Below are 288,358 nucleotides of genomic sequence, written 5' to 3'. Positions count from 1 at the left end.
GATCCCTCTATCATGCCCCCCTGGTCCAGATAGAAGTCGTTCAGTTGTGGCTGGTGGGCTCCTTTAGTGATTTTTGTGCTGCTGACTTTTCCCACTTTAGACCCTTATGGTTGAAAACCCCCTATAAAGGGTCATCCCATCTCATAAAGTGATGGAAATTCACCATGATATCCCACCCCTTTATGACCAGCAGGGTCTGGCCTCTGGGACGTTAAAGCAGAGCAGCACTCATAGTTCTGCAGGAGACATCTCCATACACTGTACTCTGCACTGCCAGGCGCCATAATGGGGGGGCTACAGAGATAAATGAGGTCTCGTTACTGAACCAGAAAACACACAGCAGCTGTTTTAGTTCGTTAGCAGGTGCCACATAAACTGCTTCTTTCTTGGTGCCATCCTCCCCTGGCACACTGCCCGATTCTTGGCTTCATCAAGCAAGAAAATACAAAAACAAAAAACGGTAAAATGATGTTTTTTGGGGGGTTTCTTTATAAACATCAACTTTTTGTTCTAAGATAAACACGTACAAAAACATTGTGACCAAGACCGGAACTATAAGGACGCCATGATAACAGCCCAGTGGGAGTAGTAGTTGAGCAGTGGCTGGAGAGCACTACTCCAGGGGGGGATCATGTCCCCAGGCAGCTCAGGGGCTGTAGAGGAGACCTTGTATTTTGTGGACCCCCATCCTCCTTACAGTGCACAGTTGTTGCATTTTGGGGCACAGCTGAGTTTTCTATTTATAATGGGGGCCCCCCCCGACGTGTCGTTAATGCCGAGTCCTGGGGGTAACGGCATCACACAGCGCGGTGGTTTCATGCTACGTGACGCACGGCACAGCTGGGTGCGGGGGTCTTGGCACGTCATGGTGAACCATATACAATGCCCTGTCCCAGTTGTTGGACGCAGCTGTTATTTCCTATGACGGCAGCTGCTAACAGGGCACCACCATGGGCTCCGTGTATGGCCAAGTCTATCCCAGGTTCTTACAGACACGACTCCTCCACCATGGGGTCAAAGTTAAAGGTGGCTTCCTCTATTATCATCATGGGGGTCCGATCTGTTAGCCCCCCCCCCCCCCCCCCAATGTTCCTGCAAATAAAGGGACTGGTTTCCCTGCACATTTGCCACCCACTGAACAGGTACAAACCAGTGAACGGGTCAACTGCCGAAGCGCGAGAAGGGGCCGCAGTGATGTTCCCCCATCAGGTTCCTGTAAAACTTTATAAGTGTTCGCCATTATGGCCGAGGTTTGGGGGTTTCTAGATGTTTTCAGCTAATTATCACATTTTTACAATTTTGCAACAATTTTTGCGCAAGTGACCGGACGCCAGTCCCCTTTGATTAGCAGTTAGGGGGGCCCACATACATTAGCCGCAGTATCCAGCGCAGATGTTATTATATGCAATGAAAAACAATGAAGATGCTCACTGAAGGTCGGACCCCCCTATACGTAGGATGGCTCTAGCACGGCCCCCGTGGTAGGCGCAGGATACACAGTGACGCAGACTGAACACGTTTCCATTAAAACAGGGGGAAGTTTATTGACACATTAAATAGAAAAAGACATTTCCCATTTATAAAGAAACAATATTGCACACTATTCCTAAAGTGCTTCTAGAAACCACTCGAGACGATCCCGACACACAGGAACGAACGGAAACTCACTGCAATCAGCGTCATCATTGCCCACCAAGTCATCGGACCGCAGACAAGACGCCGCGAGAGCACCAGAAGATGGACGGGGATGATGGGGCGGCCGGGCTGGACTTACAATGTGGCCACACTTCCCGCTGGGTTCGGTGCTCACTGTGCTGGTCGAGCTGGTGACGAAGGGGCGAGACACAAGTCCAAGACAAGGTACCCCCCATATAATGTGTACAAGTCCCGGGGGGCCGCTTCTGCTGTGCTGTTACATAGTCAGGGCCAGAAATGTGGAGTTCTGATGCGTTTCTGGATGTGATGGTCGGACCCCCACGTTCTTGTGCGAGTCCCAGCTGAGCACCACAAGACCCCCAGCCTCCACGTGTAAGCCCAACCCCAGCGTAAATGAAGAGGTTAACCCTTACCAGAAACGTTACAACCTAATAAAGGGCTGGATACAAGACCAGACACAACAGTTCCTGAAAGCCCAAATGTGCCGAAGCTTTATGTAACCAGAGTAATACAAGTATAAGTGCAAAACTTCAGGGGGGGACACAATGTAACATCGGTGGTCTCCAACCTCTTACAAACCTTGTCCCGGAGCAATAGTTGTGCATCTGCCGGACAGTGAAAAGTTGGGGGTCACCGCTGTAGAATTCAGGGCCTGGACCATAAGAACTTCCATAGACTCCAGAGCTGCACTCACTATTCTGCTGGTGCAGTCACTGTGTACATACATTACATTACTGATCCTGTACTGATCCTGAGTTACATCCTGTATTATCCTCCAGAGCTGCACTCACTATTCTGCAGTCACTGTATACATACATTACATTACTGATCCTGAGTTACATCCTGTACACAGTGACTGCACCAGCAGAATAGTGAGTGCAGCTCTGGAGTATAATATATGATGTAGCTCAGGATCAGTAATGTAATGAATGTACACAGTGACTGCACCAGCAGAATAGTGAGTGCAGCTCTGGAGTATAATACAGGAGGTAACTCAGGATCAGTAATGTAATGTATGTACACAGTGACTCCACCAGCAGAATAGTGAGTGCAGCTCTGGAGTATAATACAGGATGTAACTCAGGATCAGTAATGTAATGTATGTACACAGTGACTGCACCAGCAGAATAGTGAGTGCAGCTCTGGAGTATAATACAGGATGTAACTCAGGATCAGTAATGTAATGTATGTACACAGTGACTGCACCAGCAGAATAGTGAGTGCAGCTCTGGAGTATAATACAGGATGTAACTCAGGATCAGTAATGTAATGTATGTACACAGTGACTCCACCAGCAGAATAGTGAGTGCAGCTCTGGTGTATAATACAGGATGTAACTCAGGATCAGTAATGTAATGTATGTACACAGTGACTGCACCAGCAGAATAGTGAGTGCAGCTCTGAAGTATAATATATGATGTAGCTCAGGATCAGTAATGTAATGTATGTACACAGTGACTGCACCAGCAGAATAGTGAGTGCAGCTCTGGAGTATAATACTGGATAAGTATACGCTGCTCACCATTAGCTGCAGTGACTGTGCATATACTTTCTGTTACTTATCTTGTGCAGTTTCTGGGGGCGCTGACACCCGCACACATCATTCCAATTGTTCGGGATCAGTCTATTATTCTGTATATCTAGGGTGCTAACACTTTGTATCAAGGGCGCCGATGCAGTGTGGTCCCGTAGGGATCGGTGTTGGGCTGTGGGACATTGCAGTAGACAGATCCCCTCCATACTGTGCAGTTATAGTATGGGGTGATCATACATATTAACCCCATCTCCATACAGGACAGGGGGGGGGTCCTCCGCTTCAGGACCACACTGCAGAGACAGATGAAAATTAAAATCCCAAATCCGCTCATCCCTGATAGATCAAAAAAAAAAAATATATAATTCACATTTTTAGAACTCAAGAGCGTCCCCAGGACACAGAGCCGCTGCCCCTCCATACCACCAGGCCCTATATGACCCCCCAGCCCTATATGACCCCCCACGTTACAATATAAAAGCAGTTCTGACATTACACTGAGCATAGAAAGGGTTAAGCAGCGGCGATGTCCGTGACAACCGACAACTTGTGCAGGTTCCTTCCCGACAACCTGGAGAAACATTACGATACAGCACAACATGTGAACCCCTAAAAACACGACGAGCGACCACAACCGCAACTAAGGGGGAAACAGTCTAAAAGGTGCGGAGCCTGCAAAAATCAGGAGAACCATTAACCCTTCGTGACCACAGCAGGGAGCGGTGCCGATGGGTGAGCGATTACCAGGAGTTAACCCTACAGGTTTGTACTATTAACCCCTGCAGGACTGTATCATGGAGGGGGAAGGGGGTTTTCGGGGGGGGAATTAACCCCTGCAGGACTGTACAGGGAGGGGGGTGCAAGGCGGGAGTTAACCCCTGCATGACTGTACAGGGAGGGGGGTGCAAGGCGGGAGTTAACCCCTGCACGACTGTACGGGTGGCAAGGCTGGAGTTAACCCCTGCACAACTGCACTCTGTGCACCCCAGTCTATACAGAGGATTGTGGGATTTCGGCCCGTACCACCAATAGAGGAGATGGCGTCATACTGGACGCAGCATTGGTGGAACAGTTAATTGGAGCCTGTGATAAATAGGAGATTTATGGCTGCGCTAATTGATGACAGAGACGATCATCAGTCGACCAATCTCCTGGCGGTCACTACTTTTGGGAGCTTCTGGGTGCTGGTCTGGGGGGCACTACTTTGGGGCTTCTGAGTGCTGGTCTGGGGGGCACTACTGTGGGGCTTCTAGGTGCTGGTTTGGGGTGGGGAGTGTTACTACTTTGGGGCTTCTGGGTGCTGGTTTGGGGGGGGGGTTACTACTTTGGGGCTTCCAGGTGCTGGTTTGGGGGGGGGGGTCACTACTGTGGGGCTTCCAGGTGCTGGTTTGGGGGGGGGGGTCACTACTGTGGGGCTTCCAGGTGCTGGTTTGGGGGGGGGGGGTCACTACTGTGGGGCTTCTAGGTGCTGGTCTGGGGTGGGGGGTGTTACTACTTTGGGGCTTCTGGGTGCTGGTTTGGGGGGGGGGTTACTACTTTGGGGCTTCCAGGTGCTGGTTTGGGGGGGGGGGTCACTACTGTGGGGCTTCCAGGTGCTGGTTTGGGGGGGGGGGTCACTACTGTGGGGCTTCTAGGTGCTGGTCTGGGGTGGGGGGTGTTACTACTTTGGGGCTTCTGGGTGCTGGTTTGGGGGGGGGGTTACTACTTTGGGGCTTCCAGGTGCTGGTTTGGGGGGGGGGGGGGTCACTACTGTGGGGCTTCCAGGTGCTGGTTTGGGGGGGGGGGGTCACTACTGTGGGGCTTCTGGGTGCTGGTCTGGGGGGGGGGGGTTACTACTTTGGGGCTTCCGGGTGCTGGTCTGGGGGGCACTACTTTGGGGCTTCTGGGTGCTGGTCTGGGGGGCACTACTTTGGGGCTTCTGGGTGCTGGTCTGGGGGGCACTACTTTGGGGCCTCTGGGTGCTGGTCTGGGGGGGGGGTTACTACTTTGGGGCTTCTGGGTGCTGGTCTGGGGGGGGGTGTTACCACTTTGGGGCTTCCAGGTGCTGGTCTGGGGGGCACTACTTTGGGGCTTCTGGGTGCTGGTCCGGGGGTCGCTCCAGGCTCACTTCTTGGGGGTCTCACTTCTTGGAGCTCTGCGTCTTCTTGGGCAGCAGCACGGCCTGGATGTTGGGCAGGACGCCCCCCTGGGCGATGGTCACCCCTCCCAGCAGCTTGTTCAGCTCCTCGTCGTTGCGGATCGCCAGCTGCAGGTGCCGGGGGATGATGCGCGTCTTCTTGTTGTCCCGGGCCGCGTTCCCCGCCAGCTCCAGGATCTCGGCAGACAGGTACTCCAGCACGGCGGCCAGGTACACGGGAGCGCCGGCCCCCACCCGCTCGGCGTAATTCCCCTTCCGGAGCAGCCGGTGAACGCGGCCTACTGGAAACTGCAGCCCGGCCCTGGAGGAGCGGGACTTGGCCTTGGCCCGGGCTTTGCCGCCGGATTTCCCTCGTCCTGACATGTTCACACCTGCAGGGGAGAGAAGAACCTTTAGCATCAGGTCCCAGGAGCAGCGACGGGCGCGGGGCCGGTTATAACGTACCGTGGTCGGTAACGCGTTACACGGGATCACCTACGGGAGCTCTGCCCTCCGCCAAAGCCAGCGCCGCACTGACGCCAAGCCCCGCCCACTCCACATAGCCTACAGCGCTAGTCTCTGATTGGCTAGTATCTGAGCGCTCCCTCCTCCTCAGTGGACACTCCGTCATCCTCGATTTGCATAGACACGCCCCCTCCTGAGTCCCAGAGTTTTGTTATCAAATGGAACGTTCTAAGAACTAATCGGAAACACAGTGAGCGAATCTGAGCGATCTGGTTGGTGGAAAAGCTTTCTAAGCGATATTAGTTTTGGGGGCCCCAGACTGACCTGATCACAGGCCCCTTTACAATCATAATTATTTTTATACACAAGGTCAAGTCTTTGCTCTTCAGCAGATGTGAAAACTAATGGATACTGGTTAAGGGGGTCTAGGGAATTTACAATTGAAGGGGCGTAGTGCAGCCTTAGTTTTATAGAAAATCTTTGCATCCATTAGAACAGTAGAGATGAGATCCCAGGATGCGGCATACCATTAAAAATGATCTTTATATGCTGCAGTCCCTATAATCAGCGAGGAGTGGTCTGAACCAACCTCTGTGCCCACCATGAACTCGCTAACCCGACCCCTCTCCTATCCAACCACCAAGCAGAGAGAGCGCTGTATAAAGGTCATTTTCAGCGGTAGGGTGCAGGGAACGGATCAGTAGGAACCCAATCCCAATTATCTGGCTGAATAGTTTGTTCATTTTCCGGACTCTCTTCCCTCACCCTCCAGTATATTGTGTTGGGAGTAGAGAATACATAATCATCATGACAGTCCTGTTGACAGATCCTTCTCATATGAACAAAGCTCAAGCTATTTATTTTTTTATTAAACATTTTTATTTATTAAACAATTTAATTCAACTGTTTGACACTTTTTTTTATTGTTCCCTCATGAGACCAATATAAGAACAGACACGGAAAATACACAAAATTTTCATTAGAACAGTATGTACATCTGCCCCTTTGGGGTCAAAAATATTAAAAGCTGATCCCTGAAATGTCAGGAGCCGGTAGACTGTGTATTCGGAGCATCCATTAAAGCATGAACAAAAAACTTCCATCGTGAAGAGAAGATGATCAAGATGATATTTAGTGACAGGAATACACACGTCAAGTATCAAAGACTGCAACCTATGTCGACATCCGACTGGAAAGGATGTGAGGGCGGAGCACTGTGCAGTCTGCTCTGCACCAATCAGCGTTACCGAGAACCATTCCTGTGATGCTGATTGGTTGAGGGCAGATGACAATTTTCTACCCACAACGCTCCTCCCTTGTCCTTTTCAGTTGGATTCAGGCACAGACTCATCAGTGCCACCTTCTACAAGGAGAAAATTAACGGATTGTAATGAATTCCTTCTTGGAACCAACAATGTAGAAAGTGGAGCAAAAACATGGACAGAACCTCAATAGCAAAGTGTATAAAACAACAGTAAACAAGGTAATGCTGTGAGGATGCAGTCTGGGTGTGCTGGGATTTGTAGTGCCCAGGCTACATTTTATTTCCTCGGCTTCTTAGGCGACGGCTCCCCTTCTTTCTTCAGCCACTGGTGCATTAACCCCGCACTCGTTTTCTTGGGTGACAAAGCGAGCTGAGAAAGTTTAGCCGGCGGTTTAACCCCTTCTGACTCCTCTTTCTTCTGAGACTTATTTTGCAGCCACGCCAACATCTTCTTACTGCTGGCGCTGAGAGCGGGCTCCTGTAAGAACATACACATAGGAATATTAATGTAGAACAGGCAGGAAAAGGATTCTCCATCATCCCGGACTGGATACTGTTATCTCCATCTCTTGTTTTTTTTTTTTCTGTCGCCACCATCTTTGTACTCCAATGTGGCCTTCATAGTAGACAGTCATTATTACTATACATTGCAATAGATCATGCAAACAATCGCAAGTTCAAGTCCCTTAGGGGAGCTAAACATACAAGTGAACATTTTTAAAATTATTCCCTTTTCCTATACAAACTAAAAATAATAATAAAAAAAAAAGAATACTTGTTATTGCCATGTCTGTAAAAGATATAAACAAAAACACACACACACACACACACACACACACACATACATACAGTCATGGCCAAAAGTATTGAGAATGAGACAAATAGTAATTTTTCCAAAGTTTACTGCTTCATTTTTTGTAATGGCAATTTGCATATACTCCTGAATGTCAAAGAGTGATCAGCTTAACAGCAATTACTGTACTTGCCAAATCAATATTTGCCCAGAAAATGAACTTTAACCCCCAAAACACATTTCAACATCATTGCAGTCCTGCCTTAAAAGGAGCAGCTAACATCGTTTTAGTGATTGATTCATTAACACAGGTGTGGGTGTTGATGAGGACAGGGCTGGCGATCAATCAGTCATGATTAAGTAAGAATGACATCACTGGACACTTTAAAAGGAGGCTGGTTCTTGGTATCATTGTTTCTCTTCAGTTAACCATGGTTATCTCTAAAGAAACACGTGCAGCCATCATTGCACTGCACAAAAATGGCCTAACAGGAAAGAGTATCGCAGCTACAAAGATTGCACCTCAGTCAACAATCTATCGCATCATCAAGAACTTCAAGGAGAGAGCTTCCATTGTTGTCAAAAAGGCTCCAGGGCGCCCAAGAAAGACCAGCAAGCGCCAGGACCGTATCTTAAAACTGTTTCAGCTGCGGGATGGGACTACCAGCAGTGCCGAGCTTGCTCAGGAATGGCAGCAGGCTGGTGTGAGTGCTTCTGCACGCACTGTGAGGCGGAGACTCTTTGAGCAAGGGCTGGTTTCAAGGAGGGCAGCAAAGAAGCCACTTCTCTCCAGAAAAAACATCAGGGACCGACTGATATTCTGCAAAAGGTACAGGGAGTGGACTGCTGAGGACTGGGGCAAAGTCATTTTCTCTGATGAATCCCCTTTTCGATTGTTTGAGACATCTGGAAAACAGCTTATTCAGAGAAGAAGAGGTGAGCGCTACCACCAGTCTTGTCTCATGCCAACTGTAAAGCATCCTGAAACCATTCATGTGTGGGGTTGCTTCTCAGCCAAGGGAATCGGCTCACTCACAGTCTTGCCTAAAAACACAGCCATGAATAAAGAATGGTACCAGAATGTCCTCCAAGAGCAACTTCTCCCAACCGTCCATGAGCAGTTTGGCGCCCAACAATGCCTTTTCCAGCATGATGGAGCACCTTGCCATAAAGCAAAGGTGATAACTAAATGGCTCATGGAACAAAACATAGAGATTTTGGGTCCATGGCCTGGAAACTCCCCAGATCTTAATCCCATTGAGAACTTGTGGTCAATCATCAAGAGACGGGTGGACAAACAAAAACCAACAAATTCTAGCAAAATGCAAGCATTGATTATGCAAGAATGGACTGCTATCAGTCAGGATTTGGTCCAAAAGTTGATTGAGAGCATGCCAGGGAGAATTACAGAGGTCTTGAAGAAGAAGGGGCAACACTGCAAATATTGACTTGCTGCATTAACTCATTCTAACTGTCAATATAACCTATTGGTACTCATAATATGATTGCAATTATATTTCTGTATGTGATATAAACATCAGACAAACACTAATAAAAACCAGAGGCCAGCAGATTATGTGAAAATATAATTTTTACTAGTGGGTAGACGGAGCCCCACAGGATAGTTCACCCCAGATTAGAAAAAGTGAAGACCGGCCCCTCCAGCCTAGGCTCCTCCTACTCCCATGTTCCTCAGTTCGTACACAAGCTAAGGAAGAGCAGATAACACCAGGGGAACAACACAACCCCTTCTGAAAACTCAGAAAAAACGAGAGAACAGGTTATGCATAAAGTAGAAGAAACCACACAGTCCCAGGCACTACTCACTGGACCTGACAACTGCGATGAGCTGGCAATGCTGGAACAGAGCCCTAGCGCGCCGACCCCAACCCAGATGACCGCCATCAGAGAGGGGTCGCGCCGCATCTGAAAAACTATAAAACACTTCTGCCCTGGGAGGGCGCTGTGTCTCCCTTCCTTCCTTCGCTGAAAAGGATTTTACAGGTAAGGTCTTACCAAAATCCGTCTTTCAGCAGCAGAAGGGAAGGAAGGGAGACACAGATCCATTACTAGTGGGACGTCCCAAAGCAGTCCAGAACTCAAGGGTGGGAAACAGTGGCAGAATCGCCAACACACCAACAACTTAGTCAAGCGCGCAACAAGCGCCGAAACTAGATAAAAGAGATAACCTAAACCACCGCCGCCTGCAGGACCCTGCGCCCAAGGCCGCATCGGCGGAAGCACTGACGTCCACTTTATAAAATTTAGTAAAAGGGTGAATGGAGCGCCAGGTAGCCGCCCGGCAGAGCTGCGCTGCCAAGGCCCCCTGACGAAAAGCCCACGACGAACCAACAGCTCTCGTGGAATGAGCTCGAACCTTAACCGGACAAGGCTCGCCCTTGAGCCGGTACGCTTCCAGGATAGTCGAACGTATCCACCGAGCTATAGTGTCCTTGGAAGCCCGCTGACCACGCCGACGACCAGCAGGAATCACAAAAAGAGAGTCCGACTTCCGAAACCCTTGCGTGATTGTAAGATAGAACTTCAAAGCCCGCACCAAATCCAACGAGTGCAAGGCCCGCTCCTTTGGACTCTTCGGTTTCGGACAGAGGGAGGGCAACACGATGTCCTGATTGATGTGGAAACGCGACACCACTTTAGGCAGAAAATCGCAACGGGTGCGAAGCAACACGCGATCCGAGTGGAACTCCAGAAAAGGGGGCGAGCAAGACAGTGCCGCCAACTCAGAAACCCTTCTCAAAGAGGTGACCGCCACCAGGAAGGCCACCTTCCAAGAAAGCAAGTAAAGCGTAGCTGAATCCATAGGCTCAAACGGCCCATGCTGAAGAGCCTCCAAGACTAGATTGAGCCGCCAAGGAGCCACAAACGCCCTCAGAGGCGGAAACGGACGTGCAGCCCCGCGAAAAAACGAACGCACATCCCTGCGCGAGGCAATAGCCTTCCGAAAAAGCACGGATAGTGCAGATACCTGACCCCGCAAGGTACCAACCGCCAGACCCTTGGCCAAACCACATTGCAGAAAAGCCAAGAAATTGGGAATGGAAAAAACCCTCGGGTTCCTTGACGATCCAGAACACCATGAATAGAAGGCCTCCCAAGTTCTGTGATAAATCCTAGTCGTAGCTGGACCTCTGGCCGCCCGCAAGGTGGCAATGACCTCGGCCGAAAACTCACGACGGGTCAAGATCTCGGTCTCAAGTGCCACGCCGTCAAACGAAGCAACTTCAGGTCCGGATGGCGAATGGGCCCTTGGGTTAACAGGTCCGGGCGAAGAGGCAGTGGAAACGGAGGCGCCGCCAGAAGAGACACCAGCGTTGAATACCATGCCCTCCGCGGCCAATCCGGCGCCACCAAAATCGTGGAAATTCGTTCGAGTTTGATCCGCCGGATCACCAGAGGAAGTAAGGATACCGGCGGAAACACGAAGATCAGCTCGAACTGGTCCCACGGGGCCACTAGAGCATCTACCGACACAGCCTCCGGGTCCCTGTACCTGAACATGAACGTCGGAATCCTGGAGTTCAGCCTGGATGCCATCAAGTCCACTTGGGGAGTCCCCCAACGGGAGCACAGCAGTGCAAAAACTTCCGGATGAAGACTCCATTCTCCGGGAACCACCTGCTCGCGACTGAGGAAGTCTGCCGTGATATTCAGCACTCCTGGGATGTGAATCGCGGAGATGGCTGGAACCCTGGACTAGGCCCATACCAGGATCTGAGAGACCTCCATCATGAGTCTGGAACTCCTCGTCCCGCCCTGATGGTTGATATACGCGACAGCTGTCGCATTGTCCGTCTGAATCCGGACCGGCAGACCGCTCAAAGGGACCGTCCAATGTCGGAGGCAGAGAAATATCGCTCTCAACTCCAGGATGTTGATCGGCAGAGACGACTCCTCTGACGACCAGACCCCCTGAACCCAGAGATCGTTCCAAACCCCCCCCCCCAGCCAGTCAGGGTGGCATCGGTGGTAATGACCGACCACCGTGGGAGGAGGAAGGATTTCCCCAGGGATAAAGCCTCCGGACGTAACCACCATCCAAGAGACTCTCGCACCCTGCGGGAGATACCGACACAGCGATCCAGCGAAGCCGCCGATCGATCCCAACGGGTCAGAATAAGATCTTGGAGACCCCGGGAATGAAATTGTGCAAACGGTACCGCTTCCATTGCCGCCACCATCAGACCCAGAAGGCGCATATACTTCCGAAGGGACATCGCCATCGCCGACCTCATAGCCTGGACATGGTGACGAAGGTTCGCTTGTTTGTCCGGAGGCAGGGACACCACTGCCCGTACCATGTCGAAATGCATCCCCAAGAACAGGATTGACTGCGACGGCTCCAATGACGACTTCTTCCAATTGACCAGCCACCCGAAGTCCTCCAGGTGCTGAAGGGAGAGATCGCGAGCTGTCACCGCCTCCTCCGCTGTGGGCGACGCAATTAACAGGTCGTCCAGGTAGGGGAGAATCGTAACTCCTTGCCTTCGAAGGAGCGCCATGAGCGGCGCCAGAATCTTTGTAAAAACCCTGGGCGCCGAGGCCAACCCGAATGGAAGGGCCACAAACTGGTAATGGGCCTGACCTATGGCAAAACGCAGGAAGCGCTGGTGAGCCCTGCCGATAGGGACATGCAAATAGGCGTCGCGGATGTCGATCGACACCAAGAAATCGTACTGCGACAAGGCCGCCACGACAGAGCGAAGAGACTCCATACGGAATTTCCGGGTCCGGATATGAAAATTCAATTCTTTGAGGTCCAGAATGGGGCGAAACTTGTCCTGCTTTTTGGGGACCACAAAAAGGTTGGAGTAAAACCCCCTTCCCCGGTCCTCCGGCGGAACCGGAACCACCACACCCTGCTGCAGAAGAGAGTCGACCTCCCGCAGCAGTGCGGCAGCCAGCTTGGGCTCGGACGGGATGCGTGACTGACGAAACCTGTCCGAGGGTCGAGAATGAAACTATGAAATAGCCTGCCGACATAACCCGCGTCACCCAGGCGTCCGATACGTGGGACGCCCAAATCGACCCGAATTGTAGCAGACCACCTCCCACCCGAGAGCCCTCGAGAGGGTTCCTGGCGTCAGTCCGCTTTAGCGGGCTTATTGTCAACCTCCCTTTTGACCTGACGGAAATGTTGTTTCCAGGGTGTACGGGATTTCTGGGTGGTATTCTTGCCGGAAGACGAGGGACGACCCGATCTCCAAGAGGGCTGACGGAACCGCCCCCTGGGCCGAAAGGACCGACGACCACTACCGGCACTTGACTTGCCAGACGTAGAAGCCGCTGCTTTCCGCTGCGGCAAAGCCGTATCCTTGGCCTTAGCAATCAGCTCCGTGAGGTCAGAACCAAAAAGCTGACCGCCCTTGTACGCCAGACTCAGCAAACCTTGTTTGGATACTGCGTCCCCAGTCCACTGTTTAAGCCACAGTGCTCTCCTGACTGTGACGGCCGAAGATTGAGCCCTGGACAGAACCGAAGTAGTATCCAGCACTGCATCCCTGCCATATCGGGCCGCCTCTTCCAACAGCTGGAAAAGCCTTTCCACCTCAGACAGATGAGTCCCATCATGCCACGCCGTCCGCAGCTGATCCAACCACCGCAGAGAAGCCTCACCAGCCCACATGGCCCCCAAGGCCGCTCGGAATCCATGACCCGCGGCCTCGTAGATGGACTTCGCCGCTAACTCCGTCCTTCTGTCCAGCGGTTCCTGTAGACTCGCCTTCCCTTTAACAGGAAGCAAAGAGGATTTGCTCAGCTGAGACAATGGCACGTCCACTTCAGGAGAGGGGACCCAATTAGCGATCGTCTCCGTGGAGCAGGGATACAGGGCATCAAAAAACCGCATCCCCTGGAAGCGTTTATCTGGACACGGGCGTTCCTTCTCCACTGCCTCGTTAAGTTCATCGTGCGCCGGCAGCATCGAACGAGCCCGACGTGACTCCTGATACAGCCGGGCCGACTTGCCAGGGCGCCTCGTCACCTCTTCAGACAGCTGTAACTCTTCCCGCATAGCCCCAATAAAAGCATCCACGCGGCCCGAAAGCGAAGCTGAGCGACCCTGCCGATCCTCTTCATCAGAATCGGAGATCTCCCCAGCAGAGTCTGTCGGTGATTCCGAAGCCTCCGACGCACTGCGCGGAGGAGACAGCGCCACCACAGGCCTGTGGCGCTTCTTGCCTTGTGACGTCGGTTGGGACTTAGCTGATACCCAATGACCCAGAAGGTCAGACAGACTGTCAATGGAGCGAGTGAGCGCCTCCACTTTAACATCACTGAGACCCCCCGACCAGTGTCGAACCTGACGCCGTCGAAGACCCCGCCGTATCAGATACGCGTGAAGGATCCTGAAGCGGACCGGGAGAGAGGTCCGCGCCCCCTGATCCGACATGCCCCCACACAGTTGCGAGCGTCGCAGATAAGGCGGTAATAACCCCTTACAATGGGTACAGTAACTGAGGATGCGTGATTCCGCTACCACAGCCTGTTCCTACGCAAAAAATCACCAAGCACTGAAGGGTTAAAGCTCCTCCTTAGAGGGAGAAGAGCTACCCCAGCTGCCTGCAGAGCAAAAGTTAACCTAACAGACTAGGGTGATGCACTCAGAAGCATGCACATCCAGAAAGGGTTAACTGCCCTGATGAGGCCAGACCCCGTTCAGAAGGGGTTAATGCTGCTGACCACGCAATACACCTTTGCCTTAAAAGGACAGAGGTGTGCGAGTCCCAGAGCCTCCTCAGCAGAGAGGTAGCAGCGCCGGATATAGCACACCCTGTCTGCCTTAACAGGCCAGCAGTAAGGTGCTCTGCGCTGCAAGAGTGAGAAAAAGGAATCTTCTGCCTTAAAAGGCAGAAGTGACTCACCAGCTGGCCGCGGTGACTGCTCTTCCCGGTGTCTGGTGGTGTAGAGAGCGGAGAGCAGGGAGCAGGAGGCGCTGCACGAGGTAATGGACGCTGGCAGAAGGACCCGGAAGAAGAAGGGGCTGGGTAGGCTCCAGCGCACGCTTTCCTGGCGCTTCCTGCCTGAGGCTAAGATGACAGGCAGCAGAGGGGCGCGAAGCCACGCCCCCCGCCGCCGCATACTAACGGAGCCCGTGCTCCTCCGTCCCTGCTCCCCTGCTAACAGAGTCACACAAACGCCGAATGCAGTGGTGATATCCTTCCTGCAAGGACAAAACAGCAGTCACCACTTGTACAGTAACAGCGGCTGCCACCGCAGCCGCTGAAGCACTCAGACCCTGAGAGCACTTACCCAGCTGAGCGCCACAGGGACCCCCAGGGATGTGTTGCGCCGTGGCCCTTTGCTCCCCCCCACGGCGGAGCGCGCAGGGACCCCACAGAAGCGGTGTGCGTCTCCGCCAGGGAGCGCCCTGTATCCCCCGGGGCCGGCAGGCTTCAGCGGGGACTTCCTTAGGGGGTACGCAGATCTGCCAGGGGAGGGTCAGGGGTCCCAGCAGCGCCGAGACCCTCTGAGACCTCTAGACCGGGGGTCCAGGTCTCCGGAAATGATAAAATAAAAAATTCTTCTGAGGAGCTGCAAAGGCAGCGACTATCCTCTGCGACCTCAAATTTTAGACTGAAGGACATGGGAGTAGGAGGAGCCTAAACTGGAGGGGCCGGTCGTCACTTTTTATAAATCTGAGGTGAACTATCCTGTGGGGCTCCACCTACCCACTAGTAATGGATCTGTGTCTCCCTTCCTTCCCTTCTGCTGCTGAAACAATAAAGTAAACAAAACATCATATATCCAAAAATAAATAAATAAATAAAAAATGCAATCTGCCACTTGGAGAAAAAAAATAAAAAATCCCTCACACAGCATAGCTAAATTGCATTTTTCTCCCCCCTCTACACCACACATGTCAAACTCCGGCCCGTGGGCCAAATCTGGTGGTTATAGTTGGCCCCCGACACCAGAACCACCACCCCTATGTGGGGCCCCCGCTAATACTGTATGGAGGACTATGCGGGGTCCATTATTTTGTATGGAGGACTATGTGGGGTCCATTATTCTGTATGGAGGACTATGTGGGGTCCATTATTCTGTATGGAGGACTATGTGGGGTCCATTATTCTGTATGGAGGACTATGTGGGGTCCATTATTCTGTATGGAGGACTATGTGGGGTCCATTATTCTGTATGGAGGACTATGTGGGGCGCATTATACTGTATACTGTTTGGCCCGCGACTTTATCCAAGTTTTTCATTTTGTCCGTCTGTGTGTTTAGGTTTGACATCCCTGCTCTACACAGACACTCAACCACCCTGGAATTTTTACCAGTACATTATATGGTAAAATTAATATGGTCATTATTAAAAAAAAACAAAACAAAAAAAAAACAACCACAAGTCCTCATACGTCGATATTGATGGAAAAATAAAGTTATGGCTCTTTGTATAAGGGGAGAGAAAAAAAAAAGAAATTTCACACAGTCGGGAGGGGGTTTGGCCGCATTTTGCAGACTTGCCTTCTTCTTCTGCAGGATGATGGGAGAGATGCATTCGGGGCTGTTGTTCCGAGAGTTGTTCACGATGGTGGACACAGGGTGGTAGGTGATGTTTTCGATGGGGTGTATAAGTTTCAACGCTTCTTTGGCAGGAACCTCTCCAAAGTCCAGCCATTTTTGGATCTCCTCATCACCGTCCAGAATTGCCGGCATCCTGTCAGACGAGAGAGGACAAATAAATAAAAAGAGCAGAATTGTGTCAGAGGGAAGAGGTCTCATCGGCTTCTGGCCATCACACAGGGGTCTCGGCAGATATCTGTAGACGTGACGGCACCACCCATCTCCTGCGGGGGCCAACGAACCCTTTAAAGATCATATAAGATCTTTCTGTTCTGATTTCTGTAGTGTAAGTAAATGTGAAATAAATGTAATCTCAGTCTAGAAAAAGGGAAATGGAAGCGGCGGCGCTGACAGACAAGCCGGTGCGCAGGAAGAGACACTTTCCGCTTCGCCAGCTCTGAGTCAATAAGAAACCATTCAGCAGAGGCGAGATACAGAGGTCGGCACTTTCACTAGTTACACTATCACAAACGCCGTGACCTGAAGACGAACTGATGGGGGACCAGATGACACAGGGTTAAGGGGTTTAAGCACGAGTCTGATCAGCCATAATATCAGCTCTGTTCCTGGAAATACAGAAGAACTACACAGGTCATGTCGCCAGATCGTGCAACCTTTCTGTGACTTGCTCTAAAGTCTAGGCGGGAAGTCGACTTGCTCTAAAGTCTAGGCGGGAAGTCGACTTGCTCTAAAGTCTAGGCGGGAAGTCGACTTGCTCTAAAGTCTAGGCGGGAAGTCGACTTGCTCTAAAGTCTAGGCGGGAAGTCGACTTGCTCTAAAGTCTAGGCGGACAGTTGCAACCAGAAACGCAACAGTGTTGAATTATTTTTTTGCAATGGTCGTGTCAGTCAGTCCCAGCAACTGCCGATCATTACATGCCATATTGCAATGTGGCACAGGAATCTTTACGCCTAGAAGGAAAACGAGAAGGTCCCAGTCTTCCCCCTCAGTAGAAAAATGGCTGCATGTGTACAGTCATCAGTCCACTGAAATCAATGGGAGACATGGAAGCGGCGAGATGCAGGAGGTGTCACGGATAAGGGAGGCTTTGACTTACCGGTCATGAATCCAGTCCATACTTTTGGAGGCGTCCACTGTGATAATAGTGTAGGAATAAAGAGGGTCTCCGCCTCCTGCAGGGGGGTCCCAGCAGTCAAACAATCCGGCCATGGTGAGCAGCCTTTGACCCCCTCCATCGGGTCCGTCCTTAGTGTCTTCATACTGGGGAGAAAAAATAAAAACTCCAACAGATTTACCTAAAATCCCCAGAAACAACGTTCAGTTTAATGACAGCAAGCAGAGATCCTGAAGACAGTGACGTGTGTTTCATGATATATAAAGGAGTTTTTATTTGCTGGCACCTGTTCAGATTTGACCTGCGGGAAGTATATAAAGTACGGCTGCTTCTCCCCGTCCTGTCGTCTCCATTCATAGAATCCGTCCGCCAGAACCACACATCTCCGGCCTTTAAAAAACGGCCCCTGGGGGAAAGAAGAGGCCTTATGTTCGATCAGTCAATCCCCCCACCCTCCCCGAAAAAAAAAAAAAAAAAAAAAAAATCCACTGGAGCAATATTTGGGTGGTCTAAGGAATCACACTCGCCTTGTACAGAGTCTTCTCGCTCATGGTGTCGCTACGGCAGTTGTTCGTGCTATATTGCATTTTCGATGGGTTTGTTTCGGTGAACCACGAGGGGATAAGACCCCAGCGCATAGCAGCGAGGACTCGCTCCGAAGAGTTGGCATCCTGGCAGAAAAGAGAAAGATTGAAAGGGTTTTGGTCATTGGGCGTTATGGTGCAAGTCATACAGAAGCCTTGTAGAAAATCATGCGCCAGCCCGGAGAAGGTGCAAAACAAAATAAATAAAAAAATGAATGTTTCCATTCAATGATGACAATCAGAGATCTTACGAACTGCCAAAAAAAAAAAAATTGTGCGTGAGAGAGATAGATATATATATATATCTCTCTATCTATGTATATATACAGTACAGACCAAAAGTTTGGACACACCTTCTCATTTAAAGATCTTTCTGTATTTTCATGACTATGAAAATTGTACATTCACACTGAAGGCATCAAAACTATGAATTACCACATGTGGAATTATATACTTAACAAAAAAGTGTGAAACAACTGAAAATATGTCTTGTATTCTAGGTTCTTCAAAGTAGCCACCTTTTGCTTTGATGACTGCTTTGCACACTCTTGGCATTCTCTTGATGAGCTTCAAGAGGTAGTCACCGGAAATGGTTTTCACTTCACAGGTGTGCCCTGTCAGGTTTAATAAGTGGGATTTCTTGCCTTATAAATGGGGTTGGGACCACCAGTTGTGTTGTGCAGAAGTCAGGTGGATACACAGCTGATAGTCCTACTGAATAGACTGTTAGAATTTGTATTATGGCAAGAAAAAAGCAGCTAAGTAAAGAAAAACGAGTGGCCATCATTACTTTAAGAAATGAAGGTCAGTCAGTGCGAAAAATTGGGCAAACTTTGAAAGTGTCCCCAAGTGCAGTTGCAAAAACCATCAAGCGCTACAAAGAAACTGGCTCACATGAGGACCGCCCCAGGAAAGGAAGACCAAGAGTCACCTCTGCTTCTGAGGATAAGTTTATCCGAGTCACCAGCCTCAGAAATCGCAGGTTACCAGCAGCTCAGATTAGAGACCAGGTCAATGTCACACAGAGTTCTAGCAGCAGACACATCTCTTCAACAACTGTTAAGAGGAGACTTTGTGCAGCAGGCCTTCATGGTAAAATAGCTGCTAGCAAACCACTGCTAAGGACAGGCAACAAGCAGAAGAGACTTGTTTGGGCTAAAGAACACAAGGAATGGACATTAGACCAGTGGAAATCTGTGCTTTGGTCTGATGAGTCCAAATTTGAGATCTTTGGTTCCAACCACCGTGTCTTTGTGCGACGCAGAAAAGGTGAACGGATGGACTCTACATGCCTGGTTCCCACCGTGAAGCATGGAGGAGGAGGTGTGATGGTGTGGGGGGGCTTTGCTGGTGACACTGTTGGGGATTTATTCAAAATTGAAGGCATACTGAACCCACATGGCTACCACAGCATCTTGCAGCGGCATGCTATTCCATCCGGTTTGCGTTTAGTTGGATCATCATTTATTTTTCAACAGGACAATGACCCCAAACACCTCCAGGCTGTGGAAGGGCTATTTGACCAAGAAGGAGACTGATGGGGTGCTACGCCAGCTGACCTGGCCTCCACAGTCACCAGACCTGAACCCAATCGAGATGGTTTGGGGTGAGCTGGACCGCAGAGTGAAGGCAAAAGGGCCAACAAGTGCTAAGCATCTCTGGGAACTCCTTCAAGATTACTGGAAGACCATTTCCGGTGACTACCTCTTGAAGCTCATCAAGAGAATGCCAAGAGTGTGCAAAGCAGTCATCAAAGCAAAAGGTGGCTACTTTGAAGAACCTAGAATATAAGACATATTTTCAGCTGTTTCACACTTTTTTGTTAAGTATATAATTCCACATATGTTAATTCATAGTTTTGATGCCTTCAGTGTGAATGTACAATTTTCATACTCATGAAAATACAGAAAAATCTTTAAATGAGAAGGTGTGTCCAAACTTTTGGTCTGTACTAATATATATTATATATATTATATATATATATAACCAAAAGGCTGCAGGGGTCATGATCCCCTAATCTACATATTGATGGGGGTCCTACACTGATGAAAATCCTAGTGCCCCCCTCCACACCTCTGCCGACCCCCCAGCTGTACAGTCCTGTTACCTTCTGAAAATGCTTCATGGACAGGAGGACAGGGCTGTTGGACTGGGGGCTTTTATTGTACGAGGGCCGGTACTTCTCGGAGTCGCCGTCCCTCCATTGCGGACACTGTCTTTGCCCTCGCTTGTCTCTATATTCACAGGCTTTACTGACGTCCTCCGGGCCCAGTGTGCAGGCGGTGCGGCCACACATCTCCGCTTCGGTTCTGAAAAACAGACGTTAAAGGGTCTCTCCACCTCTGAGGTCAGTTAACACATGCATTTTTTTTTTTGTTCACCTTCTATAGGCTTTGAGTTGTTATTGTCTATTGCTGATTGCGGAATGAGTGAACTCTGAATCCCTCAGCGAGCTCATACCTCTGTTCTCTGTCTTTTTCTATGCTCCTCTCAGCTGATTTTTGACGAAATATGACAAATTAAGAAACAAAGATCCTGCGATAGAAAAAAAAAAAAGAGTCAAAAGTTCTACAGAAAACTATCCAAAACTTCTGCAACTTTCTGGCATAAATTGTTTTTTTTTCAGCTCGGCACCATCTTCAGCACCTCTGCTTGCTGACAGAGTGAGAACATTCTTATACAAACCCGGAAAAACAGTACAGATCCGGCAGCACCACTCACAGCTGAGGGTTTGTCACAATTGCATCCAGGCAAAAAATCCCCTGGGAGACACAGCTAAGACTGATACACTGCAACAAACTATCAGCACAGAAGAGAGACCCCTGCTCAGAGAGGAGTGGACGCAACTGTGACGACTCTCCAGCTGTGGGACACATCAGTCTATCAGGACTCCACACACCGACAGCAGAAGATGAATATATATATATATATATATATATATATATATATATATATTTCTTTTTTTTAAAGTTGCAGCGTTCATTATAAATTTAAAACATTGTCAAATTTACTTTTTTTTTCTAAAAGGCGCCAAAGTTACAAAAATAAATAAAATTCTAAAAGCTGTTACTTTCAATTTAAGTCTAAAACCTCCTGGGAGCGATGTGAAACCCACAAGAGCCGCTGTATGGAGGTTTCAGGACTGACACGAGTTCACAGGGCGCCTGCTGTTACCTGCTGGGAGTTGTGGTTCCAAGCAAATGAATAAAAAAAAAAAATCATAACATGTAATGTAGTGGTCAGGAAACTACAACTCCCAGCATGCCCTGGCGGCCACATGCTGTAAAGGCATGCTGGGAACTGTAGTTTCTTATGGCAGCAGCGCAGTAAAGAAAAGGTGCACGTTACATCGTTACTGACCGGTAATAAGCCGATAATGGACACCGGGGACCGAGCACAGACACTGCCAGACAACGGGCGGGAACCGGAGTACTGGGGCGGGAGGAGGAGCGACCGCTCACAAACACATAACTGGTCACCTGACCGACCGCGGGTCACCTGATCTAGGCGAAGGGGCGTGGCCAGAAAATGATTGACAGCTCGCAGCCCAGGGCAGGTAGCAGTGTGCTTTCCGGCTGTCGTGATTCTGATGCTTATACGATGTTGGGACTTGTAGTTCCATACTAGAATGTCTATAATAAAGGCTATAATGTTGGCTCTCATAAACTTCTGCATAACTACAACTACTCTGATCATGGAAGGATGGGAGCAGTAGTCTCACAACTGTTGGAGAGTTTTCTTGCTATTAGGAGTAAATATGGTTTTAAAGGAAACTGTCAGCAAGTGTTTATATCTGGAGGTAGCGGTGCGGCTGCACCCCAAGAACAGTGACACCTTTACTGGTAGAGATCTGATGTTTCAGTCACGAGAAATCCAGTGCTGAAGTTCTATGCAAATCAGGCAGGAAGTGCACTGGGGGCGTGTAATGGGAGGCAGATCAGGTGCACTGACACGCCCACAGTGCAATTCCTGCCTGATTTGCATATAATTTAACTGGATTATATTAGTCTGTGGTGAAATATAAGATGCATCATATACAAACCGTCCGTGGGATGGAATAATCTGCACCTCGCAGCGGAATACATATTATATTAATGCAAGAACCGCTGCCCGGGCGCCGCTGATCTGTTCCTCATCTCTACCAGGCGCTGCTGATCTTTTCATCATCATTTCCAGGTGCCACTGATCTGTTCCTCATCCCTTCCAGGCACCACAGATTTTTCCTCATCCCTTCCAGGCGCCGCTTCTCTTTTCTTCAACTTTTCCAGGCGCCGCTTCTCTTTTCCTCGTCCCTTCCAGGCACCGCTTCTCTTTTCCTCCTGGAATATAAAGGCAGATGGTCATGTGACCGCAAAACACAAGATGGAAAAAACAAACAGGAGGGTTCTAACAGTACCCCCTCTTCTATGAGGATCCTCCGGATCCCCCAGGCCCAGGCCTATCCGGAAACCTCTTGTGGAAAGCTTTAACAAGCCTAGGAGCAGAGACATCATCCGTCCCTACCCAGGAGTTGTCTTCGGGACCGAAACCCTTCCAGGAGACAAGATACTGTAATCTCCCTCTATGCCATCTAGAATTCAAGATACGAGAAATTTCATATTCGCCGTCTTCCACCACAGGAGGAACTGTGACAGTGGCGTCCCTATCAGATACATCAGCCTTTTTCAACAAGGAAACATGAAACACAGGATTAATCTTCCAGGAAGTAGGGACATCCAACCTAACAGCAGAGGGGTTAACAACCTGAAGCACCTTAAATGGACCCACAAACTTAGGACCCAGTTTTTTAGAGGGAATCCTCAACTGCAGGTTCTTTGAGGACAACCAAACCATGTCACCCACAGTAAACAAAACCTCTTTACGTTTCCTGTCAAAATACTTCTTGGACTTCTTGTTAGCCTCTTGAAGGTTGCAACGTACATTAGTCCAAACTCTCTCCAAATCACCGGAAAAATTCTCCTCCTCCGGCACCGCCGACCCCAATTTGGAGAACGAACCAAAAGACGGATGTCTCCCAGTACAACAAAAAAAAGGAGAACACCCAGCAGAGGAGGATGGATGATTGTTAAGAGCAAATTCAGCAAGTGGCAGAAACTCAGACCACACCTCTTGATTGTCCGCCACAAAACAACCCAAAAACTGCTCAACATTCTGGTTCTTTCTTTCTGTCTGTCCATTAGACTCAGGATGATAACCAGACGAAAATGACAAATGGACTCTCAACCTGTCACAAAAAGCACGCCAAAAGCGAGCCACAAACTGAGGTCCTCTATCAAAAACAATATCCGTGGGAACGCCATGGAGCTTGACAATCTCCTTAACAAACGCCTTAGCGAGTGTCTTGGCGCAGAGCAACTTAATGAATGGAACCAAATGACACATCTTACTAAAACGGTCCACGACCACCCAGATGACAGTAAAACCCTCAGACACAGGAAGATCAGTAATAAAATCCATAGTGAGATGCGTCCAAGGAGCACTAGGAACCTCCAGAGGGCAAAGCAACCCCGCAGCAGGGGTATGGGAAGCCTTTGACCTAGCGCACACAGTACACTGACGCACCCACTTGATGACTTCCTTCTGCCATCCAGGCCACCAAAAACTGCGACTGATAAGTCTCTTAGTCTCAGAAATTCCTGGATGACCTGCCAACCGAGACTCATGACCATAGGCGGATTATAATGAGGGCAATCCGGGCTACCGCCCGGGGCCCCGAACCTCCAGGGGGCCCGGGGCTCCGGGGTGTCTATTGCCAGATATTGCCCTCATTATATGTGCGGCGCCGCGGCACATACCGGCAGACAGTGGCGGGGGGGTCCCCGGACCGCTCCCCCAGCAGCGGCGCACGGCCGCTGCTTCTTCTTCGGCTGGGCCAGCACTGCAGCAGTTAACTTCCCTGTGCTGGCCCGGCCGCATCACAGCTAGGAGACACGGCCCTGTGCGCGGCCGTGTCTCCTAGCTGTGACGTCACGCAGTGCACGCCCGGCCTGCAGTGCTGCACAGGAAAAGAGCAGGACTCAGGAGGACTGGAGCCGAGCAGGGGAATGGTGAGTGTGTGAGTGTGTGTGTGTGAGTGAGTGAGTGTGTGTGTATATGTGTGTGTGTAGGCAGATATCATTGTGTGATGTCTGTTTATATGTATTTTTGTGTTTCAAATGTGTTTATGCGTGTATGTACTGTATGTATATGTAAATAAGTTTGTGTGTGTGTGTGTGTGTGTGTGACTGCGTGCGGCCTCCCGCTGTCTTTGGGGGGCGCCGTGCGGCCTCCCGCTGTCTGGGGGGGCGCCGTGCGGCCACCCGCTGTATCTGGGGGGTGCCGTGCGGCCTCCCGCTGTGTATAGATGGCGCCATGCAGGTCCTGCTGTGTATAGATGGCACCGCGCGGCCTTCTGCTGTGTATAGATGGCTACGTGCGGCCTCCTGCTGTGTATAGATAGCTACGTGCGGCCTCCTGCTGTGTATAGATGGCACCGTGCGGCCTCCCGCTGTGTATATGTGGCACCCCAGGGGTCTGGTTTCCACAGTAATAGCAGTATTACGTCTGTGAGCAGGTGGGAGGTCTCCTGGGCAGGAATCCTAAGCATGCCACACCTCCTGCCCAGTCCTGGGAGGGGAAGAACTTCCCCTATATAAACTGGGGCTGAGGCAGGGTTAGAGAGAGGAGTTCCAGACAGAGACGGAGTCTGGTCTGGACACGCAGAAACAGGGACAGATAGACATCAGGAGCTCTGTAGGAGCCAAGGAGAAGCGCCAGGGGCTGGAGCTGTGCAGAGCTCGCCCTGGGAGAAGGTACTAAAACCGGACACAGGAGTCCGAGGCTGTGGGGACTAAGATATACCCAGCAGCAGAATCCATCCGGCAGGGGATTCCAGGTCCTCTGGCCATAAAAGCCCGGAGGCTCAGTCACAACGAAGGGACCAGCACCGCCATCCCGGAGCGGAGGCTAACAGGAGGCCCCAGGTCACCAGCCATACGGGTGAGCACCACACGGTATACCCAGGGACGTGGACTACTTGTAACCGCCGAAAGCAGGGTAGCCAGGAAGGGTACAGACTAACGAGAAGGCCTACAACTCCACCTGGCCAGGGGAACTACGGCTTACTCGCAGACTAACCAGGCCCCAACTACTAGCCAGTACTCCCGGGGGAATTTGCCTTGTACCATCAGTAAAGACCCTGAACTGTACCCTCGCGTCTCCGTGCTTCCTTGTCGCACCATTAGTGCTGGGACATCCACACCATCACTCCCAACATCAACCTCATCCTCTGCCCTGAGGCCATACCCCTCCCGTTGGGGGCTAAACCATCCACGCTGCACATCCGTACCACCGGCCTCAGCGGACTGCCCTGCAGCGGCGGCTTCATAGCCGCATTCAACGGGTGGCGTAGTCGGACACGAATACCATCATACCAATAACTGCCACTTAGTTTGACCACCCTGGGCACGGACCGGGTCACCGCCACACAAAGACTACTACCCCCATCGGATCCGGCTCCGGGTATTCCCCGCGTGCACGCGCGCCGCACTACAGCACTGGCCCAAGGGGCGCGTCATATAGATGGCATCGTGTGGCCTCCCGCTGTGTATAGATGGCTACGTGCGGCACCCTGCTGTGTATAGATGGCGCCGTGCGGCCTCCTGCTGTGTATAGATGGCTACGTGCGGCCTCCTGCTGTGTATAGATGGCTACGTGCGGCCTCCTGCTGTGTATAGATGGCTACGTGCGGCCTTCCGCTGTGTATAGATGGCAATGTGTGGCCTCCTGCTGTATGTAGATGGCTACGTGCGGCCTCCCGCTGTGTATAGATGGCTACGTGCGGCCTCCCGCTGTGTATAGATGGCTACGTGCGGCCTCCTGCTGTGTATAGATGGCTACGTGCGGCCTTCCGCTGTGTATAGATGGCAACGTGTGGCTTCCTGCTGTGTATAGATGGCTAGGTGCGGCTACAAGCGACTTTTGGGAAGAGTAGCACCTGGAACAAACTCAATGGTGCAATCATAATCCCTATGAGGAGGTAAAACTTGCGACTCCTCCTCCGAAAAAACCCTCCAAAAATCTTGAATAGGTACAGGTAATTCCCCTTTTTCCACAGCCGCAATGCGACCGTTACAACATTTATCATAGCAGTTCGGACTCCAAGACTTAATCACATTAGTATACCAGTCCAGCAAAGGATTGTGCAGTTTTAACCAAGGCAATCCTAGAACGACCGGAGAGGGTAAATTATCTAAAATAACCAAGTCCAAAATTTCTTGGTGAACTCCATTGATAGTGAGAGGAAATTCAGCAAACTCACAAGGTGAGTTATACATTTCAAAGGAGTGTTATCAATTGCAATCACAGAAATAGGTGATGACAAAGGTTTAGATTTCAATTTAAGGTTTTCCAAAAACCCTTTATCAATCACATTAAGTGTTGAACCACAATCCACAAATACCTGACATTCAATCAAATCTCCCTGCAGAGTAGTACTCCCAGAAAGAAACACTCCTGCAGAGCGTAAACAAGCTATACGGGCGTAACTGACCTTTTTTTTTCTTTACTTAAACGAAGCTCACAATACTTAATCAAATGGTCAGCTTTACCACAATAAAGACACAATCCCTCGGTAAACCTCCGGTCTCTTTCCTGAGAGCGGAGTGACGTCGCCCCAACCTCCATCGGTTTTCCACCGTCAGAGCAGATTTTCTGGGGACTAGGACCTGGCATTACAGGAGTCTTTACCTCATTCTGTCTAAATCTCAGTCTCCTGTCAACACAAACAGCTAATTGCATGGCATCCTGCAGAGTCTCACGTGCGGGGAATGCAATTAGCAAATCCTTAACCCTTTCACTCAGACCAGCAAGAAATAAACATTTCAGCGCAGGATCATTCCATTTAACTTCTGAGGCCCATCTCCTGAAGTGTGTGCAATAATTTTCAACATCACCTGACCCCTGATTCAAACGCCTGAGTTCTGCCTCAGCAGATGAGATTCGATCAGGATCGTCATATAATAGCAACATAGCAGAAAAAAATTCTTCTACAGACCTTAAGCATGGATCATTAGGTTGGAGAGAAAAGGCCCACCCCTGTGGTTCTTTGCACAAAAGTGACATAATAAAACTTAGCTAAAAAGTAGCTTAGGTATCCATGGTTACGACCACTAGCAACTAGCTGTCACTATATCAGTGGTTGTAACCATGGACACCTAAGGTCCTGCAATGCCCTGCACATGGGGTAAGCGACATAGTGAATCAGAGGAACTATACTACATTTCTAATTGAAGGTATTTGCTAATATTATTATTATTATACCTACTACATATTGGGATAGGATCTTAGAGATAGGAATACCCCTTTAATCCTTTTTTTCTTGCAGAGGTGATCCTCTCTACCCAGTGAACAAACAAACATATGGGAGAGATAGCAAATGTGGTTGCAAGTCCTCACTGGGACTATTAGGAATCACGGGAAAACCTCATAATTTTTGTTGCAATTTGCAACATCGTGACGTGGCAGAAAAAAAAACACACCACAATCGCAGTGTGTGAACGTAGCCTAAACCAGATTTTAAAGGAGTTCCCCCACCAGCCGCTGTACAGGTGCGAGGTTCTGCACCACCCTCCCCAACAGTCACCCCCCACCAGCTGCCGTACAGGAGCGAGGGTCTGCACCACCCTATCCAGCAGCCACCCCCCCACCAGCCACCGTACAGGAGCGAGGGGGTCTGCACCACCCTCTCCGGCAGTCACCCCCCCACCAGCCGCCGTACAGGAGCGAGGGTCTGCATAACCCTCTCCAGCATCAACCGCCGTACAGGAGCGAGGGTCTGCACCACCCTCTCCGGCTGTCACCCCCCCACCAGCCGTCGTACAGGAGCGAGAGTCAGCACCACCCTCTCCGGCATCACCCCCTCATCAGTCGTCGTACAGGAGCGAGGGTCTGCACCACCCTCTCCGGCTGTCACCCCCCCCCCCCCCCATCAGTCGCTGTACAGGAGCGAGGGTCTGCATCACCCTCTCCGGCAGTCACCCCCCCCCCCCCCATCATCAGGCCTTGCTGACGCCATCGGTGGTGATGGAGCCTGGTAATAAACCCCATGATCAGGTGTCATCTAACACTGTGGCCCGCGTGCAGCTCGTAATAAAGCAGACGGCAGATCGGATTCATTATTTTATTGTGGTCTCTCACATACACTTCTTTTTGTAAGAGTTTTGTGTATCCAGAATCCAGGAGCGGATTTTCCCCAGGGCTCCGGCCATTTCTTCCTTGGATCCCAGGATGCAGATTTCCACATTGAGAATGAAACGTAGCGGAGGAGACTCTTGGAACCACCTGGCTGACGAGAGGTGGGGCCCGTTATACCGGGGGCAGGGGGCTCGGTGAGGACACTTCTATTTGGCTAGTAGGATGCTTTAATAATGATCTCAGCCCGGTCTGGTCCTGTGAGCGGAGGACCCTCCTTTCTTCCTCACCGATGTGCTGGGGGGACGAGGCGGACCACCGCCTGCTCACTGCTCTGAATAATCTGGATTCCTCTACCAGAGCAAAATCACATTTCTTGATACTATAAGTCGCTGGAGCCCCCAATAAAGGGGACGTCCCAAACAAGATATATCAACTGTATACGGGAAGAGAGTAAATGTATGATTGCTGAGAGTCTGGCCGCTAGGACCCCCACTCTGCACAGTCTCAAAATACTGAGTGAATGGAGCAGTAGTGAGCACGTGAGACCACCGCTCCAGTCACCATCTATAGGAGGTCGCACACGCTCGGTACCGTCCCAGTCACCGTCTATAGGAGTGGTGGTCCCACGAGCTCAGAACCGCTCCAGTCACCATCTATAGGAGTGGTGGTCCCACGAGCTCAGTACCGCTCCGGTCACCGTCTATAGGAGAGGTGGTCGCACGCGCTCAGTACAGCTCCAGTCCCCATCTATAGGAGAGGTGGTAGCACGCGCTCGGTACTGGCCCAGTCACCGTCTATAGGAGAGGGGGTCGCACACACTTGGTACCGCTCCAGTCACCGTCTATAGGAGAGGTGGTCGCATGCGCTCGGTACCGCTCCAGTCACCGTCTGTAGGAGTGGTGGTCGCACACGCTCGGTACTAGCCCATTGACCATCTCTAGGAGAAGTCGCACACACCCGGTAGCGGCCTAGTCACCGTCTACAGGAGTGGTGGTCGCACGCGCTCGGTGCTGCTTCAGTCACCGTATATAGGAGTGGTGGTCATATGCGCTCAGTACAGCTCCAGTCACCATCTATAGGAGAGGTGGTCGCACGCGCTCGGTACTGGCCCAGTCACCGTCTATAGGAGATGGGGTCGCACACACTTGGTACCGCTCCAGTCACCGTCTATAGGAGAGGTGGTCGCACGCGCTCGGTACCGCTCCAGTCACCGTCTGTAGGAGTGGTGGTCGCACACGCTCGGTACTAGCCCATTGACCATCTCTAGGAGAAGTCGCACACACCCGGTAGCGGCCTAGTCACCGTCTATAGGAGTGGTAGTCGCACGCGCTCGGTACCACTCCAGTCACTGTCTATACAGTGGTGGCCAAAAGTATTGGAACCCCTGCAATTCTGTCAGATAATACTCAGTTTCTTCCTGAAAATGATTGCAATCACAAATTCTTTGGTCTTATTATCTTCATTTAATTTGCTTGCAAGGAAAAAACACAAAAGAGAATGAAGCAAAAATCAAATCATTGATCATTTCACACAAAACTCCAAAAATGGGCCAGACAAAAGTATTGGCACCCTCAGCCTAATACTTGGTTGCACAACCTTTAGCCAAAATAACTGCGAACAACCGCTTCCGGTAACCATCAATGAGTTTCTTACAATGCTCTGCTGGAATTGTAGACCATTCTTCTTTGGCAAACTGCTCCAGGTCCCTGATATTTGAAGGGTGCCTTCTCCAAACTGCCATTTTGAGATCTCTCCACAGGTGTTCTCTGGGATTCAGGTCTGGACTCATTGCTGGCCACCTTAGAAGTCTCCAGTGCTTTCTCTCAAACCATTTTATAGCGCTTTTGGAAGTGTGTTTTGGGTCATTGTCCTGCTGGAAGACCCATGACCTCTGAGGCAGACCCAGCTTTCTCACACTGGGCCCTACATTATGCTGCAAAATTTGTTGGTAGTCTTCAGACTTCATAATGCCATCCACACAGTCAAGCAGTCCAGTGCCAGAGGCAGCAAAGCAACCCCAAAACATCAGGGAACCTCCGCCATGTTTGACTGTAGGAACCATGTTCTTTTCTTTGAATGCCTCTTTTTTTTCCTGTACACTCTATGTTGATGCTTTTTCCCAAAAAGCTCTACTTTTGTCTCATCTGACCAGAGAACATTCTTCCAAAACGTTCTAGGCTTTCTCAGGTAAGTTTTGGCAAACTCCAGCCTGTCTTTTTTATGTCTCGGGGTAAGAAGTGGGGTCTTCCTGGGTATCCTACCATACAGTCCCTTTTCATTCAGATGCCGACGGATAGTACGGGTTGACACTGTTGTACCCTCGGACTGCAGGGCAGCTTGAACTTGTTTGGATGTTAGTCGAGGTTCTTTATCCACCATCCGCACAATCTTGCATTGAAATCTCTCGTCAATTTTTCTTTTCCGTCCACATCTAGGGAGGTTAGCCACAGTGCCATGGGCTTTACACTTCTTGATGACACTGCGCACGGAAGACACAGGAACATTCAGGTCTTTGGAGATGGACTTGTAGCCTTGAGATTGCTCATGCTTCCTCACAATTTGGTTTCTCAAGTCCTCAGACAGTTCTTTGGTCTTCTTTCTTTTCTCCCTGCTCAATGTGGTTCACACAAGGACACAGGACAGAGTTTGAGTCAACTTTAATCCATGTTAACTGGCTGCAAGTGTGATTTAGTTATTGCCAACACCTGTTAGGTGCCACAGGTAAGTTACAGGTGCTGTTAATTACATGAATTAGAGAAGCATCACATGATTTTTCAAAGGGTGCCAATACTTTTGTCCACCCCCTTTTTTAGGTTTGGTGTGGAATTATATGCAATTTGGCTTTAGGACAATTCTTTTTGTGTTTTTTTCATTGAAGACAAATTAAATGAAGAGAATAATACCAAAGAATTTGTGATTGCAATCATTTTCAGGAAGAAACAGTATTATCTGACAGAATTGCAGGGGTGCCAATACTTTTGGCCACCACTGTAGGAGTGGTGGTCGCACGCGCTCGGTACCGCTCCAGTCACTGTCTATAGGAGTGGTGGTCGCCCGCGCTCGGTACCGCTCCAGTAACAGTCTATAGGAGTGGTGGTTGCACGCGCTCGGTACCACTCCAGTCACTGTCTATAGGAGTGGTGGGCGCACGTGCTCGGTACAGCTCCAGTCACTGTCTATAGGAGTGGTGGTCGCACGCGCTCGGTACCACTCCAGTCACAGTCTATAGGAATGGTGGTCGCCCGCGCTCGGTACCGCTCCAGTAACCGTCTATAGGAGTGGTGGTCGCCCGCGCTCGGTACCGCTCCAGTCACCATCTATAGGAGTGGTGGTCGCCCGCGCTCGGTACCGCTCCAGTCACGGTCTATAGGAATGGTGGTCGCCCGCGCTCGGTACCGCTCCAGTCACCGTCTATAGGAATGGTGGTCGCCCGCGCTCGGTACCGCTCCAGTAACCGTCTATAGGAGTGGTGGTCGCCCGCGCTCGGTACCGTTCCAGTCACCGTCTATAGGAGAGGTGGTCGCATGCGCTCGGTGCCGCTCCAATCACCGTCTAAAGGAGTGTTGGTCGAACACGCTCAGTACTGCTCTATTCCCACATAAATCAGTCCATCATACATTAATAGGTACCATGTGGTCGGCGATACATGTAGTTTATGTGACAAACCCTTAAAAGATCCCGAGCCTTTTCCTTATTCTATTTACAGGTGGAATACCACTTTAAGGAAATATAAGCGTGCAATCTATCTGTAGAGAAGTGCGAGAGCAATCTGTATCTTCCAGGATATTCCTCATGGCGTCTACATAACACACGACTGCCGGACTGATTGTAAAGGAAGACGTACGCCGCTCCCTCTGAGCTCAGGAACGTCCTAAACAATCCTCGAAACGCGTTTCGCGCTCTTTTCCAGCCGGGCTTTAGTCGCTTACTGCAATTATCCAGACCCAGGCAAATGGCGGAAGCAGAATACAGGAACGCCGGGGCGGCATTTATTGAAACTAGGTCTCCACAAATAATAAGAGGAGGAGGAGGAGGAGGAGGGCGCGTATATATAATGTCCCGGCTGAGAAGGGCGAGGAAATCAATAGCTGCAGACAATCATTTATCAGCAAGGATAAAGGTCGTCATGTTTTGGCTCATTACAAAAGCAGAACCGATAATTACAGGATTCCTAAAGTAATTTTTTAACCCTTAGCCTGCCCACCTCTTAATAGACAGGCCTCCTTAATTTTTCCTTATTATTCTGGTAAATCACTAGCGACCTGCAGAGCCCAGCGGGAGGACTGAAATATACTGTGCCGTAGTGCTCCCATATGTTCAAGGCACCCTCTGGGCTGAGAAGGGTTAATGGACTGTACAATGTAACGCCATTTCTGTCTGCAGCATAAAAAAAAAAAGCTGCTGCCCTTATCCAACCGATGCCATGATGGCGCCCACGGGATACTCCTCCTTGCTCCGGGCCGTCACCTGCATTGTCACCGTGTCTGTCAGAACCAACTTTGCCCGTACCAAGATGTCATGGCCGCCTCGAAATACACCTGTAAAAGAGCCAGAAAGACTCAAAGTAATGGAGAATCTGTAACTACTGTACAACCTAGTCGAGTCACCTAGTAAATACATTATACTACTTATTGGGTACTGAGCCTGTATTATACTCCAGAGCTGCACTCACTATTCTGCTGGTGCAGTCACTGTGTACATACATTACATTACTGATCCTGAGTTACATCCTGTATTATACTCCAGAGCTGCACTCACTATTCTGCTGGTGCAGTCACTGTGTACATACATTACATTACTGATCCTGAGTTACCTCCTGTATTATACTCCAGAGCTGCACTCACTATTCTGCTGGTGGAGTCACTGTGTACATACATTACATTACTGATCCTGAGTTACATCCTGTATTAGGCTATGTGCCCACGATGCAGAAATGCTCCGGATTTTTTCCTGAGCGTTTCTGCATCTCCCTGGCACAAAAAAAGCATGCGGATTGTAAATGCGGATTGTACATGTGTTTTTCCTGCCAGGGACATGCGGATGTGAAGCGTTCTTCACATGCATTTCCGCATGCGGGTTGACAAGCGATTTCCAAGCGATTTTAGCATCACTTGGAAAGTACTTGATAACTTGGTCACATTATATAAATCCATGCAACCAGCATGGATTTATATAGTGTGACCAAGTTAGTTAAAAAAAATAATAAAAAATAAAAAAAACACATTATACTCACCTTCCGATGGCCCCCGGTCTCCTTCTCCGGTCTCCCCGGTAGCTCGCGGTGGTGTAAAAGGACCTTCCATGACGTCATTTAGTCATGTGACAGGTCACGCGACCGCCAACGTCAGCAGTCACGTGACCTGTCACATGACTAAATGACGTCATGGAAGGTCCTTTTAGACCATCGCGAGCCGCCGGGGATCCAGGATGCATCACTATGGAGACTGGGGGCCATCAGAAGGTGAGTATAATGTTTTTCTTTATTTTCAGTTCTTCTTTTTTTTTTTTTTACAGGTACTATGGTACCCGGGTCCGGAGCAGAGTCTCCTCTTCTCCAGACCCGGGTATCATCCGCACATAGAATCGCATAATATCCGCAAGTGCAAATGTAGTCATGCGGATATTAAGCGATTCAATGCAAGTCAATGGCCGCTCTTACGCAAAATAATTGGTAGTGCTGCGGATTTTTCCGCAATGATAATCCGCAGCGGAAATTTCCGCAGCATGTGCACAGCACACGTGGATTATCATTGGGGAACATGGCAGACCTTCTACCAAGCGTTTAAGAGTTTCTGCGGCGGAATTGCCGCTGGAGAAACGCTTAAAAAACGCATAGTGGGCACACAGCCTTATACTCCAGAGCTGCACTCACTATTCTGCTGGTGCAGTCACTGTGTACATACATTACAATACTGATCCTGAGTTACATCCTGTATTATACTCCAGAGCTGCACTCACTATTCTGCTGGTGCAGTCACTGTGTACATACATTACAATACTGATCCTGAGTTACATCCTGTATTATACTCCAGAGCTGCACTCACTATTCTGCTGGTGCAGTCACAGTGTACATACATTACATTACTGATCCTGAGTTACATCCTGTATTATACTCCAGAGCTGCACTCACTATTCTGCTGATGCAGTCACTGTATACATACATTACATTACTGATCCTGAGTTACATCCTGTATTATACTCCAGAGCTGCACTCACTATTCTGCTGGTGCAGTCACTGTGTACATACATTACATTACTGATCCTGAGTTACATCCTATATTATACTCCAGAGCTGCACTCACTATTCTGCTGGTGCAGTCACTGTATACATACATTACATTACTGATCCTGAGTTACATCCTGTATTATACTCCAGAGCTGCACTCACTATTCTGCTGGTACAGTCACTGTGCACATACATTACATTACTGATCCTGAGTTACATCCTGTATTATACTCCAGAGCTGCACTCACTATTCTGCTGGTGCAGTCACTGTATACATACATTACATTACTGATCCTGAGTTACATCCTGTATTATACTCCAGAGCTGCACTCACTATTCTGCTGGTGCAGTCACTGTGTACATACATTACATTACTGATCCTGAGTTACATCCTGTATTATACTCCAGAGCTGCACTCACTATTCTGCTGGTGCAGTCACTGTATACATACATTACATTACTGATCCTGAGTTACATCCTGTATTATACTCCAGAGCTGCACTCACTATTCTGCTGGTGCAGTCACTGTGTACATACATTACATTACTGATCCTGAGTTACATCCTGTATTATACTCCAGAGCTGCACTCACTATTCTGCTGGTGCAGTCACTGTATACATACATTACATTACTGATCCTGAGTTACATCCTGTATTATACTCCAGAGCTGAACTCACTATTCTGCACATTTTATCTAAAAAGTCATTCTCGCTGCCTTAATACTAACTCATATATACAGCTCTGGACATATACAGGGCCATGCTGTTGTTCTATAGAAATATTTCAATATTTGGACCCAGCTCAGAAGACCTTACCTGCCAGGTACAGGGTGTGAGCATTTTTGTTCTCTGGCACTTTATCGGACCTCTCACACGGCTGCATTCCCAGGAACTTTATTACATTTCCAACCGCATCTGTGGATAAAACAATCTCAGTCAGATTTGGCCACGAGATAAGTTAAGAAAACCAAATAATATAGATAAAATACAATATACACGCTCTGCTGATATCCGACCACAGACAACTACTTATCAGTTGCACAGAGAGGTTTTACCTTCCAGAGTTTTGATGGTGGAAAGGTTGAACGTCTCTTCTTTTTCATACTCATCTCCCACCTCGTCCCAAGCGGCACCAAAGTTCGGCTTCAGGACTTTCTGTATATGATCCACCACGGTCACCTCCACGTCCTCCAGCTGCAGAAGAGGAACAAAAACCACTAAATCCAACCCAACTGTATCAGAGACGGATCATCTGCCAGATAAAGTGGTCGGAGACAACTGTCCCCATAGAATAGTTGACTGCTGGCAGGCATACTTCTTACCACTGCTACCCATCAGCTCCTTCCCTGTGGGTAAAAAGTCAGGTAAGACCATTGACATCTACTTACCACGTACTCATCGTCGTAACCCTCCTCGTCGGCTTCGCCAGTGTTAGGATCGCAGTCCTTAACAGTAAACTTCAACATGCAGCTGAATGTGCAGGAATCTGGAAGAGAGGGAGCAAATAAAAAAAGTTTCAAATTAGAGTCTCTCCAGAAGATGGTGAAGTTCAAATAATAATAATAATAATAAAATATAATTATAAGTCCTTACAGGCAGAGAGATCTTCCTCGGGGATAGACAGCAGAGTGTAGCAGGTCCCGGGCTGGTTGTAGGACAGAGACTTCACCGGCACACAGCAGATGACTTCATATCCCTCTATGGGCTCCATCTGTACCGTCACGTTCTCCAGGATCTGATCGTTCAGCGTATTGGTGCAATCGAACTATAAGAAGAGAAAAGGGGTCAGTAAATGTGGACATCAATATTGTGGGCACAGCAGCCACCACCGCGCGAGTCTCACCTGGAACACTATGTGACTGGCGAACGTGTGCTTCGTGCATCGGACCACGTATTCGGTCTCGGATTCGGTAAGGGCCACGGGTTCAGGAGACGACTTGAATAAAGCGCCGAGGCTCTTAAACTCAGGAACAGCAGCAAGTTGCTCTAAAGAAAAGTATAAAAAAAAAAAAAAAAAAAGATGCATTACAGTTGTATGGGACTTTGTAAGAGCGAATGTGCCTAGAAAATCTGGTTTTGTGGTGGAATTCACTTACCTTGGAATATGTCTTGCCTGGTGGACACCACTTTTTCCGGCTGCCTTACTGCTGTGGCTGGTGCATTTTCTAATAAACAAGAGACCGGACTAGTCAGGGCACAAATCAAATAAATGTATAATATATTCCTGAACATGCATGAAATTCTACAAATATTCGATATGTCCGGTCTATAGCTGGTCTTCAGCTTCAATACCAGACGTTGCCCAAAGTGGCAGTTTCCGAACCTTCCTTGCAATCTTAGAAACGTTTATGTTGCTACCAATAAGGCACGAGCAGGACTGCGCTGGGGGAAGAGAGATCGGGCGCATCTATAAAGCAGAATGTCACAGTAATCACAGTGCTGACGATGGGATGACCGACCTGCTCTCTGTTCTGCGATGGGTGCGGTGGCCAATGGCACGGCCTTCAGGTCGAATGGCTTTTCAGAAGGCTCCAGCGTATACTGATGTAACGCCCGCTCCAATCCCGGGACAGACACCGTTAGCCCTGTGATCAGGAAAGAATTAAGACATGTAGCCGTCGTGTCTGGAGCGGCCACTAACGGAAAACATTTACAGGAAATCAATGAACGCACCGTTGAGGATGTAGGAAGAGTTCAGAGCCTTTTGCCTTTGCTCCAAAATGTTCAGATAGAATGTAGCTCGATCTCGCACTTCGTTATCGTCATCCATCACACATCTGGAAAAGACAAAAAAAAATAAAGAAATCTTTACATTATGCACCTTATAGGTGGAAATTGCAAAAAACTGCACCTCCTGTCCCTGGTTGTATCTGGTATTGCTGCTCAGTCCCATTGCAGTAAACACGGCTGGGCTGCAGTACTAGATGTGACCAAAGAGGAGCCATTTTAATTTAATCTCATTTTCATTTCACAGATGAAAAGTTTCCTTCAAAGTCTGAGACAGTTACTGCAACGCAGAACAATACATCGACTTACGTACCTTCTCAACAACACCAAAATGCTGGGCAACACGTCTTCATTTTGAGCACCAAATTTGGCTAAAGCGCTGACAGCACCTACCAGAGAGGATAGCAGAATCAGGATGAAAAAGTCAGGACTTCTATATAAAGCGGAGATCCCGTGCGGCCCTCACCTGCCCGAACCTCCTCGTTCTCCAGTATAACCCTGTTGTAGATGAAGCGGATGTATTTGGATGGACTGCTGGTCCGGGGTCCTTCCTGTCCCAGGAGGTGGAGGATGCGGGTGGCCAAAACGGTGAACTCGCAGTCTTCGATGAACTCGCACAGATGGGACAGTCCGGTCTCTTTGCTTTCTGGATTCTCCTCGATGATACTGATGATACAGTCGACTATGGCTCTCTTGTAGTCAAAGCCGCCCTGTGATCAAAGTATTAAAAAATATCCCTTAAATACTGACCAATTAGTTGCCATCACTTCCAGCAACACACAGAATGGATTTTACCTCTTCTCTTAGCATTGTGAATAAGAAGTTCATCATGACGGCATGCTTCCGGGGATACTTGTGACATAGAGCATTGATCGCTTGTACCACCACCACCTAGAAAACAAAATAAGGGAGCATTAAAATCCAATAAATATATATACAGCTACTGACACAATCATTCTGCTATAAGCTGGAGCTGTCCCTCTTCACTACCAGTCATCTTGTGGCTCTTGAATTTGTAAATTGTAATTTTTGCAGATTAACTCATCTTTAGTGTCCTCCTTGGATAGGTAATTAATGCCTCTTCCCAGCCCGCCCCTTTAATAGAGGATACGATTCACACCTTGAACTCGTCTGAGATTTCAGACATGAAGGATGAGATCTGCTTCATGAGTCGGTCAATGCTGCTCTCGCTGCCCGTCTTCAGCAGCGTGGTGATGGCCAAGGTGGCAATGCTGCGGTTGGAGTCGGTCACCAGATTCTCTAAGTCCAAGTTGCAGGCAGTGACGGCTGATGGGTGTTTCATGGCGACCTGTAACCGTCCAGATAAAGCAATGATCAGTCATCACGGCTATTACTGGAGCTCTTCTGTGACAGCAGATAAGAGCACGGCACCTTGTTCAGCGTCCGGACCGCAGCGTAGCGCAGGGCGGCTTTAGGAGAACTACAAAACAGCTGAAGCACTAAAAAGAAAAAAAAACAGAACCAAAAATGGGTAAAAGTTGTGTTTGGTAATATATAAAGTACAAGCCAAGGCTGCGATAAGAAAAATAGAAGAAATATAAGATGTAAAAGGCGCCTGACTACAAAAAGAGTTCAACTAGTTCCTGAATAATAAGTCACTGACGCCAGAAAAGCCTCACAGCAAACTCGAATATTAACCTCACGGAGACTCAGAAATTATTGCGCTTTCGTATTTTTTTTCTTACTTATTTTTCATCATTTGGATCGCGTGTGGGCTTATTTTTTTTGCAGAATGCGTTATAGTTTTGACTTGAGCCATAAAATGTACAGAAAAATGGGGTGAAATGGTGAAAAAAAACAAAAAACATTTGTCCAAAGCATTTTTTGTTTTAGGAGACTTTTAGGAACTCCGCAATATCAAATAGATCATGCTGTGAGTGATGGGGTTGCAGGGCACAATGGGCACCGGAAAGGTGGCGTTATGCAACCACAGCACTTAAAGAGGTTGTCCATGTCTGATCGGTCGGGGTATGACAACAAGTGCCCATGCCGATCAGCTGTTATCAGTGTCGGGCGGAAGTACTCACTTGTGGAGCTGCGCCATCTTCTGGTAGTGGCTGGGGCTTGATACTACACATCCACCTCCTACTCAAATCAATATGAGGTGGATGTTAGTATCCAGTTCCGCAAGTGAGTACTTCCAGCCGGCGGCCACCGCCGCCACCGATAACAGCTGACTGGCGGGGACGCCGGGTGTTGGAACCAGACTGATCAGACATTGATGACCCATCCTAAGGATAGATCATCAATACTAAAGTAGTGGACGACCTCTTTAAATGCCACCGTAAGATTACTAGCAGCATTTAGGTTGTTAAACAGCAACGATCGGAGCTAACCCTGATCGCTGCCATAAGAAGCAGTTGCTGGCAGTATAACACAGCCATCAGGAGCGGCTCAGCTCACGTATGTCACACGTCGGGCAGGGGTTAACCAGCCTATGGTGCTACTGATCCTACTCACCGGACACAGCGGGTGCCAGCTCTTTGGCAGTGCAGGAAGGCAGGTTAACGATGGCAGAAGCAGCTTCATAAACCACCATTTCATGCTTGTTTCTCAGGCAACTCTCAATGAAATCAAACAGCGGACTGTCCCGGCTGGAAAGGAACATAAAGTTACTACCCATCCTCACACACAATATCCAGGGATTACTGAGTCACTTACTTTCCATCTTCCTCCTCCAGGAGTTTGCTGGCCACCCGGATCATCATACAGTAGGCGAATGGAGACTTCAGGCCGTGACGCATGAACTTACTCAGCATCTTGTTGACGGAGAGACGATCGTTCTTACGGACGTGGTACAGCAATCCCAGAGCGTGGTACTGAGGATCAGAAGGACGGGAGGCGATTATTCCCAATGTGACGAGTTCTGCGATCAGAGTGGGATTTATACAAAGCTCACCTGCACCATGATGTTATCACTGGAGGCCGCTTCCTGCGCTTCATTCACCCAACGCTTCACTACGTCAAAACTGGTCTTCAGCAAGTGCTGAGGGGGTTAAACACCACGGAAAAGAGTCACCATTATGCATCTGCTTAGGTCTAAATGCTAAATAAAGGCTACGTTCACACACTGCGGCAGAAAACCATTGCCGCCGCTGTGGTCTTCTAACTGCTCCTTTACATGATCTCTTCATTTTGCAGGTGTCACCGACGTCTGACTTACCAGGGAGGAGACCAGAGCAGAGCTGGACACGCTCGGCACTTTATCCACGATGGCCTGCTTCATGTAGCGCTCGATGGCCTGCAGCATGGTGCTCTGATGAAATAAGGCGTGACAATGGGAAACTGGGAAAAGGGACGAGAAAACCCAACCGGCAGGAAAAAGGACTTACATCTGTGATCTTACACAAGGCTCTCACTGCCGGACCCCTGTAGCTGTCATCCTTCCCGGTCATGTCTTTGGTTAAACTGCAAGTGAAATATCAACCTATAATCTCCGCCATAAGTTATACTGAATCGTATGTGTCACTTATAACTAATGGCCTGAACATAATGGATGCCGGATCTTACCTACTGGTGACGATGATCACATCCTCAGAGATACTCGACATCTCCTTTATGGTGAGGTAGCACATCCTGCGCAGGGTCGGCTGAGTGAGGAAAATAGGATCAAACTTAATAGGATTGTATTAACAAAGTCCTAAAACTTTCTAATTTACTTTGTGGGTAAATACATCAAAGACAAAAAACGATACGTATCTGGCAAATTATAAGGTGGAGAAGAACAGAGAACGCCTCATTGCAACCCTGGAGCTGGATCTACTCTGCCCGGCGGACAGCACCAGGGCGGCAAACAAATACTTTGTTGCTGTAAGTTGCAGGAATCACTTACGTCATTAGACTGGAACAATTTGGTCATGGCAAAAAAAGCTTCTGTAGCTTCTGTGGCCCCCATGTGCTCACCCTGCGGGAAGAGAAAGGACCAATGTAAGTGCAGTATATAGAGGGGACGTGAACGCAGCTCAGGGAGGAGAGGGCAAAAGAAGAGAAGATCCACCTTAACACCATAATAAATATTAGCAGAGAAAGCACCTATAAAAAAATCATTCTAGCGTTGGACCGGTCAGTGATACAGTGCCTGAGAAAAATTCTTTTAATTTGCATGCAAATGTGGAGGCTTTAGTGCACCCTTGGCGAAGCTGAGAGTTTGGTGCAGCATTACACCCTCCTAACTTTGCATTTTGAGGGTCTTCCCCTGCTTCGGACTGATAGTACCAACTGCCCAGAGTGAGAACACAGCCCCCGCTCGGGCCCCGACAGAGCACGCGCACAGCCCCCGCTCGGGCCCCAACAGCGCACGCGCACAGCCCCCGCTCGGGCCCCAACAGCGCACAGCCCCCAACAGCGCACGGGCACCCGACAACGCACGCGCACAGCCCCCGTTCGGCCCCCGAGAGCGCACGCGCACAGTTTTGGTGCCAGGCCGGGCACGCTCTCCTGAGGATGCCACCCACCACATTTCCAGGTGTCTTGGGTGCAGGACACATACCTGGTTTATCAGATACAGGATCTTAGTCAGGATGTGAGCACATTTTCGGGGATTGATTGGAGTCTCATTAAACAAACGAGCCTAGAATTAAAAACAATAATAGACAATAAGACAATTTGGCCAAATCTGTTACAAATTGGCATTTGTAAGACCCCCCCCAGGGCACAGGTGCAGCATGAAACACCACTGCGGATTTAGTTATGGACATGATGCTGTCAGCTGCGCGTTTCACCTTCTGCATTGTAAAGTGTGAAGGTCGAAGTAAAACCTGCAGCAAAAATTGGCAAAAAATTGCTGCAAATTTTCCGGCCAACATATCTGCAGCCCTACTGTTTGACTGTTTCTCGGGGATTGTAAAGTTTCTCCCCACCATGACGTGCCTGGCAGGAGACAGACTGGTGTGTGACTGAGACATAACACTCACCTCCTGGAGCACGGCACTTTTCTCCAAGTGCTGGAAAGGATTGGAGCTGCCACCTGAAATCCCAGAAACAAAAAGCAACACTTAGTCCGACTGGTAATAAACTAAATAACCCCAGGGGCGTCTGCAGTTCACCACTTAGATCCTGGTATAGTTGAAGACTTATGGTGCCCATACACTAAGAGGAACGTGGGGCAATACTGGAGACTCAGACGTTATGGCCCCGGATTCATCAAAACTTTTATGGCAGAATTCTGGGGTACAAAGCTTGAAAAATTGCACAGTTTTGGTGCCACTGGAGGCTGTGCTACAATAATGAGATTTTTTTTGGCGTGTTCGTGCCATTTTCGCCCAGTTCCGACAAAGTGGGCAGAGCTGGGATGGGACAGGGGCACGGAAACTCCCACATGACTAGTGGTAGCGGTCACTATGCCACATATCTTACTCCGGCATGGATTGGCGCACAGTGAGGTATACGCCGTTCGTCCAGGGCTCCCGATTCATTAAGAGGCGTACATCTGACTCCAGCCCATCTGATAAACACTGGTCTTGATGATTCGGGCCCTATGTTAATGGGGCCCAGAGATTTATTAGGAGCCTTCATCACAAATGACTCATACAAAAAGTAGGCTCAAAAGCAGTTTCATGTAAAAGCCCCTCAAAAGACAAGAGGGCGCTCCCTCCAGAGACCAGGCATCTTTACCATGAGGACTAGTAATCTGTGGAGCAGCTGACCTCAGGAGCTGGTTCTTTACTGTAAGAGCAGTGGCTATACAAAAAGCCAGGAGCCGAGGGAGCTGTCGATGGATTCAAAAAGACTTAGATGCATTTTTGGAAGAAAATAATAAATAATTAACTCATTGTATGAAGTTATTTTCTGAATATTTGGTCCAGTGGATCCACAACTGGACAGTTTGGCTCTTTGTGGCCGCCCGGATCGCCAATCCCTTTCTTCACCATTATTACGTATATAGCTGTGACTACCTCACGTGCGGCGCCATTTTTTTCTGACATCTCTGAAGACACTGACGTTCCCCTTAGAAGTCAATGGCGTTGAACGTGCACTGATCCGATGCGAATAAGCACTTAAAGGGATCATCTGACACCTGTGCACCAGTGCTGAGCGCTGCGAGGACGTTACGACCCACAAACCCCTTTGACCCGGGCACGATTCCTGGCCATTGTGCAGGGTTTCGGGACTCGTGTGGGGACGTAGTGTCATCGGCAGCGATGCAGACATTAGCGTCGCCCGAGGACCCCTTTAATGCTGTGCGGATGGTTATCTTATGATGTCAAAGTCGGGGGGATAAATACGAGTGAGGACCACCCACCATGGGCTTATATAGCATGGACAGAGGCTGCCATCATGGGACATCCCTTTAAGGGAATATTAAAGGGGCACTCTAACAATAAGTGATCCCTGATGCACTGGGTGGGTGATCACATCTAGATAGGAGGGGTCCGAGCGCAGAGACCCCCAATGAGCAGCGTACGCCCCCAACATCTCCACCAGGGGGCCACTCAGAAATCAGAGGAAACTACAGAGAACCCAGGAGTGCACTACAAGTCCCAGCATGCCCCGCAGGGCTGGCACACAGCACGCTGGGACTTGTGGCTCCCCAGCCCGCCCTCCATGCTCGATACAAGGCCGTCATGGCGCCTCAGCCCCCGCCCTGCCCTCTCACCGGACTCCTCGTCCTTCTTATCGAACTTCTTCAGCATCTTCACGACTCCCGTGTACGAGCTCCGCCACTTCCTGCCAGGCTGTCACCGGGACACGTCACCCCTGACAACACAGTCCGCGCATGCGTGCCAGGAAAGGAAGGAGAGGGAACGTCGGGATTCTTAGGCCCGCGCATGCGCGCTTACAGCCCTTTACGACACTGTCGTACGAACGGTTCCCATTCGCCCCTCTGCTAACACGCATGCGCAGTGCTCTGGCTACAAGCTCAGATGGAAGTTCCGGTGTTTCTGCCTCAGTTTAGGTGGAAAAACGCAGCTAATAACGCAGATGTAGAGAAGTCACCAACAAAGATGCAATTTTATTTTTTATTGTTGTTTTTTTTTTAACTTGCTAACATGCATTTTCCACCTTTTTTGTCTCTTTTTTGGTGTTTTTCATTAGTGCCTTATTTCTCTTTTAATTTGCACCTTTTAATGTCTTATTTTATACATATTCGCCTGATATTTTTTAAGTTAGGGCAAAGTTTGGCTTTTCCATATATTTTCGTCCGGTTCCTCAAACACTTCCTTGTAAAAAGTCGAAAAGTTTTTGTACAGATTCCCCTCCCCCTTCTCTGTCCTTTTTTGCACAAATTTTGCTGAGGATATGACTTTTTATACTTTGCGCAAAAATTAATGAATCTCGTTTTGACAAACTTGGCGCAAAAAAAGGGCAACGAGAAAAAGAAGAAAAGTGACTTTAAAATACACACATATGATGCAGCGAGGCCTTTATTTTTATCTTTTTAGTACAAAAAGTCGGTAAAACTTCCCAAATTTTTCTTTTTTAAAAAAAATGTACATGAAATCGCAGCGGCGGGACTGAAGCTAATTTGCGCAAAATTTTAGCAACTTTTTAAAAAGTCGCCACCAAGGAATCATCTGGAAACCTCAATGTCATGCCCACAACGGCAAACATAGAAAAAGGTGAAAACCTATTAGATAGACTTTAAAAAAGGCGAAAATGAATGAATTAAATAAAAAGCACCAAAAAGTAGACAACAAAGGCGCAAATACAATAAAAGAGCATTTTTTATTTTGTGCAGTTTTCTTGAATGAGAAGAAACAATGCACCGACCCAACGTGGATGATATAATTGGTCTTGTTTTGGGTTTTTTTTAACAGTGCCCCTAAAAAATACAACCTGACACGCAAAAAAATAGGCGTGAAAAATTAAGAATTGCGTTAAAAAAAAAAAAAAGCTGCAAATGCAAAAATGACTCGAGGCCATCGGGTTTATGTTTTACCACTTTTGCACAATGTTTGGCGGCTGGATCAGTCTGTTTGTTACAGATGGTACAGGATCGGCTCCTGAGCCTGCGCCATGCAAGCGGCAAATATGTACAGCACCCTGCGTTACGTATCACCTGTCAGCGATGTATATGTTCGACAAAGGGTTAATGGGAGTCAGTGTATATAGCTGTGTAGCCGTACGGTCGCATAGATCTGGAGCTGTAACTTCTAGCCCTCCTGTGGAGATCTGGAGTCCGTACAGGGCAGTCAAGCTTCCGGCTGAGTCAATAAGTATCAGTTTGGCCACGGCCCCACTATCAGTATTTGGTCAGTATTCGCTCAGTATTTTTTCTCAGGAGTTGGGAGCCAAAACCAGGAGTGGGTGATAAATGCAGAATTGGTGACTTGTTTCTATTATACCTTTTCTCTGATTGTTCCTCACCTGGTTTTGGCTCTCACTCCTGAGAAAAAATACTGACCGAATACTGATAGTGGGGCCGTGGCCTTAGTCACCGGCTACTCAACCAGACAAGTCAGGTACTGATCTGATAGAGTAAAAGACGTGAGGCTCGGGTAATATCTGAACCTCCATCGCAGATTCTTCAGAAATTATACCGCAATTTGTAGCTCTATTTTTCCAGAAAAATTAAGGAAACCATGACAGACCCCAATACAAGTCAGTAGGGTATATCGGGTGCTGTTCCTATGATGGAAAAGAAAACTGCAAACATAGGTTTTTTTTTTACAATATTTCCAATCTGTTGCATTGTCACAAAGCTACAACTTCCAAAATGATCCGAAGACCAAAGACAGATCGGAAATCACCGGTAGCAGAACGCACGCTTTTCCCAGATAGAGATGAGCGAACCCGAACTTACAGATTCGAGGTTCTTACCGGACACTGAGTGTCCGATGCAAAACTCTGAACACAGACTTCTCCCATCCGTTTTAATGTTCGGAGCTCCTGGGTAAGTCTGGGAGAGAAATAAATTTTCCAGTTCCAAAGTTCGGGTCCCCATTTTTTTCAATGGGGTTCGGGTTCTGGTTCAAGTTTCTGGTACCCGAACTTTTGAGTAAAGTTCAGGTCGAGTACCAGAACCTTCCACGGGTCCACTCATCCCTATCTATGAGGCTGTTCGGAAGTCAGAGATATATTGCGACCTGAATATCCGTAAAAAAAAGCAGACGTGTCCGTCACAGATCAAATCAATGGATCCATGAAATAATATAACACATGAATGCCGTCCATATGTCATGTAAGTGCTGGGGGGTTTTGCTTTTAATGGGTAAGAAAAGTTTGGAATTTTTATTTCAATTTATTATAAGAAAACATTTCTTGTATAAAGGAACACAACGGATCAAAAAGGCTGAAAATCGGATCCAGAACCTTGATGAAAAAAATGTCAGTTTTTTTCTCCTAGGATAAAACAAAAAGTTCCAAATGAGGCGTTAGTCCTTATCAGTAGCACCGGCCACAATGGGCCACATGTGAAGCGCTGCAGACAGTCAGTGTGGTAGAAGGCAGGGGACATCCTCAATGTATAGGATTGCCCTGCGTAAGATCTTTGGAGGTCCGGACATTCTCCATATCCGCCTTACACATTACTCTCTATCACCTTTGTAAATTCCAAAAATATCCAAGCTAATAACACTGCAACTTCCTACTATATAGAGATATATATGTACGGGCAAGGGCCTACCATGTCGGTGGTCTGCCAGGAACATGGCTTCCAGAATGAAATGCCCCCCTGGAGCGGCAGCGATCCCCACGTCCTCCTCCTGTATGAGACGTCTGTACTTTGAACAATGTCTCCCTGTGTCACCTAAGACCAAAGCTTATCTGAACCTGGGGATTAACCCTTTAATCGCTGACAGTGAGAATCAGATGATGTCATCTTAGCGAACGCCTCGGACAATGTAAAAACCTTGGAATTTTACCCCTTAAATCTCTTTATACTAAAAATTATTTTTAAACTCTCGATGTAACTATTGAGAGTAAAATGTAAAAAGGGTCACCCAAACAATAAGCGGTTTACACCATCACCTGCCTTTGGCAACTCCAGCGAACAGCTGATACCTGATGGCAAATACTTGTATCCCTTAGTATCATTCAGTTCCATTGCCCCCCCCCCCGGTGTATAACCTCCGGCCCCCCACCCCGCCAGTGTATAATGTCCGGCCCCACTGCCTCCGGTGTATAACCCCAGGCCCCCCTTGTATATAACCTCCGGCCCCCCACCCCGCCAGTGTATAATGTCCGGCCCCACTGCCTCCGGTGTATAACCCCAGGTCCCCCCTTGTATATAACCTCTGGCCCCCCACCAGTGTATAATGTCCGGCCCCACTGCCTCCGGTGTATAACCCCAGGCCCCCCTTGTATATAACCTCCGGCCCCCCACCCCACCAGTGTATAATGTCCGGCCCCACTGCCTCCGGTGTATAACCCCAGGCCCCCCTTGTACATAACCTCCGGCCCCCCACCCCACCAGTGTATAATGCCCGGCCCCACTGCCTCCGGTGTATAACCCCAGGCCCCCCTTGTACATAACCTCCGGCCCCCCGCCCCACCAGTGTATAATGCCCGGCCCCACTGCCTCCGGTGTATAACCCCAGGCCCCCCTTGTACATAACCTCCGGTCCCCCACCCCACCAGTGTATAATGCCCGGCCCCACTGCCTCCGGTGTATAACCCCAGGCCCCCCTTGTATATAACCTCCGGCCCCCCGCCCCACCAGTGTATAATGCCCGGCCCCACTGCCTCCGGTGTATAACCCCAGGCCCCCCTTGTACATAACCTCCGGTCCCCCACCCCACCAGTGTATAATGCCCGGCCCCACTGCCTCCGGTGTATAACCCCAGGCCCCCCTTGTATATAACCTCTGGCCCCCCGCCCCACCAGTGTATAATGCCCGGCCCCACTGCCTCCGGTGTATAACCCCAGGCCCCCCTTGTATATAACCTCTGGCCCCCCACCCCACCAGTGTATAATGCCCGGCCCCACTGCCTCCGGTGTATAACCCCAGGCCCCCCTTGTATATAACCTCTGGCCCCCTGCCCCACCAGTGTATAATGCCCGGCCCCACTGCCTCCGGTGTATAACCCCAGGCCCCCCTTGTATATAACCTCCGGCCCCCCACCCCACCAGTGTATAATGCCCGGCCCCACTGCCTCCGGTGTATAACCCCAGGCCCCCCTTGTATATAACCTCCGGCCCCCCACCCCACCAGTGTATAATGCCCGGCCCCACTGCCTCCGGTGTATAACCCCAGGCCCCCCTTGTATATAACCTCTGGCCCCCCGCCCCACCAGTGTATAATGCCCGGCCCCACTGCCTCCGGTGTATAACCCCAGGCCCCCCTTGTATATAACCTCTGGCCCCCCACCCCACCAGTGTATAATGCCCGGCCCCACTGCCTCCGGTGTATAACCCCAGGCCCCCCTTGTATATAACCTCTGGCCCCCTGCCCCACCAGTGTATAATGCCCGGCCCCACTGCCTCCGGTGTATAACCCCAGGCCCCCCTTGTATATAACCTCCGGCCCCCCACCCCACCAGTGTATAATGCCCGGCCCCACTGCCTCCGGTGTATAACCCCAGGCCCCCCTTGTATATAACCTCCGGCCCCCCACCCCACCAGTGTATAATGCCCGGCCCCACTGCCTCCGGTGTATAACCCCAGGCCCCCCTTGTATATAACCTCCGGCCCCCCACCCCACCAGTGTATAATGCCCGGCCCCACTGCCTCCGGTGTATAACCCCAGGCCCCCCTTGTATATAACCTCTGGCCCCCCGCCATGCCATCTGTCTTTACTACCATGTAAATTGTAAAGTGCTGCAGAATATGTTGGCGCTATGAAAAGAAAAATTATTATTATGTGACAGAGCGGCCGGTGGTGCAGAGCCCCCTGTTACCAGCGAGGTCCTGTAATAGGAGCCACCGGGGTAACAAGTCCGCCCACGACATTTCTACCTCCTGAATCTTCCCCCATCACCTGTCAGTGATATTATTGAGAAGTGGAAGGAACCGCAGCAACTCACCCATGAAGTGGAGACCCCATAACGTTACAGAGTGGGGGGCCTAGTGCTGAGGAGCAGAGGGCAGAAAAGTCACCACCGCTCTGCTGACCCCATAACTGCAGAGTCCAGACATCCTCTGGTATAACATCAGCACAAACACTGCGCCCCCGCCGGGAGCTTCACGGCCGAGCAGCTGCATGCAGCCGTACATCACCAAGCACAATGCCGAGCGTCAGATGGAGTGGTGTAAAGCCGCCACCAGGGCTGTGGAGTCGGAGTCGTGGAGTCAGAGTCGGTATAAAATGAACTGACTCCGTCTCCTAAAATATATAATACATTGGGTACAGTAGTTCAATGCAGTTTGTGGGGAATATTTTTTTTTCATAATAATTTAGGAAAGTTATGAAATGTCCTATAAATGTCTGTCCTATTCCTGATCTCAGGGTCTGGACTTTTAGATGAGATGAATCTGTGCTACAATAAATTTATCACTTAAACATGAGCCGTGTATGAGGGAGTCGGAGGTTTGGCTTACCAACTCCACAGCCCTGGCCACCACTGGACTGTGGAGGAGACGTGCTCTGTGCAGTGACGGATCACACTTCTCTATCTGATGGAGGAGTCTGGTGATTCCAGAAGGACGTTCCCCCCCTTGACTGCATTGTGCCCCCTGTACAGATGGTGGGGAAGGATAATGCCATGGGCTGTTATCAGGGGTCAGCATTGGACCCTTAGTTCTAGTGAAAAATCTTAATCTTCAGCACAAAACATTGTGGACAATTGTAGCATCAGCTTTGTGGGAACAGTTTGGGGTTCGCCCTTTTCTGCACAAGATTAATACAGACATGGAGGGGAGAACATGAGCCCGGACTTCAGCCTCATCCTATAGTGGAGACTGAGCCTGACCTCCCCCAATATCAGGGTCTGACCTCACAAATGGTCTTCTAGATGAAGGTGCAAAAATTCCCACAGACGCCTCCAAAATCTTATAGAAATCTTTCCCAGAAGAACGGAGCCATTATATCTGCAGAGGGGACGACTGCATATTAATGTCTGCGAATGTAGGATGGGAGGTGAGAAAAGATCATGGAGGTGTGATGTGGGGGGCAGAATATGTCCACATATACAGGTGCATCTCACAAAATTAGAATATCATCAAAAAGTTAATTTATTTCAGTTCTTTAATACAAAAAGTGAAACTCCTATATTATATAGAGTGATTACACGCAGAGGGATCTATTATATAGAGTCATTACACACAGAGGGATCTATTCTATAGAGACATTACACGCAGAGGGATCTATTATATAGAGTCATTACACACAGAGGGATCTATTATATAGAGTCATTACACACAGAGGGATCTATTCTATAGAGACATTACACACAGAGGGATCTATTATATAGAGTCATTACACACAGAGGGATCTATTATATAGAGTCATTACACACAGAGGGATCTATTATATAGAGTCATTACACACAGAGGGATCTATTATATAGAGTCATTACACACAGAGGGATCTATTATATAGAGTCATTACACACAGAGGGATCTATTATATAGAGTCATTACACACAGAGGGATCTATTATATAGAGTCATTACACACAGAGGGATCTATTATATAGAGTCATTACACACAGAGGGATCTATTATATAGAGTCATTACACACAGAGGGATCTATTATATAGAGTCATTACACACAGAGTGATCTATTATATAGAGTCATTACAAACAGAGTGATCTATTATATAGAGTCATTACACACAGAGGGATCTATTATATAGAGTCATTACACACAGAGGGATCTATTATATAGAGTCATTACACACAGAGGGATCTATTATATAGAGTCATTACACACAGAGTGATCTATTATATAGAGTCATTACACACAGAGGGATCTATTATATAGTCATTACACACAGAGGGATCTATTATATAGAGTCATTACACACAGAGTGATCTATTATATAGAGTCATTACAAACAGAGTGATCTATTATATAGAGTCATTACACACAGAGGGATCTATTATATAGAGTCATTACACACAGAGGGATCTATTATATAGAGTCATTACACACAGAGGGATCTATTATATAGAGTCATTACACACAGAGTGATCTATTATATAGAGTCATTACACACAGAGGGATCTATTATATAGTCATTACACACAGAGGGATCTATTATATAGAGTCATTACACACAGAGGGATCTATTATATAGAGTCATTACACACAGAGGGATCTATTATATAGAGTCATTACACACAGAGGGATCTATTATATAGAGTCATTACACACAGAGGGATCTATTATATAGAGTCATTACACACAGAGGGATCTATTATATAGAGTCATTACACACAGAGGGATCTATTATATAGAGTCATTACACACAGAGGGATCTATTATATAGAGTCATTACACACAGAGGGATCTATTATATAGAGTCATTACACACAGAGGGATCTATTATATAGAGTCATTACACACAGAGTGATCTATTATATAGAGTCATTACAAACAGAGTGATCTATTATATAGAGTCATTACACACAGAGGGATCTATTATATAGAGTCATTACACACAGAGGGATCTATTATATAGAGTCATTACACACAGAGGGATCTATTATATAGAGTCATTACACACAGAGTGATCTATTATATAGAGTCATTACACACAGAGGGATCTATTATATAGTCATTACACACAGAGGGATCTATTATATAGAGTCATTACACACAGAGTGATCTATTATATAGAGTCATTACAAACAGAGTGATCTATTATATAGAGTCATTACACACAGAGGGATCTATTATATAGAGTCATTACACACAGAGGGATCTATTATATAGAGTCATTACACACAGAGGGATCTATTATATAGAGTCATTACACACAGAGTGATCTATTATATAGAGTCATTACACACAGAGGGATCTATTATATAGTCATTACACACAGAGGGATCTATTATATAGAGTCATTACACACAGAGGGATCTATTATATAGAGTCATTACACACAGAGGGATCTATTATATAGAGTCATTACACACAGAGGAATCTATTATATAGAGTCATTACACACAGAGGGATCTATTATATAGAGTCATTACACACAGAGTGATCTATTATATAGAGTCATTACAAACAGAGTGATCTATTATATAGAGTCATTACACACAGAGTGATCTATTATATAGAGTCATTAAACACAGAGGGATCTATTATATAGAGTCATTACACACAGAGTGATCTATTATATAGAGTCATTACACACAGAGGGATCTATTATATAGAGTCATTACACACAGAGTGATCTATTATATAGAGTCATTACAAACAGAGTGATCTATTATATAGAGTCATTACACACAGAGGGATCTATTATATAGAGTCATTACACACAGAGGGATCTATTATATAGAGTCATTACACACAGAGGGATCTATTATATAGGGTCATTACACACAGAGGGATCTATTATATAAAGCCATTACACACAGAGGGATCTATTATATAGAGTCATTACACCCAAACCATCACTGATTGTGGAGACTTCACACTAGACCTCCAGCAGCTTGGATTGTGGCCTCTCCACTCTTCCTCCAGACTCTGGGACCTTGTGGAGTGTGTCAGTGACTGCCTTCTGGACATCTGTCAAGTCAGCAGTCTTCCCCATCATTGTGGAGCCTACTGAAACAAACTAAGGGACCTTTTTAAATGCGTAGGAAGCCTTTGCAGGTGTTTTTTGTTAATTATTCTAATTTACTGAGATAATGACTTTAGTGTTTTCATTGGCTGTAAGCCATAATCATCAACATTAACAGAAATAAACACGTGAAATAGATCACTCTGTGTGTAATGACTCTATATAATAGATCCCTCTGTGTGTAATGACTCTATATAATAGATCCCTCTGTGTGTAATGACTCTATATAATAGATCCCTCTGTGTGTAATGACTCTACACACAGAGTGATCTATTATATAATGTCTCTATATAATAGATCCCTCTGTGTGTAATGTCTCTATATAATAGATCCCTCTGTGTGTAATGACTCTATATAATAGATCCCTCTGTGTGTAATGACTCTATATAATAGATCCCTCTGTGTGTAATGACTCTATATAATAGATCCCTCTGTGTGTAATGACTCTATATAATAGATCGCTCTGTGTGTAATGACTCTATATAATAGATCCCTCTGTGTGTAATGACTCTATATAATAGATCCCTCTGTGTGTAATGACTATATAATAGATCCCTCTGTGTGTAATGACTCTATATAATAGATCCCTCTGTGTGTAATGACTATATAATAGATCCCTCTGTGTGTAATGACTCTATATAATAGATTCCTCTGTGTGTAATGACTATATAATAGATCCCTCTGTGTAATGACTCTATATAATAGATCCCTCTGTGTGTAATGACTCTATATAATAGATCCCTCTGTGTGTAATGACTCTATATAATAGATCCCTCTGTGTGTAATGACTCTATATAATAGATCCCTCTGTGTGTAATGACTCTATATAATAGATCCCTCTGTGTGTAATGACTCTATATAATAGATCCCTCTGTGTGTAATGACTCTATATAATAGATCCCTCTGTGTGTAATGACTCTATATAATAGATCCCTCTGTGTGTAATGACTCTATATAATAGATCCCTCTGTGTGTAATGACTCTATATAATAGATCCCTCTGTGTGTAATGACTCTATATAATAGATCCCTCTGTGTGTAATGACTCTATATAATATAGGAGTTTCACTTTTTGGATTGAAGAACTGAAATAAATAAACTTTTTGATGTTATTCTAATTTAGTGAGATGCACCTGTATTATAATGTCAGATTAGATAAATTGCTGGGAATTGTAGTTTAATGAAGATCTGAGTAAGAAAGGAAGTCGCTTCTCCTCCTACAAGTTTCATTAAAGGATATACAGTATGAACATCATAGAGGTCCTGTCCACTCGGGGCTCCTTTTTGTTAGCTATGGTGGAGAAGCAGAGAGTTCTGTCCCGGCAGATTTCACCGTCCATTTGAATGACTATATAATATAATAATACAGAAAGTAATGACGCACGGCATTCAGTTTACTATTCACTTTAAATAAAATCTTTTTATTTCAGGCAGTAGTACAAACGGTGTAGATTTAGGTACAGATGCAAACATGAGCCCAGAAGTCCAGTATTCCTGCACCAGCCATAACCGATGAAATAAAGAGCAACTCCGGCCACAAGTTATATGCACAACCATTATACATGAAAGGGAATTGGCAGAAAAGTACCTATTTTTTAAGTTTGCTTTATGGTGGAGGAGGTGAGATGTGACATCTCCTATTGCACATAGTGGATCATGTGTTTTCTACTGTATATAGAGGTGTTATCAGTCATTGTACAGGAGGAGGAGGAGGTGAGCTGTGACATCACCTATTGTGAATGGTGGATCCTGTGTTATCTACTGTATATAAAGGTGTTATGAGTCATTGTACAGGAGGAGGAGGTAAGCTGTGACATCACCTATTGTGAATGGTGGATCCTGTGTTATCTACTGTATATAGAGGTGTTATCAGTCATTGTACAGGAGGAGGAGGTGAGCTGTGACATCACCTATTGTGAATGATGGATCCTGTGTTATTTACTATATATAGAGGTGTTATTAATTGTTGTAAAGGAGGAGGAGGTGAGCTGTGACATCACATATTGTGAGTGGTGGATCCTGTGTTATCTATTGTATATAGAGGTGTTATCAGTCATTGTACAGGAGGGGGGGGGGTGAGCTGTGACATCACCTATTGTGAATGGTGGGATCTGTGTTATCTACTGTATATAGATGTTATCAGTCATTGTAGAGGAGGAGGAGGAGGTGAGCTGTGACATCACCTATTGTGAATGGTGGGATCTGTGTTATCTACTGTATATAGATGTTATCAGTCATTGTACAGGAGGGGGGAGGTGAGCTGTGACATCACCTATTGTGAATGGTGGATCCTGTGCTATCTACTGTATATAGAGGTGTTATCAGTCATTGTACAGGAGAAGGAGGAGGTGAGCTGTGACATCACCTATTGTGAATGGTGGGATCTGTGTTATCTACTGTATATAGATGTTATCAGTCATTGTAGAGGAGGAGGAGAAGGTGAGCTGTGAAATCACCTATTGTGAATCATGGGATCTGTGTCATCTACTATATATAATGTTATCAGTCATTTTAGAGGAGGAGGAGGAGGTGAGCTGTGACATCACCTATTGTGAATGGTAGAATCTGTGTTATCTACTGTATATAGATGTTATCAGTCATTGTACAGGAGGGGGAGGAGGTGAGCTGTGACATCACCTATTGTGAATGGTGGGATCTGTGTTATCTACTGTATATAGATGTTATCAGTCATTGTAGAGGAGGAGGAGAAGGTGAGCTGTGAAATCACCTATTGTGAATCATGGGATCTGTGTCATCTACTATATATAATGTTATCAGTCATTTTAGAGGAGGAGGAGGAGGTGAGCTGTGACATCACCTATTGTGAATGGTAGAATCTGTGTTATCTACTGTATATAGATGTTATCAGTCATTGTACAGGAGGGGGAGGAGGTGAGCTGTGACATCACCTATTGTGAATGGTGGGATCTGTGTTATCTACTGTATATAGATGTTATCAGTCATTGTAGAGGAGGAGGAGGAGAAGGTGAGCTGTGAAATCACCTATTGTGAATCATGGGATCTGTGTCATCTACTATATATAATGTTATCAGTCATTTTAGAGGAGGAGGAGGAGGTGAGCTGTGACATCACCTATTGTGAATGGTAGAATCTGTGTTATCTACTGTATATAGATGTTATCAGTCATTGTACAGGAGGGGGAGGAGGTGAGCTGTGACATCACCTATTGTGAATGGTGGGATCTGTGTTATCTACTGTATATAGATGTTATCAGTCATTGTAGAGGAGGAGGAGAAGGTGAGCTGTGAAATCACCTATTGTGAATGGTGGGATCTGTGTTATCTACTATATATAGATGTTATCAGTCATTGTAGAGGAGGAGGAGGAGGTGAGCTGTGACATCACCTATTGTGAATGGTAGGATCTGTGTTATCTACTGTATATAGCTGTTATCAGTCATTGTACAGGAGGAGGAGGTGAGCTGTGACATCATCTATTGTGAATGGTGGGATCTGTGTTATCTACTGTATATAGATGTTATCAGTCATTGTAGAGGAGGAGGAGAAGGTGAGCTGTGAAATCACCTATTGTGAATGGTGGGATCTGTGTTATCTACTATACATAGATGTTATCAGTCATTGTAGAGGAGGAGGAGGTGAGCTGTGACATCACCTATTGTGAATGGTGGATCCTGTGTTATCTACTGTATATAGATGTTATCAGTCATTGTACAGGAGGGGGAGGAGGTGAGCTGGGACATCACCTATTGTGAATGGTGGATCCTGTGTTATCTACTGTATAGATATCAGTCATACTGTATACTGTATCAGTCATTGTAGAGGAGGAGGAGAAGGTGAGCTGTGAAATCACCTATTGTGAATGGTGCTGAATGTTGACAAGTCATTGTACAGAACAAAAAGTGTTATTCTAGTGAAAATTGAAAGATATCTGATTTTTTATGCTAGTGATATAGAAAGTTAAAAAAAATACATTATCAATTGTTTTTTTTTTAATTCAATTTAACATAAAAAGCTGATTTTGAAAATAAGTTATTTTCTGATTACAAATTCCCTTTTGGTATTGACATCTAAATAATAATTTTACAGTTTTTCTGAAAATGTCAAAATGTATAAAATAAAACCGCCATGTAATGCATAAATAATATCTTTATCTCCAAATAACACTACGGTAAATGCTATAGCTGCTGTAATGCTCCTCTCTTTGGTTAAGAATAGAACGACTATAATACTGCCACCTACAGACAAGAATGCAGGTAGCACCAATTTTTTCCTTTTTCACGGCTGGAGTTGCCCTTTAAATGTGAAAATAAAATGTAATTATTATTATTTATTATTATTATTGCGCCATTTATTCCATGGCGCTTTACATGTAATATGATTAAATCTAGCCAGGAATTACTTGGAATTTACTGGACATGAGATATTGTTCTTTTTTTGGGTTTAGATGTGAATGGTTATGGTGGTGTTATCAGCTAGAAATGACTAAAACATCATGGGAAATGTCATTACGTTTGCTGCAGTGAAACCTTAAGGTTAAGTCACACGTCGCTTATTTTGGGTGCAGATTTTCCACGATGATTTGCTTGTAGAAAATCCTCAGATCCAGATCAGTAGGTGACATCTAATAAATTGTCTGCTGCACACTGCGGATATTTTCTGATTTTTGGTACACCTGCATTGTATCAATCCTTTTATGTGGATTCAGAGCGGATTTAAAACCTTTGCGATGGAATCGGGCGAAATCTGCACCAAATCCTTGGCAAAAATCCGCACTTTTTGCTGCAGAAAAGTTGCAACGTGTGAACTTAGCATTAAGGAAATGTAAGGATGGAAGATGATGCTGGTAAAAAAAATGGTGCATTATTAAAAAGGAATATTGCTATTTTTTTTTTAGATTTAGGGTCTAACTTAGCAGCAAATGACACGAGCAATACTGGAACAGATACCTGGTGGATAATGGGGCAAGAAAAAATACAAAAAGAAAAACCTAAGGATAATAAAAAAAATAGTAAGCGATTTATAATAATCTGCAACACTAATGCAAGCAATATGCTTGGCTGGAGGTCGTCATAGCACCATATTACAGTCCCTGGATTCTTTTTTTTTTTTTTATTCTGGTTTACAGCCATTTTCTTATATAATGCATTTATAAAGTATATATTGTATATTTACATACAGACACTGTAGGGAATCCCGTGTATAGATACAAGCACCTTTGACTGTTCGATAAATTAATGGAAATGTATCTAGAACGCTGACGATTACCATAAGCCTCGGGGGTGTCACTGGTTTCCAGTAAGTCACAAGAAGAATGACTGGTTTTATAAAGTGATTTTTAGAAAAAATATCTGATTAATAAGGCAGGAAGAGGAGATGATAATGGCTGCTGAACGCCCTATAAGATTATCAGATATTTAAGTCAGACTGGTTGCTATGGATACATCGCCTAACAGTAGACAACAAGTCCTTAGCAACCAGTCTGAGCTTACTGAAGCCTACAAATCAAGGCCCAAGTTGTTATTGAGCTGAAGTTATAAGGCTGCCGTCCCTAGTGACTAGACTGAGCTTACTCAAGTCTACTACTCAAGGTCCAAGTTGTCTCTAAACTTAGGCTATATATTAGGTTGGCCTTCAGGAAGTCCCTAGCAACTACACTGAGCTTTCTTAAGTCTTCAACTCAAGATCAAGTTGTCACTAAATTGAGATTATATATTGAGTTGTCTGTCGGAAAGTTCTTAGCAACTAGACTCGGCTTTATAAGTCTTCAACTCAAGGGAATTTGTCACTAAATCGAGATTATGTATTAGACTGTTTCTCGCGAAGTTCTTAGCAACTAAACTGAGCTTACTCAAATTTAGAAATCAAGGCCAGGTTGTCTCTAAAATGAGATTATATATTAGATTGGCAATCAGCAAATCCTTAGCAACCAGACTGAGCTTAATCAAGTCTAAAACTCAGGGTCCAAGTTGTCTCTAAACTGAGGCTATGTATTAGGTTAGACTTCAACAAGTACCTAGCAACTAGACTGAGCTTTCGTAAGTGTACAACTTAAGGGCAGGTTGTCATTAAATTGAGATTATATGTTAAGTTGTATGTGGGGACGTTCTTAGCAACTAGACTGAGCTTACTCAAATTGAGAAATCAAGGCCAAGTTGTTTCTAAAATGAGATTACATATAAGATTGGGAATCAGCAAATACTTAGCAACCAGTCTGAACTTACTCAAGTCTACAGCTCAAGGCCAAGATGTCTCTAAGCTGAGGTTACATATTAGGTTTGCCATTAGCAAGTCCTTATGAACTAGACTGAGCTTACTGAAGTCAACTTGGTCTTGAGTTGTGAACTTGAGTAAGGTTAGACTAGTTGCTAAAAACTTGCTGATAGCAAACCTAATATGCACCCTTAGCTTAGATACAGCTGGGCTTTAAATTGTAGACTCTAAGCTGAGGTTACATATTAGGTTGCTCGTCAGCATGTCCCTAGCAACCAGTCTGAGTATACTCAAGCCTACAACCCAAAGACCAAGTTGTCAAAGAGCTGAGGTTATAATGTTTTCATTAAGCAAGTCCCTAGCAACTAGACTAAGCTTACTCTAGTTTACCAGTCAAGGGCAAGTTGTCATTAATTTGAGAAATTAGGTTGTCTGTCGGGAAGTTCTTAGCAACTAGAATGAGCTTACTCAAGTTTACAAATCAAGGAAAATTTGTTTCTAAGCTGAGATTATATATTAGATTGGCAATTAACAAATCCTTAGCAACTAGACTGAGCTTACTCAAGTCTACAACTCCAGGCCAAGTTGTCTCTTAGCTGAGGTTACATATTAGGTTTGCCATCAGCAAGTCCTTAACAACTAGACTGAGCTTACTGACAGCAACTTGGCCTTGAGTTGTAAGCTCAGAGTAGTTGCTAAGAACTTGCCGATGGTAAACCTAATATGTACTCTACAACTAGTCTACAACTCAAGGCCAACTTGTCTGTAAGCCGAGGCTACATATTAAGTCGGCCTTCAGAAAGTCCTTGACAACTAGTCTAAGCCTACTCAAGTCTTCAACTCAATGCCAACTTGTCTGTAAGCTGAAGTTACAAATTATATCGGCCTTCAGAAAGTCCTTGACAACTAGTCTGAGCCTACTCAAGTCTTCAACTCAAGGCCAACTTGTCTCTAAGATGAGGTTACATATTAGTTTGTCCATCAGCAAGTCCTTGACAATTAGTCTGAGCTTACTCATGTCTTTAACTCAAGGCCAATTTGTCTCTAAGCTGAGGTTACATATTAGGATGGCCTTCAGCAAGTCTTTGACAACTAGTCTGAGCCTACTCATGTCTTTAACTCAAGACCAATTTGTCTCTAAGCTGAGGTTACATATTAGGTTGGCCTTCAGCAAGTCCTTGACAACTAGTCTGAGCCTACTCAGGTCTTTAACTCAAGGCCAATTTGTCTCTAAGCTGAGGTTACATATTAGGATGCCTTTCAGCAAGTCCTTGACAACTAGTCTGAGCCTACTCAGGTCTTTAACTCAATGCCAACTTATCTCTAAGCTGAGGTTACATATTAGGTTGGCCTTCAGCAAGTCCTTGACAACTAGTCTGAGCCTACTCAGGTCTTTAACTCATGGCCAACTTGTCTCTAAGCTGAGGTTACATATTAGGTTGGCCTTCAGCGAGTCGTTGGCAACTAGTCTGAGCTCACTCGAGTCGACAACTCAAGGCCATGTTGTAACTGAACCAAGGATACAGAAGGGGCTAGAAGGCTTGGGATTACCCTAGCTTTGCCATATGTTAGGTCTTTCTGCCATATTAATCAGATTTTTGGAGAAGGACTTTTATTTACTCAATGATAATTCATTATCTTTCTCTAATGTAACCTACAACCTGTATAAAGTTGTTTTATTTAATTTTTTGTAGAAATCTCCCTTTTTGGCAGAAAAATAGTATAAAATATAGCACCAATCTCTGCTATGAAAAAAAAAAAAAAAAGTTCTATGCACCAAATAATAAGAGATAGAGAAATCATCATTATATTCACAATTACAAATACAAATATTTCCCAGATGTAAGGACAGAGGAACACAATTTGGACCCTGTAACTTCCAAGGTTTTTCTTTTTCCTTTCAAACTTAGTGAATCTTATAAAAATATTACAATATACATCTATTTTTCTAGGACCGCGCGATGTCTTAGCTTCCGTCTTCTTGTGGTTTATCTGAAAATTAAAACAAACAAATTATTACAAGCAGTTGTGTAAAGCGAATGGTCATGCACAAGATTCATGACCCTTCGAGAGGAGGCTCTAGTCTGGATCAGCGCCATCCCTTTTGATTATGGGTGACCCCTTTTTAGACTATTCCCGTGGGAGCGCCTGTCTTCTATGACTTCTGAGCCTACATTGTATCAAAGGACTGATATGTTTAGTCTTCTTAGGCTGAGCTTACAAATAAGCCGACTTCTCCCCCGACCATAGCCAGAATTGAGCAGAGGTTGACCATGCGCTCCTTCGCTCCATTCATTGTCTATAGAGCCCTGTTACTGGAATCGGTGGCGGTGGTCCCCCCGCAATCAGTAACTTATCCCTTTTCCCATTAATAGAGGATAATTTATAATCTTAGTACAAACCCTTTATTATCTAAAATGTTGTTAGAAATTGAAATAAACCTAAAAAATCCTCATCTAAATCCCCCAATTTTTGGCTATTTTTCTTTTTGGCACCGGGATGATACGATAAATGAAACAGTGTTTTGAAATTTTAAGTCCCATGGAAGGTTACAGATGTGACACTAACCTTCTTTTCTGTGCACACATTGTAGCTCACATTCATCCTTCTCGTCAAATCGGTTAGGATTCCCCCCGCAGCCGCTGTACACAAACGGGCGACATTCTCTCACCCGCTGATTATAATACCATTTTAATGTGTATTTGGTGCATTCGCCTTCCAGCATTGGGAGACTGCACACATCTGAAAGAAAAATGAGACTCAGCCAAACGTAATGAGGTCGAAGGTAAAAGAACCTCTAAATCATCTATAGTAGTGGTAAAAAATAATAGTATATTCATAGAAATAATATCATAATTCATATAATAACTATAATAGTCTATGGCATTGGCATAGTAATAATAGTATATAAGAGTAGTATAATAGTATAAAATAGAAGTAAAATAGCCTAATTGTAGCATAAATATAGTGTAAAAAAGTAGTATCAAAGTCTATAGTGGTAGTATAATAATAGTATATAACGGTAGTATTGTAGCCTATAGTAGTAGTATAATAAATAATATATAACGGTAGTATTATAGCCTATATTAGTAGTATAGTAACAGTGTATAACGGTAGTATTATAGTCTATATTAGTAGTATAGTAACAGTGTATAACGGTAGTATTATAGTCTATATTAGTAGTATAATAACAGTGTATATCGGTAATATTATAATCTATAGTAGTAGTATTATAATAGTATATAATGGTAATGTTATAGTCCATAGTAGTACTGTAGTATAATAATTGTATACAGTACAGACCAAAAGTTTGGACACACCTTCTCATTTAAAGATTTTTCTGTATTTTCATGACTATGAAAATTGAACATTCACACTGAAGGCATCAAAACTATGAATTACCACATGTGGAATTATATACTTAACAAAAAAGTGTGAAACAACTGAAAATATGTCTTATATTCTAGGTTCTTCACAGTAGCCACCTTTTGCTTTGATGACTGCTTTGCACACTCTTGGCATTCTCTTGATGAGCTTCAAGAGGTAGTCACCGGAAATGGTTTCTACTTCACAGGTGTGCCCTGTCAGGTTTAATAAGTGGGATTTCTTGCCTTATAAATGGGGTTGGGACCATCAGTTGTGTTGTGCAGAAGTCTGGTGGATACACAGCTGATAGTCCTACTGAATAGACTGATAGAATTTGTATTATGGCAAGAAAAAAGCAGCTAAATAAAGAAAAACGAGTGGCCATCATTACTTTAAGAAATGAAGGTCAGTCAGTCTGAAAAATTGGGCAAACTTTGAAAGTGTCCCCAAGTGCAGTTGCAAAAACCATCAAGCACTACAAAGAAACTGGCTCACATGAGGACCGCCCCAGGAAAGGAAGACCAAGAGTCACCTCTGCTTCTCAGCATAATTTTATCCGAGTCACCAGCCTCAGAAATCGCAAGTTAACAGCAGCTCAGATTAGAGACCAGGTCTCTTTGGTTCCAACCACCGTGTCTTTGTGCGACGCAGAAAAGGTGAACGGATGGACTCTACATGCCTGGTTCCCACCGTGAAGCATGGAGGAGGAGGTGTGATGGTGTGGGGGTGCTTTGCTGGTGACACTGTTGGGGATTTATTCAAAATTGAAGGCATACTGAACCAGCATGGCTACCACAGCATCTTGCAGCGGCATGCTATTCCATCTTGTTTGCGTTTAGTTGGACCATTATTTATTTTTCAACAGGACAATGACCCCAAACACCTCCAGGCTGTGTAAGGGCTATTTGACCAAGAGGGAGAGTGATGGGGTGCTACGCCAGATGACCTGGCCTCCACAGTCACCAGACCTGAACCCAATCGAGATGGTTTGGGGTGAGCTGGACCGCAGAGTGAAGGCAAAAGGGCCAACAAGTGCTAAGCATCTCTGGGAACTCCTTCAAGATTGTTGGAAGACCATTTCCGGTGACTACCTCTTGAAGCTCATCAAGAGAATGCCAAGAGTGTGCAAAACAGTCATTAAAGCAAAAGGTGGCTACTTTGAAGAACCTAGAATATAAGACATATTTTCAGTTGTTTCACACTTTTTTGTTAAGTATATAATTCCACATGTGTTAATTCATAGTTTTGATGCCTTCAGTGTGAATGTACAATTTTCATAGTCATGAAAATACAGAAAAATCATTAAATGAGAAGGTGTGTCCAAACTTTTGGTCTGTACTGTATATCAGTAATATTATAGTCCATAGTAGTAGTATAATAATAGTATATAATGGTAGTATTATAGCCTATATTAGTAGTATAATAATAGTATATAATGGTTGTATTATAGTCCATAGTACTAGTATAATAATAGTATATAATGGTAGTATTATAAGCTATATTAGTAGTATAATAATAGTATATAATGGTTGTATTATAGTCCATAGTAGTAGTATAATAATTGTATATATGGGTAATATTATAATCTATAGTAGTAGTATTATAATAGTATATAATGGTAATGTTATAGTCCATAGTAGTAATACAGTAAAGTAGTAGTATATTAATGGCAGTATAATACATCGTAGGCTATAGCTACCATGTTTTTCAGTGTCCCTCTTATTTCGCAGACTGGCCTCAGATGCTGTTGGGATTGTCGTGCCTGTAAAGGAAAATATGCCAAAGACATACTGTGGGGTCAGTTTTCCTTTACTTCTATTACACAGATGATTAAAGGGTTTGTACAGAATAATATGTCTGCGTTCCTTTAAAAACAGCTCCACCCTGGTTTACAGGCTGTGTCTGGTATTGCAGCTAAGCTACATTGAAGTGAATGGGACTGAGCTGCAATACCAGACACAACCTGTGGATAGGAGTGGCGCTGTTTTTTGTATGGCAACACACCGACCAGGCAGGCCCACTGACTATCATACTGACCATCTGACAGGAGAGTGCTCTCTGTCCCATCTTCTTCCATGGCTTCCTTGTAATCGTCCACGGTGTATATATGCTCATAATCCGGATCATTGGTGTTCACTACCACCCGTAGCTCACGTCCTGGATGAAATCATGGGGATAGATGTTACCATAAGAACAGAAATGTGTGGATTTCATAAGGGAGGAACCTTAAAATGTAAACCTGAAGCAGAAAAAGCAAAAAGCGACGCCAGACATGAAAGAAGCACCGAGCTGTTTGCGCCATTTCATGATATGCGCCATTTATTATGTGTTTTAGACATTTCTGCACCTTGTCTGACAAGAGGGCAAGGCGTAATACATAGAGGGCATGGCACAACTGCAGCAACATTTTGGCGCAAATTTCTGCCATCAAATTAAACACTTTTTTGGTATTGATTTTTAAAAAAGTTTTTTTTACTGAAAAAACATATCTAAAAATTGCGCAAAAGCCGTAATGAAGTTGGCACAAAATAAAAATGCCTAAAAAAAGGTGCAAAAAAAAAAAGAAGATGACTCGGACCTTAGATCAGACAGCACGAACCAGTGTGAGACAGCTGGTGCGTTTTAAGACTGTCTAGTCTAGATGCCCCAATGTCTGCAGATTATATTATTTGTGATCTATTGTAAGTAATGAATTTGGGTAAAGACATCAATGCCAACTTATTATTAATGATGATTTGTCACTTGCTAAAAAAAATGAATGAAATACCTTGTAAAAATCCCTCGATTCTGACGCTCTTTTCCATTTTGTGCTGCATTGCTCCATGCAGAGATATTCACATTTGTTGTTTTTGGAGAGCAGCATGTGAAATTTCTGCTTGCAGTTCAACTAGGCGTTTCTTCAGAGTCTTCTCTGGGGGCGTGCGCTACTACCCCTCCCTTCTACACGCTGCAAATCACAGCTTGGAGGGAGGGGTGAAAGCACACGCCCCCAGAGAAGACTCTGAAGAAACGCCCAAGGAGAGATTTCACATACTACGCTCCAAAAGAAATAAATGTGAATATCTCTGCAATGGAGCAATGTAGCACAAAACGGAAAAGAGCGGCAGAATCAAGGGAGCTCAGGGATTTTTACAAGGAATTTAACTCAAATTTTTGAGCAAGTGACAGGTCCTCTTTAAATGCGAAGCATGAATTGACCCAAAAGCCCCAAACACCGGAAGTCTTTAACAGTCTTAGAAACATTGACGCTGTTGGTTGACATGTACTGAACATGTGCAAAATACATCTTCTTTGAGCCGATGCTCAGGGAAAATTCAAAAGATATTAAGAAGATGGCACGGTGATAGTAAAAACCTTGGATGGTAGTGAGAGCATTGCCTGTAAGTCTCCATAAACCAACTAGGTATCTTCCATGAGAAGTTTTCTTCCAAAGCATTAAAAGATGAAATACCACAATCAGAAGGGATTTAGTAAGTAAATCGCCCAGTAATATGTGCAATGTGAGCCACAAATAGGAGACATCCGTTAGTTAAAATAATGGTGGCTACATCTGTATACAGCAGACAGGATACGGCAAGACATCACTTAGGTCATGGTCCTGTTTGTCTTCTTGATGTCTTTTTCAAGAAAGGACGACCTCAATGAAAGCAATAACACAAGATGCGGAGCGAAGAATGAGAATCATTATAATTATCCCTGCAAAGCACCCTCTGCAACTGACCACCATAGAACAAGCCCTCTGCAACTGACCACCATAAAGCAAGCCCTCTGCAACTGACCACCATAGAACAAGCCCTCTGCAACTGACCACCATAGAGCAAGCCCTCTGCAACTGACCACCATAGAACAAGCCCTCTGCAACTGACCACCATAGAACAAGCCCTTTGCAACTGACCACCATAGAACAAGCCCTCTGCAACTGACCACCATAGAACAAGCCCTCTGCAACTGACCACCATAGAACAAGCCCTCTGCAACTGACCACCATAGAACAAGCCCTCTGCAACTGACCAGCATAGAATAAGCCCTCTGCAACTGACCACCATAGAATAAGCCCTCTGCAACTGACCACCATAGAACAAGCCCTCTGCAAGTGACCACCATAGAACAAGCCCTCTGCAACTGACCACCATAGAATAAGCCCTCTGCAACTGACCACCATAGAATAAGCCCTCAGCAACTGACCACCATAGAATAAGCCCTCAGCAACTGACCACCATGGAGCAAGCTCTCTGCAACTGAACACCATAGAACAAGCCCTCTTCAACTGACCACCATAGAACAAGCCCTCTGCAACTGACCACCATAGAACAAGCCCTCTGCAACTGACCACCATAGAATAAGCCCTCTGCAACTGACCACCATAGAACAAGCCCTCTGCAAGTGACCACCATAGAATAAGCCCTCTGCAACTGACCACCATAGAATAAGCCCTCTGCAACTGACCACCATAGAACAAGCCCTCTGCAACTGACCACCATAGAATAAGCCCTCTGCAACTGACCACCATAGAATAAGCCCTCAGCAACTGACCACCATAGAATAAGCCCTCAGCAACTGACCACCATGGAGCAAGCTCTCTGCAACTGAACACCATAGAACAAGCCCTCTTCAACTGACCACCATAGAACAAGCCCTCTGCAACTGACCACCATAGAACAAGCCCTCTGCAACTGACCACCATAGAACAAGCCCTCTGCAACTGACCACCATAGAACAAGCCCTCTGCAACTGACCACCATAGAACAAGCCCTCTGCAACGGAACACCATAGAACAAGCCCTCTGCAACGGAGCACCATAGAACAAGCCCTCGGCCACTAAACACCATAGAAAAGGCCCTCTGGAACTGACCACTATAGAACAAGCCCTCTGCAACTGACCACCATAGAACAAGCCCTCTGCAACTAACCACCATAGAACAAGCCCTCTGCAACTAACCACCATAGAACAAGCCCTCTGCAACTGATCACCATAGAACAAGCCCTCTGCACCTAACCACCATAAAACAAGCCCTCTGCAACTGACCACCATAGAACAAGCCCTCTGCAACTGACCACCATAGAACAAGCCCTCTGCAACTGACCACCATAGAACAAGCCCTCTGCAACTGACCACCATAGAACAAGCCCTCTGCAACGGAACACCATAGAACAAGCCCTCTGCAACGGAGCACCATAGAACAAGCCCTCGGCCACTAAACACCATAGAAAAGGCCCTCTGGAACTGACCACTATAGAACAAGCCCTCTGCAACTGACCACCATAGAACAAGCCCTCTGCAACTAACCACCATAGAACAAGCCCTCTGCAACTAACCACCATAGAACAAGCCCTCTGCAACTGATCACCATAGAACAAGCCCTCTGCACCTAACCACCATAAAACAAGCCCTCTGCAACTGACCACCACAGAACAAGCCTTCTGCAACTGACCACCATAGAACAAGCCCTCTGCAACTGACCACCATAGAGCAAGCCCTTTGCAACAGACCACCATGGAACAAGCCCTCTGCAACTGACCACCATAAAACAAGCCAAAGCAGTTATTAGGGACACAGCCTAACCTGACTGTACTGCTGGTGCCATAGGAAAGTTCAACAGGTCAGTAAACCCCGGGAACCTGTCATCTCAACTGCTGCCAGTGAGTTGTTCATCCTACGAAGAGGTTTCTCTTCATTTTACTCTTACAACCCGGCAGACCTAGTGAAATTCATTTTTTACTTCTCCTGCCCTGTATGAAAATCTGAGCGATGCAATGGGCATGCTCAGACCTGTGCACCTGTTACCAGCCTCATCTGCTGTCATAAAGTTAAGAAGACATTTAGAAACTTGGTGGCAGCCATTTAGAAGACTTCATCTTAATTTCTATGGTTTCTCTACATTGCCCAAGTTTTTGTTTAGTAATTTAAAACATTTCCAGTTGATGATTGGCTGTCCTGTTGGCCTTAGGCTATGTACAGACAAAGTTTTAAGAGGTGTTTAAAACACATGAGTTTTTCACATGGACACAGCTTCAGGAAACCCTTATTTTTTGGGGAGTTATGAAAGAATTTTTGTCTGGATGCATTTTTTACATTGTTTTGATGTTACCAGCCCCAGTACAAACACCAGGCCGGTCCTTTTTCTTCTATGGATGCCCTCCTTTGCAGCAGTCGACCCTGGATTTTCAGGTAACTGGCACACGTATGTGAGATCATCACACTAGGCCATTTAAAGCCAGCTTTGGCTGATGCTAAGGTGTTTGGGTGTTAAATAGCATTATCCACAGGTGCTTTAAGTCTGTCAGAAATTAGCTGCAACTTCACTTGGCTCAGCTGCAGCCAGGTGTCTGCCATCTCCTCAGCGTCTCCTGATTTCCATGTTACAACCAGCATTATTACCAAGCTCAGCCCTGTTTATTACTTTTACATGATTGCATTCCTGCTAGTAACCATTGCCCTGCTGGAAGATACCAGACTGCATTTACTTCTCTGTTACATCACTGCTACTAACCATTGCCCTGCTGGAAGTTACCAGACTGCATTTACTTCTCTGTTACATTGCTGCTATTAACCATTGCCCTGCTGGAAGATACTAGACTGCATTTGCTTATCTGTTACATCGCAGTTGTTAACCATTGCCCTGCTGGAAGATACCATACTGCATTTACTTGTCTGTTACATCTCTTCTATTAACCAATGCCCTGCTGAAAGATACCAGACAGCATTTACTGATCTGTCACATTGCTGCTATTAACCAGTGCCCTGCTGGAAGATACCAGACTGCATTTACTTATCTGTTACATTGCTGTTATCAACCATTGCCCTGCTGGAAGATACAAGACTGAATTTACTTATCTGTTACATCGCTGCTATTAACCATTGTCCTGCTGGAAGATACCATACTGCATTTACTTGTCTGTTACATTGCTGCTAACAACCATTGCCCTGCTGGAATTGCCTAGATTGGAGAGGTTTCCTTTAGGATCTGCTTCAAAGAAGTGACATGCAATTTTTCATTCACTTTTTTTTTTCAAAACAGGAAAAAAAAAAACTCAAGAAACTCCTCATATGAACTCCAAGAAATTAAATGTAAGAGTTTCCCAAGAGTCTCTGGAGTGGTTTTTGAGGTGGAATTTGAAACGGATCCGACATAAAAAAAAAAAAAAACTACTGTAAAACTCTGTGTGAACATAACCTTAGACTTTGCCCAGTGAGTGCTTTTGAAATATTTAATTGGTATATTTATGTTCCCTTGGGACACAATATAGAAAGATCATAAGGGAAGGCTGGCAAAGGGGCATAAGGGGGTACAAGCTGAGGTTTGACAATGGCAGTATGGTGCAATGTCTATCCTCAATACTGGCAACACATTGCCCTCTCTGCAGATCTCCTTCCATGTACCCTGAGTGTGAAACTTTTGCCAGCCGTCCCCTGATAGCATGCCAAGTATTGCAAGGAAGCACAGAGGAAGCAACACCGGATTATTTGGATTATTTGTGAAGCGGAAGAAGCTTATGGTATGGACAAAAATTGCTGCCACTGCGCACGTCCTGGCGACGCCAACTCACCCTCGTCTTCAGCAATGTGAGAGAACTTTAGGGCTGGGACTGGGACAAGACGAGGGTTAGACGGGTACGGTGGGGGAGATGGATAGTTGGAAACAGAACCTGGGAGGTGCAAGGACATAACAACAGATTCAGATGTGCAGGGCACAAGACGTCAATACAGTCACGGTGAGAGACCATCACATGCCGTGTGCAAGGCAGGAGCCATGGATACAAATACATCATTTATAACATTAAAGAGCAACTTAAAACAGTAACAGCAGCCGCATTAGTGCAAAATATATTTTTGGGGGCTGAGCTGTAATACCAGGTGTCGCCATGGAAAGGGGTGGCGCTGTCGCTGGGAAAACAAAAAAAAAAGGACACCCTATTTTTAAACCTGGAGCACCCCGCTGACTTGGTTTGCAGTAATGCAGCTGATATTAGCTTTATTTTATTTGCACACCAGTTGCCCTTTAAATTTTGTATATAATAACAGAGGTGCATGCATGTTCACAGTGGGGCAAAGATTGCTAAACTTACTGGCACCAAAGAAAGCGAAACCGCCATACCCTCCCTCTGCCTATGGTTAATGCTGCCAGCCCCCCAAGCAGGTTACATTATTATTATTAATTATTATTTAGCAATGTTTGCCACCTGAAAATGCATGTGATACATATAGATATATACATTATAGGAGTATATAGAGAATGCCATGTAGTGGGTATATAATGAATCTGTAAGATATTAGTAATACATGGACGAGGAAAGGTGACATCTGTAAAATGTAGAGGAAAAGAAGAAGAATACATGAGGTCACCCGAGCTGATGTCACCAGGCGCTGATGTCACCCGCACTGATGTCACCAGGCGCTGATGTCACCAGGCGCTGATGTCACCCACGCTGATGTCACCAGGCGCTGATGTCACCCGCACTGATGTCACCAGGTGCTGATGTCACCCGAGCTGATGTCACCCGTGCTGATGTCACCAGCTGCTGATGTCACCAGGCACTGATGTCACCCGTGCTGATGTCACCCGTGCTGATGTCATCAGGCACTGATGTCACCCGGCACTGATGTCACCCGCGCAGATGTCACCAGGCGCTGATGTCACCTGGCACTGATGTCACCCGTGCTGATGTCACCAGCTGCTGATGTCACCAGGCGCTGATGTCACCCGTGCTGATATCACTCGGGGAGCTGTGACAACCTCTCATCCATTCTTGTAGGGTCACATTATGGACAGGTGAGGGGTTAGTAGGGTACTATGCACAAAACACACGACTCTCACAGGCAGAACACACAGGCCTGGATGGGGTTAACGGCACGTAATATGGGAGATTGGTCCATTATCCGTAACCCTTTATTGCCACGCGTTGTGGGAAATCACTATTTCAATACCTGAAGAAAATCACCAGTGTATCTAAGCTCCCCGATATGTCTGTTTTAATAAATACTTGCATTTCTCTTTTTTTCCCCTCCGTTATTCCTCCTGGAAATGTATGCCTGTCTTAAAGGGGTTGTCCGGGACTTTAACATTGATTGCTTATCCTTAGGTTCGGTCATCAATGTCTGATGGGTGGAGGTGTGAGATACGGCACCTCCACCGATCAGCTGTTCCCAGTGTTGGCTGGAACTGAACCATTGACGGAATGGTGGCCATGGCCAAGTACTGCCCCCTATTGATAAGAATAGGTGGAGGATGTGCAGTACCACCCGCGGCCACTATACAGTCGACGGAGCTGTGCTCCGCAACTGAACAGTTCCAGGCGACACTGGGAATAGCTGATCGACGGAGGTCCCGGGTGTCGCACCCCCACCGATAAGACATTGATGACCTCTCCTAAGGACAGGCCATCAATGCTAAAGTCCCGGACAACCCCTTTAACAACCGAGTGTTACCAAACATCCTGTCAATGCGGCATGTCGCTACACACTCCCACACCGTCCAATATGGGCTGACAGTGTAAAGCCGGGTTCAGACGGAGGTATTTTTGGTCACACGAACCAATGGTCCATATCCACAAAATCCCAACATTCACCCGTCTGCTGCGTTTTACGGACCAGACAAGAGGCAGCGGTGGAGCCGGACACGTCCGCAATTCGCAGATGTGACTGGTCCGTTTTTGTTTTTTTTTCCGTAAACCTGATCTTAGAGAGTGAATGGACAAACCCCAAGAAAAAAAAGGGGAACGATAACACCCACTAATCAATGTATTTCCAGGAGGAATACCGGAGGAACTGCAGAGTTCTAAGTAAAGATGCTCTGGAATTGTGATTTCACGTATTTACTGAACTAGACCCGTCAGGAGCGAGGACCGGCCCTCTATAAGTTAAGATTCATGTTACAAATATTTTAAAAAAATAAATATTTAATAAAAATAAATAAACTTTATAAGATCCCTCCTATTCAGAAGGATAACACTTCCTGTCGTTTTTCAGCCGGGTTCATTGGGGCAGTTTTATTCATTTGTATCTGGGCATGGCCTAGTATATATAGTAAGAAGAGAGCACACATTCACCCTCGTCCATGCAACCTCTGGGTTTATCAATGTTCTTTTCAGGAAGAGAGAACTGACCTCCGCAGGCTGCAAGAAAAGACAAAAACAAGATATCATTGAGACAAAGCCATGTCAGAACACAGGTTTTAGGACTATCATGGGATTGTGGGGTTTCTAAAAGCAAAACTATCATTGTCGGCCATTTCCCACTGAATCACACAGAACAGCCGCGCTTACACAGCCTTCATATAGGAGGAATAATAGGAATTGGGTGTCAGTGGTCACACTGGTGGGAGAGGAAGTAGCTAACTTCTCAGAAACCAAAGTTTCAGTTTTCTTGTCCACCATGTGATACATACAGTCATGGTCGAAAGTGTTGGCACCCTTGAAATTGTTCCAGAAAATCAATTATTTCTCCCAGAAAATTATTGCAATTCCACATGTTTTTTTTTCCTTTGTGCGAATTGGAACAACACAAAAAAAAAAATAGAAAAAAAGGCAAATTGGACATAATTTCATGCAAACCTCCCCCCCCCCAAAATGGACCGGACAAAATTGTTGGCACCTTTCCAAAATTGTGGGTAAACAACTTTGTTTCAAGCATGTGATGCTCGTTCACACTCACCTGTGGCAAGTACCAGGTGAGGTCGATATGAAAATCATATCTGAAACCAGATTAAAAGGGGAGAAGTTGGCTCAATCTTTGCATTGCGTGTCTCTGTGTGCCACACTAAGCATGGAGAACAGAAAGAGGAGGAGAGAACTTTCTGAGGACTTGAGAACCAAAATAGTTGAAAAATATCAACAATCTCAAGGTTACAAGTCCATCTCCAGAGATATTGATATTTCTTTGGCCACGGTGCACAACATAATCAAGAAGTTTACAACGCATGGCACTGTAGATAATCTCCCTGGACGTGGACGGCAGAGAAAAATTGGTGAAAGATTGCAACGCAGGATAGTCTGGATGGTGGATGAGCAGCCCCAGTCACGTTCCAAAGAAATGTATTCTGTCCTGCAGGCTCAGGGGTCATCAGTGTCAGCGCAAACTATTGGTCGACATTTGAATGAAATTAAACGTTATGGCAGGAGACCCAGGAGGACCCCACTGCTGACACAGAGGCCTAAAAAACTAGACTGCAGTTTGCCAAAATGTACGTGAGTAAACCAAAATCCTTCTGGAAAGCGTCTTGTGGACAGATGAGACCAAGATAGAGCTTTTTGGTAAAGCACATCATTCTACTGTTTACCGAAAACAGAATGAGGCCTACAAAGAAAAGAACACAGTACCTACAGTCAAATATGGTGGAAGTTCAAAGATGTTTTGGGGTTATTTTGCTGCCTATGGCACTGAGTGTCTTGATTGTGTGCAAGACATCATGAAGTCTGAAGATTACCAAATGATTTTGGGTGGCAATGTAGTGCCCAGTGTCAGAAAGTTGGGTTTGTGTCCTAGGAGAGGGTCTGCCAGCAGGACAATGACCCCAAACATACTTCAAGAAGCCCCCAGAAATGTATGGAAACAAAGTGCTGGAGAGTGGCAGCAATGAGTCCAGATCTAAACCCCATTGATCACCTGTGGAGAGATCTTAAAATTGCTGTTGGGAGAAGATGTCTTCACATATGAGAGACCTGGAGATGTTTACAGAAGAAAAGTCCAAGATTCCAATTGAGAGGTGTAAGAAGCTGATGGTTATAGGAAGCGACTTATTGCAGTTATTTATTTTAAAGGGTGCAACCAAATATTACGTTGAGGGTGCCAACAATTTTGACCGACCCATTTCAACAATTTCAAGGGTGCCAACACTTTCAGTTAAGACTGTAACTAAAGTATCCACCAATGCATTGCAACATAATATATCCAGAAAGATGCTTCCAAATCGTAGATGTCCACTCATGAGTTACTGAGCGTCTCCAATGATCCCACTCACCGCAGTGCAGGCTCATCTCCTGCCTCACAAAACCGCGGATTTCTTCCTCCTATGAGTAGAATGGAAATGTATAATATAAACTGATATCACAATAGATATATAGATAATAGATAGATAAGAGAGATAGATAATAGATAGATAGATAATAGATAGATAGATAAGGAGACAGATGATAGATAGATAGATAGAGGGATAGATAATAGATAGATAGATGATAGATAGATAGAGGGATAGATAATAGATAGATAGATGATAGATAGATAGATAATAGATAGATAGATGATAGATAGATAGATAGATAATAGATAGATAGATAGAGGGACAGATAGATAGATAGATAGATAGATAGATAGATAGATAGAGGGACAGATAGATAGAGGGATAGATAGATAGATAGATAGATAGATAGATAGATGATAGATAGATGATAGATAGATGATAGATAGATAGATAGATAATAGATAGATAGATAGAGGGATAGATAGATAGATAGATAATAGATGATAGATAATAGATAGATAGATAGATAGATAGATAGAGGGATAGATAGATAATAGATAGATAGAGGGATAGATAGATAGATAGATAGAGGGATAGATAGATAGATAGATAGATAATAGATGATAGATAATAGATAGATAGAGGGATAGATAGATAGATAGATAGATAGATGATAGATAATAGATAGATAGATAGATAGATAGATAGAGGGATAGATAGATAGATAGATAGAGGGATAGATAGATAGATAGATAGATAGATGATAGATAATAGATAGATAGATAGATAATAGATAGATAGATAGATAGATAGATAGATAGATAGATAGATAGATAGAGGGATAGATAGATAGATAGATAGAGGGATAGATAGATAGATAGATAGATGATAGATAATAGATAGATAGATAGATAATAGATAGATAGATAGATAGATAGAGGGATAGATAGATAGATAATAGGTGATGACAGGGGAGGCCCCGTATCTTACAGTCATTCCTGGGGAACCTTTGTCTCCTTTCGTTCCATCCGGCCCCATGTTTCCCTGGATGTGGAGATTAGATCCATTACATGATCACATTTCTCAGCCCCGCGGGTTCATCGTGGACTTTCCATCTTACAATACAATCTTACCGGGTCGCCTCGTTCTCCTGGCACACCTGGGATTCCTCGTGGCCCTGTAATTGCCTCTCCAGAAGGGCCCCTCTCGCCCTATAAATATCAGATTTACTAGTAAGTCACATTTGTAGAATAACCCGATTATTATCACCGCTCGGTATGAGGACTGTGCTGCCGGGACTTCGGGCAATCTACCCTTTCCTCCGTTTTCAGCACGGTGCCAGTCCAGCCTGGAGCTGATTAGTTCTGTCTGACACCCGGGTTGTGTCTTTCTCTAATTTTTCCATGGATGTAGGAACAATGGACATAGGCCGGGACTATCTGGCCAAAAAATAGCCCCGAACTGATCACAAGGCCCCATGTATGTGCAGATAAACACTGAAAGTTTACCCCATTTGTCAATTTTCCTACCTTCTGCCCTTGAAGACCTTCAGGACCTTTTGTACCAGGAGGACCAGGGGTGCCAGCAGGCCCAGGATTTCCATCAACACCTCTGAGTCCAGCTGGACCAATAATACCAACAGGGCCCTGGCAAAGCATAAATGAAGATGGTCTGGTCAGTAGGTTTCACCAGCACAAATGTTCTTCGGTGTTTCGCCTCCTCATCTTCCTTCCTCTAGAGTTCAGCTGAACTGAAAGTTTCCCCATCTTGGTCTCTGCGACCCAAAGTTTTCCTTATACCCTATGGGGCAACACTACTCACCCTATCTCCTTTTTCTCCCTGATCTCCTTTAGCGCCCTGTAAGCCTTCTATCCCACGATCGCCCTACAGAGGATCCATGAGAAAAAAACAAGACATTAAGAGAAAAGCAAGAACAGAAGAGAGTAGTCTGTGACGGCAATCACTAGGCCATGCGTTACCTTGCTGCCAACAAGTCCTTCTTTTCCAGGCAGGCCGGGCTGTCCGGGGATCCCGGCTTCTCCCTGGAATTAGAAGAATTCTTCATACATATCATGTCTTCAGTAATTATCAGGGATTTCAGCGGTTATGGTAATGAATAGACCAGCGCTCGGCAATGGAGGATCAAGACTAAGGGGATCCTTGGGGAAAACATGGTGTAAGCGCTTACTATTACTTGTGCATGGGGGTCTGTAGGGGAGGGAGCAGGGGTGTCACAGTAGGGTGTTCTCCCTGGCAGCTGCTTTCTCATAGAAAATGCGGGCGCGCTCCTGTATATGGGAGAGTTGGGAAATAGCTGGGAAGTAAGGAGGGGTTTAAAGGAGTGGAACAGAAAGGCTAAAGGGGTATTCTATCCTGGATAAGTGATAAGTGCTTAGTTAATGGAGGTACAACTGTTGGGACCCCACAATCTATAAAACATGGAACCCTTTATCTACCCCTCCCAAGAAAATGTCAGTCAAGCCCCATACAAAGTCCATGATGGAAACAGCAGAGCGCTGTGCTTCATGGACTCCACCGAGCAGGTGGATAGGTGCTAGATACCTTATCAATACCCCTTTAATGGGGAGGTAAGGTGGTTACATTTCATGGTCTCTTGAGGCTGAAATGCAGATTTTTCTGATTAGAACTAATGACTATATATGTGTATGCCATGTTTCCAGTTAGATCTTGGACCGAGTGGAGCAGAGCTCTTTCCTCTGCAGTCTTTATTTTGGGCAAAAGCTGGGTGCACGCCAGTGAAGACCCTCATGTGGCGGAGGAACCTCCTTAAACACGGGCCCAAAGTAAATGGCAAAACACTTACCGTATCTCCCTTCCTTCCAGGAAGACCATGGCGTCCAGGTAAGCCGGTGTCACCCTACAACGAGCAGCATTTAGTACTGATCAGCAGAGCTGCATGCAAGCTACCCCAATTGCCCAGGTGTTATAAATCACCCCAAATTTAACACTTTCTCCATCTATTCATGTTCTCAGAGTAACACAACTATGCACAATGCAAAACAATATCAGCAGCAACTAATACCTTATCTCCCTTCTCTCCATCCTGGCCGCAAAGACCCTTTGTGCCACGATCCCCCTGAAACCCAAAAATATGAGCAACGGATATAGTTATTACTTTCTGCAAGATGCGTGAATTGTTTATTGGCCATTTATGTTTTTAGGAATTTGTGACAATATGGCGGTAACTATAGGTTTCTTACCTTTGGTCCTCTTAACCCATTCAGACCTGGATCTCCTTTCTCTCCACGTGATCCAGGCAGAGCGTCTTTCCCTGGGACGCCCTATGGAATAAAATCATTGCAAAATATAAAGTATGTGACTGTAAGCCTGAATGTTTAATGCCATACACGTAGTCTTTAATACCGTCCTTCTAATGGGCACATCAGCAGGATCAACCAAAAAAAGACAATGTTGCCCAGAAGGCCGGTGAAAAGGACGGGGGAACCACTGCCCGGCCATCTAGTCTGTAGATGCGGAGGCATTGGGGACGGGGGCTGGATCCAGAAGAACTCCGGACACAGTTCTGATTACTGAACCACCATGTTTCTAAACAGCTGCGATACCCAAGCTGAAGCAAATCGGAGATACTTACCGCCACTCCTGCTTCCCCTGGCGCTCCTGTTTCTCCCTGGAAGATTAATGTTGATTTACAATTATGCTGCCATATGTAAGTTAAAGGAGTTTACAGGACTTTAATTTTTACATGACAGGTTCCCTTTAATATCATATAACTAAAATTACCTTTTGTCCACCAGGTCCACGAGGTCCTAAAAAACCAGTTGCCCCTTTGTCTCCAGGTTCTCCTTTGGTTCCCTGTTGAGAAAAGTTGGATAACTCATTTACTACTGAGCTCTACACATCACACTAAAGGCTCGTTCAGACGTCCGTGAGTCACGTGAATCTCTTTCAAAGTTACAACACGTTCCCATTATAGTCTATGTTCACATGTCCATGTTTTCTTTCGGACCGAATATCCACAAAAATATCACAGAGACGTGTTCCTTTATCATCTGAGTCACTCAAAAGTCTATGGGTCCGCGAAAATCACAGACCGCACACGGATGACATCCACCATCTGTGTGCTGTCTCTCATTTCTCAGACAAGATATCTTGTAACAGTCTAAATGATAGCCAGCACTCACATCTTAAAAGAATTGCTTTATTGGTCCAGTGGTATAAAAGGCACAAAAAATGGTTGAACACAACAGCACAAAAATTAAAAAGGCAGCAAAGAAATATCCGCTGCGGTCCCAGGCAACATGTTTCAGACCTGCATGGTCTTGACTTGACAAAGGACTATGTAGGTCTGAAACATGTTGCCCGGGAGCGCAGCGGATATTTCTTTGCTGCCTTTTTAATTTTTGTGCTGTTGTGTTCAACCATTTTTTGTGCCTTTTATACACTGCTCAAAAAAATAAAGGGAACACTCAAATAACACATCCTAGATCTGAATGAATGAAATATTCTCATTGAATACTTTGTTCTGTACAAAGTTGAATGTGCTGACAACAAAATCACACAAAAATCATCAATGGAAATCACATTTATTAACCAATGGAGGCCTGGATTTGGAGTCACCCCCAAAATTAAAGTGGAAAAACACACTACAGGCTGATCCAACTTTGATGTAATGTCCTTAAAACAAGTCAAAATGAGGCTCAGTATTGTGTGTGGCCTCCACATGCCTCTATGACCTCCCTACAACGCCTGGGCATGCTCCTGATGAGGCTCAGTATTGTGTGTGGCCTCCACGTGCCTGTATGACCTCCCTACAACGCCTGGGCATGCTCCTGATGAGGTTGCGGATGGTCTCCTGTGGGATCTCCTCCCAGACCTGGACTAAAGCATCCGCCAACTCCTGGACAGTCTGTGGTGCAACGTGACGTTGGTGGATGGAGCGAGACATGATGTCCCAGATGTGCTCAATCGGATTCAGGTCTGGGGAACGGGCGGGCCAGTCCATAGCTTCAATGCCTTCATCTTGCAGGAACTGCTGACACCCTCCAGCCACATGAGGTCTGGCATTGTCCTGCGTTAGGAGGAACCCAGGGCCAACCGCACCAGCATATGGTCTCACAAGGGGTCTGAGGATCTCACCTCGGTACCTAATGGCAGTCAGGCTACCTCTGGCGAGCACATGGAGGGCTGTGCGGCCCTCCAAAGAAATGCCACCCCACACCATTATTGACCCACTGCCAAACCGGTCATGCTGAAGGATGTTGCAGGCAGCAGATCGCTCTCCACGGCGTCTCCAGACTCTGTCACGTCTGTCACATGTGCTCAGTGTGAACCTGCTTTCATCTGTGAAGAGCACAGGGCGCCAGTGGAGACTTTGCCAATCCTGGTGTTCTGTGGCAAATGCCAAGCGTCCTGCACGGTGTTGGGCTGTGAGCACAACCCCCATCTGTGGACGTCGGGCCTTCATATCACCCTCATGGAGTCAGTTTCTAACCATTTGTGCAGACACATGCACATTTGTGGCCTGCTGGAGGTCATTTTGCAGGGCTCTGGCAGTGCTCCTCCTGTTCCTCCTTGCACAAAGGCGGAGGTAGCGGTCCTGCTGCTGGGTTGTTGCCCTCCTACGGCCCCCTCCACGTCTTCTGGTGTACTGGCCTGTCTCCTGGTAGCGCCTCCAGCCTCTGGACACTACGCTGACAGACACAGCAAGCCTTCTTGCCACAGCTCGCATTGATGTGCCATCCTGGATGAGCTGCACTACCTGAGCAACTTCTGTGGGTTGTAGAGTCCGTCTCATGCTACCACGAGTGTGAAAGCACAACCAACATTCAAAAGTGACCAAAACATCAGTCAGAAAGCATTGGTACTGAGATGTGGTCTGTGGTCCCCACCTGCAGAACCACTCCTTTATTGAGGGTGTCTTGATAATTGCCAATAATTTCCATCTATTGTCTATTCCATTTGCACAACAGCATGTGAAATTGATTGTCGATCAGTGTTGCTTCCTAAGTGGACAGTTTGATTTCACAGAACTTTGATTTACTTGGAGTTATATTCTGTTGTTTAAGTGTTCCCTTTATTTTTTTGAGCAGTGTACTACTGGATCAATAAAGCAATTCTTTTAAAAAGATGTGACAGCCGGCTATCGTTTGGACTGTTGCTGTTACTGGGAGTATTTCGCCGTTCACCTGGACAGGTGAACTAATTGCTCCCTTTTTTTACAAGATATCTTTTGACATACATGACAAAGAAATCATCTCTGGGACAGTCAAAGGATATTTGCACATGGAGTTTTTAGAGCAGAAACTGAGTGGAAACTCTCCAAATCCTCCTCTAAATCTCAAAACTCCTCAAAAACTTGGAATTTCCACTCAGTTTCTGCTCCAAAAACTCAGTAAAAAGACTCATTGTGCACAGATCCTAAGGGTCACCTGGAGTATTTTGAGGTGTTCAAAATGACAAGTTTTTCAAGCAGAAACCACTTCAGGAAATTCTTCTTTTTGGAGGAGTTTTTATTTTCCTGAAGTCCTTTTTTTGCAGCCTTCTGCTATGACACTGCTTAGTCTGGAGTGGATTCAAAGAAGTTGCACGCAGTGTTTTTTTTCCACCAGATGTTTTTTTAAAATCTCTTCAAGTAAGGGGAAAAAAAATCTCAATCAGCAGCAAAGTGGGTTTCCACTTGGAAAGATTTCCAAGCGTTTTTGAAACGGATATCAAGGAGCATTTTTGAGCAGATCTGTTCTGAAAAAAATTATGTGAACGGAACAAAGGCATATGAGTCAACTGCTCGGGTCACATTTCCCCCCCAAGATATAATTGGCTATGTGGTCAAGTATTTGACATCTGGAATATAAAGATGAGTGGCCCCAGAATAATCATTTACTGAGCCCCAGGCTAGATTTTGGTAGTGTTTTTTGCACAAGGATCTGACACAACAAAAAGTGTTGCCAGTCTTGGCCAAGCATAAAAACTGGATCAACGAGGCTGAAATATTGGAAAGGTGTCTTGGACCTTGGCTTTTTGGGTGGCCTGTTCACTTAGGGTTCCACATACTATGTCATATGGTCCAAAGTGGTCTTGGTTATGTCAACTGAAGGAAAGGTCAGCCATGAAAGAGGAGACTGTTTAGGCCTCATTCAGACATCCATTTTTTTTGTTTATAGAACAATTTTCATCAGTATTTTGGATCAGATTTTTATCAGTGTTTGAGCGGTGACTCCATTTTTACCATCAGTGATTTTCTCATATACCAAAACTTCTCGCTCTTACCCTTTCTCCACTTATTCCTTGGTCTCCTTTTTCCCCTTTTTCTCCCTCAGATCCTTTAACTCCTCGGTCGCCCTGAAAGGAAACAAGCAGATACGTTACAATGTTAGAAAGACCATTAAAGATGAATAAAGAAGAGGAATAAGAAAGGAGAAGAAGAGGAGGATGAAGAAAGAAGAAGAGGAAAGGAAAGAGGATGGAAGAAGTAGGACATAGCTGAATGGTCATTGCCCCTGTGAGCGGACCTCTGACCTACCGGCTCCCCTTTATTTCCTTTTGTTCCCGCTGGTCCTTCAATAGTCAGTGTTTCTCCCTAGACAGGGCAAGATGAAGACATATGAGCGCTGCTCCGGAGGGTACAACGGCACCATAGCACCTCTATATACTGATGAAGTCTTACCTTGTCTCCCTTCGTTCCTCCTGGACCTGGATCTCCCTGAAATATCACAGAACATGATTACAAGTGTCCATATAATGTGCACAGATGCATCTTAGCACCTCATAGGAATGTATCACTTTTATATTTTTTATTTATTTAGGAACACATAGTGATGATTATTTTTTATGTTTTATTTGATTTATTTTTGTATTGGAGATTTTTTAATTTTATTTCCTGAACATGAATGTGGAGGCGGCCATCCAGCCTAGGTAGCAGCAGCCACAGAGAGTAATAGACAGCATCTGGCTCATTGACTTCCATGGGAGAATGGTGTGGGCATGCTCTGTGACCTGTGCGGAGGACATTGTGCAGAGATATCACCTATTGTGAATGATGGATCCTGTGTTATCTACTGTATATCGAGGTGTTATCACTCATTGTAGAGGCAGAGGAGGAGGTGAGCTGTGTCATTGTAGAGGCGGAGGAGGAGGTGAGCTGTGACATCCCCTATTGTGAATGGTGGATCCTGTGTTATCTACTCTATATAGAGGTATTATCAGTCATTGTACAGGAGGAGGAGGAGGTGAGCTGTGATATCACTTATTGTGAATGGTCGATCCTGTGTTATCTACTGTATATAGAGGTGTTATCAGTGATTATACAGGAGGAGGAGGTGAACTGTGACATCCCCTATTGTGAATGGTGGATCCTGTATTATCTACTGTATATAGAGGTGTTATCAGTCATTGTACAGGAGGAGGAGGAGGTGAGCTGTGACATCCCCTATTGTAAATGGTGTATCCTGTGTTATCTACTCTATATAGAGGTGTTATCAGTCATTGCACAGGAGGAGGAGGAGGTGAGCTGTGACATCAACCATTATGAATGGTGGATCCTGTGTTATCTACTGTATATAGAGGTGTTATCAGTCATTGTACAGGAGGAGGAGGTGAGCTGTGACATAAGTTATTGTGAATGGTGGATCCTGTGTTATCTACTCTATATAGAGGTGTTATCAGTCATTGTACAGGAGGAGGAGGAGGTGGGCTGTGACATCACCTACTGTGAATGGTGGATCCTGTGTTATCTACTCTATATAGAGGTGTTATCAGTCATTGCACAGGAGGAGGAGGAGGTGAGCTGTGACATCAACCATTATGAATGGTGGATCCTGTGTTATCTACTGTATATAGAGGTGTTATCAGTCATTGTACAGGAGGAGGAGGTGAGCTGTGACATAAGTTATTGTGAATGGTGGATCCTGTGTTATCTACTGTATATAGAGGTGTTATCAGTCATTGTACAGGAGGAGGAGGAGGTGAGCTGTGGCATCACCTATTTGGTATGGTGGATCCTGTGATATCTACTGTATATAGAGGTGTTATCAGTCATTGTACAGGAGGAGGAGGAAGTGAGCAGTGACATCATCCACTGTGAATGGTGGATCCTGTGTAATCTACTGTACATAGAGGTGTTATCAGTCATTATACGGGAGGAGGAGGAGGTGAGCTGTGACATCATCCACTGTGAATGGTGGATCCTGTGTTATCTACTGTATATACCGGAATTATCAGTCATTGTACAGGAGGAGGAGGAGGTGAGCTGTGACATCACCTATTGTGAATAGTGTATCCTGTGCTATCTACTGTATATAGAGGTGTTATCAGTCATTGTACAGTAGTGAGAGGAGGTGAGCTGTGTCAACACCTATTGTGAATGGTGTATCATGTGTTATCTACTGTATATAGAGGTGTTATCAGTCATTGTACAGGAGGAGGAGGTGAGCTGTGACATTGTAGCGCCCCGAGGGTTCGGTTGCTACAGGGGTATTGCACCTCAACCAGAGGTGTGATATTCCACTCCCGGGTAAAGATGGAGTATGGACCAGGGCTCAGTTAGCTGCATACACACACACACACACACACACACACACAGTGATGTAGGAGCAGATAGGGGTTGGGTTCTGAGCATAGGAAGGAGCTCATTGGGTGCTGGTCACCTGGGCTCAGACACAAAGAGGGAGGTATAAAAGGTGGGAGCCATCTTAGTTCAGGGTTCCGTTCAGTGGAGAAGTGACAGGGAGCAGAGGCTCTGTAGGAGCTCTGCTCAGAAGGCAGGCCTAGAGAAGAGGCCGGGGCCAGAGTGGAGGAGAGGAGAAGGAACAGGAAAGAAGGAGAAGAGACAGAGAAGTAGAAGGGCTCAGAAACAAGAAGGCAGAAGGGACCCTAAGAACCCACGTGATAACGGGTGAAGGGTCAGGCAGAATAAGGGTACCGGATCCCAAGTTGGTGGAGGTAAATTATCCCTCAGCCAAAGACCGGAGGTCGTGATCATCTATTGGTGCGACCCCCTGCTACACCTGCTAGGAAGGCGCCATATAGGATAGCGGGAAGCGGGGGCCAACGCTTGCCCGCAGAGATCCGCGGTAGCTGGACAGAAGTTTGGTCACTGGTGGGGCACGAGAGGCCAGAGAAAGGATAGAAGGGAGTCCTGTGCCATACTCCTGAATTGCCTGGGGGTTGACCGAGCCTCTCACCTGGTGGACGCAGCACGGCTTGGGCAGTCATTACCGGCGGAAGTGACTTGGATAACAACTGTGAGTAAAAGACCCTGGACTGCATCATTGGACTCTGTGTAATTTCTGCTGCGCCTGCACCATCACCCCCATCCTCCACTTACACTGCCCTGAGGTTGTGCTCTTCCCGTGGGGAGTTATCCTACCCCTGTGCTGCACACCAACACCAGCCTCAGCGGTCGGCCTCGCAGCGGCAGTCATCCCTGACCGCAATCCACGGGTGGCGTAGTCGGACATTTAATTACAACAAATAGACTGCCATTTGGTCTGACCACCCTGAGCCACGGGATCGGGTTGCCACTACTACCCCCATCATCGCACTAAAGCCCGGATCCGGGTGCCCCACGGCCCAGGGGGCGAGTCAGCTTTTGGCGTAGTAGGCAGGATCGTGACCAACCCGCCACAAACGGGTATTGCGCGCCTGAAAAGAGACTGTTTCACTGTACTGAAAATGGCGCCCGCCCCAGCAGAACAGACGCCATAATGTGCGCGCCAAAAGACAACAGGAGGCCACCTGGGCCAGGTCCCAGAATGGCGCCAAAGAAGGAGCCCACCCCCAGCAACCATGAGTGCGGCAGTAGAGATGTCCATCAACGTGGGCGGGCGGCCCCTGAGAGTGATTGTCAGCAGATTGCCCCAAGACCACCCCCAACAGGGGCAGAAAGAGAAGAAAACGGAGGGGCAGGGTGTGGTTTGGATCAGTCTCACCAGACCACACCCGGAGATGGAGAGAGGAACCAGCTCCAGCACCCTGGCGAGAGGCCTGCTGCAGGCCGAATCCCCATGCAGCCTTACGGAGCTGATAGCACAGCTCCCCAAGGAGGACCCGGAGTTCATGCGGACTGCGCTGGAGGAGCTGGACCAGAGGATGGTCCGAGCGCAGCGGGACATCATCGCCGGGTGGAAGGAGGAGATGGCCCGGCGGGTCGTGACCCGGCCGCAGGAGATGCTGCCAACATCCCGCAGTGCGCTTGCCTCCGAGGACAGTGAGGGCAGACCGGAGGCCGAGGACGACGCCGCAGAGGAGGCTGCAGCAGAGGAGGCAGGTAACGGGGACGTCCCTACCCCGAGTCCGGAGATCGCGAGCCTGCCCCTGGATCCGGTCGCGGAGCCAGACACACCGGGAGCCGTCGCAGCCACCATGCTCCCGTCGCGTCCGCCTAGGCCCCAAGCCGCAAGCTCCGCCGCCGAACCCCGCCCCACGCCGTGCCCTCTGACCCCGGGCACGACCGGAAGCAGCCCGCCTCAGGCCTGGTCGCAAGGCCCGAGGCCCTCGGGCGTGTCTCGCCCGAGAGCACGCCCTGACCCAGCCATACCACCTCTGGGCGCGGACCTGTACGCCCAACATACGGGTCCAGATGGACAGCCCTTTCTCTGGCCGCCTGGATGGGTTAATCCTCGACAAAGGAGAGACCCGTCCACGGGGGCGGGAGCCCCGCTTCTGCCGCTAATACCTGCCCCAGAGCCTGTAGAAGTTCCCCAGTCCCCGATTGAAGACGCCCAGTATGAGTGGGACCCGACCAGAGAGGACCTGATCGGGTTCACTCAAGAGACGCGGGCGGACGCAGCCCGCAGGCGGGAGGCCTGCAGCCAACAGGTGGCGCTGTTTGAACGAGAGCAGCGGGAGCGGCGTGTGAGGCAGGAACAACTGCAGGCTCAGAGCGCCGAACAAAAGATGCGCACCCGGCGAGACCCCCAAGCCGCCCGCGGTCCCTGAGCCACCGGGACCGTAGTCAAGTTCCAGATGAAGCACGGCTGGGGTTTCATTAGAGACCCGAACACCATCAGCGATGTGTTCGTGACCCGGAGGGATGTAGAAAGCCACCTGCCGGAAGGTCATCGAGGGCGGGATCTATATCCAGGAGACGTGGTGTCCTACACCCGACACCGAGGCGTAAAGGGGTGGTACGCTCTCCATGTCCACAGAGTAGTAGAGGAGGAGGAGCAGCACTACTCAGCACCCGGATATCAAGAGGGCCCGGACGGGTCTGAAGACCACCGCTATGAGGAACAAGGCGCGTATGGAGCGTATCGCTACCAGTGAACAGTAGCATACCATTGTGTATAGTTACCCGACAGGGTACATGGGACTGTTTCAAATTTGAGAGTGGTCCCCGTTGGGACTGTTATGGGACTGTTACCTGTTAAAGTTGTCCCCTCCCTAAGTTACCTGGCTGAGGACTGAGAGCAGCCATCCCCTTCCCTACCTGGCCGAGGACTGAGAGCGGCCGTCCCTGTAAATAGTTGCGCTTCCTAAAGCGCCCCCTATTGGTTTTATAAAAAGGACTACAACGTTTATCTTATCTAGACTTTTGCACCTTTAAGAAGAATGAACACCTGGTTGCAAGTTGCACCGCGGCCAGTGCACAAGAAAATGTTTTACTTGAAAATGTTTTATATGAAAAGTTTTATATGCTGCTACATGATAATGAGAATGTTTTATATGACAAAAGAGTTCCGGTAGTATTAACAATTTCTTATAAAGAAAAGTGTTGACAAAGAGAAAGTGTTTCCCATAAAGGGAATTGGAAAATGTCGGCCGTTTGCAAATGTAAAAAGTTATTGAAAAAGTTTTGCATGTCTTGCATGTTTTGAATTGTGTTTTTGCTCTTTTCCAGCCCGAGGACGTGCTGTGGTTTACCAGGGGGGAATGTAGCGCCCCGAGGGTTCGGTTGCTACAGGGGTATTGCACCTCAAACAGAGGTGTGATATTCCACTTCCGGGTAAGGATGGCGTGTGGACCAGGGCTCAGTTAGCTGCATACACACACACACACACACACAGTGATGTAGGAGCAGATAGGGGTTGGGTTCTGAGCATAGGAAGGAGCTCATTGGGTGCTGGTCACCTGGGCTCAGACACAAAGAGGGAGGTATAAAAGGTGGGAGCCATCTTAGTTCAGGGTTCCGTTCAGTGGAGAAGTGACAGGGAGCAGAGGCTCTGTAGGAGCTCTGCTCAGAAGGCAGGCCTAGAGAAGAGGCCGGGGTCAGAGTGGAGGAGAGGAGAAGGAACAGGAAAGAAGGAGAAGAGACAGAGAAGTAGAAGGGCTCAGAAACAAGAAGGCAGAAGGGACCCTAAGAACCCACGTGATAACGGGTGAAGGGTCAGGCAGAATAAGGGTACCGGATCCCAAGTTGGTGGAGGTAAATTATCCCTCAGCCAAAGACCGGAGGTCGTGATCATCTATTGGTGCGACCCCCTGCTAAACCTGCTAGGAAGGCGCCATATAGGATAGCGGGAAGCGGGGGCCAACGCTTGCTCGCAGAGATCCGCGGCAGCTGGACAGAAGTTTGGTCACTGGTGGGGCACGAGAGGCCAGAGAAAGGATAGAAGGGAGTCCTGTGCCATACTCCTGAATTGCCTGGGGGTTGACCGAGCCTCTCACCTGGTGGACGCAGCACGGCTTGGGCAGTCATTACCGGCGGAAGTGACTTGGATAACAACTGTGAGTAAAAGACCCTGGACTGCATCATTGGACTCTGTGTACTTTCTGCTGCGCCTGCACCATCACCCCCATCCTCCACTTACACTGCCCTGAGGCTACACTCTTCCCGTGGGGAGTTATCCTACCCCTGTGCTGCACACCAACACCAGCCTCAGCGGTCGGCCTCGCAGCGGCAGTCATCCCTGACCGCAATCCACGGGTGGCGTAGTCGGACATTTAATTACAACAAATAGACTGCCATTTGGTCTGACCACCCTGAGCCACGGGATCGGGTTGCCACTACTACCCCCATCATCGCACTAACGCCCGGATCCGGGTGCCCCACGGCCCAGGGGGCGAGTCAACATCACCTATTGTGAGTGGTGGATCCTGGGTTATCTAGTGTATTTAGAGGTGTTATCAGTCATTGTACAGGAGGGGGAGGAGGTGAGCTGTGACATCACCTATTGTGGATGGTGGATGCTTTGTTATCTATACTGTATACATGTGTTACTTCCATTATAATCCTGCCTGTGATGATAACTTCATTACGGCTACTGCTGAGAAGTGATCTTTGCAGAACAGGAAGTGTCAGACAATTTTGAGGCTCAGAGTGAAAACTGCAAGATTTCTTGAATTTTTTTTTGTGGCATGGAAAATTAAAAATGAAAAAATTCTTAAAAAAAATATGTTTAATATAAAAACTGGATTCACACAATGGGTGTTATTCTGATAACACATTCTCCTTAAAGGGGTAGTAGTCCCTTTGGTACAATCCCTTCCTGTTATAAGGGTCACCAGGTATTGTACTCATCATAAGAGAATCCTTCAGCAATCAGCTGAAACCTGTCAACAAGTGTTCAATTTATCTGCAGCGCCCCTACAGGTGAAGTTTAGTATTGCACAGTTCTTATTAATAATCAATCAGTGTGTCTGTGGGGGGCCGGTCTTAGTATGATACGACCACAAGATATTTGCTGCACTTCTTACCTTGTCTCCCCGCTCTCCTCTGTTTCCTGGAAGACCCTGGGGGAAAAAAACAAGAAATATAAATCAGAATGTGCACTAAGTTATTGGCCATTGTACATACATGATCAGTGGAGTATTACTTACCGGGGGGCCGCGGTCTCCCTCTAATCCTGGACGGCCATCTTCTCCCTGTAGGAATTGAACATGTCAGTCTTTATGGAAGGACTTTGGATAAGGGGACGCGGGTTCTCCTGAATCCCACTATATACTAATGATAATGACTGGACAAAACTGATACATTGTATCACTGATACACATTAGGTGTCCGAGAACTGTGCAGCGGAGGGGAGTAGAGGCGGCATTACCAGATCGTGGACATTGTCATACATAGCACATAAGACTCCTACCCGTGGACCTGGATCTCCTCTCTCTCCTCTAGGACCCAATTGACCAATTCCTGGATCACCCTGGAAAAAAATAAGGATAATTCAGCACTTTTTTCACTCAGCTTGATGATAAATTTGTCCACTGGGGGGCAGTGTTTTATTCATTTAAAGGAACACTCCAAACAACACTGATACATTGTGTTGTTCCTGGTGCAGGCGGCTCAGTGTTGCCGGAGTGCACCTTTAATTCTTAAAGATGTTGTACTATGGCAAATAAAATGAGTGACAATCAATCCAGAAATAAGAGCTCTGACAACTGATTTCACTGCTTAAAGGGATATTCCTATCTCACGTCCCATCACTTTATGATCGGTGTGGGTTCAACCTCTCGGATCTGAAATAATCCTGAAAATGAGGGAGACTAAGTGCTGGTTCATGGCAGAAGCTCCTTCACAGTTTTCCTGTGCAGCGGCACCTCTGCTACCCACTGCGCAGAGGAACTGGGAGGAAACAGGACTGGTGGGGTCCCAGAGGTCGGACCCCCACCGATCATAAAATGTTGGTTTAAAGAAATATCACTGTATATACTTTAACCCTACCTTGTCCCCCTTTCCTCCTGGAGGTCCCGGAGGTCCCTGTAATGAAATTATGATATTAATACATTGACATACAATATATACCTACTAAATATAGTAAATTTTCAAGACGTGGGAGTTAGAAAAAGCCCAAAATACTGTGTATAACAGATGAAAAAGACGAGATAAGGTCCCTACCGACGGCCCAGCTGCCCCGGGTGGTCCCTGTGTTCCTGAATTCCCTTCTCTTCCAGGAAAACCGATCAGACCCTAAATAAAAGTTGGTAATAAAATGAACTAAAAAGCAAAATCAGTGAACGATATACTATTTGGATGTCTGTTTTAGTAGTACTCACCCTCTCACCAGGAGCACCAGAAGGCCCAGACTGCCCGGGTTCTCCTCTCTGACCTGGCTGACCCGGAGTCCCAGCAATTCCCTGCAGACCTGGTGGACCTGGAGGACCAGGCAACCCGAGATCACCCTAACAAAAAAAAGTCAAATTACTCAAAATTTGATGTAAAAGTATGTATTAGGGACACCAGAGCGACCTATTATCTGGGATTTACCTTCAAGCCGGGTGGTCCTTTCTGCCCTGCAGGCCCAGGGGAGCCAGCGCCAACTTCTCCCTGGAAATGTACAGGTTAATAAGAAATGTCCATGTCTGTCTAAGATTTGTGGTTCCAGGAGAAACCATATTTTTATGACTTACCTTATCTCCCTTAGGTCCAGAAGGTCCCTTGGAGCCCTGCAAATAGAAGACATCCGATCACTTTATGGGATTAGGAAGTTTAATTTTTTTTTTTACAATTGCCCAATATTTTTCCCCATTCAATAAATGGTCAAATATTTGCAAAAAATGCTGCATACAAGGGTTTACAAAATTAGAAAAACGTAACTGCTTTCTTCCAGAAACAGCGCCACTACTGTCCATGGTTGTGTCTGGTACTGCAACTCATTTATAGATGTAAATAAGCACCGCAAGGTACCAAATGCTACTGCTGCGTACCGAAAACGGCAATAATGTGATGTAATGGGTGATACAGGAGCAATAACAAAATAACAGTGGTGTTTTCAGAGCAGGTTGTGCAGAGGTCACTTACATCTTCTCCGGGGTCTCCAGTCTCTCCCTTTTTCCCTGGTTCCCCCTAGTGATAAAAGTAAGAAATATCATTTGCAGGTTCTAAAAAAGTTAGGCTTGCTGTAGATTTTGGGAATTCTTCAACTTCTTTAATAAATGTAAAATAAAATTCTAATATTTCTAAAAATAGCAGTAGATGCATATGACATGGTGTGCATCCAGAAAATGCACCGCTCCTAGTGTGATGCTAGTGCTCACAACGCTAAGCCAATCCGTGTTGTCCTCAAAACTCTAAGCCAATCCGTGTTGACCTCAGAACTCTAAACCAATCCGTGTTGATCTCAGAACTCTTAGCCAATCCGTGTTGATCTCAGAAGAACTCTGAGCCAATCAGTGTTGACCTCAGAACTCTTAGCCAATCCGTGTTGACCTCAGAACTCTAAGCCAATCTTTGCTGTCCTCAAAACTCTGAGCCAATCCGTGTTGACCTCAGAACTCTAAGCCAATCCGTGTTGACCTCAAAACTTGAAGTCAATCCGTGTTGACCTCAGAGCTCTAAGCCAATCCGTGTTTACCTCAGAACTCTTAGCCAATCCGTGTTGTCCTCAAAACTCTGAGCCAATCCGTGTTGACCTCAGAACTCTAAGCCAATCCGTGTTGACCTCAAAACTCGAAGTCAATCTGTGTTGACCTCAGAGCTCTAAGCCAATCCGTGTTGACCTCAGAACTCTAAGCCAATCTTTGCTGTCCTCAAAACTCTGAGCCAATCCGTGTTGACCTCAAAACTCGAAGTCAATCTGTGTTGACCTCAGAGCTCTAAGCCAATCCGTGTTGACCTCAGAACTCTAAGCCAATCTTTGCTGTCCTCAAAACTCTGAGCCAATCCATGTTGACCTCAGAACTCTAAGCCAATCCGTGTTGACCTCAGAACTCTAAGCCAATCCGTGTTGACCTCAAAACTCGAAGTCAATCTGTGTTGACCTCAGAGCTCTAAGCCAATCCGTGTTGACCTCAGAACTCTAAGCCAATCTTTGCTGTCCTCAAAACTCTGAGCCAATCCGTGTTGACCTCAGAACTCTAAGCCAATCCGTGTTGACCTCAGAACTCTAAGCCAATCCGTGTTGACCTCAAAACTCGAAGTCAATCCGTGTTGATCTCAGAACTCTAAGCCAATCCGTGTTGACCTCAAAACTCGAAGTCAATCTGTGTTGACCTCAGAACTCTAAGCCAATCTGATGCTTCTGCACTTCCTCCACCTCCTCCCCTCTCACAGCATGCAGTCTCAAAGACAAAGAGAGGCTGCAGCTGCACCCCATCATTTTTGTCTTCTATGTACTTATTACTCTAGATAGATTTTTTGGAGACTGAGAATGTTTCTAAAGAAAGGGGAAGACGAACTACAGACTGCTGGAAAGTGAGGACAATGCTACTTTCCCCATAAAAATAAAATACAAAGTTGCATTTGGAAATATTGGTTTTCTCACAATACTTACCCTCTCTCCTCTTGAACCTGGTAAGCCCCTGTCTCCTTTCTGACCCTGAAACACAACACAAGATATTACATCACTGTAATAACTGGGCAGGCACAGCTACGTGACTTTGATGTAAGGAATAACCATAACATAATTGTGGTAAGGAACAGGAAACAATTGTGCGATAGATAAATAGATGGATGGATGGATGGATGGATGGATAGATGACCTACCGGTTCACCCGGGGTTTCTTTGCCTTGGTCAGCGGGAGCGCCCTAGTAAAACATTAAACATGACGTGACTAATACAGAGAAAGCATATACTACTATGAGAGATGGGAGAATGTTTCATGTATAGTGCAAATTTTGTAAAAGACCACCTCTTCACAATTGCTGTGAAATTCACCATGTATTTAGCATACCTGCCATCTTCTTTAAGAAGACTTGGAATTGCAATTTTGGATGGTCTCTGATAGTTGTCACTGTATCATAGATCCTCTGGCCTCTAACGATAAGGAGATAACCCTGCTGACCCTGCCCTTAATGATAATGGTATGACTCTTCTGTCTACCATCTAATAATAATATTGAGGTGACTAGTGGCAATACCCAGAAAGGATAATGAGATTACCTGGTTTATCCCGCCTTTAATATTAATAATGAGGGAACTCTGACAATCTGACCCTCTATTGATAATTAGACTCTACTGACCCTGCCCTCTATTGGCAATGAGATGACTCTATTGACCCTGCCCTTTATTGACAATGAGATAACTCTACTGTCCCTGACCTCTATTGACAATGAGATGACTCTACTGACCCTGGCCTATATTGATGATGAGATGACTCTACTGACCCAGCCTCTATTGATGATGAGCTGACTCTACTGTCCCTGTTGTCTATTGATGATGAGATAACTCTACTGTCCCTGCCCTCTATTGATGATGATGAGATGACTCTACTGACCATGCCCACTATTTACAATGAGATGACTCTACTGACCCTGCCCTCTATTGGCAGTGATATGACTCTACTGACCCTGCACTCTATTGACAATGAGATAACTCTACTGTCCCTGACCTCTATTGACAATCAGATGACTCTACTGACCCTGGCCTATATTGATGATGAGATGACTCTACTGACCCAGCCTCTATTGATGAGCTGACTCTACTGTCCCTGTCCTCTATTGATGATGAGATGACTCTACTGTCCCTGCCCTCTATTGATGATGAGATGACTCTACTGACCCTGCCCACTATTGACAATGAGATGACTCTACTGACCCTGCCCTCTATTGACAATGAGATGACTCTACTGACCCTGCCCTCTATTCGCAGTGAGATGACTCTACTGACCCTGCCCTGTTATTCACAGTGAAATGACGCTACTGACCCTGCCCTGTTATTGACAATGAGATGACTCTACTGACCCTGCCCTCTATTGACAATGAGATGACTCTACTGACCCTGCCCTCTATTGACGATGAGATGACTCTACTGTCCCTGCCCTCTATTGATGAGATGACTCTACTGTCCCTGCCCTCTATTGAAGAGATGACTCTACTGTCCCTGCCCTCTTTTGATGATGAGATGACTCTACTGACCGTGCCCTCTATTGACAATAAGATGACTCTACTGACCCTGCCCTCTATTGACAATGAGATGACTCTACTGACTGCCGTCTTTTGACAATGAGATTAATCTACTGACCCTGCCCTCTATTGACAATGAGATGACTTTACTGATCCTGCCCTCTATTTACAATGAGATGAGTCTACTGACCCTCCCCTCTATTGACAATAAGATGACTCTACTGTCCCTGCCCTCTATTAATGAATAGATGACTCTAATGACCCTGCCCTCTAATTACAATCATATGACGCTGCTTACCCCACCCTTACTGATAATGAGATGACTCTACAGGAAATGTTACTCCATTGTGCGCATAAGAAGGAATATTTCCGATGCAAACTGTGTTGCAAAGGCATCAAAATCCAATACATTGTAATAAAAAAAAATCAAAATCCAATACATTGCAATATTGCAATATATATTAAGTATAGGCTTTCTGGGCATTCTGTGAATAGTAGTTCCCCGGCAGCTGGTAAGCCATATTTACCTTCTCTCCTTTTGGCCCTGGAGCACCAGCCACAAACTGAAAACAGATCAGATGGGTATAATTCATTATATGATTATATGGCTGCATGAAAAATCAACACGTTTTCTGCAAACCTCTTGCTATCTATGGGGATGTAAAAAACATAATTCATTCTATCTATGGGAATCTGTAAGGCCATCGCCAGTGTGCCAATCCTACATTACAATATAAATGTACAACAGTCTAAAGGGTTAAATCTAATTATACAAAGAAGCTAAAAGTCACTACTCACTTCCCCGGGAGTGCCAGCTTCTCCTGGTTCTCCTTTGGATCCTGCGGGGCCTGAAGGACCTGAAACACCCTGACATCAAAAAAGATTAATGAACTTAGCGAAATAATTACATAAAATGTTAAAATGCAATATTAAAGCATCTGTCTATGTGCAGGAACTGTCTTAGGTTGGAAAGTGGATAGGCTTTTAAAGGCTCTTTGTTTCCTGTGCATTTAAGTTTGATGTGATCTGTGGTCATAAATCAGCTGTGAAAAGCTCAGAAAAGGACATATAAAAGAGTTACAAACTCTTCTCCCTCATCAGAACAAGCTCACTGATGGATTCTCAGTTAACTCATTCTGCAGCCAGCAATAGACGATGCCGCTCAAGAACTATTCGAGGCAAACGGTGCAAACTTTTTTTTTTATGAAACCCATACATTTAAGTAAGAAAAAAAAATTTCCATTTAATTCAACGTCAATTCACACACGTTTTTTCAGTGGCCATTGAACAAAAAATTGAAGCCTTATAACAGAAAATCTTGATAGATACCATCTTCCCCGGAAGTCCAGGTTCTCCGTCTTTCCCCGGTAGGCCGTCTCTGCCCGGTAGTCCATTTTTTCCTGCTTCCCCCTAGAAAAAATATACATAACCCAATGTTTTTACTTCTTTATGTGACTGACAGCCGGAAGCTACAGAGCTACGGCTGCATCCTGCCCTGATACTTACCGCTAAGCCTGGGACTCCGGCAGGTCCTTGTGGGCCCTAAGAATGGAAAGAAACCAAAAAATATGAAATAACATAAGAACAATGGAAGATGCTATGTATCATGTATCCAGCCGAATCTGTAAGACTCTATCTTGTGTGGTGGCCACTGGGAACACTTTGGCACCAAGTTAGGACTCCTCAACTATGGACTTTGATGAATTCTATACTATTCTAGATACTTGGATATCAGGAGACTTGTAAGGGAGTAGTAATGGGAAGTAAGGTGATGGTAGGTGAGATGGCGTCTCAGGTGCAGCGGAGAACACTCAATTACTTATCGATATCAGTCCTTACCAATATTCCAGGAGGTCCAGGCAAACCAGGAGGTCCAGCAACGCCGGGCGGACCCGGCAAACCCTAATAAACAGAACCAAAGTGATACTAAGAAACTGCAGGAAATGGAGAAAACGATGATAGATAGATAGATAGATAGATAGATAGAGGGATAGATAGATAGATAGATAATAGATAGATAGAGGGATAGATAGATAGAGGGATAGATAGATAGATAGATAATAGATAGATAGATAGATAGATAGATAGATAGAGGGATAGATAATAGATAGATAGATAGATAGATAGATAGATAACAGATAGATAGATAATAGATAGATAGATAATAGATAGATAGATAATAGATAGATAATAGATAGATAACAGATAGATAGATAATAGATAGATAGATAATAGATAATAGATAGATAGATAGATAGATAGATAGATGATAGATAGATAGATAGAGGGATAGATAATAGATAGAGGGATAGATAGAGGGATAGATAGAGGGATAGATAGATAGATAGATAGATAATAGATAGATAGATAATAGATAGATAGATAGAGGGATAGAGGGATAGATGATAGATAGATAGATAGATAGATAATAGATAGATAGATAGATAATAGATAGATAGATAGATAGATAGATAGATAGATAGATAGATAGATAGATAGATAGATAGATAGATAGATAGAGACAGTACCATATAAAAAGTGCTGGGAGGGTTTAAAGAAGGAAAGGGAAGGGAAAGGAAAAGAAAGGGAAGGAAAGAGAAAGGAAAACGAAAAGAAAAGGGAAAGGAAAAGGAAAGAAGAGGGAAATTGAAAAGTAAAATGAAAGCAAGGGAAACAGAAAGGGAAAGGAAATGGAAAGAAAAAAAAAAGGAAAGGGAAATGGGAAAGTAAAGTAAAAGGAAAGCAAAGGGAATGGAAAGGAAACTAAAGGGGATGGGAAAGGAAAAAAAGGGAAAGGTAAAGGAAAGTTCTGCATTAAATGGTCAGTGAGTCCCATCTGCTCTCGTACTGTATATGTACATGATAAATGTTGGGGCTCCGCTTAGTACCCCTTCTCTGTTATCGAGAGGAGAGGCTTGTTATTCAGACTCCCACAATGGAGGACTGATGGATGTGGTCATTCATGACCAAGTTGGAAAATCATTGTACATCATGCAATAATAATATTTTTTCCAGGTAGAACAATCCTCGACAGAAAACAAGATCAATAAAGCAGATTTAATGGGGGGGGGGGGAGTAAAAAATTAATAGGAAGACAGAACTCACCCTGACGCTCGGCCCGGGTTCTCCTGGAGTGCCCTGCAATAATAATATTATGTTACATGAATGGACTATATATACTGTACATGTGTATGTATGCTTATATACATATATACATATATGTTGTTTTTCATGCTCATGAATATTGACATACCTTCAATCCAGCTGGTCCGGGGGGGCCCTATTACAGGAAAAATAAAGCAGAATGAAGAGTTACTTTAATGTCCGCTTGATACAAGCAGTGATATTATGTGGATGTTTTCTTATATGCCTATAGCCTATAGCATAGATATGCAGTGACTGTGTGCGGGCTCGCTGTCTCGGGGCTGCCCTTATAGTCAGGTTGTCGTGATTTACAGGACATATATGAATGTGGCGCATAGCTACGAGCGTCGTGTATACGTACCGGAGGACCCTGCTGACCTGGCTCTCCTGGATTTCCCTGGAACGGCACCATGAACAATCAGTAGAGTAACATACCGGGGTCACATACACCAAATATCTGGCTTGTTATCACACTATATTGACTGGGTTATGCTCATGCTAAAATGATAGATTCTGACAAATTACAATATTATATATTGGTTCGGTCAGGCACGGAGCCGGAGGGGCCCCATATGAAGAGCCGGAGGGGCCCCATATGCAGAGCCGGAGGGGCCCCATATGAAGAGCCGGTGCTATAAAGGACATGATAGCTGGGGGCCCTGTTACAGATTTTGCATTAGGGTCCAGGACCCTAACTCAATTATGAGCATATATACTCTATATACTATAGAATAGGGACGGCAGTGCCCTGTAATTTGGAATAATCGGGGAGGGAAGATGCTATATTTTATTAACTATTTAACCCTTTATGCAACATATTGATTCTGCAGCCAGATATTTGGAGGATTTGTATCTGTGGCACATCTAGGCCGCGCTCTGATGATACGACTGCGTTCACACTACAAGCTACACGTGACTGACTGTATCTCTTCTCCCATTGTCATACGTTACTGCTATACAGAAAGTCAGTGTAGCCGCGATATAATAATGTTCTAACAAGAAAAGGTGCAATTCCCAGACAACACATACAAAGTAGCTAATGATTTATACCGCAGACTGTAATTAATAAAACACATGATGTATTTAGTATTTTTTTAGTTTATATATTTATATTATTAACATTTAATTCTACATGAAAATAATTGATACATTCAACCAGCAATACAAAGCTTAGCCACATGGTGTGCTGTTTTGGATCAGTGAAGGAGCACAGAGCTATCAGTAGAGATGAGCGGTGTTCGACTAGAACTGTTCGCCAATCTCAAATTCGAGCTGTTTTGGGCGGTGTTCGAGTTGTTCGACGAACCCGAACGATTTGCAAAAAATTCGGCTGTTCGAGGTTATGTTCGATAACTGTTCGTGCACCAAAAGCGTGTCCTGCATGTCTGGTGCTATTTAGAGCACCAATCATGCAGGGATTGTCTGCCACTCACTGTAATGCCACAGCCATGGTGGTTGTGGCATTACAGTGATTGCCCAAATCGATGGGAACAGTGCCAACAGTGAAACATGAAAAGCCGGCAATTCAGCAGCGGCATACACCGGTACCCGACAATTTAGAACCGAAAGAATAGAGCTTCACACATAGATTAGATAGATAGAAACATGTCAGTCACATATATAATAAGTACAGTGAAAGTGCTGCTTACTGTACTTGTCATTTAGCGTAAAGGATTTATCAAAAAAAATAATAGTGTTTTCAGGCACCGTCTCTTTAAAAAAGCCGGCCGGCAATTCAGCATCTGTACCCGACAATTTATAACAGACAGAATAGAGCTTCACACATAGATTAGATAGATAGAAACATGTCAGTCACATATATATGAAGTACAGTGATAGTGTTGGTTACTGTACTTGTCATTTAGTATTAAAATAAAGGATTTATTATTAAAAAAATTGGCGTGGGGTTCCCCTTAATTTTAGGCTCTAGCGGAGGTTAAGCAGACGGCTGGGGCAGATGTTTGAAGCCTGGGAAGGGGGTAATACCCACGGAGCTTCCCAGGCTACTAATATCAGCCCCCAGCTGAATACATAGCCTTTACTAGCCGTCACGCCCATTCCAGCTGAAGCCAACGATCTCCTGCAATAAAAGAAAAATAATAAAGCAACCTCATCCTTACCTTTCCATGGTTCCCACGACAGCTTCAGCTCTGCTACATCGAGATGACAGGCTGGACCGCAGCAGAACGCTGCCATCCAGCCTCTCATCCCGCAGACACTGAGAAGCGCAGGCTTGCTTGCGCTGCTCAGCGTCTCTCTGTGACGACATCCAGATGAGCCGAGTTCATGTCCAATGAACTCATCTCACCTCATGCACGTCACTGACAGCGTGGGAAAATTCTCACGCTGAAGTGCTGAGTGCAGGAGAATTCTCCCACGCTGTCAGTGATGTGCATGAGGTGAGCTCATGTCCAATGAACTCAGCTCACCTCCTGCACGTCACTGACAGCGTGGGAAAATTCTCCTGCAATCAGCGCTTCAGCGTGAGAATTTTCCCACGCTGTCAGTGACGTGCATGAGGTGAGCCGAGTTCATTGGACATGAACTCGGCTCATCTGGATGTCGTCACAGAGAGACGCTGAGCAGCGCAAGCAAGCCTGCGCTTCTCAGTGTCTGCGGGATGACAGGCTGGATGGCAGCGTTCTGCTGCGGTCCAGCCTGTCATCTCGATGTAGCAGAGCTGAAGCTGTCGTGGGAACCATGGAAAGGTAAGGATGAGGTTGCTTTATTATTTTTCTTTTATTGCAGGAGATCGTTGGCTTCAGCTGGAATGGGCGTGATGGTAAGTATGGTTTAATTTAGAACAATAAAGGATTGTGTCTTTATTTCAATTAAAGGACTTTATTCTGGGTGTTTGTGTTTTTTTTAACTTTGACTATGGGGTTAGTAATGGGGGTGTCTTATAGACGCCTCTCCATTACTAACCTGGGCTTGATGTCAGCTGGCATTATAAGCTGACATCAACCCCAACCCTATTACCCCCTGCCACCGCACCAGGGCAGCGTGGAAGAGCGAGGCTAAGTGCCAGAATTGGCGCATCCTATGAATGCGCCATTTCTGGGGCGGCTGACGGCTGGTGTTTCTAGCCTGGGAGGGGGCCAATATTCATGGCTCCCTTCCTGGGCTATTAATATCAGCCCCCAGCTGTCTGCCTAGCCTTTGCTAGCTATTAAATTAGGGGGGACCCCACGTCATTTTTTTGGGGGGGTCCCCATTTTAATAGCTAGTAAAGGCTATGTATTCAGCTGGGGGCTGATATTAGTAGCCTGGGAAGCTCCGTGGGTATTACCCCCTTCCCAGGCTTCAAACATCTGCCCCAGCCGTCTGCTTAACCTCCGCTAGAGCCTAAAATTAAAGGGAACCCCACGCCAATTTTTTTAATAATAAATCCTTTATTTTAATACTAAATGACAAGTACAGTAACCAACACTATCACTGTACTTCATATATATGTGACTGACATGTTTCTATCTATCTAATCTATGTGTGATGCTCTATCTTTCTGTTCTAAATTGTCGGGTACCGCTGCTGAATTGCCGGCCGGCTTTTTTAAAGAGACAGTGCATGAAAACACTATTATTTTTTTAAATAAATCCTTTACACTAAATGACAAGTACAGTAAGCAACACTATCACTGTACTTATTATATATGTGACTGACATGTTTCTATCTATCTAATCTATGTGTGAAGCTCTATTCTTTCTGTTCTAAATTGTCGGGTACAGATGCTGAATTGCCGGCCGGCTTTTTTAAAGAGACGGTGCATGAAAACACTATTATTTTTTTTGATAAATCCTTTACACTAAATGACAAGTACAGTAAGCAACACTGTCACTGTGCTTCTTATATGTGTGACTGACATGTTTCTATCTATCTAATCTATGTGTGATGCTCTATTCCTTCTTGTCTAAATTGTCGGGTACCGGTGTATGCCGCTGCTGAATTTGCCGGCCGGCTTTTTTAAAGAGAGTGTCTTCTGAGCAGTTTGTCAGCTTTTGGACACCTTTGCAGGTGTTTTCTATGTGTTTCTATGTGTTTTTGTTTGCCTGCCATTGGTTTTAACGGTGTTCGACGGTGTTCTAAGGTGTTCGACGAACAGTTCGACGAACAGTTCCTCGAACATCCCGGTGTTCGACGAACCGAACCGAACCCGAACACTACGGGGGTGGCTCAACACTAGCTATCAGTATAAGGCACCACCTAGTGGTGGACATGTGTAGTGCAGCAACTCACTTTTTTTTTTTCTTTGCAAAACAGATAATGCAGACAAAGGATATACAGTACGAAAGTGGAAAAATAAGGAATATTACATCTTTATATTGGAAGGAGTGCACTTCTTGGAGAATTTTGGAAGTTCTAGTGAACGACGGGACTGCTAGCTATACATTCATATGCATCAGAGAATTGCACCTTATATGTAGACATATTGCAGCGCCAGCTGTATTATCACTGCTGAACAGTTATTATAGCAGCATATATAATGTCAGACATGCCACATGCAAGGCATAAAGGCGGAGGTTATGAGGGACACCTACCGGTCGGCCGAGCACTCCGGGGAAGCCTGGCATGCCCTGCGGATATTAATTCAAGCCGAATGATTAGTAGGGTGAGGCACCCAGAGCCCAGATCAATGCATTATAAGTGACCACATGAAGAGACCGGGTTTAGCACGCTAAGCCCATGCACAAGCCCAGGGCCCGAAGGGCAACTATCCTCCGGGATTTACTTACAGCTGGGCCTCGAAGCCCACTAATGCCCTTCTCGCCCTACAATGAAGGGAATGGACACAAAACAGGAAGACGTAATGCAGGTCACATAGGAAGAACCATGTCGACACCGGACAGGTCAGTAGAACATGGTGTACAGTCCCGTTTGTCTTACTTTATCACACAATGCTCCAATCTGTCATCAGCTATGTCTGTATGTACTGTATGGTCCTACAGGGAAAGCTGTCAATCACTGATTAGGACTGCCCACTGGACTCTTAAGGTTCTCTTTGAATTTTGGCAGCTTGCAGTCCCCACAAGGGGGAGCTCAGCTATGTAAACTGATATGTCATTGAACACTAAGCAGTGAGCTCCCCCTAGTGGTGGCTGCAGGCGGACAGAAAATATAACTCATCTATGTAGGGGACTTGTACGTGGAGTTATCGGATGCCACTGGTGGAGTCTTACCATTGGTGCAATCTCCCATACACTTAGTTTATAAAAGATTTAATGGAACCGGAAGCGCACGTTAGTTGTAAAAATACTTAAAGGAGTTGTAAAGTGTTAGTAGAACATGGCCGCTTTCTTCCTTCTATCCATGGGTTGTGTCTAGTACTGCGGCTCTTCCCTATTGAAGTCGATACCAGACACAACCTTAAGATGGGTGTGGAAGAGGGCGGCCATGGACACAACTCTTTAATTCCATCACGTGTGAATTGGTTATATATTCCACTTGGACAAACCCCTTCTTAAATGTAATAGTGCCCCATAGAAAAAAAAAACCTTATACCTACCTCCCGCACTGATGGCGATTCCGGCAATGTCCGTACCGGGTCTGCCGGCAGTCGGGTGACATTGTTGTGTCACGTGAGGGCTGCACTGATTGGCTGCAGCGCTCATAATTCTGTCAGAGAAGACAGACGTCTGATGGAAATATGAGCGCTGCGGCCTGTATTAACTTTTACAAATCTGTGGAGTGGTGACCTTAAAGGGGGTGTTTCCATCTCCAAGATCCTATCCCAATAAGTAGTAGGTGTAATAATAATATTATTAGCAAATACCTCCAATTAGAAATGTAGTATAGTTCTTCTGATTCGCTATTTCGCTTACCCTAGGTGCAGGACGTTTGAGTAGCTTAAGTATCCATGGTTACGAGCACTTATATAGTGACAGTTAGTTAGTTGCTAATGGTCGTAACCATGGATATCTAAGCTTCTGCAATGCCCTGCACATGGGGTAAGCAACATAGCGAATCAGAAGAACTATACTACATTTCTAATTAGAGGTATTTGCTAATATTATTATTATTACACTTACTACATTTTGGGATAGAATTCTGGAGATGGGAATACCCCTTTAACATCTGACGTTGATGGCCTGAGTATGAACCGTGATGTCTAGACCGGCTGCAGGTCTCCGGTCCTGAACTGAACAGCCTTATAGACATATATGGGGCTTCTGAGCTCAGATCTGTAAACCCGCGACCGCTCCAGACATCATGGTCCGTATTCTGACCATAAAGGTCAGATGTGTGAACCGGCAGTCAGCTGAGAACAACATAAAACCCTCCACCCAACCCCGGGGTCATAGCGGATGGACCCCATCAGTCACTTACAGAAAAGTATCATATAATCCTCTTTAATGAAGCAGGTTATTAACTTGCATAGAAAAAAAAGTTATTTTGTTGTGTCTTACAGGAAATGAGGGGCAGAGATAAAACCTGGGGTGGAAGATGCTTTATGGGCTCCCAGCCTGGCATTGAGAACCTATGGACATAAAGTCCAAATATGGATGAGAAGATGATTGCCGGCAGGTTCCTATGGGGATGGGACAATTATTCACACAAGTATCAATATATGAATCCATAATTCCTTCTTATGACATACCGGCTTTCCTTCGGGCCCCGCTAGTCCTCTCTCTCCTGGGGCTCCCTAGAAAAAAACGTCACTTAGTACGGACACACCCGGTGACACTTAAAGGCCGTGTCCACTTTCACAACAACCTCTTTAACCAATTGCATCTAAAACGTAGAACGAAACAACTTTACACTTTCCGGTCATTTTCTGTATACAGCTCCTGTGCAGATTAATGTGTCTCCATGGTAACAGACAGCAAACAAACTGTGTAGTCTGATTCTCCTTCCCTTACTCTATCCGCTACTTTTTGCCACTTCAGGTAGCAGGAAATATCACTTTATGATCAGACTACACTGGGTTTGTTTGTAGTCTGTTACCATGGAGACACATAGGTGTGCACAGGAGCTGAAGACGCAAAATAATAGATTTTAACTCAAATTGTTGTGCAAAGTTGTTTGATTTTTCATATTAGATGGGACATGGAAATATTAAAAAAAAACTCACTGGGGCGCCATCCTTTCCCCTCTCTCCTTGGTCACCTCTATCTCCTTTAGGACCTTCTGTTCCCTGAAAAAAAAAAAAAAAACATCAAAAATTATAATTTTTTTCATATAATATATACTTTCTTTTTAAGCGTGGAATTTTCACAATTTGACAATGGCGATACAAATGTCAAATTGGTACAGAGCTAGAATTCTCCTGCACTGACAATGTAGTCACCACTAGAGGGAGCCTGTGAGGTTACTGTAGACTGCTCATACATTGAGCTCTGTAATAACAGTGTATGCTGTGAGCTCCCTCTAGTGGTGGCTCCAGGCATCCAGAATTTGGCAATTTATCTTCAGCTTTATTGCAGGGGATTTGGAGCTTTGTATCAAAAAAAAAAAAAAAGCTCTGAACTTTAAAATATATATTACGCAATGATCAGCACAGAATTCTGATCATATAAACTACAAGGTGGTAAAATGCAGACAAATGTGAACATAACTGTTGTCACTGCTGAAAATCTATCAGGGACGTTTGGGTGGAAATTAAATAATGAAATTAATTCAAAGCCATGAAAGAGACCCCTAGTGGAGTGGACAAAAGAAGGTAGAAGACCTCTCTATAGACTTACGACTACAACCAGACCTTATCTCCTTTGGGTCCTTTCTCGCCATCTTCTCCAGGGTCGCCCTACCAAGGAAGAATCACAGCAGAAATTACAGACGTCCCTCTATTATTAGGTACGTGAAGTATCTCAACGTGGTGTGATATGGAGGTAAGTTCTGCTGATAGACTGACCATGACTCCCTTGGGTCCCGGTAGTCCTCTTTCTCCACGTGGCCCAGTGGAAATTAATTCTACAGCTTCTCCCTTAATAGGAATACAAAAAAAAGATATTGGCTTAAAAGAAATGCAATAAGATACATAAGATAAAAAAAGTCTCAAATTGTAACACAGAAGTTACATTATATCCTGTGTCGGCTTGTTACAATGTACTCACCTTAGGTCCTGGGGGTCCTATAGGGCCCCTTGGTCCATCTTTTCCCTGTAAGATATAAATGTCAGCATGACGTAATTACTTTCTGGATGTGGCTGAAGACTAGTTGCACAACATGTATATATATATCACCATCTCTGACCCATGCACCTTATAAGTAAAAGTGATGGGAGTCCAAGAATATGAATAGTACAAGATAAATAGGAATATCCGCCTTCACTGCTCCCATCGGTCTTATCATCCTTGCTTGTCATGAGAAATATATTCTTCACATTGGCAAGAAACTTACACTTTCTCCCCGTTCTCCTTTATCTCCCCTGTCACCCTGCAAGATAAAGGGATATATCATCATAGAGTACGATGGATGGATGGATGGATGGATGGATGGAAGGATGGATGGAAGGATGGATAGAAAGTTGAAAGGATGGATGGATGAAAGGATGGATGGAAGAATTGATGAATAGATGGATAAGGATGGATGGATAGATAGATGGATGGATGAAAGGGTGGATGGAAGGATGGATAGAAGCTTCACCTTGTCTCCCGGTTTTCCTTGTTCTCCGGCTTCTCCTGCTCTCCCAGGCACTCCAGGAATTCCCGGTTTTCCCGCCTCGCCAGGTTGTCCCGGTGGACCTTCAGGTCCCCGTTCCCCGATGGCACGTCCCGTCGGGCCTTGTGGACCAGGGGGGCCATGCTCTCCCTTGTCTCCTTTCAGTCCTCTCTCCCCGGGAAATCCCATAGTACCCTGATATGAAACAGACAGACTCCTATATCTCCAGCACTTGTACATAATAATAATCTTTTTATTTATATAGTGCCAACATATTCCGCAGCGCTTTACAATTCAGACAATTTACACACATTATCATCGCTGTCCCCATCGGGGCTCACAATCTACATTCCCTATCAGTATGTCTTTGGAGTGTGGGAGGAAACCGGAGAACCCGGAGGAAACCCACTCAAACACGGGAAGAACATACAAACTCCTTGCAGATGTTGTCCTTGGTGGGATTTGAACCCAGGACCCCAGTGCTGCAAGGCTGCAGTGCTAACCACTGAGCCACCGTACAGTGCTAACCACTGAGCCACAGTACAGTGCTAACCACTGAGCCACCATACAGTGCTAACCACTGAGCCACAGTACAGTGCTAACCACTGAGCCACCGTACAGTGCTAACCACTGAGCCACAGTACAGTGCTAACTACTGAGCCACCGTGCTGTACATTTGAATGTCAGGCCTTTGTCACTTGTCTGTGATCTCTTACTTAAGGGTCTTCTTCCCGTACAATCTGGTAATATCTCTAGAGACTATGGATACTATGCACAAGTTACAGTTCTCATAGGACACTAAGAGGACATGAAAAAGACTGAGGGTCTATGAAGCTGCACCACTGAGTGACTGCAGCCATCACTGGTATGGGGGTCCTATGGCTGTCACTGGTATTGGGGTCTGTGCTGTCACTGTTATAGGGATTCTTATTTCAGTACAAAAGTTCTTTTCTGAAAATGACAACAACAAAAAAAAGAAGCTTTTTGAACCTACATCTTTGCCCGGAGCTCCTTTCTCTCCAGCTTCCCCGGGTTCCCCCTTAATCTTCTTCTGGATGGGAGTGACGGATAATCCAGAGCCATCATCAAAGACTTCAATGACATCTTTAAGGGTTGAAATCTGTAAAATAATGCCAGACTGTGATGACGATGGATGTTGGCGACTATACGCAACCAATACCGCCAACTACATAAGGATCAACCAGATCGAATGAATGGGTGATATCGGTGTGTTTAGCACAGAAGACGGCAGGAAGTGGTCCAGGCCTCGGGCCTTAATGGTCGTGGGCACCTTACTAAATAAAGATATAATACAGATCACTATATGGTGGTATCACATGGACTTATATAGGCGGTATTATATAGATACCTTGTGGAAGGTTTATTTACACACTAAATGGTGGTATTATTTGCACACTTGAATGGCAGTATTATGTCTACAAATAAGACCCTAATTTACCTAGGACCCACTTTCTATAAATTTGACCCCATTTGTATTTCTAGATCGAGCTTTTATAATATAAAAAATAGACCAATGCAATAGATCGGAGATAAGTCTTGGGGTGCAAATACTTATGTTTTACCTTGATTCCCAATATATTCAGGGCTTTTTCTACATTCTGAAAAGGAAAAAAGGAAATATCACATGGATTATTAGATGATGGGAGACGGCCCCGTACGTCTTGTAGATGATCCTTTTCTTAGTATTAATACTCACTGCAGTAGTTCCTGGCTCTCCTTTTTGCCCAATTTCCCCAGGCCGACCCTGATATTAATAAAAAGGAAAATTATCATTTCAACAGGTAGAATTGGGCTTATAGGGGAAAGTGAGAAGGGTTGTGAAAAAAAAATCCTAGAAAAGTAAATGAAAGCAAAAACCTATTCACATTTTGGGTATTGGGTAAAATAAAACTACCTATGTCGATTTATATAATCGCATATTTGTATAAGGGGGAAATTGTCCCAGTGAACAAATGATATAAATTTGTCTGCATTGAGTCACCACTAGGGGGAGATAAGTGCATATGGATCTACACACATAGTATTGAGCCTAGGGGGAGCTGTATAAGACTGTATGCAGTGAGCTCCCCCTGGTGGCAGATAAATATATCCAGAAATATAGATAAATATAGACATTATCACAGCAAACAGGCAGTTCAGTAAGGGGCTATTTTCTATGACAGTTCCCATAGCAGCTGTGTGCTCTACTTCTATTATATGTACATATGCCACTGCCATGGGAAAATTAAGACCCTAATGCCACTGCTACCTGCCCACCCACAATTGCTATGAAATGGAAACTTACTTTATAATGTTAACCATGGAATAAAAATATAAAAATAAAATAAAAAATAAAATCTAATAATAATGAAAAAAAAATATATAAATATTTTTATCCTGATAACTGGATACACACATGTTCACCTCTAGGTCCCATGTCACCTCGGTCGCCCTAAAAAAAGAAGTAAAAATAGCATAATTAAACACTAAAAACAAGTGAGGAATCACAGGTATGTGATTAAGTACAGGTAGCACTTATGACTCATGCACAGTAATCATACCTTTGGTCCAGCTAGGCCAGCTACTCCAGGGATTCCCTTAAAGGCAAAAAGCAAGGATGAAAATTTATTGCCGTCAGGTCACAATGTGGCTCAGGCGGCCATAATGTTCTAAAACTGTCTATTTATCAGACGCATACCTGGCCTGGAGCCCCAGCTTGTCCTGGAGGTCCTGGAACTCCTTGGGGTCCTATTGGACCTGGTGGGCCTACCAATCCTGCTGCTCCTTTGGTACCATCTCGGCCCTGCAAAATAATATTTGAGCAGAAATAAAAGAGCAACAGAACATATGATAAGTACAACTGCTGGGAACCCACCAATCCCGTGAACGTAGGGCCAAAAGTCCAATAATTGAGTGGAAATTAGCATATGTGACCTCAATTCCTACACAGGGGAGTTCTGGTGATCAGTGGGTGTCACAGCAGCAAAATATATATTTATCATAAATCCTTGAAAATCACACTAAAGTAAAAGATTGTTCAGTTGTGATTGCTCCGCCCACGAGCAGCTAAATCAATCCTTGTGGGCGGGGCAAACGGAATGTTCAAAACGACACATGAAGAATACTTTTGAGTTCATTTATCAGGACACATTGAGTGTGTAATGAACCGATCAGGATCGTTGGTCTGGTCCATGTCATTTATGTGCCACGGTGCCATGAATGACAGCATGATGGCCAAGACCGGAAACAAGTATGTTTTAAGTGAAGAATGTATTTAAAAATACTTACATCTTTGCCAGGAGGACCAGCTTCACCTCTATCACCCTGAAGGAAGGAGAAAGAAGGTATATCACCCCAAGCAGTGTGTAGGCTTGGATATATCTATTGGGGGTGGTAGTAGCTGATCGATGGATAAGTCCGCATATCTGAGTAGAGTACATTATATAAAGCAATGGCTCACCTTCCTGCCGTCTTCTCCAGGAGTCCCCTCCTCACCCTACGAGACAAAAAAGAAAGACGGCAGCAATAAAACACACATACAAGTAGTAAAGTAAAACTGCCGAAAAGGCTTAAAATTGTTACTCACATTTTTGCCATTCGCTCCAGGCTTCCCATCTTCTCCAGGTTTTCCCTTTTTTCATATAAAAAAACAAACAAAAAACTTTCATTGTATGAAAAAAAGTCACAAACTATGGATTATGCAAAAAAAACTTTTCAACTTTTGCTAAAAAATTTAAACTTAAAAAAATAAAATAAAATAAAAAGGTGGGTGCAGCTTTGTGGAAAGGATGGACCACACTAAATTACTATAATTTATGCCAGAAAGGTATTTTTGGGGTGTGCACCTCTTAATAAATCTGGGGCAAGATCAGCAAGATTTATCGGACTTCATACATGTCTGCCAGGGTTTTAACACTTTTCTCCACAGTTTGAGATTATAGGATTTAAAAGGACTCTCTACATAATCTACAGATGCTATTCTAGACTCTCTGTTGGCTTTTCCACTGTCATTTTGCAAACAGATAGCCCACGGACATGGCCAGAAATGGCAATCAAACTAATCAGGGTGAGAATTCCTTTATCAAAGCAGTTTAACAGTAAAACTGACCTTATTGCTTAGATCAGCCAATCAGGTCTCTCATATTATTTCACCAGAGCAGTTTAAAATAAAAGCTGAGCTCTCATTGGTTGCTGTGGACAAAAACTGACAGTTTATCCCACCAGTGACTACTCACAGCTACTCCTGGTGGCCCAGCAGGTCCAATTGGTCCAGGGGGTCCATGCTCTCCTCTTAATCCTGGAAGACCCTAAACAGATCACTCATGACAATTTTAATCCAAAAATCACAAGGGAAAATATAAGGTCCATACGACGAAGACTCAAAATGAAATACTCACATCTCGACCTGGATCTCCTTGTTTTCCTAAATCTCCCTGTGACATAAGAACAGTATTATAGTATTTATATTCTTGTACATAGGGAGCAGTATTATAGTAGTTATATTCTTGTACATAGGGGGCAGTATTATAGTAGTTATATTCTTGTACATAGAGAGCAGTATTATAGTAGTTATATTCTTGTACATAGGAGCAGTATTATAGTATTTATATTCTTGTACATAGGGGGCAGTATTATAGTATTTATATTCTTGTACATAGGGGGCAGTATTATAGTAGTTATATTCTTGTACATAGGAGCAGTATTGTAGTAGTTATATTCTTGTACGTAGGGGGCAGTATTATAGTAGTTATATTCTTGTACATAGGAGCAGTATTACAGTAGTTATATTCTTGTACATAGGAGCAGTATTGTAGTAGTTATATTTTTGTACGTAGGGGGCAGTATTATAGTAGTTATATTCTTGTACATAGGGGCAGTATTATAGTAGTTATATTCTTGTACATAGGAGCAGTATTGTAGTAGTTATATTCTTGTACGTAGGGGGCAGTATTATAGTAGTTATATTCTTGTACATAGGAGCAGTATTACAGTAGTTATATTCTTGTACATAGGGGCAGTATTATAGTAGTTATATTCTTGTACATAGGGAGCAGTATTATAGTAGTTATATTCTTGTACATAGGGGCAGTATTATAGTAGTTATATTCTTGTACATAGAGGGCAGTATTATAGTAGTTATATTCTTGTACATAGGGGGCAGTATGATAGTAGTTATATTCTTGTACATAGGGAGCAGTATTATAGTAGTTATATTCTTGTACATAGGGGGCAGTATTATAGTAGTTATATTCTTGTACATAGGAGCAGTATTATAGTAGTTATATTCTTGTACATAGGGGGCATTATTATAGTAGTCATATTCTTGTACATAGGGAACAGTATTACAGTAGTTATATTCTTGTATATGGGGACAGTATTATAGTAGTTATATTCTTGTATATAGGGGCAGTATTATAGTAGTTATATTCTTGTACATAGGAGCAGTATTATAGTAGTTATATTCTTGTACATAGGGGCAGTATTATAGTAGTTATATTCTTGTACATAGGGGTCAGTATTATAGTAGTTATATTCTTGTACATAGGGGCAGTATTATAGTAGTTATATTCTTGTACATAGGGAGCAGTATTATAGTAGTTATATTCCTGTACATAGGAGCAGTATTATAGTAGTTATATTCTTGTATATAGGAGCAGTATTATAGTAGTTATATTCTTGTACATAGAGGGCAGTTTTATAGTAGTTATATTCTTGTATATAGGAGCAGTATTATAGTAGTTATATTCTTGTACATAGGAGCAGTATTATAGTAGTTATATTCTTGTACATAGGGGGCAGTATTATAGTAGTTATATTCTTGTACATAAGAGCGGTATTATAGTAGTTATATTCTTGTACATATGGGCAGTATTATAGTAGTTATATTCCTGTACAGGGGGCAGTATTATAGTAGTTATATTCTTGTACATGGGGGCAGTATTATAGTAGTTATATTCTTGTACAAATGGGCAGTATTATAGTAGTTATATTCTTGTACATAGTGGGCAGTATTATAGTAGTTATATTATTGTACATAGGGGACAGTATTATAGTAGTTATATTCTTGTACATAGGGGGCAGTATTATAGTAGTTATATTCTTATACACAGGAGCAGTATTATAGTAGTTATATTCTTGTATGTAGGAGGCAGTATTATAGTAGTTATATTCTTGTACATAGGGGGCAGTATTATAGTAGTTATATTCTTGTACATAGGGGGCAGTATTATAGTAGTTATATTCGTATACACAGGAGCAGTATTATAGTAGTTATATTCTTGTACATAGGAGGCAGTATTATAGTAGTTATATTCTTGTACATAGGGGGCATTATTATAGTAGTCATATTCTTGTACATAGGGAGCAGTATTACAGTAGTTATATTCTTGTATATGGGGACAGTATTATAGTAGTTATATTCTTGTATATAGGGGCAGTATTATAGTAGTTATATTCTTGTACATAGGAGCAGTATTATAGTAGTTATATTCTTGTACATAGGGGCAGTATTATAGTAGTTATATTCTTGTACATAGGGGTCAGTATTATAGTAGTTATATTCTTGTACATAGGGGCAGTATTATAGTAGTTATATTCTTGTACATAGGGAGCAGTATTATAGTAGTTATATTCCTGTACATAGGAGCAGTATTATAGTAGTTATATTCTTGTATATAGGAGCAGTATTATAGTAGTTATATTCTTGTACATAGAGGGCAGTTTTATAGTAGTTATATTCTTGTATATAGGAGCAGTATTATAGTAGTTATATTCTTGTACATAGGAGCAGTATTATAGTAGTTATATTCTTGTACATAGGGGCAGTATTATAGTAGTTATATTCTTGTACAAATGGGCAGTATTATAGTAGTTATATTCTTGTACATAGTGGGCAGTATTATAGTAGTTATATTATTGTACATAGGGGACAGTATTATAGTAGTTATATTCTTGTACATAGGGGGCAGTATTATAGTAGTTATATTCTTATACACAGGAGCAGTATTATAGTAGTTATATTCTTGTACGTAGGAGGCAGTATTATAGTAGTTATATTCTTGTACATAGGGGGCAGTATTATAGTAGTTATATTCTTGTACATAGGGGGCAGTATTATAGTAGTTATATTCGTATACACAGGAGCAGTATTATAGTAGTTATATTCTTGTACGTAGGAGGCAGTATTATAGTAGTTATATTCTTGTACATAGGGGGCAGTATTATAGTAGTTATATTCTTGTACATAGGGGGCAGTATTATAGTAGTTATATTCTTGTACATAGGGGGCAGTATTATAGTAGTTATATTCTTGTACATAGGGTGCAGTATTATAGTAGTTATATTCTTGTATATAGGAGCAGTATTATAGTAATAATATCCTTGTACATAGGAGCAGTATTATAGTAGTTATATTCTTGTACATAAGGTGCAGTATTATAGTAGTTATATTCTTGTACATAGGGGCAGTATTATAGTAGTTATATTCTTGTACATAGGGGCAGTATTATAGTAGTTATATTCTTGTACATAGGGGCAGTATTATAGTAGTTATATTCTTGCACATAGGGTGCAGTATTATAGTAGTTATATTCTTGTACATAGGGTGCAGTATTATAGTAGTTATATTCTTGTATATAGGAGCAGTATTATAGTAATAATATCCTTGTACATAGGAGCAGTATTATAGTAGTTATATTCTTGTACATAAGGTGCAGTATTATAGTAGTTATATTCTTGTACATAGGGGCAGTATTATAGTAGTTATATTCTTGTACATAGGCGCAGTATTATAGTAGTTATATTCTTGTACATAGGGGCAGTATTATAGTAGTTATATTCTTGTACATAGGGGCAGTATTATAGTAGTTATATTCTTGTACATAGGAGGCAGTATTATAGTAGTTATATTCTTGTATATAGGAGCAGTATTATAGTAGTTATACTCTTGTACATAGGAGCAGTATTATAGTAGCTATATTCTTGTACATAGGAGCAGTATTATAGTAGTTATATTCTTGTACATAGGGGGCAGTATTATAGTAGTTATATTCTTGTACATAGGGAGCAGTATTATAGTAGTTATATTCTTGTACATAGGAGCAGTATTATAGTAGTTATACTCTTGTACATAGGAGCAGTATTATAGTAGCTATATTCTTGTACATAGGAGCAGTATTAAAGTAGTTATATTCTTGTACATAGGGGGCAGTATTATAGTAGCTATATTCTTGTACATAGGAGCAGTATTATAGTAGTTATATTCTTGTACATAGGGGGTAGTATTATAGTAGTTATATTCTTGTACATAGGGAGCAGTATTATAGTAGTTATACTCTTGTACATAGGAGCAGTATTATAGTAGCTATATTCTTGTACATAGGAGCAGTATTATAGTAGTTATATTCTTGTACATAGGGGGCAGTATTATAGTAGTTATATTCTTGTACATAGGAGCAGTATTATAGTAGTTATACTCTTGTACATAGGAGCAGTATTATAGTAGTTATATTCTTGTACATAGGAGCAGTATTATAGTAGTTTACATAGGAGCAGTATTTATAGTAGCTATATTCTTGTACATAGGAGCAGTATTAAAGTAGTTATATTCTTGTACATAGGGGGCAGTATTATAGTAGTTATATTCTTGTACATAGCGGGCAGTATTATAGTAGTTATATTCTTGTACATAGGGGGCAGTATTATAGTAGTTATATTCTTGTACATAGGGGGCAGTATTATAGTAGTTATATTCTTGTACATAGGGTGCAGTATTATAGTAATTATATTCTTGTACATAAGGGGCAGTATTATAGTAGTTATATTCTTGTACATAGCGGGCAGTATTATAGTAGTTATATTCTTGTACATAGGAGCAGTATTATAGTAGTTATATTCTTGTACATAAGGGGCAGTATTATAGTAGTTATATTCTTGTACATAGCGGGCAGTATTATAGTAGTTATATTCTTGTACATAGGGGGCAGTATTATAGTAGTTATATTCTTGTACATAGGGGGCAGTATTATAGTAGTTATATTCTTGTACATAGGGTACAGTATTATAGTAGTTATATTCTTGTACATAGGAGCAGTATTATAGTAGTTATATTCTTGTACATAAGGGGCAGTATTATAGTAGTTATATTCTTGTACATAGCGGGCAGTATTATAGTAGTTATATTCTTGTACATAGGGGGCAGTATTATAGTAGTTATATTCTTGTACATAGGGTGCAGTATTATAGTAGTTATATTCTTGTATATAGGAGCAGTATTATAGCAATAATATCCTTATACATAGGGGCAGTATTATAGTAGTTATATTCTTGTACATAGGAGTAGTATTATAGTAGTTATATTCTTGTACATAGGAGCAGTATTATAGTAGTTTACATAGGAGCAGTATTTATAGTAGCTATATTCTTGTACATAGGAGCAGTATTAAAGTAGTTATATTCTTGTACATAGGGGGCAGTATTATAGTAGTTATATTCTTGTACATAGCGGGCAGTATTATAGTAGTTATATTCTTGTACATAGGGGGCAGTATTATAGTAGTTATATTCTTGTACATAGGGGGCAGTATTATAGTAGTTATATTCTTGTACATAGGGTGCAGTATTATAGTAATTATATTCTTGTACATAAGGGGCAGTATTATAGTAGTTATATTCTTGTACATAGCGGGCAGTATTATAGTAGTTATATTCTTGTACATAGGAGCAGTATTATAGTAGTTATATTCTTGTACATAAGGGGCAGTATTATAGTAGTTATATTCTTGTACATAGCGGGCAGTATTATAGTAGTTATATTCTTGTACATAGGGGGCAGTATTATAGTAGTTATATTCTTGTACATAGGGGGCAGTATTATAGTAGTTATATTCTTGTACATAGGGTACAGTATTATAGTAGTTATATTCTTGTACATAGGAGCAGTATTATAGTAGTTATATTCTTGTACATAAGGGGCAGTATTATAGTAGTTATATTCTTGTACATAGCGGGCAGTATTATAGTAGTTATATTCTTGTACATAGGGGGCAGTATTATAGTAGTTATATTCTTGTACATAGGGTGCAGTATTATAGTAGTTATATTCTTGTATATAGGAGCAGTATTATAGCAATAATATCCTTATACATAGGGGCAGTATTATAGTAGTTATATTCTTGTACATAGGAGTAGTATTATAGTAGTTATATTCTTGTACATAGGGGCAGTATTATAGCAGTTATAATCTTGTACATAGGAGCAGTATTATAGTAGTTATATTCTTGCACTTAGGGGGCAGTATTATAGTAGCTATACTCTTGTACATAGGAGCAGTATTATAGTAGTTATATTTTTATACATAGGGGGCAGTATTATAGTAGTTATATTCTTGTACATAGGGGCAGTATTATAGTAGTTATATTCTTGTACATAGGGGGCAGTATGATACTAGTTATATTCTTGCACTTAGGGGGCAGTATTATCGTAGTTATACTCTTGTACATAGGAGCAGTATTATAGTAGTTATATTTTTATACATAGGGGGCAGTATTATAGTAGTTATATTCTTGTACATAGGGGCAGTATTATAGTAGTTATATTCTTGTACATCGGGGGCAGTATTATAGTAGTTATATTCTTCTACATAGCGGGCAGTATTATAGTAGTTATATTCTTGTACATAGGGGGCAGTATTATAGTAGTTACATTCTTGTATACAGGAGCAGTATTATAGTAGTTATATTCTTGTACATAGGAGCAGTATTATAGTAGTTATATTTTTGTACATAGGGGGCAGTATTATAGTAGTTATATTCTTGTACATAGGGGGCAGTATTATAGTAGTTATATTCTTGTACATAGGAGCAGTATTATAGTAGTTATAGTCTTGTACATAGAGGGCAGTATTATAGTAGTTATATTCTTGTACATAGGAGCAGTATTAGAGTAGTTATATTCTTGTACATAGGGGCAGTATTATAGTAGTTATATTCTTGTATATAGGGGCAGTATTATAGTAGTTATATTCTTGTACTTAGGGGTAGTATTATAGTAGTTATATTCTTGTACATAGGGGTAGTATTATAGTAGTTATATTCTTGTACATAGGGGGCAGTATTATAGTAGTTATATTCTTGTACATAGGGGTAGTATTATAGTAGTCATATTCTTGTACATAGGGGTAGTATTATAGTAGTTATATTCTTGTACATAGGGGGCAGTATTATAGTAGTTATATTCTTGTACATAGGGGTAGTATTATAGTAGTCATATTCTTGTACATAGGGGTAGTATTATAGTAGTTATATTCTTGTACATAGGGGCAGTATTATAGTAGTTATATTCTTGTACATAGGGGCAGTATTATAGTAGTTATATTCTTGTACATAGGGGGCAGTATTATAGTAGTTATATTCTTGTACACAGGGGCAGTATTATAGTAGGGGAAGGTGTATCTACACATTGTTTCCCTCTTTACCCTTAGTCCCGGTGTCCCTGGCTGTCCTGGTTTTCCATCAATTCCATTTCTGCCATCACTTCCGGGAGGTCCACGTTCTCCCTTAATGGAACAGAACAAACAATAAAGTAGAATATGACAGACATGGGGAGTGATTACAACGTTCTTGTAGTGAGGTTTCTGTACTCTGCAGCTTCTGGGCTCAGCTAATGCGCTTCATGCCACTGGGAATCTGGATGTTATTAGCACAGGATCCGGTGGAATGAAGGACACTAGTATGAGCCCAATAATGTCTCCCAATAGACGATGCTTGTTCACCATGAACTTGAAGGTAAAGCCATAGTATCTTAGAAGATCTGCATATATTCATACCTTGTCACCTGGACCTCCTACATCTCCGGCGTCTCCCTGTATAATAGGGATAAATAAAGTTAATTGACTGGTAAGAATGAAAAATAACTGATAAAAGGGAACAATAGATTGTGTTCAACAGCAAAGGAACAGGAGATTATAAAAGGATTTATATTAATGTACTGTCCTAAAAAAGTAGAACAACGTACCCGTAAGCCTGGTGCCCCTCTGGGTCCGATCAAACCCTGCAAAATGGGAAATAGTCAATTATATTTTATTAGAATTATGTAGGATGAATTCACAATAAGATTATCCAGAAAATCCCGTCAGCATTCAAGGGTTAAAACTGTATGATAAAAATCCTATAAAATATAGAGTAAGATAGTATATGGGATGACAATACTCACCCTCTCTCCAGGAAGACCATTTTCGCCAACTTCTCCCTTCTGCCCCTTCATCCCATGTTCTCCGGGGTCTCCATCATCTCCCTACATGCACATAGTAAGTACACATTGGTATTATACTGCAAAATTCCTTAAAAGGGGTCCAGTTACCATAATTGTGGCTTTTAGTACAAATTGGATGCACCATGTCTGCTTTACAACCAATATTATTTTGGGCGCAAGTTGCAAAATAAAAAAAATAAATACATTTGCCGTTTTGTGTAAACAGCTCCTATGCAGACCAATGTGTCTCTATGATAACAGACTACAAGCAAACCCTTTGTAGTCTGATATTGCCCGATAACAAGGGATCAATACATTGGAGTTATACGGGGTCACTGTTGTCTGTGTCAGCCCCTGCAAATACGGCAAATTAATCTTTAGCCCCCCTTACACTGTTTATTGGTTGCAATGAGATAATCAACGACAATGTTATTGTAAGAGATTTAAAGGGACCGTTCCCTTTAATGCACCACCATGAAGGGCTGTGCAGATGTGTACGCCTTGTCACATTGAGTCCAAGGGAATCTTAAAGGGGAATTACTGCTATTCTGGTGCTAGGTGTATCACAATGTAATCATACTCACCTTGTCCCCTTTAACTCCAGGAAGCACCGACTCAACTGATCCCTAAAAACAAAAATTTCCAATAATATCCCAATTAAAGACCATTGACTTCAAGTCTTAAAAATTTTGATTATGGATAGAGTCAATTTGGTAATAAAATAAGAAAAAAATCTTACAGGCTTTCCTTGGGGTCCTTGAGGTCCTTGGGGTCCCTACAATAATAATATTATTATTAATAAATCAGGCAACTGTATAATTGAGTTTGGGCCAAAATAATGTAAAATGCAGTCGATCCTGGGCCCATAGTCATACTATAAGGAGATTGCCATTTAATGTCTTACTTACTGGTTCACCCTGGTCGCCTTTACTGCCAGCAACACCGGGGCTCCCCTGAAAAATGAATGACAGCGTGATATACATTTTACTATCAGCAATACATGAACGCTGCATGGAGAAAAGAATTGGAACAAATTGGAACATGACACGTCTTAATCAATGACTTAAAGTTTCTCATCAAGTCCAAGTGCCCCTTGTATATAGCATCTGGCCCCATTACCCCCAGTGTATAACATCCGGCCCCATTACCCCCGGTGGATAACCTCTGGCCCACCGCCATGACATCTGCGTTTACTACCATGTGACAGACCGGCCGGTGATGCAGAGCTCCCTGTTACAAGCGAGGTCCTGTAATAGGAACCACCGGGGTAACAAGTCCGTCCATGACATTTCTTCCCCCTGAATCTTCCCCCATCACCTGTGAGTGATATTATTGAGAAGTGGAAGGAATCGCGGCAACTCAGCCACGAAGCGGAGACCCCACAACGTTAGAGAGTGGGGGGCCGAGTGCTGAGGAGCAAAGGGCAGAAAAGTCACCACCGCTCTGCTGACTACATAACTGCAGAGTCCAGACCTCCTCTGGTATAACATCAGCACAAACACTGCGCCCCTGCCGGGAGCTTCATGGCCGAGCAGATGCATGCATCCTTACACCACCAAGCACAATGCCGAGCGTCGGATAGAGTGGTGTAAAGCCGCCACAACTGGACTCTGGAGGAGACGTGTTCTGTGCAGCGATGGATCACACTTCTCTATCTCCGTCTGATGGAGGAGTCTGGGTTTGGTGATTCCAGGAGAACATTATCCTCCTGACTGCATTGTGCCCCTGTACAGATGGTGGAGGAGGATAATGCTATGGGCTTGTTATCAGGGGTCGGCCTTGGGCCCTTTTTTCCAGTGAAGGGAAATCTTATTGCTTCAACACAAGACACTGTGGACAATTGTAGCTTTCTGATTTGTGGGAACAGTTTGGGAACAGGCCTTTTCTGTTCCTCATGATGATGCCCAGTGCCCATGGTCCATACAGACATGGGGGGAGTTTGGTGGAAGAACATGACCAGCTGAATTGACTCATCCAACACCTTTGGGATGAACTGGAATGGAGATTGTGATCTCGGCCTCCCCCCAACATCAGGGTCTGATTTCACATATGCTCTTCTGGATGAAGGGGCAAAAATTCCCACCGACGCCATGTTAATGTAAGATCCTGGAGGTGGATGCGGAGGGGACGCATACTTTTCTCCATATGGTATTTGTAGCGCTGGTATAATGCATATAGATAATAATTTCATGGACAGTGACGTAGACATTATTAGGTAATGTAGTGGGCACCATTTCACCTCACTACTCGTCGATCAGAGCTACTGAAAGGGCGGTGACTCCCATAGACGAGATCTGAGCACAAAGCCACCATCCTTCTGTCTCCACCTAAATATGGTCTCAATGATTAAAATAGGAAATCCATTTTAATCCTTTACAGTTTCTACCATTGAAGATCTCTGTTTGCAGTCAGTGAATGGGAACAGCTGATCACTACACGAGGATTCGTTACTTACGTTTCTCCCTTCTTCCCCAGCTTCTCCTGGTTCTCCCTTTTCTCCTTGGTTGCCCCTTGACCCCGGTAGACCCTGATAATAAAAAGTACAAACAATTATATGCAAAAAATAATTGTCCTGAAAAAGGAGAAGAAATGTATGAAAGGAGAAATGGCCAGTAGCAGGCGGGTCTCACTCACCCTCAGGCCTCTTTCCCCGTTTTTTCCTGCAATACCCGATTCTCCCTGCAAGACGACGGAAATAATTGTCACCTTCCGTTTTTACCATCAGATCGCCATCACGCCATCACTGGACGCTTCTCGACGGTCTTACCGGCGTCCCTTCTTCTCCTTTGTCTCCTTTTTCTCCTTCTTTGCCCCGGAGTCCAATTTGCCCTGGAGGACCTGATTTTCCGGGTTCTCCATTCTCTCCTGGAACACCGGCTTCTCCCTGGGAAAAAAAAGATCATTTACCATAGAGTTGGACATACCGTGGAACTGGCTGCACGAGGTTCTGCAGCAGCTGCGGTCATTACCTCCAGCTCACAAACTAATAATCCTTATTGATGATTTGGCCTCAAGGCACTGGAAATAAGTGGGAGCCAATAATTCCTTCAGGGACCCCAATGCCTCAATTGGACATGGTCTTACAAATTTTTCAGTATTTATAAATCAGCTTTATAGGATTATAAAATCAGCGCCAATGGAAGGGCAGCCCAGCCCTATTCAACTGAATGGTAGACCAAGCTGCAATACCAAACTTGACCAATGGATTAGGGTGGCGCTGGTTCTGAAGTTTCAACCCTACATACATAATAATCACTAATGATCATTTCCTCTGGACGGAGATTTAGCTCACGTATATAACATTATATATTGGAAGGTTTTCCTACCTTGGGACCTGATCTTCCAGCCAAACCCATGGGTCCCTAATGAAAAGCAAACAAGATGGGAAAAAAGTCATTAATTGACCCATGACCAGCCCCAGATAAGAAAAGACATATCCATATTCTACTTTTCGTTAGACCCGTATACCGACTGTCTTCCAATACGCGACACTTACCCTATCCCCTGCTTCTCCTTTTTCTCCTGGCAGCCCAGGAGTGCCGAGTCCTTCAGGACCCTGATCATACAGAAAAACAAAAATGGTTGAAAGTCTGAGGTATAGAACCTGTAATTATGATAGATCTGTAGGAAGCACTTACCCTGTCGCCTTTCTCTCCTGCGTCGCCTTTCGCACCTTTGGCCCCATCTGGCCCCAGTGGACCACGGTCACCCTGTACATGGGATGATATAATAGGATGTGTGCATTGAGAACAGTGACAACTGGTGGATATTTCATGTCATTACAAGCTGCGCTAGCGTTTCGGCAGCTTCAGTAGTGCAGCCGAAATCTCACCTTGTTTCCTTTCATCCCAGCGGCGGTGGAAGTCTGGAACACAAGCATATACCCATTATTACCCCCCGCGTCTGTTAGAAATGCATTCTTGGCAAACAAATACTTGACCTACCGATGAGCCGGGCTCCCCCGGAGGTCCTTGGTCACCCTGAAATTGTAGGTAATGTGTTATATTGGGAAACTGGGGGCCCTCAGGGCTTTCGGGGGCCCTTCTGTACAGTATATATCAGCAGAAATTAGTTTAATCACCAACCTTTTCTCCTTGAATTCCCTGTGGCCCTATAGGTCCCTGATAGGAAGAGAAATTCAAGACGATTAGTCATCACCATGGGTCCAAAAAGTACAGAACAACCCGAAAAATAAAGATAGTGGTTGATCCACCCAAGACCCGTGAACCCATGCAAGTTTTGGGACTCACTGTGCCCAGATTTCGACATCCGCCATTAATATGGAACTGAATCCACTCCATACAGCGCAGATGCTGGCTGTGTTGTACAGCCAGCACCTGAGCATAACTATCAAAGCAGTTTAACTCTTAAATGCTGTTATAATTCGTGACAGTGCTATGTAAGGGGTTGGAAATGCGGTAGAATTCCCCTTCCAAAGTCTATCACCCCCCCGCAGCAAGGTTATGGGATGCTGATGACATTTTCATGGCAGCCGGGGAGGAGGATCTACGGACGTAGATGTACAAACAACTATGATAGGATATCGGTAATTTTACAATATAGTGCAATATTACGGTATTACAGTATACTGAGCTCGTGAGCGCAAGGTTCAAGTGTTTTAGGGGGAGCAATAAAAAAATGTAAAGAAATTAAAATATTTGTAAAAAATTCCCAAAATATAAAAGTTAGTATCGCTACCCTTTTGCCAAAACACAAATAATATCTAAAAAATAAAAACAAAATTACATAATTGCTATCGCGGAATGCGTAGCAAAAAAATCATAATATTTACAGTTGAAACCAGAAGTTTCCATACATTATATAAAAAGACACGTCTGTAGGTTTTTCTCAATATCTGACATGAAATCAGAATAAACCTTTCCCGTTTTAGGTCAATTTTCAATAGGATTGAGATCAGGGCTTTGTGATGGCCGCTCCAAAACATGGACTTTGCCATCCTTAAGCCACTTTGTTACCATTTTGGCAGTATTCTTCGGGTCATTGTCCATTTGGAAGACCCATTTCCCGGCTTCCCCGGGGGACTATAGACCGGTGGCCTTAACATCGCATGCGATGAAGTCCTTGGAGAGAATAGTACTTGCTCACTTGTGTCCGAGGGTGATGGCGCATACTGATGCTCTTCAGTTTGCGTACCGGCAGGGACTGGGGGTGGACGATGCTGTAGCGTCTCTGCTACAAACAGTACATTCCTTTTTTGGACAATGATGGAACCACAGTGCGTGCTTTGTTCTTTGATTTCTCTAGTGCGTTCAACACATTACAGCCACTCTTACTGCGTGGAAAGTTGATTAAAATGGCGGTGGATGAGGGACTTGTGAATTGGATAATTGACTACCTGTCGGATAGGCCACAGTTTGTTAGGTGGGGGACGGCTACATCAGATAGTGTACTGAGCAGTGTCGGAGCCCCGCAGGGAACAGTGCTGTCGCCATTCCTCTTTACATTGTACACAGCTGACTTTCAGTATAAATCAGACCGTTGTCACCTCCAGAAGTACTCGGATGACTCTGTGATAGTTGGCGGTATTGGGAAGGACCAGGATGAAGAGGAATATAGAAGGGTGGTTGCGGACTTTGTAGTATGGTGCCAGGCTAACCATCTAGAACTAAATGTTAAGAAAACCAGGGAGTTGGTGATGAGCTATGGAAGGTGCAAGAAGGTATGCCTACCTGTTACCATTGACGGTCAGGATGTGGAGATGGTGGACAGTTTCAAATATTTGGGGGTTTACCTGGATAGCAAACTAGACTGGAAGTGCCACATGGAGAAGGTCTACAAGAAGGGGATGAGTAGATTGTACTTCCTAAGGAAGTTAAGGTCATTTAATTTGTGTGGCAAAATGCTTGAGGTGTTCTACCAATCCATTGTGGCTAGTGCCACCTTTGCGGCAATAATTTGCTGGGGTAACAGTGTGCGTGTTGCTGACGCCAACAAGCTCAACAAACTTATCAAGAAGGCTAGCGCGACGGTGGGCCTACAGCTTGGGACTTTTGAAGAGGTGGTAGAGGATAGGATTAAGAAGAAGTGCAGAGCTATAATGGGCAACAACACACACCCGCTTTATGAACTGTTTGCGAAACAGAAGAGCACATTCAGCAATCGCCTAATACAACTAAGGTGTAAAAAGGAAAAATACAGGAAATCGTTTGTTCCAACAGCTATGGGGGTGTTTAACAAATGTCTGAAAAGCAATGTCTAAAGCATTCCAAATGTTATGTTATCATATGTGTCATGTTCGAGATCTGTGTTCTGCTGCTGTGATACCGCAATTTCCTCCGGGATAAATAAAGTATATCTTATCTTATCTTATCTTATTTCCACCCAAGCTTTAACTTCCTGCTGATGTCTTGAGATGTTGCTTCAGTATTGCCACATACTCTTCTTTTCTCATGATACCATCTATTTTGTGAAGTGCACCAGTCCCTTCCTCAGCAAAACAACCCCACAACATGATGCTGCCACCCCCGTGTTTCACTGTTGGAATGGTGTTCTTAGGTTTCCAAGCTTCTCCCTTTTCCCTCCAAACGTAACAATGGTCATTATGCCCAAAGAGTTAAATTTTAGTTTCATCAGACCACAGGACATGTCTCCAAAAATTAAGGTTTTTGTTCCTGTGTGCATTTGCAAACGTTAATCTGGCTTTTTTATGTTTCTTTTGGAGTAATGGCTTCTTCCTGGCAGAGTGGCCTTTCAGCCCATGTTGATACAGTACTCATTTCACTGTGGATATTGACACAATCTTACCACCTTCTGCCATCATCTTCACAAGGTCTTTTGCTTTTGTCCTTGGGTTGGTATGCACATGTCGGACTAAAGCACATTCATCTCTGGGACACAGAACCCGTCTCCTTCCTGAGCGGTATGATGGCTGGACATTCCCATCTTGTTTGTACTTGCGTATAATTGTTTGTACAGATGAACGAGACACCTTCAGGTATCTTGAAATTGTACCCAAGGATGAGCCAGACTTGTGCAAGTCCACAATTCTCTTCCTGATATCTTGGCTGATTTCTTTAGACTTTCCCATGATGCTACACAAAGAAGCAGTGTGTTTCAGGTGTGTATTAAAATACATCCACAGGTGTGTCTCTAATTAACTCAGATGTTGCCAAAAAAACAGAAGCTACCAAACACATGACATCATCATATGGGCCGTCCAGAATTGTTTAAAGGCATAGTAATCTTAGTGTTTGTTAAATTTTGACTTTGCAATAAGTAAAAAAAAATATTCTGGCATTTGGCAAATATTATAAATTATGGTAATCCTAACTGACTAGTAAAGTTTTATTCAGATTTCATATCAGATATTGAGAATAAGATGAAGATGTGTCTTTTTACATAATGTATGTAAACTTCTGGTTTCAACTGTATCCCATAGGGTGAAAGCCAAATAAATAAAAAAATGTATAAATGTCAGATTTGCTGTTTTTTGGTCACTTCTCTACCACCTCCTCCAAAAAAAATGGGATAAAAAGAGATCAGAAAGTTGTATGCACCTCAAAAATGGTAATGATCAAAACTACAGCTGGTACCGCAGAGGCGGAGCTACCAAAAAGAGATGTGGTCTCACAGTGCTAATGATAGGTGGGTGGAGTGAAGGATGGGGTTATGTAGCAGTATGATTTCCAAAAAAATATATATAAAAAATTTGGAAACAAAATAAAAACTCACCAAAAGTCCTACTGAACCGGCCTGACCATTCTGTCCTGGATTTCCCTGTAAAGGAAACAGTGGGAAAAAAAGATAAAAACATTAAACCAGAGGCTTGTAAACGTCAATTCCTCCCTGTATTTCCTTTGATAATCCTGACAAATTTCTAAACTGGGTATTGGAGTAAACCAAAATGACAAGTAAGTCCCCTAAATTACACTGTAAGTCATTAACACCCTTTCCTGACCTTAAGGCCTTGAAATCCTGGAGGACCTCGATCTCCCTGTAAAATAAAACCAAAAATATATTCAGAACCTTTACAGTAACTGATTACTACATCAAAATATATAAGAGGTAATATTATAGTAGTTATATTCTTATACATAAGAGGCAGTATTATAGTAGTTATATTCTTGTACATAGGAGCAGTATTATAGTAGTTATATTCTTGTACATAGGGAGCTGTATTATAGTAGTTATATTCTTGTACATAGGGGGCAGTATTATAGTAGTTATATTCTTGTACATAGGCGGCAGTATTATAGTAGTTATATTCTTGTACATAGGAGCAGTATTATAGTAGTTATATTCTTGTACATAGGGAGCTGTATTATAGTAGTTATATTCTTGTACATAGGGGGCAGTATTATAGTAGTTATATTCTTGTACATAGGGGCAGTATTATAGTAGTTATATTCTTGTACATAGGGGGTAGTATTATAGTAGTTATATTCTTGTACATAGGGGGCAGTATTATAGTAGTTATATTCTTGTACATAGGGGCAGTATTATAGTAGTTATATTCTTGTACATAGGAGCAGTATTATAGTAGTTATATTCTTGTACATAGGGACAGTATTATAGTAGTTATATTCTTGTACATAGGAGCAGTATTATAGTAGTTATATTCTTGTACAGAGGGGGCAGTATTATAGTAGTTATATTCTTGTACATAGGGAGCAGTATTATAGTAGTTATATTCTTGTACATAGGAGCAGTATTATAGTAGTTATATTCTTGTACATAGGGGGCAGTATTATAGTAGTTATATTCTTGCACATAGGGGGCAGTATTATAGTAGTTATATTCTTGTACATAGGGGGCAGTATTATAGTAGTTATATTCTTGCACATAGGGGGCAGTATTATAGTAGTTATATTCTTGTACATAGGGGGCAGTATTATAGTAGTTATATTCTTGTACATAGGGGACAGTATTATAGTAGTTATATTCTTGCACATAGGGGCAGTATTATAGTAGTTATATTCTTGTACATAGAGGGCAGTATTATAGTACTTATATTCTTGTACATAGGGGGCAGTATTATAGTAGTTATATTCTTGTACATAAGGGGCAGTATTATAGTAGTTATATTCTTGCACATAGGGGGCAGTATTATAGTAGTTATATTCTTGTACATAGGGGGCAGTATTATAGTAGTTAAATTCTTGTACATAGGGGACAGTATTATAGTAGTTATATTCTTGTACATAGGGGCAGTATTATAGTAGTTATATTCTTGCACATAGAGGGCAGTATTATAGTACTTATATTCTTGTACATAGGGGGCAGTATTATAGTAGTTATATTCTTGTTCATAGGGGACAGTATTATAGTAGTTATACTCTTGTACATAGGAGCAGTATTATAGTAGTTATATTCTTGTGCATAGGGGCAGTATTATAATAGTTATATTCTTGTACATAGGGGCAGTATTATAGTAGTTATATTCTTGTACATAGGGGCAGTATTATAGTAGTTATATTCTTGTACATAGGAGCAGTATTATAGTAGTTATACTCTTGTACATAGGAGGCAGTATTATAGTAGTTATATTCTTGTACATAGGAGCAGTATTATAGTAGTTATATTCTTGTACATAGGGGGCAGTATTATAGTAGTTATACTCTTGTACATAAGAGGCAGTATTATAGTAGTTATATTCTTGTACATAGGGGGCAGTATTATAGTAGTTATACTCTTGTACATAGGAGGCAGTATTATAGTAGTTATATTCTTGTACATAGGAGCAGTATTATAGTAGTTATATTCTTGTACATAGGAGCAGTATTATAGTAGTTATATTCTTGTACATAGGAGCAGTATTATAGTAGTTATATTCTTGTACATAGGGGGCAGTATTATAGTAGTTATACTCTTGTACATAGGAGCAGTATTATAGTAGTTATATTCTTGTGCATAGGGGCAGTATTATAGTAGTTATATTCTTGTACATAGGGGGCAGTATTATAGTAGTTATATTCTTGTACATAGGGGCAGTATTATAGTAGTTATATTCCTGTACATAGGGGCAGTATTATAGTAGTTATATTCTTGTACATAGGGGCAGTATTATAGTAGTTATATTCTTGTGCATAGGGGCAGTATTATAGTAGTTATATTCTTGTACATAGGGGGCAGTATTATAGTAGTTATATTCCTGTACATAGGAGCAGTATTATAGTAGTTATATTCTTGTACATAGGGGCAGTATTATAGTAGTTATATTCTTGTACATAGGGGGCAGTATTATAGTAGTAATATTATTGTACATGGGGCAGTATTATAATAGTTATATTCTTGTACATAGGGGGCAGTATTATAGTAGTTATATTCTTGTACATAGGGAGCAGTATTATAGTAGTTATATTCTTGTGCATAGGGGCAGTATTATAATAGTTATATTCTTGTACATAGGAGCAGTATTATAGCAGTTATATTCTTGTACATAGGGGCAGTATTATAGTAGTCATATTATTGTACATGGGGCAGTATTATAATAGTTATATTCTTGTACATAGGGGGCAGTATCATAGTAGTTATATTCTTGTACATAGGAGCAGTATTTTAGTAGTTATATTCTTGTATATAGGGGGGCAGTATTATAGTAGTTATATTCTTGTATATAGGGGGGCAGTATTATTGTTTTTTTTATTCTTGCACGAAGAATATAGATATGTTCAATAAAAAATATGTTTAATATAAAGTAAGAGCTGTCATTTTTTCACCTTCACCCCAGGATCTCCATCCAGACCAGGTTGTCCACGGTCACCCTGTTACAGAACAGGAGTAGACATAATAAGTTGTTATAGAATTAATGTCTGGGACTCTGAAATTAATCCAGAGATTAAAAGAAGAAGGATAAGGAAGCAGTAAATGGGGAAAAATTAGGAAGTGATGCAAAAGAAGGAGGAGACAAGAGGTTAAGGATAAGGAAGAGGAAAATAAGGGTTAGGATAAAGCAAAGAAGTATAAGGAGGAGATGAAAGGAAAGGGAAACGATAAGGAGGAAAAGAAGGAAATCACAAAGTGTTATAGGACAAGCAAAAGGCACATAGGAAGTACACAAGATAGATAAAGGAAAATGATGAGGAAGAAAAAAAGGAGAAAAAGGACAAAGGAAAACAGATGAAGCAGAAGAATGAGCTATAGAAGGAAAAAGCATAAGTAGAAGAGGAGATATTTTAAGAATTTGTCCAAAACTAGAAAAACATGGCAGCACCACGCCTAACAAAGGTTGCATCTGGTATTAAAGCTTAGTCCCTTCCCTTTAAGCAGCTGGTGGGCCGGTCAGGCGCGGCTCTGGAAAGTAAGAGTGCTCAGAGCAGTCATGCCGTTACATAGTTGCCATATTAGGCTGGTTCTTCATATTGTTGTATAGTTTTTTCAACCACAGACTTCTGACCAGGGCTGGTGTAGACGGAGGACACTTGCCCCAGGGCCTCCACTACTTTGAGTGCCAACCACAGACAGCTATATTCCAGGGTTCAGGGGCCCACTCCCATTAATGTGCCTGTTATCAAGTAGGTCCAGCAATTTTTTGTGCCCATGAGTCTCCACAAAACTTTTTCTTCTTCATCTGCCAACTACAACCCTCTCTGTACTTTGGAATAACCCCATTCCTCCCCAGCACTTACTTTTATTCCTTGTTCTCCCGGAGGTCCTCTGGGTCCCTACAGAATATAAATGAATGACAATGCATTGGTCACATAGTATCGCACTCCCTACAATCACATATTATCACTGTCATCCTATGAAGGTTCATTAATCAATGAGTTATTGGAACTCACTCGATCACCTGGATCTCCGGTCCGTCCTGCTGCACCCGGGAAGCCTTCACCCGTTTCTCCCTGCAATAATAATGGTTCACAATTGGTCAAACAGTCAAAATAATAATGTCGCCCACATTCCTGGGGAGTAGTTTTAGGGGTTGCAAAGGCACCGGGGGGTAAACAGGCGAATTAGCCTTGTAATAGTTACCCACCTTGTCGCCTTTAGTTCCTTGCAGTCCTGGTAGCCCCCGCAAACCAGGCGATCCATTTTGACCGGGTGGACCCTTAAAAGGATGACGGACACATTTTGTTTCCATGATTTATCATATTATAGGGAAATTATGAAAGTTATTATCTAATTTCTGCACTTACTGGACTTCCTGGCTCCCCTTTGCCGGCGACACCATTGACTAATCCCGGAAGACCCTGAAAGACAGAGAAGTGACTTGTGACTTCAATATACGGGCTATGTCCTGATATTTTCAACGTATTTTATATTTTAGTAATATTTTATTGGTTGGGGGACCTCTGGGGTAAGCCCCCATCAAGGAACAATGCATGTGTAGATACAAATCTCATTACTAGATGTCCTTACCTTTATCTGTGCTGCATTGTCTTCCAATGGGACCATACATAATAGAATCCAATATAATATAATAATGCAGTCATGTATTAGTGAGGATCAGTGACAACCTCTGCCCTAAAACAGATATGTGCCCCCTGTAGTTGTCACCATCCTCTTGATCATCATGCATCATCAGCTTTCCCAAAAATAACATCTTCTTACATAGTAAAATTGTCACCATAACTGGAGAGATGGAAATGCACCAAAAACGCTATGTAATCTGTCTGGGAGCTAATGCAATGACAATTCTGATGTGCTGTGCACATAATCTAAAATTTTCCGCTCCGGATTGTCATTGCGTTTAAATCCGCAGCATGTCTATTCTTTGTAGCGTTTCTGCAGCTGCAAAAAAGCACAAAGAATGGTACTCAAACTGAGGAACAAGACTACTTCTCCCATCATTCGACCTCCGTTTCCGCTGATAACACAGTGAGAGCGGCGCGGCTAAGTTGAGCTGGTGTCGGTGTGCGGTGTGTAAAAAAAAAAGTTAAAATCTATATTAAAATAAAAAAAACACTTTATTCTCACCTGTCCGGTGTCCTCCCGATGTCCCCCGGCGACCCGATCTCCCGGCGGCCGGCGGTACACTGACAGGAGCGCGATCACTCCCGGCAGTGTACATAGCTGTGCTGCCGGCTGAGTTCAGATCAGCTGACGAGCTCTGAGAACTCACTTTACGGCACTGGTGCTGTGTGGGAATATTCCCACGCATCACTGATGCAGTAAATGAGGTTACCAGAGCCAATCAGCTGATCTTCAGCTGATGAACTCAGTTGAACTCAACCAGCAACACAGTGTGATTACACTCCTGTCAATGTATAGTGCTGTCTTCTACAGCAGTGACATCAGTGATTTATGTGACTGTTGTAGAAGTGACCCGGATCGCCGTGGGACACTCGGATTACGTCATGACAGCAGACAGGTGAGTGATATGGTTGTTTTTTATTTTTTTACAGGAGACGAGAGATTCGGGGATTAGGAGAATAATAAAAAAAATTATTAAAACCGTGTGTAATTTTATTTCAGTAAAAGACTTTATTCTGGCCGTGTCTTTATTGAAAAAGCGTTGAAAATTTTTACTACGGGGTTGGTAATGGGGGCGTCTTATAGACGTCTCTCCATTACTAACCTGGGCTTCATGTCAGCCACCAATACAAGGCTGACATGAACCTAAACCCCATTACCCCACTCGCTACTGCTACACGGCAGTGGGAAGAACCAAGGCTAAGCGCCAGATTTGGCGCATCTTATGGATGCGCCATTTCTGGGACTGCTGAGAGCTGATATTATTTGCCGCGGAGGGGCCAGGATCCATGGCCCCTTCCCTGGCTATTAATATCAGCCCGCAGCTGTCTGTTTAGCCTTTTCTGGTTAGATTTTATAGGGAGACCCTACGTCAATTTTTTTCTGGGGTCTCCCTGTAATCTAGCCAGTAAAGGCTAAGCAAACAGCTGTGGGCTGTTATTAATAGCCAGGGAACATCTTTGGCTAATGGTCCCTTCCCCGGCTAGTAATATCAGCTCCCAGCGGTCGGCTTTCCCTCTGCTGGCTATGAAAATGACGTGGGAGCCCACGCTATTTTTTTTTTAATTTTAGGCTATATGCCCAAGATCCGGATGTAGCAGTGCTTTCGAAGCAGGATATTTTTGCTGCGTCCGAAACGCTGCGTTCTATTGAACACAGGTAAATCCATATGTGCTCACTGAACAATGCGGATTTACCGCATTCAATACATTCTAGTGGTCAAATTTCTGTTCCGGAGACTAGCGACTCCGCAAGAGAATTTGACATGCGGCAATCCTGAAATACGCTCTGCATGTCAATGTCCACGGGTCATTTGCAGCCTCTGATGCACGCATAGTGGGTATGGGATTTCTAGAAATACCATCCACTGTGCTGTAACATCTGGACACTGCAGGTTTGACACTGCATATATACGCAGCTTCAAACCTGCAGCGGCTCCAGATCGTGGGCACGTACCCAAACTCACCCGCATCATGTGAATTTCTGTAGTGGAGACGCCAGTCTCCGCTGCAGATTTTGACCGATTGAAATGTCATTATATGTAGTGAATCCGCGTGTATTTTACAACAAAAGTTTGGCATTAGAACACAGCATTTTGGACGCAGCAAAAATACGCTGCGTCCAATGCGCTGCTGGTTGCTGATAGTGGGGATGTAGTGGCTAGTGAAACAGCTGTGAGTTGTTATTAATAGCCAGGGAACATGTTTGCCTAACGACACCTTCCTAGGCTGAAAATAGCAGCTCTCAGCTGCCCCAGAAATGACATGAATGGAAATGCTAATAAGATTGGGTTTACTGGCTTACACCTTGCGATTAGCTTACACCAAGCCCTTTTGTATAGTGATGACAAGGTGTCAATCAGACCCTTTCATTACTAAACCTAAGTAAACTAAAGTATAGAGTTAAATAAACATACACACACAGAGTAAACATTTTTTTTAAATACAACAGACACATTCTTTAATCATTTAAATTAACCAATATACTCACCCCAGGTCTGACGGTAATCCAAGGGTTAAAGCGATGTCCCACGTTTCTTTTTTCAAACACCTTTACTTAGCTCCAAAAAGCATTTATTGATGTACAAAAACGCAGCAAAATGCGGTAAAATCATGGCAAAACGCACGTTTTTTTCTGCAGAGTTTTTCCAGCCAAGAGATGCAGAAACGCTGCAGAGATTTCTGCAATCAAATCCTGAACGTGCGCACATAGCCAAATCCACCGCCAGCTAGTCTTATATTGAGATAATTGATATGAAGTGCACTTACTCTCTCACCTCGTTCTCCTTTTTCTCCCTGAAAGAAAACAAGTAGATCAAATTAATTAAGTCAATTACAATGTTTTTTTAAGAAACTAAAATCATCAAATTCTAGGAGGCAGTATTATAGTAGTTATATTCTTGTACATAGCGGGCAGTATTATAGTAGTTATATTCTTGTACATAGGGGCAGTATTATAGTAGTTATATTCTTGTACATAGGAGGCAGTATTATAGTAGTTATATTCTTGTACATAGGGGGCAGTATTATAGTAGTTATATTCTTGTATATAGGAGGCAGTATTATAGTAGTTATATTCTTGTACATAGGGGGCAGTATTATAATAGTTATATTCTTGTACATAGGGGGCAGTATTATAGTAGTTATATTCTTGTATATAGGAGGCAGTATTATAGTAGTTATATTCTTGTACATAGGGGCAGTATTATAGTAGTTACATTCTTGTACATAGGAGCAGTAATATAGTAGTTATATTCTTGTACATAGGGGGCAGTATTATAGTAGTTATATTCTTGTACATAGGGGGCAGTATTATAGTAGTTATATTCTTGTACATAGGGGCAGTATTATAGTAGTTATATTCTTGTACATAGGAGCAGTATTATAGTAGTTATATTCTTATACATAGGAGCAGTATTATAGTAGCTATATTCTTGTACATAGGGGCAGTATTATAGTAGTTATATTCTTGTACATAGGAGCAGTATTATAGTAGTTATATTCTTATACATAGGAGCAGTATTATAGTAGTTATATTCTTGTACATAGGAGCAGTATTATAGTAGTTATATTCTTGTACAAAGGGGCAGTATTATAGTAGTTATATTCTTGTACATAAGGGGCAGTATTATAGTAGTTATATTCTTGTACATAGGGGGTAGTATTATAGCAGTTATATTCTTGTACATAGGGGGTAGTATTATAGTAGTTATATTCTTGTACATAGGAGCAGTATTATAGTAGTTATATTCTTGTACACAGGGGGCAGTATTATAGTAGTTATAGTCTTGTACATAGGAGCAGTATTATAGTAGTTATATTCTTGTACATAAGGGGCAGTATTATAGTAGTTATATTCTTGTACATAGGGGGTAGTATTATAGCAGTTATATTCTTGTACATAGGGGGTAGTATTATAGCAGTTATATTCTTGTACATAGGGGGCAGTATTATAGTAGTTATATTCTTGTACACAGGGGGCAGTATTATAGTAGTTATAGTCTTGTACATAGGAGCAGTATTATAGTAGTTATATTCTTGTACATAGGGAGCAGCATTATAGTAGTTATATTCTTGTACATAGGAGCAGTATTATAGTAGTTATATTCTTGTACATAGGGGGCAGTATTATAGTAGTTATATTCTTGTACATAGGAGCAGTATTATAGTAGTTATATTCTTGTACATAGGGGGCAGTATTATAGTAGTTATATTCTTGTACATAGGGGCAGTATTATAGTAGTTATATTCTTGTACATAGGAGCAGTATTATAGTAGTTATATTCTTATACATAGGGGGCAGTATTATAGTAGTTATATTCTTGTACATAGGAGCAGTATTATAGTAGTTATATTCTTGTACATAGGGGGCAGTATTATAGTAGTTATATTCTTGTACATAGGAGGCAGTATTATAGCAGTTATATTATTGTACATAGGGGGCAGTATTATAGTAGTTATATTCTTGTACATAGGAGCAGTATTATAGTAGTTATATTCTTGTACATAGGGGGTAGTATTATAGCAGTTATATTCTTGTACATAGGGGGCAGTATTATAGTAGTTATATTCTTGTACATAGGAGCAGTATTATAATAGTTATATTCTTGTACACAGGGGGCAGTATTATAGTAGTTATAGTCTTGTACATAGGAGCAGTATTATAGTAGTTATATTCTTGTACATAGGGAGCAGTATTATAGTAGTTATATTCTTGTACATAGGAGCAGTATTATAGTAGTTATATTCTTGTACATAGGGGGCAGTATTATAGTAGTTATATTCTTGTACATAGGAGCAGTATTATAGTAGTTATATTCTTGTACATAGGGGGCAGCATTATAGTAGTTATATTCTTGTACATAGGGGGCAGTATTATAGCAGTTATATTATTGTACATAGGGGCAGTATTATAGTAGTTATATTCTTGTACATAGGGGCAGTATTATAGCAGTTATATTCTTGTACATAGGCGGCAGTATTATAGTAGTTATATTCTTGTACATAGGAGCAGTATTATAGTAGTTATATTCTTGTACATAAGGGGCAGTATTATAGTAGCTCTATTCTTGTATATAGGAGCAGCATTTGTCACGGGGTTACTGTCACAGTTTGGCACCAGAAGACCTGAGCATCGGATAGACCCTACTCCAGCTCCTAGAAGAAGCACTTCTCCGTCATTTTAAATGCATTTTTATTTCTTCAGGCAGAACAGGGGTTAAGCGGCCATGTTGGATATCCCTGTGCTCACAGCTGAGCTTGGTTAGCCACTCCTTTTCCCTTTATAATCTGGGCTCTGATACAAATCCTAGTCAGAGCTAGCTTTTGCTGCATGGCTAAAGGAGGGAGAGGAGTTCTTATGAGAAAGAGAGCTGAAGGAATTATTTGTGACTGTAGTCTGGTTTGTACGGGCAGTATTATAGTAGCTATATTCTTGTACACAGGGGTAGTATTATAGTAGTTATATTCTTGTACATAGGAGCAGTATTATAGTAGTTATATTCTTGTACATAGGAGCAGTATTATAGTAGTTATATTCTTGTACATAGGAGCAGTATTATAGTAGTTATATTCTTGTACATAGGAGGCAGTATTATAGTAGTTATATTCTTGTACATAGGAGCAGTATTATAGTAGTTATATTCTTGTACATAGGAGCAGTATTATAGTAGTTATAGTCTTGTACATAGGAGCAGTATTATAGTAGTTATAGTCTTGTACATAGGGGCAGTATTATAGTAGTTATATTCTTGTACATAGGAGCAGTATTATAGCAGTTATATTCTTGTACATAGGAGCAGTATTATAGTAGTTATATTCCTGTACATAGGGGGCAGTATTATAGTAGCTATATTCTTGTACATAGGAGGCAGTATTATAGTAGTTATATTCTTGTACATAGGAGCAGTATTATAGTAGTTATATTCTTGTACATAGGGGGCAGTATTATAGTAGTTAGATTCTTGTATATAGGAGACAGTATTATAGTAGTTATATTCTTGTACATAGGAGCAGTATTATAGTAGTTATATTTTCTATATAGGGACAGTATTATAGTAGTTGTATCCTTGTAGAGAGGGGGCAGTATTATACTAGTTTTTTTCTTAAACACAAATGGAAATATTATAGTACTTATATTATATGTAAGATATAGAAAATCACCTTCACTGATTGCCCTGGAACACCTGCGGATCCACTCGGTCCTTCTGGCCCAGGTTGTCCTGTAGTTCCTGGTATTCCTCTCTGACCCGGGGTTCCAGGCTGACCAGGGATTCCCTAATAGAAATAGATAAACGCTCATAATGGGTCAGTGCACATTATGCTTGCTATCTCTAGTAATGCACAGAGACTATTATGAAACTTTCTGGAAACAGCGCCACTCTTGGCCTGTGTCTGGCATCACAGCATTTGCATAAATGGGGTTGACCTTTAAAATCAGACACAGCCCCTGGAGAAGAGCGCTATATATTTATTTTCTATATGTTTGAGTGGAATCTGAATAGAAGACTCATATATAAGAATCCTACTTTTTATTAGATTGCTAACTACACATACTGATAGGGAATCTAGATTATGAACCTCAATGGGGACAGTGCCCATAATGTCGGTAAATTGTCTGAATTGTAAAGCGCTGCGGAATATGTTGGCGCTATATAAATAAAAAGATTATTATTATTATCATCATATAATAAATGTACACTTCATTACTCTCCCCCTAGTGGCCATTAGTGATACTTTAAGCCTAATGGTTTGGAACTGATAAAGTTATTAAAGGAAATGTATCAGCAAAAATTACCTCTAATTTAAATCATGGATTTTTTTTAAATATTAGATATTTTCTTTTTCATATCACTATCAATATATATTAAATCTGAACATTAGCAGCAACAGACTGACTCAAAACCTATTTTGGAAGGAAGCACTATCTGCTGCAATCTGGACAAAAGTCATTGCAAAAGGGGAGGAGGTGAGCTGTGATATCCCCTATTGTGAATGGTGGATCCTGTGTTATCTACTGTATATAGAGGTGTTATCAGTCATTGTACAGGAGGAGGAGGTGAGCTGTGATATCACCTATTGTGAATGGTGGATCCTGTGTAATGTACTGTATATAGAGGTGTTATCAGTCATTGTACAGGAGGAGGAGGAGGTGAGCTGTGACATCATCTATTGTGAATGATGGATCCTGTGTTAGCTACTGTATATAGAGGTGTTCTCAGTCATTGTACTGGAGGAGGAGGTAAGCTGTGACATCACCTATTGTGAATGATGGATCCTGTGTTATCTACTGTATATAGAGGTGTTATCAGTCATTGTACAAGAGGGGGAGGAGGTGAGCTGTGATATCCCCTATTGTGAATGGTGGATCCTGTGTTATCTACTTTATATAGAGGTGTTATCAGTCATTGTACAGGAGGAGGAGGTGAGCTGTGACATCACCTATTGTGAAAGGTGGATCCTGTGTTAGCTACTGTATATAGAGGTGTTATCAGTCATTGTACTGGAGAATGAGGAGGAGGAGATGAGCTGTGATATCACCTATTGTGAATGGTGGATCCTGTGCTATCTACTGTATATAGAGGTGTTATCAGTCATTGTACAGGAGGAGGAGGAGGTGAGCTGTGACATCACCTATTGTGAATGGTGGATCCTGTGTTAGCTACTGTATATAGAGGTGTTATCAGTCATTGTACAGGAGGAGGAGGAGGTGAGCTGTGACATCACCTATTGTGAATGGTGAACATTGTTGTCTATTGTATATAGAGGTTTTATCAGTAATTGTAATCTTGTCTGTGATCATAATGAGACTGCAGAAAAGTCCTAGTGGTTAGTGTGAAAATTCCAAGATTTCTAATTTATTTTTGCATAGTGATATGGAAAATTGAGAAAAAAAAATTCCTTTTACTATATAATCCTGATTTAAACCATATGTATTTTCAGATTCTTTTTTTTTAAATTATTTTACTCACTTATATAGAGCCATTAATTCCACAACGCTCTACAGACATTATAATCACTGTCCCCATTGGGGCTCACAATCTCTAGTTTCCTATCAGCCTTTAGAGTGTGGAAGGAAACTGGAGAACTCGGAGGAAACCCACACAAACACGGGGAGAACATACAAACTCCTTGGTGGGATTTGAACCCAGGACCCCAGCGCTGCAAGGCTGTAGTCCTAACCACTATCCACTGAGCCACAGTGTGCTAACCACTGAGCCACCATGCTGCCCGATGACATGTTCCCTTTCCAGTTGTAAGTAAACCTCAAAGTTTGTGATCATAGAGGTTTCTAGTCTCTGATAGCAATTTGAGATCTTGAAAAAGATGAGCAATGGAGCAGAAAGTTGCAGAACTTTTCATTACAGAACTTTTAAGTTTTTACATAAACTACAAAACTTCTGTTACTTGAGAGATGATATCAAGAAGGATAAGGTCATTAAAAGAGAGTTTTCATTTATTGCACTTACTGGATTTCCCGGTTCACCTTTTCGGCCTGGTATCCCTCCTCCGCCATTTATCACCTCCCCGGGTTCACCCTATATAGAGAAGAAATGTGACCTTATGGTTAAAACTGCATTATCGTACCCAGAGATAAGAACACCCACATAACGGCCCACAAGATGATAGCAGCACAAACTCTTCCTGCAAGGCTTCTATTAATTTCAATGGAAGCAGCTGTCAGGTACACACCGGGAAAAATGGCTTCACGCTGGAGACTAATGAGGTTTCCATCTTGCCCTTACACTTACCTGTAGTCCTCTCTCTCCTTTTGGACCAGCTGGACCTGCGGGTCCGCGCTCCCCCTAAGAGACCAGAATATAGTGAGTGAATTGAGTGACGAGTGTACCAATATGTAGGTAGGTCATCTTTATATACGGCGTGAATACTTACTGCATCCCCCCTTTCTCCTTGGGATCCTTTACTCCCCTGAAATACAAAGAACATGAACCATACATATACAATATATACACCAGTATACTGACGGTACTGTATTATAAAGGGTGCCTCACCAGAGTGCCGGGCGTGCCAGGACTACCAGGGCGACCCGGACTTCCAGGGAGACCATCAGCTCCTGGTTCTCCCTATAAGAACAAGTCATATATGTATATATGTGTTACAATATAATACGATATTGCGCCACTTCAATTGGGAGGAGTCAGTATGGCAAGTCTAGACCATTGTAGAGGAATGACAATATTTCCTCTCCAAAACCTGATGTCATGACATAATTTTGCCTAGCATGGGTGCTATTTTGGCATTTCAATTTGAAGGGATGGGGCACAGATTGGTGCAATACTGATAAATATGGTTTGGTGATCACAACGGCTCCTGTAATTTAAGAATCGGAGTCAGCCGTTCCATAATTCAAATTACTATCAATTAGACACTACTTAAAAATTTGTAAGAAAAGCTCCAGGAAAAGGTGAAACATTGTGTTTTCCTAGCGCCGGCTTCTCGGGGGCGGTGCTTGACGAGGAGTTCAAAAAACACCAATAGGAAAATTCCAATCTTATTCTCTGACCATTCGCCACTATTCTCAGAGTTTTAACCAAAATTCCTGGACAATAAAGTGGGTGTGGCTTAGTGTGACAGGGTGTGGCTTAAAATATACAGGGGTGTGGCAAATTCCAATTTGATCAGTTGACCAATTTGCTCAATATTTCAGTTACTTACAGCTTCTCCCTTTAGTCCTCTCGTGGCTGTACCTTCTCCAGGAGGGCCACGGGGCCCAACTGGACCTGGTGTACCAGGAGAACCTGGTCGACCCTGTGATATAAAATTTCTTTACAATTTTCGCCTTCATTCCTTTTACACATTCTTTATAAGGCATCTTCCTGATAATAATACTCACAGAGTCTCCGGGTGGTCCTGATGCCCCTGGACGACCACCGCTACCCTAAAAGTAGAAAGTGTCTTTTTTTTAAAAAAAAAAGCATCCCGACAGTGATAACCTAATGACCGTGATAATTAGTTCTGTGACTATTTCGGGGTACAAGCAGGATACTTACTATTTCTCCTTTCTGACCTTTCTCGCCCTAAATAGAAAATAAATGAAGAATTGTTAAGTAACTACTTGGATATCTGTGCTAGCGCTGAAAAAACTGCCTGACAAATGGATACTCTGGTATAGTAAATATGAGCACTCTGGTGATGTTAATGTGAGCACTGTGGATCTGTGAATGTGGCCACTGATATAATATGGGCACTCTGGTGCTACCAAAGCGGGCACTCTATTGATGGAAATATGGGCACTCTGGTGATGTTAATGTGAGCACTGTGGATCTGTGAATGTGGCCACTGATGCTGGTAATACGGCCACTCTGGTGCTACCAAAGCGGGCACTCTATTAATGGAAATATGGGCACTCTGGTGCTACCAATATAAGCACTCAATTGATGGGAAATATGGGCACTATGGTGCTACCAAAGTGGGCACTCTATTAATGGAAATATGGGCACTCTGGTGCTACCAATACAGGCACTCTATTGATGGAATTATGGGCACTCTGGTGCTACCAAAGCGGGCAATCTGTTGATGGAAATATGGGCACTCTGGTGCTACCAATACAGGCACTCTATTAATGGATATATGGGCACTCTGGTGCTAACAATGCGAGCACTCTATTGATGGTAATATAGAAACTCTGGTGCTACCAAAGTGGGCACTCTGTTGATGGAAATATGGGCACTCTGGTGCTACCAAAGCGGGCACTCTATTGATGGAATTATGGGCACTCTGGTGCTACCAAAGCGGGCACTCTGTTGATGGAAATATGGGCACTCTGGTGCTACCAATACAGGCACTCTATTAATGGAAATATGGGCACTCTGGTGCTAACAATGCGAGCACTCTATTGATGGTAATATAGGCACTCTGGTGCTAACAAAGCGGGCACTCTATTGATGGAAATATGGGCACTCTGGTGCTACCAAAGCGGGCACTCTATTGATGGAAATATGGGCACTCTGGTGTTACCAAAGCGGGCACTCTATTGATGGGAATATGGGCACTCTGGTGCTACCAATACGGGCACTCTATTGATGGGAAATATGGGCAGCATGGTGCTACCAAAGCGGGCATTCTATTGATGGAAATATGGGCACTCTGGTGCTAACAATGCGAGCACTCTATTGATGGTAATATATGCACTCTGGTGCTACCAAAGCGGGCACTCTATTGATGGAAATATGGGCACTCTGGTGCTACCAAAATGGGCACTCTATTGATGGAAATATGTGCACTCTGGTGCTACCAAAGTGGACACTCTATTAATGGAAATATGGGCACTCTGGTGCTACCAATACGGGCACTCTATTGATGGGAAATATGGGCACTATGGTGCTACCAAAGCGGGCATTCTATTGATGGAAATATGGGTACTCTGGTGCTAACAATGCGAGCACTCTATTGATGGTAATATAGGCACTCTGGTGCTACCAAAGCGGGCACTCTGTTGATGGAAATATGGGCACTCTGGTGCTATCAAAATGGGCACTCTATTGATGGAAATATGTGCACGCTGGTGCTACCAAAGTGGACACTCTATTAATGGAAATATGGGCACTCTGGTGCTAACAATGCAGGCACTCTATTGATGGAAATATGGGCACTCTGGTGCTACCAATACAGGCACTCTATTACTGGAAATATGGGCACTCTGGTGCTAACAATGTGAGCACTCTATTGATGGTAATATAGGCACTCTGGTGCTACCAAAGCGGCCACTCTGTTGATGGAAATATGGGCACTCTGGTGCTGCCAAAATGGGCACTCTATTGATGGAAATATGTGCACTCTGGTGCTACCAAAACAGGCACTCTATTGATGGAATTATGGGCACTCTGGTGCTACCAAAGCGGGCACTCTATTGATGGAAATATGGGCACTCTGGTGATGTTAATGTGAGCACTGTGGATCTGTGAATGTGGCCACTGATGCTGGTAATACGGCCACTCTGGTGCTACCAAAGCGGGCACTCTATTAATGGAAATATGGGCACTCTGGTGCTACCAATATAAGCACTCCATTGATGGGAAATATGGGCACTATGGTGCTACCAAAGTGGGCACTCTATTAATGGAAATATGGGCACTCTGGTGCTACCAATACAGGCACTCTATTGATGGAATTATGGGCACTCTGGTGCTACCAAAGCGGGCAATCTGTTGATGGAAATATGGGCACTCTGGTGCTACCAATACAGGCACTCTATTAATGGATATATGGGCACTCTGGTGCTAACAATGCGAGCACTCTATTGATGGTAATATAGAAACTCTGGTGCTACCAAAGTGGGCACTCTGTTGATGGAAATATGGGCACTCTGGTGCTACCAAAGCGGGCACTCTATTGATGGAATTATGGGCACTCTGGTGCTACCAAAGCGGGCACTCTGTTGATGGAAATATGGGCACTCTGGTGCTACCAATACAGGCACTCTATTAATGGAAATATGGGCACTCTGGTGCTAACAATGCGAGCACTCTATTGATGGTAATATAGGCACTCTGGTGCTAACAAAGCGGGCACTCTATTGATGGAAATATGGGCACTCTGGTGCTACCAAAGCGGGCACTCTATTGATGGAAATATGGGCACTCTGGTGTTACCAAAGCGGGCACTCTATTGATGGGAATATGGGCACTCTGGTGCTACCAATACGGGCACTCTATTGATGGGAAATATGGGCAGCATGGTGCTACCAAAGCGGGCATTCTATTGATGGAAATATGGGCACTCTGGTGCTAACAATGCGAGCACTCTATTGATGGTAATATATGCACTCTGGTGCTACCAAAGCGGGCACTCTATTGATGGAAATATGGGCACTCTGGTGCTACCAAAATGGGCACTCTATTGATGGAAATATGTGCACTCTGGTGCTACCAAAGTGGACACTCTATTAATGGAAATATGGGCACTCTGGTGCTACCAATACGGGCACTCTATTGATGGGAAATATGGGCACTATGGTGCTACCAAAGCGGGCATTCTATTGATGGAAATATGGGTACTCTGGTGCTAACAATGCGAGCACTCTATTGATGGTAATATAGGCACTCTGGTGCTACCAAAGCGGGCACTCTGTTGATGGAAATATGGGCACTCTGGTGCTATCAAAATGGGCACTCTATTGATGGAAATATGTGCACGCTGGTGCTACCAAAGTGGACACTCTATTAATGGAAATATGGGCACTCTGGTGCTAACAATGCAGGCACTCTATTGATGGAAATATGGGCACTCTGGTGCTACCAATACAGGCACTCTATTACTGGAAATATGGGCACTCTGGTGCTAACAATGTGAGCACTCTATTGATGGTAATATAGGCACTCTGGTGCTACCAAAGCGGCCACTCTGTTGATGGAAATATGGGCACTCTGGTGCTGCCAAAATGGGCACTCTATTGATGGAAATATGTGCACTCTGGTGCTACCAAAGTGTGCACTCTATTGATGGAAATATGGGTACTCTGGTGCTACCAGAGCAGGCACTCTATTAATGGAAATATGTGCACTCTGGTGCTACCAAAGCGGGCACTCTATTGATGGAAATATGGGCACTCTGGTGGTACCAAAGCGGGCACTCTAGGAAATATGGGCACTCTGGTGCTACCAAAGCGGGCACTCTATTAATGGAAATATGGGCACTCTGGTGCTACCAAAGCAGGCACTCTATTGATGGAATTATGGGCACTCTGGTGCTAACAATGCAGGCACTCTATTGATGGAAATATGGGCACTCTGGTGCTACCAAAGCGGGCACTCTATTGATGGAAATATGGGCACTCTGGTGCTACCAAAGTGGGCACTCTATTGATGGAAATATGGGCACTCTGGTGGTACCAAAGTGGGTACTCTAGGAAATATGGGCACTCTGGTGCTACCAATACAAGCACTCTATTGATGGGAAATATGGGCACTCTGGAGCTACCAAAGCGGGCACTCTATTGATGGAAATATGGGCACTCTGGTGCTACCAAAGCGGGCTCTCTATTGATGGAAATATGGGCACTCTGGTGGTACCAAAGCGAGCACTCTAGGAAATATGGGCACTCTGGTGCTACCAATGCGGGCACTCTATTGATGGAAATATGGGCACTCTGGTGCTAACAATGCAGGCACTCTATTGATGGAAATATGGGCACTCTGGTGCTACCAAAGCGGGCACTCTATTGATGGAAATATGGGCACTCTGGTGCTACCAAAGTGGGCACTCTATTGATGGAAATATGGGCACTCTGGTGGTACCAAAGCGGGTACTCTAGGAAATATGGGCACTCTGGTGCTACCAATGCGGGCACTCTATTGATGGGAAATATGGGCACTATGGTGCTACCAAAGCGGGCACTCTATTGATGGAAATATGGGCACTCTGGTGCTAACAATGCGAGCACTCTATTGATGGTAATATAGGCACTCTGGTGCTACCAAAGCGGGCACTCTGTTGATGGAAATATGGGCACTCTGGTGCTACCAAAGTGGGCACTCTATTAATGGAAATATGGGCACTCTGGTGCTAACAATGCGGGCACTCTATTGATGGAAATATGGGCACTCTGGTGCTACCAAAGCGGGCACTCTATTGATGGAAATATGGGCACTTTGGTGCTACCAAAGCGGGCACTCTAGGAAATATGGGCACTCTGGTGCTACCAAAGCGTGCACTCTATTAAAGGAAATATGGGCACTCTGGTGCTACCAAAGCAGGCACTCTATTGATGGAAATATGGACACTCTGGTGCAACCAATGCGGGCACTCTATTGATGGAAATATGGACACTCTGGTGCAACCAATGCGGGCACTCTATTGATGGAAATATGGGCACTCTGGTGCTACCAAAGCAGGCACTCTATTGATGGAAATATGGGCACTCTGGTGGTACTAAAGCGGGCACTCTAGGAAATATGGGCACTCTGGTGCTACCAAAGCGGGCACTCTATTGATGGAAATATGGGCACTCTGGTGCTACCAAAGCAGGCACTCTATTGATGGAATTATGGGGTGCTACCAATACGGGCAGTCTATTGATGGAAATATGGACACTCTGGTGCTAACAATGCGGGCACTCTATTGATGGAAATATGGGAACTCTGGTGCTAACAATGCGGGCACTCTATTGATGGAAATATGGGCACTTTGGTGCTACCAAAGCGGGCACTCTATTAAGGGAAATATGGGCACTCTGGTGCTACCAAAGCGGGCACTCTATTGATGGAAATATGGGCACTCTGGTGCTAACAATGCGGGCACTCTATTGATGAAAATATGGGCACTCTGGTGCTACCAATACGGGCAGTCTATTGATGGAAATATGGGCACTCTGGTGCTACGAATGCAGGCACTCTATTGATGGAAATATGGGCACTCTGGTGCTACCAAAGCGGGCACTCTATTGATGGAAATATGGGCACTCTGGTGCTACCAAAGTGGGCACTCTATTGATGGAAATATGGGCACTCTGGTGGTACCAAAGCGGGTACTCTAGGAAATATGGGCACTCTGGTGCTACCAATACGGGCACTCTATTGATGGGAAATATGGGCACTCTGGAGCTACCAAAGCGGGCACTCTATTGATGGAAATATGGGCACTCTGGAGCTACCAAAGCGGGCACTCTATTGATGGAAATATGGGCACTCTGGTGGTACCAAAGCGGGTACTCTAGGAAATATGTGAACTCTGGTGCTACCAATGCGGGCACTCTATTGATGGGAAATATGGGCACTATGGTGCTACCAAAGCGGGCACTCTATTGATGGAAATATGGGCACTCTGGTGCTAACAATGCGAGCACTCTATTGATGGTAATATAGGCACTCTGGTGCTACCAAAGCGGGCACTCTGTTGATGGAAATATGGGCACTCTGGTGCTGACAATGCGGGCACTCTATTGATGGAAATATGGGCACTCTGGTGCTACCAAAGCGGGCACTCTATTGATGGAAATATGGGCACTTTGGTGCTACCAAAGCGGGCACTCTAGGAAATATGGGCACTCTGGTGCTACCAAAGCGAGCACTCTATTGATGGAAATATGGGCACTCTGGTGCTACCAAAGTGAGCACTCTATTAAAGGAAATATGGGCACTCTGGTGCTACCAAAGCAGGCACTCTATTGATGGAATTATGGGCACTCTGGTGCTACCAATGAGGGCACTCTATTGATGGAAATATGGACACTCTGGTGCAACCAATGCGGGCACTCTATTGATGGAAATATGGGCACTCTGGTGCTACCAAAGCAGGCACTCTATTGATGGAAATATGGGCACTCTGGTGGTACTAAAGCGGGCACTCTAGGAAATATGGGCACTCTGGTGCTACCAAAGCGGGCACTCTATTGATGGAAATATGGGCACTCTGGTGCTACCAAAGCAGGCACTCTATTGATGGAATTATGGGCACTCTGGTGCTACCAATGCGGGCACTCTATTGATGGAAATATGGACACTCTGGTGCTACCAATGCGGGCACTCTATTGATGGAAATATGGGAACTCTGGTGCTACCAATGCGGGCACTCTATTGATGGAAATATGGGCACTCTGTGCTACCAGTACGGGCACTCTATTGATGGAAATATGGGCACTCTGGTTCTACCGATGCGGGCACTCTATTGATGGAAATATGGGCACTCTGGTGCTAACAATGCGGGCACTCTATTGATGAAAATATGGGCACTCTGGTGCTACCATTACGGGCAGTCTATTGATGGAAATATGGACACTCTGTTGCTAACAATGCGGGCACTCTATTGATGGAAATATGGGAACTCTGGTGCTAACAATGCGGGCACTCTATTGATGGAAATTTGGGCACTTTGGTGCTACCAAAGCGGGCACTCTATTAATGGAAATATGGGCACTCTGGTGCTACCAAAGCGGGCACTCTATTGATGGAAATATGGGCCCTCTGGTGGTGCCAAAGCGGGCACTCTAGGAAATATGGGCACTCTGGTGCTACCAAAGCGGGCACTCTATTGATGGAAATATGGGCACTCTGGTGCTACCAAAGTGGGCACTCTATTAAAGGAAATATGGGCACTCTGGTGCTACCAAAGCAGGCACTCTATTGATGGAATTATGGGCACTCTGGTGCTACCAATGCGGCACTCTATTGATGGAATTATGGGCACTCTGGTGGTGCCAAAGCGGGCACTCTAGGAAATATGGGCACTCTGGTGCTACCAAAGCGGGCACTCTATTGATGGAAATATGGGCACTCTGGTGCTACCAAAGTGGGCACTCTATTAAAGGAAATATGGGCACTCTGGTGCTACCAAAGCAGGCACTCTATTGATGGAATTATGGGCACTCTGGTGCTACCAATGCGGGCACTCTATTGATGGAAATATGGACACTCTGGTGCTACCAATGCGGGCACTCTATTGATGGAAATATGGGCACTCTGGTGCTACCAAAGCGGGCACTCTATTGATGGAAATATGGGCACTCTGGTGGTACTAAAGCGGGCACTCTAGGAAATATGGGCACTCTGGTGCTACCAAAGCGGGCACTCTATTGATGGAAATATGGGCACTCTGGTGCTACCAAAGCAGGCACTCTATTGATGGAATTATGGGCACTCTGGTGCTACCAATGCGGGCACTCTATTGATGGAAATATGGACACTCTGGTGCTACCAATGCGGGCACTCTATTGATGGAAATATGGGAACTCTGGTGCTACCAATGCGGGCACTCTATTGATGGAAATATGGGACTTCGGTGCTACCAGTACGGGCACTCTATTGATGGAAATATGGGCACTCTGGTTCTACCAATGCGGGCACTCTATTGATGGAAATATGGGCACTCTGGTGCTAACAATGCGGGCACTCTATTGATGAAAATATGGGCACTCTGGTGCTACCAATACGGGCAGTCTATTGATGGAAATATGGACACTCTGGTGCTAACAATGCGGGCACTCTATTGATGGAAATATGGGAACTCTGGTGCTAACAATGCGGGCACTCTATTGATGGAAATATGGGCACTTTGGTGCTACCAAAGCGGGCACTCTATTAATGGAAATATGGGCACTCTGGTGCTACCAAAGCGGGCACTCTATTGATGGAAATATGGGCACTCTGGTGCTAACAATGCGGGCACTCTATTGATGAAAATATGGGCACTCTGGTGCTACCAATACGGGCAGTCTATTGATGGAAATATGGGCACTCTGGTGCTACCAAAGTGGGCACTCTATTGATGGGAAATATGGGCACTCTGGAGCTACCAAAGCGGGCACTCTATTGATGGAAATATGGGCACTCTGGTGCTACCAAAGCGGGCTCTCTATTGATGGAAATATGGGCACTCTGGTGGTACCAAAGCGGGCACTCTAGGAAATATGGGCACTCTGGTGCTACCAATGCGGGCACTCTATTGATGGAAATATGGGCACTCTGGTGCTAACAATGCAGGCACTCTATTGATGGAAATATGGGCACTCTGGTGCTACCAAAGCCGGCACTCTATTGATGGGAAATATGGGCACTCTGGAGCTACCAAAGCGGGCACTCTATTGATGGAAATATGGGCACTCTGGAGCTACCAAAGCGGGCACTCTATTGATGGAAATATGGGCACTCTGGTGGTACCAAAACGGGTACTCTAGGAAATATGGGCACTCTGGTGCTACCAATGCGGGCACTCTATTGATGGGAAATATGGGCACTATGGTGCTACCAAAGCGGGCACTCTATTGATGGAAATATGGGCACTCTGGTGCTAACAATGCGAGCACTCTATTGATGGTAATATAGGCACTCTGGTGCTACCAAAGCGGGCACTCTGTTGATGGAAATATGGGCACTCTGGTGCTAACAATGCGGGCACTCTATTGATGGAAATATGGGCACTCTGGTGCTACCAAAGCGGGCACTCTATTGATGGAAATATGGGCACTTTGGTGCTACCAAAGCGGGCACTCTAGGAAATATGGGCACTCTGGTGCTACCAAAGCGAGCACTCTATTGATGGAAATATGGGCACTCTGGTGCTACCAAAGTGAGCACTCTATTAAAGGAAATATGGGCACTCTGGTGCTACCAAAGCAGGCACTCTATTGATGGAATTATGGGCACTCTGGTGCTACCAATGAGGGCACTCTATTGATGGAAATATGGACACTCTGTTGCAACCAATGCGGGCACTCTATTGATGGAAATATGGGCACTCTGGTGCTACCAAAGCAGGCACTCTATTGATGGAAATATGGGCACTCTGGTGGTACTAAAGCGGGCACTCTAGGAAATATGGGCACTCTGGTGCTACCAAAGCGGGCACTCTATTGATGGAAATATGGGCACTCTGGTGCTACCAAAGCAGGCACTCTATTGATGGAAATATGGACACTCTGGTGCTACCAATGCGGGCACTCTATTGATGGAAATATGGGAACTCTGGTGCTACCAATGCGGGCACTCTATTGATGGAAATATGGGCACTCTGGTGCTACCAGTACGGGCACTCTATTGATGGAAATATGGGCACTCTGGTTCTACCGATGCGGGCACTCTATTGATGGAAATATGGGCACTCTGGTGCTAACAATGCGGGCACTCTATTGATGAAAATATGGGCACTCTGGTGCTACCAATACGGGCAGCCTATTGATGGAAATATGGACACTCTGGTGCTAACAATGCGGGCACTCTATTGATGGAAATATGGGAACTCTGGTGCTAACAATGCGGGCACTCTATTGATGGAAATATGGGCACTCTGGTGCTACCAATACGGGCACTCTATTGATGGAAATATGGGCACTCTGGTGCTACCAATGCGGGCACTCTATTGATGGAAATATGGGCACTCTGGTGCTACCAATACGGGCACTCTATTGATGGAAATATGGGAACTCTGGTGCTAACAATGCGGGCACTCTAATGATGGAAATATGGGCACTCTGGTGCTACTAATACGGGCACTCTATTGATGGAAATATGGGAACTCTGGTGCTTCCAATACAGGCACTCTATTGATGGTAATATGGGCACTCTGGTGCTAACAATGCGAGCACTCTATTGATGGAATATGGGCACTCTGGTGCTGATAATGCAGCACTTTAGTGCTGTATTTTGCCATTATTATTGAGGAACTTTTGGGTTGGCACTGGTGAAAGTTTGCACTGTTTAGAGGGGCTCTGACATTGTTACATGGTCCTTGGGCACTGTTTATGGAACTGTTAATGAGGTCCATTGGCACTATTTAAGGAGGGACCCTGAAAATGTGAATGTTTTTTTTTTAGCACTGTTTATTTGGGCAAAATGGCACTCTTGTGCTGTAAATGGCGGCTGTCATGTCAATGGAGTACTATGGTATTGTCATTGGGGCATTCTAGAGCTGTAGGTGTGGTCTCTCCTGCCTCAATAAGGGCACTGGGTGAAAGCAGGCTGGCACTAATTATAGGTTGTAAACTGGGGTGTCTGTCCTCATGGGGTGCACTTATATAGTGCTGGACAGCCCGCCTAATCTAATAGTATGGGCGTCACTAATAGGCTGTAAGTCTAGGAGCTCTTGGGCTGCACAGGGCCCATATATTGTTCTTACACAGGGGCCCTTTTCTGTCTGTGTCCACCAGGGCATTCAGCAGTTGTTAATGGGGGCTCCCTGCACTGTGGCGCCATCACTCTGGATGTCATTATGGGGTAGTAACACTACTTGAAGGTTTATGCTCACAGTTTTTCTACGCCGTGCTTTGCACCCACCAAACCTGATTCTCCTAGGGAACAAATCCTGACAATCAGCAACTATGAATGAAGTCAGTGCATAGTCCAACTGGGACAATCAGAATCCTAATCATAGGCTGGTACTTCCATTGCCCAGTCGGGGCATTCATTTGTCCAGATAGATCATGTTTTCGCATTTCAAGCTAAAGGTCCATTAAATTGTAATGTTTTATGTTGTGATGAGGATAATTGGTCATTTGTGATACTCACCCTCGGGCACTGCACCGTACAGGGCTCCTAGAAGAACAATAATAATCATCATCACCCAATGTCAGACGTTATTGTTAGTATCTGGTGCTGGAGCGTTATATGCGGAGCAGCTGATATCAGTCACATAAACTACATGGAGAAAAGTATTGGCAACACGTCTTAATCATTTAACATCTCATCCAGTCCATTGCCCCCAGTGTATAACATCTGCCCCTAATGTATAATATTCAGCCGTACTGCCCCCAGTGTATAACATGCGGTCCTTCACCCCTCAGTGTATGACCTCTGGCTCCCCGCCCCAGTGTAGAGCCATCGGCCCCCCGCCCCAGTGTATAGCCATCGGCCCTCCACCCCAGTGTATAACCTCTGGCCCCTCGCCATGCCATCTGCCTTTCCTAACATTACAGAATGTCCGGTGGTGCAGAGCCCCCTGATACCATCGCGGTCCTGTAATAGGAGCCACCGGGGTAACAAGTCCGTTCATAAAATTTCTTCCCCCTAAATCTTCCTCCCATCACCTGTGATATTATTGAGAAGTGGAAGGAACTGCAGCAACTCAGCCACAAAGGGGAGACCCCGGAACGTTACAGAGCGGGGGGGGGGTGCAGAGTGTTGAGGAGCAGAGGGCATAAAAATCACCACCGCTCTGCTGACCCCATAACTGCAGAGTCCAGACCTCCTCTGGTATCAGCACAAACACTGCGCCCCCGCCGGGAGCTTCATGGCCAAGCAGCTGCATGCAGCCGTACATCACCAAGCACAATGCCGAGGATCGGATGGAGTGGTGTAAAGCCGCCACCACTGGACTGTGGAGGAGACGTATTCTGTGCAGTGACGGATCGCACTTCTCTATCTGGCATCTGATGGAGGAGTCTGGGTTTGGTGATTCGAGGAGAATGTTACCCCCTGATTGCATTGTGCCCGCTGTACAGATGGTGGAGGAGGATAATGCTATGGGCTTGCTATTGGGGGTCGACCTTAGCCAGTGCACAAGGTCAATACAGACATGGTTGGGGGAGTTTGGTGGAAGAACATGACCGGCCACACCAAGCTCCTATCCAACACCTCTGAGATTGTGCTCCCGGCCTCTCCTCAATATCAGGCTTTGACCTCACAAATGCTCTTCTGGATAAAGGGGCAAAAATTCCCACAGACGCTTGTAGAAATCCTTCCCAGAAAAGCGGGAACCGTTATATCTGCAGAGGGGCGAATCCATATTAATGTCTATGGCTGTAGTAAGCGAGGTGAGAAAAGCTCCTGGAGGCGGATGTGGGGGGCACATACTTTTCTGCTTACACTGTATATGGATGTCCAATGTCTCTGAACAATCTCCGCACTTATCTTTGTCATTCATGCAGTAGAAGATAACTACAGTCCCCATCCCCAACAGGCTGATAACAGGGAATAGTTGATTGCATTTGGATCACTTTCTATTAATGTGCTGACCGAGAACTTACTTGGACTTGGCTGACAGAACATATCGCCTCCGCTAGTGGATCCGAGAGGCTGTTCAAGTTTCCCGCATCCGCCGTGTAGAAGAAATTCCTCTGGTTCTGACCTGAGACTACTCTACGTAACTGCTCCTGATCGGCTCCATCCGTTCCTACTGCCAAAACCCGAATACCTGGAAAAATGCAAAGAGGTGACGTCAGGATGTTCAACTACAACTCCCATCAACCTCAGCGAGTAGCTTTAAGCTCCAATCTGGTGCTGTCCTGCAGTTAGAGATATACAGAGATCTATCCTTATAGCCGTTGCTGGCGAGTGCTGACATGATGGCTCTGTTATATTTACCTGTAGCTTTGATGGCGTTTGCTGCCTGTAGAGTATCATCAGATGATGGACTATCTGCAAGAATTACCAGAACACCGGGAACATTCTGTCTTCTACCGTAGGCCGGGGTGAATAGATAATTTCTTGCAAAGTCAATGGCACCACCTGAAGAAGAGCAAAAGAAATATGTGAATATGTTTAGGCGCAATAAAGGCTATAATCCCAAATTACATACTGCATTATACTCCAGAGCTGCACTCACTATTCTGCTTGTGCAGTCACTGTGTACATACATTACATTACTGATCCTGTACTGATTCTGAGTTACATCCTGTATTATACTCCAGAGCTGCACTCACTATTCTGCTGGTGCAGTCACTGTGTACATACATTACATTACTGATCCTGAGTTACATCCTGTATTATACTCCAGAGCTGCACTCGTTATTCTGCTGGTGCAGTCACTGTGTACATACATTACATTACTGATCCTGTACTGATCCTGAGTTACATCCTGTATTATACTCCAGAGCTGCACTCACTATTCTGCTGGTGCAGTCACTGTGTACATACATTACATTACTGATCCTGTACTGATCCTGAGTTACATACTGTATTATACTCCAGAGCTGCCCTCACTATTCTGCTTGTGCAGTCACTGTGTACATACATTGCATTACTGATCCTGTACTGATTCTGAGTTACATCCTGTATTATACTCCAGAGCTGCACTCACTGTTCTGCTGGTGGAGTCACTGTGTACATACATTACATTACTGATCCTGTATTATACTACAGAGCTGCACTCACTATTCTGCTGGTGCAGTCACTGTGTACATACATTACATTACTGATCCTGAGTTACATCCTGTATTATACTCCAGAGCTGCACTCACTATTCTGCTGGTGCAGTCACTGTGTACATACATTACATTACTGATCCTGAGTTACATCCTGTATTATACTCCAGAGCTGCACTCACTATTCTGCTGGTGCAGTCACTGTGTACATACATTACATTACTGATCCTGTACTGATCCTGAGTTACATCCTGTATTATACTCCAGAGCTGCACTCACTATTCTGCTGGTGCAGTCACTGTGTACATACATTACATTACTGATCCTGTACTGATCCTGAGTTACATACTGCATTATACTCCAGAGCTGCACTCACTATTCTGCTGGTGCAGGCACTGTGTACATACATTACTGATCCTGTACTGATACTGTACTGATCCTGAGTTACATACTGCATTATACTCCAGAGCTGCACTCACTATTCTGCTTGTGCAGTCACTGTGTACATACATTGCATTACTGATCCTGTACTGATTCTGAGTTACATCCTGTATTATACTCCAGAGCTGCACTCACTTTTCTGCTGGTGGAGTCACTGTGTACATACATTACATTACTGATCCTGTATTATACTCCAGAGCTGCACTCACTATTCTGCTGGTGCAGTCACTGTGTACATACATTAGATTACTGATCCTGAGTTACATCCTGTATTATCCTCCAGAGCTGCACTCACTATTCTGCTGGTGCAGTCACTGTGTACATACATTAGATTACTGATCCTGAGTTACATCCTGTATTATACTCCAGAGCTGCACTCACTATTCTGCTGGTGCAGTCACTGTGTACATACATTACATTACTGATCCTGAGTTACATCCTGTATTATACTCCAGAGCTGCACTCACTATTCTGCTGGTGCAGTCACTGTGTACATACATTACATTACTGATCTTGTACTGATCCTGAGTTACATCCTGTATTATACTCCAGAGCTGCACTCACTATTCTGCAGTCACTGTGTTATATATTGGTTACCATTACAGGGTGGGTGGCAGGACGTTAAATAGAATAGGCTTCTTCTTTTATATGGAAGGAAAGTAATAAAGGCATATCCTGTATCTATGGTGGGTGTTTATGGTTACTTGGTCTGGTTGCCCATGCTACATATATTTACTCCAGCAGAGCTCAGAATTTCTACCTAAAATTGATTATTTTACATTATAGGCTATCAGGGGGTCTCACTTATTCAAACTGTGATTGCTGCCCATAGCAACCAATCAGAGCCCAGCTTTCATTTCTTAAACTACTCTGGAAAAATGAAAGCTGCACTGTGATTGGCTGTTGACTGCTCAGGAGAAATGAAAGATGCACTGTGATTGGCTGTTAACTGCTCAGGAGAAATGAAAGCTGCACTTTGATTTGTTGCTATGGGCAACCAAGATGGTTTTAATAAATGAGGCCTACATGTGTATACAACCATTAGTTGAGCGGCGCCCATGAAGGAAGATATCTTAATAATATGTGACACAGTTAAATCATTACCAATAGTTGTCCCACTGGGATCAGAGAATGGGATGTTTTGGATTTGCTGCAGAACTGTCCGCAGTTCGCTGGATCGGTTCAGTAGGACAGATGGGCGCTGCCGGAAGCTGTAGGCCCCAATTGCAATCTGAAATAGAGAGAAAATAAAGAGTTAGAAAAAAACAAAATGGATAAGGATAGGGATAACTATGAGGGCCGAAGGTGCTGCTACACCCTGTCTCATGTAATTGAGGGGCACAATGCTGCAAAAATGGCAGCAGCATAAACTAATATGTCTGTGCAAGACGCCATTATTCTCATAGGGCTACATCAGAAGATGCTACATGCAATGGTGACGCCATGTTAAATTTCCAGCCAACCATTGCTCCCACAAATGTGAATGGAAATCTAATGGAGGTGACATATGTGACTCGGATGTGCTCATCACAATCTTTTCATCCCGTCATTCAGAAATACCTGTGTAGCCTCCGATCCCAGCTGCCCCACCGAGGACACGGCCTGCGAGAGGAATCTCTTAATGGCCTCCTCGTTGTACTGATTATCCTGAGTTGTGTGCACCATGAATACAATGTCTGTCTTTCCCGTCCCACAGGCTGAGGAGAAAAAAAAAAAAGAATAATGAAAGATATTTTCCTTGTGGCCTCATAAGTGTGCTCCGATAAATAAACTGACCGGTGTTGTCCAAGACTGACTCCGCTTCACTCTCCCGGCTCCCGACAAGTGATACCACACGGAACTGATAACGGGCGCCGGGTAGAAGGTTGTCTATTTCGTAGTACCTCACGTCTCCAGACACCGCGCGGCTCGATTCGGGGCCACCTTCAAAATGGAAAATAAAAGCTAAAACTAATACAGAACATGCAATGCAACATATACGAGACAAGATATGACTTCACCATAGGCTGTACCCTTCCATCTCTATAGGGGGCAGGATTTGCTCCTTCTCTACCACCAGCTTGCACCCATAACTAGAAGACCCCCCTACTCAGGAGGTAGTTATGGCTAGTCTTGAACGTACCGTCTGCCCGTCTCCAGTAGATACGGTACCCGGTGCTTCCGGAGACTGCGGACCACGTAAGTCTCACCCGTTGACGTGTTACATCCATTACTCTGAGATCTCGCACAGGATTTACTGGTATATCCGCTGGAAAGACACAAGATCAAACATATTGTGAAACCTCTTTGAGACCACCGACCAACATGGCCATCAAAAGTGGTCTTCTACTAGGGAGGCTGTCTCAGAAAAGGTGGCCAGCATGCATAGGTTTTCATGGAAATTAAGGGGTGGGCTTCTCAAAAAGTTGTTTTTCTGGACAGAATAAACTTTTGCATGGTGGACTCAATAACTATTAAAAAGCCTTATGCAGCCCCTGAACAGGCAATGCAAGGGGCAATGAGTCCAGCTAATAGCTCTACTACCATTACTGGTGACCAAGAGCAGTTCTTGCAGTATTTTTGCATCAAGAATCAGTACTAGCAAGATAGTCTCATTTTTTATTTTAGTTAGGACCCCCTTTCTGGTATGCACACCTCCTATGTTGCATTTGTTAACCACTTCTTAGTTGATAGAAAGGAAGTTAAATACGCACCACTACTCCATTAAATCAGATAGACTGGTTTTGAGGAGGAACTTCCATTACATCCCAATTTACTCACGTGTTGTGACGCTCGAAGACACCGGTTCTCCCTGACGATTGCCCACCAGTGCCGTGACTTTGACAACGTATCGTATACCAGGCTCCAGGTTCACCAGCTCGAATGTGTTGGCATTACCTGGCACCTCTTTAGATTGTTCAGTACCACCTACAAAAATATCATCAGGTCATTGAGCTTTGGAATTGACGCATTGACGCATCCCATTAGTGCAACTTGAAAATGGTGCAATGTAATCCAGCCGCACCGCGAGAGTCATGACCATTTGCAGATCCCAATTTATGTATGTGTGAATTTAAACAACATTCACAATGACATCATATGCTGCAGATTTTGCTAAAGGTAATGCTAAAAATTGGGTTTTGGGCAAGTAGCATTCCCATATACTGTATGTCTATAGAGCGCTCTATAGTTTTACCACCTATCATGATACAGTATTATGAGTTTATTATGATGCAAATCTGAAAAGTAAAGTAATATAGACCTCATACCTCTCTCAGGGATCCAGGAGATTTTATAGGCTGTGGCTCCTTGCACGCCAACCCATGTCACCCTTATAATATTGTGGCTCTCAAATATCCGCAGACTTGTCACAGCACCAACCTCCTGACGAGCTGCAAGAGAATGGGAAGAAATCACATGTCAGAGGATTAGAAAACTTTCTAGAATACCACAGATGATGCCATATACTACCAGAAATAACCCACATAATACCGCTATATAGTGTGCAGATAATACTTAGCTTCTAAATATACTACTACCATTAATTAATCACATAATACCAACGTATGGTATCCAAATAATGTGTAGTATCAGTATAATACCTTACTTTATACAATATACTGTCATCTTGTTCCCATGTAATGCCTAATAACTCACATAATATCTCCATATGGAGTCCAAATAATATGCAATATCTAAACAATATTTTGCACCTAATACCACTATATAGTGTCCAAATAATATGTTGTATCGTCATAATAATTCCTATATATTACTGCCACCTAGTTCCCACATTGCCATAAATAACCCACATTACACCACCATATGGCATCCAAATAATAGGTAGTAGTATCTATATAATACTTCCTATATAATACTGCTATCTTGCTCTAACATAATACCTAATAACTTATACAAACCACCATATAGTGTCAAAAATATGCTGTATGTAAAAAATACTTCCCACATAATACCACTACATTGTGACCAAAAATATGTAATATGTATATAATACCTCACACATAATACTACCATATTGTTTCCACATAATACCTAATAACTGACATAATACTGTCATATGGTGTCTAAATAATATGAAATATTTAAATAATACTTCCCACATAATACTGCTATATAGTATGCAAAAATATGTAGTATATACCGTAAATAATACATGCCACATAATACTGCCATCTTGTTCCCACATAATAACTCACATACTATCTCCATATAGCGCTTAAATAATACATTGTATTTGTATAATACTTCACATTATACCGCCATTTTGTTTCCACATAATACTGTCATTAATAACCCACATAACAACACATATAGTGGCCAAACAATATGTCGGATCTAAATAATACTTCCCACATAATACTTTTTATAGTATTCAAATAATATGCAGTGTCTGAATACTGCCATAAATTACACAGACCATACCACCATATGGTGTTCAAAGAATATGTTGTATCTAAATACTTCCCGTATAATGCTGCCATATAGTTCCCACATAATGCTGTCATCAATAACTCACCTAATCCCACCATATAGTGTCCTGATAATACTGTAATTTAATTCCCCAAATAATCTGGATCTCGGCGTTACCTGTCTGCGCCACGATGGATATGGGTTCACTCTCTCTCGTACCAATCAGAGTTGAGACAAAGATGGTGTAGGCCGTCCCCGGAACCAAATCTGGGATGTCCATAGAAGTGACGTCCCTGGTGACCAACCTGGAAACTTCAACACCTGGAAATACAAAGTGCAACGTATTAATACATATGTAACAGTGGAGAGAAAATACAGTATCTACCCCTGACATGTGCCCTGGTGGGCTGGTGGGACATGTGCAATGGGTGCTATAGGGGCACAAACAAGAAGCTCTGCCCTGGCCAGATTTGAAGATAGAGCTAAGGCAGCAAACTCAATTTTTGCCCTGGATGAAGGACAGCCTGGCTTTATAGCGCACAGTCCTAAAATAATTGTGCCATACCATGCACAAAAATACCCCCATACAGTGCTGCAATGATGTCCTTTTCGCGTAGCGGCTGACAGTGGTAGTGTTCGCCGTCTGTCTCGGGTTGGTGCATGTAATGTGGGTAGGGACAGGGTGGCCAACAGGCGCTTTAGGTTCGGCCGCTATGCACCCTAATACACTTTTACAATTGTGTAGTTGACGAACCATCTCTGCGCCTCCAGGTGATCCTATAGCTCGTCGCTTTTCGCGTAGTGGCTGACAGTGGTAGTGTTCGCCGTCTGTCTCGGGTTGGTGCATGTAATGTGGGTAGGGACAGGGTGGCCGACAGGCGCTTTAGGTTCGGCCACTATGCACCCTAATACACTTTTACAATTGTGTAGTTGACGAACCATCTCTGCGCCTCCAGGTGATCCTATAGCTCGTCGCTTTTCGCGTAGTGGCTGACAGTGGTAGTGTTTGCCGTCTGTCTCGGGTTGGTGCATGTAATGTGGGTAGGGACAGGGTGGCCGATAGGCACTTTAGGTTCGGCCGCTATGCGCCCTAATACACTTTTACAATTGTGTAGTTGACGAACCATCTCTGCGCCTCCAGGTGATCCTATAGCTCGTCGCTCTTGGAACCGGGCTCCACTCCAGACGGATCACATTCTCTCCAATAGAAGAACTTCGCAGGTTGGTCACTTGATCTACAGAATCTTCTTCTGCAGGAATTATATATATAGTGGTGAGGCTCGGTCCATCAAGACATTACATGCCCTTTCAGGACAGCAACTCATGACACTATTATGAGCTTATCCAGGATTAGGAAAACATGGCAGTATTCTTCCATAAACAGCGCCCCCCCTAGTCCACAGGTTGAGTGTGGTATTGCAGCTCAGCCCCATTCACCTCGATGGAGCTGCAATACCAGACAGAACCTTAGGGACATGGGTGGTGCTGTTTTTGGAAGAAAATTGCCATTTTTTTCAACTCCTGTACAACCATTGAGTTAATCTTGACACCCGCCTATGGCGGCACAGCCATGATACCTGTTCTTACTGTGACCGTTGCAGGGCTGCTTTCAGTGTTGCCAATTAAAGCCGTCACCCCGATGATGTAAACCGTGTTTCCTTGCAAAGGTTCGATGTCATAAGATGTTGTTCCCGCCGGCAGAGTCCTACTGATCTCCCGACCTTAAAAAAAGAGAAAAGTATTAGAGAGATTCAGTAAGAATCAGGAACAGTCAAATATAAGTCTAAAGCCGTATTCAGACCTCGGATAGAACACATTATAGTCTATGGGGTTGCTCAGATGTTCGTGTTTTTTCCCAGATCTTGAGTCCGCAAAAAAAAATCACATCTGGTTTTTATTGGGCATCACAGATGAAAATCCCCCATAGAAGTCTATGGGTCCATAACAATTACATACCCCTCACAGATAGCAAGAGATGTTTTGTCATTTATTTATGTATTTATATATAAAAAACACTGACGGCAAAAACTGGCACTGACCAAACACCAACGAAAATCGGATCCAAAACGTTTTTTTTTTTGCACACATGAAAAATCACTGATGTCTGAATAAGTCTTTAAGGGGGCAGGATTAGAATAAAAGGGTCTGCTGTTATCTGGAGAAGAGCCACGTGTGTCCATGGACTGTGTCTGGTATAGCATCTCATCCCCATACACATGAATACTGAAATACCAGGTGCAGCCTGAAGAAGATTTTGCAATAAAAAAAGGAGACCCCCACTTGTTCCAACCCTAGACGACCTTGTTAAAGGGGTTGTCCAGGCATATGATGTCAATGACCTATCAATAGCAGATCAGTGGGGACCACACACCCAGCACCCCACCGATCAGCTGTTATTTGCCCGAGTGGAGGCAGGATGTAAACACTTGAACTGCGCTACTGAAAGAAGCAGCGGTCAAAGTGTAGTGGTCTCTGCCGGTTACTGCAGAACAGTTTAGTTAGACAGACACCGGATCCGTCTGTACACTAGTTTCCCATTACCGTCGCTGTGCCTCCATGTCACCCTGTATCCAGTCGCTCTGGCAATCCCAGTCCATGCAATCCTGAGTCTGGATGATGTTGTGTCCACCACCCGAAGATTTGCAACTCCGGCCACTACTGTATCTTCTGAAAAACCAGCACGTGTCAGATCAGAAGCAGAATATATAGTAATATCTACAGTGCAGTGCAGCGGTACAATGCACTCCCACCTGTCTTCACATTGATGGTCACAGGGATCCCCTCTCTGGTGCCCACCATGGGCGTGATCCTCACTATGTACGTGATGCCTTCTTGTATATCCGTCAGTTCATAGGTTGTCTGGTCTCCAGAAATCACCTGACTCCTCTCCGTCCCATCTACAGGTAAGAGATACAGAGAAGCAGTGAGCAACAAGGGGTTACTATGGAGCAAAGGCCTCCAATCTGTGGCTCTCCAGAAGAACTACAACTCCCAGCAAATGCACCTTGTCAGGGCATGCTGGGAACAGCTATTGTGTAACATCTGGAGAGCCTCGGGATGGAGACCATTACTGAAGACAATACAGGGGCTGCAAACACTTTGGGGTCCTGGTGCCTATGACCTCGCGCACCATTACTGTAAAAGGACCTTGATGTTTGGGGGTCCTGGTACAGCTTTTGCATTAGGTATATAATTCTTGGGTGTATAGCTTCTATACCTTGCATTTGCTGCTGGGCACTACTGGTTGCAGACAATGGGCCATTATATGGCGTCATGTGCTGACGCTCTGGCATCAGCCCCTCTGACGCTGTGATTAATGTTGGCCTTACCCTCCGAATTTCTGATGAAGATCCTGTATTCTGTGGCACTGGGAACGCCGTTCCATGCCAATCGGATACGTCCTCGCCTCGCATCCAAGACACGGAGGTTTGTGACAGAAAAGGTGATGGTCTCTGTAATGAGAAAAGAAAACCCTTGACAAGACTCATAATATCACTGATTTAAGAAACTGCACAACTTAGTTGTACGAGTGAAAATAGAAAACTTTGTAACGTATATTATCAGAGAAATCTGCTTCTTCATCCACTTATGAGTCTTTTCTTCCTCCAACATCCATTGCCCCATGTCCTGAATTTATAATCCACTCTGAAAAAGCAGCTAAAATCTGTTTCTTTCAAATAGACAGACTCCAAGCTCACCGAGAGTTAGAATACAGCAACCTATTTTCTGAGAAGTGTTTATGTCACCCACTGCTGGATTCACAGCTACATGACTCAATACTGATGTATAATGTTCTCCATGCTGCTGCTTTCTAGTAAGTTATCTCATCCCACTGCTGGATTCGCAGCTACACTGCTCAGTACTATTGTATAATGCCTTCCATGTTGTTGCATTTTACAAAGTATTCCTCTCACCTTAATGCTTGAGTCACAACTCAGGATGGCTGCATAATGTCTTTCATGCTGCTATTGTCTAATAATGTTCATCTCACCTCATTGTTGGATTCACAGCAACACTACTCAGTATTTCCATATGATGCTTCCCTGCTGTTACTTTTTAGATAATGCTCATGTTAATGTTCACACCAGTGCTGGATTTACAGCAATGCTGCTCAGTAATGACTGTAAAATGCTCTCCATGCTGCTGATTTCTAGTAATTATTCATCTCACTACAGTGCTGGATTCTCAGCAACACTTCTAAGTACATCTGTAAAATGCCCTCTCTGCTGGATGTTTTTAGTAAGTGTTCATCTACCCCAACTAAAATGCTTAATACTGCTGTAGAATGTCCTACATGCTGATGTTCTTTTGAAAGCGTTTTATCTCCCCCAGTGTTGGATTCACAGCTACACTGCTCAGTACTGCTGTATCCTGTCTTCCATGCTGCTGCTGCTTCTGAACCTGTACTACATAGTTACATGAAAGCAGGAAGGTCTGTGTGTGCTGTATATGGGAGACATCATAATGTCACGCCAGGTGTGGGGGAAACTTAGTGCAACACAGAGGGAAAAGGGAAAGGGAGCCCAGACACAAGGGAAAGGGGGGAAGTGGAGACCTCCTAGTCTGGTCTAGCGTAACCCTGTCTCAACTATCGTCCCTATATAGCCTCCTCAGCTATCGCCGCACGCATGCCTCAGCCTACTCTCCCTGGCATATGGCTACGACTAGGGATGGAAGGAGATGAGCACTAGTAAACCTCCACTAAACTCTATAGACAACAAGGGTGGACAAAACAGGGGAAATGGCTTAGCTTTAGATGAACTTCAAATAAGCACATGGCCTCAAACTCCAGAGAGAGCAAAGTACTGCTCCTGCTAAGCTTCACAAGTAGAAATGGATATAGCAGGCGACTCCCTCTCAGACACACCAGGTATATATACACCCAGGCCAGAGAGCTAATTAGCAAGAGAGAGGTAGCCGCTCAGTCCTAAAGACAGCCTCTTATCTAAGAAACTGTCTGCAATACCAAATGTAGAGATCTCCTGCAACCACTGCAGGGCGACTGTCTGTCACCTCTGACACATAGTAGCTAGTCTACACCCACTAGCTCAGAGACAACTGAAAATTAATTAGACATACAGTCTGCAGAGGAGAAAACTAGTGAAAAATGCAGGATACAAGTCATATAATAGCCAGAAATAGTGTTATTCCTCATTTACACATAGGACCCCTTATTCCTAAAAGTCACCTGATGACAGGTACTATTTTCCTGGACATCAAAGTATCTGAGACAACTTATTTTGGTTTCTTACATGGGTAGTGTGTGCTGTTTGTGAACCATTACAGTGGCCATGGGGTTTGGCATTGGCAAAATGCAATTTTATTTGTGATCCATAAAGCTCATTAGATAAATACCTGTTCGGACGGTGATAGAAACAGGGGAGCCCTCCCGTCTCCCTATAAGCGCTGATATCAGGACATAGTACGTTACATTTTCTTCGAGATCATCAATGTCAATTGTGTTTCGGTTTCCAGGAACATTTCTGGTTCTTTCAAAGCTTCCTGCAAGCATATTTTAAGATTTTCATTAGACCACCCTTGAACACAATTTTCTGTCTAAATAGGTTCAAAATTTTGTACAGAATATTACTCAATATGTCTTTATGTGCACAGTATATAGGTCTTAGATCTATTTTTTTAATACAGAGCTCCAAACCTCCAAAGACATAGATATAAAAGATAAAGTTTTAGCAGCCAACAGCCACCACTAGGGGGAGGCATAGCAGCTTATTGAATACAGATTTTCTCAAAAGTGATTTTTCCCTATTGGTTGACGGTAGATAGAAGTATTATTTAAATGCAGGGGTGGCCATACCATTGGTGCAACCTGTGGGGGGCCAAGAGGTCAGGGGGCCTATTTCTACCTCCAAAGCAGGTGGAATTGTACATTATGATGAGCTATTGGGCTGCAAAGGGCCCATATATTGTTCTTGCATAGATACTACCACTTTTCTTTTGTTTACGAATCATTGCCGTGGAGACCGACCACTGCTGCTGTTGGTTGAACATGCGACGTACTCACAAGCTCTTTTCTATTGAGCTTGTAAGTACGTTTTTTAAGCTGGCCAGGATCACTGGAGCGTGCTGCTACCTCCTAATCCCAGACAGCTTGAAGGAAATGCTGATGAGCTAGACAGCAGCAGTGGTCGGTTTCCTAGGCAACGAGCTGTAATCAAAAGAAAAGTGTTAATATCTCAAGAACATCTGCAAATTTTAATAAGGAGTAAATCACAAAGATGTTCGTTTTTCCAAGCACTATCCGACAATATCCATCTATGAAGATGGGACAATCCTTTAATTCAATGTCTTTCTATGGTATTTGGAACCATTAAAGAAATTAGGAATTAGAGCAGTACATTTTGGACCCAAAAGTTACACAATGAGAAAAGATGTGATTTATGTAAACTCCATTATCCCATTATCTTTACTTCTTCTATGTTAGAGGACTTACCGTCCGCATTGCGAATTACAACCTTGTATTCCGTAGCACCAGATATTCCATTCCATGACAGCCGCACCCGCTTGCCTGTTACCTCTATGATCTTTAAGTCTGTGATTGTACCAATGCTGCTTCCTGTCAAGGGAAACAAAAGCAACATTATAGAAAGTTCCCAATATGAGATGGATGGATGGAAGGATGAAAGGATAAAAGGATAAAAGGATAAAAGGATGAAAGGAAGAAAGGAAGAAAGGATGGATGGATGGATGGATGGATGGATGAAAGAAAGAAAGAAAGAAAGAAAGAAAGAAAGAAAGAAAGAAAGAAAGAAAGAGAAAGAAAGAAAGAGAAAGAAAGAAAGAAAGAAAGAGAGAAAGAAAGAAAGAAAGAGTAGATAGATGCAAAAATGAAACAATGGATGGATGGAAAGATGGATGGAAGGATGAATAGACAGATACAGTTATGTCCATATATATTTGGACAGAGACAACATTTTTCTAATTTTAGTTATAAACATTACCACAATGAATTTTAAACAAAACAATTCAGATGCAGTTGAAGTTCAGACTTTCAGCTTTCATTTGAGGGTATCCACATTAAAATTGGATGAAGGGTTTAGGAGTTTCAGCTCCTTATCATGTGCCACCCTGTTTTTAAAGGGACCAAAAGTAATTGGACAGATTAAATAATTGTAAATAAAATGTTCATTTCTAGTACTTGGTTGAAAACCCTTTGTTGGCAATGACTGCCTGAAGTCTTGAACTCATGGACATCACCAGACGCTGTGTTTCCTCCTTTTTGATGCTCTGCCCGGCCTTCACTGCGGTGGTTTTCAGTTGCTGTTTGTTTGTGGGCCTTTGTGTCTGAAGTTTAGTCTTCAACAAGTGAAATGCATGCTCAATTGGGTTGAGATCAGGTGACTGACTTGGCCATTCAAGAATATTCCACTTCTTTGCTTTAATAAACTCCTGGGTTGCTTTGGCTTTACGTTTTGGGTCATTGTCCATCTATAGTTAGAAATGATGGCCAATCAGTTTGGCTGCATTTGGCTGGATCTGAGCACACAGTATGGCTCTGAAGACATCAGAATTCATTCGGCTGCTTCTGTCCTGTGTCACATCATCAATAAACACTAGTGACCCAGTGTCACTGGCAGCCATGCATGCCCAAGCCATCACACTGCCTCCGCCGTGTTTTACAGATGATGTGGCATGCTTTGGATCATGAGCTGTACCACGCCTTCGCCATACTTTTCTCTTTCCATCATTCTGGTAGAGGTTGATCTTGGTTTCATCTGTCCAAAGAATGTTCTTCCAGAACTGTGCTGGCTTTTTTAGATGTTTTTTAGCAAAGTCCAGTCTAGCCTTTTTATTCTTGATGCTTATGAGTGGCTTGCACCGTGCAGTGAACCCTCTGTAGTTACTTTCATGCAGTCTTCTCTTTATGGTAGATTTGGATATTGATACGTCTACCTCCTGGAGAGTGTTGTTCACTTGGTTGGCTGTTGTGAAGGGGTTTCTCTTCACCATGGAGATGATTATTCTGCGATCATCCACCACTGTTGTCTTCCGTGGGCGCCCAGGTTTTTTTGCATTGATGAGTTCACCAGTGCTTTCTTTCTTTCTTAGGATGGACCAAACTGTAGATTTTGCCACTCCTAATATTGTAGCAATTTCCCGGATGGGTTTTTTCTGTTTTTGCAGCTTAAGGATGGCTTGTTTCACCTGCATGGAGAGATCCTTTGACCGCATGTTTACTTCACAGCAAAACCTTCCAAATGCAAGCACCACACCTCAAATCAACTCCAGGCCTTTTATCTGCTTAATTGAGAATGACATAACGAAGGGATTGCTCACACCTGTCCATGAAATAGCCTTGGAGTCAATTGTCCAATTACTTTTGGTCCCTTTAAAAACAGGGTGGCACATGTTAAGGAGCTGAAACTCCTAAACCCTTCATCCAATTTTAATGTGGATACCCTCAAATGAAAGCTGAAAGTCTGAACTTCAACTGCATCAGAATTGTTTTGTTTAAAATTCATTGTGGTAATGTCTAGAACCAAAAGTAGAAAAATGTTGTCTCTGTCCAAATATATATGGACCTAACTGTAGATAGTACCAGTGTGCCTCTTGCCTGTCTCAGAAGTTGTTGCAGGCGTTGCGATTTCCTTGCCATCGTACAGGGTGAATAGTGTGATGCGATACTCTGTTCCCGGCCGTAGACCGGTGATGTCATACTTGTTGACGGTCGTTGGTAGGTTCACAATCTGCGGACTCTTTGTGCTCCCTGTAAAATATCCACAATTGGAGAGAGTCACCTGTTTCATTCTTAAGGCTTTCCTTCTGACCCCACAGTTATGCACTTACCTCTCGCTCGTCTCCACTCCAGCCGGTAACCTGTAGCTTCAGGGATGAGATTCCACGTTACCTGGATGGAGGTCGGACTGTCGGCAAATGTTCTCAGCACCTGAACAATCCCGGAATCTGTAAGAGAATGATGATATGGCAATGGTGTGTGCAGGTGGAGAAGACTTTACTGCAGCAGTCACTTAGCATAACCATATATTGTATTAAAAGCACAATTGTTCCCAGTGTCATTAGCGCAGCCCTGCTCGCTGGAGATAGGAGGTGTACATGACATAACTGTTACGTTTCGGGTTATATTTAGTATGAATCTTTCCTACCGGTTTTGACCCTGGTGGACACAGTTTGTCCTTCTACGGCTCCAAAGAGTGGACTGACGGATATGGTGTATTCAGTGCTTGGCTGGAGATTCTGGATGGCATAAGAGGTAACGGCTGGGCCGACATCAAAATCTTTGGTGTCTTCTCCTGCAAGGAAAAAAAATTCATCTGTAACATCTCTGAATTTTTGTCAGCAGTATGAAAAGTTGTGTTTCCTCCTAATATACCTTATCATTCAATTCCTTACGGTTTTCAAGATCTCATCATGCACTGTTCCTGATCTAGTCCTGGTGGAGCGGCCGTGACTGGATACAATGTATCAATATAAACAATTGTTTGGAATCTTAAAGAAAACAGAATCTCTCATCTGTCCTGGAGCTTTAACTTTCACTGATACATTGTAGCAAATGTATGAAAAGATGAGTGACAGCAGGACTAGGATATATGAGGAGAACAGCTGTCGTAGGCTGTAAGATTGGAGAGGGGCTTGTCCTCATGGATGCAGCCAACCTGGGCAGGCATGGCGCCCCTCACATGGGCAGCCTCTATGCCAAATTTGCCCTGGGATAACCACATTGATTGATTAAAGCTAATTGGTGGACATTCATGCATTGTGGTACAACCAGTGTTTCTAGGGTCTCCTTAGCACACCTTTTTCTCCTTTAATCTACTGCTCTATTAGCTGATGGTAGAAAAAAATAATTTTGGAGCACTGACCTCTCTATAGTTACACCACTGTTAGTAAGCATTCATAATATGGTAGACCTCTGTATAATTCAGATAGCCTCATGTAGGAGCTGAGCTGCAATACCAAACACAGCCTATGGTACAGAGTGGCGCTGTTTAGTAAAAAAAATAATAATTATATTCTGGAAAAAATGCCTTTTAGCTATTATAGGAAGGGGCAACAATGAGGCCTGTAATCCATTTCACAGATTTGGCTACTAAACTGGTGCTGGACGGCGACTCTGGCAGCAATACAGGTCAGGTGGCTATCGATTTCATTGTGCTGCTGCTACATTGGAGCGTAAAGCAAGTGAATGGGGTTGTATAGTATTGCAATTGTCATAAGCATTTGTAAAAAAAAAATTGGATTTTTTGTGCTTTGCTTATTGCAGACGCAGTAGTCTTGGGGGTCACAATACAGCCCCCCCCCCCCATTCACCTGGATTTGCTAGATTGTATCAGAGGCACGTAGTGATCTATGGCCGCACGACCTAAGTCTCTATCAAAGCTTAATTAATGACATCAGACGGGCGACAACAATTCTAAGAGGAGTCGCACAAACAACTTGTCAATCACAGATAACTCGCATGCAAGTCACAAACATGCAACTGGGATTAAAGTTTAACGCCATGTAGCTTTTATCTTATGCATATTGTGGAGTGAGTAGGACTATTTATATAGTAGAGGTGCGTCCCGGGGTTGTGTGAGGACGGCCGGTGCCCTGTTCTTTCATGCCATTCTCTTATTGTTTTACTATTCTTTAAATCTACCTTTGAATGGCTTCCAATAATTCCTTCCAACTCCTCCGTGAGCCAAGCAGACAATTGCTGGCAAGAGCGCGGGCTCTGGGAGGTGCGAGCCTCTACCCCGCTCCTATCAAAGGCACCGTGCACATTCCTGCTCCTTATTACTGAGTGCCAATGCTTAGAAGCTTATGATAAGGAAACAAGGCAATTACCTTTGTTCCCATCTGTAGAGTAAGAATATGGAGGAGGATGTCTCCCCCGACTCCTTCTAAGGGGTCAGGCTTCACATAACCATTATAATAACCATTATAATTTGCCTCCAGGAGAAGTCACACGAAAGGGGTCACGTTCAAAGCCAAGTGCACTGTTATAATGCTACAGTATTCAGCATCACATAATGCAAAAAACACGGACCAACCCTTTAAATCAACATCACAACCAATTAAATTATGATTTGCCTCCAATTAATCTCTAATGGCAAGTTAATCAACTTTATAACCAGTCCTGATTTCAAAATCTCCTGCCGCTTTGGGTATACAGCTTCTATGCAGACGTATGCATCTCCATGGTAACAGACTACATGAAACTCTTGTGTAGTCTGATCCTTCAGTCTTAGTCTCTTCCATCTGTCCGCTACTCCTACCAAATATACTGTATATTAGGAATAATAGAGGCAAGAGATGGAAGGCTGCAGGGTCAGACTTACTCCATTTTTTTCTGAAGTGCTCAATAGGGGAGCAGAGGACCCTCTATGTCTAAAGTAGAAGCCCCACTTCTTAGATTATGGCACATATAGAACTGTTGATTTACATATCGGATCAGAATATTCATTAAATTGTTATGCAGCCCAAATCACAACATTTGGCACTCGGACCAAAAAATGTTCTGCACCTCTGTCACATCAATCTGTATAGGAGATGTATATACACAAAGGAGAATTTTAATCAAAACTATTTGCATAGTTGCTACATTTTTGTTCATTTTCGATGCATATGAACAACAGAAAAAATGGTTGCAAAAGTAGAAGATTTAAAGGGTTAGTAACCAGAGGTAAAACTAGAAGAGCCAGGGCATCATGGCAAACATTTCAGTGGGGTCTTGCTCATCACTGCTGAGCCTCCTGCTATGTTGCCAGCTTTGACACCTTGACCCTTCACTTCTTCCTGCTTATCACCAGCCAGTGCCATCCACTCTAACAGCACCTGCACTGGGCGAGTGGGGGTGAGTGGTCACTAGCCAGTGCCATCCACTCTAACAGCACCTCTACAGGGCGACTGGGGGTTAGTGGTCACTAGCCAGTGCCATCCACTCTAACAGCACCTCTACAGGGCGACTGGGGATGAGTGGTCACTAGCCAGTGCCATCCACTCTAACAGTGGGCGAGTGGGGTGAGTGGTCACCAGTCAGAGCCATCCACTCTAACAGAACCTCTACAGGGCGAGTGGGGGTGAGTGGTCAGCAGTCAGAGCCATCCACTCTAACAGCACCTGCACTGGGTGAGTGGGGGTGAGTGGTCACAAACCAGTGCCATCCACTCTAACAGTACCTGCACTGGGCGAGTGGGGGAGAGTGGTCACTAGCCAGTGCCATCCACTCTAACAGCACCTCTACAGGGCGACTGGGGGTGAGTGGTCACTAGCCAGTGCCATCCACTCTAACAGTGGGCGAGTGGGGTGAGTGGTCACCAGTCAGAGCCATCCACTCTAACAACACCTCTACAGGGCGAGTGGGGGTGAGTGGTCAGCAGTCAGAGCCATCCACTCTAACAGCACCTGCACTGGGTGAGTGGGGGTGAGTGGTCACAAACCAGTGCCATCCACTCTAATAGTACCTGCATTACGTGAGTGGCGGTGAGTGGTCACGAGACAGTGTCATCCACTCTAACAGCACCTGCACTGGGCGAATGGGGTGAGTGATCACAAACCAGTGCCATCCACTCTAATAGTACCTGCATTAGGTGAGTGGCGGTGAGTGGTCACGAGACAGTGTCATCCACTCTAACAGCACCTGCACTGGGCGAATGGGGTGAGTGATCACAAACCAGTGCCATCCACTCTAGCAGCACCTGCACTGGGCGAGCGTGGGTGAGGGGTTAGTGTCAGAGTTGGCAGCACAGCAGGAGGGCTCAGCAGCGACGTTTCCTCTTTTGACTGTTTGATGTCCCAACTCCCCCATGATGATGGACCCCCTAGTGCCCTCTATGGCTACAGTTCCACCCCTGGTAGTAACTCTATGTATCTACATGTTCTGGCTAAGGGTAATGTGTTCTGTCTAGCACCAGGTGCACATGTACTGTCCGCACATATGTCCAGAAAACTGCCTCAAATATCAGCCTCCAGAATGATAAGTCTCCCTGGCTTTGAGGAAGACAGAGCAGGACGTATTTCTCGACACGTAGACAAATCTGCAATTCAGGAAAGCTGGGTGACATCTCTATATGACAGGTGTCCTATACCTGTCTGGGACACCCAGGAGATTCGGTAACCGGTAGCTCCTCTGACCGCCCTCCATGTCGCCATCATACTTTGGGAGGTGACATCTTGGATGTTCAGGTCACTAACTCCTTCTATACGTTCTATGGATGAGAGAAGCGATAATGTCATCTATGTTATAATTTGCAATCCGTAAAAAAATTATGCACAGGGTTGCAAGAACCACACTGCAAAAATAATGTACTGTACAGTGTTTAAGCAGCAGCGCACAATTGTAAGTAAAATACGACCATATACTGCTTAAATACAATCAAAGAGTGCTCATATATGATAATCATACACTAGATCCATACATGAAGTAATAACAATGTTATGCAATGTATAAATACTATACAGAGTAGAAATATTGCTTCCATACAATATATAAATAATGCTGCTGTACTGCACTACTACACAATGTACAAATAATATGGCTATACTTCTTATAAATAATACTGACGTACAGTGAATAAATACATTTGCTGTACAACGTATAGATAATCCTGCTATACATCGTATAATTAATACTACCATACAATTTATAATAGTGCTATACACTAATTATATAATTCTAATGCATAAAAGTATAAATAATACTGACATATAAAGTATAAATACTACTGACATATAAAGTATAAATACTACTGTTTTACAAGGTATAAATAATATTGTTATAAAATGCATAAATAATACTGCTATACAATGTATAAATAATTGTGATATATATTATTAATAGAATTCTGATATGCAAATTATAAATAATACTGCTGTACACCGAATAAATAATACCGCCATTTAATGCATAAATAATAGTACTATACAATACATAAATAATACTGCTATAAATACTGCACTACTACACAATGTATAAATAATATGGCTATACTTACGATAAATACTACTGATGTACAGCATATAAATAAATTTACTATACAACGTATAAATAATACTGCTATACAATGTATAAATAATTGTGCTATATATTATTTATATAATTCTGATATACAAAGCATAAATAATACGGTTATACAAGGTATAAATAATAGCATTATACAATGTATAAATAATACTGTTACACAACGTACAAATACCACCATACACTGTATAAATAATACTGTTATACAATGTATGAATAATTTTGCTACACAGTATATAAATAATTCCACTATACAATACATAAATATTACTGGTATACAAATTATAACTAACACCACTATACAAAGTGTAAATAATACCACTATACAATATAAAAATAATACCGCTATACAATGTATAAATATTTCTATACAATGTATAAATAATACTGCTATACAGTGTATAGATAATATGACTATACAATGTGTAAATAATACCGCTGTACAATGTATGAATACTACCGCTATATAGTATATAAATATTACCGCCGTACAATAAATATTAAGTAAGCTAGATGTTGCGGGCTTTGGGTACCAGGCTATCTGTAGTGTCGTGAACCGTGAGAGCTGATGTGTCCTGTGCAATATCTTGTACTTACGAGTTCGGCTAGTAATGGTGACCGGTGCACCAGTCTGCCGCTGGTACTGGGGATAAAGCACAAGAATATACTCAGTATCTGGTCTGAGGTCGCCAAGGGTGTCGGACAATGCGCTTCCACTCAGGGTCTTTTCTCCCGTCCTGGCATCTCCTGTAAATAAGAACAGCCTGATGAGAGTGATATTCCTCCAGACTTGTCATTTGAATATCATAATCCATCATCTCCTGGTGAGTCATGAGACTGTGCATGTATCAGCCCCAGGGCAGAGAGTTCACTAATTGCTGGAGATACTCGACAGGGCGTGGACCAGAGGCGACACAAGACTGCAAGCATGCAAGCGTCAGAAGCAGACAAGTACAGGTATGTCCGCGGATGAGGCTGGAGCACATCCAGCTGCACTGGGAGCTCCGAACATTACACTTCAAAAATCCCAAAAATTCCTTAAAGAGCCCAAACAAAGACATAAATGTCAAAACCTCGCACGGAAAATTACAAACGTCTGGGGAAATCTGTTTTGACACAACACGTCAAAGCCGCCATAGAGGATTTGGCATCAACATAGACGCGGTGAGGATGTTATGTAGCAAGTATGTGACACATCATTATATCACCCTGTATGAACTGGAGACGACGGGACGGTTCATCAGTCCAGTGCTGAAGGTCAGGGGTAACTGAACCCTTAAAGACTGGGCAATTTTTCATTTTTGCACTTCCATCTTTTCCCTCCCTTCTTCCAAGAGTCATAACTTTATATTTTTCTGACCCCATAAGGGGTCATATTTTAGTACTTTTGAATGACACCATTCATTCTACCATACAATAAACTTAAAAAATGAGAAAAAAAAAAATTAAATGCGGGGAAAAGTGCGCAATGCCATTGTTTTTTGGAGCAGTTTTACTAAATCATTTATTATGCAGTAAATTGAAACGGTAACATGACTCTCCAGATGAGTACGATTACATCGATACCAAAGGTTTTTCAATATTTTAGTGTTTAAAAAAAATCATAACTTTGCAAAACAAAAATTTGGCTTGCGTTGCCACATTCAGCGACCCGTAACTTTTTTATTTTTCCATTGATGGACCTGTGTGAGGGCTCATTATTTTGTGTATAGAACTGACCTTTTTATTAACACCAGATTGTTTACATAGAACATTTTTATTGTATTTTGAGCGAATTGTGGAGACTAAAAAATCACCAATTGTGGCATTTTGAAAAAAAAAAGTCATTTCGGTGTTAATTTAATGGGATAAATATTTTGTTAGATCGGGTGATCACACTCCGCAATACCAAATGTGTTATTTTATTTATTTATTTTTATTTTGGAGAAAATGAGGATACTTAAATAATAAATAAAATAAAATAAATACATAAAAAAAATAATATATATAATAACAATATCTAATATATTATATATATATATATATTATTATATTATTCTTACTATATAATATACATATATGTAAATGAGGATACTTAAATAATACATAAAATAAATTTGTAAAAATGAAATAAAAAATAATATATATAATAATATATATATACTATATATATATATATCTATATATATATATCTATAAAATCAAATATGTTATTTTATTTTTATTTTTTTACATTTTGCTATTTTTATTTGGAAAAAAAATGAGGATACTTAAATAATAAATAAAATAAAATAAATTCATAAAAAAAAAAAAAGAAAAATAATATATATATATATATAATATACAATATATATATTATATATTATTATTATTATATAATAAATATATATATATATATAAATGAGGATACTTAAATAATAAATAAATTAAAATATATTCATTAAAAAAAAATAAAAATATATATATATAATAATATATATAATAATATATATATATATATATATATATATATATATATATATATATATATATATATGTGTGTGTGTGTGTGTTGTTTTTCTAATTGATTAGGTTATTTGAACCTGCGGCAGATGGTTCACCCATACAGTACATTGCAATAGTATTACAGTGTATTGAGATATCACTCGCACCCTATCACAGGATAGGCTTTATAGGAGATTTCACACGTCAAGAAGACAGCGATTGCACCGCACAGGATGCTGATGGCCATCAGAAGTTATGGCCGCCATGTTGAAGCCTCTTAAATGACGCTGTCACACTTGCCAAAGGCATTTAAGGAGTTAACTGATGCAATTGGATCAGTCTAATGTGTTATTAAGGGTTTAAGGTTCCTGGGCCCCAATGTAACTTCTACAATAGGGCGGCTAACTGCATATATCATTGGCAGAGGGGTCTTTGGACCTCTGAAGAACTGGGGCTTTGAGTGTTAACTTTGCACCTTCATAGCTATACTCCTGGTAACTCCCAATTCTATAGCCATTGGAGGCCCCATGCAAAAAAATGCCTATAGATTGCAATGAAAGTTATGTAATGCTTTATTTCCCCAGTGGTGGCGCTGCAGGGAAATATCCAGTATTACATCTGATCAGAGGATAAAAAGGGATCATACAAAGTAGAAAAATCCCTTCTTCCATTGCTTAGAACAGCGGTCTGCTACCTGCGGCTCATTAGCTGTGGTGAAACTACAACTCCCAGCATGCCCTGATAGTCTGTTGTGTACATGGCATTCCAAGAGTTGTAGTTTCCCTACAGCTAATAAATCTTCACTCTCCTTTAATAAGTAACAAAACAGAGACAGATGACACTAACCCCTAGTGGAATAGGTGAGCCTGTATCCTGATGGGGGTTCTCCTCCCGAAACGCTCCATGCCAGTCTGAGGAAGGAGGGTCCGGCCTCTGCCACTCTGAAGTTGGATATGCCAAGGGGGCTTACTAAATAAAAGAACACAATTTTCACTTACTGACCTGCAACAATTTATAGGAAAATTCCTAAAAATCATGTGACAATTAATAATTTGTTTAAAAGGAAACTCCACATTGTAATTCCACAGGTTAAAGCTCAGCAAAATTAAATTCACTTTGCTTTCTTCTTCCTGATACGAGAATATCTTACAGGTTTTCCCCCGACCAGAGACGGATTCTCCAATGCTGTTGGCATACAAAGCGGTCACAGTAACCGAATACTCCGTGCCGGCTCTGAGGCTTTGTAGGACGGAAGATGTCTGAGCCGAGGTCAAGCTGATCTGTGGTCAGAAATCAGGATATGCTTATATCAAATATTCTACAGGTTACAAGAAATATAGCCGTTATATTCTTATACACAGGGTGCAGTATTATAGTAGTTATATTCTTGTACATAGGAGCAGTATTATAGTAGTTATATTCTTGTACATAGAGGCAGTATTATAGTAGTTATATTCTTGTACATAGGGAGCAGTATTATAGTAGTTATATTCGTGTACATAGGGTGCAGTATTATAGTAGTTATATTCTTGTACATAGGAGCAGTATTATAGTAGTTATATTCTTGTACATAGGGGCAGTATTATAGTAGTTATATTCTTGTACATAGGGAGCAGTATTATAGTAGTTATATTCTTGCACATAGGTGCAGTATTATAGTAGTTATATTCTTGTACATAGGGGCAGTATTATAGTAGTTATATTCTTGTACATAGGGTGCAGTATTATAGTAGTTATATTCTTGTACATAGGGGCAGTATTATAGTAGTTATATTCTTGTACATAGGAGCAGTATTATAGTAGTTATATTCTTGTACATGGGAGCAGTATTATAGTAGTTATATTCTTGTACATAAGAGCAGTATTATAGTAGTTATATTCTTGCACATAGGGGCAGTATTACAGTAGTTATATTCTTGCACATAGGGGCAGTATTACAGTAGTTATATTCTTGCACATAGGAGCAGTATTATAGTAGTTATATTCGTGTACATAGGGTGCAGTATTATAGTAGTTATATTCTTGTACATAGGAGCAGTATTATAGTAGTTATATTCTTGTACATAGGGGCAGTATTATAGTAGTTATATTCTTGTACATAGGGAGCAGTATTATAGTAGTTATATTCTTGCACATAGGTGCAGTATTATAGTAGTTATATTCTTGTACATAGGGGCAGTATTATAGTAGTTATATTCTTGTACATAGGGTGCAGTATTATAGTAGTTATATTCTTGTACATAGGGGCAGTATTATAGTAGTTATATTCTTGTACATAGGAGCAGTATTATAGTAGTTATATTCTTGTACATGGGAGCAGTATTATAGTAGTTATATTCTTGTACATAAGAGCAGTATTATAGTAGTTATATTCTTGCACATAGGGGCAGTATTACAGTAGTTATATTCTTGCACATAGGAGCAGTATTATAGTAGCTATATTCCTGTACATAGGGGGCAGTATTATAGTAGTTATATTCTTGTACATATGGGGCAGTATTATAGCAGTTATATTCTTATACACAGGGGGCAGTATTATAGTAGTTATATTCTTATACACAGGGGGCACTATTATAGTAGTTATATTCTTGTACATAGGGGGCAGTATTGTAGTAGTTATATTCTTGCACATAGGGGGCAGTATTATAGTAGCTATATTCTTGTACATAGAGGGCAGTATTATAGTAGTTATATTCTTGTACATAGGGGGCAGTATTATAGTAGTTATATTCTTGTACATAGGGGGCAGTACTATAGTAGTTATATTCTTGTACATAGAGGGCAGTATTATAGTAGCTATATTCTTGTACATAGGGGGCAGTATTATAGTAGTTATATTCTTGTACATAGGGGGCAGTATTGTAGAAGTTATATTCTTGTACATAGGGGGCAGTATTATAGTAGTTATATTCTTGTACATAGGGGGCAGTATTGTAGAAGTTATATTCTTGTACATAGGGGGCAGTATTATAGTAGTTATATTGTTATACACAGGGTGCAGTATTATAGTAGTTATATTCTTATACACAGGGGGCACTATTATAGTAGTTATATTCTTGTACATAGGGGGCAGTATTGTAGTAGTTATATTCTTGCACATAGGGGGCAGTATTATAGTAGTTATATTCTTGTACATAGAGGGCAGTATTATAGTAGTTATATTCTTGTACATAGGGGGCAGTATTATAGTAGTTATATTCTTGTACATAGGGGGCAGTACTATAGTAGTTATATTCTTGTACATAGAGGGCAGTTGTTAGAACCTTGCTGTTAGGTTTTTTTTCCTTTGCTGGTCACATGACCTTGTTGGCCTATTTAATCCTGCTCCGCCCTTCTGGCTTTGCTGGACTTCATTGTATATCTACTTTCTAGCTAGCCTGTGCTCTGTATCTAACTCTGTTAGTTTGCTTGGTCTACGGACCTCTAGGTTCTATCTATTTTGTTTGTTCGTCTTTCTGCTGCTATTTCTGTTAGGAGGTGTCCCATATTCCCCGTCCTCCACCACCGGAGGAACAGAGGCAGAGGCGTCACCATCCGACACAACAGCTTTTTTTAACAGAGAGACATGAAAGACCGGATTAATTCTCCAGGAGGTAGGAACCTCCAACCTAACAGCAGATTGGTTGACAACCTGAAGCACCTTAAAGGGCCCTACAAACTTGGGACCCAATTTCTTAGAAGGAATCCTCAACCGCAGATTCCTAGAGGACAACCAAACCATGTCACCAACAGCGAACAAAACCTCCTGTCGTTTCCTATCAAAGTAGTCTTTAGATTTTCTGTTGGCCTCCTGAAGATTACCACGCACATCCGTCCAAACTCTTTCCAAATCACCGGAAAAATTCTCCTCCCCAGTGCTCCTTGGACACATTTGGCTATGGACTTTATAACTGACCTTCCCCCCTCTGAGGGTTCTACTGTCATCTGGGTGGTCGTGGACCGTTTTAGCAAGATGTGTCACTTGGTTCCCTTCGTCAAACTGCCCTGCGCTAAAACTCTCGCTAAGGCCTTTGTCAAGGAAATTGTCAGACTTCATGGCGTTCCTACTGACATTGTTTCTGATAGGGGTCCTCAGTTCGTGGCTCGTTTTTGGCGTGCCTTTTGTGACAGGTTGGGAATTCATTTGTCGTTTTCGTCCGGATATCATCCTGAATCTAATGGCCAGACAGAAAGGAAAAACCAGGATGTTGAGCAGTTCTTGCGTTGTTTTGTGGCAGACAATCAAGAGGGGTGGTCTGAGTTTCTGCCACTTGCCGAATTTGCTCTGAACAATCATACATCTTCTTCTGCTGGTTGTTCGCCTTTTTTTTGTTGTTCTGGGAGACATCCGTCGTTTGGGTCGTTCTCCAAGTTGGGATCTGCCGTGCCTGAGGAGGAGAATTTTTCCGGTGATTTGGAAAGAGTTTGGACGGATGTGCGTGGTAATCTTCAGGAGGCCAACAGAAAATCTAAAGACTACTTTGATAGGAAACGACAGGAGGTTTTGTTCGCTGTTGGTGACATGGTTTGGTTGTCCTCTAGGAATCTGCGGTTGAGGATTCCTTCTAAGAAATTGGGTCCCAAGTTTGTAGGGCCCTTTAAGGTGCTTCAGGTTGTCAACCAATCTGCTGTTAGGTTGGAGGTTCCTACCTCCTGGAGAATTAATCCGGTCTTTCATGTCTCTCTGTTAAAAAAAGCTGTTGTGTCGGATGGTGACGCCTCTGCCTCTGTTCCTCCGGTGGTGGAGGACGGGGAATATGAAATTTCTCGCATCCTTGACTCTAGACGGTATAGAGGTAGTTTGCAGTATCTTGTGGCCTGGAAAGGTTTCGGACCCGAGGATAACTCTTGGGTGAGGTCAGATGATGTTTCCGCGTCCAGACTTATCAGAGCGTTTCACAGGAGATTTCCTGATAAGCCTGGTCCTAGGGGATCCGGAGGATCCTCTTAGAAGGGGGGGTACTGTTAGAACCTTGCTGTTAGGTTTTTTTTCCTTTGCTGGTCACATGACCTTGTTGGCCTATTTAATCCTGCTCCGCCCTTCTGGCTTTGCTGGACTTCATTGTATATCTACTTTCTAGCTAGCCTGTGCTCTGTATCTAACTCTGTTAGTTTGCTTGGTCTACGGACCTCTAGGTTCTATCTATTTTGTTTGTTCGTCTTTCTGCTGCTATTTCTGTTAGGAGGTGTCCCATATTCCTCCCAGTCCTTAGTACTTGTAGGGATTCCCTCCCCAAATCTATAGGTCTCCGTACAGACTAGATTAGGACTTTAGCAGGTCTGATCGCAGGATCAGGTTCCCTGTTACATCGTAGGGATTCAGCTGAGTCTTATAGTAGGGACAGATCTCCTCTCTTTCCTTAGCTTTGGTAGCAGAACATAACAGCAGTATTATAGTAGCTATATTCTTGTACATAGGGGGCAGTATTATAGTAGTTATATTCTTGTACATAGGGGGCAGTATTGTAGAAGTTATATTCTTGTACATAGGGGGCAGTATTATAGCAGTTATAGTCTTGTACATAGGGGGCAGTATTATAGTAGTTATATTCTTGCACATAGGAGCAGTATTATAGTAGCTATATTCCTGTACATAGGGGGCAGTATTATAGTAGTTATATTCTTGTACATATGGGGCAGTATTATAGCAGTTATATTCTTATACACAGGGGGCAGTATTATAGTAGTTATATTCTTATACACAGGGGGCACTATTATAGTAGTTATATTCTTGTAATTATAGTAGCTATATTCTTGTACATAGGGAGCAGTATTATAGTAGTTATATTCTTGTACATAGAGGGCAGTATTATAGTAGTTATATTCTTGTACATAGGGGGCAGTATTATAGTAGTTATTTCTTGTACATAGGGGGCAGTACTATAGTAGTTATATTCTTGTACATAGAGGGCAGTATTATAGTAGCTATATTCTTGTACATAGGGGGCAGTATTATAGTAGTTATATTCTTGTACATAGGGGGCAGTATTGTAGAAGTTATATTCTTGTACATAGGGGCAGTATTATAGTAGTTATATTGTTATACACAGGGTGCAGTATTATAGTAGTTATATTCTTATACACAGGGGGCACTATTATAGTAGTTATATTCTTGTACATAGGGGGCAGTATTGTAGTAGTTATATTCTTGCACATAGGGGGCAGTATTATAGTAGTTATATTCTTGTACATAGAGGGCAGTATTATAGTAGTTATATTCTTGTACATAGGGGGCAGTATTATAGTAGTTATATTCTTGTACATAGGGGGCAGTACTATAGTAGTTATATTCTTGTACATAGAGGGCAGTATTATAGTAGCTATATTCTTGTACATAGGGGGCAGTATTATAGTAGTTATATTCTTGTACATAGGGGGCAGTATTGTAGAAGTTATATTCTTGTACATAGGGGGCAGTATTATAGTAGTTATATTGTTATACACAGGGTGCAGTATTATAGTAGTTATATTCTTGTACATAGGGGGCAGTATTATAGTAGTTATATTCTTGTACATAGGGGTCAGTATTATAGTAGTTATATTCTTGTACATAGGGGGCAGTATTATAGTAGTTATATTCTTGTACATAGGGGCAGTATTATAGTAGTTATATTCTTGTACATAGGAGCAGTATTATAGTAGTTATATTCTTATACCCAGGGTGCAGTATTATAGTAATTATATTTTTATACACAGTGTGCAATATTATAGTAGTTATATTCTTGTATATAGGGAACAGTATTATAGTAGTTATATTCTTATACACAGGGTGCAGTATTATAGTAGTTATATTTCTTGTACATAGGGGCAGTATTATAGTAGTTATATTCTTGTACATAGGGGGCAGTATTATAGTAGTTATATTCTTGTACATAGGAGCTGTATTATAGTAGTTATATTCTTGTACATAGGGGCAGTATTATAGTAGTTATATTCTTGTACATAGGTGGCAGTATTATAGTAGTTATATTCTTGTACATAGGAGCAGTATTATAGTAGTTATATTCTTATACACAGGGTGCAGTATTATAGTAGTTATATTTCTTGTACATAGGAGCAGTATTATAGTAGTTATATTCTTGTACATAGGAGCAATATTATAGTAGTTATATTCTTATACACAGGGTGCAATATTATAGTAGTTATATTCTTGTATAAAGGGAACAGTATTATAGTAGTTATATTCTTATACACAGGGTGCAGTATTATAGTAGTTATATTTCTTGTACATAGGGGCAGTATTATAGTAGTTATATTCTTCTACATAGGGACAGTATTATAGCAGTTATAGTCTTGTACATAGGGGGCAGTATTACAGTAGTTATATTCTTATACATAGGGGGCAGTATTATAGTAGTTATATTCTTGTACATATGAGTAGTATTATCTATATATATAATTGTCTTATCCCATCTGTGTGTCTGTCTGTCCAGGAAATCCCGCGTCGCTCATTGGTCCGGCAGCGGCCAATCAGCACCGGGGGATTTCTAAAAAAGATGGCGGCCGTTAGCGGCTCATCTGCAGGACGGAGCTGAGCGGCGATGCAGCCGGGATATGACCGGCGCGAGGCGCTCATCTCCCGGCCGGTATCAGCAGAAGGACCCCGACCGCCGGACGCATCTGCGGGACGGAGATGCAGCCGGGAGATGAGCAGCGCGTGGCGCTCATCTCCCGGCCGGTAGCAGCGGAAGGACCTCCGGCGCCGCTGACCTCCATGCGGAAGGAAGGACCGGGGAGCGGTGCTGCGGGTCGGGATACTTCTACTGCGAGCGCCCGCGATGTCCCGGGTTCTCGCAGCGTAAGTAGCTGCACAGGCAGCGCCGCTCCCCGGTCCTCACCAAGACGATTCGATGATTGGTTGCGGTCTTCGGACCCAACCAATCATTGATCTTAGCGCAAAACTTAAACACCGCTGTGCTGATTGGTCGCCAATGCTGCCCGCGACCAATCACCGATTTGGGCGCCAAATTTAAATATCGGCCGCGACTAGTGTTGAGCATTCCGATACTGAAATATCGGGTATCGGACGATATTCGCGTTATCGGAATTCCGATACTTAATTCCGATACTTTTAGAATATCGAATACCGGAATCGGAAGTTCCCATAATGCCTGCGCTCTGCAGTGTCTCTGAAGGATGACAAGCTGGATGGCAGCGCTCAGCTGAGATCCAGCCTGTCATCAGAATGCCATCCCAGCGTGGGAGAATTCTCCTGATTGTTTAAAAGCCGGCGAGCGGTAAAAAGCCGCCGGCTTTTAAACAATCACACAGCCCCATACTGCTTCCCCGCAGCCTCCCACCCCGATCCTCCGCTTACCTCGCCACCTCCCATCCTGATCATAAGTTAGGACCGGGCGGGGAGCACAGCACCAAGGAGCGGGGAGCAAAGGACCCGGGCGGGGAAGCCGGCAGTGAAAAGACTTCACCGCCGGCTTTCCCGTTCTGTGCTGCGCTTTCCCGCCGGTTATTTCAAATGAACAGCTGAGGTATCAGGTGATGCCGATCAGCTGTTCATTTGAAGTAGCCGCGGTGCCCTCAGAGGGTTCATGTGAGTTCATGCTTGACTGCATTGCATGAACTCACATGAACTTTCCCACGGCCGCACAGGTCAGCCTCACCTCCCAGACCCGTCATGATTGGTGTGTGTGGGTGTCTGTGCGATGTCTGCGGGTGTGCGCGGTGTCTGTGCGATGTCTGCGGGTGTGTGCGGTGTCTGTGCGATGTCTGCGGGTGTGCGCGGTGTGTGTGCGATGTCTGCGGGTGTGTGCGATGTCTGTGGGTGTGTGCGCGGTGTCTGTGCGATGTCTGCGGGTGTGTGCGGTGTCTGTGCGATGTCTGCGGGTGTGTGGGTGTCTTTGCGATGTGTGCGGGTGTGAGCGGTGTCTGTGCGATGTCTGCGGGTGTGAGCGGTGTCTGTGCGATGTCTGCGGGTGTGTGCGGTGTCTGTGCGATGTCTGGGGGTGAGTGCGTGCAGGCAGACATAGGCCGATGTGACACTACTACTCCCATCGGCCTATGTCTGTCCCCCGTCCACTCGTGCCAGCAGGATCAGCTCGATGGGAGCAGTAGTTCCCATCAGCCTGATCCTGCTATTTAAATTGCCCTACTGTGTCCCCAATAAATTTTAAATACATTTCATTGGTGGCCAGTGGTTACCTACAATAAATTAGTTCATACATTACCTGTCCCCGCCGATCGCCACCTAAAATAAAGTAAAAAATAAAAAACTACACCTATACTCACCTAGACACCTAATTCCCCGAAGCCATCGATCTCCTGTAATAAAATATAAAATAATAAACCACAACCTTATCCTTACCCCTCCGTAGTAGTCCACGAGTGTCCCACGATGATCTCCAGTTCAGAGCAGCCACATAGAATGTGACCGCTCTGAACCGCCGCCGCCGCTAGAATGATGGGGCCGTAAAGCAGCCCCGTCATTGCATAAGCGGGTTCGCCGGAGTTCAGGCAGCGCTGCTCCGGTCAGCTCCTTTACGGCCCTGCTGTATCGTGAGAAATTCCCACGGTACAGCAGTGCCATAAAGGAGGTCACCGGAGCTGCGCTGCCTGAATGCACTCCGGTGACCTCAGTCAGGGGCTCCCGCTGCCGGGAGCGGACGTGTTCCCGGTAGTGTGAGCTTACAGCAGCCATGCATAGCTGTCACCATCTCCAGATGTGACACCTGTGCATGGGAGATCAGCGCAGGAACGTGGACAGGTAACTATTTTTTTTTAGCAAACTAAGAATTAAATAAAATGGTGTGTTTTATTTCAAATAAATTATTTTTTTCTGGGTGTTTGTGTTTTTTCTTTTTAACACTTTGTAGGTTAGTAATGGGGGTGTCTTATAGACGCCCATCATTACTAACCTGGGCTTCATGGCAGCTGGCGCTGACGTCAACCCCAACCCTATTACCCCCTGCCACCGCACCAGGGCAGCGTGGAAGAGCGAGGCTAAGTGCCAGAATTGGCGCATCCCATGGATGCGCCATTTCTGGGGCGGCTGACGGCTGGTGTTTCTAGCCTGGGAGGGGACCAATATTCATGGCTCCCTTCCTGGGCTATTAATATCAGCCCCCAGCTGTCTGCCTAGCCTTTGCTAGCTATTAAATTAGGGGGGACCCCACGTCATTTTTTTTGGGGGGGGGTCCCCATTTTAATAGCTAGTAAAGGCTATGTATTCAGCTGGGGGCTGATATTAGTAGTCTGGGAAGCTCCGTGGGTATTACCCCCTTCCCAGGCTTCAAACATCTGCCCCAGCCGTCTGCTTAACCTCCGCTAGAGACTAAAATTAAGGGGAACCCCACGCCAATTTTTTTTTAAATAAATCCTTTATTTTAACACTACACTGTGTTCCAAATTATTATGCAAATAATATTTTCTCAGATTTTCCCAAATTACCTATATGAATTGCAGTCATTGTAATTTTCCAGTCAAATAACTATTAGAGTACAATTGAAAGGTTTTTGTATAAACTGCCTATGATAACAGGATATTTTTTAAAAAATAAAAAACTCAAAATGCATGTTCCAAATTATTATGCACAGAAGAGTTTTCAACCTTTTCACTTTAATAAAGAACAAAAAAATGGTCATTTTTGAAATTATAAGCATTAGCAGGTTATTACAAACTGAAATCAAACAGTTTTCAACTCAAAACTTTATTCTAGGTGATGTCACATTTGCACATAGGACCCCTTGTCCGAAAGGAGCTTCTGAACTCTCTCGTCCATTGAATTTGTCAGGTTTTGGATGGTTTCTGCTTTAATTGTTTTGCATGAGGACAGAATACCCTCCCAGAGCTGTTGCTTAGATGTGAACTGCCTCCCGCCATCATAGACACTCCTTTTGATGATGCTCCAGAGGTTCTCAATGGGGTTGAGGTCAGGGGAGCATGGGGGTCACACCATAAGTTTGTCCCCTTTTATGCTCATAGCAGCCAGAGATGCAGATGTGTTATGTGCAGCATGAGACGGGGCACCTATTTGGGCGCCAAATTTAAATATCGTCCGCGACCAATCAGCACAGCGGTGTTTAAATGTGGAGCCAAGATCGGTGATTGGTCGCGGCCGATATTTAAATTTGGTGTCCAAATCGGTGATTGGTCACGGGAAGCGCCAGCGGACCTTTGTAACACCATGCGGATACTGTGGGGACATCAGCGGCTAGGGTGTGAAGGGAGGACCGGGGAGCGGCGCTGCGGGTCGGGATACTTCTGCTCCGAGCGCCCGCTCATGTCCCGGGTTCTTGCAGCGGAAGTATCCGCACAAGCAGCGGCGCTCCCCGGTCCTCACTAATACGATTCCGCTCCCCGCTCTTCACCAATACGATTCGCTGATTGGTCGCATGCGGAGAGCGCGACCAATCAGTGATCTTGGCGCTAAAGTTAAACACCGCTCTGCTGATTGGTCGCGGCCGCTGCCCGCGACCAATCACCGATCTTGCCGCCACATTTAAACACTGCTATGCTAATTGGTCGCGGACTCCAGCCGCAACCAATCAGCGAGCTTGGCGCCAAATTTAAACAACGCTCTGCTGATTGGTCGCGGATGCCGGACGCGTCCAATCAGCGAGATTGGCGCCACATTTAAACAACTCTATGCTGATTGGTCGCGGTCGCTGGCCGAGATCAATCAGCAGTATTGGCGCAAAATTTAAACACCGCTCTGCTGATTGGTCGCAACCACCGGCCGCGACCAATGTTCGTTTTTTGTGCCAAATTTAAACAACGCTCTGCTGATTGCTCGCGGTCGCTGGCCGCGACCAATCAGCGATTTTAGTGCCAAATTTAAACAACACTCTGCTGATTGGTCGCGGCCGTCAGCAGCGACTAATCAGCGATTTTGCCGCCAAATTTAAACCCCGCTCTGCATCGCTCTGCTGATTGGTCGCGGTCGCCGACCGCGACCAATCAGCAGTATTGTCGGCAAATTTAAACACCTCTTTGCTGATTGGTCGCGGTCGCGACTAATCAGCGATTTTGGTGCCAAATTTAAACACGCTCTCCAGTCCTCACTAACACAGTTTGCTGATTGGTCGCGGCCGCCGCCTGCGACCAATCAGCGATTTTGACGCAAAATTTAAACACCGCTTTGCTGATTGGTTGCGGCCGCCATCCGCGACCAATCAGCGATTTTGGCGCCAAATTTAAACAACGCTCTGCATCGCTCTGCTGATTGGTCACGGTCGGCAGTCGCGACTAATCAGCAGTATTGGCGCCAAATTTAAAAACCGCTCTGCTGATTTGTCGCGACTAATCAGCGATTTTGGTGCCAAATTTAAACAAGCTCTCCAGTTCTCACTAACACGGTTTGCTGATTGGTCGCGGCCGCCGCCCGCGACCAATCTCCGATATTGCCGCCAAATTTAAACACCGCTTTGCTGATTGGTCGAGGTTGCCGAACGCGACGAATCAGCAATTTTACCGCCCAATTTAAACACCGCTCTGCTAATTGCGCCCGGTCGGCCGCATACATATTCTAGAATACCCGATGCATTAGAATCGGGCCACCATCTAGTAGTAGTTATATTCTTGTACATAGGGAGCAGTATTATAGTAGGTATATTCTTATACATAGGGGGCAGTATTATAGTAGTTATATTCTTGTACATAGGGAGCAGTATTATAGTAGTTATATTCTTGTACATAGGGGGCAGTATTATAGTAGTTATATTCTTGTACATAGGGGACAGTATTATAGTAGTTATATTCTTGTACATAGGGGGCAGTATTATAGTAGTTATATTCTTGTACATAGGGGACAGTATTATAGTAGTTATATTCCTGTACATAGGAGCAGTATTATAGTAGTTATATTCTTGTATATAGGGGCAGTATTATAGTAGTTATATTCTTGTACATAGGGGACAGTATTATAGTAGTTATGTTCTTGTACATAGGGGCAGTATTATAGTAGTTATATTCTTGTACATAGGGAGCAGTATTATAGTAGTTATATTCTTGTACATAGAGGCAGTATTATAGTAGTTATATTCTTGTATATAGGGGCAGTATTATAGCAGTTATATTCTTGTACATTGGAGCAGTATTATAGTAGTTATATTCTCGTACATAGATGCAGTATTATAGTAGTTATATTCTTGTACATAGGGGGCAGTATTATAGTAGTTATATTCTTGTACATAGGAGCAGTATTATAGTAGTTATATTCTTGTATATAGGGGGCAGTATTATAGTAGTTATATTCTTGTACATAGGAGCAGTATTATAGTAGTTATATTCTTGTACATAGGGGGCAGTATTATAGTAGTTATATTCTTGTACATAGGAGCAGTATTATAGTAGTTATATTCTCGTACATAGGGGCAGTATTATAGTAGTTATATTCTTGTACATAGGAGGCAGTATTATAGTAGTTATATTCTTGTACATAGGGGGCAGTATTATAGTAGTTATATTCTTGTACATAGGAGCAGTATTATAGTAGTTATATTCTTGTACATAGGGGGCAGTATTATAGTAGTTATATTCTTGTACATAGGAGCAGTATTATAGTAGTTATATTCTTGTACATAGGGGGCAGTATTATAGTAGTTATATTCTTGTACATAGGGACAGTATTAGAGTAGTTATATTCTTGTACATAGGAGCAGTATTATAGCAGTTATATTCTTATACATAGGGGGCAGTATTATAGTAGTTATATTCCTGTACATAGGAGCAGTATTATAGTAGTTATATTCTTGTACATAGGAGCAGTATTATAGTAGTTATATTCTTGTACATAGGGGCAGTATTATAGTAGTTATATTCTTGTACATAGGGACAGTATTAGAGTAGTTATATTCTTGTACATAGGAGTAGTATTAGAGTAGTTATATTCTTGTACATAGGAGCAGTATTATAGTAGTTATATTCTTTTTGCATAGGGGCAGTATTATGGTGATTATATTATGTTTGAAGCACTAGATGACTCATTTATATATTAGTTGTCTTCGTACCTCTCTTAGTTCCAATGGGACCTGTTGTCCTAAACCAGTTAGGGGACCATAAACAACTTTATATCCGGTGACCGGCCCGGTGGCTGCCGTCCATTGTATCCTCATGGAATCTGCTGCCTGATCAGAGAAAACCAGGTTGGAAGGTCCCCTATAAGTGTCTGAGGCTAGAAATAAATTGTATATATATTACTAAGGCTAGATTAAACCTTTTGCATATTACAGACCATTGCATGTTATTATCTTCTGCTTTCAAAGTGAAAATAACCTGACAGCATTGTATATAGCAGAGCTATGTGGGGTGCAGTAGAGCTGAGTTTGCACAGAACTTCAGGTAACTCAAATGCATTGTTTGAACTCTTAAAAGTTACAACTTCAGCTCTGCTGCATCTCCATGGATCGGCATTGGGAAGGCTGACTTACTGGTTTCAGGAATGTAGACTCCTCCAGTCGTTATACAGACTTTTCGGGATACCAGAGGAAGAAGTGTCCCCAGAATCTTGAAATCAGTCACATAGAAAAAGTAGTCGTCTGTCGGAGTGGACGCTACCCTGGTCAGCTCTCGGCTGTCGGCATTTTTGATTCCTGAAGAACATATTACAGAATGTCAAGAAGTCTTTGAGTCGTTATCTACTATTCCCAATAATAATCCATTCTCATATAGATCAGAGAACATTGGGTCAGAACCAATATAGCTCCAGTTACACTTCCTGCCTTAATGCTGCGTTCATTACAGCCTCGATTCCTGTAAATGAATTAATGGGCTAAGCAATAAGTCTGTCTGCCGTCACCACTAGAGGGAGCTCACTGCCTTATTGGTGTAGACAGGTCTTTTTAGGAGCTGTATAAATCTGTATACAGTCAGCGCCCTCTAGTGGGAGCTGCAAGTAAAGAAACTTTTTCATGGCATTGTGAAATGGTCATAAAAGGTGCGGGGACTGTGAAAATGTGCTTCTAAAGGGGTGTTTCTGCTAGGATCCCTAAAATATTCTACTAATGGGGGTAAGTACTGGGCCCCTTCAGGCACCAGCGCCTGTCTGTGACCCCTGCCCCTGAGCCTCTGTTACTTCTGCCCTAATACACTGAATCATTGCAGATCCTGATCCAGGTTTACATTTCGCTCTGGGACGTACCGACAGCAAATATTTTTATTCCTTGATTCTTCAGTCTCTGCGACGCCTGATCAACCTCGTCCTGGGATTTTCCATCTGTTATTAAAACCACAACCTGGAAAACACAAAATACAGTCAGTAATCTAGAACTGTGCACTATATGTGCCTACCCTGCGACCAGCGGTGTGGGGGATTGTAAGATTTGGCTGCGGTCAGTGATTGGGTATTGAGCTGGATAATGATGGTAGTGTATCACCATAATTTGTATGCACTGTATGGCGGTATTATTTTGGCATTGTATGGAAGTATTATGTATGCACTATATGGTTGTATTATTTAGGCATTGTTTGGTGGTATTTTTATTCAATGTACGGTGGTATTTATGTACTGTAAAGTGTTATTAATGCACTGTATGGTGGTATTTAGGTATATACGGTAGTATTTTTTATGCTCTATGTGGAGACTTTATTTATGCACTGTATGGCGATATTATTTTGGCATTGTATGGTGGTGTTATTTGTGCACTATATAATGATATTACTACGTATTTGTGCACTATATGGTGATACTATTTAGACACTATATGATGGTATAATTTAACCATTATATGGCGGTATTTTTATGTACTGTAAAGTGTTATTAATGCACTGTATAGTGGTATTATTTAGGCATATATGGAAGTATTTTTTATGCTTTATGTGGAGTTTTAATTTATGCACTGTATGACAGTATTGTTAGGGCATTGTATTGTGGTGTTATTTATGCATTATGTGGTGGTATTACAATGTATTTGTGCACTGAGTAGTGGTATTATTTAGGTATTGCATGGTGGTATTATGCACTATATGGGGGCATCGTTTAGTTATTGTATGGCAGTATTTATATGGTGGTATTTATGTACTGTAAAGTGTTATTAATGCACTATATGGTGGTATTATTTAGGCATATGTGGAAGCATTTTTATGCTCTGTGGAGTTTTAATTTATACACTGTATGGCAGTATTGTTTTGGTATTGTATGATGGAGTTATTTATGCACTATATGGTGGTATTATAATGTATTTGTGCATTGAATGGTAGTATTATTTAGGCATTGTATGGTGGTATTATTTATGCCCTATATGGTGGTGTTATTTAGGCATATGTGGAAGAATTTTTATGCTCTGTGGAGTTTTAATTTATACACTGTATGGCAGTATTGTTTTGGTGTTGTATGATGGAGTTATTTATGCACTATATGGTGGTTTTATAATGTATTTGTGCACTGAATGGTAGTATTATTTAGGCATTGTATGGTGATATTATTTATGCCCTCTATGGTGGTGTTATTTAGGAATGGTTTATTATTATTAGGAAAGCCATTACTTCTTCTGACCTTAGGTATGTCGGGCCGCAGAATGGCGGGTCCAAAGAAATTATCTGTGGCATATCTCAGTCCGGCGCCCGTCCGTGTGTTCCCCCCTTTGTAGGCCAGGGCTCTTATGGCCTGAATCACCTCAGACCCATTTCGGTATCGAGAAAAATCAAACTCTGTTCTAAAAGGAAAAAGTTATTCCAGCTTATTTACACCAATAACAATCAGAGCTCCTCAACTCCAAAACCAGAAAAAAAAAAGTAGTCGTTGGTCTGAGCGTTTGATGTAACCCGCTTCTTTATTGTCTCAGTTCATCCATAATAGAAAATAAGGCGACAGTGATTTAAAATGGCCTACTGTTATGTGTATGCAATCCCTATGCAGACCCGTGTGTCTCCATGGTAACGGACAACAAACAAACCTTATGTAGTCTGATCCTATATTCATATTCAATCTGTCCCCTTTTACATACTAATTACATTAATATTTATTTACGGTATATTTAATATACACATTCAGAAACTTTGCAGAGTCTTGATTAAAAGTGTCCTCCTACCATTGTGCTCCTTATGCGGACCTATGCATCGCCACAGTAACAGACGACAAACAAACGCGGCGTAGTCTGATCCTTCAGTCGTATTGGCTTTTGGATGTTCCCGTTTTCTTGGTAACTTACTGATTATATACTAGAGAAGAACTAAGGAATGCATGGAAAGGAGCGTGACTGAAGCATCGGACTATATAGGGTCTGGTGCCTCTCACCATGGAGACACATAGGTCTGCAGAGGAGCTGTAGACACGAAATAGGACATGTATTCATTAAGACTATATGCAAAATTGCCTTTATATATATATATATATATATATATATATATATATATATATATATATATATATTAAAATTATCAGATCACTGATTTTTGTACATTTTGTAACTTGAGATCTGATTGGAAACTATGGATAAAACTTTTTCGCCTACGTGTCTGCACTAGAAGATTTGGGCAGAGATTTCTCTTTCTGTCTCATTACAGTACAGATGGAGTTTGCGCTCACCTGCTCGGTAGGAGATCATCTTTGCCTCCAGGTGGAGCATAAAGCAATAAAATGAAAAGATTACAACTGACAGGTCCAGGTCATAACTGAGGCTCTGTGTTCCCTTTTACTTTTACTCCTTTGAGCAATAAATACCAGAGATCTGATCCCTGGGATTTAAACTGTAACTGTCGATTGAGAACTTACAGGAAAATGCCTGTGTCTGCCTCTAGCTCCTCCCCTCTGTCTGTGTCTGCCTCTAGCTCCTCCCCTCTGTCTGTGTCTGCCTCTAGCTCCTCCCCTCTGTCTGTGTCTGCCTCTAGCTCCTCCCCTCTGTCTGTGTCTGCCTCTAGCTCCTCCCCTCTGTCTGCCTCTTGCTCTCCCCCCTCTGTAATGTGTCTGTTTTTAGCTCCTCCCCTGTGTCTGCCTCTAGCTCCTCCCCTTCTGTCTGTTTCTGCCCCTAGCTCCTCCCCTCTGTCTGTGTCTGCCTCTAGCTCCTCCCCTCTGTCTGCCTCTTGCTCTCCCCCCTCTGTAATGTCTGTTTTTAGCTCCTCCACTGTGTATGCCTCTAGCTCCTCCCCTTCTGTCTGTTTCTGCCCCTAGCTCCTCCCCTCTATGGCTGTGTCTGCCTCTAGCTCCTCCCCTCTGTCTGCCTCTTGCTCACCCCCTCTGTAATGTGTCTGTTTTTAGCTCCTCCCCTGTGTATGCCTCTAGCTCCTCCCCTTCTGTCTGTTTCTGCCCCTAGCTCCTCCCCTCTGTCTGTGTCTGCCTCTAGCTCCTCCCCTCTGTCTGCCTCTTGCTCTCCCCCCTCTGTAATGTCTGTTTTTAGCTCCTCCCCTGTGTATGCCTCTAGCTCCTCCCCTTCTGTCTGTTTCTGCCCCTTCCTCCTCCCCTTTCTATATGTATTCCTCTAGCTCCTAATCTGTCTGCATCTAGCTCCTCTCCCTCTGTAATGTGTCTGCCTTTAGCTTCTCCCCTTCTGTATGGGTCTGCCTCTAGCTCCTCCCCCTCTATATGGGTCTGCCTCTAGATCCTCCCCCTCTATATGGGTCTGCCTCTAGCTCCTCCCCCTCTATGTGGGTCTGCCTCTAGCTCCTCCCCCTCTATATGTGTCTGCCTCTAGCTCCTCACCCTCTATATGGGTCTGCCGCTAGCTCCTCCCCCTCTATATAGGTCTGCCTCTAGCTCCTCCCCCTCTATACGGGTCTGCCTCTAGCTCCTCCCCCTCTATATGGGTCTGCCTCTAGCTCCTCCCCCTCTATATGGGTCTGCCTCTAGCTCCTCCCCCTCTATATGGGTCTGCCTCTAGCTCCTCTCCCTCTATACAGGTCTGCCTCTAGCTCCTCTCCCTCTATACAGGTCTGCCTCTAGCTCCTCCCCCTCTATACGGGTCTGCCTCTAGCTCCTCCCCCTCTATACGGGTCTGCCTCTAGCTCCTCCCCCTCTATATGGGTCTGCCTCTAGCTCCTCCGCCTCTATACGGGTCTGCCTCTAGCTCCTCCTCCTCTCCCTCTGTCTGCCTCTAGCTCCTCCCTCCTACTTCCCCTTCCAATCTCCATAGAATCATATAGGCACCAACTGCCATCTCCTCTCTCAGTAATGGGAAAATCAAGATACATTTTACCACTGAATTGAGAGTGAAAGCTCAGCTCAGGCAGAGAAAGAAGCAGATTTCTCTAATAAGATATATTACAAAATTTCTTATTTTCATCTGTACTATTAATTTATGAAATAAAAATTAAAATATTTCCACTTTAAGATACACAGACATGTGCCCTAATTGGCATCTACAATTTTTGGTTACTATTGGGGCCTTAAAAGGGTGTAAATAAAAATATAATTATTCTAACATATACCTATAAAACACTTCTGAGCTCCTTTATTAAAACTATGTTTAACACGGCAACCAATCACAGCAAAGCTTTCATTTCAAAGCAGTATAAGAAATGAAAGCTGTCCTCTTATTGGTTGCTTTTGGCATCAAAGTCAATTTTTAAAAACGATTCCCTTTGTGTACGTCCATAAGTTTTCTACCGTTCTCAATTGCAATCCTGAAAACATGATATGTTGAAGCCGTGAGGACTGGAGTTCGGGAAACACTGCCCTATAGTAAGTCTGCAGCTTCTCTCCCTGCTCCTGCAGCTTCTCTCCTGTATCTCCTGCAGCTTCTCTCCTGTATCTCCTGCAGCTTCTCTCCCTGCTCCTGCAGCTTCTCTCCTGTATCTCCTGCAGCTTCTCTCCTGTATCTCCTGCAGCTTCTCTCCTGTATCTCCTGCAGCTTCTCTACTGTATCTCCTGCAGCTTCTCTCCTGTATAAGTACAGAACCTTGTAAAGGTTGGGCATTGATTTTTAATCCCTACATTTTTAGCACTGTTAATGTCGCCCTAGGCAGCTGCCTGTTTTGCCTTCCTGCAATCTCCACCCTGTTTCTTCCTACCTGTGGCCTGGATTAGAAGACTCACCTCGGGTCGTCACTGTATTGGACGACTCCAAACCGGACCCCGTCTTGACTGACGACATTAACAAATGGGATGACCAATCCTTCCATAAACGTCTTAATCATCCGGAAGTTAGCCCTTCCGATACTGGATGATCCGTCTATCACAAACACTATATCGGAGTCGTAAATATTGTCGCATCTTGCTACAAAGAAAAAAAAACGGTGATGAGGGACATCGTCTATATCCCAGCGCTGCTACATTACGGTGCAAGCATACAGTAGATCGTATTGTACAGGTGTAATACCATCACTAGTTGTGTCTATAATGGGGGCGCTGTTCCTTGCAGCGACAACAGAAGTAACATTGCTGATTATATCAATGCAAAACTTAAAAGCACAAAGGCTTTGAGAAGAAACAGATCCCCAGCCCAGAAACCATCTGTACAACATAAGCCATTTTATCTATCTGTATGTCCCTATTATTAAAACTTGGGTGCACTAATAGATAAACATTAGGATTTTTTTTCTGAGAGTTTATGCAACATTTTTAGACACAAATTAACCCTTTTTTGATACAAACCCAATAATTTTATGCTGCACATCTTTTGCAATTACCTTGTCACTGTCTGAGATCATATCTTCTCCATTTACATCAAAAGCAAAGTAAACGACGTTTACAACTTTTCTGCTGTTTGTGAACAATCAATGAAACAAGAACAATGGAAATAACTCAGCACAACGAATATAAGAATTGTTTCTGCAAATTATGCACAAAATGCTACTTTTATTGTCTCCTACAGCCTCAGAATTATTAGCCCCCTCTATAGAATTCCCAAGAACGCAGGTTTGCAACTCAGGTGCCGTCTCCAGTTCTCCTGATACAACACATCAAATACCCGGACTGGCAAGGGGTCTGTAGAACTGGAAGCATGTTTGAAATGTATCAAGAAGAGTCAAGAGAGTGGTCCAAAAAGTAAAGACAGGAAAACATTGCCGGCACAAAGAATGAAAAGGATGCAAAAAAGATACAAACCCAAACAATGCTCCTAGAGATACAGCTGGATAGGAATACTGGTTACACTGCCTGGATGTGACAGAGAGAAGAAGCTGTCACCGGCTAGCACCAGATTCAATAGGAGGCAGGTGGTCAACAACAGTAGAGTGACTGCAGAAGACCTGCAACAAGATTTGGTGGCAGCAGGCTCTGAGGTTTCAGTTTGCACATTAAGGAGCATACTAGGTGCTGAAGTTCTCCATGCCTGAACTTCAAGACGTCGCTTCTACTGACCCAAAAGTGAAAGAAAAGTCGACTGCAATATGCTCAAACCATATAAATCAGTCACAGAAGTTTTGGGATTCTGTTTTGTAGAGCAATGAAAAAAAGACTTTTCAGGACCATGGATCAGCAGAATGTTTGGAGGAGAAAGAATAAAGCATACACTGAAAAGAACACCCTGCCTTCAATGAAGCATGGCGGTGGCTCAATGATGCCTACAATGAAACATGGCAGGGGTCGGTGACTCCTACAGTGAAGTGTGGTGGTGGCTCTCTAATGGCTACAGTGAAGCATGAGGGTGGCTCATTGATGACTACAGTGAAGCATGGTGGGGGCTCGGTGATGCCTACAGTGAAGCATGGCCGTGGCTTGGTGGCACCTACAGTGAAGCATAGCGGTGGCTCGGCGACGTCTGCAGTGAAGCATGGCGGTGGCTCGCTGATGCCTACAGTGAGGCATGGTGGGGGCTTGGTGATGCTTACAGTGAAGCGTGACGGTCACTTGGTGGTGCCTACTGTAAAGCATAACGGTGACTCGGTGGTGCCTACAGTAAAGTATAGCAGCGGATCACTGTCGCCTACAATGAAACATGGCAGCAGGTCAGTGACACCTACAGTGAAGCATGACAGGGGCTCAGTGACACTTACAGTAATGCATGGCGGTGGCTCAGTGGTGCCTACAGTGAAGCATGGCGGTCGCTTGCTCTTACCTAGCGAAGCATGGCAGTCACTCGGTGATGCCTACAGTGAAGCATGGTGGTGGCTCGGTGGAGCCTACAGTGAAGCATGGCAGTCAATCAGTGATGCCTAGAGTGAAGCATGGTGGTGGCTTGGTGGAGCCTACAGTGAAGCATGACAGTGGATCACTGTTGCCCACAATGAAGCATGGCAGGGACCCAGTGACGCCTACAGTGAAGTATGGCAGTGGCTTGGTGATGTCTGCAGTGAAACATGGAGCTTGTACCATGCAAACATAAGAATATTAGTTATCTGGAAGCCATTGCCATGACAAATGGACTAAGATTCCTCAGGAACGCTTCAAGAAGCTGGTGTCTGACTATGCATCACATTTGCAGCAGGTCATAACAGCCAGAGATGCTTGCGATTAAAGGTATCAATAATGCTGAGGCTGCAGTAGTCAGTACAAGTGGCAATTTGTGCTGAATCTGGAGGAACCACTGATTATATAAGTTGTTCTGAGCTATTTATATTGTTTTAATTATTTGAAACAGCAGAAAGTTTGTACATTTTGCCAATAAACCTACTCTGCAATGGAGGGTGAATCGTTTTGATTGCAGCTATATATACGTTTGCAGGGTCAGATTGCAGACAGTTTAGTCCATTTCCTTTCCCTGATGACAGCAGATTGTCAATAAATATAGCATATAAGTTATCGATCCCTATAGGACCGGCGGTGAGAAGTGAAGCTTCAGCTCAGTATGACCCTCTTCATCCTCATCCCCATGGGGTCCGCTCGGACATCTACATGTGAAGCAGGGATTTAGGGTCCTACAGGGGAAGGGAGGATGTGCAAGAATGTCGCCCCATTTTTGGTTCTTTTATTTTTCTAAGTGCCTTTTTATATTTTTCACTTTTTTTTTTGCTGTTTGTGTCGGCTCATGTTTATGTCATCTATGAGAGATTCTTGTAAATGATTTTGCAGTTCTGACCGTGGGTGAACCGTGAGACCACAAACTAACTGATGGGGATGAAAAGTCACAAACCGGTGAAACATTTCTCTGCCTCATCGGAGAGGGGCCTCGGAGAGGCTGCAACTACGATCTAACCAGAATGGAAAAGTCCAAGAACCAAACAAGCAAAATTAGTATCAGATTTATATGGAATATTTAGCTATAACTACAATGAAGCAGAACCTGTTTATGACACAGAAAGTCAAGTTCAAGATACTTTTCTTTTTACGGCATTTATCACATGGTTTAATTTATTTTGTATTTTGATAGACTGGACTTTTACAGATGCGGCAATACCAAATATAGATTTTTTTGAATTAATTTAATTTCTTTTTTTTTTAGACAAGGAAAATGGGGGTAATTCAAATTTTTTATATTTTTGAAACTTTTTTTTTTTTTACATTTTTTATTTTATTTGTTAGTCCTCTTAAGGGGCTCGTGTTAAGAAGGCAGCTATTGGTAACCCATCGGTGCCCCGTAATGGCTTCATGGGGGATCAATGAGAGCTGGTGCACATGAGCGTTCTATATAAATGCCACAGACAGAGATTGATAGCAGCATCTATGAGGTTAACAGCAGCGATCGGAGCTTAGCTACTGTTAGACACAGATACCGGCTATGTAACATAACTGGCATCCACCGCATGTGGACAGAGCTCAGCTACTGAGCCCCCTCCCAACATGGGCATTCCTGCAATAATGTACAGTTATGTTGTTTTACTTTAAGGGGTTAAAGAGGACCTATCACTTGCCATATATTTGTAGTTTTACCTGGTGTAAATGCTGCTGTTCTTCTGAATCCGGCGCTGTTTTTCTTTTTTTCCTGAGCCTCTCTATTCCTGAGATATTACCCCTTTTTTACTTATATATAAATGTATTTTTAATCCAAATAGGCGTGGCCCTCATGGAGACGCCCACAAGGAACCACTGAAAACCTCACCCACATGGCTAATAAGGAAAGATTTATATACTGGGAAGAAGTGGTCATATCTCAGGAACGGAGAGGAGCAGGAACACAAGAAAAACATCGCCGGATTCAGGAGAACAGCGGCATTTACATCAGGGGAAAAAATATATATATATTTATAACAAGTGATGGGTAATCTTTAAGAGAAGGGCAACCGAATGTAAAAGAGGTATGCATGATCACAGCTATATTGTCAAAATTACATTTATTTATCATTCAGATAGGAGTATATTTCTCTATATAAATAAGTCAATGATCCCTATATCAATGCAATACATTATTTCTTAGAACAATGGGGGATTAACGGGATTCTGTCTGTTAGCTCCCAATCAATTGTCAGCAGGATTTCACAACCCAAATCATTTAAATGCGCACGGAATTATTTTTAAAGACAAGTCCAGCAATATCTTTACATGGCCGGTCCGTTCATCCATTACTGAGAAATCAGTATTTGAATAGATATGCAAATGAGGCTAAAGAGCTATTAGTAGATCTGAAGCCTCTGTCACTCCAGCTCTATTTCCCACCTAGCGCTGCCTCCTCCCGCTTCACTGACAGCTCCTTTGCCTGAAGTCACAATGCACAGAGGCTGTTAGTCAAGCAGGAGGAGGCAGCGATGCCGGAGATGGGGAGTAGAGCTGGAGTGACAGAGGCTACAGATCTACCATAGTCCTTTAGCCTCATTTGCATATCATGCAAATAAAGGACGATTTAGAGAAAGTGACCTTTTTGACTTTATCCTGCAGCTACGTACCTTGCTGACTGGAGCTCCGCTCAGGGAATATTATTAGTGCATGCAGTGCCACCAGGAGGGCAATTGACCCTATCATCTTCTATTCCTGCAAGACACAAAAAAGATTGGTAGATAAGAACAAATAGAAGATGTAGAAATAATGATAATTAATAATAATAATAATAATAATAATAATAATAATAACAATAATAATATCACTGATGCTACAGTGAAGCTGCTACAGACAGTAACTTCATAGCCACCAATGTAAAATTGTAGGTATTGCACCTAGAATTGATTGTGACTTGTAGGATTGCTGCTTCCGATAGGTGGCGCTATAGAGTTCAAGTCTTCTTTTTCTCTGAAGAGGCAATTTGCATCTAGGTATTTTTTTTTTAGTAACACTTACTAACTCATTTACCATTTTCTCATCATTTCCAGTTTGTATTTTAGTTTAAAAGGTATGTTAAATTAATTATTAATATTAAATATAAAATATTATTTAATTAAAATGGTAAATGTTATCATGTGGAAACCGTCAACAAGCAGGTTAGTTGCTCCTGATGGATTTTATTTATGGCTTTATCATTTTTTTTTATTGATGACTCGTGTACTTTGATTTCATTTTAATCAACAAGCAAGTATACGAATAATAAGAATCCCACAAGACATTGTTTCTTTTCTTGTCTGGAAGCAAATGCTGATAATTAATGACACATAAGTCAAACAATAAAATCCGTCAACAGCAGCTTGTCGACAGTTTCCAAGTAGCAAAATTAGATTTCTTCTACACTCCAGGAGTTTGACTTTCTAGTAAACTTTTATGTATTAACTTAAGTAATGTAAAACTTAAACAAAAACAGATTTTTAGCGATTGTGTCAAACAATGAATGTGACAGCGAGCGGAGGTCTCTAGGAAACAGTCAGGAATTGATGCACAAAGTCTATTAGTTTGGAAATGTTTTAAAGGAAATCCAACTTTAGATCGTATCAACACGGAGAAAATCAGGACCAGATTTACAGATTGTCTGCTGTTTCCTGTAGAGGAAAACCCAATGTGATGCATGCTGCTAATAGGAAACATACAGTCCATGCAATTCCTACTGACAGTCTCCCGAAGCCAGTGATGGATCACAGAATGGAAACTCATTCAGACACATCAGGTATCCTGAGATCTAGCAGAGCTGGATATGTGGGATCAGCGTGCTGCATATTACAGCCTAGAAGCAAAATGTTAGCCAAGAAAGTGTTCTTTTTTTTTTTGTTGTTGAAACCACGGAAACATTTAGCTCTGCATAGAAGCTGCATACGCGAAACGGCAGAAGATTTTTAAACATGACTCGGCTGCTTCATTATTATTATTTTTTTTAAGACGCATTGCAACAATGAAAATGGTTGCAGAAGTCTACACACCTTTTAACGTCAATGAATTTAAAGGCAACGTCTCAATAGAAAATGATCATTTTGTTCAATCAGGTTGATTTCTTATCATTATCTATTAAAACTTGCAGTTTTCACAGTAAACACAAGGCCCAATGTTAGACATTACCAGCGATAAACTGACCCAGACCCCACTGAATTATTAAGTATGTAATGAGCATGATACTATCAAAGCAAAAGTAACTGTGAAGGGAGGGGGAGGAGGTGAGCTGTGACATTATACATTGTGAATGGTGGATCCTGTGTTATCTGCTGTATATAGAGGTGTTATTAGTCATTGTACAGGAGGAGGGGGTGAGCTGTGATATCAGCTATTGTGAATGGTGGATCCTGTGTTATCTACTGTATATAGAGGTGTTATTAGTTATTGTACAGGAGGAGGAGGAGGGGAGCTGTGACATCATCTGTTGTGAATGGTGGATCCTGTGTTATCTGCTGTATATAGAGGTGTTATTAGTCATTGTACAGGAGGAGGAGGTGAGCTGTGATATCAGCTATTGTGAATGGTGGATCCTGTGTTATCTACTGTATATAGAGGTGTTATTAGTTATTGTACAGGAGGAGGAGGAGGTGAGCTGTGACATCAGCTATTGTGAATGGTGGATCCCATGTTATCAGCTGTATATAGAAGTGTTATCAGCCACTATACAGGAGGGGGAGGAGGTGTGATTTGACGTCCCCTATTGTGATTGGTTGATCCTGGGTTATATACTGTATATAGAGGTGTTATCAGTCATTGTAATCCTATCTGGGATGTTAACGACACTGGTGGAAAGTGATCTGTTCAGGACAGGAGGTATGAGTCTAGTATTGGGCCTAGTGGCAGCATGAAAATTGTAACATTAAAATTATTATAAAAAAATGTAAAAAAAAATAAATTTCACATAAAAACTTGAATTAAGCAATGGGTCATTTTCTGATGACACCTTCCCTTTAATCATCCCTTTCTATATTTTCGTGCTTCGCTATGAGTCACATACACATCCCTTATCCAAATATTTGCCGTTAGCTATAGACAGAGGGTCAGTCCCGGCCGGGAACGATTATAGAAGAGGAAACTTGTGTGTAAACACAGACTTAGGCTGCGGAGGTAACTGGGGCAGACCTCCCATGTGGCACTGTGATGTGGTCGCCCTCCATTATCGCAGTAAGCCTATTAAATAGAGTGTCGAGTCAAGTAGCTGACGGGCGTCTCCCGCGCCTCGGGGCCTGTCACCGTCTACGGGCCGATCAGATCATAGAGTGATTCACGGCTTGACATTTTGTTTTATATTTGGAATTCCTGGAATCTGCAGAAATTTACAGCATTTTATCATCCACAGGTGGTGGGATCTGAGAAGCCGAGCTAGATATGGCCACCTTACATCTGCCGTTCCCAATACTGGCACACATATGTTGTGAGTTAACCCTTCGTGTGTCCACAACTCCCATTAGTAGGAAACCCTACAGGATGTCATCTTCCTGGACCTATTTGGGGGAACCTGCTCTAATATGTGAATGGGGTTTCAAAACTTCAAAAATTATATTAAGGAATGCCATTGGCAATGGTCCTGGCTCCTGGGATCACCAGCAATCACCAGATCGAAGTTTTACTAGAAATAGCGCCATTCTCATCTGTAGGCAGGGTCTGGTATTGCAGCTTCTGACTTGGTCATGTTAATTATTAAAGTCGTCCACCTGTGAATCCAGCACATGACCAATGCTGATTTATTACACCCCGGGAGAAGCAAGTAGAGATCTTGAAAACTATGAGAAACTGATACAGAAAGTACATTAGAAAACTTTTTCAAACTTTTGTGGACTGTCAAGTGGTTGCAGATAAGAACTTGCTCTCATTAAGGTCTGTATTATTCAATAAATGGCCATGACCGGGGCACTCGAGGCCTCTTATGTGCAGATGAAATGGCAGGGGCTGTGAAGTATCCTTCTTTACGCCCCAGTCTCCTTCACACGAGGAACATTAATCACGTCCTCTAATATATCTAACACTTCTATATCTGAAGTTTTTCCCTTTGAAGTCCTCATTGCTCTTCTCTTCTGTGACCCGAGGTAAGAGGTAAATGATCAGTCGTAGCCATTTTGTGAGCTCATAGTGTAGGAATGTCCCACCGTCGCTGACACCCCCAGATTTCCTTTTGTGCTTCCCAGCTTTGAAGAACTCGTTTTACAAAGGTATCGATTGGCTGAACCTGAAACATCAAATAATTTACAAGTGCGGCTGACAGTGATCATGGTGGTGATCATACACCTGCAAGCGAGCCCATAGAATGGATAATTTACAAATAAACGAGTCATAAAGGTGAAGACAGGTCCAAAATTAACTATGTAGATTCCATACAGGTCTCCTAAGACCCAGAGAACCAAGAATGTCTACTCCATGATGACCAAGTAGACACATGTCCACTCCATGATGACCCAGTAGACACGAGGCCACATGTCCACTCCGTAATCAGTCAGTAGACAGTTGTCCACTCCATGATGACCCGATTTACTTCTACCCACTCTATAATGACCTAGTAGACATGTGTCCACTCCATGATGACCCAGTAGACATGTTCCCATTCCATGATGACCCAGTGGACATATACTAACTCTATGATGACTCAGTAGACATGTACTTATTCCATAATGACCCAGTATACAAGTGTCCACTCAATGATGACCCAGTAGACACAAGTCCACATGTCTACTCAATGATCAGCCAGTAGAGAAGTGCCAACTCTCTGGTGACCCAGTAAACATGTGCTTATTCCATGATGACCAATTAGACACGTGTCCACTTTATGATGACCTAACAGACATATATCTACTCCATGATGACCCACAGTAGATACAGATCACTCTTGTAGACACATATCTACTTCACAATGACCCAATAGACACAGATTCACTTCATAATGACCCAGTTGCCTCCTGTCCAAACTAGGACGACTCAGTAACCACATGTCTACTCTATGATGAATCCAGGATTACCTAGTAGACAAGTCTGTAGCCCATGATCACCCAGTAGACACATGTCCACTCCATGATGCCCAGTAAAAACAATGTCTACACTTGGAGAACACATGAGGATCATAGCTGACCCCTATATATACAGTATGTATACCATAGGCGACTCTCTGGTGACCTCCTGACAGTGGTATCTGCATATCACACCTAATACCGAGACAATAGGATCTTGTCTACTCTGAGATGACCCAAAGGCTAAATGTCTAATTAGCTAATCTGGACATAAATGTTCCAACCTGACACATGTAGAAGGTCAAAGGGCCGTGCAGGCTTCCATTCTATGAAATCCGCAAGCAGAGCTATGGAAATGGTAAGGAGCTGAAGATAGACAAAGCATATTGGAAACATAATCCCGTTACTTTTCTGTGGATCTTCCAGTAAACACGATATGAATGAATTCTGATCTGTCACCCACAGCCGGGGCAGCGCTCCAGGAAACATTGGTTTACTTACAACCTGGGGGATGACGGAGCAAAACGGAGGAGGCAGCGCAGGAAATGTAAAAAGCAGCCGTGCACAGCGCCTGCAAAACCCATCACAAGAGTCCGAGGTCTGCGCTGGGCTTCTGGGTTCAGGCCCAATATTTAAGGTGCTCTTCTATAATCCCTCGTTGCTGTCACCCCCATCATCTGTGAAGGTGACAACTATCCTTTCAACTGTTTTATACTAATAACTGATTCTGGGAAAACTGAGAGACAACCGGAGCCGCACGTCTGTCTAATGTGCCGGAACCCAGGAGCGAAGCTGGAATAACACGGAGCAAAGATCTGCTGCTCATAACCCTGGAAAAGCCACATCCTAACCCCTGAGGGGCCTATAATAGTGTAATCATTGCCACACTCCTCAGTAATGTAATATATATATACAGTGACTGCACCAGCAGAATAGTGAGTGCAGCTCTGGAGTATAATACAGGAGGTAACTCAGGATCAGTACAAGATAAGTAATGTAATGTATGTACACAGTGACTGCACCAGCAGAATAGTGAGTGCAGCTCTGGAGTATAATACAGGAGGTAACCCAGGATCAGTACAAGATAAGTAATGTAATGTATGTACACAGTGACAGCACAAGCAGAATAGTGAGTGCAGCTCTGGAGTATATTACAGGATGTAACTCAGGATCAGTAATGTAATGTATGTACACAGTGACTGCACCAGCAGAATAGTGAGTGCAGCTCTGGAATATAATACAGGATGTAACTCAGGATCAGTGCAGGATCAGTAATGTAATGTATGTACACAGTGACTGCACCAGCAGAATAGTGAGCGCAGCTCTGGAGTATAATACAGGAGGTAACTCAGGATCAGTACAGGATCAGTAATGTAATGTATGTACACAGTGACAGAACCAGCAGAATAGTGAGTGCAGCTCTGGAGTATAATACAGGATGTAACTCAGGATATGTAATGTATGTACACAGTGACTGCACCAGCAGAATAGTGAGTGCAGCTCTGGAGTATAATACAGGATGTAACTCAGGATATGTAATGTATGTATACAGTGAGTGCAGCAGCAGAATAGCATAGATACCCGGCTGTGACACATCTATCCTATATCTTCCTCATGAATTCTATATGGCTTTGATTATACTGTACGTTGCCGCTTCCTCTGTATAACAGATCCAGGCAGGATAGACCGGTGGACATCTGTTTGCTCAGCACTATAATCTGAACCTGGATAGGTGTGTCTCATGCTGTAATGTGTAGCCGGGGGGCATGGAGGACTCCACCCATCATCCGCACCAATTCTCCTCCCGCACACTAGATGCTCGCAGGCTACAGATTATCTATTACAAGCTATTAATAGCAATATAACCAGTCCTTAGTTACATTACATGCGCTTAGTTTGCAGGTAGATATTAATGCAGCCACATGTTACATAGACACGTTTATTAAAGGGATAGTCTACCTTTCTTAAAAGGGTTAGGAAGGATGAGCAGAAGGCAGATATGTAATACCTGTGCCCCCTCCTCTCAAGAACAAAGTGATCATCTGTCCACAAAATAGATCATAACTTGTGACTGCTGAGGGTCCAACCTCTGAGACCCCCCAATCCTGAGAATGAGCTGGGGGTCGACCACAGATTAATTCATTGCCAATGGGACGGCTGGAGATTGGCAGGAGACATCTATCTATCTATCTATCCCTCTATCTATCTATCCCTCTATCTGTCTATCTATCTATCTATCTATCTATCTATCTATCTATCTATCTATCTATCTATCTATCATCTATCTATCTATCCCTCTATCTATCATCTATCTATCTATCTATCATCTATCTATCTATCTATCTATCATCTATCTATCTATCCCTCTATCCATCTATCTATCTATCTATCTATCTATCATCTATCTATCTATCCCTCTATCCATCTATCTATCATCTATCATCTATCTATCTATCCCTCTATCCATCTATCATCTATCTATCTATCCCTCTATCTATCCCTCTATCTATCCCTCTATCTATCTATCTATCTATCTATCTATCTATCTATCTATCTATCTATCTATCTATCTATCCCTCTATCTATCTATCTATCTATCCCTCTATCCATCTATCAATCTATCTATCATCTATCTATCTATCACTCTATCCATCTATCTATCTATCTATCTATCTATCTATCTATCCCTCTATCTATCATCTATCTATCTATATATCTATCCCTCTATCTATCTATCTATCATCTATCTATCTATCCCTCTATCCATCTATCTATCTATCTATCCCTCTATCTATCTATCATCTATCATCTATCTATCTATCTATCTATCTATCTACAGTGAGGAAAATAAGTATTTGATCCACTGACGATTTTGCAAGTTTTCCCACCTACAAAGAATGGAGAAGTCTGTAATTTTTATCGCAGGTCACTTCACCTGTGAGAGACAGAATCTAAAAATAAGAAAACAAAACAGAAAATCACATTTTATGATTTTAAATAATGAAATAAGTATTTAATCACCGACCAACCAGGAAGAATTCTGGCTCTCACAGACCTGTTAGTTTTTCTTTAAGAAGCCTCCTACTCTGCACTCATTACTTGTATTAATTGCAGCCGTATGAACTCGTTACCTGTATAAAAGACACCTGTCCACACACTCAATCACACTCCAACCTCTCCACCATGGCCAAGACCAAAGAGCTGCCTAAGGACACCAGGGACAAAATTGTAGACCTGCACAAGGCTGGGATGGGCTACAGGACAATAGGCAAGCAGCTTGGTGAGAAGGCAATAACTGTTGGTGGAATTATTAGAAAATGGAAGAAACACAAGATGACTGTCAATCTTTCTCGGTCTGGGGCTCCATGCAGGATCTCGCCTCGTGGAGTAAGGATGATTCTGAGAAAGGTCAGGAATCAGCCCAGAACTACACGGGAGGAACTGGTCAATGACCTGAAGAGAGCTGGGACCACAGTATCAAACATTACCGTTAGTAACACACTAAGCTGTCATGGATTGATACAGTATCCTGCAGGGCACGCAAGGTCCCCCTGCTCACGCCAGCACATGTCCAGGCCCATTTGATGTTCACCAATGATCATCTGCATGATCCAGAGGAGGTGGGAGAAGGTCATGTGGTCAGATGAGACCAAAACAGAACTTTTTGGTATCAACTCCACTTGATGTGTTTGGAGGAAGAAGGATGAGTTTAACCCAAGAACACCGTCCCAACCGTGAAGCATGGTGGGGGAAACATCATACTTTGGGGGTTCTTTTCTGTAAAGGGGACAGGACCATTGCACTGTATTGAAGGGAGGATGGATGGGGTCATATATTGCGAGATTTTGGCCAACAACCTCCTTCCCTCAGTAAGAGCATTGAAGATGGGTCGTGGCTGGGTCTACCAGCATGACAATGATCTAAAACACACAGCCAGGGGAACTAAGGAGTGGCTCCGTAAGAAGCATTTCAAGGTCCTGGAGTGGCCTAGCCAGTCTCCAGACCTGAACCCAGTAGAAAATCTTTGGAGGAGCTGAAACTCAATGTTGCCCAGCAACAGCCCCGAAACATGAAAGATCTGGAGGAGATCTGTATGGAGTAGGGGGCCAAAATCCCTGCTGCAGTGTGTGCAGACCTGGTCAAGAAACGTCTGACCTCTGTGATTGTAACAAATGTTTCTGTATCAAATATTAAGTTATATTTTTCTATTGTATCAAATACTTATTTCATGCAATAAAATGCAAATTAATTATGTAAAAATCATACAATGGGATTTTCTGTTTTTTTTTTTATTTTTAGATTCTGTCTCTCACAGGTGAAGTGACCTACGATAAAAATTACAGACCTCTCCATTCTTTGTAGGTGGGAAAACTTGCAAAATCGACAGTGTATCAAATACTTATTTTCCCTATCTATCTATCTATCTATCTATCTATCTATCTATCTATCTATCTATCTATCTATCCCTCTATCTATCCCTCTATCTATCCCTCTATCTATCTATCTATCTATCTATCTATCTATCTATCTATCTATCATCTATCTATCTATCTATCTATCTATTATCTATCTATCTATCTATCTATCTATCTATTATCTATCTATCTATCTATCTATCCCTCTATCTATCTATCCCTCTATCTATCTATCTATCTATCTATCCCTCTATCTATCTATCCCTCTATCTATCTATCTATCTATCCCTCTATCTATCTATCCCTCTATCTATCTATCCCTCTATCTATCTATCTATCTATCTATCTATCTATCTATCTATTATCTATCTATCCCTCTATCTATCTATCCCTCTATCTATCTATCTATCTATATATCTATCCCTCTATCTATCTATCTATCTATCTATCTATCTATCTATCTATCTATCTATCTATCTATCTATCTATCTATCTACCTCTCTCTATCCATCCTTCCACCCCCTCTCTATCTGTGCACTGTTTGGTTTCTCTTTTTGTCTTTTGCTTTCTTATGATCTTACATCTTGTTTTTTTGTTGCTTTTCTACATTTTGCTGTCAAAGCCGCTTTATGTTCAAGGTCTGAAAGACATAAAAATGTCGCCCCCTTGCTGCCCGGACACCACCCTGTCCTCTTGTTTATTGGTGGGTCTGTTGGGCCCCCAACTGAGGAGTTTCCAGGCCCTTTGACATCCTGAGAGGCCGGTTCTGGTTCATTGTAAAGGGCACGGCTGGAGCTCGGGGCTCCTAGAAGACGGTCATTGTGCAGCTGCCAAGGAGACATCTTCCACCTATTTATGGAGGCAGCAACCTCTGCTCCGTCTACCCCATTCTCAGCGAGGAGCCGAGAGAGATTAATGCTCCAGTACTGGATAGGGCTGAGCCAAGAAAGCCACCGAGAAGCCATTCCAAGGGATTCCCCTAGAAACTGGAGAGATACAGTATATAATAGATAGATAATAGATAGATAGACGGATAGATAGATAGATCATAGATAGATAGATAGATAATAGATAGATAGATAGATAGATAGATAGATAGATAAAAGATAGATAGATAGATAGATAGATAGATAATAGATAGATAGATAATAGATAGATAGATAGATCATAGATAGATAGATAGATAGAGGGATAGATAGATAGATAGATAGATAAAAGATAGATAGATAATAGATAGATAGATAGATAATAGATAGATAGATAGATAGATGGATAGAGGGATAGATAGATAGATAGATAGATAGATAGAAGATAGATAGATAATAGATAGATAGATGATAGATAGATAGATAGATAGATAGATAGATAGATAGATAGATGATAGATAGATAGATAGATAGATGGATAGAGGGATAGATAGATAGATAGATGGATAGAGGGATAGATAGATAGATAGAAGATAGATAGATAGATAATAGATAGATAGATGATAGATAGATAGATAGATAGAGGGATAGATAGATAGATAGAGGGATAGATAGATAGATGATAGATAGATAGATAGATAGATAATAGATAGAGGGATAGATAGATAGATGTATAGATAGATAGATAATAGATAGATAGATAGATAAAAGATAGATAGATAATAGATAGATAGATAATAGATAGATAGAGGGATAGATAGATAATAGATAGATAATAGATAGATATCTCATGGATGTTCGTGCCATTTGTAATCTGGATAAATCTGTTGGGTCTTTTGGGGGTTGATAACTTTTGCAGCCCCTGTATTAGTGACTTACTTAGGTCTTCACTTCCAGAGGTGGATGATGGGTGAGGTTGTCCTCGTGGTTGATGAGGTGGAGATTAGTCTCATACATGACCGCACCTTCTGCACCCAAGCCTCGGTCTAGCAGACATCATGTCTCGGAGAAGCCCCATCGGCCGCCCCCCAGGTATACATCGATACGGGGAGGGACGAGAGCTGATCTTCTGTAGAATGGATCCATCTCCTCCTCTGTGGATTGGTCTGTAGATGTCATGTCCATCCAGTGCGTCACTTAAAGGGGGTCCCCGGCTTTTGATATTCATGACTTTTCTTATCAGAACATCAATATTAGATCGGTGGAGACCCGACACCTGGTGCTTCCACCGTTCTGGTGGACAGTGAATGGCGCTGATACAGCTGGCTCTGATCACTATATAGCGTCCGCTTTCGGGTTCTGCGGATCAGCTCCGTTCATCTCTTACTCCCTGCCCTTTCCTGATCTAATACCAGCTGATCGGTGGAGGTGCCAGGACTGATGCCTCACAGATATAATACTGACAACCTATCATAAGGATCATTAATGTCATGTGCCTGGAGAAATACTGTAAGTTGCAGAACTAGACCTTTCTGCATGTCCTGGGGGCAGCTGTGCCAGCACCATTATAGTCAGGGGGGAGATCACTGCTCTCTGGGGTTTAAGGGGTTTTCCAGTTTACAACTGACGTTTGTTTTAAAAAATCCAAACTGTGCTTTACCCCCCCCCCCCTCCCTGCATTCTCAGTCTCCACCGCTGCTCCCGTTGTCTATATTTGTCTGCAGCACTGACATCACATCAACAGCGCTGCAGCCAATCACTGAGCTCAGCGGCTCTGCCCGTATTGACAGCATGAGCTACTCAGTGCCACTGAGCTCAATGATTGGCTGCAGCGCCATTGAAGTGACAACAGCACTGCAGACAATAACAGAGACTGGGAGCAGGGGCAGAGACTCAGAGTTGGACCTGGAGAGGGGGAGTAAAGTTCTTTTTTTTTTTTTTTTAAATAATCTACAGCCAAACCTAGAAAAGCTCTTTAAGCTCCAACACCTCTGAGGTCCAGTCAGTGCCCAACCCATGTAGTGCCCAGAGCGCCTACATTATTATTGTCCGAGGAAAAAAATATGTATTCCAGATCCTTAAAAATTTCAAAACTTTATTAATGAGGATTAAAAATGGATTCTAAGTCACAAAAAATGGCAACGCGTTTCGAACGACTCCGGCGTTCTTTTGTCTGTTAGCTCAGACAAAGCTTATGTCATCTGATGTAATTGCAGATGGCATAAGGTGGTCCCAAAGGGCATCTACCACAAAATACCGACCCCCTGATGGAGCGATCACAATCACAATCTGTCTAGGTTCGTTCCTCAGCATACACCGGCACTGTTGCTTTGCCAGAGGTCACAGGTGAAAAAAAAGGATCACATCTGTTCTAGAAGGTTGGTTCCTCCACCTGTGTCCCGACCTCGGCATACACATATGGGTGCGATTGTGCCACATATTATCCCAGAATTTAGGAAGTGGAAGTACAACTGGTATTTTCCAATCGAGAATAAATTTCTTGCAACCTCTTTTAGTTCAGTTTTCTGAATTATGATAACCCTGGAAGAACCGAGCTCTGATTCCTCCATTCAGTCTTTTTACTGCCAGTCGTAGCGCACCGTATACCTGGTGCACCCAGAGGTCACAGATGAAAAAAATCACCTATCAATACTAAAGGGGTTAATGGGAGTACTTGATCCCCTATCTCCAGCAGTCCTATACACAATGATCAGGGCGGAGGTGCCCATGCTCCATTTAGGGGTCTGCATAGCCTTGTTCTTTGATGGTCCCAGCAGTTGGATCCCCAGTGAGCAGCAAGTCAGAAAAGGGGAGGCTAAAAATCTCAGGTGTGGAATGCTATAGCAGGGGTGTCGCCTATAGGGGGAGCGGAGGTGGCAGTTATACCCCTACTCTGGTGCCCGAGGGTCCTGTCACATAAGAAGACACCAGCATAAGCGGCACATGGTGGTACGGATTATGCACTCACTGATGAAGCCCTCAGTCCAGGGATGAAACGTGCAGCGTCATCCTATAAAATGTCTGAGTATAGATTCCCTCCCATTGGATTTGCCATATAATAATCAATATTGGTAGCAATTTCCATTCACTTCTATGGACTGCAACATTTTTTTCCCCTGCTGTGCCCATTGAAAGCTGGCATGTTATGCACCCCAAAAGGGGCACACGGGTGCCAACCCAAAACCAAGCACCACATAACCTCGGGTCAACCTCAGCCTTAAAGGGTTATTCTTATCTTATTATTCCGATCATGATGGGTGATGATCTGCTGATCGCTGAGGGGGTCCCACTGATTCCGATGGGGGGGGGGCTATGAAGTGTGAATGGAGGCTGCTTTCTTTATCTATGGGGCTGCCGAGGATTAGTCCTATTGGGGTTAATTCCCACCTGGATCTGCTGCACATCTAAGTGATCATAGACATACACGTCGGATTTAATGCCGACCTATGAACATAACCCAACCTAGAGTCCTGAAAAGTGTCTGTAAAGATCAGAGGGGACGCGCACCCCTTTAATATGTCATTCTGCAGGGACTTGGGGGGGGGGGGGGAGACTTCATTTTACTATTTCCAAAAATGAAGGTAAATGTAGCGGTTACCTTTGCTGTAGGTGCATAATCCACTCTCCGGATCCGTCCCCTTCCTATAGGCAGCCGGGAGTTATCAGCGGGGTGACCCTGGTCACAACACGTCCCGTCTCCTTCACTTTCCGCCTTCTCAGAAATTCGCTTTCTGCCCCAGAAGATCAGAAAATCCTTGGAAGAAAAGCAAAACTGTCATCTAACGACTCCCAAAAATTTTCTTTCCTGGTTCTTCTTTTGCTCCTTTCTGTCTTTGCCTCTCCCAGATTTTTTTTTTTTTTTTTTTTTTTTTAGCATGTACCCTAAAGCTACACAAAAAGTAATGAATCCCCCAGCCCTTCCCCTGCCGCTCGCAGCCAATAGATGGGAAGATATGGAAATCGCAGCTACAATCTGCTGCCAGCCAGGTGAATGGACGCCGGACTGTGTGCGACACAGATTCTCCCCTCTTACGTTCCCGCTCCGCCTCCTGTCTGAAAGGAAAAAAAAAAAAGATTTATTTGCAACTTGGAAAGGCAAAGAGTTTACAGGAGGAAGATGGGAAGCAGCTGGAAGATAGAGAATCCCTTGTAATCTGATCATTCTTTTATTTTCTAGAAACAGCGCCACCCTTATCTAATGGCTGTGTGCGGTATTGCAGCACATTTATGTCAATATTGCAATGCCTGCTCATGGACAAAGGTGGCGCTGTTTCTGGCAAAAAAAATAAAAAAAAATAAAATAAAGTTTTCAGAACCATTTTCATTTTTTTTTTTACCTCTGCAGTTTAATTATAGCAGAGATGTACGCCATGTGTCGCTTTTGTGCCACATACTGTCTTAATACAGGCACAATCGGTCTCCTACATTTAATGCATGACTGTACGGCACAGCAATGACTTTGATGAAGCAACCGTAATCTGCCGTTTTATGTATGCAGCTCCTATGCAGACCTATGTGTCAAAAACACCCTATATACAAGGCGAATGCCCACTTTTCAACTTATTGATATAATTCCAGGAGGGATAACAGAGGATCGGCACAATGCAGCATTGAAACATGTTTGGAGAGCTGCTGGGATACAGTAGAATCGGATACGTCAAGGTATTTCACCCGTCTCCTCTATTCTGGGAAGACTGAAGAGTGGAGCCGGCTTGGGGAAAAAAGGCTCCGGTCCATCCAGCCCTGAAATGAGCAGTCTCAGGGCATTATCTAGCACCAGTAGGGGGCAGTATTTGATTTTTGCTATGGGGGCCTGCATCTCTATGTTCTCTACTGCCGGGAGGGGTTTTACTAATATTCCTTAAAGGGGTTCTCCAAGAATTTATAGAAACATGCCCAAGGGCTGGAAATGGAAATTACTGGCTGAATCCCCAGTCACCTCTCTGGTGGGTGGTCCTTGAGGGTCCTGTAGCAATGACATCATGTTCATCAATCACGTGACCTTCTGCAGCCAATCACTGGCCTCAGCGGTCTTGTGCTCTAAGGCCAGTGATTGGCTGCAGCGTTCATGTGAACGATATATGTGATATTATTGATGCAGGATCAGCAGGGACCACCGGAGTGGCAGCATTTTTAGAAGATGGGGATTTTTAAGTTATTTTTTTTATACCTTTTTCTGCTCTTACACAACTTTTCCTACATTTCCGGACAGCCCCTTTAAGCTGACTGTTCAGTAATCTAGAAGGGGTAATGGCTCCCATGGGGCACTGTCTGGGGGCTGCGGCCGGAATCTGCGGTCTGGGTCCGGATTCCCGTGTTTGGGCTGGGACTGTACAGTAACGTCTCGGAGTCGGTCCTGGGGGCTTCGGGGGGACTTGTTGCTGATTCCGATGAGTTTTTCAGACTCGGCACAGCTGCCTGTACATGAGACGCCGCTGCTCCTCTGTGGGCGGCTGAGTCACTCGCCTCTTATTACGGTGACTAGTCCGATATACCGGGATGAGATAAACACATTATACAGGTGGGAGTCTGTTAACCCCGTATGCCCCAGGACTACCCAAAAAATCATTAGTCCTAGATATATAGGACTCGGGGGGCTTCCTGTATCAGTTCTGGTCCCTAACCTGTGACTCATCATTTGATGTAAAACTACAACTCCCATCATGCTCTTACAGGATTGGAGTTATAGCTTTAGCAGTCTGATCATGTCAAGTCTAGGGTCTGATTCATTTTAGGGGCTGGTCTGGGGTCTAATAAATTGGAGGGGTCTGGGAACTAATTATATTTAAGGGTTGGTCTGAGGGTTGATTAATTGGAAAGGTTTGGGGACGGACTAAATTTTAGGGTCTGATTCATTTTTGGGGTCTGGCTTGGGGTCTGATTCATTTTTGGGGTCTGGCTTGGGGTCTGATTCATTTTTGGGGTCTGGCTTGGGGTCTGATTCATTTTTGGGGTCTGGCTTGGGGTCTGATTCATTTTTGGGGTCTGGCTTGGAGTCTGATTCATTTTTGGGGTCTGATTTTCCTAATCAAAAAAATTTATAAATTCCTAAATCGATATCTATCAGTCATGGTGGTTTGGGGTGACTATCATTATTATTTCATACAGTTGAGACCAGAAGTTTCCATACACTGTATAAATAGACACATATGATGTTTTTCTCAATATCTGACATGAAATCAAAATAAACCTTTCCCGTTTTAGGTCAATTAGGATTAACATAATTTTTTAATATTTGCCAAATGACAGAATAATGAGAGAGAGAGAATGTTTTAAGGCGAGGGAGCTCACTACATAGGGGTTTATACAGCCACCACTAAGGGGAGCTCACTACATAGGGGTTTATACAGCCACCACTAAGGGGAGCTCACTACATAGGGGTTTATACAGCCACCACTAAGGGGAGCTCACTACATAGGGGTTTATACAGTCACCACTAAGGGGAGCGCACTACATAGGGGTTTATACAGCCACCACTAAGGGGAGCGCACTACATAGGGGTTTATACAGTCACCACTAAGGGGAGCTCACTACATAGGGGTTTATACAGCCACCACTAAGGGGAGCTCACTACATAGGGGTTTATACAGTCACCACTAAGGGGAGCGCACTACATAGGGGTTTATACAGCCACCACTAAGGGGAGCTCACTACATAGGGGTTTATACAGTCACCACTAAGGGGAGCGCACTACATAGGGGTTTATACAGCCACCACTAAGGGGAGCGCACTACATAGGGGTTTATACAGTCACCACTAAGGGGAGCTCACTACATAGGGGTTTATACAGCCACCACTAAGGGGAGCTCACTACATAGGGGTTTATACAGCCACCACTAAGGGGAGCTCACTACATAGGGGTTTATACAGTCACCACTAAGGGGAGCGCACTACATAGGGGTTTATACAGCCACCACTAAGGGGAGCGCACTACATAGGGGTTTATACAGCCACCACTAAGGGGAGCTCACTACATAGGGGTTTATACAGTCACCACTAAGGGGAGCTCACTACATAGGGGTTTATACAGCCACCACTAAGGGGAGCTCACTACATAGGGGTTTATACAGCCACCACTAAGGGGAGCTCACTACATAGGGGTTTATACAGTCACCACTAAGGGGAGCTCACTACATAGGGGTTTATACAGTCACCACTAAGGGGAGCTCACTACATAGGGGTTTATACAGCCACCACTAAGGGGAGCTCACTACATAGGGGTTTATACAGCCACCACTAAGGGGAGCTCACTACATAGGGGTTTATACAGTCACCACTAAGGGGAGCTCACTACATAGGGGTTTATACAGTCACCACTAAGGGGAGCTCACTACATAGGGGTTTATACGGCCACCACTAAGGGGAGCTCACTACATAGGGGTTTATACAGCCACCACTAAGGGGAGCTCACTACATAGGGGTTTATACAGTCACCACTAAGGGGAGCTCACTACATAGGGGTTTATACAGCCACCACTAAGGGGAGCTCACTACATAGGGGTTTATACAGCCACCACTAAGGGGAGCTCACTACATATGGGTTTATACAGCCACCACTAAGGGGAGCTCACTACATAGGGGTTTATACAGCCACCACTAGGGGGAGCTCACTACACAGGGGTGTATACAGCCACCACTAAGGGGAGCTCACTACATAGGGGTTTATACAGTCACCACTAAGGGGAGCTCACTACATAGGGGTTTATACAGTCACCACTAAGGGGAGCTCACTACATAGGGGTTTATACAGCCACCACTAAGGGGAGCTCACTACATAGGGGTTTATACAGCCACCACTAAGGGGAGCTCACTACATATGGGTTTATACAGCCACCACTAAGGGGAGCTCACTACATAGGGGTTTATACAGCCACCACTAGGGGGAGCTCACTACACAGGGGTTTATACAGCCACCACTAAGGGGAGCTCACTACATAGGGGTTTATACAGCCACCACTAGGGGGAGCTCACTACATAGGGGTTTATACAGCCACCACTAAGGGGAGCACACTACATATGGGTTTATACAGCCACCACTAGGGGGAGCTCACTACATAGGGGTTTATACAGCCACCACTAAGGGGAGCTCACTACATAGGGGTTTATACAGTCACCACTAAGGGGAGCTCACTACATAGGGGTTTATACAGCCACCACTAAGGGGAGCTCACTACATAGGGGTTTATACAGTCACCACTAAGGGGAGCTCACTACATAGGGGTTTATACAGTCACCACTAAGGGGAGCTCACTACATAGGGGTTTATACAGCCACCACTAAGGGGAGCTCACTACATAGGGGTTTATACAGCCACCACTAAGGGGAGCTCACTACATAGGGGTTTATACGGCCACCACTAAGGGGAGCTCACTACATAGGGGTTTATACAGTCACCACTAAGGGGAGCGCACTACATAGGGGTTTATACAGTCACCACTAAGGGGAGCTCACTACATAGGGGTTTATACAGTCATCACTAAGGGGAGCTCACTACATAGGGGTTTATACAGTCACCACTAAGGGGAGCACACTACATAGGGCTTTATACGGCCACCACTAAGGGGAGCTCACTACATAGGGGTTTATACAGTCACCACTAAGGGGAGCTCACTACATAGGGGTTTATACAGTCACCACTAAGGGGAGCTCACTACATAGGGCTTTATACGGCCACCACTAAGTGGAGCTCACTACATAGGGGTTTATACAGTCACCACTAAGGGGAGCGCACTACATAGGGGTTTATACAGTCACCACTAAGGGGAGCTCGCTACATAGGGGTTTATACAGTCACCACTAAGGGGAGCTCACTACATAGGGGTTTATACAGCCACCACTAAGGGGAGCTCACTACATAGGGGTTTATACAGCCACCACTAAGGGGAGCTCACTACATATGGGTTTATACAGCCACCACTAAGGGGAGCTCACTACATAGGGGTTTATACAGCCACCACTAGGGGGAGCTCACTACACAGGGGTTTATACAGCCACCACTAAGGGGAGCTCACTACATAGGGGTTTATACAGCCACCACTAGGGGGAGCTCACTACATAGGGGTTTATACAGCCACCACTAAGGGGAGCACACTACATATGGGTTTATACAGCCACCACTAGGGGGAGCTCACTACATAGGGGTTTATACAGCCACCACTAAGGGGAGCTCACTACACAGGGGCTTATACAGCCACCACTAAGGGGAGCTCACTACATAGGGGTTTATACACCACCACTAGGGGGAGCTCACTACACAGGGGTTTATACAGCCACCACTAAGGGGAGCTCACTACATAGGGGTTTATACAGCCACCACTAGGGGGAGCTCACTACACAGGGGTTTATACAGCCACCACTAAGGGGAGCTCACTACATAGGGGTTTATACACCACCACTAAGGTGAGCTCACTACATAGGGGTTTATACAGCCACCACTAAGGGGAGCTCCCTACATAGGGGTTTATACAGCCACCACTAAGGGGAGCTCACTACATAGGGGTTTATACAGCCACCACTAAGGGGAGCTCGCTACATAGGGGTTTATACGGCCACCACTAAGGGGAGCTCACTACATAGGGGTTTATACAGCCACCACTAAGGGGAGCTCGCTACATAGGGGTTTATACGGCCACCACTAAGGGGAGCTCACTACATAGGGGTTTATACAGCCACCACTAAGGGGAGCTCGCTACATAGGGGTTTATACAGCCACCACTAAGGGGAGCTCGCTACATAGGGGTTTATACGGCCACCACTAAGGGGAGCTCACTACATAGGGGTTTATACAGCCACCACTAAGGGGAGCTCGCTACATAGGGGTTTATACGGCCACCACTAAGGGGAGCTCCCTACATAGGGGTTTATACGGCCACCACTAAGGGGAGCTCACTACATAGGGGTTTATACAGCCACCACTAAGGGGAGCTCGCTACATAGGGGTTTATACAGCCATCACTAAGGGGAGCTCACTACATACAGATTTATACAGCCACCACTAGGGGGAGCTCACTACATACAGATTTATACAGCCACCACTAGGGGGAGCTCACTACATACAGATTTATACAGCCACCACTAGGGGGAGCTCGCTACAAAGGGGTTTATACGGCCACCACTAAGGGGAGCTCGCTACATAGGGGTTTATACAGCCACCACTAAGGGGAGCTCACTACATAGGGGTTTATACAACCACCACTAAGGGGAGCTAACTACATAGGGGTTTATACAGCCACCACTAGGGGGAGCTCGCTACAAAGGGGTTTATACGGCCACCACTAAGGGGAGCTCGCTACATAGGGGTTTATACAGCCACCACTAAGGGGAGCTCACTACATAGGGGTTTATACAGCCACCACTAAGGGGAGCTAACTACATAGGGGTTTATACAGCCACCACTAGGGGGAGCTCACTACATACAGATTTATACAGCCACCACTAGGCGGAGCTCGCTCCATACAGATTTATACAGCCACCCCTAGGGGGAGCTCGCTACATAGGGGTTTATACAGCCAGCACTAAGGGGAGCTCGCTACATAGGGGTTTATACAGCGACCACTAGGGGGAGCTCACTACATACAGATTTATACAGCCACCACTAGGGGGAGCTCGCTACATAGGGGTTTATACGGCCACCACTAAGGGGAGCTCGCTACATAGGGGTTTATAGGCCACCACTAAGGGGAGCTCGCTACATAGGGGTTTATACAGCCACCACTAAGGGGAGCTCACTACATGGGGGTTTATACAGCCACCACTAAGGGGAGCTCACTACATGGGGGTTTATACGGCCACCACTAAGGGGAGCTCACTACATAGGGGTTTATACGGCCACCACTAAGGGAAGCTCACTACATAGGGGTTTATGCAGCCACCACTAAGGGGAGCTCACTACATAGGGGTTTATATAACCACCACTAGGGGGAGCTCACTACACAGGGATTTATACAGCCACCAGTAAGGGGAGCTCACTACATAGGGGTTTATACAGCCACCACTAAGGGGAGCTCACTACATAGGGGTTTATACAGCCACCACTAAGGGGAGCTCACTACATAGGGGTTTATACAGCCACCACTAAGGGGAGCTCACTACATAGGGGTTTATACAGCCACCACTAAGGGGAGCTCGCTACATAGGGGTTTATATAGCCACCACTAAGGGGAGCTCACTACATAGGGGTTTATATAGCCACCACTAAGGGGAGCTCACTACATAGGGGTTTATACAGCCACCACTAAGGGGAGCTCACTACATAGGGGTTTATACAGCCACCACTAAGGGGAGCTCACTACATAAGGGTTTATACAGCCACCACTAAGAGGAGCTCACTACATAAGGGTTTATACAGCCACCACTAAGGGGAGCTCACTACACAGGGGTTTATACAGCCACCACTAAGGGGAGCTCACTACACAGGGGTTTATACAGCCACCACTAAGGGGCGCTCGCTACATAGGGGTTTATACGGCCACCACTAAGGGGAGCTCACTACATAGGGGTTTATACAGCCACCACTAAGGGGAGCTCACTACACAGGGGTTTATACAGCCACCACTAAGGGGCGCTCGCTACATAGGGGTTTATACAGCCACCACTAAGGGGAGCTCACTACATAGGGGTTTATACAGCCACCACTAAGGGGAGCTCACTACATAGGGGCTTATACAGCCACCACTAAGGGGAGCTCACTACATAGGGGTTTATACAGCCACCACTAAGGGGAGCTCACTACATAGGGGTTTATACAGCCACCACTAGGGGGAGCTCACTACACATGGGTTTGTACAGCCACCACTAAGGGGAGCTCACTACATAGGGGTTTATACAGCCACCACTAAGGGGAGCTCACTACATACAGATTTATACAGCCACCACTAGGGGGAGCTCACTACATACAGATTTATACAGCCACCACTAGGGGGAGCTCACTACATACAGATTTATACAGCCACCACTAGGGGGAGCTCGCTACATAGGGGTTTATACGGCCACCACTAAGGGGAGCTCGCTACATAGGGGTTTATACAGCCACCACTAAGGGGAACTCACTATATAGGGGTTTATACAGCCACCACTAAGGGGAGCTCACTACATAGGGGTTTATACAACCACCACTAAGGGGAGCTCACTACATAGGGGTTTATACAGCCACCACTAGGGGGAGCTCACTACATACAGATTTATACAGCCACCACTAGGGGGAGCTCGCTACATAGGGGTTTATACGGCCACCACTAAGGGGAGCTCACTACATAGGGGTTTATACAGCCACCACTAAGGGGAGCTCGCTACATAGGGGTTTATACAGCCACCACTAAGGGGAGCTCACTACATAGGGGTTTATACAGCCACCACTAAGGGGAGCTCGCTACATAGGGGTTTATACAGCCACCACTAGGGGGAGCTCACTACATACAGATTTATACAGCCACCACTAGGGGGAGCTCGCTACATAGGGGTTTATACGGCAACCACTAAGGGGAGCTCGCTACATAGGGGTTTATACGGCCACCACTAAGGGGAGCTCGCTACATAGGGGTTTATACAGCCACCACTAAGGGGAGCTCACTACATAGGGGTTTATACAGCCACCACTAAGGGGAGCTCACTACATAGGGGTTTATACAGCCACCACTAAGGGGAGCTCACTACATAGGGGTTTATACGGCCACCACTAAGGGGAGCTCACTACATAGGGGTTTATACGGCCACCACTAAGGGGAGCTCACTACATAGGGGTTTATACAGCCACCACTAAGGGGAGCTCACTACATAGGGGTTTATACGGCCACCACTAAGGGGAGCTCACTACATAGGGGTTTATACGGCCACCACTAAGGGGAGCTCACTACATAGGGGTTTATACGGCCACCACTAAGGGGAGCTCACTACATAGGGGTTTATGCAGCCACCACTAAGGGGAGCTCACTACATAGGGGTTTATACAGCCACCACTAGAGGGAGCTCACTACATAGGGGTTTATACAACCACCACTAGGGGGAGCTCACTACACAGGGGTTTATACAGCCACCACTAAGGGGAGCTCGCTACATAGGGATTTATACAGCCACCACTAAGGGGAGCTCGCTACATAGGGGTTTATACAGCCACCACTAAGGGGAGCTCACTACATAGGGGTTTATACAACCACCACTAGGGGGAGCTCGCTACATAGGGGTTTATACAGCCACCACTAAGGGGAGCTCACTACATAGGGGTTTATACAGCCACCACTAAGGGGAACTCACTACATAGGGGTTTATACGGCCACCACTAAGGGGAGCTCACTACATAGGGGATTATGCAGCCACCACTAAGGGGAGCTCACTACATAGGGGTTTATACAGCCACCACTAAGGGGAGCTCACTACATAGGGGTTTATACAGCCACCACTAAGGGGAGCTCACTACATAGGGGTTTATACAGCCACCACTAAGGGAGCTCATTACATAGGGGTTTATACAGCCACCACTAAGGGGAGCTCACTACATAGGGGCTTATACAGCCACCACTAAGGGGAGCTCACTACATAGGGGTTTATACAGCCACCACTAAGGGGAGCTCACTACATAGGGGTTTATACAGCCACCACTAAGGGGAGCTCGCTACATAGGGGTTTATACAGCCACCACTAAGGGGAGCTCATTACATAGGGGTTTATACAGCCACCACTAAGGGGAGCTCACTACATAGGGGTTTATACAGCCACCACTAAGGGGAGCTCACTACATAGGGGTTTATACAGCCACCACTAGGGGGAGCTCGCTACATAGGGGTTTATACAGACACCACTAAGGGGAGCTCACTACATAGGGGTTTATACAGCCACCACTAGGGGGAGCTCGCTACATAGGGGTTTATACAGACACCACTAAGGGGAGCTCACTACATAGGGGTTTGACTCACCCCTTGGGCCAGTGCTGTAGTGCGGCGCGCGTGCGCGCGGGGGATACCCGGAGCCGGATCCGATGGGGGTAGTAGTCTTCGTGTGGCGGTGACCCGGTCCGCGCCCAGGGTGGTCAAACTAAGTGGCAGTTATTGGTATGATGGTATTAGTGTCCGACTACGCCACCCGTTGAATGCGGTTATGAAACCGCCGCTGCAGGGCAGACCGCTGAGGCCGGTGGTATAGGTGTGCAGCAATGTTGATATAACCCCCAACGGGAGAGGTATGGCCCCAGGGCAACGGATGTGGGTGATGCTGGGAGTGATGGTGTGGATGTCCCAGCACTAACGGTGCGACAAGGAAGCACGGAGACGCGAGGGTACAGTTCAGGGCCTTTACTGATGGTACAAGGCAAATTCCCCCAGGAGTACTGGCTAGTAGTTGGGGCCTGGTTAGTCTGCGAGTAAGCCGGAGTTCCCCTGGCCAGGTGGAGTTGTAGGCCTTCCCGTTAGTCTGTACCCTTCCTGGCTACCCTGCTTTCGGCGGTTACAAGTAGCCCACGTCCCTGGGTATACCGTGTGGTGCTCACCCGTATGGCTGGTGACCTGGGGCCTCCTGTTAGCCTCCGCTCCGGGATGGCGGTGCTGGTCCCTTCGTTGTGACTGAGCCTCCGGGCTTTTATGGCCAGAGGACCTGGAATCCCCTGCCGGATGGATTCTGCTGCTGGGTATATCTTAGTCCCCACAGCCTCGGACTCCTGTGTCCGGTTTTAGTACCTTCTCCCAGGGCGAGCTCTGCACAGCTCCAGCCCCTGGCGCTTCTCCTTGGCTCCTACAGAGCTCCTGATGTCTATCTGTCCCTGTTTCTGCGTGTCCAGACCAGACTCCGTCTCTGTCTGGAACTCCTCTGTCTAACCCTGCCTCAGCCCCAGTTTATGTAGGGGAAGTTCTTCCCCTCCCAGGACTGGGCAGGAGGTGTGGCATGCTTAGGATTCCTGCCCAGGAGACCTCCCACCTGCTCACAGACGTAATACTGCTATTACTGTGGAAACCAGACCCCTGGGGTGCCACATTCCCCCCTAGTGAAATTTAGTACTCCCGGACTAAACATATTTTTTTTTTTTTTCAAAACATAACAGGGTATAAACAATAACAATTAAATACATGAGATGGTCACGGCGTGTCCGTAACCGGGAAGCAATAAGGGTGTCCATTTCACCAAAGAACAGGGAGCCGTAACCAGGTAGGGGTCTGTCCTGCCCCGAGTCTTCAACAGTCTTTAGTCCATTCCTGGGTTACGCTCCAAACATATTTACAACAGAGTTCCGGTTACTCACTGTCCATAACCTGTCAGTCCATATAAAGAAATCTGTAACTGAAAAACATAATTAGCAACGGCTACAACAAAACAGGTAAACATAAAATAGTTAAAGCAACTAGCCAACTTAGATTCTCCAACGTACGGGCATCTGGCCTCTGGTAACCCTAGTGGACCTACGGAGCTCACTAACTGGTCCTGCACTACAGGGTGTAGGAGCTGTTATGGGCAGGCTGGGCAGCTTTCTGCACACTCTTTGGCTCACTAGGGGCACGGCAGGCTCACTACTAGCAGAGGGTTGATCCTCCTGTACTGCTGGTGTGGACTCTTCTGCCTCTTGGGCCGGCTGCTCTTCCAGCTCTACTGGTTCTTCTGTAGGCACTTGCGGGGCTGGCTGGAGAAAGGTGAGGACGGGTACCACGACAGCACCGTTTACTTGTGTCCAAGACCGGGGGAAGTCTCCGAGTACAGTCCTGATCATTTCTTCCCTTTCCTCTGCGGGTCGAGGGTTTTCTTGATCTTCTTCTTCAGGGTTTTGCAGCTGCTCGGGACACTTCTTCAGGTGGTCTCTGGAGACAACGGCTGTGGTTTCTCCCCCATCCTTACTGATCACGCAAATCTTTGGGTTCTCATGGCTTGATGGCAGTACGGTGTACGGGTCCTTCTCCCACTGGTCGTCCAACTTGTGGAGCCATCTTTTCCTCTTCAAGACCTGCTCTCCAGGTACCAGGGGAACAGCGGGAGCATACTGATTATAAGCCCTCTCTTGCCTTTCTCTAGCTTGAGACAGACTTCGCTCCACGCTCTCCTGCACTTTCCGATACTGCTGCTGCCGTCCTGTATCCCAGTCTGCCTCTGGCGAGGTGTCCTCCTTGGTCGGCGCCACGGGATGTCCTCCGGTCCGGATGCCAGCTCGATCTTCCCTGCAGTAGAAACCTGTAAAGACTGCACAGTTCGGGTTAGCGCGGCAACGCTTTTAGTTAGCTCTTGGACCTGATGGTGCAGGTCTGTAGCCGGGTCACTGTTTAAAGCCTGCGCATCAGCTCCCACAGGCCCTGCAGACAAGGGCGCCGTCTCCTGGTGATAAGTGATAGCAGGGCGCCTGTGGGTCACAGCGCCACCTGGTGCCGGTTCTCGGAGCACCCGGATGGCTCTGTCCTTGAACTGTGCAAAGTCCAGGTCAGGGTCCTGTAAGGCCATTGCCCGCAACTGGGTTCGGTGGGCATTGCACAGTAGACCCTCAACGAATTGTTCAGTCAACAGCTTATCTTCATTTCCCACGCTGTCAGGGTCTGCCTGCTTAATGGCTCTCAGGGCCTCTTGTAGGTTTAGAGCATAGTCTCTTATACTCTCATGTGCCCGTTGTTTGCACCCATAAAATCTTAGTTTTATTTCGGCTGAGGTGCGGGTGTCAAATGTGTCTTTCAGCCGGGTTAGTATGTCTCTGACAGTCCTCTTCCTCCCAGGTGGCCAGGACTTTACCTCCCTTTGGGCTGCCCCGATTAATTGGGCCACCAGGATGCTCACTTTTTGCTCTTCTGTGAGGGGGTACACCTGGAAGAGGCTATCCAGCCTTTCTCTGAAGTCATTTAGGGTATGTGACTCCCCTGAGTACTGGGGTAGCCAGTCTGCCCCCGGGATATAGGGCATGGTGAAAGGCATGACCGCAGCAGCGGTGGCGCTGGCGGCGGCTGTGGCGGTGAAGCTCTCTTCCGTATCAGACATCCTCCTCCCCCCTAGTGGACCGTGGCCTACCTTGCGATGATCCTCTTCCGTAGGCCGCGGCTCCGCAGTGGATCGTCAGGGTTGAGGACCTTCCGTCGCGCTCCTGTGACGTCGGCGTCTGCTGGGCTCCTTCCAGGACCTTACGCAACGTCCGGACGTGAGGCGGGGCTTCAGTTCTCGCGGGCTTTCGGAGTCCACGCCCCTCTTCTTCCCGCGCGGCGCCCTCAGGATGGCGTCCAATGGCGGGAAAACTCCACGGATGGCGGGAAGAAGGCAGAAGATGGCGTTGGATGGCGGGAATCGGCTCCAGATGGCGGGAAACGACTCCGGACGGCGGGAAGCTTCACCACAGGTAAGTATAAAAGTCTCTTTTTCAGGCACGCAGTACCCGGTGGTTGCGGGCACGAAATCCTGCCGACTACGCCAAAGTTGAATCACCCCCTGGGCCAGTGCTGCGTTGCGCATGCGGGGGATACCCGGAGCCGGATCCGATGGGGGTAGTAGTCTTCGTGTGGCGGTGACCCGGTCCGCGCCCAGGGTGGTCAAACTAAGTGGCAGTTATTGGTATGATGGTATTAGTGTCCGACTACGCCACCCGTTGAATGCGGTTATGAAACCGCCGCTGCAGGGCAGACCGCTGAGGCCGGTGGTATAGGTGTGCAGCAATGTTGATATAACCCCCAACGGGAGAGGTATGGCCCCAGGGCAGCGGATGTGGGTGATGCTGGGAGTGATGGTGTGGATGTCCCAGCACTAACGGTGCGACAAGGAAGCACGGAGACGCGAGGGTACAGTTCAGGGCCTTTACTGATGGTACAAGGCAAATTCCCCCAGGAGTACTGGCTAGTAGTTGGGGCCTGGTTAGTCTGCGAGTAAGCCGGAGTTCCCCTGGCCAGGTGGAGTTGTAGGCCTTCCCGTTAGTCTGTACCCTTCCTGTCTACCCTGCTTTCGGCAGTTACAAGTAGCCCACGTCCCTGGGTATACCGTGTGGTGCTCACCCGTATGGCTGGTGACCTGGGGCCTCCTGTTAGCCTCCGCTCCGGGATGGCGGTGCTGGTCCCTTCGTTGTGACTGAGCCTCCGGGCTTTTATGGCCAGAGGACCTGGAATCCCCTGCCGGATGGATTCTGCTGCTGGGTATATCTTAGTCCCCACAGCCTCGGACTCCTGTGTCCGGTTTTAGTACCTTCTCCCAGGGCGAGCTCTGCACAGCTCCAGCCCCTGGCGCTTCTCCTTGGCTCCTACAGAGCTCCTGATGTCTATCTGTCCCTGTTTCTGCGTGTCCAGACCAGACTCCGTCTCTGTCTGGAACTCCTCTGTCTAACCCTGCCTCAGCCCCAGTTTATGTAGGGGAAGTTCTTCCCCTCCCAGGACTGGGCAGGAGGTGTGGCATGCTTAGGATTCCTGCCCAGGAGACCTCCCACCTGCTCACAGACGTAATACTGCTATTACTGTGGAAACCAGACCCCTGGGGTGCCACAGGTTTATACAGCCACCAATAAGGGGAGCTCGCTACATAGGGGCTTATACAGCCACCACTAAAGGGAGCTCACTACATAGGGGTTTATACAGCCACCACTAAGGGGAGCTCACTACATAGGGGTTTATACAGCCACCACTAAGGGGAGCTCACTACATAGGGGCTTATACAGCCACCACTAAGGGGAGCTCACTACATAGGGGTTTAAACAGCCACCACTAAGGGGAGCTCACTACATAGGGGTTTATACAGCCACCACAAAGGGGAGCTCACTACATAGGGGTTTATACAGCCACCACTAAGGGGAGCTTGCTACATAGGGGCTTATACAGCCACCACTAAGAGGAGCTCACTACATAGGGGTTTATACGGCCACCACTAAGGGGAGCTCACTACACAGGGGCTTATACAGCCACCACTAAGGGGAGCTCGCTACATAGGGGTTTCTACAGCCAACACTAAGGGGAGCTCACTACATAGGGGTTTATACAGCCACCACTAAGGGGAGCTCGCTACATAGGGGTTTATACGGCCACCACTAAGGGGAGCTCACTATGTAGGGGTTTATACGGCCACCACTAAGGGGAGCTCACTACATAGGGGTTTATACGGCCACTACTAAGGGTAGCTCGCTACATAGGGGCTTATACAGCCACCACTAAGGGGAGCTCACTACATAGGGGTTTATACAGCCACCACTAAGGGGAGCTCGCTACATAGGGGTTTATACAGCCACCACTAAGGGGAGCTCGCTACATAGGGGTTTATACAGCCACCACTAAGGGGAGCTCGCTACATAGGGGTTTATACGGCCACCACTAAGGGGAGCTAACTACATAGGGGTTTATACAGCCACCACTAAGGGGAGCTCACTACATAGGGGTTTATACAGCCACCACTAAGGGGAGCTAACTACATAGGGGTTTATACAGCCACCACTAAGGGGAGCTCACTACATAGGGGTTTATACAGCCACCACTAAGGGGAGCTAACTACATAGGGGTTTATACAGCCACCACTAAGGGGAGCTCACTACATAGGGGTTTATACAGCCACCACTAAGGGGAGCTCGCTACATAGGGGTTTATACGGCCACCACTAAGGGGAGCTCACTACATAGGGGCTTATACAGCCACCACTAAGGGGAGCTCACTACATAGGGGTTTATACAGCCACCACTAAGGGGAGCTCGCTACATAGGGGTTTATACAGCCACCACTAAGGGGAGCTCGCTACATAGGGGTTTATACAGCCACCACTAAGGGGAGCTCGCTACATAGGGGTTTATACAGCCACCACTAAGGGGAGCTCGCTACATAGTTGTTTATACAACCACCACTAAGGGGAGCTCACTACATAGGGGTTTATACGGCCACCACTAAGGGGAGCTAACTACATAGGGGTTTATACAGCCACCACTAGGGGGAGCTCACTACACAGGGGCTTATACAGCCACCACTAAGAGGAGCTCACTACATAGGGGTTTATACAGCCACCACTAAGGGGAGCTCGCTACATAGGGGTTTATACGGCCACCACTAAGGGGAGCTCACTACATAGGGGTTTATACAGCCACCACTAAGGGGAGCTCACTACATAGGGGTTTATACAGCCACCACTAGGGGGAGCTCGCTACATAGGGGTTTATACAGCCACCACTAAGGGGAGCTCACTACATAGGGGTTTATACAGCCACCACTAAGGGAAGCTCGCTACATAGGGGTTTATACGGCCACCACTAAGGGGAGCTCACTACACAGGGGTTTATACAGCCACCACTAAGGGGAGCTCACTACATAGGGATTTATACGGCCACCACTAAGGGGAGCTCACTACACAGGGGTTTATACAGCCACCACTAAGGGCAGCTCACTACATAGGGGTTTATAAAGCCACCACTAAGGGTAGCTCGCTACATACGGGTTTATACGGCCACCACTAAGGGGAGCTCACTACACAGGGGTTTATACAGCCACCACTAAGGGGAGCTCACTACATAGGGATTTATACGGCCACCACTAAGGGGAGCTCACTACATAGGGGTTTATACAGCCACCACTAAGGGGAGCTCGCTACATAGGGGTTTATACGGCCACCAGTAAGGGGAGCTCACTACATACGGGTTTATACAGCCACCACTAAGGGTAGCTCGCTACATACGGGTTTATACAGCCACCACTAAGGGGAGCTCACTACATAGGGGTTTATACGGCCACCAGTAAGGGGAGCTCACTACACAGGGGTTTATACAGCCACCACTAAGGGGAGCTCACTACATAGGGGTTTATACGGCCACCAGTAAGGGGAGCTCACTACACAGGGGTTTATACAGCCACCACTAAGGGGAGCTCAATACATAGGGGTTTATACGGCCACCACTAAGGGGAGCTCACTACATAGGGGTTTATACAGCCACCACTAAGGTGAGCTCACTACATAGGGGTTTATACAGCCACCACTAAGGGGAGCTCACTACATAGGGGTTTATACAGCCACCACTAAGGGGAGATTACTACATAGGGGTTTATACAGCCACCACTAAGGGGAGCTCACTACATAGGGGTTTATACAGCCACCACTAAGGGGAGCTCACTACATAGGGGTTTATACAGCCACCACTAAGGGGAGCTCACTACATAGGGGTTTATACAGCCACCACTAAGGGGAGCTCACTACATAGGGGTTTATACAGCCACCACTAAGGGGAGTTCACTACATTGGGGTTTATACAGCCACCACTAAGGGGAGCTCACTACATGGGGGTTTATACAGCCACCACTAAGGGAAGCTCACTACATCGGGGTTTATACAGCCACCACTAATGGGAGCTCGCTACATAGGGGTTTATACAGCCACCACTAAGGGGAGTTCACTACATAGGGGTTTATACAGCCACCACTAAGGGGAGATTACTACATAGGGGTTTATACAGCCACCACTAAGGGGAGCTCACTACATAGGGGTTTATACAGCCACCACTAAGGGGAGCTCACTACATAGGGGTTTATACAGCCACCACTAAGGGGAGATTACTACATAGGGGTTTATACAGCCACCACTAAGGGGAGATTACTACATAGGGGTTTATACAGCCACCACTAAGGGGAGCTCACTACATGGGGGTTTATACAGCCACCACTAAGGGGAGATTACTACATAGGGGTTTATACAGCCACCACTAAGGGGAGCTCACTATATAGGGGTTTATACAGCCACCACTAAGGGGAGCTCACTACATAGGGGTTTATACAGCCACCACTAAGGGGAGCTCACTACATAGGGGTTTATACAGCCACCACTAAGGGGAGTTCACTACATGGGGGTTTATACAGCCACCACTAAGGGGAGCTCACTACATAGGGGTTTATACAGCCACCACTAAGGGGAGTTCACTACATGGGGGTTTATACAGCCACCACTAAGGGGAGCTCACTACATAGGGGTTTATACGGCCACCACTAAGGGGAGCTCACTACATAGGGGTTTATACAGCCACCACTAAGGGGAGCTCTCTACATAGGGGTTTATACAGCCACCACTAAGGGGAGCTCGCTACATAGGGGTTTATACAGCCACCATTAAGGGGAGCTCACTACATAGGGGTTTATACGGCCACCACTAAGGGGAGCTCGCTACATAGGGGTTTACACAGCCACCACTAAGGGGAGATCACTACATAGGGGTTTATACGGCCACCACTAAGGGGAGCTCACTACATAGGGGTTTACACAGCCACCACTAAGGGGAGATCACTACATAGGGGTTTATACAGCCACCACTAAGGGGAGCTCACTACATAGGGGTTTATACAGCCACCACTAGAGGGAGCTCACTACATAGTGGTTTATACAACGACCACTAGGGGGAGCTCACTACACAGGGGTTTATACAGCCACCACTAAGGGGAGCTCGCTACATAGGGGTTTATACAGCCACCACTAAGGGGAGCTCGCTACATAGGAGTTTATACAACCACCACTAGGGGGAGCTCACTACATAGGGGTTTATACAGCCACCACTAAGGGGAGCTCACTACATAGGGGTTTATACGGCCACCACTAAGGGGAGCTCACTACATAGGGGTTTATACAGCCACCACTAAGGGGAGCTCACTACATAGGGGTTTATACGGCCACCACTAAGGGGAGCTAACTACATAAGGGTTTATACAGCCACCACTAAGGGGAGCTCACTACATAGGGGTTTATACAGCCACCACTAAGGGGAGCTCGCTACATAGGAGTTTATACAACCACCACTAGGGGGAGCTCACTACATAGGGGTTTATACAGCCACCACTAAGGGGAGCTCACTACATAGGGGTTTATACGGCCACCACTAAGGGGAGCTCACTACATAGGGGTTTATACAGCCACCACTAAGGGGAGCTCGCTACAAAGGGGTTTATACAGCCACCACTAGGGGGAGCTCACTACATAGGGGTTTATACAGCCACCACTAAGGGGAGCTCGCTGCATAGGGGTTTATACGGCCACCACTAAGGGGAGCTCACTACATAGGGGTTTATACGGCCACCACTAAGGGGAGCTCACTACACAGGGGCTTATACAGCCACCACTAAGGGGAGCTCACTACATAGGGGTTTATACAGCCACTACTAAGGGGAGCTCACTACATAGGGGTTTATACAGCCACCACTAAGGGGAGCTCGCTACATAGGGGTTTATACAGCCACCACTAAAGGGAGCTCACTACACAGGGGTTTATACAGCCATCACTAAGGGGAGCTCACTACATAGGGGTTTATACAGCCATCACTAAAGGGAGCTCACTACATAGGGGTTTATACAGCCATCACTAAGGGGAGCTCACTACATAGGGGTTTATACGGCCACCACTAAGGGGAGCTCACTACACAGGGGCTTATACAGCCACCACTAAGGGGAGCTCGCTACATAGGGGTTTATACGGCCACCACTAAGGGGAGCTCACTACATAGGGGTTTATACGGCCACCACTAAGGGGAGCTCACTACACAGGGGTTTATACGGCCACCACTAAGGGGAGCTCACTATATAGGGGTTTATACAGCCACCACTAAGGGGAGCTCACTACAAAGGGGTTTATACAGCCACCACTAGGGGGAGCTCACTACATAGGGGTTTATACAGCCACCACTAAGGGGAGCTCACTACATAGGGGTTTATACAGCCACCACTAAGGGGAGCTCACTACATAGGGGTTTATACAGCCACCACTAAGGGGAGCTCACTACATAGGGGTTTATACAGCCACCACTAAGGGAGCTCACTACATAGGGGTTTATACAGCAACCACTAAGGGGAGCTCTCTACATAGGGGTTTATACAGCCACCACTAGGGGGAGCTCACTACATAGGGACATAGGGGTTTATACAGCCACCACTAAGGGGAGCTCACTACACAGGGGTTTATACAGCCACCACTAAGGGGAGCTCACTACATAGGGGTTTATACAGCCACCACTAAGGGGAGCTCACTACATAGGGGTTTATACAGCCACCACTAAGGGGAGCTTGCTACATAGGGGTTTATACAGCCACCACTAAGGGAGCTCACTGCATAGGAGTTTATACAGCCACCACTAAGGGGAGCTCACTACATAGGGGTTTATACAGCCACCACTAAGGGGAGCTCACTACATAGGGGTTCATACGGCCACCACTAAGGGGAGCTCGCTACATAAGGGTTTGTACAGCCACCACTAAGGGGAGCTCACTACATAGGGGTTTATACAGCCACCACTAAGGGGAGCTCACTACATAGGGGTTTATACAGCCACCACTAAGGGGAGCTCGCTACATAGGGGTTTATACAGCCACCACTAAGGGGAGCTCACTACATAGGGGTTAATACAGCCACCACTAAGAGGAGCTCGCTACATAGGGGTTTATACAGCCACCACTAGGGGGAGCTCAATACATAGGGGTTTATACAGCCACCACTAAGGGGAGCTCACTACATAGGGGTTTATACAGCTACCACTAAGGGGAGCTCACTACATAGAGGTTTATACAGCCACCACTAAGGGGAGCTCACTACACAGGGGCTTATACAGCCACCACTAAGGGGAGCTCGCTACATAGGGGTTTATACAGCCACCACTAAGGGGAGCTCACTACATAGGGGTTTATACAGCCACCACTAAGGGGAGCTCACTACACAGGGGCTTATACAGCCACCACTAAGGGGAGCTCGCTACATAGGGGTTTATACAGCCACCACTAAGGGGAGCTCATTACATAGGGGTTTATACAGCCACCACTAAGGGGAGCTAACTACATAGTGGTTTATACAGCCACCACTAAGGGGAGCTCACTACATAGGGGTTTATACAGCCACCACTAAGGGGAGCTCACTACATAGGGGTTTATACAGCCATCACTAAGGGGAGCTCACTACATAGGGGTTTATACAGCCACCACTAAGGGGAGCTCACTACATGGGGGTTTATACAGCCACCACTAAGGGGAGCTCACTACATATTGGTTTATACAGCCACCACTAGGGGGAGCTCACTACATAGTGGTTTATACGGCCACCACTAAGGGGAGCTCACTACACAGGGGCTTATACAGCCACCACTAAGGGAGCTCACTACATAGGGGTTTATACAGCCACCACTAAGGGGAGCTCACTACATAGGGGTTTCTACAGCCACCACTAGGGGGAGCTCACTACATAGGGGTTTATACGGCCACCACTAAGGGGAGCTCACTACATAGGGGTTTATACAGCCACCACTAAGGGGAGCTCACTACATAGGGGTTTATACAGCCACCACTAAGGGAGCTCACTACATAGGGGTTTATACAGCCACCACTAAGGGGAGCTCACTACATAGGGGTTTATACAGCCACCACTAGGGGGAGCTCACTACATAGGGGTTTATACGGCCACCACTAAGGGGAGCTCACTACATAGGGGTTTATACAGCCACCACTAAGGGGAGCTCACTACATAGGGGTTTATACAGCCACCACTAAGGGGAGCTCGCTACATAGGGGTTTATACAGCCACCACTAAGGGGAGCTCACTACATAGGGGTTTATAGAGCCACCACTAAGGGGAGCTCACTACATAGGGGTTTATACAGCCACCACTAAGGGGAGCTCACTACATAGGGGTTTATACGGCCACCACTAAGGGGAGCTCACTACATAGGGGTTTATACAGCCACCACTAAGGGGAGCTCACTACATAGGGGTTTATACAGCCACCACTAAGGGGAGCTCGCTACATAGGGGTTTATACGGCCACCACTAAGGGGAGCTCACTACATAGGGGTTTATACAGCCACCACTAGGGGGAGCTCACTACACAGGGGTTTATACGGCCACCACTAAGGGGAGCTCGCTACATAGGGGTTTATACAGCCACCACTAAGGGGAGCTCGCTACATAGGGGTTTATACAGCCACCACTAGGGGGAGCTCACTACATAGGGGTTTATACGGCCACCACTAAGGGGAGCTCACTACATAGGGGTTTATACGGCCACCACTAAGGGGAGCTCACTACACAGGGGCTTATACAGCCACCACTAAGGGGAGCTCACTACATAGGGGTTTATACGGCCACCACTAAGGGGAGCTCACTACACAGGGGCTTATACAGCCACCACTAAGGGGAGCTCACTACATAGGGGTTTATACAGCCACCACTAAGGGGAGCTCACTACATAGGGGTTTATACAGCCACCACTAAGGGGAGCTCACTACATAGGGGCTTATACAGCCACCACTAAGGGGAGCTCACTACATAGGGGTTTATACAGCCACCACTAAGGGGAGCTCACTACATAGGGGTTTATACAGCCACCACTAGGGGGAGCTCACTACATAGGGGTTTATACGGCCACCACTAAGGGGAGCTCACTACATAGGGGTTTATACAGCCACCACTAAGGGGAGCTCACTACATAGGGGTTTATATAGCCACCACTAAGGGAGCTCACTACATAGGGGTTTATACAGCCACCACTAGGGGGAGCTCACTACATAGGGGTTTATACAGCCACCACTAGGGGGAGCTCACTACATAGGGGTTTATACAGCCACCACTAAGGGAGCTCACTACATAGGGGTTTATACAGTCACCACTAAGGGGAGCTCACTACATAGGGGTTTATACAGCCACCACTAAGGGGAGCTCACTACATAGGGGTTTATACAGCCACCACTAGGGGGAGCTCACTACATAGGGGTTTATACGGCCACCACTAAGGGGAGCTCACTACATAGGGGTTTATACAGCCACCACTAAGGGGAGCTCACTACATAGGGGTTTATACAGCCACCACTAAGGGGAGCTCGCTACATAGGGGTTTATACAGCCACCACTAAGGGGAGCTCACTACATAGGGGTTTATAGAGCCACCACTAAGGGGAGCTCACTACATAGGGGTTTATACAGCCACCACTAAGGGGAGCTCGCTACATAGGGGTTTATACAGCCACCACTAGGGGGAGCTCACTACATAGGGGTTTATACAGCCACCACTAAGGGGAGCTCACTACATAGGGGTTTATACAGCCACCACTAAGGGGAGCTCACTACATAGGGGTTTATACAGCCACCACTAAGGGGAGCTCGCTACATAGGGGTTTATACAGCCACCACTAAGGGGAGCTCACTACATAGGGGTTTATACAGCCACCACTAAGGGGAGCTCACTACATAGGGGTTTATACAGCCACCACTAAGGGGAGCTCGCTACATAGGGGTTTATACAGCCACCACTAAGGGGAGCTCACTACATAGGGGTTTATACAGCCACCACTAAGGGGAGCTCACTACATAGGGGTTTATACAGCCACCACTAAGGGGAGCTCGCTACATAGAGGTTTATACAACCACCACTAAGGGGAGCTCGCTACATAGGGGTTTATACAACCACCACTAATGGGAGCTCACTACATAGGGGTTTATACGGCCACCACTAAAGGGAGCTCACTACATAGGGGTTTATACGGCCACCACTAAGGGGAGCTCACTACATAGGGGTTTATACGGCCACCACTAAGGGGAGCTCACTACATAGGGGTTTATACAGCCACCACTAAGGGGAGCTCACTACATAGGGGTTTATACAGCCACCACTAAGGGGAGCTCACTACATAGGGGCTTATACAGCCACCACTAAGGGGAGCTCACTACATAGGGTTTTATACAGCCACCACTAAGGGGAGCTCGCTACATAGGGGTTTATACAGCCACCACTAAGGGGAGCTCACTACATAGGGGTTTATACAGCCACCACTAAGGGGAGCTCGCTACATAGGGGTTTATACAGCCACCACTAAGGGGAGCTCGCTACATAGGGGTTTATACAGCCACCACTAAGGGGAGCTCGCTACATAGGGGTTTATATAGCCACCACTAAGGGGAGCTCACTACATAGGGGTTTATACAGCCACCACTAAGGGGAGCTCACTACATAGGGGTTTATACAGCCACCACTAAGGGGAGCTCGCTACATAGGGGTTTATACAGCCACCACTAAGGGGAGCTCGCTACATAGCGGTTTATACGGCCACCACTAAGGGGAGCTCGCTACATAGGGGTTTATACAGCCACCACTAAGGGGAGCTCACTACATAGGGGTTTATACAGCCACCACTAAGGGGAGATCACTACATAGGGGTTTATACAGCCACCACTAAGGGGAGCTCACTACATAGGGGTTTATACAGCCACCACTAAGGGGAGCTCACTACATAGGGGTTTATACAGCCACCACTAAGGGGAGCTCACTACATAGGGGTTTATACAGCCACCACTAAGGGGAGCTCGCTACATAGGGGTTTATACGGCCACCACTAAGGGGAGCTCACTACATAGGGGTTTATACAGCCACCACTAAGGGGAGCTCACTACATAGGGGTTTATACAGCCACCACTAAGGGGAGCTCGCTACATAGGGGTTTATACGGCCACCACTAAGGGGAGCTCACTACATAGGGGTTTATACAGCCACCACTAAGGGGAGCTCGCTACATAGGGGTTTATACAGCCACCACTAAGGGGAGCTCACTACATAGGGGATTATACAGCCACCACTAAGGGGAGCTCACTACATAGGGGTTTATACAGCCACCACTAAGGGGAGCTCACTACATAGGGGTTTATACAGCCACCACTAAGGGGAGCTCGCTACATAGGGGTTTATACGGCCACCACTAAGGGGAGCTCCCTACATAGGGGTTTATACGGCCACCACTAAGGGGAGCTCCCTACATAGGGGTTTATACAGCCACCACTAAGGGGAGCTCACTACATAGGGGTTTATACAGCCACCACTAAGGGGAGCTCCCTACATAGGGGTTTATACAACCACCACTAAGGGGAGCTCGCTACATAGGGGTTTATACAGCCACCACTAAGGGGAGCTCGCTACATAGGGGCTTATACAGCCACCACTAAGGGGACCTCACTACATAGGGGTTTATACGGCCACCACTAAGGGGAGCTCCCTACATAGGGGTTTATACGGCCACCACTAAGGGGAGCTCCCTACATAGGGGTTTATACAGCCACCACTAAGGGGAGCTCGCTACATAGGGGTTTATACAGCCACCACTAAGGGGAGCTCACTACATAGGGGTTTATACAGCCACCACTAAGGGGAGCTCACTACATAGGGGTTTATACAGCCACCACTAGGGGGAGCTCACTACATAGGGGTTTATACGGCCACCACTAAGGGGAGCTCACTACATAGGGGTTTATACAGCCACCACTAAGGGGAGCTCACTACATAGGGGTTTATACAGCCACCACTAAGGGGAGCTCACTACATAGGGGTTTATACAGCCACCACTAAGGGGAGCTCACTACATAGGGGTTTATACAGCCACCACTAGGGGGAGCTCACTACATAGGGGTTTATACGGCCACCACTAAGGGGAGCTCACTACATAGGGGTTTATACAGCCACCACTAAGGGGAGCTCACTACATAGGGGTTTATACAGCCACCACTAAGGGGAGCTCACTACATAGGGGTTTATACAGCCACCACTAAGGGGAGCTAACTACATAGGGGTTTATACAGCCACCAATAAGGGGAGCTCACTACATAGGGGTTTATACAGCCACCACTAAGGGGAGCTCACTACATAGGGGTTTATATGGCCACCACTAAGGGAGCTCGCTACATAGGTGTTTATACAGCCACCACTAAGGGGAGCTCGCTACATAGGGGTTTATACAGCCACCACTAAGGGGAACTCACTACATTCGGGTTTATACAGCCACCACTAAGGGGAGCTCACTACATAGGGGTTTATACAGCCACCACTAGGGGGAGTTCACTACATAGGGGTTTATACAGCCACCACTAAGGGGAGCTCACTACATAGAGGTTTATACAGCCACCACTAAGGGGAGCTCACTACATAGAGGTTTATACAGCCACCACTAAGGGGAGCTCACTACATAGGGGTTTATACAGCCACTACTAAGGGGAGCTCGCTACATAGGGGTTTATACGGCCACCACTAAGGGGAGCTCACTACATAGGGGTTTATACAGCCACCACTAAGGGGAGCTCACTACATAGGGGTTTATACAGCCACCACTAAGGGGAGCTCACTACATAGGGGTTTATGCAGCCACCACTAAGGGGAGCTCACTGCATAGGGGTTTATACAGCCACCATTAAGGGGAGCTCGCTACATAGGGGTTTTTACGGCCACCACTAAGGGGAGCTCACTACATAGGGGTTTATACAGCCACCACTAAGGGGAGCTCACTGCATAGGGGTTTATACAGCCACCATTAAGGGGAGCTCGCTACATAGGGGTTTATACAGCCACCACTAAGGGGAGCTCACTGCATAGGGGTTTATACAGCCACCACTAAGGGGAGCTCGCTACATAGGGGTTTATACAACCACCACTAAGGGGAGCTCGCTACATAGGGGTTTATACAGCCACCACTAAGGGGAGCTCACTACATAGGGGTTTATACAGCCACCACTAAGGGGAGCTCACTACATAGGGGTTTATACAGCCACCACTAAGGGGAGCTCGCTACATAGGGGTTTATACAGCCACCACTAAGGGGAGCTCGCTACATAGGGGTTTATACAGCCACCACTAAGGGGAGCTCGCTACATAGGGGCTTATACTGCCACCACTAAAGGGAGCTCGCTACATAGGGGTTTATACAGCCACCACTAAGGGGAGCTCGCTACATAGGGGTTTATACAGCCACCACTAAGGGGAGCTCGCTACATAGGGGTTTATACAGCCACCACTAAGGGGAGCTCAATACATAGGGGTTTATACAGCCACCACTAAGGGGAGCTCACTACATAGGGGTTTATACAGCCACCACTAAGGGGAGCTCACTACATAGGGGTTTATACAGCCACCACTAAGGGGAGCTCACTACATAGGGGTTTATACAGCCACCACTAAGGGGAGCTCGCTACATAGGGGTTTATACGGCCACCACTAAGGGGAGCTCCCTACATAGGGGTTTATACGGCCACCACTAAGGGGAGCTCCCTACATAGGGGTTTATACAGCCACCACTAAGGGGAGCTCACTACATAGGGGTTTATACAGCCACCACTAAGGGGAGCTCGCTACATAGGAGTTTATACAACCACCACTAAGGGGAGCTCGCTACATAGGGGTTTATACAGCCACCACTAAGGGGAGCTCGCTACATAGGGGCTTATACAGCCACCACTAAGGGGACCTCACTACATAGGGGTTTATACGGCCACCACTAAGGGGAGCTCCCTACATAGGGGTTTATACAGCCACCACTAAGGGGAGCTCACTACATAGGGGTTTATACAGCCACCACTAGGGGGAGCTCACTACATAGGGGTTTATACAGCCACCACTAAGGGGAGCTCGCTACACAGGGGCTTATACAGCCACCACTAAGGGGAGCTCGCTACATAGGGGTTTATACAGCCACCACTAAGGGGAGCTCACTACATAGGGGTTTATACAGCCACCACTAAGGGGAGCTCACTACATAGGGGTTTATACAGCCACCACTAAGGGGAGCTCGCTACATAGGGGTTTATACAGCCACCACTAGGGGGAGCTCACTACATAGGGGTTTATACGGCCACCACTAAGGGGAGTTCGCTACATAGGGGTTTATACGGCCACCACTAAGGGGAGCTCCCTACATAGGGGTTTATACAGCCACCACTAAGGGGAGCTCGCTACATAGGGGTTTATACAGCCACCAATAAGGGGAGCTCACTACATAGGGGTTTATACAGCCACCACTAAGGGGAGCTCACTACATAGGGGTTTATATGGCCACCACTAAGGGAGCTCGCTACATAGGGGTTTATACAGCCACCACTAAGGGGAACTCACTACATTCGGGTTTATACAGCCACCACTAAGGGGAGCTCACTACATAGGGGTTTATACAGCCACCACTAGGGGGAGTTCACTACATAGGGGTTTATACAGCCACCACTAAGGGGAGCTCACTACATAGAGGTTTATACAGCCACCACTAAGGGGAGCTCACTACATAGGGGTTTATACAGCCACCACTAGGGGGAGTTCACTACATAGGGGTTTATACAGCCACCACTAAGGGGAGCTCGCTACATAGGGGTTTATACAGCCACCACTAAGGGGAGCTCACTACATAGGGGTTTATACAGCCACCACTAAGGGGAGCTCACTACATAGAGGTTTATACAGCCACCACTAAGGGGAGCTCACTACATAGAGGTTTATACAGCCACCACTAAGGGGAGCTCACTACATAGGGGTTTATACAGCCACCACTAAGGGGAGCTCACTAAATAGAGGTTTATACAGCCACCACTAAGGGGAGCTCGCTACATAGGGTTTTATACAGCCACCACTAAGGGGAGCTCACTACATAGGGGTTTATACAGCCACTACTAAGGGGAGCTCGCTACATAGGGGTTTATACGGCCACCACTAAGGGGAGCTCACTACATAGGGGTTTATACAGCCACCACTAAGGGGAGCTCACTACATAGGGTTTTATGCAGCCACCACTAAGGGGAGCTCGCTACATAGGGGTTTATACAGCCACCACTAAGGGGAGCTCCCTACATAGGGGTTTATACAGCCACCACTAAGGGGAGCTCACTGCATAGGGGTTTATACAGCCACCACTAAGGGGAGCTCACTACATAGGGGTTTATACAGCCACCACTAAGGGGAGATCACTACATAGGGGTTTATACAGCCACCATTAAGGGGAGCTCGCTACATAGGGGTTTATACAGCCACCACTAAGGGGAGCTCCCTACATAGGGGTTTATACAGCCACCACTAAGGGGAGATCACTACATAGGGGTTTGTATAGCCACCACTAAGGGGAGCTCACTACATAGGGGTTTATACAGCCACCACTAAGGGGAGCTCGCTACATAGGGGTTTATACGGCCACCACTAAGGGGAGCTCACTACATAGGGGTTTATACAGCCACCACTAAGGGGAGCTCGCTACATAGGGGTTTATACAGCCACCACTAAGGGGAGCTCACTACATAGGGGTTTTATACAGCCACCACTAAGGGGAGCTCACTACATAGGGGTTTATACAGCCACCACTAAGGGGAGCTCGCTACATAGGGGTTTATACAGCCACCACTAAGGGGAGCTCGCTACATAGGGGTTTATACAGCCACCACTAAGGGGAGCTCGCTACATAGGGGTTTATACAGCCACCACTAAGGGGAGCTCGCTACATAGGGGTTTATACAGCCACCACTAAGGGGAGCTCGCTACATAGGGGTTTACACAGCCACCACTAAGGGGAGTTCGCTACATAGGGGTTTATACAGCCACCACTAAGGGGAGCTCACTACATAGGGGTTTATACAGCCACCACTAAGGGGAGCTCACTACATAGGGTCTTATACAGCCACCACTAAGGGGAGCTCACTACATAGGGGTTTATACGGCCACCACTAAGGGGAGCTCACTACATAGGGGCTTATACAGCCAACACTAAGTGGAGCTCGCTACATAGCGGTTTATACGGCCACCACTAAGGGGAGCTCACTACATAAGGGTTTATACGGCCACCACTAAGGGGAGCTCACTACATAGGGGTTTATACAGCCACCACTAAGGGGAGCTCACTACATAAGGGTTTATACAGCCACCACTAAGGGGAGCTCGCTACATAGGGGTTTATACAGCCACCACTAATGGGAGCTCGCTACATAAGGGTTTATACGGCCACCACTAAGGGGAGCTCGCTACATAGGGGTTTATACAGCCACCACTAATGGGAGCTCGCTACATAGGGGTTTATACGGCCACCACTAAGGGGAGCTCGCTACATAGGGGTTTATACAGCCACCACTAAGGGGAGCTCACTACATAGGGGTTTATACAGTCACCACTAAGGTGAGCTCACTACATAGGGGTTTATACAGCCACCACTAAGGGGAGCTCACTACATAGGGGTTTATACAGCCACCACTAAGGGGAGCTCACTACATAGGGGTTTATACGGCCACCACTAAGGGGAGCTCACTACATAGGGGTTTTATACAGCCACCACTAAGGGGAGCTCGCTACATAGGGGTTTATACAGCCACCACTAAGGGGAGCTCACTACATAGGGGTTTTATACAGCCACCACTAAGGGGAGCTCACTACATAGGGGTTTATACAGCGACCACTAGGGGGAGCTCACTACATACAGATTTATACAGCCACCACTAGGGGGAGCTCGCTACATAGGGGTTTATACAGCCACCACTAAGGGGAGCTCGCTACATAGGGGTTTATACAGCCACCACTAAGGGGAGCTCGCTACATAGGGGTTTATACAGCCACCACTAAGGGGAGCTCGCTACATAGGGGTTTATACAGCCACCACTAAGGGGAGCTCGCTACATAGGGGTTTACACAGCCACCACTAAGGGGAGTTCGCTACATAGGGGTTTATACAGCCACCACTAAGGGGAGCTCACTACATAGGGGTTTTATACAGCCACCACTAAGGGGAGCTCACTACATAGGGGTTTATACAGCCACCACTAAGGGGAGCTCACTACATAGGGGCTTATACAGCCAACACTAAGTGGAGCTCGCTACATAGCGGTTTATACGGCCACCACTAAGGGGAGCTCACTACATAAGGGTTTATACGGCCACCACTAAGGGGAGCTCACTACATAGGGGTTTATACAGCCACCACTAAGGGGAGCTCGCTACATAGGGGTTTATACAGCCACCACTAATGGGAGCTCGCTACATAAGGGTTTATACGGCCACCACTAAGGGGAGCTCGCTACATAGGGGTTTATACAGCCACCACTAATGGGAGCTCGCTACATAGGGGTTTATACGGCCACCACTAAGGGGAGCTCGCTACATAGGGGTTTATACAGCCACCACTAAGGGGAGCTCACTACATAGGGGTTTATACAGCCACCACTAAGGGGAGCTCACTACATAGGGGTTTATACAGCCACCACTAAGGTGAGCTCACTACATAGGGGTTTATACAGCCACCACTAAGGGGAGCTCACTACATAGGGGTTTATACGGCCACCACTAAGGGGAGCTCACTACATAGGGGTTTATACAGCCACCACTAAGGGGAGCTCACTACATAGGGGTTTATACGGCCACCACTAAGGGGAGCTCACTACATAGGGGTTTATACAGCCACCACTAAGGGGAGCTCACTACCTAGGGGTTTATACAGCCACCACTAAGGGGAGCTAACTACATAGGGTTTTATACAGCCACCACTAAGGGGAGCTCACTACATAGGGGTTTATACAGCCACCACTAAGGGGAGCACACTACATAGGGGTTTATACAGCCACCACTAAGGGGAGCTCACTACATAGGGATTTATACAGCCACAACTAAGGGGAGCACACTACATAGGGGCTTATACAGCCACCACTAAGGGGAGCTCACTACCTAGGGGTTTATACAGCCACCACTAAGGGGAGCTCACTACATAGGGGTTTATACAGCCACCACTAAGGGGAGCTCACTACATAGGGGTTTATACAGCCACCACTAAGGGGAGCTAACTACATAGGGGTTTATACAGCCACCACTAAGGGGAGCTAACTACATAGGGGTTTATACAGCCACCACTAAGGAGCTCACTACATAGGGGTTTATACAGCCACAACTAGGGAGAGCTCACTACATAGGGATTTATACAGCCACCACTAAGGGGAGCTCACTACATAGGGGTTTATACAGCCACCACTAAGGGGAGCTCACTACATAGGGGTTTATACAGCCATCACTAAGGGGAGCTCACTACATAGGGGTTTATACAGCCACCACTAAGGGGAGCTCACTACATAGGGGTTTATACAGCCACCACTAAGGGGAGCTCGCTACATAGGGGTTTATACAGCCACCACTAAGGGGAGCTCACTACATAGGGGTTTATACGGCCACCACTAAGGGGAGCTAACTACATAGGGGTTTATATGGCCACCACTAAGGGGAGCTCACTACACAGGGGTTTATACAGCCACCACTAAGGGGAGCTCACTACATAGGGGTTTATACGGCCACCACTAAGGGGAGCTCACTACATAGGGGTTTATACGGCCACCACTAAGGGGAGCTCACTACATAGGGGTTTATACGGCCACCACTAAGGGGAGCTCACTACATAGGGGTTTATACAGCCACCACTAAGGGGAGCTCACTACATAGGGGTTTATACAGCCACAACTAGGGAGAGCTCACTACATAGGGGTTTATACAGCCACCACTAAGGGGAGCTCACTACATAGGGGTTTATACAGCCATCACTAAGGGGAGCTCACTACATAGGGGTTTATATAGCCACCACTAAGGGGAGCTCACTACATAGGGGTTTATACGGCCACCACTAAGGGGAGCTCACTACATAGGGGTTTATACAGCCACCACTAAGGGGAGCTCACTACATAGGGGTTTATACAGCCACCACTAAGGGGAGCTCGCTACATAGGGGTTTATACAGCCATCACTAAGGGGAGCTCACTACATAGGGGTTTATACAGCCATCACTAAGGGGAGCTCACTACATAGGGGTTTATATAGCCACCACTAAGGGGAGCTCACTACACAGGGGTTTATACAGCCACCACTAAGGGGAGCTCACTACATAGGGGTTTATACAGCCACCACTAAGGGGAGCTCACTACATAGGGGTTTATACGGCCACCACTAAGGGGAGCTCACTACATAGGGGTTTATACAGCCACCACTAAGGGGAGCTCACTACATAGGGGTTTATACAGCCACAACTAGGGAGAGCTCACTACATAGGGGTTTATACAGCCACCACTAAGGGGAGCTCACTACATAGGGGTTTATACAGCCATCACTAAGGGGAGCTCACTACATAGGGGTTTATATAGCCACCACTAAGGGGAGCTCACTACATAGGGGTTTATACGGCCACCACTAAGGGGAGCTCACTACATAGGGGTTTATACAGCCACCACTAAGGGGAGCTCACTACATAGGGGTTTATACAGCCACCACTAAGGGGAGCTCGCTACATAGGGGTTTATACAGCCACCACTAAGGTGAGCTAACTACATAGGGGTTTATACAGCCACCACTAAGGGGAGCTCACTACATAGGGGTTTATACGGCCACCACTAAGGGGAGCTCACTACATAGGGGTTTATACAGCCACCACTAAGGGGAGCTCACTACATAGGGGTTTATACAGCCACCACTAAGGGGAGCTCACTACATAGGGGTTTATACAGCCACCACTAAGGGGAGCTCACTACATAGGGGTTTATACAGCCACAACTAGGGAGAGCTCACTACATAGGGGTTTATACAGCCACCACTAAGGGGAGCTCACTACATAGGGGTTTATACAGCCATCACTAAGGGGAGCTCACTACATAGGGGTTTATATAGCCACCACTAAGGGGAGCTCACTACATAGGGGTTTATACGGCCACCACTAAGGGGAGCTCACTACATAGGGGTTTATACAGCCACCACTAAGGGGAGCTCACTACATAGGGGTTTATACAGCCACCACTAAGGGGAGCTCGCTACATAGGGGTTTATACAGCCACCACTAAGGTGAGCTAACTACATAGGGGTTTATACAGCCACCACTAAGGGGAGCTCACTACATAGGGGTTTATACAGCCACCACTAGGGGGAGCTCACTACACAGGGGTTTATACAGCCACCACTAAGGGGAGCTCACTACATAGTTGTTTATACGGCCACCACTAAGGGGAGCTCACTACATAGGGGTTTATACAGCCACCACTAAGGGGAGCTCACTACACAGGGGCTTATACGGCCACCACTAAGGGGAGCTCACTACATAGGGGTTTATACAGCCACCACTAAGGGGAGCTCACTACATAGGGGTTTATACAGCCACCACTAAGGGGAGCTCGCTACATAGGGGTTTATACAGCCACAACTAAGGGGAGCTCACTACACAGGGGTTTATACAGCCACCACTAGGGGGAGTTCGCTACATAGGGGTTTATACAGCCACCACTAAGGGGAGCTCGCTACATAGGGGTTTATACAGCCACCACTAAGGGGAGCTCACTACACAGGGGTTTATACAGCCACCACTAAGGGGAGCTCACTACATAGGGGTTTATACAGCCACCACTAAGGGGAGCTAACTACATAGGGGTTTATACAGCCACCACTAATGGGAGCTCACTACATAGGGGTTTATACAGCCACCACTAAGGGGAGCTCACTACATAGCGGTTTAGACAGCCACCACTAGGGGGAGCTCACTACACAGGGGTTTATACGGCCACCACTAAGGGGAACTCACTACATAGGGGTTTATACAGCCACCACTAAGGGGAGCTCACTACACAGGGGCTTATACAGCCACCACTAAGGGGAGCTCACTACATAGGGGTTTATACAGCCACCACTAAGGGGAGCTCACTACATAGGGGTTTATACAGCCACCACTAAGGGGAGCTCACTACATAGGGGTTTATACAGCCACCACTAAGGGGAGTTCACTACATAGGGGCTTATACAGTCACCACTAAGGGGAGCTCACTACATAGGGGTTTATACAGCCACCACTAAGGGGAGCTCACTACATAGGGGTTTATATGGCCACCACTAAGGGGAGATCACTACACAGGGGCTTATACAGCCACCACTAAGAGGAGCTCACTACATAGGGGTTTATACAGCCACCACTAAGGGGAGCTCACTACATAGGGATTTATACAGCCACCACTAAGGGGAGCTCGCTACATAGGGGTTTATACAGCCACCACTAAGGTGAGCTCACTACATAGGGGTTTATACAGCCACCACTAGGGGGAGCTCACTACATAGGGGTTTATACAGCCACCACTAAGGGGAGCTCACTACATAGGGCTTTATACAGCCACCACTAAGGTGAGCTCACTACATAGGGGTTTATACAGCCACCACTAGGGGGAGCTCACTACATAGGGATTTATACAGCCACCACTAAGGGGAGCTCGCTACATAGGGGTTTATACAGCCACCACTAAGGGGAGCTCACTACATAGGGGTTTATACAGCCACCACTAAGGGGAGCTCACTACATAGGGGTTTATACAGCCACCACTAAGGGGAGCTCGCTACATAGGGCTTTATACAGCCACCACTAAGGGGAGCTAACTACATAGGGGTTTATACAGCCACCACTAAGGGGAGCTCACTACATAGGGGTTTATACAGCCACCACTAAGGGGAGCTCACTACATAGGGGTTTATACAGCCACCACTAGGGGGAGCTCACTACACAGGGGTTTATACAGCCACCACTAAGGGGAGCTCACTACATAGGGGTTTATACAGCCACCACTAAGGGGAGCTCACTACATAGGGGTTTATACGGCCACCACTAAGGGGAGCTCACTACATAGGGGTTTATACGGCCACCACTAAGGGGAGCTCACTACACAGGGGCTTATACAGCCACCACTAAGGGGAGCTCACTACATAGGGGTTTATACAGCCACCACTAAGGGGAGCTCACTACATAGGGGTTTATACAGCCACCACTAGGGGGAGCTCGCTACATAGGGGTTTATACAGCCTCCACTAAGGGGAGCTCGCTACATAGGGGTTTATACAGCCACCACTAAGGGGAGCTCACTACATAGTTGTTTATACGGCCACCACTAAGGGGAGCTCACTACATAGGGGTTTATACAGCCACCACTAAGGGGAGCTCGCTACATAGGGGTTTATACAGCCACCACTAAGTGGAGCTCACTACACAGGGGTTTATACAGCCACCACTAAGGGGAGCTCACTACATAGGGGTTTATACAGCCACCACTAGGGGGAGTTCGCTACATAGGGGTTTATACAGCCACCACTAAGGGGAGCTCACTACATAGGGGTTTATACAGCCACCACTAAGGGGAGCTCACTACATAGGGGTTTATACAGCCACCACTAAGGGGAGCTCACTACATAGGGGTTTATACAGCCACCACTAATGGGAGCTCACTACATAGGGGTTTATACAGCCACCACTAAGGGGAGCTCACTACATAGGGGTTTATACAGCCACCACTAGGGGGAGCTCACTACACAGGGGTTTATACGGCCACCACTAAGGGGAGCTCACTACATAGGGGTTTATACAGCCACCACTAAGGGGAGCTCACTACATAGGGGTTTATACAGCCACCACTAAGGGGAGCTCGCTACATAGGGGTTTATACAGCCACCACTAAGGGGAGGTCACTACATAGGGGTTTATATGGCCACCACTAAGGGGAGCTCACTACACAGGGGCTTATACAGCCACCACTAAGGGGAGCTCACTACATAGGGGTTTATACAGCCACCACTAAGGGGAGCTCACTACATAGGGGTTTATACAGCCACCACTAAGGGGAGCTCGCTACATAGGGGTTTATACAGCCACAACTAGGGAGAGCTCACTACATAGGGGTTTATACAGCCACCACTAAGGGGAGCTCACTACATAGGGGTTTATATAGCCACCACTAAGGGGAGCTCACTACATAGGGGCTTATACAGTCACCACTAAGGGGAGCTCACTACATAGGGGTTTATACAGCCACCACTAAGGGGAGCTCACTACATAGGGGTTTATACAGCCACAACTAGGGAGAGCTCACTACATAGGGGTTTATACAGCCACCACTAAGGGGAGCTCACTACATAGGGGTTTATACAGCCACCACTAGGGGGAGCTCACTACACAGGGGTTTATACAGCCACCACTAAGGGGAGCTCACTACATAGGGGTTTATACAGCCACCACTAAGGGGAGCTCACTACATAGGGGTTTATACAGCCACCACTAAGGGGAGCTCACTACATAGTTGTTTATACGGCCACCACTAAGGGGAGCTCACTACATAGGGGTTTATACAGCCACCACTAAGGGGAGCTCACTACATAGGGGTTTATACAGCCACCACTAAGGGGAGCTCACTACATAGTTGTTTATACGGCCACCACTAAGGGGAGCTCACTACATAGGGGTTTATACAGCCACCACTAAGGGGAGCTCACTACACAGGGGCTTATACGGCCACCACTAAGGGGAGCTCACTACATAGGGGTTTATACAGCCACCACTAAGGGGAGCTCACTACATAGGGGTTTATACAGCCACCACTAAGGGGAGCTCACTACACAGGGGTTTATACAGCCACCACTAAGGGGAGCTCACTACATAGGGGTTTATACAGCCACCACTAGGGGGAGTTCGCTACATAGGGGTTTATACAGCCACCACTAAGGAGAGCTCGCTACATAGGGGTTTATACAGCCACCACTAAGGGGAGCTCACTACACAGGGGTTTATACAGCCACCACTAAGGGGAGCTCACTACATAGGGGTTTATACAGCCACCACTAAGGGGAGCTAACTACATAGGGGTTTATACAGCCACCACTAATGGGAGCTCACTACATAGGGGTTTATACAGCCACCACTAAGGGGAGCTCACTACATAGGGGTTTATACAGCCACCACTAGGGGGAGCTCACTACACGGGTTTATACGGCCACCACTAAGGGGAGCTCACTACATAGGGGTTTATATGGCCACCACTAAGGGGAGCTCACTACACAGGGGCTTATACAGCCACCACTAAGGGGAGCTCACTACATAGGGGTTTATACAGCCACCACTAAGGGGAGCTCACTACATAGGGGTTTATACAGCCACCACTAAGGGGAGTTCACTACATAGGGGCTTATACAGTCACCACTAAGGGGAGCTCACTACATAGGGGTTTATACAGCCACCACTAAGGGGAGCTCACTACATAGGGGTTTATACAGCCACCACTAAGGGGAGCACACTACATAGGGGTTTATATGGCCACCACTAAGGGGAGATCACTACACAGGGGCTTATACAGCCACCACTAAGAGGAGCTCACTACATAGGGGTTTATACAGCCACCACTAAGGGGAGCTCACTACATAGGGGTTTATACAGCCACCACTAAGGGGAGCTCACTACATAGGGATTTATACAGCCACCACTAAGGGGAGCTCGCTACATAGGGGTTTATACAGCCACCACTAAGGTGAGCTCACTACATAGGGGTTTATACAGCCACCACTAGGGGGAGCTCACTACATAGGGATTTATACAGCCACCACTAAGGGGAGCTCGCTACATAGGGGTTTATACAGCCACCACTAAGGGGAGCTCACTACATAGGGGTTTATACAGCCACCACTAAGGGGAGCTCACTACATAGGGGTTTATACAGCCACCACTAAGGGGAGCTCACTACATAGGGGTTTATACAGCCACCACTAAGGGGAGCTCGCTACATAGGGCTTTATACAGCCACCACTAAGGGGAGCTAACTACATAGGGGTTTATACAGCCACCACTAAGGGGAGCTCACTACATAGGGGTTTATACAGCCACCACTAAGGGGAGCTCACTACATAGGGGTTTATACAGCCACCACTAGGGGGAGCTCACTACACAGGGGTTTATACAGCCACCACTAAGGGGAGCTCACTAAATAGGGGTTTATACAGCCACCACTAAGGGGAGCTCACTACATAGGGGTTTATACGGCCACCACTAAGGGGAGCTCACTACATAGGGGTTTATACGGCCACCACTAAGGGGAGCTCACTACATAGTTGTTTATACGGCCACCAATAAGGGGAGCTCACTACATAGGGGCTTATACAGCCACCACTAAGGGGAGCTCACTACATAGGGGTTTATACAGCCACCACTAAGGGGAGCTCACTACATAGGGGTTTATACAGCCACCACTAGGGGGAGCTCGCTACATAGGGGTTTATACAGCCACCACTAAGGGGAGCTCGCTACATAGGGGTTTATACAGCCACCACTAAGGGGAGCTCACTACATAGTTGTTTATACGGCCACCAATAAGGGGAGCTCACTACATAGGGGTTTATACAGCCACCACTAAGGGGAGCTCACTACACAGGGGCTTATACGGCCACCACTAAGGGGAGCTCACTACATAGGGGTTTATACAGCCACCACTAAGGGGAGCTCACTACATAGGGGTTTATACAGCCACCACTAAGGGGAGCTCACTACATAGGGGTTTATACAGCCACCACTAAGGGGAGCTCACTACACAGGGGTTTATACAGCCACCACTAAGGGGAGCTCACTACATAGGGGTTTATACAGCCACCACTAGGGGGAGTTCGCTACATAGGGGTTTATACAGCCACCACTAAGGGGAGCTCGCTACATAGGGGTTTATACAGCCACCACTAAGGGGAGCTCACTACACAGGGGTTTATACAGCCACCACTAAGGGGAGCTCACTACATAGGGGTTTATACAGCCACCACTAAGGGGAGCTAACTACATAGGGGTTTATACAGCCACCACTAATGGGAGCTCACTACATAGGGGTTTATACAGCCACCACTAAGGGGAGCTCACTACATAGGGGTTTATACAGCCACCACTAGGGGGAGCTCACTACACAGGGGTTTATACGGCCACCGCTAAGGGGAGCTCACTACATAGGGGTTTATACAGCCACCACTAAGGGGAGCTCGCTACATAGGGGTTTATATGGCCACCACTAAGGGGAGCTCACTACACAGGGGCTTATACAGCCACCACTAAGGGGAGCTCACTACATAGGGGTTTATGCGGCCACCACTAAGGGGAGCTCACTACATAGGGGTTTATACAGCCACCACTAAGGGGAGCTCACTACATAGGGGTTTATACAGCCACCACTAAGGGGAGCTCACTACATAGGGGTTTATACGGCCACCACTAAGGGGAGCTCACTACACAGGGGCTTATACAGCCACCACTAGGGGGAGCTCACTACACAGGGGTTTATACAGCCACCACTAAGGGGAGCTCACTACATAGGGGTTTATACAGCCACCACTAAGGGGAGCTCACTACATAGGGGTTTATACGGCCACCACTAAGGGGAGCTCACTACATAGTGGTTTATACGGCCACCACTAAGGGGAGCTCACTACACAGGGGCTTATACAGCCACCACTAGGGGGAGCTCGCTACCAAGGGGTTTATACAGCCACCACTAAGGGGAGCTCACTACATAGGGGTTTATACAGCCACCACAAAGGGGAGCTCACTACATAGGGGTTTATACAGCCACCACTAAGGGGAGCTCGCTACATAGGGGTTTATACGGCCACCACTAAGGGGAGTTCACTACATAGGGGTTTATACGGCCACCACAAAGGGGAGCTCACTACACAGGGGCTTATACAGCCACCACTAGGGGGAGCTCGCTACAAAGGGGTTTATACAGCCACCACTAAGGGGAGCTCACTACATAGGGGTTTATACAGCCACCACTAAGGGGAGCTCACTACATAGGGGTTTATACAGCCACCACTAAGGGGAGCTCGCTACATAGGGGTTTATACGGCCACCACTAAGGGGAGCTCGCTACATAGGGGTTTATACAGCCACCACTAAGGGGAGCTCACTACATAGGGGTTTATACAGCCACCACTAAGGGGAGCTCGCTACATAGGGGTTTATACAGCCACCACTAAGGGGAGCTCACTACATAGGGGTTTATACAGCCACCACTAAGGGGAGCTCACTACATAGGGGTTTATACAGCCACCACTAAGGGGAGCTCACTACATAGGGGTTTATACAGCCACCACTAAGGGGAGCTCACTACATAGGGGTTTATACGGCCACCACTAAGGGGAGCTCGCTACATAGGGGTTTCTACAGCCACCACTAAGGGGAGCTCACTACATAGGGGCTTATACGGCCACCACTAAGGGGAGCTCACTACACAGGGGCATATACAGCCACCACTAAGGGGAGCTCACTACACAGGGGTTTATACAGCCACCATTAAGGGGAGCTCGCTACATAGGGGTTTATAGAGCCACCACTAAGGGGAGCTCGCTACATAGGGGTTTATACGGCCACCACTAAGGGGAGCTCACTACATAGGGGTTTATACAGCCACCACTAAGGGGAGCTCACTACATAGGGGTTTATACAGCCACCACTAAGGGGAGCTAACTACACAGGGGCTTATACAGCCACCACTAAGGGGAGCTCACTACATAGGGGTTTATACAGCCACCACTAAGGGGAGCTAACTACACAGGGGTTTATACAGCCACCACTAAGGGGAGCTCGCTACATAGGGGTTTATACGGCCACCACTAAGGGGAGCTCACTACACAGGGGTTTATACAGCCAACACTAAGGGGAGCTCACTACATAGGGGTTTATACGGCCACCACTAAGGGGAGCTCGCTACATAGGGGTTTATACAGCCACCACTAAGGGGAGCTCACTACATAGGGGCTTATACGGCCACCACTAAGGGGAGCTCACTACACAGGGGCTTATACAGCCACCACTAAGGGGAGCTCACTACACAGGGGTTTATACAGCCACCATTAAGGGGAGCTCGCTACATAGGGGTTTATAGAGCCACCACTAAGGGGAGCTCGCTACATAGGGGTTTATACGGCCACCACTAAGGGGAGCTCACTACATAGGGGTTTATACAGCCACCACTAAGGGGAGCTCACTACATAGGGGTTTATACAGCCACCACTAAGGGGAGCTAACTACACAGGGGTTTATACAGCCACCATTAAGGGGAGCTCACTACACAGGGGTTTATACAGCCACCATTAAGGGGAGCTCACTACATAGGGGTTTATACAGCCACCACTAAGGGGAGCTAACTACACAGGGGTTTATACAGCCACCATTAAGGGGAGCTCGCTACATAGGGGTTTATACAGCCACTACTAAGGGGAGCTCGCTACATAGGGGTTTATACAGCCACCACTAAGGGGAGTTCACTACATAGGGGTTTATACAGCCACCACTAAGGGGAGCTCACTACATAGGGGTTTATACAGCCACCACTAGGGGGAGCTCACTACACAGGGGTTTATACAGCCACCACTAAGGGGAGCTCACTACATAGGGGTTTATACAGCCACCACTAAGGGGAGCTCACTACATAGGGGCTTATACAGCCACCACTAAGGGGAGCTCACTACATAGGGGTTTATACGGCCACCACTAAGGGGAGCTCACTACATAGGGGTTTATACAGCCACCACTAGGGGGAGCTCACTACATAGGGGTTTATACAGCCACCACTAGGGGGAGCTCACTACATTGCGGTTTATACAGCCACCACTAAGGGGAGCTCACTACATAGGGGTTTATACAGCCACCACTAAGGGGAGCTCACTACATAGGGGTTTATACAGCCACCACTAAGGGGAGCTCGCTACATAGGGGTTTATACAGCCACCACTAGGGGGAGCTCACTACATACAGATTTATACAGCCACCATTAGGGGGAGCTCACTACATACAGATTTATACAGCCACCACTAGGGGGAGCTCACTACATAGGGGTTTATACGGCCACCACTAAGGGGAGCTCGCTACATAGGGGTTTATACAGCCACCACTAGGGGGAGCTCACTACATACAGATTTATACAGCCACCACTAGGGGGAGCTCGCTACATAGTGGTTTATACGGCCTCCACTAAGGGGAGCTCGCTACATAGGGGTTTATACGGCCACCACTAAGGGGAGCTCACTACATAGGGGTTTATACAGCCACCACTAAGGGGAGCTCGCTACATAGGGGTTTATACAGCCACCACTAAGGGGAGCTCACTACATAGGGGTTTATACAGCCACCACTAGAAGGAGCTCACTACATAGGGGTTTATACAACCACCACTAGGGGGAGCTCACTACACAGGGGTTTATACAGCCACCACTAAGGGGAGCTCGCTACATAGGGGTTTATACAGCCACCACTAAGTGGAGCTAACTACATAAGGGTTTATAGAGCCACCACTAAGGGGAGCTCAATACATAGGGGTTTATACAGCCACCACTAAGGGGAGCTCACTGCATAGGGGTTTATACAGCCACCACTAAGGGGAGCTCACTACATAGGGGTTTATACAGCCACCACTAAGGGGAGCTCACTACATAGGGGTTTATACAACCACCACTAAGGGGAGCTCACTACATAGGGGTTTATACAGCCACCACTAAGGGGAGCTCACTACATAGGGGTTTATACAGCCACCACTAGGGGGAGATCACTACATAGGGGTTTATACAGCCACCACTAGGGGGAGCTCACTACATAGGGGCTTATACGGTCACCACTAAGGGGAGCTCACTACATAGGGGTTTATACAGCCACCACTAGGGGGAGCTCACTACATAGGGGTTTATACAGCCACCACTAGGGGGAGCTCACTACATAGGGGCTTATACGGCCACCACTAAGGGGAGCTCACTACACAGGGGTTTATACAGCCACCACTAAGGGGAGCTCACTACATAGGGGCTTATACGGCCACCACTAAGGGGAGCTCACTACATAGGGGTTTATACAGCCACCACTAAGGGGAGCTCACTACATAGGGGTTTATACAGCCACCACTAAGGGGAGCTCGCTACATAAGGGTTTATACAACCACCACTAGGGGGAGCTCACTACATAGTGGTTTATACAGCCACCACTAAGGGGAGCTCGCTACATAGGGGTTTATACAGCCACCACTAAGGGGAGCTCACCACATAGGGATTTATACGGCCACCACTAAGGGGAGCTCGCTACATAGGGGTTTATACGGCCACCACTAAGGGGAGCTAACTACATAGGGGTATATACAGCCACCACTAGGGGGAGCTCGCTACATAGGGGTTTATACAGCCACCACTAAGGGGAGCTCACTACATAGGGATTTATACGGCCACCACTAAGGGGAGCTCGCTACATAGGGGATTATACGGCCACCACTAAGGGGAGCTAACTTCATAGGGGTATATACAGCCACCACTAAGGGGAGCTCGCTACATAGGGGTTTATACAGCCACCACTAAGGGGAGCTCACTACATAGGGATTTATACGGCCACCACTAAGGGGAGGTCACTACATAGGGGTTTATACAGTCACCACTAAGGGGAGCTCACTACATAGGGATTTATACGGCCACCACTAAGGGGAGCTCGCTACATAGGGGATTATACGGCCACCACTAAGGGGAGCTAACTTCATAGGGGTATATACAGCCACCACTAAGGGGAGCTCGCTACATAGGGATTTATACGGCCACCACTAAGGGGAGGTCACTACATAGGGGTTTATACAGTCACCACTAAGGGGAGCTCACTACACAGGGGTTTATACAGCCACCACTAAGGGGAGCTCACTACATAGGGATTTATACGGCCACCACTAAGGGGAGGTCACTACATAGGGGTTTATACAGTCACCACTAAGGGGAGCTCACTACACAGGGGTTTATACAGCCACCACTAAGGGGAACTCACTACATAGGGGTTTATGCGGCCACCACTAAGGGGAGCTCACTACATAGGGGTTTATGCGGCCACCACTAAGGGGAGCTCGCTACATAGGGGTTTATACAGCCACCACTAAGGGGAACTCACTACATAAGGGTTTATACAGCCACCACTAGGGGGAGCTCACTACATAGGGATTTATACGGCCACCACTAAGGGGAGCTCACTACATAGGGGTTTATACAGCCACCACTAAGGGGAGCTCACTACATAGGGGTTTATACAGCCACCACTAAGGGGAGCTCACTACACAGGGGCTTATACAGCCACCACTAAGGGGAGCTCACTACATAGGGGTTTATACAGCCACCACTAAGGGGAGCTCACTACATAGGGCTTTATACAGCCACCACTAAGGGGAGCTCACTACATAGGGGTTTATACAGCCACCACTAGGGGGAGCTCACTACATAGGGGTTTATACGGCCACCACTAAGGGGAGCTCACTACATAGGGGTTTATACAGCCACCACTAAGGGGAGCTCACTACATAGGGGTTTATACAGCCACCACTAAGGGGAGCTCACGACATAGGGGTTTATACAGCCACCACTAAGGTGAGCTCACTACATAGGGGTTTATACAGCCACCACTAAGGGGAGCTCACGACAAAGGGGTTTATACAGCCACCACTAAGGTGAGCTCACTACATAGGGGTTTATACAGCCACCACTAAGGGGAGCTCACGACATAGGGGTTTTTACAGCCACCACTAAGGTGAGCTCACTACATAGGGGTTTATACAGCCACCACTAAGGGGAGCTCACTACATAGGGGTTTATACAGCCACCACTAAGGGGAGCTCACTACATAGGGGTTTATACAGCCACCAGTAAGGGGAGCTCACTACATAGGGGTTTATACAGCCACCACTAAGGGGAGCTCACTACATAGGGCTTTATACAGCCACCACTAAGGGGAGCTCACTACATAGGGGTTTATACAGCCACCACTAGGGGGAGCTCACTACATAGGGGTTTATACGGCCACCACTAAGGGGAGCTCACTACATAGGGGTTTATACAGCCACCACTAAGGGGAGCTCACTACATAGGGGTTTATACAGCCACCACTAAGGGGAGCTCACGACAAAGGGGTTTATACAGCCACCACTAAGGGGAGCTCGCTACATATGGGTTTATACAGCCACCACTAAGGGGAGCTCACTACATAGGGTTTTATACAGCCACCACAAAGGGGAGCTCAATACATAGGGGTTTATACAGCCACCACTAAGGGGAGCTCACTACATAGGGGTTTATACGGCCACCACTAAGGGGAGCTCACTACATAGGGGTTTATACAGCCACCACTAAGGGGAGCTCACTACATAGGGGTTTATACAGCCACCACTAAGGGGAGCTCACTACATAGGGGTTTATACAGCCACCACTAAGGGGAGCTCACTACATAGGGGTTTATACAGCCACCACTAAGGGGAGCTCACTACATAGGGGTTTATACAGCCACCACTAAGGGGAGCTCACTACATAGGGGTTTATACGGCCACCACTAAGGGGAGCTCACTGCATAGGGGTTTATACAGCCACCACTAAGGGGAGCTCACTACATAGGGGTTTATACAGCCACCACTAAGGGGAGCTCACTACATAGGGGTTTATACGGCCACCACTAAGGGGAGCTCACTACATAGGGGTTTATACAGCCACCACTAAGGGGAGCTCGCTACATAGGGGTTTATACAGCCACCACTAAGGGGAGCTCACTACATAGGGCTTTATACAGCCACCACTAAGGGGAGCTCACTACATAGGGGTATATACAGCCACCACTAAGGGGAGCTCACTACATAGGGGTTTATACAGCCACCACTAAGGGGAGCTCACTACATAGGGGTTTATACAGCCACCACTAAGGGGAGCTCACTACATAGGGGTTTATACAGCCACCACTAAGGGGAGCTCACTACATAGGGGTTTATACAGCCACCACTAAGGGGAGCTCGCTACATAGGGGTTTATACAGCCACCACTAAGGGGAGCTCACTACACAGGGGTTTATACAGCCACCACTAAGGGGTGCTCACTACATAGGGGTATATACAGCCACCACTAAGGGGAGCTCACTACATAGGGGTATATAAAGCCACCACTAAGGGGAGCTCACTACATAGGGGTTTATACAGCCACCACTAAGGGGAGCTCACTACATAGGGGTTTATACAGCCACCACTAAGGGGATCTCGCTACATAGGAGTTTATATAGCCACCACTAAGGGGAGCTCACTACATAGGGGTTTATACAGCCACCACTAAGGGGAGCTCACTACATAGGGGTTTATACAGCCACCACTAAGGGGAGCTCACTACATAGGGGCTTATACAGCCACCACTAGGGGAGCTCACTACATAGGGGTTTATACAGCCACCACTAAGGGGAGCTCACTACATAGGGGTTTATACAGCCACCACTAGGGGAGCTCACTACATAGGGGTTTATACAGCCACCACTAAGGGGAGCTCACTACATAGGGGTTTATACAGCCACCACTAAGGGGAGCTCACTACATAGGGGTTTATACAGCCACCACTAGGGGAGCTCACTACATAGGGGTTTATACAGCCACCACTAAGGGGAGCTCACTACACAGGGGCTTATACAGCCACCACTAAGGGGAGCTCACTACATAGGGGTTTATACAGCCACCACTAAGGGGAGCTCACTACATAGGGGTTTATACAGCCACCACTAGGGGGAGCTCGCTACATAGGGGTTTATACAGCCACCACTAGGGGGAGCTCGCTACATAGGGGTTTATACAGCCACCACTAAGGAGAGCTCACTACATAGGGGTTTATACAGCCACCACTAAGGGGAGCTCGCTACATAGGGGTTTATACAGCCACCACTAAGGGGAGCTCACTACATAGGGGTTTATACAGCCACCACTAAGGGGAGCTCACTACATAGGGGTTTATACAGCCACCACTAAGGGGAGCTCATTACATAGGGGTTTATACAGTCACCACTAAGCGGAGCTCACTTCATAGGGGTTTATACAGCCACCACTAAGGGGAGCTCACTACATAGGGGTTTATACAGCCACCACTAAGGGGAGCTCATTACATAGGGGTTTATACAGTCACCACTAAGCGGAGCTCACTTCATAGGGGTTTATACAGCCACCACTAGGGGGAGCTCGCTACATAGGGGTTTATACAGCCACCACTAAGGGGAGCTCACTACATAGGGGTTTATACAGTCACCACTAAGCGGAGCTCACTTCATAGGGGTTTATACAGCCACCACTAGGGGGAGCTCACTACATAGGGGTTTATACAGCCACCACTAAGGGGAGCTCACTACATAGGGGTTTATACAGTCACCACTAAGGGGAGCTCACTACATAGGGGTTTATACAGCCACCACTAAGGGGAGCTCACTACATAGGGGTTTATACAGCCACCACTAAGGGGAGCTCATTACATAGGGGTTTATACAGTCACCACTAAGCGGAGCTCACTTCATAGGGGTTTATACAGCCACCACTAAGGGGAGCTCACTACATAGGGGTTTATACAGCCACCACTAGGGGGAGCTCGCTACATAGGGGATTATACAGCCACCACTAAGGGGAGCTCGCTACATAGGGGTTTATACAGCCACCACTAAGGGGAGCTCACTACATAGGGGTTTATACAGCCACCACTAAGGGGAGCTCACTACATAGGGGTTTATACAGCCACCACTAAGGGGAGCTCACTACATAGGGGTTTATACAGCCACCACTAAGGGGAGCTCACTACATAGGGGTTTATACAGTCACCACTAAGGGGAGCTCACTTCATAGGGGTTGATACAGCCACCACTAAGGGGAGCTCACTACATAGGGGTTTATACAGCCACCACTAGGGGGAGCTCGCTACATAGGGGTTTATACAGCCACCACTAAGGGGAGCTCGCTACATAGGGGTTTATACAGCCACCACTAAGGGGAGCTTGCTACATAGGGGTTTATACAGCCACCACTAAGGGGAGCTCACTACATAGGGGTTTATACAGCCACCACTAGGGGGAGCTCACTACACAGGGGTTTATACAGCCACCACTAAGGGGAGCTCACTACATAGGGGTTTATACAGCCACCACTAAGGGGAGCTCACTACATAGGGGTTTATACGGCCACCACTAAGGGGAGCTCACTACATAGGGGTTTATACAGCCACCACTAAGGGGAGCTCACTACATAGGGGTTTATACAGCCACCACTAAGGGGAGCTCACTACACAGGGGTTTATACAGCCACCACTAAGGGGAGCTCACTACATAGGGGTTTATACAGCCACCACTAAGGGGAGCTCGCTACATAGGGGTTTATACAGCCACCACTAAGGGGAGCTCACTACATAGGGGTTTATACAGCCACCACTAAGGGGAGCTCGCTACATAGGGGTTTATACAGCCACCACTAAGGGGAGCTCACTACACAGGGGTTTATACAGCCACCACTAAGGGGAGCTCACTACACAGGGGTTTATACAGCCACCACTAAGGGGAGCTCACTACATAGGGGTTTATACAGCCACCACTAAGGGGAGCTCACTACATAGGGGTTTATACAGCCACCACTAAGGGGATCTCACTACATAGGGGTTTATACAGCCACCACTAAGGGGAGGTCGCTACATAGGGGTTTATACAGCCACCACTAAGGGGAGCTCACTACATAGGGGTTTATACAGCCACCACTAAGGGGAGCTCACTACATAGGTGCTTATACAGCCACCACTAAGGGGATCTCACTACATAGGGGTTTATACAGCCACCACTAAGGGGAGCTCACTACATAGGGGTTTATACAGCCACCACTAGGGGGAGCTCACTACACAGGGGTTTATACAGCCACCACTAAGGGGAGCTCACTACATAGGGGTTTATATAGCCACCACTAAGGGGAGCTCACTACATAGGGGTTTATACGGCCACCACTAAGGGGAGCACACTACATAGGGGTTTTTTCGGCCACCACTAAGGGGAGCTCACTACACAGGGGCTTATACAGCCACCACTAAGGGGAGCTCACTACATAGGGGTTTATAAGGCCACCTCTAAGGGGAGCGCACTACATAGGGGTTTATACGGCCACCACTAAGGGGAGCTCACTACATAGGGGTTTATACGGCCACCACTAAGGGGAGCTCACTACATAGGGGTTTATACAGCCACCACTAAGGGGAGCTCGCTACACAGGGGTTTATACAGTCACCACTAAGGGGAGCTCACTTCATAGGGGTTTATACAGCCACCACTAAGGGGAGCTCACTACATAGGGGTTTATACAGCCACCACTAGGGGGAGCTCGCTACATAGGGGTTTATACAGCCACCACTAGGGGGAGCTCGCTACATAGGGGTTTATACAGCCACCACCAAGGGGAGCTCGCTACATAGGGGTTTATACGGCCATCACTAAGGGGAGCTCACTACATAGGGGTTTATACAGCCACCACTAAGGGGAGCTCACTACATAGGGGTTTATACGGCCATCACTAAGGGGAGCTCGCTACATAGGGGTTTATACAGCCACCACTAAGGGGAGCTCACTACATAGGGGTTTATACGGCCATCACTAAGGGGAGCTCACTACATAGGGGTTTATACAGCCACCACTAAGGGGAGCTCACTACATAGGGGTTTATACAGCCACCACTAAGGGGAGCTCACTACATAGGGGTTTATACAGCCACCACTAAGGGGAGCTCACTACACAGGGGCTTATAAGGCCACCTCTAAGGGGAGCTCACTACATAGGGGTTTATTCGGCCACCACTAAGGGGAGCTCACTACATAGGGGTTTATACAGCCACCACTAAGGGGAGCTCGCTACATAGGGGTTTATACAGCCACCACTAAGGGGAGCTCACTACATAGGGGTTTATACGGCCATCACTAAGGGGAGCTCACTACATAGGGGTTTATACAGCCACCACCAAGGGGAGCTCGCTACATAGGGGTTTATACAGCCACCACTAAGGGGAGCTCACTACATAGGGGTTTATACAGCCACCACTAAGGGGAGCTCACTACATAGGGGTTTATACAACCACCACTAAGGGGAGCTAACTACATAGGGGTTTATACAGCCACCACTAAGGGGATCTCACTACATAGGGGTTTATACAGCCACCACTAAGGGGAGCTCGCTACATAGGGGTTTATACAGCCACCACTAGGGGGAGCTCACTACACAGGGGTTTATACAGCCACCACTAAGGGGAGCTCACTACATAGGGGTTTATACAGCCACCACTAAGGGGAGCTCACTACATAGGGGTTTATACAACCACCACTAAGGGGAGCTCACTACATAGGGGTTTATACAGCCACCACTAGGGGGAGCTCACTACACAGGGGTTTATACAGCCACCACTAAGGGGAGCTCACTACATAGGGGTTTATACAGCCACCACTAAGGGGAGCTCACTACATAGGGGTTTATACAGCCACCACTAGGGGGAGCTCACTACACAGGGGTTTATACAGCCACCACTAAGGGGAGCTCACTACATAGGGGTTTATACAGCCACCACTAAGGGGAGCTCACTACATAGGGGTTTATACAGCCACCACTAAGGGGATCTCACTACATAGGGGTTTATACAGCCACCACTAAGGGGAGCTCACTACACAGGGGCTTATAAGGCCACCTCTAAGGGGAGCTCACTACATAGGGGTTTATTCGGCCACCACTAAGGGGAGCTCACTACACAGGGGCTTATAAGGCCACCTCTAAGGGGAGCTCACTACATAGGGGTTTATACGGCCACCACTAAGGGGAGCTAACTACATAGGGGTTTATACAGCCACCACTAAGGGGAGCTCACTACATAGGGGTTTATACAGTCACCACTAAGGGGAGCTCACTACATTTGGGTTTATACAGCCACCACTAAGAGGAGCTCACTACATAGGGGTTTATACAGCCACCACTAAGGGGAGCTCACTACATAGGGGTTTATACAGTCACCACTAAGGGGAGCTCACTTCATAGGGGTTTATACAGCCACCACTAAGGGGAGCTCACTACATAGGGGTTTATACAGCCACCACTAGGGGGAGCTCGCTACATAGGGGTTTATACAGCCACCACTAAGGGGAGCTCGCTACATAGGGGTTTATACAGCCACCACTAAGGGGAGCTCACTACATAGGGGTTTATACAGCCACCACTAAGGGGAGCTCGCTACATAGGGGTTTATACAGTCACCACTAAGGGGAGCTCACTACATACAGATTTATACAGCCACCACTAGGGGGAGCTCGCTACATAGGGGTTTATACAGCCACCACTAGGGGGAGCTCGCTACATAGGGGTTTATACAGCCACCACTAAGGGGAGTTCGCTACATAGGGGTTTATACAGCCACCACTAAGGGGAGCTAACTACATAGGGGTTTATACAGCCACCACTAAGGGGAGCTCGCTACATAGGGGTTTATACAGTCACCACTAAGGGGAGCTCACTACATACAGATTTATACAGCCACCACTAAGGGGAGCTCACTACATAGGGGTTTATACAGCCACCACTAAGGGGAGCTCACTACATAGGGGTTTATACAGCCACCACTAGGGGGAGCTCGCTACATAGGGGTTTATACAGCCACCACTAAGGGGAGCTCGCTACATAGGGGTTTATACAGCCACCACTAAGGGGAGCTCCCTACATAGGGGTTTATACAGTCACCACTAAGGGGAGCTCACTTCATAGGGGTTTATACAGCCACCACTAAGGGGAGCTCACTACATAGGGGTTTATACAGCCACCACTAGGGGGAGCTCGCTACATAGGGGTTTATACAGCCACCACTAAGGGGAGCTCGCTACATAGGGGTTTATACAGCCACCACTAAGGGGAGCTCACGACATAGGGGTTTATACAGCCACCACTAAGGGGAGCTCACTACACAGGGGCTTATACAGCCACCACTAAGGGGAGCTCACTACATAGGGGTTTATACAGCCACCACTAGGGGGAGCTCGCTACATAGGGGTTTATACAGCCACCACTAAGGGGAGCTCACTACATAGGGGTTTATACAGCCACCACTAAGGGGAGCTCACTACATAGGGGTTTATACAGCCACCACTAGGGGGAGCTCGCTACATAGGGGTTTATACAGCCACCACTAAGGGGAGCTCACTACATAGGGGTTTATACAGCCACCACTAAGGGGAGCTCACTACATAGGGGTTTATACAGCCACCACTAAGGGGAGCTCACTACATAGGGGTTTATACAGCCACCACTAAGGGGAGCTCGCTACATAGGGGTTTATACAGCCACCACTAAGGGGAGCTCACTACATACAGATTTATACAGCCACCACTAAGGGGAGCTCACTACATAGGGGTTTATACAGCCACCACTAAGGGGAGCTCACTACATAGGGGTTTATACAGCCACCACTAGGGGGAGCTCACTACATAGGGGTTTATACAGCCACCACTAAGGGGAGCTCACTACACAGGGGTTTATACAGCCACCACTAGGGGGAGCTCACTACATAGGGGTTTATACAGCCACCACTAAGGGGAGCTCACTACACAGGGGTTTATACAGCCACCACTAAGGGGAGCTCACTACATAGGGGTTTATACGGCCACCACTAAGGGGAGCTCACTACATAGGGGTTTATACAGCCACCACTAAGGGGAGCTCACTACACAGGGGTTTATACAGCCACCACTAGGGGGAGATCACTACATAGGGGCTTATACAGCCACCACTAAGGGGAGCTCACTACATAGGGGTTTATACAGCCACCACTAAGGGGAGCTCACTACATAGGGGCTTATATAGCCACCACTAAGGGGAGCTCACTACATAGGGGTTTATACAGCCACCACTAAGGGGAGCTCACTACATAGGGGTTTATACGGCCACCACTAAGGAGAGCTCACTACATAGGGGTTTATACAGCCACCACTAGGGGGAGCTCACTACACAGGGGTTTATACAGCCACCACTAAGGGGAGCTCACTACATAGGGGTTTATACGGCCACCACTAAGGGGAGCTCACTACATAGGGGTTTATTCGGCCACCACTAAGGGGAGCTCACTACACAGGGGCTTTTACAGCCACCACTAAGGGGAGCTCACTCCATAGGGGTTTATACAGCCACCACTAAGGGGAGCTCACTACATAGGGGTTTATACGGCCACCATTAAGGGGAGCTCACTACATAGGGGTTTATACAGCCACCACTAAGTGGAGCTCACTACATAGGGGTTTATACAGCCACCACTAAGGGGAGCTCACTACATAGGGGTTTATACAGCCACCACTAAGGGGAGCTCACTACATAGGGGTTTATACAGCCACCATTAAGGGGAGCTCACTACATAGGGGTTTATACAGCCACCACTAAGTGGAGCTCACTACATAGGGGTTTATACAGTCACCACTAAGGGGAGCTCACTACATAGGGTTTTATACAGTCACCACTAAGGGGAGCTCACTACATAGGGTTTTATACAGTCACCACTAAGGGGAGCTCACTACATAGGGGTTTATACAGCCACCACTAGGGGGAGCTCACTACATAGGGGTTTATACAGTCACCACTAAGGGGAGCTCACTACATAGGGGCTTATACAGTCACCAATAAGGGGAGCTCGCTACATAGGGGTTTATACAGTCACCACTAAGGGGAGCTCACTACATAGGGGTTTATACAGCCACCACTAAGGGGAGCTCACTACATAGGGGCTTATACAGTCACCAATAAGGGGAGCTCGCTACATAGGGGTTTATACAGTCACCACTAAGGGGAGCTCACTACATAGGGGTTTATACAGCCACCACTAAGGGGAGCTCACTACATAGGGGCTTATACAGCCACCACTAAGGGGAGCTCACTACATAGGGGTTTATACAGCCACCACTAGGGGGAGCTCGCTACATAGGGGTTTATACAGCCACCACTAAGGGGAGCTCGCTACATAGGGGTTTATACAGCCACCACTAAGGGGAGCTCACTACATAGGGGTTTATACAGCCACCACTAAGGGGAGCTCACTACATAGGGGTTTATACAGTCACCACTAAGGGGAGCTCACTACATAGGGGTTTATACAGCCACCACTAAGGGGAGCTCACTACATAGGGGCTTATACAGCCACCACTAAGGGGAGCTCACTACATAGGGGTTTATACAGCCACCACTAGGGGGAGCTCGCTACATAGGGGTTTATACAGCCACCACTAAGGGGAGCTCACTACATAGGGGTTTATACAGCCACCACTAAGGGGAGCTCACTACATAGGGGTTTATACAGTCACCACTAAGGGGAGCTCACTACATAGGGGTTTATACAGCCACCACTAGGGGGAGCTCGCTACATAGGGGTTTATACAGCCACCACTAGGGGAGCTCACTACATAGGGGTTTATACAGTCACCACTAAGGGGAGCTCGCTATATAGGGTTTATGCAGTCACCACTAAGGGGAGCTCACTACATAGGGGTTTATACAGCCACCACTAAGGGGAGCTCGCTACATAGGGGTTTATACAGCCACCACTAAGGGGAGCTCACTACATAGGGGTTTATACAGCCACCACTAAGGGGAGCTCACTACATAGGGGTTTATACAGTCACCACTAAGGGGAGCTCACTACATAGGGGTTTATACAGCCACCACTAGGGGGAGCTCGCTACATAGGGGTTTATACAGCCACCACTAGGGGAGCTCACTACATAGGGGTTTATACAGTCACCACTAAGGGGAGCTCGCTATATAGGGTTTATGCAGTCACCACTAAGGGGAGCTCACTACATAGGGGTTTATACAGCCACCACTAAGGGGAGCTCACTACATAGGGGTTTATACAGTCACCACTAAGGGGAGCTCACTACATAGGGGTTTATACAGCCACCACTAAGGGGAGCTCACTACATAGGGTTTTATACAGCCACCACTAAGGGGAGCTCACTACATAGGGGCTTATACAGTCACCACTAAGGGGAGCTCGCTACATAGGGTTTTATACAGCCACCACTAAGGGGAGCTCACTACATAGGGGCTTATACAGTCACCACTAAGGGGAGCTCACTACATAGGGGTTTATACAGCCACCACTAGGGGGAGCTCGCTACATAGGGGTTTATACAGCCACCACTAGGGGAGCTCACTACATAGGGGTTTATACAGTCACCACTAAGGGGAGCTCGCTATATAGGGTTTATACAGTCACCACTAAGGGGAGCTCACTACATAGGGGTTTATACAGCCACCACTAGGGGGAGCTCGCTACATAGGGGTTTATACAGCCACCACTAGGGGAGCTCACTACATAGGGGTTTATACAGTCACCACTAAGGGGAGCTCGCTATATAGGGTTTATGCAGTCACCACTAAGGGGAGCTCGCTACATAGGGGTTTATACAGCCACCACTAAGGGGAGCTCACTACATAGGGGTTTATACAGCCACCACTAAGGGGAGCTCACTACATAGGGGTTTATACAGCCACCACTAGGGGGAGCTCGCTACATAGGGGTTTATACAGCCACCACTAAGGGGAGCTCGCTACATAGGGGTTTATACAGCCACCACTAAGGGGAGCTCACTACATAGGGGTTTATACAGCCACCACTAAGGGGATCTCACTACATAGGTGTTTATACGGCCACCACTAAGGGGAGCTCACTACATAGGGGTTTATACAACCACCATTAATGGGAGCTCACTACATAGGGGCTTATACAGCCACCACTAAGGGGAGCTCACTACATAGGGGTTTATACAGCCACCACTAAGGGGAGCTCACTACATAGGGGCTTATACAGCCACCACTAAGGGGAGCGCACTACATAGGGGTTTATACAGCCACCACTAAGGGGAGCTCACTACATAGGGGTTTATATGGCCACCACTAAGGGGAGCTCACTACATAGGGGTTTATACAGCCACCACTAAAGGGAGCTCACTGCACAGGGGTTTATACAGCCACCACTAAGGGGAGCTCGCTACATAGGGGTTTATACAGCCACCACTAAGGGTAGCTCACTACATAGGGGTTTATACAGCCACCACTAAGGGGAGCTCACTACATAGGGGTTTATACAGCCACCACTAAGGGTAGCTCACTACATAGGGGTTTATACAGCCACCACTAAGGGGAGCTCACTACATAGGGGTTTATAAGGCCACCACTAAGGGGAGCTCGCTACATAGGGGTTTATACAGCCACCACTAAGGGGAGCTCACTACATAGGGGTTTATACGGCCACCACTAAGGGGAGCTCACTACATAGGGGTTTATACAGCCACCACTAAGGGGAGCTAACTACATAGGGGTTTATACAGCCACCACTAAGGGTAGCTCACTACATAGGGGTTTATACAGCCACCACTAAGGGGAGCTCACTACATAGGGGTTTATACAGCCACCACTAAGGGTAGCTCACTACATAGGGGTTTATACAGCCACCACTAAGGGGAGCTCACTACATAGGGGTTTATAAGGCCACCACTAAGGGGAGCTCGCTACATAGGGGTTTATACAGCCACCACTAAGGGGAGCTCACTACATAGGGGTTTATACGGCCACCACTAAGGGGAGCTCACTACATAGGGGTTTATACAGCCACCACTAAGGGGAGCTCACTACATAGGGGTTTATACGGCCACCACTAAGGGGAGCTCACTACATAGGGGTTTATACAGCCACCACTAAGGGGAGCTCACTACATAGGGGTTTATACAGCCACCACTAAGGGGAGCTCACTACATAGGGGTTTATACAGCCACCACTAAGGGGAGCTCACTACATAGGGGTTTATACGGCCACCACTAAGGGGAGCACACTACATAGGGGTTTATTCGGCCACCACTAAGGGGAGCTCACTACATAGGGGTTTATACGGCCACCACTAAGGGGAGCACACTACATAGGGGTTTATTCGGCCACCACTAAGGGGAGCTCACTACATAGGGGTTTATACAGCCACCACTAAGGGGAGCACACTACATAGGGGTTTATTTGGCCACCACTAAGGGGAGCTCACTACATAGGGGTTTATACAGCCACCACTAGGGGGAGCTCACTACACAGGGGTTTATACAGCCACCACTAAGGGGAGCTCACTACATAGGGGTTTATTCGGCCACCACTAAGGGGAGCACACTACATAGGGGTTTATTCGGCCACCACTAAGGGGAGCTCACTACACAGGGGCTTATACAGCCACCACTAAGGGGAGCTCACTACATAGGGGTTTATAAGGCCACCACTAAGGGGAGCTCACTACATAGGGGTTTATACGGCCACCACTAAGGGGAGCTCACTACATAGGGGTTTATACAGCCACCACTAAGTGGAGCTCACTACATACGGGTTTATATAGTCACCACTAAGGGGAGCTCACTACACAGGGGCTTATACAGTCACCACTAGGGGGAGCTCACTACATAGGGGTTTATACAGCCACCACTAAGGGGAGCTCACTACATAGGGGTTTATACAGCCACCACTAGGGGGAGCTCGCTACATAGGGGTTTATACAGCCACCACTAAGGGGAGCTCGCTACATAGGGGTATATACAGCCACCACTAAGGGGAGCTCACTACATAGGGGTTTATACAGCCACCACTAAGGGGAGGTCACTACATAGGGGTTTATACAGCCACCACTAAGGGGAGCTCACTACATAGGGGTTTATACAGCCACCACTAGGGGGAGCTCGCTACATAGGGGTTTATACAGCCACCACTAAGGGGAGCTCGCTACATAGGGGTTTATACAGCCACCACTAAGGGGAGCTCACTACATAGGGGTTTATACAGCCACCACTAAGGGGAGCTCACTACATAGGGGTTTATACAGCCACCACTAAGGGGCGCTCGCTACATAGGGGTTTATACAGCCACCACTAAGGGGCGCTCGCTACATAGGGGTTTATACAGCCACCACTAAGGGGAGCTCGCTACATAGGGGTTTATATAGTCACCACTAAGGGGAGCTCACTACACAGGGGTTTATACAGCCACCACTAAGGGGAGCTCACTACACAGGGGCTTATACAGTCACCACTAAGGGGAGCTCACTACACAGGGGTTTATACAGCCACCACTAAAGGGAGCTCGCTACATAGGGGTTTATACAGCCACCACTAGGGGGAGCTCGCTACATAGGGGTTTATACGGCCACCACTAAGGGGAGCACACTACATAGGGGTTTATTTGGCCACCACTAAGGGGAGCTCACTACATAGGGGTTTATACAGCCAACACTAGGGGGAGCTCACTACACAGGGGTTTATACAGCCACCACTAAGTGGAGCTCACTACATAGGGGTTTATACAGCCACCACTAAGGGGAGCTCACTACATAGGGGTTTATACGGCCACCACTAAGGGGAGCACACTACATAGGGGTTTATTCGGCCACCACTAAGGGGAGCTCACTACATAGGGGTTTATACAGCCACCACTAAGGGGAGCTCACTACATAGGGGTTTATACAGCCACCACTAAGTGGAGCTCACTACATAGGGGTTTATACAGCCACCACTAAGGGGAGCTCACTACATAGGGGTTTATACGGCCACCACTAAGGGGAGCTCACTACATAGGGGTTTATTCGGCCACCACTAAGGGGAGCTCACTACATAGGGGTTTATACAGCCACCACTAGGGGGAGCTCACTACACAGGGGTTTATACAGCCACCACTAAGGGGAGCTCACTACATAGGGGTTTATATGGCCACCACTAAGGGGAGCTCACTACATAGGGGTTTATACAGTCACCACTAAGGGGAGCTCACTACATAGGGGTTTATTCGGCCACCACTAAGGGGAGCACACTACATAGGGGTTTATTCGGCCACCACTAAGGGGAGCTCACTACACAGGGGCTTATACAGCCACCACTAAGGGGAGCTCACTACATAGGGGTTTATATGGCCACCACTAAGGGGAGCTCACTACATAGGGGTTTATACGGCCACCACTAAGGGGAGCTCGCTACATAGGAGTTTATACAGCCACCACTAAGGGGAGCTCACTACATAGGGGTTTATACAGCCACCACTAAGGGGAGCTCACTACATAGGGGTTTATACAGCCACCACTAGGGGGAGCTCGCTACATAGGGGTTTATGCAGCCACCACTAAGGGGAGCTCGCTACATAGGGGTTTATACAGCCACCACTAAGGGGAGCTCACTACATAGGGGTTTATACAGCCACCACTAGGGGGAGCTCGCTACATAGGGGTTTATACAGCCACCACTAAGGGGAGCTCACTACATAGGGGTTTATACAGCCACCACTAGGGGGAGCTCGCTACATAGGGGTTTATACAGCCACCACTAAGGGGAGCTCGCTACATAGGGGTTTATACAGCCACCACTAAGGGGAGCTCACTACATAGGGGTTTATACAGCCACCACTAAGGGGAGCTCACTACATAGGGGTTTATACAGCCACCACTAAGGGGAGCTCACTACATAGGGGTTTATACGGCCACCACTAAGGGGAGCTCACTACATAGGGCTTTATACGGCCACCACTAAGGGGAGCTCACTACATAGGGGTTTATACGGCCACCACTAAGGGGAGCTCGCTACATAGGGGTTTATACGGCCACCACTAAGGGGAGCGCGCTACATAGGGGTTTATACAGCCACCACTAAGGGGAGCTCGCTACATAGGGGTTTATACAGCCACCACTAAGGGGAGCTCGCTACATAGGGGTTTATACGGCCACCACTAAGGGGAGCTCTCTACATAGGGGTTTATACAGCCACCACTAAGGGGAGCTCGCTACATAGGGGTTTATACGGCCACCACTAAGGGGAGCTCACTACATAGGGGTTTATACGGCCACCACTAAGGGGAGCTCACTACACAGGGGCTTATACAGCCACCACTAAGGGGAGCTCACTACATAGGGGTTTATACAGCCACCACTAAGTGGAGCTCACTACATAGGGGTTTATACAGCCACCACTAGGGGGAGCTCACTACATAGGGGTTTATGCAGCCACCACTAAGGGGAGCTCGCTACATAGGGGTTTATACAGCCACCACTAAGGGGAGCTAACTACATAGGGGTTTATACGGCCACCACTAAGGGGAGCTCACTACATAGGGGTTTATACAGCCACCACTAAGGGGAGCTCACTACACAGGGGCTTATACAGCCACCACTAATTGGAGCTCACTACACAGGGGTTTATACGGCCACCACTAAGGGGAGCTCACTACATAGGGGTTTATACGGCCACCACTAAGGGGAGCTCACTACATAGGGGTTTATACAGCCACCACCAAGGGGAGCTCGCTACATAGGGGTTTATACAGCCACCACTAAGGGGAGCTCACTACATAGGGGTTTATACAGCCACCACTAAGGGGAGCTCACTACATAGGGGTTTATACAACCACCACTAAGGGGAGCTAACTACATAGGGGTTTATACAGCCACCACTAAGGGGATCTCACTACATAGGGGTTTATACAGCCACCACTAAGGGGAGCTCGCTACATAGGGGTTTATACAGCCACCACTAGGGGGAGCTCACTACACAGGGGTTTATACAGCCACCACTAAGGGGAGCTCACTACATAGGGGTTTATACAGCCACCACTAAGGGGAGCTCACTACATAGGGGTTTATACAACCACCACTAAGGGGAGCTCACTACATAGGGGTTTATACAGCCACCACTAGGGGGAGCTCACTACACAGGGGTTTATACAGCCACCACTAAGGGGAGCTCACTACATAGGGGTTTATACAGCCACCACTAAGGGGAGCTCACTACATAGGGGTTTATACAGCCACCACTAGGGGGAGCTCACTACACAGGGGTTTATACAGCCACCACTAAGGGGAGCTCACTACATAGGGGTTTATACAGCCACCACTAAGGGGAGCTCACTACATAGGGGTTTATACAGCCACCACTAAGGGGATCTCACTACATAGGGGTTTATACAGCCACCACTAAGGGGAGCTCACTACACAGGGGCTTATAAGGCCACCTCTAAGGGGAGCTCACTACATAGGGGTTTATTCGGCCACCACTAAGGGGAGCTCACTACACAGGGGCTTATAAGGCCACCTCTAAGGGGAGCTCACTACATAGGGGTTTATACGGCCACCACTAAGGGGAGCTAACTACATAGGGGTTTATACAGCCACCACTAAGGGGAGCTCACTACATAGGGGTTTATACAGTCACCACTAAGGGGAGCTCACTACATTTGGGTTTATACAGCCACCACTAAGAGGAGCTCACTACATAGGGGTTTATACAGCCACCACTAAGGGGAGCTCACTACATAGGGGTTTATACAGTCACCACTAAGGGGAGCTCACTTCATAGGGGTTTATACAGCCACCACTAAGGGGAGCTCACTACATAGGGGTTTATACAGCCACCACTAGGGGGAGCTCGCTACATAGGGGTTTATACAGCCACCACTAAGGGGAGCTCGCTACATAGGGGTTTATACAGCCACCACTAAGGGGAGCTAACTACATAGGGGTTTATACAGCCACCACTAAGGGGAGCTCGCTACATAGGGGTTTATACAGTCACCACTAAGGGGAGCTCACTACATACAGATTTATACAGCCACCACTAAGGGGAGCTCACTACATAGGGGTTTATACAGCCACCACTAAGGGGAGCTCACTACATAGGGGTTTATACAGCCACCACTAGGGGGAGCTCGCTACATAGGGGTTTATACAGCCACCACTAAGGGGAGCTCGCTACATAGGGGTTTATACAGCCACCACTAAGGGGAGCTCCCTACATAGGGGTTTATACAGTCACCACTAAGGGGAGCTCACTTCATAGGGGTTTATACAGCCACCACTAAGGGGAGCTCACTACATAGGGGTTTATACAGCCACCACTAGGGGGAGCTCGCTACATAGGGGTTTATACAGCCACCACTAAGGGGAGCTCGCTACATAGGGGTTTATACAGCCACCACTAAGGGGAGCTCACGACATAGGGGTTTATACAGCCACCACTAAGGGGAGCTCACTACACAGGGGCTTATACAGCCACCACTAAGGGGAGCTCACTACATAGGGGTTTATACAGCCACCACTAGGGGGAGCTCGCTACATAGGGGTTTATACAGCCACCACTAAGGGGAGCTCACTACATAGGGGTTTATACAGCCACCACTAAGGGGAGCTCACTACATAGGGGTTTATACAGCCACCACTAGGGGGAGCTCGCTACATAGGGGTTTATACAGCCACCACTAAGGGGAGCTCACTACATAGGGGTTTATACAGCCACCACTAAGGGGAGCTCACTACATAGGGGTTTATACAGCCACCACTAAGGGGAGCTCACTACATAGGGGTTTATACAGCCACCACTAAGGGGAGCTCGCTACATAGGGGTTTATACAGCCACCACTAAGGGGAGCTCACTACATACAGATTTATACAGCCACCACTAAGGGGAGCTCACTACATAGGGGTTTATACAGCCACCACTAAGGGGAGCTCACTACATAGGGGTTTATACAGCCACCACTAGGGGGAGCTCACTACATAGGGGTTTATACAGCCACCACTAAGGGGAGCTCACTACACAGGGGTTTATACAGCCACCACTAGGGGGAGCTCACTACATAGGGGTTTATACAGCCACCACTAAGGGGAGCTCACTACACAGGGGTTTATACAGCCACCACTAAGGGGAGCTCACTACATAGGGGTTTATACGGCCACCACTAAGGGGAGCTCACTACATAGGGGTTTATACAGCCACCACTAAGGGGAGCTCACTACACAGGGGTTTATACAGCCACCACTAGGGGGAGATCACTACATAGGGGCTTATACAGCCACCACTAAGGGGAGCTCACTACATAGGGGTTTATACAGCCACCACTAAGGGGAGCTCACTACATAGGGGCTTATATAGCCACCACTAAGGGGAGCTCACTACATAGGGGTTTATACAGCCACCACTAAGGGGAGCTCACTACATAGGGGTTTATACGGCCACCACTAAGGAGAGCTCACTACATAGGGGTTTATACAGCCACCACTAGGGGGAGCTCACTACACAGGGGTTTATACAGCCACCACTAAGGGGAGCTCACTACATAGGGGTTTATACGGCCACCACTAAGGGGAGCTCACTACATAGGGGTTTATTCGGCCACCACTAAGGGGAGCTCACTACACAGGGGCTTTTACAGCCACCACTAAGGGGAGCTCACTCCATAGGGGTTTATACAGCCACCACTAAGGGGAGCTCACTACATAGGGGTTTATACGGCCACCATTAAGGGGAGCTCACTACATAGGGGTTTATACAGCCACCACTAAGTGGAGCTCACTACATAGGGGTTTATACAGCCACCACTAAGGGGAGCTCACTACATAGGGGTTTATACAGCCACCACTAAGGGGAGCTCACTACATAGGGGTTTATACAGCCACCATTAAGGGGAGCTCACTACATAGGGGTTTATACAGCCACCACTAAGTGGAGCTCACTACATAGGGGTTTATACAGTCACCACTAAGGGGAGCTCACTACATAGGGTTTTATACAGTCACCACTAAGGGGAGCTCACTACATAGGGTTTTATACAGTCACCACTAAGGGGAGCTCACTACATAGGGGTTTATACAGCCACCACTAGGGGGAGCTCACTACATAGGGGTTTATACAGTCACCACTAAGGGGAGCTCACTACATAGGGGCTTATACAGTCACCAATAAGGGGAGCTCGCTACATAGGGGTTTATACAGTCACCACTAAGGGGAGCTCACTACATAGGGGTTTATACAGCCACCACTAAGGGGAGCTCACTACATAGGGGCTTATACAGTCACCAATAAGGGGAGCTCGCTACATAGGGGTTTATACAGTCACCACTAAGGGGAGCTCACTACATAGGGGTTTATACAGCCACCACTAAGGGGAGCTCACTACATAGGGGCTTATACAGCCACCACTAAGGGGAGCTCACTACATAGGGGTTTATACAGCCACCACTAGGGGGAGCTCGCTACATAGGGGTTTATACAGCCACCACTAAGGGGAGCTCGCTACATAGGGGTTTATACAGCCACCACTAAGGGGAGCTCACTACATAGGGGTTTATACAGCCACCACTAAGGGGAGCTCACTACATAGGGGTTTATACAGTCACCACTAAGGGGAGCTCACTACATAGGGGTTTATACAGCCACCACTAAGGGGAGCTCACTACATAGGGGCTTATACAGCCACCACTAAGGGGAGCTCACTACATAGGGGTTTATACAGCCACCACTAGGGGGAGCTCGCTACATAGGGGTTTATACAGCCACCACTAAGGGGAGCTCACTACATAGGGGTTTATACAGCCACCACTAAGGGGAGCTCACTACATAGGGGTTTATACAGTCACCACTAAGGGGAGCTCACTACATAGGGGTTTATACAGCCACCACTAGGGGGAGCTCGCTACATAGGGGTTTATACAGCCACCACTAGGGGAGCTCACTACATAGGGGTTTATACAGTCACCACTAAGGGGAGCTCGCTATATAGGGTTTATGCAGTCACCACTAAGGGGAGCTCACTACATAGGGGTTTATACAGCCACCACTAAGGGGAGCTCACTACATAGGGGTTTATACAGCCACCACTAAGTGGAGCTCACTACATAGGGGTTTATACAGTCACCACTAAGGGGAGCTCACTACATAGGGGTTTATACAGCCACCACTAAGGGGAGCTCACTACATAGGGTTTTATACAGCCACCACTAAGGGGAGCTCACTACATAGGGGCTTATACAGTCACCACTAAGGGGAGCTCGCTACATAGGGTTTTATACAGCCACCACTAAGGGGAGCTCACTACATAGGGGCTTATACAGTCACCACTAAGGGGAGCTCACTACATAGGGGTTTATACAGCCACCACTAGGGGGAGCTCGCTACATAGGGGTTTATACAGCCACCACTAGGGGAGCTCACTACATAGGGGTTTATACAGTCACCACTAAGGGGAGCTCGCTATATAGGGTTTATACAGTCACCACTAAGGGGAGCTCACTACATAGGGGTTTATACAGCCACCACTAGGGGGAGCTCGCTACATAGGGGTTTATACAGCCACCACTAGGGGAGCTCACTACATAGGGGTTTATACAGTCACCACTAAGGGGAGCTCGCTATATAGGGTTTATGCAGTCACCACTAAGGGGAGCTCGCTACATAGGGGTTTATACAGCCACCACTAAGGGGAGCTCACTACATAGGGGTTTATACAGCCACCACTAAGGGGAGCTCACTACATAGGGGTTTATACAGCCACCACTAGGGGGAGCTCGCTACATAGGGGTTTATACAGCCACCACTAAGGGGAGCTCGCTACATAGGGGTTTATACAGCCACCACTAAGGGGAGCTCACTACATAGGGGTTTATACAGCCACCACTAAGGGGATCTCACTACATAGGTGTTTATACGGCCACCACTAAGGGGAGCTCACTACATAGGGGTTTATACAACCACCATTAATGGGAGCTCACTACATAGGGGCTTATACAGCCACCACTAAGGGGAGCTCACTACATAGGGGTTTATACAGCCACCACTAAGGGGAGCTCACTACATAGGGGCTTATACAGCCACCACTAAGGGGAGCGCACTACATAGGGGTTTATACAGCCACCACTAAGGGGAGCTCACTACATAGGGGTTTATATGGCCACCACTAAGGGGAGCTCACTACATAGGGGTTTATACAGCCACCACTAAAGGGAGCTCACTGCACAGGGGTTTATACAGCCACCACTAAGGGGAGCTCGCTACATAGGGGTTTATACAGCCACCACTAAGGGTAGCTCACTACATAGGGGTTTATACAGCCACCACTAAGGGGAGCTCACTACATAGGGGTTTATACAGCCACCACTAAGGGTAGCTCACTACATAGGGGTTTATACAGCCACCACTAAGGGGAGCTCACTACATAGGGGTTTATAAGGCCACCACTAAGGGGAGCTCGCTACATAGGGGTTTATACAGCCACCACTAAGGGGAGCTCACTACATAGGGGTTTATACGGCCACCACTAAGGGGAGCTCACTACATAGGGGTTTATACAGCCACCACTAAGGGGAGCTAACTACATAGGGGTTTATACAGCCACCACTAAGGGTAGCTCACTACATAGGGGTTTATACAGCCACCACTAAGGGGAGCTCACTACATAGGGGTTTATACAGCCACCACTAAGGGTAGCTCACTACATAGGGGTTTATACAGCCACCACTAAGGGGAGCTCACTACATAGGGGTTTATAAGGCCACCACTAAGGGGAGCTCGCTACATAGGGGTTTATACAGCCACCACTAAGGGGAGCTCACTACATAGGGGTTTATACGGCCACCACTAAGGGGAGCTCACTACATAGGGGTTTATACAGCCACCACTAAGGGGAGCTCACTACATAGGGGTTTATACGGCCACCACTAAGGGGAGCTCACTACATAGGGGTTTATACAGCCACCACTAAGGGGAGCTCACTACATAGGGGTTTATACAGCCACCACTAAGGGGAGCTCACTACATAGGGGTTTATACAGCCACCACTAAGGGGAGCTCACTACATAGGGGTTTATACGGCCACCACTAAGGGGAGCACACTACATAGGGGTTTATTCGGCCACCACTAAGGGGAGCTCACTACATAGGGGTTTATACGGCCACCACTAAGGGGAGCACACTACATAGGGGTTTATTCGGCCACCACTAAGGGGAGCTCACTACATAGGGGTTTATACAGCCACCACTAAGGGGAGCACACTACATAGGGGTTTATTTGGCCACCACTAAGGGGAGCTCACTACATAGGGGTTTATACAGCCACCACTAGGGGGAGCTCACTACACAGGGGTTTATACAGCCACCACTAAGGGGAGCTCACTACATAGGGGTTTATTCGGCCACCACTAAGGGGAGCACACTACATAGGGGTTTATTCGGCCACCACTAAGGGGAGCTCACTACACAGGGGCTTATACAGCCACCACTAAGGGGAGCTCACTACATAGGGGTTTATAAGGCCACCACTAAGGGGAGCTCACTACATAGGGGTTTATACGGCCACCACTAAGGGGAGCTCACTACATAGGGGTTTATACAGCCACCACTAAGTGGAGCTCACTACATACGGGTTTATATAGTCACCACTAAGGGGAGCTCACTACACAGGGGCTTATACAGTCACCACTAGGGGGAGCTCACTACATAGGGGTTTATACAGCCACCACTAAGGGGAGCTCACTACATAGGGGTTTATACAGCCACCACTAGGGGGAGCTCGCTACATAGGGGTTTATACAGCCACCACTAAGGGGAGCTCGCTACATAGGGGTATATACAGCCACCACTAAGGGGAGCTCACTACATAGGGGTTTATACAGCCACCACTAAGGGGAGGTCACTACATAGGGGTTTATACAGCCACCACTAAGGGGAGCTCACTACATAGGGGTTTATACAGCCACCACTAGGGGGAGCTCGCTACATAGGGGTTTATACAGCCACCACTAAGGGGAGCTCGCTACATAGGGGTTTATACAGCCACCACTAAGGGGAGCTCACTACATAGGGGTTTATACAGCCACCACTAAGGGGAGCTCACTACATAGGGGTTTATACAGCCACCACTAAGGGGCGCTCGCTACATAGGGGTTTATACAGCCACCACTAAGGGGCGCTCGCTACATAGGGGTTTATACAGCCACCACTAAGGGGAGCTCGCTACATAGGGGTTTATATAGTCACCACTAAGGGGAGCTCACTACACAGGGGTTTATACAGCCACCACTAAGGGGAGCTCACTACACAGGGGCTTATACAGTCACCACTAAGGGGAGCTCACTACACAGGGGTTTATACAGCCACCACTAAAGGGAGCTCGCTACATAGGGGTTTATACAGCCACCACTAGGGGGAGCTCGCTACATAGGGGTTTATACGGCCACCACTAAGGGGAGCACACTACATAGGGGTTTATTTGGCCACCACTAAGGGGAGCTCACTACATAGGGGTTTATACAGCCAACACTAGGGGGAGCTCACTACACAGGGGTTTATACAGCCACCACTAAGTGGAGCTCACTACATAGGGGTTTATACAGCCACCACTAAGGGGAGCTCACTACATAGGGGTTTATACGGCCACCACTAAGGGGAGCACACTACATAGGGGTTTATTCGGCCACCACTAAGGGGAGCTCACTACATAGGGGTTTATACAGCCACCACTAAGGGGAGCTCACTACACAGGGGCTTATACAGCCACCACTAAGGGGAGCTCACTACATAGGGGTTTATACAGCCACCACTAAGGGGAGCTCACTACATAGGGGTTTATACAGCCACCACTAAGTGGAGCTCACTACATAGGGGTTTATACAGCCACCACTAAGGGGAGCTCACTACATAGGGGTTTATACGGCCACCACTAAGGGGAGCTCACTACATAGGGGTTTATTCGGCCACCACTAAGGGGAGCTCACTACATAGGGGTTTATACAGCCACCACTAGGGGGAGCTCACTACACAGGGGTTTATACAGCCACCACTAAGGGGAGCTCACTACATAGGGGTTTATATGGCCACCACTAAGGGGAGCTCACTACATAGGGGTTTATACAGTCACCACTAAGGGGAGCTCACTACATAGGGGTTTATTCGGCCACCACTAAGGGGAGCACACTACATAGGGGTTTATTCGGCCACCACTAAGGGGAGCTCACTACACAGGGGCTTATACAGCCACCACTAAGGGGAGCTCACTACATAGGGGTTTATATGGCCACCACTAAGGGGAGCTCACTACATAGGGGTTTATACGGCCACCACTAAGGGGAGCTCGCTACATAGGAGTTTATACAGCCACCACTAAGGGGAGCTCACTACATAGGGGTTTATACAGCCACCACTAAGGGGAGCTCACTACATAGGGGTTTATACAGCCACCACTAGGGGGAGCTCGCTACATAGGGGTTTATGCAGCCACCACTAAGGGGAGCTCGCTACATAGGGGTTTATACAGCCACCACTAAGGGGAGCTCACTACATAGGGGTTTATACAGCCACCACTAGGGGGAGCTCGCTACATAGGGGTTTATACAGCCACCACTAAGGGGAGCTCACTACATAGGGGTTTATACAGCCACCACTAGGGGGAGCTCGCTACATAGGGGTTTATACAGCCACCACTAAGGGGAGCTCGCTACATAGGGGTTTATACAGCCACCACTAAGGGGAGCTCACTACATAGGGGTTTATACAGCCACCACTAAGGGGAGCTCACTACATAGGGGTTTATACAGCCACCACTAAGGGGAGCTCACTACATAGGGGTTTATACGGCCACCACTAAGGGGAGCTCACTACATAGGGCTTTATACGGCCACCACTAAGGGGAGCTCACTACATAGGGGTTTATACGGCCACCACTAAGGGGAGCTCGCTACATAGGGGTTTATACGGCCACCACTAAGGGGAGCGCGCTACATAGGGGTTTATACAGCCACCACTAAGGGGAGCTCGCTACATAGGGGTTTATACAGCCACCACTAAGGGGAGCTCGCTACATAGGGGTTTATACGGCCACCACTAAGGGGAGCTCTCTACATAGGGGTTTATACAGCCACCACTAAGGGGAGCTCGCTACATAGGGGTTTATACGGCCACCACTAAGGGGAGCTCACTACATAGGGGTTTATACGGCCACCACTAAGGGGAGCTCACTACACAGGGGCTTATACAGCCACCACTAAGGGGAGCTCACTACATAGGGGTTTATACAGCCACCACTAAGTGGAGCTCACTACATAGGGGTTTATACAGCCACCACTAGGGGGAGCTCACTACATAGGGGTTTATGCAGCCACCACTAAGGGGAGCTCGCTACATAGGGGTTTATACAGCCACCACTAAGGGGAGCTAACTACATAGGGGTTTATACGGCCACCACTAAGGGGAGCTCACTACATAGGGGTTTATACAGCCACCACTAAGGGGAGCTCACTACACAGGGGCTTATACAGCCACCACTAATTGGAGCTCACTACACAGGGGTTTATACGGCCACCACTAAGGGGAGCTCACTACATAGGGGTTTATACGGCCACCACTAAGGGGAGCTCACTACATAGGGGTTTATACAGCCACCACTAAGGGGAGCTCACTACATAGGGGTTTATACAGCCACCATTAAGGGGAGCACACTACATAGGGGTTTATACAGCCACCACTAAGGGGAGCTCGCTACTTAGGGGTTTGTACAGCCACCACTAAGGGGAGCTCACTACATAGGGGTTTATACAGCCACCACTAAGGGGAGCTCACTACATAGGGGTTTATACAGCCACCACTAAGGGGAGCTCACTACATAGGGGTTTATACGGCCACCACTAAGGGGAGCTCACTACACAGGGGCTTATATAGCCACCACTAAGGGGAGCTCACTACATAGGGGTTTATACAGCCACCACTAAGGGGAGCTCACTACATAGGGGTTTATACGGCCACCACTAAGGGGAGCTCACTACACAGGGGCTTATATAGCCACCACTAAGGGGAGCTCGCTACATAGGGGTTTATACAGCCACCACTAAGGGGAGCTCACTACACAGGGGCTTATACAGCCACCACTAAGGGGAGCTCACTACATAGGGGTTTATACAGCCACCACTAAGGGGAGCTCACTACATAGGGGTTTATACAGCCACCACTAAGGGGAGCTCACTACACAGGGGCTTATACAGCCACCACTAAGGGGAACTCACTACACAGGGGTTTATACAGCCACCACTAAAGGGAGCTCGCTACATAGGGGTTTATACGGCCACCACTAAGAGGAGCTCACTACATAGGGGTTTATACAGCCACCAGTAAGGGGAGCTCACTACATAGGGGTTTATACGGCCACCACTAAGGGGAGCTCACTACACAGGGGTTTATACAGCCACCACTAAGGGGAGCTCGCTACATAGGGGTTTATACAGCCACCACTAAGGGGAGCTAACTACATAGGGGTTTATACGGCCACCACTAAGGGGAGCTCACTACATAGGGGTTTATACAGCCACCACTAGGGGGAGCTCACTACATAGGGGTTTATACGGCCACCACTAAGGGGAGCTCACTACATAGGGGTTTATACAGTCACCACTAAGGGGAGCTCACTACATAGGGGTTTATACAGCCACCACTAAGGGGAGCTCACTACATAAGGGTTTATAGAGCCACCACTAAGGGGAGCTCGCTACATAGGGGTTTATACAGCCACCACTAAGGGGAGCTCACTACATAGGGGTTTATACAGCCACCACTAAGGGGAGCTCACTACATAGGGATTTATACAGCCACCACTAAGGGGAGCTCACTACACAGGGGCTTATACAGCCACCACTAAGGGGAGCTCACTACATAGGGGTTTATACAGCCACCACTAAGGGGAGCTCACTACACAGGGGCTTATACAGCCACCACTAAGGGGAGCTCACTACATAGGGGTTTATACAGCCACCACTAAGGGGAGCTCACTACATAGGGGTTTATACAGCCACCACTAAGGGGAGCTCACTACATAGGGGTTTATACAGCCACCACTAAGGGGAGCTCACTACATAGGGGTTTATACGGCCACCACTAAGGGGAGCTCACTACATAGGGGTTTATACAGCCACCACTAAGGGGAGCTCACTACATAGGGGTTTATACAGCCACCACTAAGGGGAGCTCACTACATAGGGGTTTATACGGCCACCACTAAGGGGAGCTCACTACACAGGGGCTTATATAGCCACCACTAAGGGGAGCTCACTACATAGGGGTTTATACAGCCACCACTAAGGGGAGCTCACTACACAGGGGCTTATACAGCCACCACTAAGGGGAGCTCACTACATAGGGGTTTATACAGCCACCACTAAGGGGAGCTCACTACATAGGGGTTTATACAGCCACCACTAAGGGGAGCTCACTACATAGGGGTTTATACAGCCACCAGTAAGGGGAGCTCACTACATAGGGGTTTATACGGCCACCACTAAGGGGAGCTCACTACACAGGGGTTTATACAGCCACCACTAAGGGGAGCTCGCTACATAGGGGTTTATACAGCCACCACTAAGGGGAGCTAACTACATAGGGGTTTATACGGCCACCACTAAGGGGAGCTCACTACATAGGGGTTTATACAGCCACCACTAGGGGGAGCTCACTACATAGGGGTTTATACGGCCACCACTAAGGGGAGCTCACTACATAGGGGTTTATACAGTCACCACTAAGGGGAGCTCACTACATAGGGGTTTATACAGCCACCACTAATCGGAGCTCACTACATAGGGGCTTATACGGCCACCACTAAGGGGAGCTCACTACACAGGGGTTTATACAGCCACCACTAAGGGGAGCTCACTACATAGGGGTTTATACAGCCACCACTAGGGGGAGCTCACTACATAGGGGTTTATACAGCCACCACTAAGAGGAGCTCACTACATAGGGGTTTATACAGTCACCACTAAGGGGAGCTCACTACATAGGGGTTTATACAGCCACCACTAAGGGGAGCTCACTACATAGGGGCTTATACAGCCACCACTAAGGGGAGCTCACTACATAGGGGCTTATACAGCCACCACTAAGGGGAGCTCACTACATAGGGGTTTATACAGCCACCACTAAGGGGAGCTCACTACATAGGGGTTTATACAGCCACCACTAAGGGGAGCTCACTACACAGGGGCTTATACAGCCACCACTAAGGGGAGCTCGCTACATAGGGGTTTATACAGCCACCACTAAGGGGAGCTCACTACATAAGGGTTTATACAGCCACCACTAAGGGGAGCTCACTACATAGGGGCTTATACAGCCACCACTAAGGGGAGCTCACTACATAGGGGTTTATACAGCCACCACTAAGGGGAGCTCACTACACAGGGGTTTATACAGCCACCACTAAGGGGAGCTCACTACATAGGGGTTTATACAGCCACCACTAAGGGGAGCTCACTACATAGGGGTTTATACAGCCACCACTAAGGGGAGCTCGCTACATAGGGGTTTATACAGCCACCACTAAGGGGAGCTCACTACATAAGGGTTTATACAGCCACCACTAAGGGGAGCTCACTACATAGGGGTTTATACAGCCACCACTAAGGGGAGCTCACTACATAGGGGTTTATACAGCCACCACTAAGGGGAGCTCGCTACATAGGGGTTTATACAGCCACCACTAAGGGGAGCTCACTACATAAGGGTTTATACAGCCACCACTAAGGGGAGCTCACTACATAGGGGTTTATACAGCCACCACTAAGGGGAGCTCACTACATAGGGGTTTATACAGCCACCACTAAGGGGAGCTCACTACACAGGGGCTTATACAGTCACCACTAAGGGGAGCTCGCTACATAGGGGTTTATACAGCCACCACTAAGGGGAGCTCACTACACAGGGGTTTATACGGCCACCACTAAGGGGAGCTCGCTACATAGGGGTTTATACATCCACCACTAAGGGGAGCTCACTACATAGGGGTTTATACAGCCACCACTAAGGGGAGCTCACTACATAGGGGTTTATACAGCCACCACTAAGGGGAGCTCGCTACATAGGGGTTTATACAGCCACCACTAAGGGGAGCTCACTACACAGGGGTTTATACAGCCACCACTAAGGGGAGCTCGCTACATAGGGGTTTATACAGCCACCACTAAGGGGAGCTCACTACATAGGGGTTTATACAGTCACCACTAAGGGGAGCTCACTACATAGGGGTTTATACAGCCACCACTAAGGGGAGCTCACTACATAGGGGTTTATACAGCCACCACTAAGGGGAGCTCGCTACATAGGGGTTTATACAGCCACCACTAAGGGGAGCTCACTACATAGGGGTTTATACAGCCACCACTAAGGGGAGCTCGCTACATAGGGGTTTATACAGCCACCACTAAGGGGAGCTCACTACACAGGGGTTTATACGGCCACCACTAAGGGGAGCTCACTACACAGGGGTTTATACGGCCACCACTAAGGGGAGCTCACTACATAGGGGTTTATACAGCCACCACTAAGGGGAGCTCACTACATAGGGGTTTATACAGCCACCACTAAGGGGAGCTCACTACATAGGGGTTTATACAGCCACCACTAAGGGGAGCTCACTACACAGGGGTTTATACTTCCACCACTAAGGGGAGCTCGCTACATAGGGGTTTATACAGCCACCACTAAGGGGAGCTCACTACACAGGGGTTTATACGGCCACCACTAAGGGGAGCTCACTACACAGGGGTTTATACAGCCACCACTAAGGGGAGCTCACTACATAGGGGTTTATACAGCCACCACTAAGGGGAGCTCACTACACAGGGGTTTATACGGCCACCACTAAGGGGAGCTCACTACATAGGGGTTTATACAGCCACCACTAAGGGGAGCTCACTACATAGGGGTTTATACAGCCACCACTAAGGGGAGCTCACTACATAGGGGTTTATACAGCCACCACTAAGGGGAGCTCACTACATAGGGGTTTATACAGTCACCACTAAGGGGAGCTCACTACATAG

General features: G+C 45.6%; 4 protein-coding genes across 10 annotated transcripts; all 4 read right to left on the bottom strand.

Annotated features, from left to right (window-relative positions):
- Nucleotides 1–5,001: 5,001 nt before the first annotated feature.
- On the bottom strand, nucleotides 5,002–5,921 carry LOC141156588 (histone H2A type 2-B). The gene is made up of 2 exons (XM_073642785.1): nucleotides 5,772–5,921; nucleotides 5,002–5,698 (listed from the first exon to the last, which is right to left on the bottom strand). The coding sequence occupies exon 2, from the start codon at nucleotides 5,688–5,690 to the stop codon at nucleotides 5,310–5,312; it is 381 nt and encodes a 126-aa protein (XP_073498886.1). The 5' UTR covers nucleotides 5,691–5,698; nucleotides 5,772–5,921; the 3' UTR covers nucleotides 5,002–5,309.
- A 763-nt stretch (nucleotides 5,922–6,684) lies between these two features.
- Nucleotides 6,685–21,594, bottom strand: HMCES (5-hydroxymethylcytosine binding, ES cell specific). 4 transcript variants are annotated; one of them, XM_073642782.1, is made up of 8 exons: nucleotides 21,436–21,594; nucleotides 20,457–20,610; nucleotides 20,183–20,384; nucleotides 18,019–18,162; nucleotides 17,778–17,897; nucleotides 17,474–17,637; nucleotides 16,318–16,510; nucleotides 6,685–7,513 (listed from the first exon to the last, which is right to left on the bottom strand). In XM_073642782.1, the coding sequence occupies exons 3-8, from the start codon at nucleotides 20,369–20,371 to the stop codon at nucleotides 7,313–7,315; spliced, it is 1,011 nt and encodes a 336-aa protein (XP_073498883.1). In that variant the 5' UTR covers nucleotides 20,372–20,384; nucleotides 20,457–20,610; nucleotides 21,436–21,594; the 3' UTR covers nucleotides 6,685–7,312. The 4 variants fall into 4 exon arrangements, with proteins under 4 accessions (XP_073498883.1, XP_073498882.1, XP_073498885.1 ...); XM_073642781.1 differs by having other exon boundaries at nucleotides 20,536–20,610; XM_073642784.1 differs by lacking the exon at nucleotides 21,436–21,594 and adding an exon at nucleotides 21,250–21,292 and having other exon boundaries at nucleotides 20,536–20,610.
- Nucleotides 21,595–32,215: 10,621 nt separating this feature from the next.
- Nucleotides 32,216–46,908, bottom strand: COPG1 (COPI coat complex subunit gamma 1). Of its 2 annotated transcripts, none has more exons than XM_073644919.1 (24): nucleotides 46,788–46,908; nucleotides 42,136–42,188; nucleotides 41,712–41,792; nucleotides 41,055–41,126; nucleotides 40,733–40,812; nucleotides 40,555–40,630; nucleotides 40,386–40,478; nucleotides 40,122–40,208; nucleotides 39,884–40,041; nucleotides 39,683–39,816; nucleotides 38,594–38,661; nucleotides 38,322–38,510; nucleotides 37,997–38,092; nucleotides 37,668–37,911; nucleotides 37,515–37,590; nucleotides 37,148–37,251; nucleotides 36,934–37,059; nucleotides 36,571–36,639; nucleotides 36,318–36,460; nucleotides 36,068–36,239; nucleotides 35,863–35,960; nucleotides 35,530–35,668; nucleotides 35,291–35,389; nucleotides 32,216–32,786 (listed from the first exon to the last, which is right to left on the bottom strand). In XM_073644919.1, the coding sequence occupies exons 1-24, from the start codon at nucleotides 46,810–46,812 to the stop codon at nucleotides 32,656–32,658; spliced, it is 2,613 nt and encodes an 870-aa protein (XP_073501020.1). In that variant the 5' UTR covers nucleotides 46,813–46,908; the 3' UTR covers nucleotides 32,216–32,655. The 2 variants fall into 2 exon arrangements, with proteins under 2 accessions (XP_073501020.1, XP_073501019.1); XM_073644918.1 differs by lacking the exon at nucleotides 46,788–46,908 and adding an exon at nucleotides 43,818–43,983.
- An 8,251-nt stretch (nucleotides 46,909–55,159) lies between these two features.
- On the bottom strand, nucleotides 55,160–213,503 carry COL7A1 (collagen type VII alpha 1 chain). Of its 3 annotated transcripts, none has more exons than XM_073644916.1 (121): nucleotides 213,046–213,503; nucleotides 199,787–199,871; nucleotides 195,123–195,303; nucleotides 191,649–191,808; nucleotides 190,296–190,389; nucleotides 189,586–189,747; nucleotides 189,166–189,329; nucleotides 176,376–176,505; nucleotides 176,072–176,194; nucleotides 173,360–173,509; nucleotides 171,831–171,950; nucleotides 167,904–168,050; nucleotides 167,587–167,703; nucleotides 167,354–167,506; nucleotides 165,233–165,355; nucleotides 164,137–164,283; nucleotides 162,111–162,233; nucleotides 161,532–161,678; nucleotides 161,323–161,448; nucleotides 160,359–160,502; nucleotides 159,906–160,031; nucleotides 158,959–159,102; nucleotides 157,620–157,742; nucleotides 157,132–157,278; nucleotides 156,494–156,619; nucleotides 156,148–156,294; nucleotides 155,932–156,068; nucleotides 155,476–155,602; nucleotides 153,152–153,295; nucleotides 152,815–152,981; nucleotides 151,358–151,384; nucleotides 140,414–140,440; nucleotides 140,257–140,301; nucleotides 140,079–140,171; nucleotides 139,415–139,486; nucleotides 139,296–139,331; nucleotides 139,154–139,207; nucleotides 138,872–138,940; nucleotides 136,566–136,679; nucleotides 133,173–133,199; nucleotides 130,128–130,181; nucleotides 129,968–130,039; nucleotides 129,774–129,833; nucleotides 129,621–129,656; nucleotides 128,712–128,756; nucleotides 125,951–125,986; nucleotides 125,725–125,769; nucleotides 122,118–122,153; nucleotides 121,977–122,012; nucleotides 121,865–121,897; nucleotides 121,671–121,742; nucleotides 121,529–121,588; nucleotides 121,359–121,394; nucleotides 120,800–120,916; nucleotides 120,667–120,711; nucleotides 120,488–120,559; nucleotides 118,941–118,985; nucleotides 118,772–118,807; nucleotides 118,617–118,658; nucleotides 117,994–118,074; nucleotides 117,796–117,831; nucleotides 117,608–117,643; nucleotides 117,257–117,337; nucleotides 110,181–110,216; nucleotides 110,019–110,090; nucleotides 109,370–109,414; nucleotides 109,244–109,279; nucleotides 109,072–109,107; nucleotides 108,482–108,586; nucleotides 108,345–108,380; nucleotides 108,200–108,235; nucleotides 107,501–107,548; nucleotides 107,367–107,402; nucleotides 106,778–106,903; nucleotides 105,769–105,978; nucleotides 105,523–105,558; nucleotides 105,237–105,281; nucleotides 105,035–105,106; nucleotides 104,882–104,926; nucleotides 104,255–104,317; nucleotides 103,781–103,825; nucleotides 101,919–101,954; nucleotides 97,550–97,585; nucleotides 97,298–97,324; nucleotides 97,150–97,182; nucleotides 95,884–95,946; nucleotides 95,551–95,586; nucleotides 95,374–95,454; nucleotides 94,843–94,911; nucleotides 94,572–94,607; nucleotides 92,687–92,728; nucleotides 92,475–92,519; nucleotides 91,004–91,048; nucleotides 90,613–90,648; nucleotides 90,470–90,529; nucleotides 90,259–90,384; nucleotides 90,101–90,172; nucleotides 89,927–89,962; nucleotides 89,349–89,408; nucleotides 89,086–89,130; nucleotides 88,963–88,998; nucleotides 81,995–82,030; nucleotides 81,851–81,907; nucleotides 81,598–81,669; nucleotides 78,112–78,183; nucleotides 77,963–77,998; nucleotides 77,571–77,651; nucleotides 77,393–77,446; nucleotides 77,174–77,227; nucleotides 76,329–76,391; nucleotides 76,171–76,233; nucleotides 75,879–75,995; nucleotides 75,483–75,560; nucleotides 75,340–75,393; nucleotides 74,350–74,398; nucleotides 72,440–72,505; nucleotides 69,941–70,039; nucleotides 64,430–64,549; nucleotides 64,092–64,154; nucleotides 61,595–61,768; nucleotides 55,160–61,018 (listed from the first exon to the last, which is right to left on the bottom strand). In XM_073644916.1, the coding sequence occupies exons 2-121, from the start codon at nucleotides 199,860–199,862 to the stop codon at nucleotides 60,993–60,995; spliced, it is 9,333 nt and encodes a 3,110-aa protein (XP_073501017.1). In that variant the 5' UTR covers nucleotides 199,863–199,871; nucleotides 213,046–213,503; the 3' UTR covers nucleotides 55,160–60,992. The 3 variants fall into 3 exon arrangements, with proteins under 3 accessions (XP_073501017.1, XP_073501016.1, XP_073501018.1); XM_073644915.1 differs by lacking the exon at nucleotides 101,919–101,954 and adding an exon at nucleotides 101,724–101,759; XM_073644917.1 differs by lacking the exons at nucleotides 69,941–70,039; nucleotides 101,919–101,954 and adding an exon at nucleotides 101,724–101,759.
- Nucleotides 213,504–288,358: the final 74,855 nt, after the last annotated feature.

This window comes from Phyllobates terribilis, unplaced genomic scaffold, assembly GCF_046119375.1.
Source record: "Phyllobates terribilis strain yellow unplaced genomic scaffold, ASM4611937v1 Scaffold_8__6_contigs__length_399053987, whole genome shotgun sequence".
Taxonomy (NCBI): Eukaryota; Metazoa; Chordata; class Amphibia; order Anura; family Dendrobatidae; genus Phyllobates; species Phyllobates terribilis.
This window is presented reverse-complemented; position numbering and strand designations above follow the sequence as displayed.

Coding starts and splice junctions, on each gene's coding strand:
- LOC141156588 (XM_073642785.1), bottom strand. CDS start 5,690: ATGTCAGGACGAGGGAAATCCGGCGGCAAAGCCCGGGCCAAGGCCAAG.
- HMCES (XM_073642782.1), bottom strand. CDS start 20,371: ATGTGTGGCCGCACCGCCTGCACACTGGGCCCGGAGGACGTCAGTAAA. Junction 18,163..20,182: donor CCATGAAGCATTTTCAGAAG/GTAACAGGACTG, acceptor CTTTTCTGCCAG/GATGCCAACTCTTCGGAGCG. Junction 7,514..16,317: donor TCATCCTGCAGAAGAAGAAG/GCAAGTCTGCAA, acceptor ATGTTCTTACAG/GAGCCCGCTCTCAGCGCCAG.
- COPG1 (XM_073644918.1), bottom strand. CDS start 43,854: ATGCTGAAGAAGTTCGATAAGAAGGACGAGGAGTCCG. Junction 40,209..40,385: donor CTGCTCTGGTCTCCTCCCTG/GTAAGTCAGACG, acceptor TAACCCCCTCAG/CACTTGCTGAAGACCAGTTT. Junction 36,640..36,933: donor CATCGCAGAACAGAGAGCAG/GTCGGTCATCCC, acceptor CTTGTTTATTAG/AAAATGCACCAGCCACAGCA.
- COL7A1 (XM_073644916.1), bottom strand. CDS start 199,862: ATGATAGGGTCAATTGCCCTCCTGGTGGCACTGCATGCACTAATAATA. Junction 122,154..125,724: donor CCGGTTCAGTAGGACTTTTG/GTGAGTTTTTAT, acceptor TCTTCCTATCAG/GGACCTATAGGGCCACAGGG. Junction 61,769..64,091: donor GAGGGACACTGAAAAACATG/GTAGCTATAGCC, acceptor TTTTTCTTTCAG/ATGTGTGCAGTCTCCCAATG.